The sequence below is a fragment of the Peromyscus eremicus genome, chromosome 2, assembly GCF_949786415.1.
Source record: "Peromyscus eremicus chromosome 2, PerEre_H2_v1, whole genome shotgun sequence".
In the NCBI taxonomy this organism is placed as follows: Eukaryota; Metazoa; Chordata; class Mammalia; order Rodentia; family Cricetidae; genus Peromyscus; species Peromyscus eremicus.
The window spans coordinates 14,506,631-14,794,988 of record NC_081417.1 but is presented as its reverse complement, the minus strand read 5'-3'; the positions used below and the strand labels follow the sequence as shown (position 1 = coordinate 14,794,988).

The following is a 288,358-nucleotide window of genomic DNA, read 5'->3' as shown; positions in this document are numbered from 1 at the left end:
TATCACATATAAAATTTCATAAGTCTTCATAAATGTTTGTTTCTGCTGTTCTCTACAGACACTTAACACAAGTGGTCTTTATGTAGTCCCAGTTCAATTAAAAATTAAAGCTGGCGGAGCTGGAGAGATGGCTCAGAGGTTAAGAGCACTGACTGCTCTTCCAGAGGTCCTGAGTTCAATTCCCAGCAACCACATGGTGGCTCACAACCATCCGTAATGAGATCTGGTGCCCTCTTCTGGCTTGCAGACATAACACTGTATACATAATAAATAAATAAATCTTTAAAAAAAAAATTAAAGCTGGCTTTTGAGTTGGAGAATGGCTCTCTCCTTCTCTAAACCCAAACATGCTTGTTAAGACACAATGCAAAATCTCTGTATCATGTCAGAAGAACCATCTGATATGGGACAGAAGAAAACCAAAATTAAGGGACTATTCTACTGCAACTAATCTCATAATTCTTTGGTTCTATTTTGACTCCTTAAAATATTCTTTTTTTTTTTTTTTTTTTTTTTTGGTTTTTCGAGACAGGGTTTCTCTGTGTAGATTTGCACCTTTCCTGGAACTCACTTGGTAGCCCAGGCTGGCCTTGAACTCACAGAGATCCGCCTGGCTCTGCCTCCCGAGTGCTAGGATTAAAGGTGTGCGCCACCACCGCCCGGCTAAAAATATTCTTAAGGTATAAATTTTATATCAAAATTTATAAGATTAATATATATATTTTAACTTTTGTCATGATATTAATGGACATATAGAGTACTAATTAATTAATTGTAGAAAAAAGGCTTCATCTAGCTGCCTGTACATGTTTTTGTGTGTTTGAGTCTCTATCAGTTTTCTGCAGGGAATCATGACGACACCTTACAGCAAATTTGAAGTCTCCAAAAATATGATGGGGCCCCACAACAATGATTCCACATGGACAATAATAATACCACTAATCTGACAAACACCACCCAAAAATCAGCTTTGGCCTACAACCTGCTCAGGACAATTTCAAGAAGGCTAGCTGAGATGATCCAGCCTCACAGATTACTCAAGCAAGGACTTGAGATAAGCCCTGCACTTTCAAATTATGCAGAGACTGGACAGCAAATGATACAGCTACCTCTCCCAGGATGTGACAGTTAACCCAAACTTTTTTTCTTTTCAGGATACCCTAAAGATGCCTTTGCCCCCAAACAGCAGGAAGTAATTTTAAGAACATGACGCCCACATTCCCAAAAGGTGGGGTGAGGTGGTTTTTGGGTTTTTTTTTTCAGTGGGTTTTGGATAATTGTCATTGTTTAGGATGGTTGGTTACAAGTTGTTATTGTTAATGGTCAGGAAAAAGACCAAACAAAGATTAGGTTTAAGGTTCCTGTTTGAAAAGAAAAGAGGTGGGGCTGGAGAGATGGCTCAGAGGTTAAGAGCACTGACTGTTCTCCAAAGGTCTTGAGTTCAATTCCCAGTAACCACATGGTGGCTCACAACCATCTGTAATGAGATCTGGTGCCCTCTTCTGGCCTGCAGGGATGCATGCAGACAGAACACTGTATACATAATAAATAAATAAATCTTTAAAAGAAAAGAAAGAAAAGAAAAGAGGCTATAGATAAGAGGTAGATTATTAAATCTACTCTAAAAAAAGATATAGAAATGATAGAATAAAGGGTAGATTATTAAATCTACTCTGAAAAGAAGGGAGATATGATATATAGATCATGTAGATATGATATAGATTATTGAATCTACTTTTAAAAGGCAACTACTAGTTTTAAATATTTCACATTGGATTGGATTTTATATATTGTATACAAATTATGTATGTTGCTACAAATTTGAGATTGATTTATATAGATATCATTAGATAACAAGATAGATTATTGAATCTACTTTTAGAAAGCAACTACTAGTTTTAAATATTTTACATTGGTTTGGATTTTTGTATATTATATATAAATTATGTATATTGATACAAGTTTGAGATTGATTTTGTTACAATATATTGTAATATAATCTTGTTCAAGGTATTGTACCTATACAGTTCATTTAACAATGTAATGCATTTTACTAATCCTTGACAGTTATTATTACCAACTATTAGGATATAAAGAAATGGAAGTTAATAGTTAGTCATTACAAATAAACTTGTAGTCATATTAGATGTTTTCAAAGTCAAGCAGAAACATATTTTAGATAGACAAGTCATCTTCAAACCCTTCAGAAAATACAGAATATGGCATTCAAAATGTTTTAATAACATATCTTTTTTTCTTTTTTTATGACTTTGAGATATGTCTGCTCCTGGCAGCACCAGTCTACTTCAGAGAAGATATTGGCATTGAAGAACCTCCACATAGAGTTTACTTTCATTATGGCAAAAGTCATACACTGAGCAAGAAAGTGCCCTCACATCAACTGCTGACAGTATGCTGCCCAAAATGAACAAACAGAACACAAAACAAAGAACTGCCAATCCTTGCCAAGACAAGGTAGGAAGGCTCTATGGAAAATCTTGCTTCACAGATGAGTCTATCAAATATGCTAAGCCTGTAGGTCAAAGATGGATGCCCCAACGTTGCAGAGAAACCTCGGGTGACTGTCCAGGCAGCCAGCTGTTTCTGTCACATTTTTTGGAAGTTGCTTGTTTGCACTTCTTGTTTTACTAGGTAACATTATTTCCTTCTCAGGTCTCTGAGGGAGTTGAAGATTTCATAGTTACAGTTTTCCTTGTTAACAATTTAGAAAAGAAACTCACTAAAGAGGTGTAAAGTATATAAATTTGAGAGATATCATAAGATAATTTTCTGTTGGTAATACAAGATAGGCTAGAAAGTAAATTAGGTACATTTTGGACTCACCAAAATAGGATAGATGACAGAATATTTTTGCTGAAATTATCAAATGCAAATGGACTAGACGTTGTTGATGTATTTATTGCTTGTATATATTATATATAGTTATTGTAATTTTTGTATATAGTTTTACTTAATTATAATTTTTTATTTTTTTATTAGACAAAAAGGGGGAATGTGGTGATATTTTATCTGTGTTCCCCAATAAAGTTTATCTCAGGATCAGAAGAAAAAGCTAGCCACTATATTAAATATAGAAGTCAGGCAATGGTAACACACACCTTTAATCCTATCACTCAGGAGGCAAGGATCTGTCTGGGTCTCTGTGATTTCAAGGCCCACTGGGAACAGAGCCAGGCATGGTGGCACATGCCTAAAACCAACACTAGTTAACCATAAAGGTCTGTAGGTCTGTACAGACAGACATGAAGTGATGTAGCTGGGCAGAGAGGACTTGAAATGGTTGAACAGCAAGGCATATGGGTGTGGGTATACAGGAAGTAGGTCTCTTTGGAGACTGAAGGTCTGTAAGGTGAGGTTGACTTTGGCTTATCCTATTCCTCTGATCTTTCAGAATTTACCCCATATCTGGCTCTGTGTTTTTTATTTAATAAGTCCTTTTAAGATTCGTGTTACAGGCTGGCCTTGAGCTTGTGGGCAATCCTCCCGAGTCTGCCTCCTGGATGCTGAGACCCCAGGTACATACAACCATTCTGGGATATTGTTAATTATTGGTTATTCTTAATGTAGTCACTAGAGTATGTTGAGCCATCTTGAACTAATTCACAAAGCTTATTACATAAGGGATATAGCAATGTTCTGTGGCAATGCTGATTACATTAACTTCTTGGCTACTCTAACAATTGGCATACAGTGTCTTAAGACATCAGACTTAGGCTGGCAGTGGTGTTCACCTAGCAAGGTCCACACCCTGGTTCAATCTACAGCACTGGGGCAGAGCCACAAATGTATTTATCTTTCCTCTCTAGAGGCCAGTAATCTAAAACCCAGTCACCAAAGTGTACTTTGGAGGCTCTTTGGGGAAATCTGCTCTGTGGCCTTTTCCTGCTCCTAGGTGCTACTTTGAATTCCTCGATGGTCACTCTTTCTTCATATTCAGAGTCAGAAGTACATCCCATTCAATGCTCTTTCTGATCTATGCTTCAATTATACCCTTCGCTTAAAGGACCCTCATGATTACATGGGGCCCACTTTAGCAATCCAGGACATATTTAAATCTCTTCATATTTAAATCATTAATCACATCATCAAAATCCTTTTGCCATTTAAAATAATATAGTGTCAGGTTCTGAGGATCAAGATGTGGAACTGAGGACAGGGATCAGTATTCAGTCTGTAATGACCAGTGTGACAACTTTGACCAGAAACGCCCTGGCCCTTGAAACCATCCCCACACGAGTCTGTCACACCTATAGATCCAGACGGCATGAGGGAGAAAGCCTTTAACCCACCAGTGCTGAGCTGGCCAGTTCCATAGCTGAGTGGCAGAGAAATTGCCTAGCATGAACAAAACCTTAGGCTTGCTCCTTTGCTTTGCAAAACAAAAACAAAAGCAAATAATCTGACCCAATGCTAAACGTGTTCTCTCGCTTAGAAGCATTTAGAATGAGTTATGTACATTGCTGGACAAAATTGAAGAAAATGGACACAGACCCTGCTCTGCAGTTCAGAGTCTGGTGGAGGAAGGAAAACTGAGGAAGTAAATACAGTCCATGGACTGAATGCTACCTACCCCTCACCCCCAAGTTCATATGCTGAATTAATACCTAATTCCCTAGGTAATAGTATTAGGAAGTAATGCCTTTAGGTAGTCGTTGCTGTTGGGAGTTCCTGCCCATTCCTCCAGTTGCATAGCTGAACATGCGCACTTTGGTGGCCAAGTTGGAGGGGGGGGGAGCCTTGCGTCCTACGTGTAATTTGTTTGCTGTGCAGCGTGATCATGTAATTCGCACGGAGCGTGAGCATGCAATCTGCGCATGCGTGCATAGCTCTGTGGGCCCATGTGCACATGCGCATGGGGATCCTATAGGAACCGGTCACAGAGTCCTCCCCTTTCTCCTCTTTTGCTCTGCTCCCCTCTCTCCTGCTCTCTTTTCCTCCTCCTCCCCACATGTCCCTTCCCAGGCCTGGTCAAGTCATCTTCTGCCCCTCCTCCCTCACCTCTAATAAAACTCTCTTCTGATCATGGGTTTTGTTGCCCTTGTGATCCTTCTCGCACGGTAACCGCTGCAGCTGCAATTAAACCCAGTTACTACCCTTATAAAAGAAGACCCAAAGAGTTCGCTAGCACCTTCTACTGTATGAGTGATATAGGTGGATCTGGGCTTCCGTGGGCACCCACCAGGATTTCTGCATTCTATGCCCAGGAACAAAGAATTGAGCAGGGATACAGTCATAGAAAAAAAGCAGAAAGTAGAGAGACAGTTCATTAAGAAATAATACATTAGCCGGGCATGGTGGCATAGGCCTTTAATTCCAGCACTCAGGAGACAGTCAGGTGGATCTCTGTGAGTTCACAGCCAGCCTGGTCTACAGAGTGAGTTCCAGGACAGCCAGGGCTACACAGAGAAACACTGGCTCAGAGAAACAAAGCAAAAAACAAAAAAGAAAAAGAAATAATACACATCCAAGGAAGTGGATGGGAGCAGAAAAATGAAGCTACAGGGCAGAAGTGGTAGTACATGGGGGAGGCAGACTATTTTTAAATTAAATTTATTTACTTATTTACTTACTTACTTATTTGGTTTTTCAAGACAGGGTTTCTCTGTGTAGCCCTGGCTCCCCTGGAACTCACTCTGTAGATCAAGCTGTCCTCAAACTCAGAGATTCCCCCTGCCTCTGCTTTCCAAGTGCTGGGATTAAAGGTGTACACCACCACCACCTGGCATTTCTTTTTTTTTTTTAAGAGTATAATATAATTATATTATTCCCCCTTTCCTCCTTCCAAACCCTCCCATATACCCCTCCTTGCTCTCTTTCAAATCCATGGCCTCTTTTTTCATTAATTGTTGTTATATGTATGTATGTATGTGTAGATACATGAGTATTCCCAATATAACCTGGTCTGTATAATATTACTTGTATTTTAAGTGTATGCCAACATGTATGCATGTGCTCCAAGTGTGGACCTGGTGACCACAGGTCCCCAGAACTAGAGTTGTAGACAGTTGTGAGCCATCATGTGGGTACTAGCAATGGAACAGCAAGGTCTCGCAACCACTGAGCCACCTACCCAGCTGCAAGACGAGTCATTTTCTTAGCACCAGCTCTTCCGTGCATGGTCGGCGGTTACAAGTTCGCCGAGGGAGAAATGGCTTCCAGCCTTCCTCTTGGCTAGCAGGTGTTTATTGAATGTCGATTCCAGATTTCACTCTTCCGCCTCATGAGGAAATATCGAGAACTTATTGTGAGCCCTCATTGGACACCTACATTGCCAGCATCCTGAGCTTAGACTTCTGGGCTCCAGAATGGTGAGACATAAAATTTTATTGTTTATAACCTATCAAGTTTATGGTATTTTGTTACAGAAGTTCAAACAGACCAATATGAAAATCAATAAATTCAATTAATAATTAAAAGCTGCAAGGAAGAAAGCAAACAGTCCTGAGAGAGAATCAGTAGGGTGGTGAGGAAGGACCTGCCTAAAACAGTTACACTTCGAAAAGGTCTTGCAGGGTTAGGGGCCAGTGCTGTGTAGACCGAGGACAGAAGCTGGCAGAGGGTCTGTGTGCAGGAAAGCTTAAAGGCTGGACCAAGCGCACTCGTGGACCAGGCCTGCCGGTACAGAGCACCAGAGGGAATGCTGTGGCACACATCAACTCCTTGATGTGTCCGCTGGGCACAGGTTCTGTGAAGACGGCACACTCACTTCCTTACAGGACTTGCCACATTGAGGCTGCACTCACCTATGGCCGGTTCCTCCCTGTCTCGGGTTGGCCACTGCCCATGCCACTCCCCTTGACCAGCTACATCTAGCTAAGAAACCCTGGCTCTGATTCCTGCCTGTGATTCAGCATTTGAGTTTGGTCAAGGCCTTCCAACAGACTGCTTTTCTATCGCAAAGAAAAATCAGGTTCCAGAGTTGGGTGACCAGTATCTAACGTCCTAGAGCGCTGGAGTGATGGTTGGTACTGAGTCAACTTGACAGGGTCCAGGAGTCAAAGCTCTGGGCATGTCTGTGAGGGAGTTTCTAGATTGGGTCCACTGAAGTGGAAAGCTTCACCCTGCCTGTGAGAAGCACCTGTCCATGGGCTGCTGTCCTGGGCCAAACAGAAGAAGATTGAGTTGGACCTCAGCCTCATCTGTGCTTCCTGACTGCAGATACCATGTTGTCCATGTTCCTGTCACCATGGCTCCCCAGCTGTGACAGACTTCAAGCGGAAATGAATCCTTAAGCTGGTTGTGTCACCTAATGAGAATAGGAATATTATTTACAATTATGTTATTTTAAAACGCCCATACTCCCCAGGCATGGTGGCAGACACCTGTAATCTCAATGGTGGGAGGCGGAGACCAGAGGATTGAGAGCTTGATGCCAACCTGGGCTATTTAGGGAGACGCTGTCTCAAACAAGCAAACTCCTGTACTCATGAAATTTACAACTTTACAATCACAAAACTAAACAGGTGTTCTTCAACTACATAGAGACTAGGCACAGTGTTTTGCTGTGGGATGGTCTATTTGGCAAATGTGTTGCTAATTAGTCAATAAATAAATCACTGATTGGCCAGTGGCTAGGCAGGAAGTGTAGGCGGGACAAGGAGGAGAATAAAGCTGGGAAGTGGAAGGCTGAGTCAGAGAGATACTGCCAGCCGCCACGATGAGAAACAGCATGTGAAGATGCCGGTAAGCCACGAGCCATGTGGCAAGGTATAGATTAATGGAAATGGATTAATTTAAGCTGTAAGAACAGTTAGCAAGAAGCCTGCCATGGCCATACAGTTTGTAACCAATATAAGTCTCTGTGTTTACTTGGTCGGGTCTGAGGCTGTGGGACTGGCAGGTGATAGAGATTTGTCCTGACTGTGGGCCAGGCAGGAAAACTCTAGCTACAGTGTTTTACCTATTTCCCAAGTATTTGAAAATATCCATAGCATTTCTTATCTCCTAGAGCTCCCATTTCTGCTGGGTTTCTATTTACCTGTCCACTGGTTGACGTTGGCATATTCCTGTGTGTCTCAACTGCTAACTACATTTCATTCACCTAAACTTTGTCTTCTGTTTTTGTCCTTTATGGTTTCAAATCAAGATGCTGACATTGTACTTGCATTTAGGATAGAATGAAAGCTCCCTGACATGTGAAAACCTTCTTCAAAGAAGACCAAGGGAAGGCCCACTAAAGGCAGAGGTCAGTCTATGGACTGCTACAGTGTACTGACTTTATCTGGCCACCAGAGGGAGACACACTGCAAGACTATTTTACCAGCAGCGCCCAGGCAGCTTCCACCTTTAGGTATTACCTGCCTTTGAAGCCCAAGGATGTGTCTAAATTGCATTGTAGCCTCCTATTCCTCTCTGTGTCTATGTCTGTCTGTTTCTCTCTCTGTATCCCTCTTTGCCCTCTCTCTCCCTCAAAGCACCCCAGGGATCTCTGCCTCCTCAGCACAGGGACTACAAACATGTGCCTTTTGGGTGTGGTTGCTGGGGACTGAACTCAGGTCCTCGAGTTGGTGCGGCAAGCACCTCACTGAAATGTGCCCGTGGTCACACAATCCAGCTTTACTTTCCTCAGATAGTATAATGTCCACAGGCTTTCCAGGTCTATTCACCCAAGTGTTTAAGATGTCAGGATGATAAAGTGGGTGTTCTAAACAGCTCTTAGGGTCCCAGTTCCAGCCACTGCTGCATGCGGAGAAGCCCAGGGGATGCTCCGGTGAAAACCCAAGAGGGCTAAGCTATTCACACAGACACACTCCTCTTTTACAGTTTAAATAGAACATCCTCCAAAATGCTAAAGAGAGAATGTAGGAGGCCCACGCACGGCAAAGATAACATTGCTTCTGCCACGTTGCAAGCAACATTAAAACCACGAAGAGCGAAATCCAACACACTCTGAGCGCTGCCCACCCATTTCACAGATGTAGAACAGGAACTGTTCCAGCATTTATATTAATAACTATGTAACAACAGAGAAGCCACGGGTTATTTGATGATGAGCCTTCAAGTTCGTGGGAATGTGGTTCCATTTGATATTGCCACTGCAACATCTACTAAAAGGAATGTGCTTAGAATTGTTTAAATTCCTCAGCTTTATTTATTTACTTGTTTGTTTGTTTATTTTAGGGTGCTAGGAATTAAGCCTAGGGCTTTTTTTATACTTACTAAGGGCACATTCTATCTCCAAGCTACACCTATAGCTCCTCTCTTTAAAACAAACAAACAAAATAAAACCCCCAAGTCCACTGTGTACTCCAGGCCAGCCTAGAACTCACTATGTAATCTACGCTGGCCTTGAATTTATGATCCTCCTGCCTCTGCCTTCCAACTCCTAGGCTTATAAGCATATGCTGCAATATACAGTCTGCTTTTATTTTTAACTGTGTCTTTTGGATATTCTTATAGTGCTTATAGCATTTCTGGCTCAGAGAACCAATTTTTTTTAATAGCATAAAAATAACTTTGAGAGATGGCTCAGTGGTTAAGAGCACTGGCTGCTCTTCCAGAGGACCTGAATTCAATTCCCAGCACCCACATGGCAGCTCACAACTGTCTGTAACTCCAGTTCCAAGGAATCTGGCACACTCACACACACATACATGCAGGCAAAACATCAATGCACATAAAATAAAAATATATAAATCTTTTTTAAAAAGTAATATAAAAAAGTGTGCAGTGGTGGTGCATACCTTTAATCCCAGCACTCAGGAGACAGAGACAGGTGGATCTCTGTGAGTTCACTGCCAGCCTGGTCTACAGAGTGAGTTCCAGGACAGCAAGGGCTACAAAAAGAAACCCTGTCTTGAAAAACTACACAAACACAAAAAATAGCAATAAACAGAGTTTATTGATTAAGCTCCTTTTTAAGTAATTTAACTTAATATATATCTTAGTTAAGGTTTTTATTGCTGTGAAGAGACACCACAACCATGACAACTCTTACAAAGGAAAACATTTAATTGGGGTAAGCTTACAGTTCAGAGGTTTAGTCCATTATCATCACGGTGAGAAGCATGGCAGCATACAGCCAGACATGGTGCTGGAGAAGGAGCTGAGAGTTCTACATCTTGATCAGCAGGCAACAGAAAGTGAGCTGTCACACTGGACATGGCTTGAGCATATGAGACCTCAAAGCCTGCCTACACAGTGACACACTTCCTCCAACAAGGCCACACCTACTCCAAAAAGGCCACACCTCCTAATAGTGCCTCTCCCTATGGGCCACGCATTCAAACATGTGAGTCTGTGGGGGCCAGACCTATTCAAACCACCACAATATAGTTGCTTTCTCGCTTTCATTCTTCCTTTCTTTTTTTTTCTTTTTATGAGACAAAGTTTCTCTGTGTAGCTCTGACTGTCCCTGAACTCAGATCTGCCTGCCTCTGCCTCTGCTGGGATTAAAGGCATGCACCACCACTGCCTGACCAATATAGTTGCTTCCTAAGCCAGACTGTCCAAAGGCTATCTCATCCTTCCATCCCACTGACCCATCCTCAGAGGACCCAAACTGCTCATCTTCATTCATTTCATTACTGATTTTCTTTCTCAGCTCAATAACGCTGTCTCTCTGTGGTGCCCTGCTTCTCCTAAAGCACTGCCTTTGGTTTCCTTAATTTGCTCATTCATTCATTCATTCATGAAACATTACTGAAGACTTGCAGCATATCTGCTACTGTCTTAATTTGATAGGAAACACAGACAATAGAGAAAGCTGTTCCATGGATAACACATAGGAACACCACTAAGGAAACATGCTCAGAACTAAAACAATACTACAGAACTCCAGAGTACCATCTTAGACATCAGAAGCAAGCACCACAATGTATACCCTATACCCAATGGTATCTAATATTTATATCAAAATTATAATACACGATTCTATGCATTTCATCTTTATATTTGTATAATTAAAACAATTATATGCTTGCCAACATGTCCCTCTTTTTCCCTTCTCCTATTTACAGTCCAAAACTCAGAGATCCACCTGCCTCTGCCTCTGGAAGTGCTGGAAGTAAAGGTGTGCGCCAGCCACCACCACTTGGCTTTTTTTTTTCTTTTCTTTTCTTTTTTTTAAGATTAAAAAATATATATGGCCTGCAGTGGTGGCACTTGCCTTCAATCCCAGCACTCAGGAAGCAGAGCAGGGGGATCACTGAGTTTCAGGGCAGCCTGGTCTACAGCGCAATTTCCAGGATGGCCAGGGCTACACAGAGAAACCCTGTCTCAAAAAAGCAAAACAAAACAAAAAATGATGTGTCTGTCTATGTGCACTTGAGCTCAGGTACCCGAGGAGGCCTGTGGCATCGGTTCTTCCTTGGAGTTACAGGTGATTTGAACCATCTGGTGTGGGTGCTAGGAACCAAACTCCAGGCCTGGGCAAGATCAGTCAGTATGCATTCTAAGCAGCTAAACCACCTGTCCAGCCTGGGGCTGACATTCCTGTATTACCTTCTCAGTAAACTGAGAACTCTTTGAACAAGGCTGTGATGTGACTTCTTTATTCACGCATTCTCTATAATATCCTGAAAGCATCAGGTGGCAAAATAAAACCAAAACCAAATTTGTGTTAAGTGCTCTGTAGAATCCTGAATTGGATTACTGAACCTAAAACAGAAAAAGACAGGGAATTCAGTTTCCAGTTAGGTGCATGCTATCGAGAATTTCTGTATGTGGCTGCTGGGGATTGAACTCAGGTCCTCACACTTGTGGCCTTTATTGACTGAGTCATCTCCCCAACCCCCGGATTTCTCACTAGATGTGTCAGAGGATTATAAAACGATAACATTAGGGGAAGCTAGGCAAAAGGACACAGGAGTCCTCCCAAGCACACCCAGCCTTTGGAATTGCAACACAGAGTGTCATTTACAAAGTGCATGCAACTGAGTTCACTAAAAAAGACAATCTCGTAATGTGCTAAGTAAATTTATAGTCTTGTATTAGACCATGTTCATAGCTGTCCTGGGGCACATGTAGTCCAGGGGCTGCAGGCTGGACACACCTGCAGGATGCCGTCCAGACAACTCTCTGTTTGTTTGGTTTTTGCCTGGTGTTCTCCCTCTCTCTTTGTTTGTGGGTGGGTGGGGGGGGGGGGGGGACACAGGTCTCAAACTCTGTCAAGGATGACTTTGAACTTCTGACCCTCCTGTCTCTACCTTCTGAGTGTTGGGATCACAGGCATGCTAGGCCATCTTCCCTGCCAACTCGGCTACATCACCAGTCCTCTTCGGTAAACCAAAGTTCCCAGAATAAAAAATTTAAGCCAGGTACATACCTGTAGCAGCAGCTACTCATAAGGCTGAGGCAGGAGGATTACTTGAGCCCAGGTATTACAGACAAGCCTAGGCAATACAGGAAAATCCCACTACTTAACACACCTGAAAATAAAATGAAACGGGGGCGGGAGAGATGACTTCATCTCAGTCAGTCAAACTACCCACAAATAAAGGGCTTCGAGTGTAACTGGGTGGTAGAATGATCCTCCAGCATGTGCAAGATCCCAACAGAGAGGGCGGGGTGAGGCTGCTGTTACTTAGCAGTTTCCTCTGAAATTGAAACATTCCATCCAGCCAGGAAGCACCTTCAACAGGAAGGTAAACAACTCCAGAGCTTCAGGAAGTCCCTAAAACTGACCAGATTCCCTAGGCCCCTCCTGCCTAAATAAACAATAAAAGCCTAGGTCACTCTCAGACTGAGCAAAGCTGGGAAGAAGATTCTTGAGCTCAGACCAGCTGCTTGCAAGTTTTCTACAAACTGAGGCACCTGGAGAGGGCATTCTCCAGCCTGGCGACCTGCTTGCGGGCTGTGCAGTGTGCGCCAGGTTCCCAGCTGGGTGAGCTGTCACATGCTGGGTTGGGCTTTGGTGATGCAACTGTCTCTGAGTCATTTCTGCTCCTGTAAGTGACCCCTCACCTATACTCCTTTATGTAACCCTAATAAAACTCATGGTTCACCAAACTGGACTTTGATGGTATTCACACTGTGTTCTGTCATGGGTTCCCTGTTGGGGTGAGTAGACATGTGTGTACACCTCCCCAGGAAAAGTTTCGTCCCACAACAGCTAGGGGGAAGGAGAAATGGTTCTAAAATTAAGAGCCAGCACCCACATGACCACTAACAACCATCCACAACTCTAGTTCTGGCCTTCCAGGGCACTGCATGCATATGGTGCACAGAAGTGCATGCAGGCAAAGCACTCATACACATAAAAATAAAAACACATTTTTGAAAAATCTTTAAAAAAGAGGTTGGGCATAGTGGCACATATTTTAATCCCAACACTTGAGAGACAGAGGCAGGTGGATCTCTGTGAGTTCAAGGCCAGCCTGATCTACATAGTGAGAGTTCTAAGACAGCCAGGACTACAGAGGCTGTAGGGTAACAGGCCAGTGGAAAGTCACCCTGCCCCTGCTCTGCATCCAAGCTCTGAGACTTGAAAATCCCAGCCCCTGTGACTCAGCCTTAATGGCCAGACAATGGTCCAGAGTTAACAGCCAGGCAATACTTGTGGCTGTACCTTTCCACTAGCTCACTGTGCCTGCTCCAAAGACCCTATAAAAACCTGCTCCTCCACTCTGCCCATGTTATCTCTGTTCCCCATCTGAGGCAGCCACATGTGGATACCTGTTCTACATATGACCTTGAAGTACCAGTCCCTGGAGCGTGCCCTCCGGGCTACCTTTAAGACCTGAGAGGCACATATACCTGACTCTCTTCTCTCCCTCGTGGGCTTGGATGGTGCAGACTGAATCAGGAGCTGGAGCAGCATGGGGCAGGACCTCAGCCTTCCAGGATCCTTCAGCGATTTGCCTATTCTGTTTAGTGAGTTGTCTTTTCTAATTTATGTTCTAATAAATTCTTTACACCCTTTTAACAGACTTCCTTGGATTTCTTGCTGTATCTGGTGCCCAACCTGGGGCGTGAACCCACAGCCCTGAGATTAAGAGCTAGGCGTATGTGCCTCTCAAGTCTTAAGGGTAGCCCCAAGGCCACACCCCAGGGGCTGGTACTTAAAGATCATAGGTAGAACAGGTACCCACTACAGGCCACTATTCTGTTCTTGTGCCCAATAAATCTCTTGTGTGAGGTTTGTTGCATGGTGTGATTCTGTAGTGTTCCTTGGCTTCCAACTGCCAAGATGACCTTGCCCCGAGAAAACCCTTACAGAGACCAAGTCTCAAAAAAACAAAAAATTAACACCCCCCCTAAAAAAAAGAAAGAAAAGAGAGTAAAGAAACTAAAATTTCTATTTTAAAACTTAAATTAAAAAGAAGGTGATAGATACATGTTCATTTATAAAATAGAAATTAGTGAGAGGGCATAGAATGTTGAAATGATCATTCTTCAGGTGATAGGATTATAAGTCATTATCTTCATTTTCTAAATTTTCTATGATAAGAAAATACTATAATGGCAGTTAAAACAGTAACTTTTTAAATTTAATGTTTTCCAGCATAACTCTAGGCAGTTCCTGCAATATGCAGTTGCAGGCTTTTTCCAGAGTTCTGGCTCTTATCAATCACTTCCTAGGAAGGGCTGCACTTGGCAACAGAGTGGGGATTTCTGCTCTAGGCAAGGGTTGGGAGCCACACTGTTCCCCTGGAGGCTGGGCAGACACAGAGATAGTTCAGAAAGGCCCATAATGGCTCCCTTTGGAGAAGTCACCCTATGTGAACTGAGTCTGGGCTGGCCACACACCCTCTTAGTGTGCAAAGCAAAACAGGTGTAACTTTTTTTGTTTGTTTTTCCAGACAAGGTTTCTCTGTGTAACTGCCCTGACTATCTTAGAATCCACTATGTGGACCAGGCTGGCCTTGAACTCACAGAGATCCACCTGTCCCAAGTGCATGCACCACTACACCTGACTAACATATAACTTAAAATAACAATTGCTCATTTCTCCTCTGGCAGCCACTGCTCTGCTTCCTGTCCACTGGATGTGATTACTCCAAGTACTTCTGATAGGTGGGGTCATACATCATTCGTGCACGGCTTATTTCATTAGCATACTTCCTGTCGTTGTTGTGTGTTGTTGGTTTTTTTTTGTTTTTTTTTTTTTAAGATTTATTTATTTACTATTTACTATGTATACAGCATGTATGACTGCAGGCCAGAAGAGGGCACCAGGTCTCATTACAGATGGTTGTGAGCCACCATGTGGTTGCTGGGAATTGAACTCAGGACCTCCGGAAGAGCAGTCAGTGCTCTTAACCTCTGAGCCATCTCTCCAGCCCCCGTTGGTTTGTTTTTGAGACAGGATCTCTCTATGGAGTCCTGGCTGACTCTTTGTATAGACGAGGCTGGCCTCACATTCAGCAGTACTCTTGGTGCCTCTGAAGTATTGGTATGACGGTTGTGAAACTCCATGCCCGGCTCTCTCTTTTTGCTAAAAAGTACATTTACTATTTATGTATTTGTGTGCACGTGTGTGCTATGGGTGTGTGGTGCTATGGCCCATGTGGAGATGGGAGGACAACTTGCAGGAGTTGGTTCTCTTCCTCCACCATGTGCATCCCAGGATCAAATTCTCACCAGGTTTGGAAGCTGGTGTGATGCCCTAGTTTTTGTTTTTTGAGACAAGATCTCACTGTGTAGCTCAGGTTCATTCACACTCATACTTGTTTGGTAGCACAGACTGGCTGGACTTGCAATCTGCCTCCACAACTGGGACAAAAGACATGTACCACCATGCCCATTTTAGCATAATGTTCTTAAGGTTCATCCACATGTTAGCATGTATCAGGATTTCATTCTCAAGATGAATGATCTTCTGGTCTATGTATATTTCACATTTAGTTCATCCAGTCATCTGCACATGGACACAGCTTGGGGACTGAGTAAGTGACACAGTGGGTAAATACACTTGCTGTACAAACCCAAGGACCTGTGTTTGATTCCTGAGAACCTACGTACAAATCCAGACACGGTGCTGTGTATCTCTAATCCTAAAGTGAAGCTTGGGGGCCAGCTAGTCTGCAGTGTCTCGCTCAGCAGCCAAAGCAGAGAGATGGTGCCTCAAAACAAAGTGTGAGGGAAGAACTGACTTCTGATGTCAGGCAGTGGTGACCCACACCTTTAATCCCGTACTCGGGGGCAGAGGCAGGTGGGCATGCACGCACACACACAAATAAATAAACCCTTTTCCAATGTGGGTTGTTTCTACCATTTGACCGTTATGAATATTTTCCATGTCCTGTGTACCTTTAACAAGTAAATTCCCAACAAACAATTACACTTGTTTGTTAAGGTTTGTCTCACTCAATCCGTGGTGGTGCACACCTTTAATCCCAGCATTTGGGAGGCAAAGGCAGGAGGATCTCTGTAAATTCAAGGCCAGCCTGGTCTTCAGAGTGAGTTCCAGGACAGCCAGGGCTACACAGAAAAACTTTGTCTTAAAAACCAAATTAAAAAAGAAAAACGATTTGTCACACTCATTAATATCTCACCCAGGGCAGTTGAAATACAAAGTTTGCTCTGTTTATTTCTTATTCCCAAGAAATATTATTTATTTATCTCCCAAACTCTTTGTCTAGGAAAACAGGCACAGAATTCTGCCTTGGGAAAGCATGGCAAGTAAGGGCAGAGAGAGGTACGGGAGAGACCCTGCAGAGCAGCGCCCTGAGGAAACCAGCTGAGATGGGTGGGTAGTTAAGAGTTAAAGAATAGGGCCACGATCCCAAAAATTGAAAGGAGATTTTGTCCAACCAGATGGATCAACAACTGTCACTCATCTGAACAAAGCCTGCCACCAGAAAAGCCAGTCTGGTGGCTTCGAAGGTGGAGAGGAGCCAAGTCAGAGCTTTGGATTTGAGCATTGCGAACACATCTGGGCAGAGCCTTTCAGTCTGGACTTCTTTGCTTTCATTTCTGGTTGTTTGTTTTGTTACTCTGCTAATCCCTGCTCTGCTGGTCAGTAATTTCTGAAATTAGCCTAAGCGTTACAAATGCATACATCATTCAGCTATCCACAGTGAAAGTCTTTCACCAACTTTTGAAAATGCATGTCTGTGTGTGTGCAAGCAGGGAATGCCAAACATGCCTGTCTCGTGTGTTAACCTACCCACAAAGTATTTCATGGATCAAGAGCATGCTTTCACTTTTTAATGAAAAAAAAATTTCCATTTCTCTTTCTTTTTTCCTTTCTTTCTGTTAGAATTGTTTGGTTTTGTTTTTGGTGTGTGTGTGTGTGTGTGTGTGTGTGTGTGTGTGTGTGTGTGTGTGTGGTTTGTGCTTGCTCACTTGCCTGTGGAGGTCAAGGATAACTTTGGGTGTCATTGCACAGGAGCTGTCTGTTAGAATTCCTAGCCCCTCCCTCCCCCAGCTACATGACTGTGCATGTGCGGTTCAGTAGCCAGACAAGATGCTTAGTCATCCTAGGGCCTTACATCCTACGTAATCCATGCACTGCATGATCACATCGTCTGTGCCCATGCATGGGTAGCTACATAAACACACATGTGCATGCACAGGAGGGTTCCACCTATTCCTTCCCTCTCTTCCTGTACAGTCATCCATAGGCCTAAGCACACCCTTCTGTTCCCGTCCCTTAACAAACTCTTTATAGTGGGTTTTGTTGTACCTCATGTCTTCTCTTGTACAGTAAAGAGCGCTGCTTAATAAATAACATTGTGCCACTTAATAATAAATAACACTGTCTATCTAGTGTTATTTTGAGACAGGGTCTCTCACAATCCTAAATCTAATCAAGTAGGCTGGACTGGCTAGCCATCAAGCCCTGGAAACCTCCTGGGTCTGACGCTGAGCCTGGCGCTAGGATCACATGCATGGGCCACCAACCCAGCCTGTCTCCATGTGGGTCCTAGAGCTCAAGCTCAGGTCTTCAGGCTGAGTCTCCAGCACCTTACCAGTTGACCTATCTCCCCAGCACCTCTGACCCAAATATTAGATTTTCTTATTACTTTATATTAATGTTATTATTATATTAATGATATTTCTTATCACTATTATATTAATCTGTAAGCTCTGATTGGCCTAGAACTTGCTATGTTGATCAAGCTGTCCTCAAACTCACAAAGGTCTGCCTGCCTCTGCCTCCTGAGTGCTAGGATGAAAAGAATGTGCCACCATGCCCACCCCCAAATGTTAGAAATTCATATTCTTCTCTTCCCCCTCCTTTTTTCATTTGGAAGTTGTAGATGTAACCAACTGTCTTATTAAATAAGAAACAGAGCCGATTCAGAAAAGAAAGCCAAGAGGTCAGAGCTAAGAGCCTCACCCTTCCTGCTTCAGCAATCCTCTTCAGCCAAGAGAGCTCTCCGAAAGGGAGCTACTTCCTGTGTGTTTGTCTTTATAGCCTTTCTGTTCTGCCTTCTCATTGGTTGTAAACCCAAACACATGACTGCCCTCATCACTGCCTGTCTGTAGAGACTTCCAGGTCTTCTATGGTTGGTATTGAGATTAAAGGCATGTGTCTCCAATGCTGGCTGTATCCTTGAACACACAGAGATCTACCTAGCTCTGTCTACCAAGTGCTGGGATTAAAGGCGTGCGCCACCACCGCCACGCTCTTGCTATGGCTCTAATAGCTCTGACCCCTGGGCAACTTTATTTATTAACATACAATTAAAATCACATTTCAGGTGCCGGGCGGTGGTGGCGCACGCCTTTAATCCCAGCACTCGGGAGGCAGAGCCAGGCGGATCTCTGTGAGTTCGAGGCCAGCCTGGACTACCAAGTGAGTTCCAGGAAAGGCGCAAAGCTACACAGAGAAACCCTGTCTCGAAAAAACCAAAAAAAAAAAAAAAAATCACATTTCAGTACAAATAAAATACCAGCATAGGAAGTGATATTTGTTATATAGGCAGGCTGACTTCCAGTTCATAGTTATCCTCCTGCCTCAGCCTCCCTCGTGCTAGGATTCCTTGCATCATCATACCTGGGGATGTACTTCAGGGGTAGATTGTTTATCCAGTATATACAAGCCCTGAGCACCTCTCTCTCTCTCTCTCTCTCTCTCTCTCTCTCTCTCTCTCTCTCTCTCTCTCTTGATGAAAGAGACCATAACTATTAACTCAGAAAGGGGGAGGACAGATTCCAGAGATACTAAAAGGTAATCACAGGCTTAGTACCCACTGGCTGTGGGAACTGAGGAGACAGTAGCATCATCTACAGTCACAAATCACTAGGGGGTTGGTGATGACTACGATAAGGCAGGTAGGCAAGGATCAGGGCTGGGAAAAACGATGTGGTACCTTCAGGGGAGTATGTCTGAATGACCAGTCCAGAGCTCAGGAGTGGGTACTTAGGAGTCACTGTGCACCAGTAATTACAGGTCTGGCCATGGATGAAACTTCATGAGAGAATGCAGAATGAGGAGGAGACAAGTGGAGCCAGTGTCACAGTTCAGGTCCTTGTGCCTCTGGTCTCACACCAGGGCTGAAGTGGTGATGCTCTCTGTTTTGACTAGCCACATTTAAAAACAAATCAAATTGTGTACGTAAAAAGATATGGTTTGGGAGGCTGAAAGCTGGTGCAGTAGTCAGGAACACATGTTGCTCTCCAGAGGACCGAGTTAAGGTCTCAACACCCACATGTAGGCTCACAACCTACTATGTCTCCAGTTCCTGGGGATCTGATGCCCTCTTATGGCATCCAAGGGCACCAGGTATGCATGGGATGCACATACATACATGTAGGCAAAACCTTCATATGCAAAAAACATTTTTTAAGATGGTACAATTTGAGTATCTATGAAAATTAAAACATGGGATGGCGGGAAAAACTGGGTTCTGGGGCAGCTGAGGTGGGGGTGCTTAGTAGAGTAATTCCTATAAGGGAAGGTTTTGCACCTGTCCTTTCCGACAGAAACACCCAATGTGTTCTGGAACAGGTAGACTGGCATCCTACTTCTCAGGCGTTTGCTCCTTACTTTAGAGTTATCAGTCTGAAAGCCTTTCAACAGCATCATCTGTGGGTTCTGATCAATCTCAGGTGGCTGCAGCACCTCACATTCATGCTCTCAAACAGTGAGGCCTGGTGAAAGTACTGGACCATTTGGACCTCAGGATCAGAGCTTCAAGATTCTCAGAAACATGGAACTTTCAAAAATCTATTTATTCAGGATGGAGAGATGGCTCAGAGGTTAAGAGCACTGGCTCCTCTTCCAGAGGTCCTGAGTTAGGTTCCCAGCAACCACATGGTGGCTCACAACCATCTGTAATGAGATCTGGTGCCCTCTTCTGGTGTGTAGGCATACATGTAGACAGAACGCTGTATGCATAATAAGTAAATAAATCTTTTAAAAAATCTATTTATTCTTGGACAATTTCATATACACCCCCATTCTTTTATCGTCTTCCCATCCCCACCACAAACCACCATCCCATCAAGTCCCCATCCCATTTTCTTATCTTTGTATTTTTGTTTTGTGACTCATTAGGTTTAACCAGGGCCTCTCCAGTGGGGATGGGTGTGGCGCTATCCACTACTCATCAGCGATTACATCACTGAAGACAATGTATTTCTCTCCCCAGCAGCCCTTAATTGCCAATAGCTCCCCTGGGTGAGGCTGGGCATCATGAGCCTTCCCCCGCCTATGACTGAATGTTACAGGTTCAGCCTTGTGCAGGCACTGTGCATGCACCTACAGCTACTACCCTTTCATGAGTGACATGGCCATGTCATGCCCGTGAAAAAGCATTTCACAAACCTCCTCCCCATCCTCCTCAATGTTCGATGTTTTTCAGCTTCTCTTCTAAGAGATTCCCTCAGCCTTGGATGGGGTGATATGGGTGTTAAAATTCTGACCCACTCCTTGTGGAGTTTCTTCAATGCCCATCATTTTCTCTAAAGTAGATTGGTGCTGCCAGGAGCAGACATGTCTCATAGTAATAAAAAAACTATATTATTAAAACATCTTAAATGCCATACCCTGTAGATCTCTGAAGTGTTTGAAGATAACCTGTCTATCTAAAATACAGCTCTGCTTGACCTTGAAAACATACCTAATGTGACTACAAGTTCAACTGTAATGACTAACTACTAACTTTCATTTCTTTATATCCTAATAGTTGGTATTAATAACTTTCAAGGATTAGCAAATTGCATTGCATTGCATTGTTAAATGAACTGTATAAGTACAATACCTTCAACAAGATTAAAAATAGGTGTACAATATATTCTAATAAAATCAATCTCAAACTTGTAGCAATACAATAATTTGTACACAATATACAATATACAAAAATCCAATCCAATGTAAAATATTTAAAATTAGTAGTTGCCTTCTCAAAGTTGACTCAATAATCAACTTTTTTATCTATATCATATCTATATCCTCTCTTGTTTTCAGAGAAGATTCAATAATCTACCCTTTATTCTATATCTTTTTTTCAGAGTAGATTAATTAATCTATCTCTTATGTGTAGCCTATTTTTTTTCCAAACAAGAAACTTAAATCTAATCTCCTTTGTTTAGCCTTTTTCCTGACCATTAACAATAACAATTTGGAACCAACCATTCTAAACAATGACAATTATCCAAAACCCACTGAAAAAACAAAAACCACCCATCCCACCTTTTGGGAATGTGGGCGTCATTTTCTTAAAATTACTTCCTGCTGTTTGAGGATGAAGGCATCTTTAAGAGATCCTGAAAAGAAAAATTTTGGGGTTAATTGTCAAGTCCTGGGAGAGGTAGCTGTATTATTTGTTGTCCAGTTTCTGCCTAATGCAAAAGTGCAAGGCTTATCTCAAGTACTTGCTCAAGTAATCTGTGAGTCTGGATCATCTCAGCAAGCCATCTTGAAATTGTCCTGAGCAGTTTGTAGGCCAAAGCTGATCTTTGGGTGATGCTCATCAGCTTAGTGGTATTATTATTGTCCATGTAGAATCATCATTATGGGGCCCATTATCTTTTTGGAGACTTCAAATTTGCTGTAAGGTGTGGTCATGATTCCCTGTAGAAAACTGATAGAGACTCAAATACAAAAACATGTACAGGCAGCTAGATGAAGCCTTTTTTTAGAATTAATTAGTACTCTATATGTCCATTAATATTTCTATGACTGCTGGGCCTGTAGGATTGTGTGGTATACCTGTAATATGCTTTATATTGTAATAAGCAAAAAACTGTTTTATTTTACCAGAGACATATGCTGGAGCTTTGTCAGATTTAATTTGTGCAGGTATACTCATGATGGCCATAACTTCTAGCAAATGCGTGATTACCAAGTCAGCTTTTTCAGAACTCAAAGCAGTTGTCCATTGAAATCCTGAATAGGTATCAATGGTATGGTGTACATATTTCAGTTTCCAAATTCTGCAAAGTGAAACACATCCAACTGCCAGATTTCATTCCTCTGAGTGCCCTTTGAGTCTGATTGTAAAAAGAACAAGTAGGATATTTCCTTACAATGTCCTTGGCTTGTTGCCAGGTTACAGAAAAATCATTTTTTAAAAACCCTTATTATTGACATGATGTTTTTTTATGAAATTCTGAGTCCTCCAGCACATTTCCTATTAATAGTTTATCAGTCTCATCATTACTTTGTGCTAGAGGGCCTGGCAGACCCATATGGGATCGAATGTGAGTTATATATAAGGGATGCTTCCTATTCCTGATTATATCCTGTAATTGAGTAAATAACAACTTAATTCTGACTCATCAGGGATAAATTCTGCAGTCTCAATATGTAATACCACGCTTTCAGCATACAGAGAGTCGGTAACGATGTTGAGAGATTCCAAAAAATCCATTAATACCATCAGAATAGCATACAATTCCAATTTTTAAACCAAATTATAAGGACTTTGAACCACTTGACTTAAATTTTCTGATTTGTAACCTGCCTTTCCTTGTTGTTTGCATCTGTATAAAATGTAAGGGCTCCAGATATGGGTGTTTTCCATACAATGCGAGGCAGAATCCAATCAGCTCTCTTTATAAGTTGAATTCTATCACTTTTGGGATATTTGCTGTTAATCTCTCCCAAAAAATTACTACAAGCTCTTTGCCAAGGTTCAATTTCTGTCCATAATTTGTCAATTTCATCCTTAGTTAAAGGTACCACAATTTCTGCTGGGTCTATTCCTGCTAATTGACAAAGTCTCAATTTTCCTTTTAAAATCAAGTCAGCAATCTTTTCCACATAAGTTTTTAATTTTTTACTCTGTTTATATGATAGAAATATCCATTCCAATATAATATCTTCCCTCTGCATTAAAATTCCTGTAGGAGAATTCTTAGAGGGTAGACTAACCAAAATTCAATCAAGCATTGGATCAACATGATCCACATGTCCTTCCTGTAATTTCTTTTCCAAATTCCAAAGCCAATTCTCTCTCCGCTTCATCTGATAATTCTCTTGGACTATTTAAATCCTTGTCATCTTGTAAGGTCTTGAACAAATTACTCAGTTCATCATTTTTTATCATAACAATAGTCCGTAGATGGGAAATGTTTCCGAATAAACTTTGAAAGTCATTAAGAGCCCATAATTGATCTCTCCTAATTTGTACCTTTTGGGGTCTAATTTTTTATAGACCTATTTTATATCCTAAATAATTAATAGAATCTCCTCTTTGTATCTTTTCAGGATCAATTTATAATCCCCAACAAGGCAAAATTTTCTTTACTTCTTCAAACATTCTTTTTAAAGTATCTGCATTTGAATCAGCTAGTAAAATACTGTCTATGTAATGATAAACTATAGATTTAGGAAATTGTTTATGTATTACTTCCAATGGCTGTTGTACAAAATATTGGCATAGAGTTGGGCTATTTAACATTCCCTGTGGAAGAACCCTCCATTGATATCTCTTGACCAGCTGAGAATTATTATAAGTAGGCACCATGAAGGCAAATCTTTCTCTGTCTTTTTCTTGTAAGGGTATTGAGAAGAAATAGTCTTTTAAATCATAACTATAAGAGGCCATCCTTTAGGTAACAGAGTAGGCAAAGGAATTTCAGATTGTAGAAAGCCCATTGGCTGAATTACCTTGTTAATTGCTCTTAGGTCTGTTACCATTCTCCACTTACCAGACTTCTTTTTAATAACAAATACAGGAGAATTCCAAGGGCTGGTTGATTCTTCAATATGCTGAGCATTTAACTGGTCTTGTACCAGCTCTTCTAAAGCCTGGAGTTTCTCTGTTATTAAAGGCCATTGATGAACCCATACAGGCTTGTCTGTTAACCATTTTAAAGGTAGAGCTGTTGGTGTCTCTGAAAGGTCAGCAGCTGCTGTGCCCTGTTCTTGTACAATCTGGATGGCTGGTGACTGTTCTTTATAATATCTCTTAATATTTCTCTCAGAAACATGTGTTAGTTTATGGTTTGTTTCTGAGGTTGGAGGAAATGTTAATCTGGGTATTCCATTGTTCTAATAGACCATAGCCCCATAAATTCATAGCTATATTAGCCACATATGGCTTTAATTTTCCTCTCTGTCCTTCTGGCCCTATACATTCAACCCATTGGGTGCTCTGTTTCACTTGAAATAATGTTCCAATCCCTAACAGCTGAACATTTACCTCCTGAAGAGGCCAATTTGGATACCAAAATTCTGGTGCAATTATTGTGACGTCCACACCTGTGTCTACAAGACCCTCCTTGAGAATGTCATTTATTTGTATTTCTAATTTTGTTCTTTGTTCATTTATAGAACAAAGTTTGCCAAAAAAAATTGCTTTATGGTTTTTTTCTGAATTTTCTATTCTTTCTGGTATAGCTATTCTATCACCTCAAGCAGCCTGGTTTATTCCAATAGGCATTTGGTTATTTAATTGCTCTGAGAAGGGGTTTCTTCTATGATGGCAGGAAAGGACTGAACTGAGTTTGCCATGGGGGCCTGAAAGAGGCCCCTCAGGGAGTTTCCCGACAGCAAAGGCTAGGTATTATCTTGTCTGTCCCTTGTTGATCTACATTCATTAGTCCATTGTTTACCTTTTCCACACCTTCTGCATAATACAGAAGGGAGGGGCATTCTGTTACCATTGTTCCTTGTAGAAACATTGTTTCTAGGAACGCCCTGTTTACAATCCCTTTTTAGGTGACCTTGTTTACTGCAATTAAAGCATCTGACAATATTATTTTTCTTCAAACCTCTTGAAATCACCTCTCCTATCCACATATCATCATAGTCATGAGACTCAATATTAATTGTGTACCTGATCCAATCTTCCAAGGCTGCTGATCATGCCTTTAATGGCCTGATTACCCTTTTGCATGCTGCATTGGCATTCTCAAAAGCCAAAGATCCAGTTATTATCTGTCTAGCTTCTGAATTTGGCATCATTCTATTTACTGCTGAAGACAGCCTTTGTAAGAAATCTGTGAAGGTTTCTTTTGGACCTTGGCTCCAAGTCAGAAGCAATCCTTCTGCCTTTACCTCCCAAATCCTAGGATTAGGATTACAGATGTACACCAGCATGCCCAACTTTTCATTGCAGTATTATAACAAATTACATATTTATTACACACAATATATATATTGGATCAAATTCAGGCCCCACACTTGCATGGCAAGCACTTACTGAGCTATATCCTCAGCCCCCCAAAAATACAGTTTTTAAATATGTTAAAGAATAAATATTACTTTAAATCGTTTTAAAATTCAGATAGGGTTTCATGTGACAACCGAGCTCTCAAACTCAACATACAGCCAAGGATGACTTTGAACTTGTGACCCTCCTGCCACCACCTTCTGAGTGTTAAGGTCATCACACCCAGTCTGTGGTGCTGGAGACTGAATACAGCACTTCATATATTCTAGGCAAGCACTCTGAAATGAGTAACTCCTGTGCCAGATCTTATTTTATAACATTCTAAGCTTTAAAAGAACTATTTCAGTCAGGAAATGGTACTGCATGCCTTTAATCCCAGCATTTGGGAGGCAGAGGCAGGTGGATCTCTGTGAGTTCGAGGCTAGCCTGGTCTACACAGTGAGTTCTAGGAAGGTCAGGGCTACACAGAGAAACCTGTCTCAAAAACACAACATAAAAAGAACTTTCTTTAGTGAAGCTCTTTTGCCATTGAATAAATATCAAAAACTAGACAATTTTTGGGAGAAAAAGAAACTTTTTCCAAATGGGTTTATTGAAATGGATTTTTTTCTTTTTTAATAATATACTTGTTTAAAAAGATATCATAGAGATGATCTGGAGAGATGACATAGCTGTTAAGAGTACTCAACCGCTACTTCCACAGAAGACTTGGGTTCAGTTCCCATCGCTCACTGCTAGCTCACAGACAACTGTAACTCCAGTTCCTGAGGATCTGAAACCTTCTGGCTTCCATAGACACCAGACATGCACATAGGGCACAAACATAGTCACACAAAACACTTCAATTATACAGAGATGGCCAACTTATTTTGCAGGGTGGTGGGGGTGTTCTCTGTGTATCCCTGGCTGTCCTGTAACTTGTAGATCAAGCTGGCTTGGAACTCAGAGATCACCTGTCTCTGTCTCCTGAGTGTTAGGAATAAAGGTGTGCGCAACCACTGCCAGCTTTTTAATTACGACTTCATTTAAATTTCTGCTTAATGTTTAGGATGTTTTCTCATTGCTGTGGCAACATCCCCAGCTGAAGCAGCTTATGGAAGGAAGGGCGGCTTTTGGCTTACAGTTTCAGAGGAAGCAGTGACCGACAGAGGTGTGGGGCACAAGCCTGAGGCCCTATCACATTGTGCCAGAGTTCGGAACGCAGGAGAGGAACCCTGGTGCTGTGCTTGCTTTCTCCTGTTCCATTTCTATTCCAACAAGCACTTCAGTTTACCCGATGGAGGCAGCTACATTCCAGGTGGATATTTCCTCCTCAGTTAAAAGTGTGTCTCCTGATTGATTCTAAATCCAGCAAGTTGACAATGAAGATTGGCTATCACATTTAGTTAATGTGTAGCTTCATAATGTCTTGTTTATGCACCAAACAGTAAAGGATACAAAGTTTTTATTTGGTTGTTTGGTTGTTTTTGTTGTTGTTGTTGTTTTTGAGACAGGGTTTCTCTGTAGCCCTGGCTGTCCTAGAACTCATTTTGTAGACCAGGCTGGCCTCAAACAGACAGAGGTCCACCTGCCTCTGCCTCCCAAGTGCTGGGATCAAAGGCGTGCACCACTACTGCCCAGCGGATACAAAGTTTTGATTATGAAAAAGGTGAAGCAGTAATTCCCACAGGTTTGTGGTATACATCCCAGTGGGATGTATTCAGTGTAAACTCTTCTATTAGAAGCACCGTTCTCAGCCCAGTCCTTGGAATAGCTTCTTCCTATCATGAACAAGGGCCGTGGAGAATAAAAGAGAGGAGAACCTAGCCGGCGAGGCAGAAGAGAGGTAGAGACCTCAGCTTGAATGCGAAGACTGCGAAGACGGTGTGAATTGGCCTTCATGGTGCCACAGAGAAAGCTTGGTCCCCAGGACTCTTTGAGCTGAGAGATTGTAAGCTGCTTTCACCCTTCTTCAGATGATAGACCACAAGGAGGGCGGTACTAGGAAAGGGGAGGGCTAATCCAGGGACAGGTGTGTGTTTCCAACTTCAGCTACTAGAGGGCGGAATTGCAGCGCTGGTGATGGTGAAACGTTTGCAGCCCCGAAGACGCTGGAGGCCAAGTTAGGCACACATCCAGTTCTTAAAACGGCAAGGTGCGGGCCAGGAAAGGTACAGGGAACAAGGGCAGGGCAGAGTTGGTGGGTGGGGCCAGGGTGGGGCCGGAGCAGGAACGCACTGCTGAGGTGGCTTGTAACAACTGCTGATGGGACAGAGGGTGACCCCCAGGTCCTGGCATCGCCTCAAATGAGACTGTCTAAGGTGTGGCTGCCACACGTGAGAAATCTCTGAGCCTGGAAGCTCAGACTTCTGTTCAGAGTTGGGGTGGGGGTGGGGAGTCCTCCTAGGGAAGAAAGTTTTCCAAGGGAAACTCCCAGGAAAGTTGGAGGGGATCCAGAAGCAAGTACAGACAGAGCATGGGGGTGGCATGTAAAAAAGCAAGGGATGACTTTTCTGGGGAGTGGTGAAGAAACTCTCCTCAGTCGGTAAGCTGATAATTAAAATCTTAGAGCTCTGACCCCAGTTCCAAATCAATGCCCAAGACAGACCGAGTCCCCTGATACCTGCCAGTCATCTAGTATATGGTGTCAATTAGTGACTGGTTAAGAAACATTAATCGACACTATCATGCACGATGGATATATACAATTTGAAAAGGTTTTAATTTATAAAAAGAAGATGTCTTAATTGAAACCAAGCCTGGTTGCACAGGACAGAAATTGCCAGCTACTCAGAAAACTGAGGCAAGAGAATCATTAGTTCAAGGCTTACGTGGGTTACAGAGTGAGTTCAAAGCCAGCCTGTGTAACTTATTGAGAACCAGTCTCAAAAGGAAAAATAAAAAAGAGCAGAGAACATAGCTTTGTGGTAGAATACTTGCCTAGCACGTGTGAGGCCCTAGTTTTCAGCCCCAGCACCATAAACAAATTTTAAAAAGTCGGACTTTTAGCCAAGTATGCCAGTTGAAACCTGTAATTCCAGCTCTTGGGAGAAGACTTCAAGTCCTTCTAGGCTATGTCAGCATTTGAGGTCAGCCTGAACTACCTGACACCATGTCTCAAAATGAGTTCCATCACCAGAATCTTGGGGATGGGGATGAAAAGTGAATTGAGCACATAATTTATGGAGCTAGAATACCATTTAGGCTATCTGGAACAGCCATAAACAATAAACAAGTGTATAAATAAAATGTCCAGCCAGCACTTTAATCCCAGCACCTCGGGAGGCAGAGGCAGGTGGATCTCCGTGAGTTTGAGGCCAACCTGGTGTCCAGAGTGAGTTCCAGGACAGCCAGGACTGTTACACAGAGAAACCCTGTCTTGGAAAAAACAAAACAAAACAAAGTTCGTATAACGAGAGAGCAAAAATGAGAAAGGAGAGCAGGCAGGCTGCTGAGCCCCTGGAACATGTGGCGGTGAGACATCGATCTCTCCAGCAGGATGTTTGGGCCAAGGCTAAGCCTAAGGGGCTCTGAAATAAGGGGCTGGGTTTTATTCTATCACAAAGCAAAGGCAGTAGAGGATTTTAATCAGGACACTGATTTGAATTTACTTTTCTTTTCTTTTCTTTAGTATTGGGATCAAATTCAATCTCAAACATGCTAGGCAGGAGCTAATCCTCAACCCCCAAGTTCACGCCCCCCCCCCCCATATTTGTAATAGTGTTCAGTGGACCGGGTATGGTGTCTCATGCCTATAACCCCAGCACTCAGGAAGCTGAGGCAGAAGGACCATGGCAAGTTTCAGGCCAGCCAAGGCTACAGAAAACAACCCTGTGTAAAAACACAAAAGAGGGCTGGTGAGCTGGCTCTGGGTAAAGGCACTTGCTGCCAAGTTTGATGATTTGAGTCCAATACTGGGGATCCAGATGGTAGACAAGAACTGATCCCAACAAGTTTTCCTCTGACCTTCACACACACAGACAGACACACACATATGTACACACGGGCACACACAATTAAATAAACATAATAAATAAACAAAAACAAATGGTGATCAGTGGAATATTAACTCTTAGGGGACAAGAGTGGAAGCTGAGCATAGCGAACCACACCTTTAATCCCAGCCCTCGGGAGGCAGAGGCAGGCGGATCTCTGAGTTCAAGGCCAGCCTAGTTTACAGAGCGAGTTCCAGGACAGCCAGAGCTACACAGAGAAACTCTGTCTGGAAGAACAAGACTTTTTTTTTTTCTGGTACTAAGAACAAACCCAGGTTCTCATACACGTTAAAGAGTGGGGAGCTTCCCTTGGCAAGGGCATTATAATGACCTGGGGTGTTCTGCTTACACCCCCAACCCTAAGAGAAAAACTTCTGTGAAAGAGATCTTACAGAAGATCTCATGAGGGGAATACTCAAGAGACATCAGACCAAACCAATCCAAGAGCCAGAGACAAATCCTAACTTGGTTCTCAGAGGTTCCCAACCTGGTTGACTACCACAATGTTTCAGGAAGTTAAACAAAACAAAGAACACATGGGGTGGGTTAACGGGTGCCCGTGGGCAAGGACGATGACCTGAGTTCTATCCTCAGGACCTGATACAGTAGAAATGAGAACTATGTCCTTCAAGTCGTCCTCAGACGTCCACACAGCCCCAACACCCATATAAATAAATGTAATAAAAAGTAAGACTCATATACACACATTACACACACACATCACACGCACACATGGACACATGCATGCACACTTTCTAGTCCCATCCCATATCTGTTGCATTAATAGGAGAGAACATTTGTGTCTGTATTGGAATCCTGGGACAGCTGTCATTTAGGTAACTGAGAGCAGGAAGCTGGACACTATCCCACTGCCGCAGAACGCCCCGCCCCTCTGCTTTGATAGGGAGAAGTACATAGGTAGAACACTCAGCTTTTAAGTCAGTCTCCTGGAAATGTTTTCTTCAACCTTTAGGTCTTGCTGTCACTGGTCTCCAGTGAACTCTTCTGGAAGCCAAACTCAGTGGTGAAGGAGAGCTCAGAAGCAACTCTCCCTCTGTTGACTTTTTCCTTTCTCACGCCCGTGTGGCCTGTGGCCGTGCTGAGAGGCAGAGTGCACAGAATTAGAGGGCAGTTTTAACTTAACTGAGAAGCTGATTGGTTGTGAGCTTTTGTTGGTTATGCACATTGCACAGAAACTGTCAGGACTCTGCACCACAGCAGCTTGGAAGGTAACTGGAAAGAGCCTTAATAGTATCACCATGTTTTATACTATGCCGCTCGACTCTGTGCTCAGGGAAGCCAGTTCCTCCAGGAGGCCCAAGAGTCTAATTCCTGCCCCTCTTGAGTTCAGAAAAATATTCCGAACAGGAGCAGTTTGATACACCCGGAAGAAGCAGAGCAGGAAAGACAGACATCCAACACCCTCCTGTGCATGCTGAGTGGGCTTGTCTCATTTGATCTGATCTGTTATGGTTTTTGTTGTTGTTATTGTTTGGTTTTGCTTTTTAAACTAGGTCTTACTTTGTAGCCCAGGCTGATCTGGAACTCTTTATGTAGTCCAGGACAGCCTCAACCTTGTGGTAATCGGCAATCCTTTTATCTCCGTTTCCCAAGTGCTGGGACTACAGGTGTGGACTGTCCCACACAGCCTTGCTGCTGCTGCTCCTCTCAGGAAGTCTCACTAAGTAGATGGACTAGAAATCTCCATCCTCCTGCCTTGGTCTTCTGAGCATCAGTGTTTACAGATATACAGGCACACAGCACCACACCTGGCTCACTCAATTTTTATATCACCCCTGAAATGCTGCTATTATCAACTTCCTACCATTTAATAGTAGTTAAATAAAAAAATAGATCCACAAATGGAAGCTTGGATGGGTTATGACAGTCAGTTTCTTTTTTTTTTTTTCTTTTTTTTTTTTTTTTTTTAATTTTGCAATACAGTTCAGTTCTACATATCAGCCACGGATTCCCTTGTTCTCCCGCCTCCTGCTCCCCTCACCTTCCCCCCAGCCCACCCTCATTCCCACCTCCTCCAGGGCAAAGCCTCCCCCGAGGACTAAGATCAACCTGGTAGACTCAGTCCAAGCAGGTCCAGTCCCCTCCTCCCAGGCTGAGCCAAGCGACCCTGCATAGGCACCAGGTTTCAAACAGCCAACTCATGCAATGAGCACAGGACCCAGTCCCACTGCCTGGATGCTTCCCAAACAGATCAAGCCAATCAACTGTCTCACCCACTCAGAGGGCCTGATCCAGTTGGGGACCCCTCAGCCATTGGTTCATAGTTCATGTGTTTCCATTCGTTTGGCTATTTGTCCCTGTGCTTTATCCAACCTTGGTCTCAACAATTCTTGCTCATATAAACCCTCCTCTTTCTCACTAATTGGACTCCCAGAGCTCCACCCGGGGCCTAGTCATGGATCTCTGCATCCAGATCCCTCAGTCATTGGATGGGGTTTCTAGCACAACAATTAGGGTGTTTGGCCATCCTATCGCCAGAGTAGGTCAGTTCGGGCTGTCTCTTGACCATTGCCAGCAGTCTGTTGTGGGGGTATCTTTGTGGATTTCTGTGGGCCTCTCTAGCACTTTGCTTCTTCCTATTCTCGTGTGGTCTTCATTTACCATGGTCTCCTATTCCTTGTTCTCCCTCTCTGTTGTTGATCCAGCTGGGATCTCCCGCTCCCCTAAGCTCTCTTTCCCTCGACCCTTGCCCTTCATTACCCCCACTCATGTCCAGGCTGTTCATGTAGATCTCTTCCATTTCTCCGTCGACAGTCAGTTTCTTAAGATGGGAAAGCACAGACTTTGGCAAATGAACTCAGAGACAACAGGAAATGAGCACCAAGCTGTGCAGCGATTTTCACGATTCTCCAGGGAGTTCTGCTGAGTACAAAAAGCCAGTGCCAAGAAGTTTACATGCTCTAGCTGGGAAGTGGTGGCACATGCCTTTAATCCCAGCAATCGGGAGGCAGAGGCAGGCAGATTTCTAAGTTTGAGGCCAGCCTGGTCTATGGAGCAAGTTCTAGCACAACCAGAGCTACACGGAGACCTGGCCTCAATAAATAAATAAATAAATAAATAAATAAATAAAATAAATTACATACTCTATGACAAAATTTCTGAACTGGCAATAGTGGCTGCCAAGGTTTGGGTATCATGGGAAGAGGTGAAGCAGGGGAGGTGGGTGTGCTTATTTTAGGACAATGCAAAGGATGCTAATAGAACTGTTCAGTATCTGGAATACACAGACCTTCCCATGTGACCATAGTGTATAGATCTAAACACTCACAAGTAAAACTGGGGAACTTTCAGTGGGGCAGTGGTGGTACACACCCTTAGTTCCAGCACTCAGAGGCAGAGGCAGGCAGATCACTGAGTTCGAGGCCAGCTGGGTCTACAGAGTGAGTTCCAGGACAGCCAGGGCTACACGGAGAAGCCTTGTCTGAAAAATCAAACCAAAACAAACAAAAAGCTGGGGAATTTTGAATAGTGCATCTTCTCAATAACTTGGTTATAAAAATACACTGTTTGGGAAAACTAGATAGAAGGTACAGAGAATTCTCAGTATAATTGCTTAGAACTGTGCATGAATCCATAATTATCTCCATTAAAATAATGAATGAGTCAGGTTGTGTCCCTGGCGCCTGGGTCTTGCCTGTTGTGTTATATATCACCCCTGAGTGTGACAGAGGAAGACATGATCTGAACTGCACAACCCCCAGACTGACTCACTGCATTCTGGGCAGGCTGGAAACTGGGCATATCTAAGCCTTATCCTAGGAGATAAAATTAAACACAAGGAAGTGGATTCCCTGGAATAAATTTCCAAAAATGTTCCCATCTTGAAAGCCAGGATGACCTAAACTCCGCTGAACACTGCACACTTATATGACTGAGTCAGCTCTTCTGATGTATCCGCTCCGAGTTTTCCTTGACTCCTGTGCTCAATGACTAGGGATAGTATTCAAGTTAGGAGAGGGTGATTGAGCTAGCTCAGGGGTTGAGAGCACTGGCTGTTCTTACACAGGACCTGGACAGGTTCAGTTCCCAGCACCTACCGGGCTGCTCACAACTGCCTGTGGCTCCCTCTTCTGGACTCTGAAGGCACCTGCATGCACACACATGGGCAGGAATCCATTTTTTAAAAAATTTATTTATTCATTTAATTTTAAGTAAGAGGAGGAAACAGCCAGGTAGTGGTGGTGGCGCACACCCTTAATCCCAGCACTCGGGAGGCAGAGGCAGGCGGATCTTTGTGAGTTCGAGGCCAGCCTGATCTACAGAGTGAGATCCAGGACAGCCAGGGCTACTCAGAAAAACACTGTTTAAAAAAACAAAACAACAGGCTGGAGAGATGGCTCAGGGGTTAAGAGCATCTGGCTGCTCTTCCAGAGGTCCTGAGTTCAATTCCCAGCAACCACATGGTGACTCACAACCATCTGTAATGAGATCTGGTGCCCTCTTCTGGCCTGCAGTCAGTCATACATGCTGTATACATAATAAATAAATTAATCTTTAAAAAAAACAAACAAACAAACAAGAAGCTGGAGAGATGGCTCAGAGGTTAAGAACACTGGCTGCTCTTTCGGAGGTCCTGAGTTCAATTCCCAGCAACCACATGGTGGCTCACAAACATCTATAATGAGATCTGATGCCCTCTTCTAAATAAATAAATTAAAAAAAAAAAAAAACACCTGTCACTGTAACAGGCCCTCAGACCTCAGCACAACTGACTCCACATGGAAGTGCCATTCAGGCTGTGAAACTCAGCACACAGACATCATCGCCTGCTAAAACTAAACAAATCCATCGAAGTCCATGGTTCTGGGAAAGTCTCAAATGTACTAAACTAGCTTTTCAGCTTTTGTAGTTCTGCTCCTGGCTAAGTGTTCTTGTTAACTCAAGTTTGTCAACTCAGGACATGGTTTTTGTGCTTAAAAAACCTGAGAAAGGCTCGGGGCTACGCTGGGATCCCGAACACCCAGTGTAGCTGCCGGCCAGCTAGTAAAGACTTTCTATTGGCTTAAACCCATGTCTGAACAGTCTTCTCTGGTGAGTACCCCACAAAATTTCTGAAAGTCCTGAGATCCCAGAGCCAGACCTCGAGACTCTGGGAATCTGGTAACTGATCTTTACTAGGCTACTCATCTGGGGTCCACAAAACTTTCTGAGTTGTTCAGACCAAGGTATCTTAAACCTAGCCTAGATGCTCTGTGTGAGAAGGTTCAGCCAGATGCCAGGTTTGTGTTCAGGCAAATCAGAAACAGAGAGCCCTGACCCAGGAAGGGGTCCAAATGAGAGATCAATACCCTGGCAAACTCTGGAAAAACTGACTTCACCAAGATTCAGCCTGCTAGGGGAAATAAAAAGTATGTTTTAGTTGTTATAGATACCTTTTCCAGGTGGGTAAAAACTCCCACATCTGGATTGAAACTCCTCAAATTGTAGCTAAAAAGCTCTTCCAGGAACTGGTTCCCTGATTTGGCCTCCCCCTAGCTATGGGGACTGTGGTGGTTTGAAAGAACATGGACCCCAAAGGGAGTGGCACTATTAGGAGGTGTGGCTTTTATTGGAGTAGATGTGTCCTTGTTGGAGGAAGTGTGTCACTGTGGAGGCGGGCTTTGAGGTCTCATATATGCTAAAGCCATGCCCAGTGTCTCAGACCACTTCCTGTTGCCTGCACAAGATGTAGAACTCTCAGCCACCTCTCCAGCACCATGTCTGCCTATGTACTGCCATGTCCCACCATGAAGATAATGGACTAAACCTCTGAACCATAAGCCACCCAATTAAACGTTTTCCTTCATAAGAGTTGCTGTGGTCACTGGGTGGTGGTGGTGCACGCTTTTAATCCCAGCACTTGGGAGGCAGAGTCAGGTGAATCTCAGTTTGAGGCCAGCCTGGTCTACAGAGTGAGATCCAGGTTAGGCTCCAAAGCTACACAGAGAAACCCTGTCTCAAAAAAACAAAACAAAAAAAAAAAAAAAAAAGAGTTGCTGTGGTCATGGTGTCTCTTCACAGTAATAGAAACCCTAAGACAGGGTCCAACAATGGCCTGGTTTTCATAGCCAAAATCTCTCAATTAACAGCTAAAACTTTAGGTGTAGGTTAAGAACTTCATATAGGGAGGGACCTACTCCCCATGAGATTGTTCAGAAGACTTCCCCCCCCACACTGCTTCCCAGGCCCAGACACCAGCAGTTGGCAGAACCCTCTAGCCAGTCCTCCATAAAGGCTACTCATTGGACTACCCAAGAGACCCAGCTGACCTCAGAGTCCACCACCACTTTCCCCTTGTTCCAGTCTGGTGATACTGTCTGGGTCAGGCAGGTAGACACACAGGCACTAAAACCAACTTGGAAAGGACTCTCCATGGTGATTCTCTCCACTCTATGGCTGTGAAGGTAGCTGGCACTACACCATGGGTCTGCCATACCAAGGTCAGGAACGTGGAAAGCACAGAGCTGCCAAATGGACTGTCTCCTGGACTACGGACCCACTGCAATCGAGGTCCCTTTGGGCCCGCAAGCCCCTCCCTACCTGTTCCTCTACCTTATCCTGAGACTTGTGTTTGGTATAAATTACAGGGTTATGGTCCAACCCCTCACTGCCCTCAGGCCTGGACATGGACACTAAGGAAGACAGACACAAGGAAGGAATTGGCTAATGTGACTACAAACCAAACCCATATTCGTCTTGACATTTGCTCACTGATGCCCACTGTAACTGTCTAGTTGTACTGGGGAAAGGAAAGATGTGGGAGTTTATTTATTTATTTTTGGTTTTCCAAGACAGGGTTTCTTCCTGTAGTTTTGGTACCTGTCCTGGGACTTGCTCTGTAGACCAGGCTGGCCTCGAACTCACAGAGATCTGCCTGGCTCTGCCTCATGAGTGCTGGGATTAAAGGCGTGCGCCACCACCGCCCAGCTGGGAGTTTATCTTTTGAGATAGGAATAGAGAGTTTACAATTCTATGCATGTCCTCTGGCTGGGGACCCTAGCTGCTAGAAACACAGGAGTTTCCATTGCAAAAGCTGGTGTTGTAAAACTGAGGTTTCTTAAAAATTTTCTTACTCTTGAGCATATACCCAAGGAATGCTGATTCATACCACAAAGATACATGCTCAACTATGTTCATAGCAGCACTATTCATAATAGCCAGAACCTGGAAACAACCTAGATGCCCGTCAACTGAAGAATGGATTAAGAAAATGTGGTACATATACACAATGGAGTACTACTCAGCAGAGAAAAACAATGACAGCATGAGGTTTGCAGACAAATGGATGGAACTAGAAAATATCATCCTGAGTGAGGTAACCCAGACCCAGAAGGACAAACATGGTATGTACTCACTCATAAGTGGATTCTAGATATAAAATAAAGAACCATCAAACTACAACCCACAGAACCATGCAGGCTATATATATAGCATGGGAGACCCTAGGACAAATGTGGCTTATAATAAGTTTTGGTTTTACTCAATTACTGAGCAAGCCTCAATGAAACATTTCACTATTAAGATAAGAATACATATTGTATCAAGCTGACAATAGAAGAATTAATTAATTAATTAATTTTAAAAAAGAAAAAAGAAAAAAAAAATTTGAACTACTAAAAAAAAAAAAAAAAAAAAAAAAAAAAAAAAAAAACCAAACAAACATATTTTACTAAAGTAAAAAAAGGGGGAACTAGGGACTAAAAAAAAAAATTTTTTTTCTTTTAAAAAGATTCTGGCTGGGTGGTGGCGGCAGTGGCGGTGGTGGCGGCGGCGGCACGCCTTTAATTCCAGCACTGGGAGGCAGAGGCAGGCGGATCTCTGTAAGTTCGAGGCCAGCCTGGTCTACAAAGCGAGTTCCAAGAGAGGGAAACCCTGCCTCGAAAAACAAAAAACAAAAAACAAAAAAAACAAAAAAAAAAAAATTCTGGTTGGGTTGGAGAGATGGCTCAGAGGTTAAGAGCACTGGCTATTCTTCCAAAGGTCCTGAGTTCAATTCCCAGCAACCACATGGTCACTGAAAACCATCTGTAATGAGATCTGGTGCCCTCTTTGGGCCTGCAGGGATACATGCAGGTAGAACACTGTATATATAATAAATAAATAAATCTTTTAAAAAAAAATATTCTGGCCTTTGGGAAACAGGAAAAACCTGGAGAACCAGACTCTAAGCCACAGAAAGGGACCCTAGGGATACAGTTAATCATTCCAAGCCAAAAAGCAGCCAGGATTGCTGGTTATGCCAGTACTTCACAGGGATAGGAACTAGCCAGATTGTCAGCCCACTGAGTGATGAAACTGATTGTGACCGGGAATAGCCCAAATTAATGTTAGAGGACCTATGAGGGGCTAAAACTTGTCTAATATGCAAAATCTTTAACCCTGGTGCTTCCCAGGGCTCAGCTTCCCAGGTGCTTCTTCTTCCGCTGCTATTCTACCTTACGGGTTAACTCATCTGGGTAACAGCAATATTACTGAGCCCCTGAGAATATTTGGTGGGCATGTGCCAATAGTTTTACTAAATATGCCTCTTCTGATGCTTTCCAAACTAAGAAGACAGGTTAATCAGGACCTAGAAGATATTAAACATTTCTGTTTTTAGCTGGATGGTGGTGGCACATGCCTTTAATCCCAGCACTTGGGAGGCAGAGGCAGGCAGATCTCTGAGGCCTACAAAGTGAGTTCCAGGGCAGCCAGGGCTACACAGAGAAACTCTGTCTTGAAAAAAAAATTTCCATTTCTGAATTAAAACAATTAGATTCCTGAACACCCAATGTAGTTGCTGGGTGGCTAATAAAGACTTTTCATTGGCTTAAACCCATGTCTGAGCAGTCTTCTCTGGTGTATACCCCAAAACACTCACCTATAATACAAAAGAGAGCCACAATTCTATGTGAAGTCACTTTCAGTTTTGTCTGAGTCTAAGAAAACATGCCTTCCTAGCAAGGAATGGTGGAATCCTGGGTAATCTAGGTAAGAAAATAGAACTCAGAGTGCCACTTTATTCAGACCCTTCCTGGAAGATCTGTGTTCTTAGTAAGCATGATCCAGGAGATTATGAGCAAATTTGTGCCATAAACTCAAGACTGTGCAGCCCAACACGTAATCACAAGAGGGCAGGACCTGTGAGCAACAGCAAGAGTGGAGAAGCTAATCAGGAGAGGAGGACTGATCTCACGGGATCAGGAGACAGAGGGATTTGGGAGGACGGTACTGGAAAAGCAGGTGATCATTTCATGCATCCAGCAAAGGTATGAAAAGAGGTGATTCAAACAGTGGCAAGGAGAAGGAAGAAAACTGTCACAGATGCACATGCCTGACGTTAGAAAACTAAGTCAACCTTTTGTTTTTGTCACTTGTCCAAGATAACTTGACAGAAGGAATAGTCACCACTAAACGTCCCTTGGCAGCAGAAACCTTGCTGCAAGCCCATCTGGAGTAGCGACTGCCCTGGCCACTTCCTGGATAGGCATTGTGGTAGCAGCATGGGTTCATTGTTTTTCAAATGTCTTGGCTGGAGTGAAAATTTTCTGAAGTTACCTATAGCCCTCCCTTGGCTATCAGACTATTGAAACACAGGAACCCAAGGGAATGGAATTTCTCCAGGAATCTCATGCTGGGGGACAGGAAAGGCTGAAGGCTGGTTCAGGCCAGAAGAGGAACCCGGCTTGCAGGAAGAGATCTCACACTGGCTGACAACTTGTGGACCACCTGTACTAGTTACGTTTCTCTTGCTGCGATAAAACACCATGACCAAAGGCAGATGACTTCAGGAAGGTAACTTGAGAAAGAAACTCTCAAAGTACCCGACCCAGGGACATACTTCCGCCAGCAAGGCCACTCACTAGGTCCTATGACATCCCTCAAGCAGCACCACCAACTGGGAACCCAAGTGTGCAAAGACCTGGGCCTATGGGGACATTTCCATTCCAACCACCACACCACTTTTCCAGAGAGACACACAATAATGGGTCAGTGATTGACCAGGGATGTGATTATGCGTACCTCTGGCCCTTTATTTAAACATAAAGCTCATGCCAGTATTTTAAAGTGCATTTGGGGGTGTGGGTGGGTCACCAGACCTCTTTGTTTGTTGCTTTTCCCAGTGCGGCCACATTGAATAAACCTCATTTCTCTGTTTCTCCCATGACATGTCCCTTTAGTTGTCCTATTAAGGCCCGGTGGCCAAGTCTGCTTTATTAGAGCTGTCAGGACCCAGACTTTGACCTTAACAACTCTGGTAACAATGTAGCGATAAGCAGGTCTGTGCTGTGTTTTGTTTGTTTGTTTTTGTTTTTCCTCTTTTGGCTTTTACCTTCAAATCTTAATGCTAATATTGCAGGGCAGGCAACAAACAAGTGAATATCCAACGGGAAAATGTCCAGACATTTCTGTGTGACCTCACTGGCTTCTAGATGGACCGCTGTGCGGCTCAGAGGAGGCTGGGAAAGGCAGCAAGCGCAGGGCTGCTGGCGCTTTGGACCTGAAGTTTTCTTCCTATGCAGATTTTTTAAAAAATCAAATAAAAGGGGAGTGTTGGACATAATAGATCATGTTTAGAATCACAGCACTTGGGAACTAAGTCAGGAGGATTGCCACAAGTTTGGGGCCTGCCTGAGTGAGTTCTAAACCAGCTTGGGCTGAGCTGCAGACCATCTTAGACTATAGTGTGCGATCTTGAGTCAAAAAGAAAAGATTGCTCAACCCAACCTTCAACCTCTCTGTCTTCTCACTGGCTGGAGGATGGGGCTGAAACTGCCAACCCTCTAGTGGTTCTTTGGTCTTTCTAGTGAACAACTCCAGAGGCCACCAAGGGCTACCAACCACCAGTCATTTACTAGTATCAAGAAATTTAAGATTTGATAGATTCCAGGGACTTTATGAGCTATTTGTTGGGAAATGGATCCAAAGACCAAACAAATTTATGTCATATATTTATCTCACAGTATCCCAGGAGTAGAGAAAGAGACTCAGCAGGAAGCCACCAAACTGTAGTCCCAGACAGAATTCTTCCATTTTGTCAGCTTCAACATTAACTTGGAGACACTCTTGAGTTTAGAGGTGTAGCTAACACAATTAAGACATATGTTAGCTAGGTCCCTGGAGGAGAGTTTGAGACAGCAACTCTGCGTTCAGGGAACTTGGGTTAGGAGATCTTGGAGCAACTGAGAGATACAGTGTGAAGTATTGTCATAGGCAAAAGAAAGCAAAAGTAGAAGCGAGGTGCTCGGTATAAATTATAAAGAACAAGAATTACAGGATTTTAATGCCTACCAGCCAGGCATAATGAGTCCACTGATGCAATAGTGGCCACTCCATTATTGGTGTAACCACCACTTTCTTATTCAATTTGATGCCTAACCCACAAGAATTCAACTCTGGTACTGTCTTAGAGTTTTCATTGCCACGAAGACATACCATGACCATGGCAACTCTTATAAAGGAAAACATGTAATTGGGGCAGGCTTACAGTTCAGAGTCCATTATCATCATGGTGAGAAGCATCCCACCATTCAGGCAGACATGGTGATGGATAAGAAGCCGAGAGGTCTACATCTTGATCCACAGGCAACAGGAAGTGAACTGTCACACTAGGCACAGCTTGAACATATATGAAACCTTAAAACCCACCTCCACAATGACACACTTCCTCCAACAAAACCACACCTATTCCAACAAGGCCACACTCCTAATAGTGCCACTCCCTCAGGGCCAAACATTCAAACACGTGAGTCTGTGCGGACCATACCTATTCAAACCAGCACAGGCACTAAACATTGTCAAAAGCCTATGACTGGGACTTTCCCTAGTGGGAAAGCTTTGGCTGTTGTTTTGCTAGGTGGACATTATGTAACTGTCATTTTGGCTTCTCAATAATTCTGTGTATGCCAATAGAATAGTACTGATTTTAGTTCTGATCAGAGAAGCTTCTTTTTGTAGTAGTGAGTGGTGACTGACTGCAGAGATTCCTAACTGCTGAAAGAACTGAGAATTAATGACTGTGGGAAGCCCAGCCACAGATGGGACATCTGTATCAGCTCTTCTAAGGAAACATCCTGAAAGAAGTGAGAAAACAAATATAAACTCCAGGGGAAGAGAGGATAAAGACGTGGGATGATGGCTTCTGGGTATGGCAAGGCTGCTGGACCCTGGACCCGGAGCCATTGGGATGACCTGCCCCAGACCTGCACAGCACTCGGCCCTTTGACACCTCATCAGGGAAGGGGAGGGGCTTACAGGACCCTGCCCCCACCCGAGGACACAACTGACAGCTGACAGGAGAGGGAGAGACATTTTCTCAGTGGTGCAGGCACTGGCACAGTGCCCAGGCTACTGTGAACAAACCCACACTCACGCGTCTCTAAACAACCATAACGAAACTCCTTGGGACACACACAGGACATGAATGTGGAAGCGGTGGTAGTTGGGAAGAGGAAAGAGATGAGTGGGGATGGAGGGTGGGGCAAAAGAGTAACAGCAATGTGGGAAGAACCTGATCATTATGAACATTTATGCAAATACCATAATGAAGCCCATTATTGTGTGTCTAAAAACGTTCTAAAAAGAATTGCAAGGCTTTGTACTTTGTGTAACACACTGAGTGGAAAGAATGAAGGACAAAGGAAAAAGTCTAGATGATGGAGGATTCTACCTAGTGTGGCCCAGAAGGGAACTACAAGGGGGATTGTAGGCAGAGAAAATAGTGAATCTGGGGACATGTGGGAGGTAAGGGTTTTGTTGTTGTTAATATTTACTTATTTTATTTCTTGTGTGTGAATGTGTTATCTGAAAGTATGTGCTCCGTGTGCATGCCTGGTGCCTGCCAATGTCAGAAGAGTATGTCGTTGGATCTCCTGGGACTGTAGTTACAGATGGTTGTGAACCACCATGTAGGTGCTGAATCAAACTCATGTCCCTGCCAGAACATCACATGCCATCTGTCTGTGTGTTTGTGAGTCATGGTTTTCCTGTGGAGGTCAAAGGATGACTTGTGAGAGTCAGTTTTCTCCTTCCACTGTGTGGGGCCCAGAAATCAAACTCAGGTTGTCAGGCTTGGTGGGCATGATATCATCTAGGACACCTTTAAAAAAAAAGATTTGTTTTTATTTTATTAATATGTATGTGTCTGTGAAAGATGTTACATGCCTGCAGGGGCCAGAAGAGGGATTCCCACAAGTTGGAGGTACAGGTGGTTATGAACTGCCCAACCTGGTTCTGGGAACCAGGCGCAGGTCCCTCAGAAGGCAGCAAGCCCTCTTAACCACTGAACCCCTCTTAACCACTGAACCATCTCTCCATCTTGCTAAGGTCAGGACTGAAGAGCTCAGTGAATGGTGCATACTCCTAAGTCCTAGCACTCAGAAGGCTGAGGCAAGAGGATGGCGAGTTTGAGGTCAGCTTGGACTCCATACCCAGGAAGAACAATCATTTATACGTGAATAAACAAATCAGTAAACCAGGACTGAGTGCAGGCTCTGAACTAGGGTACCCTAGCACAGGAACAAGGGGTCTGCAATGAAGACCAGGCTTCGGAGCTGATTAACACGTCAGGTTCAGTTGGCACCAGGACAGAGGATGAGAAAGGGGGCAGAACGAGATAGGCCTTTAGAGATGGAAGAGAAACCCAAAGCTAGTGAGAAAGCCTTGCCAAAAGGCAGGAGGAAGATCAGGACGCGATAGTCTGTTCCCTTAAAACCCAAGAGAAGGAAGAGACGCTGCGTGTGGAACGCCGTGGAGGACGGCCTAATGGAGCAGCTTTGTGCCTGTAGCTCTTGGTATTCATCACTTCTGCCAGACTGTGCCAGCAGCTTGGGCGGCTCTCAAACTGGAGGCATGCTAGATTGAAGGAAGGACTGGGAAAATGAGAGTTTTTTGAAGGTCTGAGGAGGCAGTCCAGTGGTAGACCACTGGCTTAGGGAATGCAAAGTCCTAGGTTGATCTCCAGTACTGTAAAAACAAAAGGAGGGAAGATATGTTGGGCGTGCATGTGCAACTGTGTGCAGAGGTCAGAGGATTGCTTCTGCCTCCCATATGCTGAGATTAAAGGTCTGTGTTATGTAACAGTTTCCTCTGAGATTGAAACATTCCATCCTGCAGGAAAGCTCCTTAAACAGGTAAACAACTCAAAATAGAGTCAGGAAGTCCCCCAAAACTAACCAGATTCACTAGGATCCTCCCTGCCAGGGCAACCAACAAAAAGGTGCGGGTCACTGGGAAACCAGCCTACCAGAACAGAGCTGCCAAGACTCTCAGACCAGACCAAGCTCCCTGGAAGAATGAGAAACCAGCAGAGCTGCTTGGAAGAAGTTTAGACCAACTGAGGCACCTGGAAAGGACGCTGTCCAACCTCATGAGCTGCCTGCAGGCTGTGCAGTGTGCTCCGGGTTCCCAGCTTTGAGAGCGTGCATGCTGGAGTGGGCTCTGGTGATGCAGCCATCTGTAAGGAATTTCTGCTCCTATAAGTAACTGCTCACCCATATTCCTGTAAATAACCCCAATAAAACTCATGGTTCACCAAGTTGGACTTGGGGGTATCTGTACTTTGTTGTGTTGTGGGTTCCTTGTCTGGGGTGAGTTGCATCTCCCCAGGAAAGGTTTTGTCACACAACAGTATGTGCCACTCCGGACAGCTTCTTTTTTCCTGTGTGTGCTTTAATCCTTTGTTTCTCTAATGTAGGTGGGCAACTCTGAAACTGGGAGCAGGACTTCATTCCTGTTTATGTTTTCAACGGGCCAGGCATTTTGCAGGTTGAGCTGGATTCAGATAAATTCATTCCCAGAGAAATGATCTTTGGGACGAATGACAAGTTCCTCCGTAGCCAGCTTTGTGTGGCCTGCACTGGTTGATCAGGAACTACACAGGGCTACTGATGGCTGCGGACTGACAGCTGTTCTCATCAACTGTGCACCTACAAGTCTCACAGAACCCTGTTTTCTCAACCCCATCTGCTGGCTTCCTTGCTTTGCTCCCTGATGGCTGCCCGCTTATAAAATCGATAGCACACGCAGTGTGATTTATTAAACTGTTGAAAAGATCAAACCTAACAGTTCTCTGCTGCACTATTGTTTGCACACAGAGACAGCTGCCCTCTAAGAAGCCAAACTTCCTGTCTGGGAAGTAACACGCAGTCAGCCACCTTGGCGGGTGGGGGTGGGGCTGTAAGCAGGCTTTGTTGTTTACTAGCTGTCTGGGCTGGAAGAGATCACTCCAAATGCAGCCTGTCTCGTCTGTAGAATGAAGACACTACCTGCCTCTCCATCTTTTTAATAGATTTGACTATCAAATGGAATACTGCATAGGAAATATTCCTGTGTGTCTGATGCTGGGGACTGTACCTGTTTGACAAGGGGTCCACCAGTAAGCTGTATCCCCACGACTCCCAAATCCTTGAATAGTCCTATTCAAATGCATGGGATGTTCTCAAGAAATTTTCAGAGAAATCTCCAAAACACTGGTGCTAAATCAAGTAGAAATGCCTCACCTAATGTGGGACACTATGACATCTGTCAAGAGCATGGTATTTATGTATGGACACATCGAGCACTAGGTACACCCCCCTGGGCAGAAAGCAAGTACTGAATTAACAAAGGAAGAAATCTGGATCAGTAGATGCAAATGAGAGGCTTCAGGCTTTATTACTTACGATTCACTCATTCATTCATCCCCCCCCCCCAAGGGAGAGCACACCATGGAACATGTGTTGCAGTTGGAGGAATACTGTGGTAGATCTCTCCTTTTTTTCTTTTTGTTTGTTTGTTTTAGTTTGGTTTGGTTTTTTTGAGACAAGGTCTCTCTGTGTAGCCTTGGCTGTCATGGAACTCTTTTGTAGACCAGGTTGGCCTCGAACTCAGAGATCCATCTGCCTCTGCCTCCTGAGTGCTGGGATCAAAGGCGTGTGCCACCACCGCCCGGCTAGTTCTCTCCTTCTAACACGTGGGACCCAGAGATGGAACTCAGGTTTCAGGCTTGGTGGTCAGCGCTTTAACCTGCTGAGCCACATCACTGGCCCAAACAGGAGAATCCTGCCTTTAGAACTGTTAGAAAATAGGGCAGAGTCAATAGAGTGTAGCATTGTTTGTACGTCAGAAACAGATGAACATGCCTGTGTCATTTATTGAATGACAGTAACTTGACGATCTGTGCAGTTTTGTTGGCTGCAGCTTGTCATGTAGCCCCCTTTCCCTTGATTGCTGGCCACTGGCAGTCGGTTCCCTGTATTCCAATCTCAATTACTAATATTAATCACACATTGCCCTTCACATGATAATACCTGTGCAGGTGAGAGGATGTCAGAGAAAGGGTTAAAGGTTTCCAGAGATCAGAAGTCCTGAAGTTGGAGCCAGGAGCTGGTACCGAAGGAGCCTGTAGCTGACCCATAAGAGATGTTCAGGTGTGAGACGTCAGGAGTAGGCCTGGGTGACAGACCTGAGAGTCAGCTAACAGGATGCTCCTCGGAGGAGAAACTGAGCTGGAGAGTGGGAGCAGAGGTAGGGCTCCTTTACCGTGAGACTTTCCTAGATGAGGATGATTGACAAGTGTCTAGGTGACTAGTCAGTATGCCTGCTGCACTGCAGTCTTAGGGTGCTCCAGGGAAGGGGCTACATCCGGTGTGATTGACAAGCTTGTGCATCACGTGTTTCCCACGACTCGATAGATTTGCAGATGTCATTCTTCATTGGCACAAACAAATGGTCAGTGTGTGCCTCCTGGTGTACAGAAGGTTGCTTACTTGTGTAAGCAAGCTGGAGAGTCACCCTTTCTTGGCACTTACACTCAAAATGGAATAACTCAGGTTGCAGCTGTTGCCTGAAAGCTGCTATTCCATACCACACGTGTGGTCCAGAGTAGCCCTGCTGTTCTTATGTGGTGACTACTATAGACTGTGTGTGTGTGTGTGTGTGTGTGTCACACACACACACACACACACACACACACACACACACACACACACACGCGCGTGCGCCCAGGACTGACATATGCTAAGCTTCTGCCTTCCTGTTTAGCCACACCCCTAGACCCCACCCTGAGCTTTCAAATCAGGGTGTCCAGAGTGGGCAGAGATGGCTGTGGTCTGCCAAAGATAGAGCTGTAGGGATAGCAAGATGGCTTCTTAGGTAAAGGCATTTGCTGCCAAGCCTGATTACCTGAGTTCAGTCCCTGTGACCTGCATGGGAGGAGGGGAGAACCAACTCCTGAAAGTTGTCCTGTGACCTCCACCACACATACGCTCTGGCACACATCCACACATACAAAATACATCAATATAATTTTTAAAGGTCTTCTGTTTTATTCCCATTAGATCAGTCTTCCTTGCAGCTTTTGACTAAACTAAGGAGGCAGGAAAATAGAGAGAGGCAGAAGCAGCATTTCCTCTGAGCATAATTTTAGCTAAACTCCATCGATCAGTATCAGTGAAAGATTGAGCATACTTAGCAGGCCATCTCAGCTCCTGTTTCCTCTTCCGCTACTCAGAGGATGGAAGGCTGGGCCGAGCGAGCGCTGTGTCTCCCCAAGCGTCTGCTGGGTTGTCACCTCTGTAAGAAACACTTATCCTTCCCAGCTGTCAGCGGTGTAACTCTGTGAAGATGACGTCAATGAATTAATTACAGGTCATCATGTCTGGTTTGTTTTTGCAGTAGAGGGAGGCTCGAACTCAAGGCCTCTCACATGCAAACAAGTGCTCTACTGCAGAATCACACTTACACCTTCGTCAAGTGGACGTCGGGCTTGAATACACACAACACGTAAAGATGAGGGGCGCGCACGGTCTTCTTTTACGACAGGAACACGAGGAACCGGTTTTAATGCTGTGCCAGAAGCTCCGGTTTTGAGATCAGCTTTACTGCACACTGTTTACACACTATCAAGTGTCCTTTTTCAGCATGCTGTTCAGTGGCCTTTATGATATCACAGGGTCTAAAAACCAACTTTATTATCTAATTCTAGAACATGATCAGACATTTCCTGCGTTCTGCTCTTTTCCTCTAAGCCCACGGTAACACTTCTTGTTATTATTTATTTTATTTTTTCCAGACAGTTTCTCTGTGTAGCCATGGCTGTCCTGGAACTCACTCTGTAGACCGGGCTGGAAGTGGAATATTCACAGAGATAAAAAAATAAATAAGGGCTGGAGGGATGGCTCAGGGGTTAAGAGCACTGACTGCTCTTCCAGAGGTCCTGAGTTCAATTCCCAGCAACCACATGGTGGCTCACAACCATCTGTAATGACATCTGGTGCCCTCCTCTGGCCTGCAGGCATACATGCAGGCAGAACACTGTATATGTAATAAATAAATCTTTAATAAATAAATAAATAAATAAATAAATAAATAAATAAATAAGCTATTTATTTTTTGTAAGCTGTTTAGCCAGGAGGTAGTGTTGCACACCTTTAGTCCCAGCACTCGGGAGGCAGAGGCAGGCAGATTTCTGTGAGTTCAAGGCCAGCCTGGTCTACAAAGCAAGTTCCAGGACAGTCAAGGCTGTTACACAGGGAAACCCTGTCTTGAAAAACCAAAAACAAAAAACAAAACAAAACAAAACAAACAAACAAAAATTCTACTTCTTGGCATTTCAAACACATGTAGTCATACAAAAATAGCTTCTCTGGTTGACATATTTCATATTTTCAAAGTTGATGCAGGTGATAGCATGTATCAGTAATTCATTGCCTTAACAAAATGATTTCCTTTTCCCCAGTACTGAGGAATCAAACCTAGGGCCTGTGAGCATATGCAGACTAGACAGGCCCTCCACCCCCAGTGTACCCTCAGCCTCTGTCACTCCGTTCCATAGCTAAATAATACTCCATTGCGGGTTAACACATTTTAACAACTCCTTAGTTGGAGAGCATCTGGGTGTTGTGTGTGGATGTTGCTATGTAGATCTATGGATAGACCTGTGTTTTCATACCCCTTCCTTCCTCCCCCCCTTCCTCCCGTCTTTCCTTCCGTCTTACTGTGTAGCTCTGGCTAGCCTAGAACTCTCTGCCCTGACTAGGCTGAGCTCAAACTGTGATGACTGCCCCACTTCAGCTTTGTGGGATTATAGGCACGTGTCAACTGGGCTGTTTGTTTTCCTGTTTCTTAGGTTTGTACCTGGGAGTACAATAGTCAGGTCATGTGGTAAGTCTATGTTGACCCTTTGAAAAACTGTCAGATGTTTTCCAGTGCGGCTCTACCACTGAACAATCCTTCCAACAATGTATAAGGGTCCAATATCTTCATGTCCTACTGCCTGTCTCTTTAGTCTTAGCCAACCCAATGTGTTTAAGTAGTACTTCCTTGTTTGTTATTGGAATTTCCATAATGACTAATAACAGTAGGTCTCTTCATGTGCTCATTGTCTAGATACACATATACACATAACAACACAAACAAATTTGTGGCAGGGTCTAATTGTGTTGCAGAGAAATTGGCTTCTAATTCCCAATCCTCCTGCATCAGCCTCTCTATTACTGGGATTACAAGGTGTATGCTACTCCTCCTTTATTCATGTATATATCCCCTCCCATACTCCCCACCTTTTTTTCCCTCCCAATGCTAGGGATAAAACCCAATATCTCCTTCATAGAAGGCAAGCTCTCTACCACTAAGTTCCCACTCCTACCTCCGAGCCCATTTGTATATATTTCTTAAGGAAATATTTACTGACGCCAGTTGTCCTATGGTACACGTCTGTAATGCCATCATCATTCAGGTGAGTAAGGGAGGAGGTTTGAGAGTATAAGGCTAGCCTGGGCTACATAGTGAGCTCTCATCTCAAAATCAAAGGGGAAGATGGACGAGGAAGCCATAAGAGTTTTATTTGTATTACTGGGGCTGTGTTGCAGGGATGTAGAGAGAAGAGACAGGCAGTCAAGAGAGCTGAGTCAGCTCACCAGACCGTCTGCTACTTCTTCCGGGTGGTTGCTGTCACTGACTTAAAGGCCTTACACAAAAGCATGGAGCCTGTGACCAAGCCATGCAGGAATTCTACAGAAGGCTGCTGGTCAGCAGGAATCATGCCTTGGGGTGAAGAGTGCAGCCCCACTGACTAATTAAAGTGGGTATAACCAGTTGGAGGAGGTAATAAAGTGAGGATACATAATAAATAGCCATACGGGTCATCAAAGGATCAGAGAGCCTTCCTAGCCAGGTGTGGCAGCATGTGCCTATGGTCTGAGCTGGTCTGGAAGTGGAGGCAGGAGGATATCTTCACTCAGGACTCAGCTCAGCTTAAGGCCACCCTGGCAAGACTTTATTTCTAATAAAAAGAGATGGGGTCTAGGAATGTTTGGCTAGAATGTACAAGGCCCCAGGTTTATCCCCTAGCACTGTAAAATGGATGAGTGAATAAACAAATCTCAGCCATGTGTGGTGCACACCTTTAATCCCAGCACTCAGGAGACAGAGGCAGTGGATCTCGGTGAAGGTGAGGCCAGTCTGGTCTTCATAGAGAGCTCTAGGCCAGCCAGGGCGAAACAGTGAGACCCTATCTCAAACAATTAAACAGATAAGTAAATCTCTGAACATTTTAACATTTTAAAAAAGGAAAGCTCATCCAATCCCCCCCATTTCCTGCCTCTCCCCAGAGTTCTTCTGAGTTCTCAGTATGCCAAGCCATAGCTCCAGAATCACAGCAGGAGGGGAGGAAGGGAGGGGCCAAGCACAGGGTGAACATCTAAACCCTGCTTACATTCCCTAATCTGAAATAAAGAAGATCTCTCAAGAATATCCTGTCTATCACAATCTTTATCAAGAGAGCTGGCTGTCTGTGTTAGTAGAGTGCTAGAGCGTCTATTCAGCAAGCGTGAGACCCCAGGTTTGATCTGGGTTTTTTTGTATGTATCATACATTGCTTGCCAGTTTTGTGAATTTATATAAGGAATTTTAGTAACCTTCATGCCCTATTATTTGGCCCTGGTTTGATTGAGAGAACAAATTTTAAGCAAAACCAGCTACGCAGATGTTTCAAAGTCCTATTATGAAAACTTAGGAGTATTCTCAGGGGACCTTGTCTGGGTAGCCATGGACACAACAGGGAAAGAGCATTGGCCGTGAGCCAAGAGACCTGAGCACTGCGTACAGTAGTGTGACCAATGAGCTGTGTCATCTTGGTGGGGCAAGTCTTACTTCTTTGGCCTATTGCGAAACAAGGGCGTTGGAATATAGATACTTGATTCTTCCTAATTTGTAAAACATAAGCTTTGATGACATATTTACTGTTTATTTTAACTAACATCGTTTTGTAAAGTTATTGTAGAATGTCATTTAATGTGTCTCAAATGTTCTTCACAATTCATGACTATAATAAATAATCTGAGGACATACTATGCTAGTGCTTTATAGAATTTAAGATGTGATATCACTACAGTAGTAAATAGGTTTCCTGTGGCATTCCTGTTGTGACTTAGTATTGGTCATGTGTGAGTGCTACACCAAGCTGACCCAGGGAAATATTTTCATTAATCTTTTAAAAAGATCTATTTGTTTATGTATATAGGTGTCTTCAGTATATGCACCTGTGTGTGAGGGTTCCCTTGCTTCTGTGCTCCCAGAGAAGATCAAGGAGAGCATCTCTTCTACCATTCTGTCTATTCCTTCAAGGCAGGGCCTCACTTTAAACCCACGGCCTGCATTTTCGTGCCTAGGCTGGAGGCCAGCCAACCTGATCTTCTGTCTCCGCCTCCCTCAGAGCTGACAGTCATGTGCAAGGGATGAACTGCTTATTTATGGGTGCTTCCTTATGGTTCGGTCGTTATGGTTCGGTCAGCACGCTCTCAGCCACACAGCCACCTCTCCAGCTCTGAGAAGTGTTTGTAGTGAGCCTAAGGTGTTCACCTACATCTACCTCCCAGCACAGCGTGGATGACAGCGATCCAGTCTCAGGTCTTCATGCTTGCATTGACAAGCACTTAATGACTAAGCCACCACTCCAGCCCCAGGAGAGTGTTTGAATTTCTAAAAATCTGCTCCAAGAGGTTCTCATTCAGTACAGTGTAGTAGTGATAAACACAATCACTGAAATTAGAGTCCCTATGTACAAATCTCAATTCTGTGCATATTATCATGTTGTATTGACATTTTAAAAATAAAAATGTATTGTTACTTTTTTTTTGGTTGGGAGGTGCTTGCAACCATGTGTGTGGAAGTCAGGGGACAACTTGTGAGAACTAGTTCTCTCCTTCTACTACGCGGGTTCTGGGGATCAAACTCAGTTTTCAGGCTTAGTGGCAAGCGCCTTTACCTGGTCAGCCATTCAGCGGCCCCCTTTTTTGAGATACGTCCATGGTATACAGCCCAAGATGGCTTCAAATCGGTGAGTCTCCAGTCTCAGCTTCCCAAGTGCTAAGATCACAGGCATGTGCTAGAATGTTGGCTGTCTTGTGTGTATTCTACTGTTCATGTGTTTTGACAAACAGTATACACAGGTACTGAGACATTACCTGCATCTCAGAAGAGGGAAGACCCCTCTTCCCTTCTCCCCTCTTCTCTGGGATTCTCCCCTAACTTGGGCTTTTTAGAAAGTGGTCTCCATAATTTTCTCACTGGACATCTTGTAGGTACATATGTCAGCCTCTTGTCCTCAGAGCAACACTCACACCTTCCTGTGAGCCAAGGACAAGAGCTTGTGAGCCTCTGCTCAGTTACTCATGTCCAGACCAATTGGATGCAAGTCTTTGTTGGCAACACACTGGATCACGGCTGGTTTACCCAGTGGCACAGGTCCAATACCCTTGATGCCACCAGGATGGCAGAGGTCTTGCAGTGTCTACACACAGGCTGGGCAGCAAGTCCATCAACCCAGTGAGCCACTTTGCTGGCTCCAGATTAGCCTTTTAGACCGTTTGTTTCCTTTGGTTTTTTTCAGGACAGGGTTTCTCTGTGTAGCCCTGGACATTCCGGAACTCACTCTGTAGACCAGGCTAGCGTCAAACTCGGAGATCCGCCTGCCTCTGCCTCCCAAGTGCTGGGATTAAAGGTGTGCACCACCTGGGTAGTCTTGGCTTTCTTCTTGTGAGATGGGAAGCACAGGCAGACCTGCTAGAAGTTGAATATATGCAGCAGAGTAAGAGGAGAGACCAGGACTCAAACAACCAAGATAGAAAGAAAGAACTAACTCCCCTCAAATCTCCACAGGTGTGCTGTGGACTTGTGTGCGTGTGTGTGTGGGCGCGCGTGCGCGCGCGCACACACACACACACACACACACAGAATCAGGAAAGTTAGACTCAGGGAAGGTCCATGCAACTTGGCAACTACTTGGACACAGCAAGTCAAGAGCGACTCCTAAGCTCTCTCCTCTATAGATTGCAGGGCCTTTCCTTAACGACTTTGGTGTTGCGACCACCTCGACCAGCAAGGAAGACACAACACCGAGCTCTTCTTTCTGCCATTTGTTCAGGAACCTTGAACAATCTTCTGACTCCTGGGAAAGCCAGCCCACGCCCTTTATAGCCACTGGGCAACCAACCCCGTAGTGCCACGTGGACAATGCCGATAGGGTCAGACTTACACAAGCAAGCCAGATTCTACGCCCAAGCCAAACAAGGAGTTGTTTATCCCAGAGAACACCTGCCATCCGGAAGGTGGAAGGCAGAAGCCAGACGCCGGCGCCATCTTTGAGGCATGCTTCGAGCCCGCCCACCCTTGGCTCTTGGGTGTGCAGGCAGAACTCTTCCTGTTATTTCACCTTGACTAGCGGATTGGAATTCAAATGCCATTTCCGTCTCCCTGGGGGAGTATGCACATCACTGCTGTGGAGTTCCAGGGCCCTGATTCTGAGAGCACTTGTACTGTTTCTGCATTTGTTTTTGTGACTATCTGTTCATCCCCCTCACTGAGCAAGGACCATATTTGTTTGTTTTTTTAAAGATTTATTTATTATGTATACAGTGTTTTGTTTGCACATATCCCTGCTAGCCAGAAGAGGGCACCAGATCTCATTACAGATGGTTGTGAGCCACCATTTGGTTGCTGGGAATTGAACTCGGGACCTTTGGAAGAGCAGTCAGTGCTCTTAACCTCTGAGACATCTTTCCAGCCCCCATATTTGTTTTTATTCACAATTGAGTTTCCAGGGCCTAACATCTCGTTTGGGGAGACAAGCCTGCCAACAGTACTCCATGAATGACTGACATTTGGTCACTTAGATGTCCCGGGGAGAAAGCACTGAGGACACTGTATGAAGCGGATACAGACCCATCATAAAAATGATCTTCCTTGTCTTCAAGCAGCAGTTTCTGCCAAATGTACTCTTTCAACACGACATTTTATATACTTCAAACACACACCAGGCGAGGGGAAAACTATTTCCTGGTCCCTGGGTTTTATTCGGCCCATTATCAGTCAAAGGGGTAGCTAAGCTGACTACAAGGAAGCCAGAGACTTAGGAAATAAGAGACAATACTTCATTTCCCTTTATAAAAATCAGTATGTATTAATATATTGTAGAGAGTTTCATTATGGCCTTGTCATCCATGTATAAAACGTGTTTTGACCGTAATCCCACCCCTTTTGGTCCCCTTCCTCTTTCCAACTCCCTCCCCTTCTATTTTTATCTCTTTGACTTTTATTTGAGTTGCTTACAGGAGCATGGGAGGTTTGTTACAGGGAGTGTAGCTGGGGTGGTTTGAAAGAAAATGGCCCCAAAGGGAGTGGCACTATTAGGAGGTGTGGCTTTGTTGAGGTAGGTGTGGAGGAAGTGTGTCACTGTGGGGGTGGGCTTTGAGGTCTCCTATGCTGAAGTTCCTCCCAGTGTCTGACACCATTTCCTGTTGCCTGCAAGTTGTAGAACTCTTCAGCTACCTCTCCAGCACCATGTCTGCCTGCATACTGTCATCCTACAAGCCACCGTGCTCCCCGCCATGATGATGATGATGATGGACCGAACCTCTGAAATGGTAAGTGAGGCCCCCTCGATTAAATGTTTTCCTTGTAAGAGTTGTCGTGGTCATGGTGTTTCTTCACAGCAAAAAAAAGCCTAAGACAATGGTCCATATTCCTCTCTGGTTAGTCTTTAAATGTCCCACCTGTCAACCTGACCTTGACTTAAAAGGTAAATCTTGGTGCTGAGCTTCCTCTCTGGAACTTGTAAGGAATAGGTGGAAAGAGGGTAGTTGTACCAAATGGCCAGAGTAAGGAGAGAGGAGTTTCTGGGTGGCATGGCTTTCTGCCGAGATGCCCAGTAAAGCAGGCTTGGTTCTGTAATCTCCATGGGTTGGGTGTCTCTTACTGCCATGCTATCAGGCTCCTTATGTTTTGTATCTGCCCTTTTCTCTGTTTGCCCATGACAAGCAGGGGATTGGTCTAAACCTCTGTGGCTTAAACACCTTGCCAGTATCTTTTGTAGGGGTTGAAACAGGGTCTCAATATATAGCCCAGGCTTGCCCCAAACTTCCTGTATTCAGAAGAACACTGGGCTTGGTGTCTTTTTAAGAAGGAGCCTGAGAGTCGATGGCTTTGTGGTTACCTTGAGTGACCCTAACCCTCTCAGTGAGTCTTCTAAGTACAACCTTCCTGGCTCTTAGGTCTGTTCTTTTAAAGCAGACACTTTACATGTCCCCATTTCCTTAAAGCCTATGAAGTGCATGTCATCATTGGCACCCCATTTTCACAATGAGAAACCAAGCCTCTCTGAGACTAAAGAACACGCCCAAACCACAAGACAGCAAGAGGCAGGGCCAACTACTAAACATATTTTCTCCATAGACCGTCTATAATAATGGCTATAATAAAGGTTCAGGCCAGTAGTGTGTTTAAATGTGGAATACACAGTATAATTAATAGAAAATGATAATTTACTTAGTCATCTTGACGATCACTTTTTCCTTCCCTCCCCATTGCAGAGATTTGGTCTGATAAGGGAATAGAAAATGAGGTCTCCTACATTGTCTACAGTGAATACCTAAGAAGGATCAATGACTTCTTTTTTTTTTTTTTTTTTTTTTTTTTTTTTTTTTTTTTTGGTTTTTCGAGACAGGGTTTCTCTGTGTAGCTTTGTGCCTCTCCTGGAACTCACTTGGTAGCCCAGGCTGGCCTCAAACTCACAGAGATCCACCTGGCTCTGCCTCCCGAGTGCTGGGATTAAAGGCGTGCGCCACCACCGCCCGGCCTGATCAATGACTTCTGATAGCCTCAGAACATACATTTTTCCTTTTTATTTTAAAGACTGAGATGCAAGTTACATACTATGATGTTTCTCCTGTTCAGGGGTACAGTTCCATTGTTCTTAGTACATTCACAAATGAGTACAACCATGAGCATAAGTACTCTGTGAACACTTCCATAAGGGCCTGCTGGGTTGCTCCTCCAGGCACGCTGGCATTGAGTAGAGGGAAGTACAAGCAGATCTGAGCCGTTGCAGAAATCATGACAGCTTTTGATTACCAACTGCAGAGCATGGACACAGATGAATTTCTTAAATACATGGTCGAGTGTCTTCAACATCTTAACCTCATTTCCTACCTGGGAGAGATTCTTATTCAGGGGCTTCATGTCTTTCTTAGTGGGGGTGGAGTGTCACGTTCCTCTTGCTTCTGAAGGATTTGGCTAGTAAATGACACAGGGCATCAGTGGACATTTCCAGAGAGCCACACTTATTCATAATGGGGCTTTCTGTTGTGAAATACTTAAGTTCTTCATTCAGTCATTCCTCCATTCCTGTAAGGTTGAAAACTTCAGTTACAGCTGGGCAGTGGTAGCGCATACCTTTAATTCCAGCACTTGGGAGGCAGACACAGGTGGATCTCTGTGAGTTTGAGGCCAGCCTGTTCTACATAGTGAGTTGCCAAGGCTATGCAAAGAAACCCTGTCTGAATAAAAAAGAAAACTTCAGTCATTAGTTGCTGGACTTCTGTCTCCATTGTTTCTTGACATGCAATCTTCTGGCCCCTGTGGTGCATCTCTGATGAGTTGGCTGGAGACAGATCTTTGTCTTATGTTGGATGCATGATCTGAAGTCTGAGTTCTCAGCTCTTGGCAGAGTGGTAGCTCTGTCATCTTCTCTGATGTATCTTCCTCCCATTACTCAACTCCTCCAATTCCTAACAACAGGCTAGCAAGTGAGTTCTTCATATCAGAGAGGCATGCTTTCTCCACCTGATACCTATGCTTTCGTATAAACTGGTCTAGTTCACATCTGAAGGCCTGTATAGGTAACAACCAGCTGTGTGCAAGTGAGAACTCTAAGAAAGAGTTTCAGATGAAATTGGAATCTTTAAGGTAGTTGTCCTCTGGTCTCTACATGTACCACCCACTCTGAAAGTGACAAGAGGTTCAATTACATAGCAAAGTCAATACTATTCTGGGCTATATGGGATCCTTTCTCAAAACAAATAAAACCCAGTAGAACAGCAAGAAGTTCAATTACCAGCAACACACACACAGCAGGTATGCAGATAAAGAGCAGGAGATGAAGAGGTTGCAGCTATTCAGTCTAGGAAAGGTCACTGAACAGCAACTTTAGCATATGAAAAGATTGTGATGGGGTGGGGTGGGGGGCTGGAGAGACTCAGCCCTCTTAAGAGCACTCACTGTTCTTGCAGTGGAGCTGAGTTGAGTGCCCAGCACCCACATCAGGTGGCTCAGAACTACCTATAACTCCAGCTCAGGTCCTCAACACTCAACATGTACTTACTCATGCTCCCACCCCAATAAGAAATTTAAATAAATAAATCTAAAGCCAAAAAAAACCTCCTTTTCTTTTTACCTTTATTCTATTCACTAAAGAAAAGCAACAAAAATATATGAATTCTATGATAATAAAATATTACATCATCATAGAAGACAGTGGAGGCACAGAGCCTTGCTATAACCTGTATGGCCGCAGCAGGGGCCGGAGAGGCTGAAACAAAGTCTGCTATTGGAGCGAGCAATCTTAGCCTTACAGAAGTTACAGAGAATAGTACAAAGGATGCCCTGACCTAGCACTGAGGCCACAAGCCTTACCCAGCATGTGTGAGAGAGCAAGACCCTGCGATCGATGCCCAGCACTGGGGCAGGAAAAAAAATCCCTGGTTAGACATCATCTGTTAACATCTATAAGGATTTTTATAAGGACTTTCTCGGAATCTTTGGACAGCAATTTTCTGACATTTTTCTTTATCCCTAAAATTTTCATTCATACTTCCTTAAAACAAGGATGTGCTCCTGCCTGAGCAGTGATACTAAATTTGTGAAACTAGAAGTGATATGACAGTATTTAATCTACAGTTTTCACTGAAATTTGCCTGCCCTTAATGCTTTTGTCTTTTTTTTTTTTTGGAGACAAGTTCTCTTTCTTGTAGTAGCTAGGACTCCTTGATCTTGGTCCTCTCCTCCCAAATACCACGATTACAGGCATGTACTGCCACGCCCAACTCCTTAAAGTCCTTTAAGAGAAAAAATAGACCTGGCCTGCTGATTCTTTATAGAACGTTTGAAATTTAAATTTCCTGCAGACTAGCCTCACATGGTGGCACACTCCTTCAATCCCAGCACTTGGGAGGCAGGCAGAGGCAGATGATCTCTGAGTTTGAGGCGAGTTTCAGAACAGTTGGGGTACCCGGAGAAACCCTGATTTTTGGGGGGTGGGGGGGTGTTTCTGTAGACTGTCAGCTGAGAATCTCATCTTTACAGTGATGAATTAACACCTAGATCATAAGACAAAGCAGCAAATTTGGGTGCATGTTATTACAATTACTTTAGGTATCAAATGTGGGACAAAGGGCCGACGTGCTCATTAATATATCAAAACTGACTACTCAGTAAGCAACCACCTGTGTCTCATGATAAATGACTGGATTTAAAAAAAAAAAAAAAGCTGGGTGGTGGCGCACACCTTTGATCCTAGCACTCTTGGGAGGGAGAGGCAGGCGGATCTCTGTGGGTTCGAGGCCAGCCTGGTCTACAGAGTAAGTTCCAGGCCAGCCAGAGCTATTACACAGAGAAACCCTGTATCCAAAAAGCAAATAAACAAATGCATGTAAGCTTCAGAGGGTCATCCATCTCTCACAGGTCAAAGGAACTCCAGATATTCCTGCCAATCAACCTGCTAGTTTTCCCACCTACCTATTCCTGAGGGTGGGGTCCTTTCTCTTTTCCTGGTTTTAGGACTCCCCGCCCCTAACCAGGGCCATGGGCCTGAAAGTTTCATGTGTACACCCAAGATAAAAATTTCCCCTAAACTCCTTGATTTTACTTAGTCTATCTGTCCCAGCAGGTTTCAAGTCAACAGCTACAACGTGCCGGCCCCGGTGTTCCTTCTGGAATCTGCATCCTAGACAGTCCCCAAAGCAGCTGGCCCTAGGTGGTCCAGCCACAGACAGCTCCGAAACTGCCTGCACTTCCCTAGCCCCAGGTGGACCTGCAGACCTGGGCAGCGAGCAGTGGAGGAAACAGCCTGCACTCTTCCGCTTCCGCTTCCCGACCTCCGTCAGCATTCCAGCTTTCCTGGGTCCCCGACAATGCCCCAAGCTCAGCCATAACAACGACCAAAAGGCTGGGATGTTAGGTCTCAAACCCCGGCCGAACTGAGGCGCATATTAACATACCAAAGCTGACTCAGGCAGGTTCTCCCAGTATCTTTCAGTCTCTGTTACAGGTCTTCCTAGCTGGCATACCCCATCATCTACCCTGAACTCTCCAGCCTAGGGACTGGCCGGACCACTTTTCCCTATATAACCCAGTCATTTTGGCTACATCGCCGCCCCCCCCCCCGCCCCCGCCCCTTTTTTTGTCCCTTTTGGCATTTTGGCCGTTGCTCCAGGTTTCCTCCTCACTTGGCCTGGCTCAGTCATGTTCACTATGGGCCCTTCCAGATGCATCGCGCTATGCTCTCCCTCATACCTACAAAAAAAAAAACAAAAAACAAAAAACAAAAACAAAAACAAAAAAAAAAACCTTCTTTACTCACACATGGGAGCGATCATGTCTTCCTTTTCTTTCTCTCTTTTCATTCAAATTACTCAATAAATTGAGTACATGCCTGGCTGTTAAAAGCCCTGAGAATCTATTCAAGAACAACAAAACCCCTGTTAAGGTAAATCCAGTTGGATAAATTATTTTTTTAATGTCAGAAACAGAGAATCTAGCATTCCTAAGTGGAGGATGGGAAGTCTCTGCAGAGGGGCAGCTACGAGTTTCGTGATTCTAGCTTTCCTACTGCTGCATCTCCTAGCAAAAGCGCTGACTTTAAGCCTTCAGTTCTTCGAAACTCGTTATACAAAGGACGACTCTCAACTCCAAAGTACTGTGGGAGCCGTTTCAGGTGCGATTGTAATCACGTTTTCTGCACATTCGCTTGCCTGCAGTCCGGCCTCCCAGCCTGGTGTGCCAAGCGTCCTGCCGAGGCCCGCGCCCTCTCCAGGTGTTGCCTCTCTGGGTAGAGCTGAGCAACAGAGAACTCGCGTCTGGAGAGCCCCAAGGCGATGCGGCTCGGGGGAACCGGCTCCTCCAGGCGGCCTCGCCCACTGCAATGCAATCTGGGTGGTTTTTCCAGATCCCCCGCCCAGTCCCAGCCCCCGCGACTCTTAGGGACAAGAAGGTTGGCTCAGAGACTCCCGGGCTAGGGCGGGGCTGCGAGGCGTCCTTGAAGCCCAGGAGAGGCAGCGGAGGACCCGGGTGGTACCAGCGCCCTCTCGGGGGCGGAGTGCGAGCCAGGCCTTCACCCGCTCTCCCGGACGCCGCTGCCACCTGCACCGCCTGCCACCCGCCTCGGGCCGCACCTCATCATACAGGGAAACGCGTCGCCGGCCTCCGACTCCTCGCCCTACTCCTCAGAGTCCAGGCCTCCACTGGGAAAGCCTGGTCTCTAGTTTCCCCTGACAAAGACACCCAGGAGGGTACCGACGGGTTCCAGGGGTTGCAAGGGTGTGGCGGCCCCACTTCACATCAAGAATACGCAGGGCCGCACAGCTGGCGCCACGCTAGTAATATTTCAGACAGAATCCGGTTCCCAAGAATAGGCCGGGTTGAAACAGAAAACTCGAGGGAACGACACCTCTAGCGCTTTGCTAAAATGTCAACATGACCTACCTTGGTGGCTCGTGGCGGGGAATGAGGGTGGAGTTGGTGGTGGCGCAAGAGTCTGTGGCCCTAAGTTGGTCAAGTCACACTCCACGAACAAGTCAAAAGGCAGGAGTGGAGGGCGTGGGGACAGGGCAGGAAATTTAGCAAAAAGCTTGTTTGGCCGGATTCAGGAAGGCCTTTATGAGGCCTGCGGGGCAGATGCATTTTTATTTCGTATCCAAGCCAAATCAGTTAGCTGTGCTCCGGTCCTGGAGGGCGTTCCGGTCTCGAACTAGCAGCCAGCACAACGAAGACATAACGAAGTGTAGGATAGAGAAGGGGCTGCAGGGCCCTTCCCCCGGGAGTCCCCCAGCGGCTGTGAGCACTGGGACTGCGCCCCGGGACCTGCCTAGCCAGCCCCGCGGGCGTCGGGTTCTGCGGCTGGTGGGGAGCGGCTCCTCGCCCCGAGGTGGAGAGCGAGCGCCAGCTCCCATGCCGCGACGGGCAGGGCTGGCAGGGCTTCTCCCTCCCGCTGTTTGCACTGCAAGGTGTGCTGGGCTCAGGAGCGGCTTTCCCCGGGTTCCGCAGTTGCACGCAGCACCTTCCCGGGGGCCGGAGGCCGGTCCCTCCCAGGCGCCGCGCCCTGGGCCTCACCTCTGGCCTCCTTTTGCCTCCCAGCACCTTGGCCTCTCGCAGGACCCTTCAGCTTCTTCCCCCACCGCCAAGGCTCTCCTCCAGCTCCCTCACCTCGGGTCCCCTCGGGCAGGGACCCTTCCCCGCCGTCGCGCGCCCTTTGCCCCCTCCCCCTTTCTCGGTCTGGCCTTGGCTACCTTGCAGATGACAACCCACTCTTCCCCGCCCCTCCCCTCCTCCTCTCCAGCCCTTGCCTCCCCATTCATCCAGCCTTTGTCTCCCGCCCCCTCCTCTCCCTCCCCCGCCCCCCCCCACCGCTGCCACGTCTGGGTTTGAAGGAGCCAATGGGCGGGCGCCGCCAGGTGTCTCTTACCTGCACCACGTGGGGGAGGGGGAAAGGGGCGGGCAGGTAGAGCCACATCCCAAAACAGAAAAGCTTTCAGCCATTGCGCGCGCCTCCCGGGGGTGCAGCCGGGCTCCTGGGCTCTTTTCATAGACGCACCAGCAATTGGATACAGAAAGGGCAGGCCTGCTGCTCCCTCCTTCCACCCCCCTTCCTGCCCTGGGTGTGGAGCGCCGGCCAGGTGTGGGCTTGGGTGGCTGGTTACCGCCTTTTGCCCTGGCGGCCGCGAGGAGGGGGGTGGGCGCTTTCTTTTTCTCTTGGAAGAGGGTTTTAGCGCAGGTTTTCTCGTTCTCACTTCCAACCCCACCTCGCCACCTCCCGACCCCCCTCTCCCCCCTCCCCACCTATCGTCATGACGGCGTCTCCCGATTACTTGGTGGTGCTTTTTGGGATCACTGCTGGGGCCACCGGAGCCAAGCTGGGTTCGGATGAGAAGGAGCTGATCCTGCTGTTATGGAAAGTCGTGGATTTGGCCAACAAGAAGGTACTTCACCACGTTCTGGTCCAAACAAGGAGTGGGGCAAGAACTTTATTGTAGAAGCTGGAGAGGAGATAGAGGGTTTCTTTTCTCTCTTTCTTTTTTTGTTCGTTTGCACGCGTATGAAGCGGGGCCCCGAGGCCTAGAGAATCCACAGTAGAGCCAAACCTGTTGGCTAACCACCTTGGAGCCATTTCAGTCTTCCGAAACCTGGCCCAGGTAGAGAGGCCCGCGCTGCCGAGCCGCGTTCTCTACGGGTCGTGGGACTCCTGGGCCAGGCTGTAGTTCTTGGGGCGCTGGGGTCCCCTCCAGGGCCTCGGCGACTTGATCCGGGTAGGGTGGGGGTGGGGCGGGGGAGCCGCGACCCGATCCCTGGGTGTCCAGGAAGCCTTGATTCTGCTGCTGAGTGCTTGGAAAGCCTCGAGCGGCCCGGGGGAAGCCGGGGAGGAGGAAGGATTTCCCAACTGAAAAAGGGGACTGACCCCTCATTTTCCACCCTTCCCCCCGAGGTGGGACAGTTGCACGAAGTACTAGTTAGACCGGATCACTTGGAACTGACGGAGGATTGTAAAGAAGAAACTAAAATAGACGCCGAAAACCTGTCTTCCGCGCCGCAGCTGGACCAAGCCCTCCGACAGGTGACAGTTTGGGCCGGGCCACGCCGTCCACCCCCATCCCCGCGGCCCCCAGCCCCGACCCAGCCCGTGGCTCCACGCCCTCGTGGGGCGGTCTCCGCTTGTTTCTGGGGCGGAGTGGCGAGACTCCCAGCCTTGTGTGTGGGAGTCCGGCCTGGGGGCGGGGGAGGGCCGCTCTGTAGGGGCTGCTGTGCTTGGCTTCCCGGCCCCCAGGGTCTTGGGATAGAAATGCGCTGAGTTCCAGTTGCCTCCTGAGGAGTTCTTTGGGCAGGAGAATCTTTCGCGTTATACCCCAGCCGAGTCTTGAGTACTGGCTCCCGGAACTCCAGGCTCAGTCCCTAGTGGGTCTGGGTCTGCAGCCCAGCGGTGTAGAGGGGCAGACCATCAATCATGCCGCGCTGGTTCCAGCACCTGAGCGCCCGCCTGATTTCAGCCTGAAGTCTCAGTTTCCAAAGGCTCGGCTTCCTCATTGCTTCTTTAGTGCCTTGATTGGGATCCCAGGGAGGGGTTGCAAGTACGAACCTGTGGGGCTGCCTGTTGGGTGACCGTGGAGCTGGCGGGATCCCCTGTTGGAATTGAGGTGACCTAAAAACTGGCTGCTGTCGGTGCTGACGGTTGCTAGAATCCGGGATAGGGCGGGTCTCAACACCTGTGCAGCGATGTATGCTCAACGCTCTCCCAGGCTCTGCCCTAGCGCAGGAGTTTCCTATTAAAGGAGTAAGTTATTTCTAGAGGATTTTCTAAGAAGTGTTACCCATCTTACAGCGTTCTGCTTCTTCCTTATCTCGCTTGTTTATTGGAAACGGGTGCCTGAAACCTGGAACATGCAAACATTTAAAAAGCAGCAGTATGGAATGATGTAATCTGAAGGCAACCTGTTAAAAGAGACCTCTAATCAGTCTCATCCTCAATATAAGGGCTGCTGGGGAGTGACATCCACTTCTCCCCAGCAAAAAATTGCAGATGGGTTGGAAAGCTTCATTGCCTAGGGAAAAGAGGCAGATTCGTGGGAAAAGGGGGGGGGGGTGTCTTTGTGATGTTGACCTTGTCCGGCTTCAGAGTCTCCGGGACGATTTTTCTCGGGTTGTCTTCAAGTTTGGCCGCTTTGACATGCTTGTGAATTCTGCTTTCGTTGCATCCCCCGTGTGTCTCTTGTTTTTACAGTTTAACCAGTCAGTGAGCAATGAACTGAATATTGGGGTAGGGACTTCCTTCTGTTTGTGTACCGATGGACAGCTTCATGTCAGGCAGATCTTGCATCCCGAGGCTTCCAAGAAGGTAAGAGCGAGGCTTCTGGAGAGGTGGATGTTCTCTGCGGGGTGACTTAAGGAATTTGGAAACAAACAAACAAAAACAAAACCAGGTGGTTTATCCAAATCTGTTGATTCTGGCTTCTGGAAAAAAACAGCTGTACTTTGGGGGTTGACTGGAGCCTTTTTAAAACGGCATCCAAATTATTCTACTTTTAAAGACGTGCAAGTGGGGATTTACTGTTTAATGGTGCAGATTTTCGTTTTGGAGGAGAAACGTGTTCTGAATCAAAAGGATGGTGACAGTTGTAGAACACTGCTGTGCTTGGAAGGAATAAAACTGGAGTCTGAGCACGTAGCTTGGTGCTGGAGCTTGAAAGTGGTTAACGCGGTAGATTTAGCATTATGTATGTTTTACCACAATTGAAAAACGCATGTAATTTTCATGGAGATGTCTAGGATTGCAGTAATTTTATAGGTATCCTTCGATGATTTACACCATTTTCCAAAGCTAATCGAAGGTTTGAATTTTTGTCACTTAAAGTATTTTCCAGCATTGTGGTACTTTATGTGAAATGCTTTATCCTTGAAAGAGAATCAAAAACCTCCTAAACTTCTAAATATTTTTGTTTAAGATTGCTTAGATCACAGTTACCAACGTAACAGTAAAATAACATATTAGATCACTTCCCTTTGATTTGAAGTAAGTGTTGAAAACCGAATTTTAAAATTTTTGTTTCTGTAAATGTGTGGATTTTTTGAGATGGTCTCACTCTGGAACTCACTCTGGCTAGCCTCAAATTCATGGTACCCCTGCCTCATCTGTGTGCTGGGATTACAGCGGTGCACTGAAATCTTTATCAGTGGGGTTACCTCTACTGACTTTTCTCATGCGGAAAAGACCATGCAATAAGAAAATTGAGTCTTACCCTGGATCTACTGTTTTTCTCCTGGGAAGAGTATTTTGGTAGGACAGTGAAGAGCATAGATAACGCACCCAGTATAGCTGATTTGTGCTAATGTAGTTTCTGTTAACAGTTGATTAGTTGTGGAAGCAACTGGGCAGGCACTGAGGTTGAACAGGTTGTGAGGCTAAGAAAGTTGGTAGATCGAAATAGAGGCAGGCAGGTACTGTTAGCCCAGACTTCTTTGTCTTCCTTCTCTAAAGTAGGGAGAGCTGGTAAGTTAGTTAAATGTATAATTCGGAAGTCTGTAGGACAAACCCCAGGTCCTCCATCTTGAAGGCTGGTCACTCCTTTTATAGAAATCTAGTAACCGGTTGATGTTATGGAATGGTATACCAATAGCCATGTCAGTGACTCAAGTACAAAGGAGGATTCCCCTCCAACCCTCAAGTCGTAGATGAAGGGCCAAGACTTATTTCCTTAGTTCTTTCACTATTGGCAAAAGCTTTTTACAATAGTTTACCCCGTCCCAGGTTTCGGGATGGTTATAGCCCAGGCTAGCCTGTCAATGAATACAGTGTAGGATGGCCTCTCACTCAAGAGCCTCCTCCCTTATTCCCTCAGTGCTGGGTTACAGGTAAGGGCCACTGTGCCCAGCATAGTTTCTTCTGTCATTTTTTAGATGGATTGCTTTGAAGGGGAGAACACTTCCAGAGAAAATCATGGTAGTTTCCTGAGCCATTTCTATAAAAATAGTGTTGTAATAAAAATTATATATATTCCTTTACACGCAAAATAGCAAAACATGAAAGAAAATAACTTGCTACACAGAAAACAAAAGATGAAAAAATTTCCCTAACATTCAAATACTATATATTCTCTAGAATTCTGTGGGGAAGCATTATTTTTGCAATAGCATTTATACTATACAAACTTGTTTATTTTGCTTTATAATTTAGTGTAATGTCAATACCTTTATAAACACTAAATAAAGTGCTAAGTATTTCAGATGGGAATAGTGATTTAAACTGATGTTTTCCTGTTGTGTGAGTTAGTGCTGTAGATTATCATGAGCATAGGACACTGTGAGGATTCATGCTTCACATAGTTACTGCGATTCGATGATGCTGATTTCAGATACAGTATGAGAAAATCACGCTGACTAGAATCCACATTCATGCATTGACATATGTGTGCTCTACCCAGCAAATAATGTAAAAAAGGGGGGAAATCTGAATTCTGCCTTGTAAAGAAAATTTTTATTCAGAAATGGTGATCCATACCTATAACAACAGTGCCCTTGAAGCTGAGCCAGGATATGAGTTCAAAGCCAGCCTGGGGTCATATAGTAGGTTCCAAACAAAAAGCAGCAGCCCAGAATTACCCTTAAGGGCTGAGGATTTACCTCAGCTAATAGAGTGTGTGTCTGGCATTCTGGGTTTATCCCCCAGCCTGCATAAAACTAGGTGTGGAGGCACATTCAGGTGGGTGGCAGGGGATGTCAGTCAGAAGTTCAAGACTTAACCAGGCGTGGTGGCGCACGCCTTTAGTCCCAGAACTCAGGAGGCAGAGGCAGGTGGATCTCTGAGTTTGAGGCCAGTCTGGTCATGAGTTCAGGACTGCCAGGGCTGTGGAGAGAGACCTTTTCTCCAAAAACTAAAGAAAAAGAAAAAGAAAGTTCAAGTCTTGCCCAGCCTTGAGTTTGAGGTCAGCCAGGCATAATACAAGGAGACTCTGTCTTAAACAAACTAACAAAAAACTTTCACCACCCGTGTGATATTTATTTATCTGCACAGTGCCTTTACCAGCCACAAGAGTGATGTTCAGAGCTAAGAACAGGAGGTAACTTTCTCCTTTGCTTTGACTTAAAGTTCCTCTTCTGTTTGATCTGTGGCTGGGAATTGAACCTCTGAGCGTTGAACCTTGCACATGGCACGCAGGCACTCTACCACCCTTGGCTTTTTTGAGACAGGACTTATATGACTCAGGCTGGGCATGGTCTCACGGTTCTCCAGCCTCCAGAATTAGTGCACTTTGACTACTTGGCTGGTTGTGTGCCTTTTGGTTTTAAATATTTTGTTACTGTGCATGCGTGCATGCGGTGCTAGCATGCCACATTCACATGTTGAGGTCAGGATAACCTAGAGTCCATTTTCTCCTTCCACTGTTATGTGGGTTTCAGGGATCATACTCATCATCAGGCTTAAGCTCCTTACCCACTGAGCCACCTGACCAGCCTGTGGTTGGTTGGTTGAAGATTTATTTTACTTTTTTTTTTTTTTTTTATATGTATTGGTGTTTTGCCTGCATGGATTGTGTGTGGCATGTGCATGCATGCCTGTGGAGGTCAGAAGAAAGTGTCAGATTCCCAGTCCGGAAGAGACAGGTGATTGAGTCACCATGTGAGTGCTGGGGATTGAACAAGTGCTTTGACCAGAGTCCTCTCTTCAGTCCCTGTGATGCATATTTTTAAAATTAATTCGAATTCTCAGGAAGAGCCAGAACGAGGGGCAAAAACTAATACGGGACTGTAATTTGGCACAAAAGTAATCTTTTGCAAAGAGTAGGGAATTTACTACTCCTAGCCATGTTTGATAACACATGTACATATTACTGGGACTCAACAGTAGTTAGAACTGCACAATCTTACCACTTTATCTTAGTCTAAATTTATCTGGGAAAAAATGATACCTGAAAACACAGATGGTCCAAAATGATAACAGCTAGAAAAAGTCTACTGTGACCTGAAAAATAACAGCACTGTAGTCCACATAGGTCATAGCTTCAGAAAGGGTTTGATAGGGCGGGGCGTGGTTCAGGGCTTAGCAGGGATCTGTTCAGTTCCTGACCCTCACATCTGACCATCAGTTCCTGCAGCTCCTGTCTCAGAGGTTCTGCCAACCTCTTCTGACCTTCTTGAGAACCCACCCATCTGGTGCACATGCACACAAATACACATATACACATAAAGCTAAATTAAAATTTTAAAAAAATGGTTTGTGGTGGCGCATGCCTTAATCCCAGCACTCGGGAGGCAGAGGCAGGCCTGCTTTACAGAGTGAGTTCCAAGACAGCCAAAGCTACACAGAGAAACCCTGTCTCCAAAACAAAACAAAACAAGAGAAAAACAAAAATAGTTTGATTAGAAGGCACAGTGAACTGTAACACTGTTATCCATTCCATTACAGTGAGGTGCCTTTGTGAAATTGCTACAGGATCTAATTCAGTATTATGATCAAGCATTAAAAATGGAGTCATTCCACACTGAATTTTGTATTTCTAAAAACTGGTAAATGTACTATATTCCATTGTTAGGTTCCTAGTTATTAGAGAAATGTGGACCAGGTTCACCTAGTTAACAGCCTCTGCCTTATCCTCCCTCAGAATGTATTACTACCTGAATGCTTCTATTCCTTTTTTGATCTTCGAAAAGAATTCAAGAAATGTTGCCCTGGTTCACCTGATATCGACAAGCTGGACGTGGCAGCAATGGTGGAGAGTATCCTTTGAAGTGTTTAAGGGTTTGTACACCCACCCCATGCTTTTCTTTTTTTGTTATTTGTTGTTTTACATTTTGGAGAAAAGTCTTGTTATGGCCTGAAGGGAGGCTGCCTTTGAGCATGTGGCATCCTCCTGCCTCACGAGGCCTCCCCAGTGCTGCCTTGAAGGCATTAACCACTGCACCTGGCTCAAGGAAAATGCGTTACACTTTGTCAGTGTGTGGATAAAATTGTTCCTGTCCAAACTGTGTCAATATACTTTGTGTGCCAGGAGGAAGTAACAAAATAAACTATAGGCGTCTTTTAGAGTGGTCATGACCGAAAGTGAGCAGTTACATGGTTTCCAAGTTTATATGAGGTGGTTGCATTTCTGATAATAAATACGTGAGTGTATCATATATAGGGGTGTGTGTGTGTGTAAAGATATACACACAAAGATATATGATGGGTTAGATAAAATAGGAAGACTTCATACTGTCTAGAGATTCCGAAGCCACTTGGGCTTGATTGCTTTGGTCTTGGGGTTTATTTTGGCTTTTTTTTACAGTAGATAAGATTTTGTTTTGAGGTACTGGGTGCCCTTTAGACTATACCTGTTTCAAATATATACCAGCCAGATCTTGTGATGATAGTAAGATATTTGGGTGCATGATAAAACAGGAACTAAGCCAGATGTGGTGGCACACACCTTTAATCCCAACACTCAGGAGGCAGAGGCAGAGGCAGGTGTATATACCTGTGAGTTTGAAGCCAGCTAGAGATACATGGTGAGACTGTCTCCAAAAATTGAGGGAGGGGAATGGATTGTCCCCAAAGTATTTACTTACAAATATAGTGGGGTTTATTTATTTATTTTAATTTTATTTATTTTCAAGACAGGATCTCACTAAGTAGTTCTGGCTGCCCTAGAACTCACTATGTAGACCAGAGATCCACCTTTCTCTGCCCCCTCAAGTGCTGAGATAAAGGTATGTGCCACCTGGCTACAAAAATAAGTTGATTGAACACTTTACATATTGTTAAATTAAGTTTTAATGCTTAGAAATCTTGTATCATGAATGACCCATTGTCTTGCATCTGGAATCTTTTTAATGTGCTAATAAGTAGTCATGTATTACTGTATCAGAGGGAAGCTGAGAATTGGGGTAGGTTGCTCCTTGAAAGCCACTTTTGGGGGTTGTGGGGTGCTAGAGAGATGGCTCTGCACTTTAGAGCTCTTGCTTGGGTTCTGAGCATCCACATGGGGTGGCTCACAACCTTCTGTAACTCTCGGTTCAGGGGATTAGACACCCTCTTCTGGCCTCTGTGGGTACCAGGCACCTACAAGGTATGCATATATATTGCAGACATTACGCATACACATAAAACAAATAAATTTCAAAATCTTTTTAAAAATATTAATAGCCATGCAGATTTGTTTTTTTAATGAGCCGCTTGGAGCATCCTCCTGAAGTCCAGTTTAGGTTATTTTAGGATTGTGGGGCTGCTGGTGTTGATTGTCATCCTCCTTTCCTTTTTCTTTCATAAGTGGTCAGAATGGGATCCTCTGCCTCCGCCTCCTGAGTGTTGGGATTTCAGAAGTGCACCCCCCAAACTGTACATTGCTTAAACTTTCTAATTGTTTTCAGTAACTAAAACCTCATTCCCTCTCCACCCCCACTCCCCACAGGGTTTCTCTGTGTAACAGCCCTGGTTTTCCTGGAAATTGATTTATAAAACCAGGCTGGCCTTGAACTCACAGAGATCCTCCTGTCTCTGCCTCCCTCCTGAGTGCTGGGATCAAAGGTGTGCGCCCCACTCTTGTTCAGTCGTAACAAGATCATACAAGTTTTTACTCTCTGAAGATCTTACCTCCAGATAGTCACCATGGAAGTTAGGGTACAAACATACACATAAAATTCAGTGCTAGCAAAATGCTAAACTATTTGATGCAAATAGAAAATTTCTATAAAATAGAAAATAAAAGTAACTAGAAAATAATCAAGTCTGGATGTAGCTCAGTGGTACAGCACGTAGAGGCGCTAGGTTCCGCCTCCACCCCCCCCCCCAAAACGAAACCTTTACCTGGTGGTATTCTCATCATGTTGGTAAAATGTCCATTGCTGTACGCATAGGTCCTCTGTGTAGACATTCTTATTTTTCCCAGAGAGTTGACAATTCAGAGAAATCTTGTCTTGATAAAACATAATTCCCCACCCCTTTCTTCCAGCTGTCTTGGCATATGTAAGGTTGAGGCTTTGGTGGCGTTTAACGAATGTTACTTGGGTTGCTTCCTTGCTCTGGGCTATATTTTAGTTGCTGACCTTTGGGGAGGGGGCAGCAAAATGTGCCCGTGGTTTTTTCTACTGTTCCCACCGACCCTACTTTTTTTTTTTAATTTTATTTATTTTTTATTTTTAACTTTTCCATTTAATTTTTTAAAAATAATTTATCTTTATGCATGGGTGTGAGAATGTCAGATTCCTTAGAACTGGAGTTACAGACAGTTGTGAGCTGCCATATGGGTACTGGGAATTGAACCCAGGTCCTCTGGAAGAGCAGCCAGTGCTCTTAACTGCTGAGCCAGCTCTCCAGCCTGACTCTACTTCTGTAAGCATATGTTGGCAGTTCTTTTTCAAGTGCAGTAGTGATAAAGCTCAGAAATATTTGTCTATAGTAAATGGATAAATTGTGATTAAGTCAAGCCGAACTTCCTCCTTACATTCATTGTTCTTGACATTGGAAGTAGAACGCATGGCCATTTAGCAATGCATTGGATTAAAAACAAAGACAGGATTTTCTTCTCTTTCTTAAATGCAACTTGTCCCGAGGCTGAGGTGTAGCTCAGCTGGTAGAGTGCCTACTGCAGATGGAGCTCTGGGTTGGGTCACACCTGTAATCCCAGTACTTGTCAGGTAGAGGCAGGAGGATCAGCTGTTCAAAGTTATCCTCAGTGATGTAGCAAATTCCAGGCCAGCCTGGGCTGTTTGAGACCCTGTCTTTAAAAAAAAAAAAAAAAATGGATTCTAACATGTTTTGGTTAATGTTTGTGTTTTTCCCCCCTCTAACATTTTAGAAATGCTATTAATTTTTCTTAGCAATAGTGTTTGTTTTTCATTCCTGCTGTGATCAATTAATCTAACTTTGTATTTAGAGAAATAGGTAATTTCCTGACCATGGCTGCCAAGCCAACTTCAGAGGTCAGAGGAAACTTAACATCGCTGTGTTCATCTGTCCGAGCAAGTCTGAGCCGCAGAGCTGGGTTCTTTGAGACCACTAAACACTGTCCTGAAGGTGGAAGTGTGAACACAGTCATTAAATGTATTTGATGGTTTTTTCAGGCGATAGTCTGGCTCTTGTAACCTTCTCTGTCCCACTAGTAGCCAGAGTGTGTAGGTTGACACACTTTTTAATTTTTCCTACTGTGCAGTTTTAAATCTTAGTCATTTGAGACAGTGTCATGTAGCCCAAGCTGACCTAGAACTTGCTATGTCATTAAGGATGATCTTGAACTCCTGATCTTCCTGCCTCCACCTCTGTATGTGATGGGATTATAGGTACGCAACCGCCCTGGCCAGCTGATGTATTTCGTTGTTGTTTTTAATGCACGTGTAGAAATGTGGATTTGTTTGGATGGTCAGTGGCTGTGGTACTGTGTTGGGGGTATTTCTTCACTTTATATCCAATTAAAATGTAAATTCCTGGTGCTGTTTTGTTTTTGTTTCAGTGTGAAATGAGACTTGCTGTACAGTTTAGGCTTGCTTGGAACTTAGGCTGTCCTGCATCAGCTCTTGCTGATGATCCCCCACCCTTTCCTCCCTGTCTGTGGCACATGCATACAGATTTGTTAAAACTGAACCTCTTAGTGGCTGGAGAGATGGCTCAGTGGTTAAGAGCACTGGCCGCTCTTCCAGAGGACCTGGGTTCAATTCCCAGCAGCGACATGGCAGCTCACAACTGTCTTTAACTCCAGTTCCAGGGGACCTGATACCTTCACACCAATGCACATAAAATAAAGTTAGGGTTGGGGATTTAGCTCAGTGGTAGAGCGCTTACTAGGCAAGGCCCTGGGTTCGATCCTCAGCTCCAAAACAAAAACAAAAAATAAAGTTAAATAAATTATTAATGCGCCTTTAACCCCAGCACTTGAGATGGGAGAGGCAGGGGGATCTCTATGAGTTTGAGGTTAGCCTGGTCTACAGAGTGAGTTCCAGGACAGCCAGGACTGTTTCACAGAAGAAAGCATGTCTCAAAAAACAAACAAAAAAAACCAAACCCACTGAACCTCCTTTGACACATCATCCTCAGTTTACATTAGAGGTCGCTTTTGGTGTTGGACATTCTTGGGTTTTTGAAGGTATATAATGATTTTTCCACCATGTAACATCAGGAAACCTAGTACTGGAGAACTAGAGAAGACTTCATGTTCTTAAGACCCAACTCTTCACCTGTTCTTCCCTCTCTAAACATTTTAATGTCCCTGTGCTTTCGACTTTTCCAGGATGTCTTGTAGTCAAAATAAAATAGCAATAGTCTTCACATTGTTTTTAAACCCAACAAGACATGTCTAAGGTGCTTGCATGTATTCCCATGGTTTGATACTTTGTCTCCTTTTAGTTGGGATATGCCAGAGTTCATTTACTCTCCTACCAAAAACTTTGTTGATTCCCAGTTGTGACAAGCTTAATACATGATTGCAGGTAGACATAAATTTTTAATTCATTTGGGCTAAGTACCGAGAATTGTGATTGCTGGGTTGTATATAGTACAGCTGTGACTGTTTTATCTCCATGCAGTTTTGTGGTTAACACTTTGTTTTCTGTACTTCAAAAAGAGAGAGAGAGAGAGAGAGAGAGAGAGAGAGAGAGAGAGAGAGAGAGAGAGAGAGAATATGCTGTCTTTTTCTGTGCAATTGTATTACCACTTAGTCCTTGCCTCTACCCCGACCCCGGCCCCTGCTCCAACCCCTGCCCTGGCCCCTGCTCCAACCTCTGCCCTGGCCCCTGCTCCAGCCCCAGCCCCGGCCCCTGCTCCAACCCCTGCCCTGGCCCCTGCTCCAGCCCCGACCCCAGCCCCTGCTTCAACCCCTGCCCTGGCCCCTGCTCCAGCCCCGACCCCAGCCCCTGCTCCAACCCCTGCCCTGGCCCCTGCTCCAGCCCCGACCCCAGCCCCTGCTTCAACCCCTGCCCTGGCCCCGGCCACGGCTCCAGCCCTAGCATTGTCATTTTCTAGTGGAAAAGGAAGCTTAAGTATTGATGTCTTGTAACTGGGTCTTGAGAGGGCAGCCACTCTGTAGATTTGCCCTTGTGGGACCTAAACTTGCCTCTCTCTATGTTGAATGTTCCCAAAAGAAAGTTCTATGGACCTTGTCAGCCTGTGTAAACGGAAAGGCTGGCTGCTTTGAGAAAAGGCAGGGTCAGGGATTTTGTTATGTAGCTCTGGTTCCTTCAGCACTTCCCCTCAGGTTTTTGTGTTTGCTCTGAAACTGTTTCTAGCTTTGGTTTAGGTGTCCAGAGTGATTCCAGCTGTAGGTGTGCTAGCCATTTGTGAGTTAGATGATGGTGTCTGGAAAAGCCTTATCTATCAGGTGAACTGTGAACTGTAATGTATTTAATCAGGTGAGGTAGGAAAGGGTGATGATAGGGTGGTGCTTCATTTTTTTTTTAATGTTTTTTTAAGAAATTATATTAGATCCCTCGGAGAAACTAATACTAGCTACTTCCTATTGGCATTTTGATTACAGAGCCATTTGTATAAATGATTTTTTATTCATTTACTAAAATAGCTGGCCAGGCCATGGTGGCACACACCTTTAATCCCAGCACTAGGGAGGCAGAGGCAGGTGAATCTCTGTGAGTTCTAAGCCAGCTTGGTCTACAGAGTGAGTGCCAGCCAAGACAGGCTCCAAAGCTACCCGTTTTGGAAAAAACAAACAAACAAAAAACCAGAAAACAAAAAATGGCATAGCGTAGTGCTTAAAAACATGAACTCTGGAGTCTCATGTATTAGAGCTAAGTTGTTGGCACGCATCAGCCTCAGTTTATCTGTATTAAAATAGGAAAGAGTTCAAAGAATAATGCCATGGTGCATGCCACCACATTATGCAGTGCCTGGCCACCGAGACTGTTTTCCTCGCGGATTATTGGGTGTATCAAAGGAGATAACAGAGCTGCCAACAACTTGAAATGGACTTCCTTGTTGATTGAAAATCTTACTTGTACTGCTTTACAGTTAAAGTTTTGAACCTGTGTGACACTGGCTAAGAGCTTTGAAAGCTTCAGTTCAGGTAAATGGCTGTGTTAACTTGTTTGTTCCTTTTGTAAATACTGTGTGATTAAGACTGGTTGGTTGGTTGGTTGGTTGGTTTTGGTTTTTTTTTGAGAGAGGGTTTCTCTGTGTAGCCTTGGCTGTCCTGGAACTTGCTGTGTAGACCAGGCTGGCCTCCAATTCATAGAGATCTGCCTGTCTCTGCCTCCTCAGTGCTGGAATTAAAGGTGTGTGCTACCACTGCCTGGCTTATGGCTCAATTTTGCACGATATTTTTTTTTTTTAAGATTTATTTATTTATTATGTATACAGTGTTCTGTCTGCATATATGCTTGCAGGCCAGAAGAGGGCACCAGATCTCATTACAGATGGTAGTGAGCCACCATGTGGTTGCTGGGAATTGAACTCAGGACCTTTGGAAGAACAGCTAGTGCTCTTAACCATTGAGCCATCTCTCCAGCCCTTGCACGATATTTTTATGATTAATAGAACAGGACTTTTTTTTTTTTTAAAGATTTATTTATTTATTTATTATGTATACAATGTTCTGTCTGCATGCATCCCTGCAGGCCAGAAGAGGGAGCCAGATCTCATTACAGATGGATGTGAGCCACCATGTGGTTGCTGGGAATTGAACTCAGGACCTCTGGAAGAACAGCCAATGTTCTTAACCTCTGAGCCATCTCTCCAGCCCCCTAGAACAGGACTTTTATAATTATCACAAACCCCTACCCAACTTAAAAGATGGAGGAAAGAGCTCTAACTTTTCCTTCTAAGTACCTCTTCACGTGAAAATGAACGAGAGGATCAAGTGTGCAGTTCAGATGTGCTCTGGTAGTTGACTTTGTTAGCTGGAGAGGGAAGGAATTAACTTTGGCAACATGTCGGCACAGTGTGGGCCAAGTTAGCCAATACATTGGCTTGTGGTCTGTCGTGAGGGAAGCAGTAGCAATAACTGCTTGTCCCGCTGGTGCACGGGCTAACTGGGTGTTACTTACCAGTTCTAGAAGGATATTTTGCTTCTGATGTAGTTCATTTGGTAGAATGCTTGTCTAGCACCTAGGAAACCCCGGGTTTAATACCTAAAGTCTATCGCTAGTCCTGTATATGCCAGATGTTTATGTAGTGGTGCACATCAGTAATTCCAGCACAAGAGAAGTGGAGGCATGGACGTCAGGAGTTCAGGGTCATCCTCAGCTACGTAGTCAAATGGAGATGAAACCTTGTCTCTAAAAACAAACAAACAAAACAAAAAAACTTAGTGTGAGAATTCTCAGAAAAAATGTTATTTTAGAAGGCCCTTAGCAGCATTAATTGGACCCATAGGTTTTTGTGTGTTTTTTTTTGTGTGTGTATGTATGTGTGTACACACACACACACATATACATACATACATACATACATACATACATAGACACACACATAGGAAATGGAGAGTCCATAGGTGTACTGTGAGAGAAACAGAGAACATGAAGTTGGGAAGGGGACTGGGGGACACAGAAGGAGTTAAGAGGGGTGAATGTGAGGGTGGATTTGATCCAACCAAAGTGCATTCAGGAATGAAGGAAAATGTAAAAGAAAGAAGGGCGGTGGTGGTACACACCTTTAATCCCAGCACTCGGGAGGCGGAGGCAGGCGAATCTCTGTGAGTTCGAGGCCAGCCTGGGCTACAGAGTGAGTTCCAGGACAGGCTCCAAAGCTACACAGAATAACCCTGTCTCGAAAACCCCCCCAAAAAAAGAAGGCCTGGTTTTTGTTTTCACAGAGTCTCTCCCTAATTTGCTTACTCCATATAAATACCTTTCTGTCAGGTTCCAGTGGATCACTGAGGATCTGTGGCCAGCCTGGTCTAGATAGTTTGTTCTGGGATGACCTGGGCTACAGAATGAGATTCTAGCTAAAACAAAGCAAAACGAAACAAAAAAAAAAAATCTTGTATTTGTGTTCTGGTTGTTGCAATGCTGGGGACTAAACCCAGGGTCTTGTGTAGCCAGGCAAGCAAAGCACTGTGCCACAGTTCACAGCCTCCAACTCTTGCATATGCCTGTTTTCTTTTGTCTTGTTTTTGTTGTTGTTGTTGTGTGGTTTTTGAGTTGCTGTTTGACTGTGGTGCTAGGCAGCTTCAGACTCATCAGCCTGCCTCTTAGCCTTCCAAGCAGCTAAGATTACAGACGTTTCTGTGGCTAGTGCCTACCCACCGACCGACATCTTACCGCTTCTGTGGTGTATCTGCCTCATCGGGTTTGTTTGAAATTCCATTACTTGGTCCTTCATTAACTAATACCTGCAGAAAGTCGGATTTGTTAGGTAGGGACCTTTCCCCCAGCTTGAAAAGAGTAATTGGGGCTGGAGAGATGGCTCAGTGGTTAAGAGCACTGACTGCTCTTCTGGAGGACCCGGGTGCAATTCCCAGCACCCACATGGCAACTAACAACTGTCTGTAACTCCAAGATCTGACACCCTCACACAGACATACATGCAGGGAAAACAAATAAATAAAAATAAATAAATTATATAAAAAAAAAGAAAGAAAAGAGTAATTGGAGTTAAACTGAGACTTTAAATTCTTTTCCCAGCTTATTTCTGGTGTAAGAAAGTTTACTGCTGTGGTTCCTACTTGTAGTCTGCACTGGTTTCCTTTTTCAAAACAGGGTTTCTCTGTAGTCCTGGCTGTCCTGGAACTCGACCTGTAGACCAGCCTGGCTTCAAACTCAGAGATCCTCCTGCTTCTGCCTCCCGGTACTGGGATTAAAGGCGTGCGCCAGCATTGCCTTAGCAAGTATCCTTTTAGTTGTGTGTGAGAGAGTCCCTCGTAGTCCCAGCTGCCCTCAAACTTGCCATATTGTGGAGGAAGACCTTATGATCCTCCTCCCTGTGCCCCCCAAATGCTCCAACTTGTTATGTAGCATCTATTTTGTGTGGGGGTGGGGAGCTGAGGGCAGGTTGAGCCTGGATGTGGGAGCCGGAAATCAAACTCTGCTCCCCGGAAGAGCAGCCAGGGCTCTCACTCTTAACCTCTGAGCCATCTCTCCAGCCCTGCATTCTGCTTTTTAAAAGCCTACACAGCACTTGTTACTTTGTCCTTCACCTCCTTCCTACACTGGAAATGTTGGTTCTGGGTGCAGCCCAGCTGTGTGCGCCCTGTTTGTTTTCCTTTGCGTGTACCACGGGTGTTGTAATAGGTCTGGCAACATAGTATTTGTGTCTGCTATAAATACGATAGGCAGGTAAGGAGACTGTCTTCTGATGAGTCTCCGCAGGGCTTTGATATAGAATTTCTACTGGGATGTGATTCTGAGATTTGAAACGTATGCTGTTTTATGCGTGATTGTCTTAGATATAAACTAAAGAAGTAGTTTGAGAAAGTTGTTGTTTACATGTGGAAAGTAAATGCACTGAAAGTGTGTCGTTTCCTGGCAGTCAGGAAAGACGTTGTGAGTTTAGTAAGCTAGTATAGATGGCTTGATGGGCTAGACCCTGGCCCATTTCACCGAAGGTGATAAAGGAAGGCTCCTGCTGCTGGGACAGCCTCACCTTCTGTGGATAGACCTTGTTCAGTACAGCTTGAGAGGTAGGGTTTTGTTCCCACTGTCCTAGGCTGGACTCCTTATCCCCTCCTGGCACTTCTGGTTGTAAAGCTGGCTGAGCCTGTCTGTGCTGTGGTGACTGCCTAAGGCTCCGTGAGTAACTGATGTGACTAGTTCTGCAGGAAATTAGGAGGCACAGGCTCATCTCCCCTTCTCCCGAGATCAGATGTGAAGCAATAATTCAAAATATAATAGGCTTTGATGGAAGAAAGTATTGTTGCTAAAACATTAGAAACAGTCCCAAAGCTAGAGAGATGGTTTATGGGTTAAGAGCCCTGGCTGCTCTTCCAGACGACCCAGATTCAATTCCCAGCACCCACATGGCAGCTCACAACCATCTGTAACTCCAGTTCCAGGGGAGCTGACACCCTCACACAGACACACATGTGTTTACCAATGCACATAAAAAATAAAAACCAATCATCAAAAAATAAATAAACACACATTGGTGTTTACCAATGCACATAAAAAATAAAAACCAATCATCAAAAAATAAATAAATAAGCCCGCCTGGGGCCAGGTGTGTAACTCACCAGCAGTACATTTCTAGCAGGTACAAGAGACAAGACAAAGACCTCCCTTTATTATTTGTGTTTCAATTCTGGTAAGGAAACAGATTGAGCAGATTTAAGCGGTGTGTATGTGTGTGCACACACATGTGTAAAGAGGTGATTTGGGCATGCAGCAGGTCCAGTGACTTGCAAAAGTTTTATGACTTTTAGCTGCTGGTCTCTGGTGGCACAAGGAAAATATGGTGGGATATATTATATAGAAACATATTAGCCAAAGGCCAGTGACATCCTTTTTTTTAAGATTTATTTTTATTATTTTAATTATGTGTATGTGTGTGGGAGGTATATGCACATGAACGCAAGTGCCTACAGAGGTCAGAGATATGAGGAGTTGTAACAACAGGCAGTTGGAAGCCACCTGACGTGGGTGGGTGCTGGGATTTGAACTCAGGTCCTCATGAAGAGCACTATGTATTCTTGACCACGGAGCCATTTCTACAGCCTGACATAGTCTTAATTAAAAATGAGAATTTAGTAAAGTGAATCTTTAGCTACAAATCTATTTCAACACAGAAAGGAGACTTTGCATTTTTTACTTTTGATCTCCTTGACTTATTCCTATAAATTTAATTATTTTTCTCAAAGTATTGTTCAAAGTAAACAAATTAAACAAACTTTTTAGCCTAGAGCAGGGATTTGTGTGTACAGCAAAGTGTGGCTGTATTACAATCCAGTCCTGTTACCTACTGTGGAGAAACTGAGTTGGGGAACATCTCTAAATCCTAGTTCTTCATTTTGTGGGTGTTGTTTCCCTACCTGGTGATGGAATGTTGTGAAAAGTGAAGGAAGGGGATGATGGCACAAATGGTGTTTTAAATGCCTTTATTTATACCTGTGTAAATATATACATATGTATGCATATCATGTGGGTATGTATATTTTGGTGGAAATCCTTTAAACAGTTCTATTATGATTTGATATGTCATGTATCTAGAGATTTTTTTTTTTTTTTTTTAAGACAGGGTCTCTATGTATTCCTGGCTGTTTTGGAACTTGCTATGTAGACCAGGCTGGTCTTAACACCTAGCTTCTATAGAATTATTTACAGGTATATATTTGATTTGCTTAATCATAATATGAAAAGGAAGACTAAAATCACTAGAAGCAGGATTAGAAAATGTCAAACCTAGTTGAACTCGGAGGTTCATGTCTTTTTAATCCCAGTACTCAGGAAGCAGAGGCATCGAGAGTTCAAGGCTAGCATGGTCTACTGGCATGGTCCAGACCAGCCAGAACCACACAGTGAGACTTGTCTCAAACAAACAGAACAAAACAAAAAGGAAATGTCAAACCTGTATGTGAAACAAAAAAATGTAGATCCATGTCTTGTCATGGGGCCTCTGTGTACATGGGGAAAGTGGGTGTGTGGTGAGGGTCCTTGATGGCCTACCCCAGCCTGTTGACAGCCCATAGCTCTGTCCAGAAGTACCTGGGGTGCCAGCATCTGTAGTCTGCAGCAGACCTTGGGAAGGAACTCGGCACCCTTACCTTCAGCACCCTGGACTCTAGGCTACAGCAAATTGTAGCCGTGAGCTCTCTGTAGAGACATCTACCGCTTCATCATTTCCCCGACATAGCTACAGTGCCGCTCCAGAGTGCTAAATTTACAGACGAGTGAACGAGATTCAGGTGAGGTCCATACTCGGGAAATGTGTAAAACCATGAAAGAGCAGTTTTCTCGGGGGACAGTAGCTGACAGAGTTGCTGGCTGTGGCCTGGAGCAGCTAAGGAAGGCTTCGTGCTGGGTGCCAGTTCCTCTGTGCTAAACTAATAAAGAAGATGAGAGATGGGTGTTTTATGGAACTCATTTGTGCAATTATAGAAGAGAAAGATGATGAATAAAAACTGAATAAAGGACCAGGCAGTGATGGTGTACGCTTTCGTTTAATCCCAGCCCCTGGGAGGCAGAGGCAGGTGGATCTCTGAGTTTGAGGCCAGCCTGGTCTACAGAGCTAGTTCCAGGACAGCCAGGGCTACACAAAGAAACTGTCTTGAAAAAAAAAAAAAAAAAATTGACTAGGATAGCCTGTGTGTGTGTGTGTGTGTGTGTGTGTGTGTGTGTGTGTGTGTGTGTGTGTTTAGATATCATAACTGGAGGGTGGAGGACAAGATCCTGCCAGTCACACAGTATACAGACCCCCCACCCCCATCCCCACCCCTGCCCTTCCAACAAAGAACTGTATGGCCTACATGTGGTGAAGTGTGTGCTGAGCCTGAGACACCAGACTTGTACTGTGGGGCCCGTTTCCATTCCTTGATTCTTTAAAGATCCCAGTAGTCTTCCCTGACTCTCCTGAGGACGTAGGGCAGCTGTCCTTCCTAGCGTTCTCATCTTTTGGATTCATAAATACGCAGGGGTAGCTTCTGCAGATGATAGCCTTTAGAGTAGACTGACGTCATCTGCCCGAACATCTCCTGGGACTGACTCTAGTGCTTCACACATGAGGTATCTTCTCACCAGAGGGTGGAAAGGTAGAGGCAAAACTGTCTACCATTGAGACTGATGGTCGTCCTGTGAGAATTTTCATGTTTTTTTCAGTCTTGGGGGTATATGTGGTCATCATGGTTGAGAGTAGGCATTGGGGTGTCTGAAGGAGGGGAGCATGCTGTTATTAAATGTCTGCTTTGCGCCTTTTTATCTCCATCTTCACACAAAGCCCAGAGGCTGAGGCTATCACAGCTTACAGATAAGCTGGAGTTTAGTGGGGTTAAGGCATGGCTTGGTAACTGTCCCTACGGAGGAAAGGGGAAGCTGAGGGGTGAGGGGGAGGCTGAGGGGCGGGAATGACTTTAAAGAGATGGGAAAAAGTGCTTGTGGTTGACTGACTGACTAGCCTCTGAGTTTTTGAATTTTGTAATCTACTTTTCCCTAAGTAGTCCATAAGGGATCGTATCTTTTTTCCTCTTCCTTTTAAAAAATACATATTAAGCTTTTAAAAATATCAGATAGGGAACAGTATGGAATAAGAAACATTCTACTCCGCACAACATAGACACGTCCCTTCATTCTAGGGAATAGGTGCATTCTCATGGTATTGTCTTTGATTCCTGTTAAAAATGTAGTCTGGGACTGGAGAGATGGCTCACTAGTTAAGAGCAATGGCTGCTCTTCCAGAGGACCTGGGTTCAATTCCCGGCACCCACATGGCAGCTCATAACTGTCTGTAACTCCAGTTCCAGGGGAATGGACTCCCTCACACAGAGTACATTAAGTAAATAGATCTTTAAAAATGTATTCTGGACCAGTGAGATGGCTCAGCAGGTAAGACTCAAGTTCAATCCCTGGAAGCCACATGGTAGAAGGGGAGAATCACCCTCACAGCTGTCCTCGTGGTCACACGTGGGTAGTGCACAAGCACTACCACACACTGAATGCCAGTTTTTAGAGCAAAGGACCACAGCACAAATAATTAAAATGGAATACAGATTTTAAAAATACTTCAATATTTAAAAACAATTGTGATTTACCCATAACACAAAATGTGGAGGACAGCCCCTGGTTTACCCAGAAAGTGTGCTGACACGGTCAGGGAGCATTAGGGTTGGCCATGGCGTGTAACTACACTCAACACTGAGGCTGCAGTGGGAGGATTGCTTCAGCCCTGGAGTCCTGACCAGCCTGGGCAGCACAGTGAGGTCACCATGTCAAAACACACGTGACATTGCTCGTCCCAGGTGCTTGAATTATTTCTCAGATTTGCTGTGAAAGAACTTGCATTTCAAAATGATAATAGTAATAATAATACATAATACTATGTATTACCATTAAGATATGATATCCCAGAGGGCTCTTAAAAGTATTCTGGAAGGGAAGTTCTGAGTAAAAGCATAGAAATGATGTCACTAGTATTCTCCAGTGTGAATTGTAAAAGTTATTCCTCCTGTTCTGGGCTGACAACCATATCTTTAGGTTACCTGGGCATTGCCTTGTATGTATAATGATAAAAGATTCTAATTAACTTAGCTGTTTTATCACTTGACATTAAATGCACCGTGTTCATGTATTTGCTATTTCCTAAGTAAACCAAACTTCTTCCTGGTAATGCCCCAGGATAGGGTTAATTGGACACTTGCTGCAAGAGGACAGAGAGGGAGACACCAGGACTTTGGGTGCAGTCCTGGCTGCTCAGAAACAGCCATGCTAAGCTTTCTGAAGAACTTCCCTTTTAAGTTTAACTCCTGCCTTTACCTCTCAGTGTTTCCTTAACTTAGCCCCACAGGTCTCAACTTTGAGAAGAATGACGCCGTCTCCCGATACGGAGCCTCTCAGGTGGAAGACATGGGGAACATAATTTTAGCAATGATCTCAGAGCCTTACAGTGAGTATCACTGTAGTGATTATGTAGTGCTGGGATTTGATCCCTTTAATCTTACTTTTGATTGTTTTGCACGTCTTTGCTGTCTAGTAGCCAGAATGATGACTGTATATTCTCATTTTTAGATCACAGATTTTCAGATCCAGAGAGAGTAAACCACAAATTTGAAAGTGGCACTTGGTGAGTGGTTGAGTACTTACTGTTCATTTGAACCTTTGATTTGTTCTTGCTCATGACATTTAAGTCCCTTTATAGATTTTCCTAATTTTATTAAACCTGCCAGTTACTATTCTTATTGTTAAGTCATCTGTTACTTAAAGCAAGCTTGTAGGTTGGGGTTAAAAGTTTGTGCTGAGTGGTTGTGATGCACACCTTTAATCCCAGCACTCAAGAGGCAGAGGCAGGTGGATTTCTGAGTTTGAGGACAGCCAGGACTACATCTCGTCTCAAAAACAACAACCAAAAAAAGAAAGAAAAATTTTTAGTGAAGTATTGGCGTGTTTACTTACTTTAATTGGCTTAGGTACCTGCTCTGTTTGTGATTCTTACTTTAGTCTTCATATCTGTCTGCCCTTTATAAAGAAAAGTCATAGGATGGGAAAGTTCTGGAGGGACTGGAATGCTGATGGTTCATTAGTTCAGAGTTCTTACTGCTCTTGTGGAGGACCCCAGGTTTGTTTCCAGGAGTCCACACCAGGCAATTCACAACTGCCTGTAACTCCAGTTCCAAGGGCATGTGGTGCACACCAGGCAATTCACAACTGCCTGTAACTCCAGTTCCAAGGGCATGTGGTGCACAGAAATTCATGTAGGCACACATACATACACATAATAACAAATGGATCTTTAAAGGTGTTCTTATATTCATGGGGTAAGTTACATATATACTATCAGTATCTGCTTTATCGCAGTGGACATCGAGGGAGGAGCCTGGCGTGGTATCTCTATGATCAAAGGTGTCTTGGTTATGGTAGTCAGTCACTGTCCTGAGATTGTCTGGCACCTGGTGACGAATAGAAACTTTGACAGCTTCGTCAGTGGAGAGACTTTAGTGCTGATTTCGTTTAGAGAAAGTGACTCAGTAGGAAAATGTCCTAGGATTACTGAAAATAGGAACAGGAAAGAGACAGACCATCAAAAGGTATCAAAATAATGGGTGATTTGTAAGTGACTCACTAAGGTGTGGAGACTCCCAAGTGTTTCCATAAACACCTGTGCTGCCTGGCCCTCCAGCTCACTGAGGGAGACACTTAAATAGTCCTCTGACCACATGCCCAGTGTGGGTTAATTGTAGCTTTATTCTGATCCTTGCTGCCAAGCTGGATTTAACTCCTACATGTGTGCTCGATACATGTGAAAAACAACTGAAGCCCCACCCCCGATGGACCTCAGTGTGTGGAAGGCTGAGGTAGGAAGTTCTCAAGTTCAAGGTCAGCCAGGGTGATTTATTGAAGTGCTGTCTCCAACCAACAACAAAACCAAGACAAAGAAACCTTCATTCTAGGTCGGTGGTAAGGGTGCCGAGAGCAGTTGCTTCCTGTAAACTGATCTGAGATGCTTCTGAATGTATGGCAAGCAAGCAGCTTCTCAGCTGGTAGATGGATTCCTGGATGAGCTAGCTGACGGGACATACACAGCCATCTTTCTCTAGTGCCACAGCAAATTCTTTGTGCTGTCTGCAGACAAGTTTTGAGGGTACAGAGGAAGTCGGGGTTGCCAGTCAGTCTGATCTCCAAATGAAGCTCAGGCCTCGTCTGTCGCCAAGCAGCTTGCCTTGCGTTAATGAGGCAACATGAAGTTGTGTTTCCTTCACAGCAGCAAGATGGAACTCATTGACGACAACACAGTGGTGAGGGCTCGAGGTTTGCCCTGGCAGTCTTCGGATCAAGACATCGCACGGTTCTTCAAAGGACTCAATATCGCCAAGTTGGTTTTCTTTGTTTTGCTCAACTCCGAAGGAGTACAGGTTTTTCTGTCCTTTCTCCTCGCTGTTTTCCCTACCTGCCATCTGCTCTGTTTCTTTCAAAGGGGAGGCGCAGCACTTTGTCTGAACGCTCAGGGGCGGAGGAATGGAGAAGCACTGGTTAGGTTTGTAAGTGAGGAGCACAGAGACCTAGCGCTGCAGCGGCACAAACATCACATGGGGACCCGGTACATCGAGGTATGTGACACAGCCCGACACCTCGACCTCTCCACTTGACTGTTAGCATGTGGTGGCTGGTTTAGAAGTGATTTTAACATCTCTTTATTTTCTTAGGTTTACAAAGCAACAGGTGAAGATTTTCTTAAAATTGCTGGAGGTAAGTTGCTTTTGTGTAGTCCATGTTCCATTGATAACCTGAAGTTTTGTGCACACAGTAAGAGTAGATTCCTGTGACTATAAATGGTTCTTTCCTAGTAAAACCTGGGGCTTGGTTTATAAATAGGGAGAAGAAACTTCCAATACTGCTGGTGAATTTAATGTACTGTAACTTTTGCCCTAAGGCCTGAGCCAGTCTACTATGGTTAAGTAGCCATTAAGAATGAGACCATATAAAGGTGAAAGGTCATATTCAGTTACGTATAAAGAGAAAGAGTAGTTCTTGAGAAAAATGTGTCTGAACTGTTGGAAACAGTCACCTGCAGTACCTGAGGCTATTACAAATCTATTTCTAGATTTGCTCTAAATTATTGAACTTACCAGTGCTCAGGACCATGGTAGTTTCTTGTATTTGGGGGGATAATTTTATGGATTTGGTTCTTTATCTCTTTCCACCTTTTTGAGGGCTGTGAGGTCATCAGGTCCCAGTCTAGTGTTTTCAGACATGGTATTCATAGAAATAAGAATGGAGGAATAAAGACATTTTAAATCTGTTTTAGGTTTCAAATTTTTCTTTTAGAACATTCACATATTTAGCATATTTTGTTGATATTAATCCCAAAATAGCATCTCTAGTTTTTGAGTAAGTTGTAACTTTAAAACCTAAGTTGCAGCCAGGCCATGGTGGTGCACTCGTTCAATCCCAGCACTTGGGAAGGCAGAGCCAGGCGGATCTCTGTGAGTTCGAGGCCAGCCTGCTCTACAGAGTGAGATCCAGGACAGGCACCAAAACTACACAGAGAAACCCTATCTTGAAAAAAACAAACAAACAAACAAATCTAAGATGCACAAAATAGTGCTTTTTTTTTTAAGATTTGAGTTTTTATTTTGTGTGTGTGTCTTTCCTGCATGTGTGAACCATGCTTTTTTTTAAGATTTGAGTTTTTATTTTGTGTGTGTGTCTTTCTTGCATGTGTGTGCACCGTGCTTTCTTTTAAGATTTGGGTTTTTATTTTGTGTGTGTGTGTCTTTGCTGCATGTGTGTACCGTGCTTGTACTTGGTGTCTGAGGAGGCCAGAGAGTGTTGGAATCCCTGGAACTGGAGTTAAAGGAAGCCACCCCATGGGTGCTGGGACCTGAACCCAGGTCCTCCAGAAGGGCAGACAGTGTTCTTTAACAACTGAGCCATCAATCCAGCCCTTTTTGTTTTTTCAGATGGTTTTAGTTCATAGCCCAGGCTGTCCTGGAACTTGTTATGTAGATCAAGCTAGCCTCAAACTCCAGGCATTCTTCCTCCCTAAGCCTTGCGGTGTTTGTATTAGAAGCATGAGCCGCATTGCCTGGCTGATTGTTTTTAAGGTAATTTTTAGACATCTACTTTGTAAGCTTCTGTTGTTTGGTTCATGTGGGTTTAAAACTTACTTTCTTTTAATACATTCTAAACAGCACATGTTCAATTTCTTTAATGTTAATTGTATGCAATGTTGTACATACAATGATTTTGTTTGGTTGGTTGGTTTTGGTTTTTGGTTTTTCGAGACAGGGTTTCTCTGTGTAACAGAGCCCTGGCTGCCCTGGAGTTCACTTTGTAGACCAGGATGGCCTCAAACCCAGAGACCCGCCTGCCTCTGCCGCCATGTGCTGGGGTTAAAGGTGCATGCCGCTGTGCCACTGCTGGCTTCTATACCATGTGTTTATTCATCCCTACCGAACTCCCGGAGCTTACTTTTCATTTTTAAGTATGTTGTGAAGTTTCATATGTTTGTGTGTACTATTCTTTAGGATGGGTCTCTGAAAGTAGGAGAGCTGAATCTGAGAACTGAAGCCTTTTTAATAGACTTTGACCAGCTGTCAGATTATGCTAGGGTGACTTTCATAAAATGCAGAATCTCACATAATAGGGCACTGGTGAATCTTTTCAGCTGTCAAACTTGTTTTCTACAAAAAGTATTCTTTTCTTCCAACTTTCTAGTTTCTTTTCTCTTCTGCTACTTTCTTTGGCTAAATCCTAAGACTTTAGAGTGGAACGCTTTACTTTTTACTCGGTTTCTGAACTTCCACAGCAGTATTTGAGATTAACTGGGAGTAGCTGATGTGTTTGGAGTGGCTAGGTTCTTCCTGTGCCCTGGACTCTGATGGCAAGCACATTGCAGACTGGGACAACGAGTTAACTGGATTTCATTGTCTGGGCATGGTGTGATAAGCATTGTCTGTTGAAGAAAGTGGTGTTGGTGGGAGTCTGCAGATGTGCCTGTCGGTGCTTGCCCCATGCAGGGGTATACAAATGCTATGGTAAATATTGGAACTGTGCACGTGTTTTCGTTATTCTCTATAAAAGTTTCTTAATTAAAGGTAATGAAGAAATTATAGACACAATGTGCTTTATTAACCAAATTCATTCTCATAGTTTATGAAGTTGTTTATTTAGCAGATGTGGAAACTAAGACATAGATGTTAAGCTTGAATAAAGTCTGTTCTAGTAGACAGGATAGCTTAGAGGAGACCTAGCTATTCTGGATCTAGGACTTGTGCCTTTTGTTGAACGTTGAACTCATTAGGCAAAAACTCTAGCACTGAACTTGATCCCCACCGAGGACCTATGTGTCTGTAAGTACCATGATGGTTTTACTGGCTGCCTGTGAGAAGAATGGGTAGACACTCCGATTTGGCTGGCCAGCTTCCTAAGTTAAGAGGGGCACTTTAGAAAAGTCTTTGGGAAGAGTTTCAAATTCACAGGAAGGGAATTCTGAGTCCTAGGATATTATCGCTAAGAATCCAGTGGTAAGCTGAGTTCGAGGCCAGCCTGTTTTACAGAGTGAGTTCCAGGACAGGCACCAAAACTACACAGAGAAACCCTGTCTTGAAAAACAAAAAACAAACAAACAAACAAAAAGAATCCAGTAGTGGTGTGGATCTTCACTATACATTCAGAACATTGCCAGAAGGGCCTTGGATGTGGCTCGGTGGTAGAGCGCATGCCTGATAGGGTAAGGTGCTGGGTTTGATTCCCTGCAACATAAGCATGCTGTTGGGAGTTTTATCATTTATCCAATTTTGTTGTGTAGATATCTTAACTCTCTCCTTGTGTTTTCTAATACTCATTTTCTCTAGGGACGTCCAATGAGGTAGCCCAGTTCCTCTCCAAGGAAAATCAAGTCATTGTCCGCATGCGGGGGCTGCCCTTCACAGCCACAGCGGAAGAGGTGGTAGCCTTCTTCGGACAGCATTGCCCCATCACTGGAGGAAAGGAAGGCATCCTCTTCGTCACCTATCCAGATGGCAGACCGACAGGAGATGCTTTTGTGCTCTTTGCTTGTGAGGAATATGCTCAGAACGCCCTGCGGAAGCATAAGGACTTGCTGGGTAAAAGATACATCGAGCTCTTCAGGAGCACGGCGGCGGAAGTTCAGCAGGTCGGTGTCGTGGGGTCTCCTGGGACCTTTGCATTAAGTTTTTATTTTATTAAGTTGAAGTATGCATTCATATATTAAGTAAGTTCCTAAATAGAAATTACATAGACACAAGAAAGAAATTAATAAAAAAATATTTAAAAACTGGCATGGTGGTACCTGAGGCCATTTTTGAGTTTAGAGTTGGACTGTGAAGATAATACTAAGGGAACACTATGTGAAATGTACTTAGTGAAATGAAGTTGAAGAATAAAATGACCACAGAAGTCCACATCTAGCAGTATGCCTAGATTTTTAAATACGTTAGCCCAGATAGACACTGCCTAACAAGTACATTGTATTATATGGAGTGTGTACTTTTATTGTAAAGACGGGGTCTCATTATGTAGCCCTGGTTGACCTAAAACTCACTATACACAGCAGACCAGCCTTAAATTAATGGACAGCCCTCTTGTATCTGCATCCCGAGGGCTGGGATTAGAGGCCTGCACTACCATGTATTTGTTAGATGTGGACATCACATTTTCCCAGAAGAAATGCATGAGCCCTTCATCAGGGCTTCTCAAACTTCTTTGCACTTACATATCCCCCAAGGATCCTGAGAACCAGTGATATTTTGTGGTAGTTGTGTAGTAGAGCCATGAGTATGCCCCAGCACATCCCTCCCCCTTGAGGATTTGACTCGTGGTCTCCTCCATGCTCAAGTGTGCTCCACGGCTGTGTCTCACTAGAGCCTGCATTTAACAGGATTCCTGGTGACACTGGTGGTACTTTGTAGGACACATAGGAGCAGCAAGACTGAAGTCACTTGTGTTTTGTCTTGTATATAGGTGCTGAACCGATTCTCCTCAACGCCTCTGATTCCACTTCCAACCCCTCCCATTATCCCAGTACTACCTCAGCAATTTGTGCCCCCCACAAATGTAAGAGACTGTATACGTCTGAGAGGTCTTCCCTATGCTGCCACAGTAGAGGACATTCTGGACTTCCTGGGGGAGTTTTCCACAGATATTCGTACGCATGGGGTTCACATGGTATTGAATCACCAGGTAAGGAATTGATTATTGGAAAATGTGTTTGCCCATTCTTTCTGGTGGTCAAGGTCCCCCCTCTAGGAAGAGTACAATAAATAGTCCAAAGTTTTACATTGTCTTTAAGAAAAGATTTGGCTGTAAGTATAAGAAATCTTTAGGATATACTCCATAAACTAGTCTGCTATTAGTGTGATAGTTGAAATTCAGCTCTGTTTCCTTCATTGCAGAAAGCTGTCCCATTATCAGCAGTATATTATGAGTGTATACAGCGTTTTCCTGTTGTAGCTACTGAACTTGCAACTCTTCTGTTTTGATGTGAGAGTAGTCACAGACCAAATGTAAGCAAAGAGCTTACGTACCCACGTTCTGAAGTATTTCAAATCCACAGACGTTACAAATGACTTACTTCAGATTCTTTTTAGATATGTGTTAGACATCCATTTACGTTCAGTTGAATGAGGACCTGGAGAGTTGCACTCCATTGCGATGTATGGATATTAGTCTCAGCTGCATCAAAGAATAGTTGCAAAGCTTTTCTATAAAAGGCTGGCTGAATTCTTTCCATATGCCTGGATGTATTTACTTCCTTGCTTGGTGCTACTTCAGGTTTGGTGAAACAGAATTAATCCTCCTAGGTATTTTGTGCTGTCTTAAGCAGGACAACATTCCAAATACTCACAGGCCACGTAGCACTAGTTTAAAACTCAGGAACTCTGTTAAAAGCAAAGAATTTAACTTTGGAAAACAGTCGTTTTCTCAGAGTATTAATGGATTGAATACAGACCTGTAGTGGAAATACTAATTTTTTCTGACTGCTAGTTTCCCACTTCTTCCCACTTGGAGTTTGTTCACTTTTATAACTATCTTCCTACTTCTCGGGCACAGGTAGTCCAAGCTCCTGAGCCCACTTGGAGTTTGTTCACTTTTATAACTATCTTCCACTTCTCGGGCACAGGTAGTCCAAGCTCCTGAGCCCGTGCACAGTCTACACCACATGTGTTCATGTGAGCCACACACCTTTTTCATCTGACCACTCCGAGCACGCTTCACTGTTAAGAACCCTTTGAAATAGAACTCCCCACTCTTCAGCAGCACTAGGGAGTTATTCCTTTCAAGTCACTGTTTTCTATAACCTCGGGCCCATTACCCTTTGAATAACAACAGTAGACAGGGTTGCCTCTCCTTTGACCTCCGTGACCTGGGAGATAATGCTCCTCTGATGATGACCAAGCTCTTATCTGCCTGGAAAATGTTGGTTTCCATCATGGACTGGTGTGTTGCTAATTTCCCTGGTATGGTGACTATTATGGTAACTTGCATGGTAATCATTTGTGAAATGGTATAATATTATAAATGTTCCCTAGAAGACTTGAAGAACTAACTTTAAAAATAGTCCTATAAACTGGTTCTTTTTTTCCTCTCCAATGTTGTTCGTGTAAAGATATTACCAAGCTGCCGGGCGGTGGTGGCGCACGCCTTTAATCCCAGCACTCGGGAGGCAGAGCCAGGTGGATCTCTGTGAGTTCGAGGCCAGCCTGGTCTACAAAGTGAGTCCCAGGAAAGGCGCAAAGCTACACAGAGAAACCCTGTCTCGAAAAACCAAAAAAAAAAAAAAAAAAAAAAAAAAAAGATATTACCAAGGTGTTCTACTTGTGTGTAACACAAACGTAGAGGCTTGGTTTCCAGAGGGGAAGTTTAGCTAACAAAAACTGCCCCTGATACTTCTGTGAGCAGTTGGGAGAGAGTGGAGCGTGTGGGAGAGAATAGCTTCTCGGCATGGCAGGTAGCATCTGGATGCTTAGCGTCATACCTTGCAACTCCCTGTTACTTACCCTTAAGATGCATTCCAACCTAATCTTCCAGGGGTGAGCAACAAGCTAAAAGGATGTAGCAGGTCAGAGAGGAACCAACAGAGAGCCAGAGGACAACACAGGCTTATTTAGTTTCCTGAAGGAGGATATATTACTAGCTTTTCTCATCAAATGGTATTTAATCGGATTTTTCAGGAGAGGAAAAAAATCCAATTTATAATCCTATATTTTGAAACTACAGTCACAACGAGACCTTTTAAAGTACTGTAAATTTGATACTAACTTAATAGGAACCAAAAGGGATCACTTTCAGCCATGATCTCTCAGAACTTTTTCTTCAAGATTTTGTGGGCCATTCTGGTGATTAGGGAATGAAATCCAAATCAGATTTCAGTGGATCTCACTGTCACCCAGATTTTGTGGCTAAACATGTCTTGTACTACAGGTGATTGTCACCTTGCATGCTTTGTAGGCTACCATTTATTTCCTTGTTGAAGGAGACAGTCTCCTTTTGTTTCTCCTCTTCCTCATACACTCAGGGACGCCCGTCAGGAGATGCCTTTATCCAGATGAAGTCTGCAGACAGAGCGTTCATGGCTGCACAGAAGTATCATAAAAAAACCATGAAGGACAGATACGTTGAAGTCTTTCAGTGTTCAGCTGAGGAGATGAACTTTGTGTTAATGGGGGGCACTTTAAATCGAAATGGCTTATCCCCACCGCCATGTAAGTTACCATGTAAGTTTTTCTTGGGTCTTGGCGCTCTTCTACGCTGTGTGCTGGTAGGTGCTTAAGCTGCTTTCTGTGCCCTGGTTCTTTCTGAGGCAGGCGAGGTGGTTACAAAAGCCTTTCCCATCTGAAATCACTAGTATCTGGTAATCAGTTAAGACCTTGGTTGTGGACACCCATAATTAGAGATGCTACAAATACCTCCTTTCAAATTATATTCTTGCTTTTCCAGTGATAAGCATTGGGTTTCTGAGGCTTAGTGTGCTCCAGATAAGCACTGACTCTGGGAGGCAACCTGGCTATGTAGATAAATTAATACGCATTTAAAGGTAAAATATACATCTGGCTGGATCCTTTCCTTTCTGTCTTCGTTTATTTTTTACTTACTCATTGTTCTTCTACACGTTAAACTTTAAGAAGGGTGATTTGATGCCCGTTTTGGATTCTTAACTGTTTTGAGCATCTACTGTGTCTTCAGAATGATAACCTGGAGAGCATTCCTGTTGCTCTCCAGGATATCTGGAATGAGCAAGTTAGTAAACTACGTTTATATATAAATGCGTAATTGACTTAGCCAATATTTGATTGGATCACAGGATCAGTGCTTAATTCCAAGCTGTGCTCTTGCTCATTGGCAACTGGGTGCAAGCGATCTGGGATCCTGTTTGAGAGGAATAAGCCCCGTAGTCTAGAAGCAAGTTCTAGTTAATGGCTAAAGAGCGTTTGGAAACCTGATGTTAAAACATGAGCCTTTTTTGAAAAATGCAGTTTTAACCTTTAAGTTCACTTATATTTAAGTTCACATAACATGTTGGATATGTTTAAAGAACTTGGGATAGAGTTCAGAGATAACTGGAAAAGTACACTGGGTTGATCTGCTTGATTCTATTAAAATGGCAGTCTATTAGCATTGAGTGTTATTTTGAGGCAAAGAGGGATCTATGTCAATTAACTTGTTTAATCAAGTATTGTTTGTAGAGTGTTTGGTGGGGCTTAATCCTTTTTTTTCCCCTTGGAATTCCTGAACTCTAATAATTTCATTTACCTGCTGCTTGCTGTTGGTGAATATCTAATAGTTTATTGTTCATGAGATACAAGGTTTTAGAAATTTATAACTAAGTGTAAAAAAATACTTTAGGGTAATACTTGAATGTCTTCTGTCTGTAAATCACTGTTGATGTCAGTACCATTTAGCATATTATCCCTTAGTGACGATCCGTCAGATGTCATGAAGCAAATTTGCCCATTGTTTCTTGTGCAGTTTCTTGTAGAATCAAGTTTTGAGACAGGGTTTCACTATATACTAGGCTGGCCTAGAGCTCAAAATGTAGTCATGTGACCCCGAAGCCCAGTGACTCCCCACCTCCTCCTTCTGGGTACTACTAGGACTGTAGGTCTGAGCCATGATTCTTACCCAGCAAAGGAGAAATTTTAAATCTGTATTCATAAAAAATTACATTTCTGAAGACCTAGTCTTTACAAACAATTTTTTAAGAATATATTTCTGCACCTGGGTGAGTGATGGCATATACCTTTAGTCCCAGCACTCGGGAGGCAGAGGCAGGTGGATCTCTGTGAGTTCAAGGCCAGCCTGGGCTACAGAGTGAGTTCAGGAAAGGCTCCAAACTACACAGAGAAACCCTGTCTCAAAAAAAAAAAAAAAAAAAAAAATCAGAAGTTCAGTATGTATTTGTTTGTATTCTGCCCATCTGTGCCACCAACTTCAGGTGACTACTCATTATATCACAACCACAAGACTTAAAGAAATAGCCTGCTCTTTTATATACTCTCAAAGACTTAAAGCAATTTACTGATGGGGCTGATACTTCCCACGGAAGATTTTCTTGATGAATTTAGAAAAATGCTGCTATAATCTTTTTTTTTTTTTAATATATTTATTTATTATGTATACAGTGTTCTGCCTGCATGTATGCCTGCAAGCCAGAAAAGGGAACCAGATCTCATTACAGATGGTTGTGAGCCACCATGTAGTTGCTGGGAATTGAACTCAGGACCTCTAGAAGAGCAACCAGTGCTCTTAACCTCTGAGCCATCTCTCCAGCCCCTGCTATAGTCTTAATATATTACAGTATGGCACTTTAACTCACTAAGAAGTCAGCTTAAGCTGGACAAGGTGGTGCACACCTTTGAGGACAGCAGGGAGGCACAGGCAGGTGAGACTTCAAGACCCGCCTGGTCTACATAGCTAGTCTCAGGGCAGCCAAATGTCAAAAATAAAAAAAAAATAAAAAAAAATAAAAAAGTCCATTTCACAGTCAACTTTATTTTTATACCCCATACATAGATACGCCTGGTTTCTCTTTTAGGAAAATAAGAAATAGCCGTACTTCCACTTGAGAAGTACCCAGATCTTCTCATATCTTGTCTGTTTTTATTTTACTTTTCTTTGTTTTGAAACAAAATATATACCTTTTTTTTCCTTTTTTGTGTTGCTGGAGATCAAACTCAGGGTCCTGATCACTCTAGACAAGTACACTACCACTGAGCTATAGGCCCAACACCTGTTAATGGCACGTAACATGTATGTACGTAATGAGTTTCTTGATGATTTTACAAGCAAGTTATGAGCACAGGCTACATAATTTTGTCATGCTTGAGATCTTGGGGGCTTTGTGTGTGTGATGGCTGAGGACTGAACCTAGAGCCTTCTCGTGCTCCACCACTGAGCCACATATGTGCCTGGTCCATTCTTCTCAGTTGACAGTGTCGGCATTCTGTGATCGTGAAGGCCTAACAACATAATTTAAAGGTTTATCATTGCTTAACATTAGCAGAGTTTTTAATCACTGCCAAGTGTGATTGTACACATGTGAATCCCACCACTAGGGAGGCTGAATAAGAGTTATGAGTTCGAGGCTGGCCTGTGCTATATGATGAGACTGTCTCAAACATTCAAGGGCTGTTTATGTAGTACAGTGGTAGCATGCTTACCTAACATGCACAAACCCCTGGGCTGGGCCCATGGCACTGTAATAGATAAGTATATATACACATACTTACTTAGATGTTGAACCAGAAATTCATGGTAATAACTGCCCACCATGTTCTTCATAATGAAAGAGAAACTACCAAGAACAAAGAAAACCAGAAGTCATCCTAGAGACTTGTGTGTGAAAGTTATTCCTTGGGAATCTGCTACTTACAGAATCTAATGGATCTCAGTGTGCTGCTTAAAGTCAGGGACCCCAGATTCTGTCAGCTTAGTTATCCATATTCCAGTCAGTGCATATGGTCTGTCTAGTGTATTCATGCTACTTGGAAAGCTAGTGATCACGACCAGCTCCAGTTTTAGGGAGTTTCAGATCAAAGAAAATGCAGCTAGAAGATACAGGAATTTCCTTTCAATCCTCCCATGGTGCTAGGGATTGAACCCAGGGCCTAGCCCAGGCCAAGCATGCACTCCACTTAACTGTACCGTCAGCCCCTAGATTTCATTTATTCAAAATTTGAGATACCTTTTGTACATGTGGGGTTTGGTTCGTTTGGTTTAGTTTGGTTTCGTTGTTTTTTGGTTTTGATTTTTTTTTTTTTTTTTTTTTTGAGTCACACTCTCATGATGTAGCCCCGTTAGCTGGGTTGAAACGTGCTGTGTAGAGTAGACTGGTCTCAGTCATGACGATAACCACAGCCTCTGCCTCTTGAGTGTTGGCAGTATAGGTATGCACCACCAAGCCCAGCTAAGCCAGTTTTTTATCAGCTGGTTTGGGGAAAGCGTTATATATCTATTTCCTCTGGGCTGTTGCCTACTTGGACTTTTTTATACGTCTGAAGGTGTAGATGAGCTTCAAAGCCTGTTTTTTTTTGGATTGCTTTTGGATGAACATAATGTATCATTTATCTAGTCCCTGGGAACGGTTCCTGAGACACATGTGCTTTGGCACAGTGCATGGTGCAGCATTTCAGCCTCATAGCCTTGATTTTGTGTCATACTAAAGAGTAAAAACAATCCATAGAATCAGAAGGAAGTTGCTTGGGATGTAAAGAACTGTGATGGGTTTTTGTCATTTAAAATACGTAGCTGAGGGGCCGGAGAGATGGCTCAGAGGTTAAGAGCACTGACTGCTCTTCCAGAGGTCCTGAGTTCAATTCTCAGCAACTGCATGGTGGCTCACAATCATCTGTAATGAGATCTGGTGCCCTCTTCTGGCCTGCAGTCATACATGCTGTATACATAATAAATAAATAAATCTTTAAAAAAATAAAATAAAATAAAAATACATAGCTGAGGTAGGGTGGTGACTCAGCAGTTATGAGCATTTACTGTTCTTGCAGAGGACCTGATTTTGGTTCTCAGCACACACATGGCAGCTCACAGCTGCCCTTAACACCCTCTTGGGCTTCCAAAGGCTCTTGCCTGCATGTGTTGCACATTAACGCACACAGGTGTATACATAGACACATAAAAATGATGTTTCTAAAATATGTAGGTGGGGAAGAGTAAGTGGCGTTAGTGCTAACATCCGTGGTAGCTGTGCAAACGTGGCTCAGAGTCTCTCTCTTTGCTTATTTAGGCCTGTCTCCTCCCTCCTACACATTCCCAGCTCCCACAGCAGTGATTCCTACCGAAGCTGCCATTTATCAGCCGTCTCTGCTCTTCAGTCCACGGGCGCTGCAGCCCTCCACCGCATACTACCCAGCAGGCACTCAGCTCTTCATGAACTACACAGCGTACTATCCCAGGTAAGGTTATACAGGAAGTGACAGCGAGGGACAGAAACAAAGGACTCCTTTGAGAACCAGTGTGTGAGCTCACAAAAGAATATTGTCTCTCTCGTTGAAGGTTAGCATGGCGGGCCACAGCTTCTGGTCATATCTCTGACCAATAGGTCGTTTTAAGACAGACTGGAGTTTATTATGTATTTTGCGGTGTGTGACTAGAATTAGTCTTTAGACTGACCATGAGCTCAGCTCTCCCTTCCACCTCCTGTTACTGGACTGCAAGTGGGTAGCTGTTCCTTAGGATCAGGTGGTAACAACATGGAGATGAATCACAAAACAGAGTAATTCATAATGGGAACAGTTGTATTTTTTTTTTTTTAGCTTGAATGTCAGCTCGTAATAAATATAGTTGCTTTAAATTTCCCAGTGCTTGTATTCTTTACTCCTTAAATAAATGCTATATACAAATCCAGGTTGAAATTATTCAGTGTTTTCCTAGGGTCTGCATATGTTATGTCTTTACTTCATTTCCGTTGCAGCCAGTTTCTAGGAGGTGGAACTGTATAACGGAGAGGGTGTGCGCTGGGGAGTTGGGAGCATTGCCTTAATGTCAGTGCGTCTTATTCATTGGCTTGTTTTTCCTTCTGTCTTCTCCTCCCTCTGTTTAAGGACAGGGTCTCACTTTGTACCCCTTGCTGTGTACACTATCCTCAAATTGTCAGTAATCCTCCTGCCTCTGCCTCCCAAGTGCTGGGATTACAAGTGTGTGCTACCATACCAAATCTATATTTCTTTAGAATTACGCATGCGCACACACGTGACAGTGTGCACAGGAGAAAGTTAGAACAACTTGGAGACTCCACTGTGTGGTCCCAGGGGTGGAACAAAAGTTCGTTGTTTGCATCTTACCAAATGATGTAATTGGTGAAGGTTTTTGGAATCCCTTTTACATCTGTGTATGGTTCTAACTTGGGTATACAGAAACAACTCTAATGATTGGGTTTGGGTTTTTCAAGACAGTGCAGCCCTGGCTGTCCTAGAACTTGCTCTGTAGACCAGGCTGCCTTCAACTCAGAGATCCAAAAGCCTGCCTGCCTCTGCCTTCTGAATGCTGGGATTAAAGGCATGTGCCACCACGCCCTGCCTAATCCTCCGTTTTAAAGAATTCTCAGTACCTTTGTTTATCCAATAGTAAGCTTTCTTTATTCATATAAAACTTTCAGTTTTGTAAATCATTAGGTGTTTATAGCAGGGTTTGTTTTTATCCTAAGATCTTTAGACTGGTATTTTGAGGATATTTATGCATCTGTATGTGAGGCTTTTGATAATGGCCCAAAGCTAGCTTGTGCTGCTCCTGCTGCTGTCTCCTCTCCCACTGTGGAGTCTTCCAGCAGGGAACCGGAAGGCTGGGGTCTCACAGTAGAACCAGTTCACCACACTTGTTGATTAGGCGCTTTGAGAATCTGCTGAGGAGTAAGAATGGGTTACCAGGAAGTTGTCCTTTAGTATCTTAGAATGGCTCCAAAGGGGCGGGGCTGGGCTGGGGTGGGGTGCGGAGTTCATGGTAAAGTGCTCACCTAGTGTGTGGAAGGCAGGACATTTGACTCCATGAGTGCTGAGGTGGGCTGACCTCTAGACCCCGTATGAACGCTTATTGTTGGTGGGCTCTTGTATCAGGACACTCTTTGTCTGCCTCTTTATGTCTTCTAAATGTCAGGACTAAAAGATGATGAGCCCCTGATGTAGATCTTCTGCCTCTAGTATGTGTCTGTAGTCACCTCCATTACTGACTCACTGCCTGGGCCTTATTGTAAGAAGGACTCTCTTAGAAATGACCATGAGTATTGAATTGAAATGCCAAAGATAAGAAGAACTAACATGTATGGCTTCATCATTTCTCTAAGTTTGGGACCATGCCTTTGGATGAATACGTCTTTTTTCAACTAGTAGTTTTAAAATTTTAGATATACTCATCATTAAGTCTAAGAGTATAGATGTATAATGAGTAAAAGACTTTCATCTTGAATACTGCCTAGCCAAAAGTGTCATTATTAGTTTAAAAACATACATGTGTGTATTTCCTTTTTTTTTTTTTACGGTTTATTTATTTATTATGTATACAGGGTTCTGCCTGCATGTATGCCTTCACCCCAGAACAAGGCACCAGATCTCATTATAGATGGTTGTGAGCCACCATGTAGTTGCTGGATATTGAACTCAGGACCTCTAGAAGAGCAGCCAGTGCTCTTAACCTCTGAGCCATCTCTCCAGCCCCCATACATGTTTCTAAATATGTACCTGCTTCTTTTTTAAAAGCTAGTCAGATGTCAGGTATGGTGGTGCACACTTTTAATCTTAGCACTCAAGGCAGGCAAATCTCTGATTTGAAGGCCAGCCTCATCTACTTAGTGAGTTCCAGGACACCCAGGGCTATAGAGGAGGAAGTACCTATATCTAAAAAAAATCAAACAAGCCTGTCATGATGACTCATGCTTTTAATCCCATCACTAGGGAGGCAGAGGCAGGGAATCTGAGTTTGTAACTACCAGCTTGGTCTACAAAGTGAGCTCTAGGACAGCCAGGGCTACACAGAGAAACCCTGTCTTGGGGGGATATACACACACATATACACACCCATAATATAACAGTTTCTTTATTTTTAAACAATAAAGCTTATAATTTTCTCTGTATCCCGAAGTTCATCTTTAATACTTAACTTCTATAGGAGGATTCAGACATGAAAATTCTGAATTGAAGATCTATGCTTTAGATTTATCTATCTTTTTTTTTAAAATTTATTTATTTATTATGTATACAGTGTTCTGTCTGCACATATCCCTGCAGGCCAGAAGAGGGCACCAGATCTCATTACAGATGGTTGTGAGCCACCATGTGGTTGCTGGGAATTGAACTCAGGACCTTTGGAAGAACAAGCAGTGCTCTTAACCTCTGAGCCATCTCTCCAGCCCTAGATTTATCTATCTTGTTGCTTCTGGATTGATACACACACACACACACACACACACACACACACACACACACACACACACAGAGACACACACACACACACACACACACACATATATATATATGTATATATGTATGTATATATGTATATATCTTAGGGTTTCTATTGCAGTGATAAAACACAATGACCAAAAAGCAGCTTGGGGAAGAAAGGGTTTATTTGTTTCACACTTCCATATCACTGTTTATCATCAAAGGAAGTCAGGACAGGAACTAAAACGGCAGGATTCTGGAGGCAGGAGCTGATTGATGCAGAGGCCATGGAGGGGTACTACTTACTGGCTTGCTCCTCATGGCTTGCTCAGCCTACTTTCTTATAGAATCTAGGACCACCAGCCCAGGGACGGCACCACCCCCCATGGACTGGGCCTTCCCTCATCAATCACTAAGAAAATACCCCACGATTGGATCTTATGGAGTCATTTTCACAATTGAGGTTCCTTTCAGATAACTCTAGCTTGTGTCAAGTTGACATAAAACAACCAGAATTTTTATTTTTATATATGTAATATATAATTTATATTATATAATAATTTTCATTTATGCATATGTGCACAGAGTTACAGGTGGTTGTGAGCCCCCTGGTGATGGGCATGAGAACCAAGCTTTAGGTCCTCTGGAAGAACACTACACACTCTTACCACAGAGCCATCTCTCCAGCCCTGGATTAACTCTTAATGTGTTTATTAATTTACTTTCCCTAATTCGAGTGGTATTACCTACACAAACACATAAACTTAATAAAACATGGGGTATTTATTTTCATGCTGTAAAATCTCTTTGGTTCCCACCCTGGACCGTATTTGAGCCTTAAGGCCTTTATACAAGCAGGGTAAATACTCTTTATCACTGAGCAGTCAGCCTGGAGTCATTTAAAACTAAAATTTAAGAACAAAATATTTGGACCAGGGAGATATCTCCGCAGGTCAAGGCGTTTGCCACCAAGATCAGTGACCAGAGTTCGCTGATCAGGCCCCCTGGTGAAAGAACTTGCACATACATGGGGAAGTTCTTTATTGAATTTAAATAAATTTCAAAGTAAATTTTTTAAAAAAATAACGAGTATATTTGCCAAGTATGGTAGCTCACACCTTTAATCCTAGCACCTTGAAAGGTTGAGGCATGAGGATTACCACGAGTTCTAGATTAGGTTAGCATGGCTACAGAGACCCTGTTTCAAAAAACAAAAAAATACTTAAGTACTTGAGATACACCAACATTAACTAGTAACCTGTTGTGACAATAAGGCCCTTGAGACAATGGAAACAATTGGGTACAGAGCATGATCCCATTCTTTCTTTTCCTTTGTCAGCCAAATACGTGTATTTAAATTGGTACATAAATTTTGTGTAAGTTTGCAGTCTTAACGAAAAACTTTGTCGTATGAATGTTTGAGTGGAGTTTGGCCAGTCAAGGCCGGAAGGCAGGGTTTGTTCCTGTCCTCTCAACCTCTCTGGCTCTTAAACCCCTGCCCTCCCTTCTGTGATGGTCCCTGAGCCTTGGGGGAGGGTGTGTTAGAGATGTCCCATTCAGGGTTGCACACTCGACTCTGCATCTTGACCAGTTGTGAGCCTCTGCGTTCACCTCTGTCCACTTCTGAGGAGGAGAGACCCTGTGGTTCGTGCTCTTGGGGCACCTTGCACAGAGGGAGCCGTGGTAGCGTCCCACTGACCTGTCTTCACAGTCGTGGTGATGTAATGGTTTCCACAACGAGAGCCTTGTTTTCCTGTTCCTCTTCCTCCCATCCCTCTCTCAGGCCTCTCCTCCAGGACTGTCACCCAGTTCAAGCGCAGTCTCTTCGCCAGCTTCTTTTATGTGGCCCGAACTCACCATGGGAAGTGCCTGGAGTTCAGTGTCATCCTGACATCTCATTTGGTGCCCATTCATTCTTTTCTAGTGTTGTCAAGTGTATAACATTTGTAGAACTTAAATCATTCATTCCAAGTGTGAGTGAGAACTGATACACTGATGCGTGAAAATCTCAACCCTCAAAAGTTCCTGGCAGTCTTGCTTTATGTTAGTAGTTGAAGCATAGTTTGAGAACTTGGTGCTTGAGTTCCTTACATTCTCTATATTATATCTAATCTTATGTAAAAACATCTTTATTATAATAAAAGATGTCACACTCCTAATATATACTAGTCAACAGTAAAGATTTGAGTTTACGTTTTTGTGTGGATCCAGACTCCCACCTCAACCCCACCGCCATTTGTGGGTGTGTGTGCATGTGTGTACTTTTGTGCATGTGAAGGCCAGAGATCAATGTTGAGTCTTCCTCACCTTCACCTTGTATTTTTGAAACAGGGTCTCAGCAAACCTGAGCTTGCCAGTTCAGCTGGGTTGACTGGCTGGCAAGCTCCAGGATGCTACCTGTCTCTACCTCCCCTGTACTGGGATTACAGATGCAACTAACACTAGCACGTGTTTCTTATTATGTGGGTGTTGGTGGGTGAACTCCATCCTCTTGCTTGATGGCAAGCATCTTATTGATAGTGTATCTTCTCAGCCCTTTGATTGTTACTTGTTTTGAGTATAGGTACAAAAGCTTGATGTACGTTCCTTGAGTTTTTATATTTTAAGCTTTCATATTTAGATAAAGGACTCAATATGAGTTCACCTTCAATTTTTTTAAATTTATTAGTGGGTCTCTGTATGGTGTGGGAGTACAGGCATCTGTGTGTGTCGGCTGGAAATGAGTTATTGGGATTAAGCCATTTTGTCAGGTACATCAATTTGAGTTAATTTTTTGTAGGATTTCAGATAGGGAGTCTAAATTTTGTTATCCCATAACCACTTAACAAGCTGAACTTTGTGTTTATTAGTTTTAAATTTATTTTATTTATTATGTATACAGTGTTCTGCCTGCATGTGTCTTTGCAGGCCAGAAGAGGGCACCAGATCTAATTGCAGGTGGTTGTGAGCCACCATGTGGTTGCTGGGAATTGAACTCAGGACCTCTGGAAGAGCAGTCAGTGCTCTTAACCACTGAGCCATCTCTCCAGCCCCTGTGTTTATTAGTTTTATTTCTTTGTTTTAGTGTATAATAAATTTGTGCGTGGCCGGGCAGTGGTGGCACACGCCTTTAATCCCAGCACTCAGGAGGCAGAGGCAGGCAGATCTCTGTGAGGTTGAGGCCAGCCTGGGCTACACAGAGAAACCCTGTCTTAAAAAACCAAAAAGAAATAAATGTGTATGTGTGCCCGAGCACATGTAGAGGTTAAGGGCAATCTTGGTACCTTCTACCTTTTTGTGTGAGGCAAATCTAGTTAGACTTCAAGCTTCCAGAGACCCATCTGTCTTCATTTCCTATATGGCCACCACTGAGACAGCTGCATACGCTCCCACATCCAGCTGTTTATGTGCGTTCCTGTGATTTGAACTCAGATCCTCACACAGGGCAAACACCTTACCTCTTACGCCATCTCCCTTGCCTTCGTTCTTAATTGTGGTACTGGGTACCACACTGAAGTTCTCATACAAGTTAAACTTACTCTCTGCTACTGAGCTACATTGAAACTTATAATGCCCATAATCCTAACACTCAGGTTGAGGCAGGAGGATTACAAATTTGGAGTCAGCCTCAGCTATTTACTACATTTGATTTTAACTAAAAAAGGTATGGATGATACTGGGCGTTTTTCATGATGACTTGAAGTTGGTGAAGAACCCTTTTTTCTTTTTTATTAATTTTGTATGGGTGCACCCATGCTCCTGACATATTAAGGGTTTGGGGGTTAGAAGAAAGCTTTTGGGAGTTAGTTTCCACCTTCTACTTTATTGAATTAGGTCTCCTCATCTCAGCTGCTGGGCAGTGTACCCCAGGCTGACGTGCTTGGGGCCAGTTTTTCTATCTCCCCTTCTTATCTCATCATGTGAGATGTGCATCACTGCATCCAGGTTTTTGTGTTCCAGGAACTGGACAGGTCATCAGGCTTGCACAGCAGATGCTTTTAGCAGCTGAAACATCTCCCTGTCTCAGGGAATGGAGAATCTTAACAAGGCTCAAGCTTCTATTTATAAACCTGGCTTGTTGGTTCTTTGGGGGAACACCTCGACTAGCCCAGGCTGGCCTTGAACTCACTGTGTAGCTGAGGATGACTTGTACTCCTGCTTCCAACTTGAAACAGGCCTAGAGCATGAGTTTTATGAATATGTGGTATACAACTCCTGTGCTTCTGTGTGTTTTCCCCTGGGAATGTTCCTTTTGATGTTACTATAAATAGAATTGTTTTTAATTGTGGTGGTGTTTGTTGTCTTATATGGAAAAGCAATTAATGGTTGTGTTCTTTAAAATGTTCCAACTTGTTAGTCCTATTAGGTTTTTTTAGTAACCGTCCTTTGATTTTCTATATAAAGTTACATGTTTGTCTCTGACAGTTTTATTGTAAAATGTGTTCATTTTGCTCTTCGTTTGAGTAATCCCTGCAAAATCTTGGAATTCAGATTTTAGGTTGTAGAAATTTCTTCCCTCTCAAGGAGATAGACAGGTTCCTCAAGTTTCCTTATGGCTTCTAGAATCTAATAGGTAATTATAGTTTTGAAAAATGAGACTAGAAACCGGATGGCTGTGGCACACACACACACTCAATCCCAGCACTCAGGAGGCAGAGGCAGGCTATCTCTGTGAGTTCAAGGCCAGCCTGGTCTACAGAGTGAGTTCCAAATTTATAGAAGATCTTTAGGCAAAAGCAATAAAATACAATAGGATAATGTATATAAATAAGTATGCTAGGAAAATGATAAGACTTCCAGGGCTACACAGAGAAACTCTGTATCGAAAAACTGAAAGAAAAGTGAGATGAAATTGAAGTTGGGTTAAAGGTCGTTGGAATAATTGCTACCTCAAGATCTGAATAAATTGTCTTGTATAATGTTAAATTTTGAATTGGGGCTTCCTAAAAGATTTCTTTTAATAGTGTACGCACAGGTGCACATGCTGTAGGGCAAATGTGGAAGTCAGAGGACAACTTTGTGGGATCAGCTGTCCCCTTCCGTTTCTGTGTGGATTTCAAGGACAGAACTCACGTTACATGGTTTATGCAGTCTGTGCATTTCTGCACTGAGCCGTCAACCCTTATGGTGACTGCTTGGGTTTTTGCTTACGAAGCCCATGGTGGCACACGACTTTAATCCCAGCAGAGAGGCTGAGGTAGGCGGATCTCTGTGAGTTCGAGGTCAGCCTGGTCTACAGAGTGAGTTCCAAGACAGTCAGAGCTACACAGAGAAACCTTGTCTCCAAAAAAAAAAAAAAAAAAAAAAAAGGCAGCATCTCTGCTGTATCTAATTAATATCTATGTTCATTCTGTGTTTGTGTGTGTGCGCGTGTGCTGGGTCTCTCTCTCCACCATGTGGGTCCCAGGGATCAGACTTGACAGCAAGTGCCTTTCCCTCTAAGCTGTCTCTCTCACTGGCCCCTTATCTGCTTCCATCTTGAATATATTTTTAAGGTGCCAAAGACTCCAAACTGAATTTATAGAAGATCTTCAGACAAAAGCAATAAAATGTGATAGGACAGTATATGAAGATAAATATGCTAGAGACATGACAAGACTTTCATATCTTTTATAGAAGAGTCTAGGTTGTATTGAAATATGTGGTCTTCGTATATTAGATTTATATCAGATATTTGGTATGAAAAGATATACTCACTGAATATTGGTTAAATATGAAGAAAATACTGAACTTGAGAGATTAGTGTGGTTTTGTCGTTTGACAAAGTGCTAACTGGTATGTTTTCAGTAGGAAATTATCTCACCTCTGTAAAAACGTGGAGGTGCTGGCTTTAGGGGGGCCAGAGCGTTAGAAGCCATTCAGCACACACCCTAATTCTAGTGTTGATTGTACAAGTCTCTTAAGCAGTGATCTCAATCTTGGTTTTCATTAAGATCACTTGAGTTGCTTTACTTATTGGTACAGTCATGGGGCATCTGGCTTTCCTGAGTCTTGGATTTGTAATTTGGATGGGTGGATAGGTGGGCTCTCTTCAGAAGTGCGAAGTTCTCCTAGGGTAATTCAAATTTGTCACATAGTCGAGGTCACTGATTTAGAGACTTACAGGTTTAGTGCCGGGTGCCCAGTGCTGTTTTCTAATATTTAATAAATGATAATAAGAGTAAGAGAATATCATAATCTTATTCATAAGATTAAGACTGGATGTGTTAAATCATGCTCTGAGAACATTGCTGTGAAACTGAAGGTGTTGACTGTCTCTGTGTAACAGCAAATGAATGGTTTCTGGGCTAATTAACGTAATCTGTGGGCTAGAGGCACATCTGCTAACCTATTTGTCAGAATCATGTAGAGGGCTACTCTGGAGTGGTACAGTTATCTCTACGGGAAGATGACTAGAGGTTCCTGATCTAAACATGGAGTCAGTGTTGCTTCTTAAGTTCATGACTGGGTTAAAAAATATTCCTGTACATATTTCAAATTGAAATGATCTGGACTCCAATAGTAGAGAGTGGATTCGGTGGGACTCTCATAAAGCTGACTGGTGAGTTCATTAATGAGACTAAAATAATGGTAGCTAGAGGTACATTGTGAGCCCGGCACGGACAGGTCTTATGCTTCTGGGAGGAAATGACTCCAGATAATGCCAGGAGGCCTCATTCGTTTCAATGGGGATCAGCTCGGCTTGTTAAGTGCCCCTTCTAACTCTTTCCCTCCCCTGTTTTTAAAGAGTCACGCTGGCAGAAATGGCCCTGGTGTGATCTGCTCTGCTGTGGCATTCTTGGGCTTCGTGTCTCCTTGTGCATGTGGGGAGCCGTTGGTTCTCGGGGCGTTTACTTCTGACACTTTTGGTCTCTGGCTGTGGTTCCTATTAGTCCCTTATAGCCATGCCTCTTCACGTCTTAATATTCTTGAAAACTGGCTCATTAACCATCAATGATCTGGGCTTTGGAAGCGGTGGAGTGGTTGAGACGGCTTAGTTCTTCTTCCTCTCTCTCCCTTTGAGAACCTGAGAGGTTCGGGAAAGTCTTGCATCTAACACTGCATTAACCCCCCTTCCTCTCTACCTGGCTGCTGTGGAAACGCGAGGCAGAACCTCTGTGACAATCTTACCTGTCTTAGGAAAGGTACCTCATCGCAGCATAAGAAACATCACCTTCAAAACATCAGTTTCTTAAGTAATATATTTAGAGTAAATATCCACATTGTGTGTTCCTGCTGGTTCACTGTGCTTTTTCTCCCTTTAGCCCCCCAGGTTCGCCTAATAGTCTTGGCTACTTCCCTACAGCTGCTAATCTTAGCAGTGTCCCGCCCCAGCCTGGCACGGTGGTCAGAATGCAGGGCCTGGCCTACAATACTGGAGTTAAGGAAATTCTTAACTTCTTCCAAGGTTACCAGGTCAGTAGCTTGAAGAAGAAAAATCCTCAGGGCCCTTATTAAGATTGGTTTGCCTAAAAAAAAAATGCAGCTAGGAAAGAAACTGATTCTCTGAAACATGTGTGCCTGTGCTGATGGATTTGCTTGTTGAAGCGTGTAGATCCGGTCTCTGGTGAGGACCTAACTCCAGGTTCATCCTCCTGACAAGATTAGGGCTTTCCTCTGCTGTCGTAATTCTGGCCCCACAATCCTCTTTCCCTGTAATCTGTCTGTGCTTTTAAAACTTGTGTGCTATGGGAAAGTTCATGAGGGTGAGCAGTACAGGTGTGTGCATGAAGAACAGGGTTGCTAAGGGGCATTTTCCTTGGAATTGTCTCCTCATTTCTTGACTTAAAAAAATAAAATAAGCGGGGCATAGTGGTGCATGCCTTTAATCACGGGAAAAGGCAGGCTGGTCTGTGAGTTCCAGGCCAGCCAGGGCCACAAAGTGGGACACTATCCCAAAAAATGAAAATAAGTAAGTAGATAAACAAAACAATGGGGCTTGAGAGATGGATGGCCGGCTAATAGTGCTTACTGCTCTTGTAGAGGTCATTGGTTCAGTTCTCAGAACCCACAAGACTGGCCACAACCATCAGGGATGCACACATGCACTTATATACATGCATGCAAGCAAATTACTCGTACACATAAAATAGAATTTTGTTTCATTTCTTGAGATAGGGTCTCACTATGTAGCTGTGGCTGTCCTGGAACTCACTGTGTAGAGCAGGCTCGAACCCACAGGGACCTTCTAAGTGCTGGGATTAAAAGCATGCACCACCACACCCACCTTAATTTTAATTTTTTTTTTTAAGAAGGCCCTTACCACCAAACCTTGTGACCTGAATTTTGATTCCTGCGATTCACTCATGAAAATTGTCCTGTGACTTCATACACTCTACAACATACATATGCACCTTCCCAAACACACACAAAATAAGTACAAGTAATTTTAAAATTTGTAAATAAATAAAAGGAGTGGTAGGAATATAGCTTAGTGGTAGAGTACTTGTCCAATCTCCAGTACTGCAAATAATAAAAAATAAATTAAAATAAACATATAAATGTGGAGTTTCAAGCTTGAGTATTTAAAAATCAGAAAACCTCTTGTAATGGCACCGGGGAAAAATGAAAATGAAAGACTTCTGTTTTTCTTGGAAAAAGAAAATAAAATAGACAGCCCAGCTAACCGACTTGTTGGGTCCTTGGGTTGGAGAAGGGCGCTGGGCCTCCATGAGATGACCTGATTCTGCTGCTGCTGACTTTGCTCTCATCCATCTTTGCTGCTGCTGTGTCCATCACTGTCTTCTGACTTTAGGAATAAGCTTTTCTTGGCAACAGGTGTGTAACAGTGAATAAAATCTGTTCCTTCCCATTCATCCGAGCAAACCTCATGCCTTCCTGAAGTCACTCGATTACTTAAAGTCCAGTACACTTCCTACCATGTCTACAAGCCAGTAACATGTAGTCTGCTGGTCTGTGGGCAAATCTTTCCTCATAGTGCTGAAATTAGCCCGAGTTTTCAGACTAGCCGACTCCAGAATGGCCCTGCTCATGCGCAGCACTGTGTGAGCGAGCTGGGTCTGTGGAGGCCAGTCCACTGCCAGGATGTGTTTCCCAAGCGTGGTCCATGACTCTGGAGGGCGTGGTCTCAAGTAAAACCGTGTCTGGCTAGATAGCCCCCATCCACTACCCTATTCATCATTGTCTCAAAGACTTATTTTCTATCAGAGAAGAGGAAGTCACCTTTTCTTCCTGGCTTTAGCATGTTCTTCCGGGAGAACTCCCGGTTCTTGATGGGTCGGTAGCTTGTGCTCTTCTCAAATGATTATTCAGCCTCTGGAGGACTGGATGTTAAAAGGTTACCTACACTCCACCTTTTTCTCTTTATACAGCTGTTTTGTTGTTTTGTTTTTTGGCTTTTCGAGACAGGGTTTCTCTGTGTAGCCATGGCTCTCCTGGAACTCACTCTGTAGACCAGGCTGGCCTTGAACTCAAGGATCTTCCTGTTTCTGCCTCCCAAGTGCTGGGACTAAAGGTGTGTACTACCACCACCACTCTACAAATTACATAGTTTTTACTAGAAGTGAATTGAAAAAGTTACTCAGTTTTATGGAGAAAATACTTTGACTTTTGTATTTTCCCTTCGTAGGAACTCTGAGGAATTTTCAAGTTTAATGGTCAGCTGGGCTTAATGGTTTAGCTTGGTTTGACCAATTTCATACACATACATTAATAATGAGATTAAGCAAAATTAATCTTCGGTAAAAAGTACCATGGTTGGCAATTATAGATACTTATTTCCCCTCAAACACATAGTTAGCATCATTTCTAGATTTATGATCAAATCTGACACGGACTGACAAGACAGCCCAGATAGTAATGATGCTTGCAGTCAAGCCTGACTACCTGAGTCCTCATGGTGGAGGAAACAACTCTCGAGAGTTGTCCTCTGACCTCCATCTCTGTGCTATATATGGCACATACATGTGTGCTTAAGCATGCCTGTGTGTGTGCACATAATGTACAAAATAATGAAAAGTGAGAAAGATTTAAAATTTAAATGACATGCTTCAAAAATGATACATTCTCTTGAGTAGCTCCTAGAGTCATTCAAAGTTAGGATTATTTGCTATAATCAGAAGCACAATGATGCTACATTATTTCTTCTAGATAATCTGCTCTTGTTTAGAAGTGTTTGGAACTTATTTTTATTTTATTTATTAAATTAGTTTAAGATACACTCATGTAGTTCAGCTGATCTCTGGAGCACTATGTAGATCAGGCTAGCCTTCAACTTGCTGTGATCCTCCCAGCTCTGCTTCCCAAGTGCTGAGCTTATAGGAATGCAGGGCACACCTGTTAAAGATTTAGAATCTATAAACTAGATTGCTTTGGGACTCAGTCATCCAAACCTGTAGTTCCAATATCTGCCTTCAATAATTCAAGCTGTGAGGCATGAATTCAAATCTTTATACCTGACCCAATTTTCACTGTTTTTTAAAAGTCCATGTCACCCCATTTGTTGTTGGCTCTTGAGGTAACAGCTGGTTCCTATGGGGTCCTACCTGCCTTGGCTTTGTCACAGGTGGTAAGGTCTGTAGATGACTTCTCTTAAACTGTTCCCTTTCATACAGTCTGCTTATCTTCACCCACAGTGTACTTGATCACTGTTGGCCATTTTCTATTGCTCTTGTCTCTAGTCTTCCTCCCCCCACCCCACCCCCATCCTTTTTCTCTCTTTTCTATCAGGATTTAAGTATGTAGCCCTGGCTGGCCTGGAATTCACAGATCCACCTGCCTGTCTCCCAAATACTGAGACTAAAGGCATGCATCACTGTGCCAGTTACTGTTGTTAATGTTTTTATTTCTGGTTCTTTCTGATTAATTTTGTATGATTATAATTACTGATTAATTTTATATGCTTAAATATTAAGCAAATATCCAGGAAATAATTGGTTGAATAAATGAAATTTGCCAGTGGTATCCATTTTTATCTTTTAAATGAATATAAAACTTGGTGTCATAATGACAAATGTCATTTTAGAAATACATTATCTTTGTTGAATGTGGTGACGCACATCTTTGATCCCTGCACTTGTGAGGCAGAAGCACGCGGATCTCTGTGGGGCCAGCCTGGTCTACATAGTAAGTTCTAGGACAGTTAGGGCTACATGATGAGACTCTGTCTTGAAAAAACAAAATAAAGAAAAGGGGAGAAAAACATACTTTTTAAATAAAGAAATTAGATATATTTCCCCATTAACTTTAGTAACATTTCTCTCATAAACTATTCCAACTTTGTGAATTCCCTGCTTATGAGAGTAGGGTACAAAGCTAGCAAGAGTACGGGGTGTTTAGGGAGAAATTCTGATGTGCAGAGTGGCTTCCCAACCTTGTAGCTGGTTGTGGTGGCACACACTTGTAATGCCAGCACTTGGGCTTAGCACTAGCTTAAGGTGTATCAAGAGCAGGATGACCATCCAGCTCCACCAGTGAAGCAGCTTCTTGCTTAGCATGCAGGAAGCCTGGGTTTCAGCCTCAACAACTCATAAACCCAACATGGTGGCACATGTCCAGAAGCCCAGCACTTGGGAATAGAGGCAAGAAGATCAGAGTATGGCGTGGTTTGGGTCTAGTCTGTGGTCTGGAGAGAACCCTGTCAGGAATAAAAGGAAGGAAGGAGACTATGCCGAAGAGAAATGGGGAGTAGGATTTCTGAAGGAGGCAAATACTTGGAAAGCATTCGGCAGTGAGAGGGTTAATTTGGTCGGTAAATTGAAGGCTCTGGTGTCTTCCATGGTGGATTACTGGTGGTTCTAGGGAGTCCTCACACACCTTTAATACTTCTCATTTGCTCTTTTCATTAGCCATTACTTTCAAGGGCTTTGAGCTTTCAATAAATACTGGCTTCCTCCTCAACATTCTGACTTTGGGTCTTTTGATGACTCATATAAAAATTTTTATTTAGTACCCAACTGAGAATTTGTTTCAATGGTTTATTTCAAATTTAAAACTATTTAAAATTCACTGGGTTTGTAGGTTAATGTATAATGCCTGACAAGGTAATTGATGCTCAAATACATGATACCCTGTCCTACCGGAAGGAAGTTATCATGTTAACTTAGGAGATCAGATTCTGTTTGCAGAGATGGCTCACTGGCTGCTCTACAGGGGTTCCAAGTTCAATTCCCAGTACCCACATGGCAGCTCCCAACCATCTGTGGGATCCAGTGACCTCTTCTGGTCTACAGATGTACATGCAAAAACAAAAAGATCGGATTTGATCCTCCTTAATTGTGGTCTAGTGGTTTTGTGTCCGTTTTTAATCCATATATTCAATGTAACTTCCACCTAGTAAAGAGTTTGATAAGTAATAAAAGGAAGCCTTGAGGTCAGTGTGTATGGCTTGTATTATTTCCTAGGGTCTACGTGTCATATATTTTTGTTAACATTTGTTTAGTTAAAATAACATCCACAGTGACAAGCTGTCCATCTATTGATCCTGTTTGTTTTAACTTGCATTTTAGTATGCAACCGAGGATGGACTTGTACACACAAATGACCAGGCCAGGACTCTACCCAAAGAATGGGTTTGTATTTAAGGGCCCAAGCAGTTAGATCGTCCTCAGAAAAGAAGGTAAGGACTGTAAGGACCTATCGTGTAAGCTAAATCAGAGAGGCCCAAAATGATATGGAGAATCGGAGGTTTCTCTAGGAAGGAGATGAGGAGGAGCCTCCCCTTTCCTCACTGGTATGTCTGAAGACCTTGAAGGAATATAGATTGGAATGAAGTTTGTAATCCAAGAACATGGTATCAGTGTAGTGTACATGAGTGAGAGTTGTGTGCTACTGTGGATTTGGGTGTCACTCTGGAGTAAATGACTTTTTATTTTTTTATTTTTCGAGACAGGGTTTCTCTGTGTAGCTTTGCACCTTTCCTGGAACTCACTTGGTAGCCCAGGCTGGCCTCAAACTCACAGAGATCCGCCTGGCTCTGCCTCCCGAGTGCTGGGATCAAAGGCGTGCGCCACCACCGACCACCCAGCTTATTTTTGTTTTTTAATTGAATTAAAATGGCCACCAAGATACCTCACTTGCTGCTTAGCTGGATAACCTGAATTTGATCCGAGTCCCACATAGTGGAAGTTAAGAACTGACTCCCACATATGCACCACACACAAATGTTATAGAAAAGAAAAAGTCACCCTTCTAGAAGAATTTACTTACTTTTTTTTGTGTATACAGCTCAGCCAGGTATATACATCAGAAACTACCAGATCACTTGAACCTAAGCTAGGGCGTGAGACCAGCCTGGATGATATTGTAAGACCTCATGTTCAAAAAATGGGCTTTGTTCCAAAAGCTTTCATTGTATGCCTTTTTTTCTCTCTTTTAAATCTAAAGCTAGTGGGAAGGAATATTGATAGTTTATGGGCTGTTGTTAAGAAGGACCCTATCAATTAACCCGCAAGTTTTCCCGGAAGGATACTGGCATTCTGTTCGGTTGCCGAGACGCGGTATCGCAGGCCACATCCAGGATAGGTGTGGCTCATTTCTTCGTATTTGGTTGTTGGATTTGCAGAGTTGTCCTTTTCTGATTTTGTTAACATTTTCATGGGTGTGAGCTTTAACCAGATGGAACCTAAACTGGAGATGTAATTGCCAGTATTCCATCATCTTTGAGAATTGTGACTCTGTGTGTGGCTCCTCATTCTGAGCCACGCCTAGTTTGGGCTACAAATGAAGAGGTTTGGATCTGCCTTTTCAGGGAGACTTTATAGTAGTTTTATAGGGCCTTGAAGGATCATTGTGTTCCTCAAAGTGGGAGCGTGTCCAGGTTCCACTGATGAAAGCACATCATTTTAGTTCACAGACACCCTTTTCATTTGCATTTTGTCTCCTCGTGTTTCCAAAAGATCGTGAAAGCTCTTCACAAGTTACTGAGCATGCCCAGAGGACCCCTGATCCCTGAGAAGGAGGCTAGACATTTGGCTGGAAGAAATGTCTCCTATTCTAACTAGACAAGGGTTTTGTTGTTGTTGTGTATTTTTGGTTTTTTTTTTGTTGTTGTTGTTTAATTTTTTTCGAAACAGAGTTTCTCTCTGTAGTCCTGGCTGTCCTGGATCTCACTCTGTTGACCAGGGTGGCCTCAAACTCACAGAGATCTGCCTGCCTCTGCCTCCTGAGCCCTGGGATTAAAGGGACAGGTTTTTATTTTTGTTCTTTCCCTGTGTAATTCTAGTCTGTACTCTCGAGGTCCCAAAGGTAGTGTTTGCACCTAAATTTAGTCTATCAATTGCTTGTCTAGGGATGTGTTCTCTACTCACATAGAGATGAGACTGGGTGTCTCTGCGCTGTAAGGTACCCAGGCGATCAATGTTGCGAACTTGACTCAACATTATCTGGGAGTCAGCTGGGTTAATGAATGGAAACAAAGTGTGTACACTGTGTGTCTGTGGAGCTGGGCTGTGTATATGCTGGCAGCTCTTTGCTACTGAGCCCCCTCCACCCTCTGCTGTAAGCTTTATAAAGTTCTATATTGATACGATTAATCATACCGTTACAGAAATGTATTTTATTTACTAAGTTATAATAATTAAGAAATAATGGCTGGGCGGTGGTGGCGCAGCCGGGCGGTGGTGGCGCACGCCTTTAATCCCAGCACTCGGGAGGCAGAGCCAGGCGGATCTCTGTGAGTTCGAGGCCAGCCTGGGCTACCAAGTGAGTTCCAGGAAAGGCGCAAAGCTACACAGAGAAACCCTGTCTCGAAAAACAACAACAACAAAAAAAACAAACAAAAAAAAAAAAAAAAAAAAAAAAAAGGAAATAATGAAGATTTCTCCAGTTTTTCCACACAAACCCTTTTGTGTTCCAGGCTCCTGCCCAGGACTCTTCCTTGGACTGAGTAGTCTGTGTTGCTCAGAACATTTTGCCTCTGGGGCTTAGGAGCCCGCTCTGCTCAGCTCCTTGCTTTACTGTTTTCCATCCACTAAGATTTCCCTTTGTAGAGTCTTTGAATGTGACTGACTTGGGCTCTCGGCTCCTTGGGCTCTTTACCTCCTTGTGCTGTGTCTCCCCCACCCTTTGTCACTGTGCTGTGGTCCCCAAACAACGGGAATTTGCATTTTGGAAGAATGATCTATTACTTCTGTGTAATGCACACACATACACACATACGCATATACTATTTTGTATATGTGTATGGGTATTTAGCCTACATGTATGTCTGTGCACCATATAGGCCAGAGAGGTCATTCTTTGTGATGACTCTGTAATCCCAACACTGGAGATTGAAACAGGAACTGCAAAGAATTCAAGGCCAGCATAGACTACATAATGAGTTCCAGTCTACCTTATGCGAGAGTATTTAAACAAACATAACTTGTTAGAATTTTAGGGTTGTTTTTCTTCTTTTTGTTTTATTGAGACAGGGTCTTGTTATATAACCTAGGCTAATATTTCATACCTGGTGAAATCCAGTTATCTTTTAAAATTCCTGTGTAAGCTGGGTGTTTTGGTGCAAGTTCACAGTTCCAGTACTTTCGAGGCAGAGAAACGATTTCCATGAGTTCCAGACTAGCCAAAATAACACAAGAAGAATCCTGTCTCAAAAACTAAACTAAGAGTAACAAGTGAGCATGGCGATTCACACCTCTAATCTCAGCTCTTAGAACAGTTCAAAGTTCAAATCCCACCTGGCTATTTAGTGCCTTTCTAGGCAGCCTCAGGCTGGTCTGCAGCATGAAGCCTTCCTTGTCTCTAAAAGGAAAAGGAAACAAAATTCTCTTGTGTACATAATACTTTAATGATAGTTTATGACAAAATAAAACATTGTTTTAACATACATCTTACCAGAAAGGAAAGAGAGATTTGTGAGTGTTTGCATTTAAAACTTTAAAAATTATCTTTGGATCATACTGTTTGCTTTATTGTTGCTAAAGAAAAAAAAGGAAACATTTTTTTCTGTGTCCTGGAATTCTCTTTTCCTGCTAGCTGTTAGGATGCTGCAGCTCCACTGTTAAATGCCTGGAATGCCACTGACCTCACCGAGATGAAGAAGCAGGTCTGAGGAGGCTAAACATCCAACATCCTTTAATAATTCTGACCCTTCCCCACAACAACTTAGGACGGGCATATACTTCAGGTGTCCACAAGGTGATTCTTAGTATACTGTAGTGAGCTGGGGAGAGGAACATGGAACTGCATGATAACTGGCAGGCTCAGATTTCACCGACTTGGAAGATCCAGGGCTTGGCTTTAGTCAGGTTCCCGGCACGAAACATCCATCCCCAACTTTCAAGTCAGAAGGCAGGATTTGGGTTTTCTGTCAAGGCTCACGACTCTCTCTCTCTCTCTCTCTCATGATGCTTAATTATTGCAAGACTTTCATTGCTCTTTTAGCTGGTAAAATTGCCTCTCCGTGATATTAGCACTGGGAAAGGCAAAGTTCTTTCAGGAAAACTACGGGTGCTGGCTAAAGAAGTGGGAAATTGTGTGACCATGGTGAATAATTAATAGATTTCCTTACCTGTATTTTTCTGCATCCAAAGAGAAGCTTTTCCATGCATAGTGTTTTAAGCTGAGCACTAAGTTGTGTCTTTGTAAAACATATTTTAAACATGAATGCTCACAAACTAGCATTTGGGGTTTTTTTTAGGGGGCGGGGGTTGTTTTTGTTCTTTTTTTTTTTTTTTTTTTCTTTTTTGAAGACTTGATTGTAAATTTGTACCAATTGTAGAATTTGTTAGTTAGTCTTGACCATAATTCGGACTGGCCACTTCAAACTGGAGTCATTTCCATTTCTCTCTTTATCTGTTTCTCATTTCCATGGTGGAAAAGTATGCACAATGCCAACAGTTTTCGTTTTAATTTTCGAGTATTTTTGGTTTTGTTTCAGGGGAAATCTGTCTGTGTAAAGATTTTGTCCTAGGTCTGTCCATTCCAACCAGCCCTCAGAATCTGAGACCTCATGTACCAAAAATCCACAGATGCCCCCAACCTTCATATAAAGCTACATAGCGTGTGCTTATAGCCCACATTTATCCTCCCATATGCTTTGAAATATTTCTAGACTACTAATAATACAATGCAAAGGGAATGTTAACACACAGTGTGGCTGTATCTCCTGGCTAGTCTGGTACTTTCTATGTAGCCCAGACTTGCCTTGGGGGTAATTCTCCTGCCTCAGCTTCCTGAATGTTACAAATGTGCCCCACCAACCTGGCCTGGTTGCTCCTGTTTCCAGTGGTTGCTTTTTTGGAGAACAGTAAAAGGTGGGCTGGAGAGATGACTCAGTATTTGAGAGCACTTACTGCTAGCCAGGTGGTGGTGCACACCTTTTATCCCAGCACCCAGGAGGCAGAGGCAGGCTGATCTAAGTTTGAGGTCAGCCTGGTCTACAGAGCCAATTCCAAGACAGTCAGAGCTACACAGAGAAGCCCTGTCTTGAAAACCAAACAACAAAAGAGCACATACTGTTCTTGCTAACCAGCTGAATTTGGCTCCTCACACCCACATGAGGAGCTTGCATCCTCCTGTTATTTTAGCTCCAGGGCGCACTCTGGCCTCAGTCACCTCCACCATTGCGCATATTCCCACACAGACACATGAATATCGGTAACTAGGAGTAATGAAAATAAAGGAGATACTGACCAGAAGAGTGTGTCCATGATCAGGACTCAGCTTTTCCTCCTGAGTGGTCCTCACCAGCCCTTCAAATGTATAAATCTGGATCCATGAGTGAACGGCTTGCTGTGCCAGTTCCACACTGTCTGCCTCACTTTGCCCATCTTCAAGGTGGCCATGGGGTGTGCTCTGCAGCACTTCCCTAGCGTGTGTGAAGACCTGGGCTTCATCCCTACTACCAAAGTCAGTCAGATGGCTGTAGCAGGACGACCTAAAGCAGTGGTTCTCAACCTGCCGACACGGTTCCTCGTGTCGTGGGGACCCCCAACCACAACATTCTTCTCGTCGCTTCTTCATAACTGTAATTTTGCTGCTGTTGTAAATTGAAATGTAAATATTTTGGGCATAGAGGTTTGCTAGAGGGGTTGAGACCCGCAGGGTGTGTGAGAAGGAACTGACGGCCTGAAGTGCTGATCAGTCCGTGGCTTAGAGAGTTCCTGATTGCCATCAGTCATGCCTTGGTACTGCCTGTTGATTTTAACATTTTTGTTGAAATTTGTGAGTTTTAGGAGTTTTTTTAACTTGATATTTAATTTTTTTTAAAGATTTCTTTTAAATTTATTTTATGTGCATTTGTGTTTTGTCTGTGTGAGGGTGTCAGATCCCTTGGAACTATAGATATGGTTGTGAGCTGCCATGTGGGTGCTGGGAATTGAACCCAGGTCCTCTGGAAGAGCAGCCAGTGTTCTTAACTGCTGAGCCCTATCTTCAGCCCCTCAAGATTTATTTTTAAAGATTTTTTTAAAAAAATTGTGTGTGTGTGTGTGTGTGTGTCTTTGCCTGCCTGAAATGTTACTTAACCCTGGGCTGGAGTTACTATTTGTGACGTGCCTGATTTGGGTCCTGAGAGCTAAACTCTACAAGAGTAGTTTGTACTCTTAACCACTGAGGCATCTCTGTAATCTCTCTAGCCTGTAAAGGTACGTGGTGTGTGTGTGTGTGTGTGTGTGTGTGTGTGTGTGTGTGTGTGTGTGTGTGTGTATGCCCACAGAAGCCTACAGAGTATCAGAACCCCTGGAGCTGGAGTTACAGGCAGCTATGAACTGTCTACTCTGAGTGCTGGAAGCCAAACTCCAGTGCTCTGTAAGAGCAGCAAGTACTTTTAACCACTGAGCCATTTTTGTTTCTGTTTGGTTGATTTTCTTGAGACAAGATCTCTATGTAGACCAGACTGGCCTGGAACTCGCAGAAATCTCCTGCCTCTGCCTCCCCATTCCTGGGATTAAAGGTGTAGACCACCAGGCCTGGCACTCCAGCTCTGTGTAAGACCTTTAATATTGAGTTGAACTTTTATAATGCTAGAAGAACATCCCAACTACTTGACCCCACTGAAGAATGGGTAAAATTGGAACTGCATTGAGTTTGACAAGTGCCATATCACATGTTAAATATACTGAGTAATACAAAGGGAGGAGTATTCCAGAAAATGCCAGATGCCTTTGCCAGTCTATTAAACTCAGCCATTGACTATGTGAATGCCACCATGAATAAGAACTGGGACTGTCTGAAAGATGTTAGCCTCCTAAGAATTTGGAAACTTAAATTTAGAGGTTATAATACTGCCTTTTTTTTTTTTTTCTCTCTCTCTTCAGTGTTTGAAAGACGTATGGTGATCCTGAAACTATCAGACAAGAAAACTTCGAGCAATTTCAGGGGATATTTGTCTACACTCAGGCTGCAGTATTTTCAGCCAACACAACTGGATAGTAGGCCTGCGCCTCAACTTTTGGTGGAGTGAAAAATGTTGAGCCAGTGAAACCATATCTTAATAGCGAGTGGCATGCACACACCTGGCTCCTTGCTGAGTGCAAAGAGGAATTAAAATGTGAATTTGAAGTCAATCGTCTCACTTCCAGCTAAAGTGGCATCAATTATTTCCTCAGTTTAAGTCTTAGATAAAACATATTCCACTGGTGTCCACCTTCCTCCATTAACTGCTATGGAAGCTTCATTGTGTATTCCCACTCGTCTATCTCCCTTTTTTCTGTAAAATAAAACCCTCTTGCTAACTAATTTAAGTGTAAGTTCTTAGAATACTTAAGTACCAAACTAAGAAAAGAAATAAAGTAAAACTGATATTTTTCCAAATATTAGTTTTCTTCAATATGCCATAATGATGCCTTATAGTGAAAAACACAGATTTTTAAAACACCTCAGACAGGCTGGGCCTGTAGCTCTCTGGCAGAGGGCTTGCCTGGCATGCTAGAGCCCTGGGTTCTAGTCCCACCTTCCTCTCCATACATATGCCTAGTTAACAGTTTGGATGTTTTTCTCAGCAGGTACCAGTTGTAAATAAGAATGAAGTAGGGGCCAAAATTTGAAACCAAAACTGAAGCAGCTACATGTAGTTAGTGATTCCTAGTTTGAGCTGTAACTAAATGTTCAGCTTCGTATGTATTATTTTATATTGTACTTTTTCATTGTTGATGGTTTGGACTTTAATAAGAGAAACTCCATAGTTTTTAATGTCACAAAAAGAAGACTATTTGAACAGTGTATTTTGGAAAGCAATATACTAACCAAAGTGAATGCTTGTATATATTATGATAGCCCTTTTCTCTAATGCCTCAACTGTCAAGTACTTAAAGCCTGGAAAAGCTAAGACCGTAGTCAGCATGCTGGACTGAGTAAACACCAAGGCAGTTAGAGCAGTATCAGTGCTCGCTGTTAGCTGTGTTTATGCTCCAGAAGTGCAATATTAGACACTAGCTAGTACTGCTGCCTTGTGTGACTCACGGGGAAAGTGATTTGATTAAATGCACATACTTCTTTGTTAACTCATGTTGCCTTTCCTTGGCTGCAATGTCATGCAGATTTTGTGGCTGCTATTTTTAGTTACTTTGCATTAACACCTTGACTGGGAGTCAAACATTACCCTCATACTTGACCAACACTAGCCCTTCAACTGCAGTGGAAAAAAGAAGCGTTTTGTGAAAGTTGGTGAGATCTGGTACTCGAAAAAAAAAACAAGAAAAAAGTTCATACTTGATGCCTGAAGCCATTCCTGCCCAGAGCTCTGAGGGACTAAGGTGGGCAGCAGCGCTCATTACAGTACTGCTGCGTTTCTTTTGTAGAATTGTTACATTCAACAATAAAACTTGCCTGCTTAATCTCAGTGTTGGCGTTCTTCATTTTTGTGGAGGCGTGTGGTGACCGTGGCAGGGGGAAGTCTGCCTTTTCGGTAGGTCCTTTGCCCTCGTTTACCATACAAAGTTACAAAAGCTTCCGGTAAACTGAGTTGTTTGATCCTTACACCTTGGCTCTCTGAGTTGTTTGATCCTTACATCTTTTTGTGTTGGGGCACCTATCCAGGCCCGTGTGTGTGGTTAGTTTTTCTCCAACTTCTGTTTGAGAAAGAAGCTCCAGTGAGTCCCTGCAGCGTAGTGACTCACCCCCCAGGACCGGGGTTACTGTGGGGCCACCATGCCAGCTTTCTGTGTGGGTGCTGAGAATCCAAACTCCTCTCCTCAGGGTTGTGCAGCTCGTGCTTCACTGACTGAGCCTACCAATGTTCGCTTCTTATTTCCACCTGTCTGTGCTTGACCAGCTGGACATGACTATCCCAATACTTAGAAGGATGAGGCAGGAGGATTCCAAATTGGAGGTCAGACTGAGGTACAATGTGAGACTGTCACAAAAACGGGGTGGGGGTGGGAAATACAACATGGCCAGGCATGCACTTTTAATTCCAGCACTCAGGAGGCAGAGGCAAGCAGGTCTCAGTTTGAGGCCAACCTGGTCTACAGAGTGAAACCCTGTCTCAAAAGACAAGTATTCGGGAGATAATGGAATTGAGTAAGGGTGATGAGGTAAGAAATGAGAAAGAGATCCAGAATGTGTTAAAAAAAAAAAAAAAAAAAAAAACCTTTATTCCCAGTCAAGTTTATACTCTTCCTGATTTTTCCTTCCCCGAGGTCCTGGACTCAGGTGGCCCTGCTTAGCTGGGACTTTGGGCTCAAGCTGTCCCTCAAGGCATAGGTGGCAGTGCCGTTTTTGTTAGCCACTACATTCTTTGACTGCAGTACCTGACATGTGGTACACAGTACAAGCTGAGTGAATAGAGTACTTGCTCAGTGCCCTGAGATTGATCTCCAATACCAAAATAATAATAAAAATGACGGGGTTTCTCTGTAGCCTTGGCTGTCCTGGAACTCACTTGTAGACCAGGATGGCCTCCAACTCAGAGATCCACTTGCCTCTGCTGGTATTAAAGGTGTGTGCCACCACTGCCAAGCTACAGTATTTTGTAGCTAGAGTTTTCCTGCCTGGCCCACAGTCAGGACAAATCTCTCTCACCTGCCAGTCCCACAGCCGCTCAGACCCGACCAAGTAAACACAGAGACTTATATTGGTTTCAAAGTGTATGGCCGTGGCAGGCTTCTTGCTAACTGTTCTTACAGCTTAAATTAATCCATTTCCATTAATCTATACCTTGCCACATGGCTTGTGGCTTACGGGCATCTTCACATGCTGTTTGTCATCATGGCGGCTGGCAGTGTCTCTCTGACTCAGCCTTCCACTTCCCAGCTTTATTCTCCTCCTTGTCCCGCCTACACTTCCTGCCTAGCCAATGGCCAATCAGTGTTTTATTTATTGACTAATCAGCAACACATTTGCCATACAGAACATCCCACAGCAGTATTTAAATGGTAAAATTGTATTTGAGTACTAGCTTATGATACATCAGTACAGTTCTGACTTTTTTTTTTTTTTTTTTTTTTTTTTTTTGGTTTTTCGAGACAGGGTTTCTCTGTGTAGCTTTGCGCCTTTCCTGGGACTCACTTGGTAGCCCAGGCTGGCCTCGAACTCACAGAGATCCGCCTGGCTCTGCCTCCCGAGTGCTGGGATTAAAGGCGTGCGCCACCACCGCCCGGCCAGTTCTGACTTTTACTGTTTTTCAAGACAGGATTTTTTTGTGTAGCCTTGGCTGTCCTAGAACTAGCTCTGTAAACCAGGCTGGCTACCACCTCCCGGCCAGTTCTGACTTTTATTTTGAAATACTAATGTATTCAAGAAGTTGCTATTCATGCTCAGCTAGCTGCACATCTGGATTTGCAGTGGTTATGAGATTTATGTGCTTTGGTGGCTTCTGACATCTACTGGACACAGTGCTACATGCCTTCCAGGAAGCAACTCCCAGCCGTAGGTACATTCAGGATTGTGACAGAATTTGAGAAAACCTGGCTGGCTGGGTAGTACTAGAAATTGAATTTCTTTGCAAGCAAGTATGCTCCCATTATCTACAATGCCAGCTCTTTTTGTTTCGAGTCAGGGTTTCACTAAATCGTCCAACCTAGTAGTTCCCCTACTAGAGCCTCCTGAGTAGCTGAGATTATAGGCCAGTGCCTGGCTAAAGTTTTTCTGTTATGAAATCCTTTTTATTAAAAATAATTTTTATAGAGTGTATGCTGATTTCCCCTCCCTCATCTCCCAGATCTTATACCTCTGAGTCCATGGACCTTCTTTCTCTCTCTTTAGAAAACAAACAGGCAAAAAAAAAAAAAAAGAAAAAAAAAAAAGAAAGAAAAAGCACAAGAAACATACACAGAAACACATAAAACAAAACCCATAATGATACAAAATTGGAAACCATAGTATACAAGCAAAACACCAGTAAGGTCAGAGAGAGAAAGAACAACACAGATGAGACCAAAAAAAAAAAAAACTCCAAAAATGTAATGGAATGCTTTTTGTTTTGTTTTTGTATTGGCTGTCTACTGCTGGTCATCAGTGTGTGGAGAGCAGCAAATAGGCTTGGCAATAGCCTGGATTGTTTGGGAGTTTCCATGGAGCCCCTCTGGCCAACAACTCAGCTAGATACAACCCATTCCAGGCACTGGGCGCTGGAGTTTCACTTGGTGGGAAAAATGTCTAGTTACAGCTTTGTCTCCCCGCATTATTTATTTGGTGACTCCATTTAGATTTCTTTCACACACGTGTGTGTGTGTGTGTGTGTGTGTGTGTGTGTGTGTGTGTTACATACACAGAAATACAATTTGAGGTGTGATGACTTGGTCCCCAGTGTTAGGATTAAGCAGCGAGGGTACCTCAGCAGGTCTAGGCCAAGGCGTGCCTCTAAGAGATCACACCCTGTAACAGTTCCAATACAGGAGGTTTGGGGGGGGCGGGGTCAAGGCTGTCTCAGTATGGATGTGAGAGAGAGACAGAGATAGGCAGAGAGATTGGGAGATGGAACAAGAGACAGAAAGCTGTGATGTGGAGAGGGACTTCTTTAAAAGGTTTGACTCTCACAGGAAAATATGTAGCTACAATGGAATGCACCATGCCTGGCGGTGGCTGCTGGCACTGAGTGGCTGAAGGCAGACTGGGAGAGCACCTGATCTGTAACACCCAGCACAAGCTATCTGCACATGCTCGAGAGTGGTCCACCCTAGCCACTTAAAGGACGATGCTGGGCCACTTCCACTCTGGCCTTTGATGACACAGCAGATCCAACTGCCATGGTCAGTGTTAGGGTAGGGAAGGGTTTCGTTAGTTTGTTTCTGAGTTAATTGTATGAAGAACTCAGGGTCCATTTGATCTCTAACTGCCTTTCCTTTTTTTTAAAAAAAAAAATTTTGTCAAGACAGGGTTTCTTTGTTTAACAGCCCTGGCTGTCCTGGAACTTGCTTTGTAGACCAGGTTGGTTGGTGCCTTTCCATGTACCCAGACTGCTGAGACCAATTAACACTATTATCTTCTGGTGAGCCATCACAATCCCTATAAATGGGTTTGCCCAAGTTTTAAAAAAAAAAAAAATCCAGAACAAGGGCTGAGCAGATGGCTCAGTTGGTAAAGTACTTACTTACTTGACTTACAAGCGTGAAAATGTGAGTTGAACCCAAGCACCTGTGTAAAAAGCTGGACGTTGTATCACTCACTTGTCGCATGAATCCTAAATGGTCTTATAATAAAAACCTGGAGCCAGATATCAGGGTGAAAGCTGAAAGATCAGAGAAGCAGAGCAGCCAAGCCACTGCCTCTTATCTCACCAACTCCTCAGCCTGACAGAGCCGGAGGTCCTGTCGCCTCCCGCCTTTCTCTGCTCAGCTATATCACTTCCTGTTTCAACCTTCCTAGTGTTAGGATGAAAGGTGTGTGATCCAAGTTCTGGAATTAAAGGTGTGTGATCCCATGTGCTGGAATTAAAGATGTGTGATCCCATGTGCTGGAATTAAAGGTGTGTGTCAACACTGCCTGGCTCTGTTTCTCTTTTAGACTGGATTCATGTCGTGTAGCCCAGTGTGGCCTTGAACTCAAAGAAATCCAGATGGATGTCTGCCTCTGCCTCCCCAGTGCTAGGATTCAAGGTGTGTGCCACCACTGCCTGGCCTCTATGTTTAATCTAGTGGCTTGTTCTGTCCTCTGATCTTTAGGCAAATTTTATTTGTTCAAAATATCACCACATTTCCCCTTTTTGTGTAAAAATAAAAGAAAGTTATAACTAATAAAAGAAAAACTAGGGAGCTGGAGAAATGGCTCAGAGGCTAAGAGCACTGGCTGCTCTTCCAGAGGTCCCAATGCAGAAGTTACCTGGTATACTGATAGCAGCAGCTTCCTGCAGGATGGCCAAAGGTATGAGGAGGCAGCAGTTACCACTGCAGAAGAGGTAGTATGGGCAGAGTTGATGCCAACTGGCATGTCCACCCAACACATAGAGCTGATAGCCCTAAGGCATTAGAAATGGGGCAAGGGCAGAAGGTTAATGTCTATAAGGACAGCCAGTATGCTTTTGACATGGTGCATGGGGCAAAATACAAAGAAAGGGGACTACTAACTGTGGAAGGAAAAATTATCAAAAATAAAGATGAGATCCTGGCCCTCCTTAAAGCCCTATGGTTAACCAAGAAACTGGCCATCATCCATTGCCCTGGGCACTAAGAGGGGATGGACCTATCCCCAGGGACAACAATCTGGCTGACAAAACTGCCTGGCAGGTGGCACTGCATACTGAGAGTCTTTGCACATGTCCTGGGGACCAAGGGGCACCCAATCTACCCAAAAATCCTGGGAATACTAAGGAAGACCTTGCCTGGATCATGACCCTCCCTATGACCCAGGGTCTAGACGGGTGGTGGAGGACTACAGATAGTAAAATCTTCCTGCCTGAACATCTGGGAGAGAGACTGATCAACAAGATCCATTGATCCTCTCAGATGGGAACACGGAGAATGTAGGACTTGGTTAGACAGTTGGAAATTAGAATCAGAGATACACAATAAACATTGTAAATATTATCACCAACTGCAAGGCTTGCCAACTCACCAACACAGTGACCAACCCCAAAAATCCAGGAACCAGGCTTGGGGCAAGAAACCAGGGGCCTACAGGGAAGTAGACTTCACTTAGGCAATACCTAGAAAGCATGGCTACAGGTATTTGTTAGTGTTTACAGGTACCTTTTCAGGATAGGCTAAAGCATACCCCACCAAGTATGAAACAGCACAGTTAGTTGCCAAGAAGCTCGTAGAAGACATCTTACCCAGCAGGTATGGTTTCCTAACTATGATAGGGTCAGACACTGGGCCAGCTTTCTCATCCCAAGTGAGTCAGAATTTCGCCACCACCCTGGGGTGTGATTGGAAATTACATTGTTCTTATAGACCCCAGAGTTCAGGGTAAGTTGAGCACAGGAACAGAACTCTAAAACAGACCTTAACTAAATTGTCCTTGGAGAGTGGTGCAGACTGGGTGGCTCTCCTTCCTTTTGCCTTGTCTAGGGTTAGGGACTCCCCCTATCAGATAGGACTAACCCCATTTGAAATTATGTTTGGCACCCCACCTCCCATCATCCCCAACCTCCAGGCAGATTTGCTTGCAGAACTAGATGACAAAAAACTCCTCGATGCTATAAGAGGGGTCCAGTGGGATCACAAGGAAATTTGGACCAAACTAAGAGCCTTCTATGAATCTGGTGTCCTGCCTGAATGCCACAGGTACTGGCTGGGTGACTGGGTATATGTGAAAAGACACCACCAGGTGTCATTGGAGCCCAAGTGGAAGGTGTAAGTAACTATGTTGCCACTCTGTGGGTTTGGTCCTGGGTTTCAGCACCAATATGTGAGTTTTGAACTCTGGGAGAAAGGCATCCTGACTACTTGGGAAGTCAGGTGACACATTGAGCTGCTAAGATAGCTCTGATGGCTGGAGCTGCTTAGGACAGCTCAGCCCTGGAGGGTGAGGTATCCCGGATACCATGAGCTGCTTAGGACAGCTCAGCCCTGGAGGGTGAGGTATGCTGGATACCATGAGCTGCTTAGGACAGCTCAGCCCTGGAGGGTGAGGTATCCCGGATACCATGAGCTGCTTAGGACAGCTCTGATGACTGGAGCTGCGATGAGACAGCTCAGCCCTGGAGGGTGAGGTATCCCGGATACCTTGAGCTGCTTAGGACAGCTCTGATGACTGGAGCTGCGATGAGACAGCTCAGCCCTGGAGGGTGAGGTATCCCGGATACCTGAAGCTGCTTAGGACAGCTCAGCCCTGGAGGTATTCTGGATACCTCAAATTGCTTAGGACAGCTCTGACAACTGGAGCTGTGATGAGACAGCCCAGCCCTGGAAGGGAAGGTATTCTGAATGCTCCAGAGAGTCAGGCCTGGAGCTGCTAGGACAGCCCAGTCCTGGAAGGGAAGGTATTCTGACTGCTCCAGAGAGTCAGGCCTGGAGCTGCTAGGAGAGCTCAGCCCTGGAAGGGAAGGTATTCTGACCGCTCCAGAGAGTCAGGCCTGGAGCTGCTAGGACAGCTCAGCAGGGAAGGGTATCCTGACTGTTCCGAAGTCAGGCTATATCTGGTGTGGTGGGGGATGGTCTCCCCGAAGGATATAGCAATCCTGCTCCTCTCCTGGAGAGCCTCTAAAGCTGAGCTTTGCTCAGCCCCACTTAAGGGGGCTTCCAAGCAGAGCTCTGCTTCTTCTCTGGCCTAAGATGTTGCTTCTTTTGCTTCACTCTGAAAAAGGGGAAACTGCTGCAGAAATGTAGCAATCTCCTCTGGCTCCAGGGAAAAGTGTTACTTTTTCAGCTCCCTCTTGCTTTGTCCACTGAGGGACTCTCAGCAAGTATCTTCTGTTCAGCTCTGCCTTGCTCTGTCCACTATGGGATGTCTCAGCAAGGATCTCCTGTTTGCCAGTGAATAAAGATCTTCACACCCAAAACTCTTTTGAGAAAGAGATTTATTTCAGATGGCAGAGGAGGGACGCCCCCCCCCCCAAAAAAGAAAGAGATTTGTTAAGGAGGGGTTCAGGAGAGTAACTTCCTCTACCAGGGTGGAGAGAACAGCCCACAACTAACCAGGCAGGGCGGTTTATATAAGATCTCTTGGGGGTGGAGTCAACCAGGAATTGGCTAGTTTTTTCTGCTCAGGGATTGGTCAGTTTTGTGGGTTAGGGGCAGAGATGGCCCTGATTTCAGAGCTAACTGTGTTTCTTTCACTGGCCTTTCTTGGCTTTTTGACACTACTTCTAAGACCAGGGCACATTTCTTTCACTGACTCTGATTCTAGGGACCAAGAGTATTTCTTTGGTACTAGTTTCAGAGTCAGGGCATGTTTCTTTGGTTCTGGGTTTGGGGATACAGTGTTCCTTTCTCTGGCTCAGATCCCAAATCCGGGCTGTGTTTCTTTCCTTGGTTCTGGGCTCCAGGGCCAGGGTGCTACTTTCCTGTTCTGTGATTGGTTGGTTTCACAGGCCAGTTGGCCAGGGACAGAGATGGCTCTGATCTGAGCCAAACTGTGTTTCTTTAGCCAGCCCCTTTTCCCTACAGAAGGGACCCTACATGGTTCTGCTGACCACGTTGACCACTGTCAGGGTTGACAGTGTGGCTAACTGGATCCACTATACCCATGCCAGGCCAGCTGATCCTTTTGTACTCAAGGAAGAATGCCAGGGTGAAGGATGGGAACTTCAAGGAATCCAGAACCCCCTCAAGTTCTGAGTGTGGCACAGGAAGTAATATGGCTCCTACTGATGATTTTACCCACTAGGACTTGAGCCTCGGGAAATCCACACATGCCTTGGAATCAGACCTGGACAATCGTGAACGCTGAGACGGGAGCCATTGCTACATTGCTAACAGCACCTCTTCAACACCGGCCCCCAAACACATGGTTCCCTGAACTTTGTGGATTTATGTGACCTAGTGGGGGAAAACTGGGTCCCATCAGACCAGGAACAGTTTTTGGAGTATGGTTGTAATTTACCCAAGCCGGGGGTGGTTGTGGTGATGGTGGATGTGTGTGTGAAGTAAGCCTAGGAGTCTCAGGTTCTATGTCTGTCCCGCCCACCCCCGCACCAAAGAGCAGTGGCATAAATCTGGAGGCCCTGAGACACCTACTGTGCCAGATGGGGATACAATTACAGTAGCCCATGCAGGATATATGAGAGCACTGGGGGACGGGAGTATGCGCTGTAGGTCAGTAGCTAGTCGACTGTGGAGCGCTTCCCCAAACACCCATGGGCCACCAGCGGGGGGCGCTGCAACTCGTTAGTCATCAAATTTATTGACCAAGGGGAAAAAAAAACCAGACTGGACACCTGGTAAGACTTGGGGACTGAGGCTTTATCGCACTGGATATGACCCCAGGGCTGATGTTAACCATCAGGCATATTCAAACCCAGTTACTGGTGGCGATAGGGCCCAATCAGGTAATAAACCTGTCATCAGCCCCTGAACCCACGCCCCCGAAAAGCTCCCCACAACCGTCAGGTATGTCAGTCCCTTTGACCACCAGGACCTCAGAAACCAGTCCGGCTGCAACCGAGGGAGGAGATCCGCTCCTGGAGCTCCTTAACCAGTCATTTCTGGTCCTGAACTCCACCAATCCTAACCTGACTACATCTTGTTGGCTCTGCTATGACACAGCCCTCCCCCCATTATGAAGGTATTGCCTTTGTTGGTAGCTATACCAAAGTCACTGATCCCAGCCGATGCCGCTGGCAGTCCAAGGCACCGTTGACCCTTCAACAAATCATAGGCCAGGGCCTCTGTGTAGGGACAGTCCCCCAGGGGCAACAAACCCTCTGGGACCAAACCCTTGTACTCCCAGACTCCCAGAGTTATCTGAATCCCCACAATGATATGTGGTAGGCTTGTTCCTCGGGTTTAACACCCTGCATTCATACTCAGGTTCTCAAAAATACCAAAGGCTTCTGTGTGATGGTACAGCTTGTTCCAAGGCTAATTTACCATACAGAAGAAGAGTTACTCTGCAAGTTAGAAATTGCATCCCCAAAACATATTAAGAGAGAGCCCATGGCAGTTCTCACTCTGAGTATCCTGCTGAGAGCCAGCCTGGCTGGTTTAGGAACTGGGAGAGCATCCCTGATCACACAGAGTCAGCACTATTCCAGCTTGTGCGCTGCCACACACACACACACACACACACACACACACACACACACACACGTTAGAAAACTCCATCTCCCGTCTCCAAGAGTCTCTGACATCCTTAGCTGAGGTTGTAATGCAGGACAGACGAGGGTTGGATCTGATCTTCCTTCAGCAAGGAGGACTGTGGGCAGCTCTGGGCGAGGAATGCTGCTTCTATGTAGAACACTCAGGAGTAGTCAATGAATCTATGGCAAAAGTAAGAGAAGGACTGGCTAGGAGAGAGTGTGAGGCCAGCCAAGGATTGACAGAGCTGGGCAGGAAGAGGAAGTGGGTAGCTGGGCGGAGGGAGCAAATCAGATGGCAGAACAGCAAGGCATATAGGAGTGGGTAGACAGGAAGTCACGGCATTTTGAAGCTGTGGAGTTGGTGAGATAAGGTTAGCTGTGGCTTCCTGTATTTCCCTGATCTCTCTCAAGCTTTCACCTTTATATCTGGCTCTGTGTTTCTTATTTAATAAGACGATTTTGAAATTCATCTACAAAGGATGGTTTGAATCCTGGTTTAACTCATCCCCTTGGTTAACTACCTTGATTTCTACCCTGTTGGGACCCCTCCTCATATTACTTTTGCTTCTCACCTTTGGGCCTTATATAGTGAACAGATTAGTACAATTCATGAAAGAAAGGGTAGGAACTATTCAATGAATGGTAATGAGGTCCCAATACCAACCGCTGTCAGTAGAAACCAGAGAGGCCTTGATGGAGTTAGGGGGCATGAGAGTCCCGTGATTGGGACCCTCAGGGGCCAGTCAGAGGGGGCAATGTGAAGGCAATATGAAGGCCTAGACTTGACTTTACAGACTCCATCTTAGGGAAGGCCCGCCATCTTAGACCAACCAGTGACCAGGAGCTGAGCTCAGTTCCAGGAAGAACCTTAGAAATATGCCATGACAGGGAAACTTGAACAGATAACCTAAAACCGCTGATTAAGAAACAGATCAGGGGCTGGAGAGATGGCTCAGAGGTTAAGAGCACTGGCTGTTCTTCCAGAGGTCCTGAGTTCAATTCCCAGCATCCACATGGTGGCTCCCAACCACCTGTAATGAGTTCTGGTGCCCTCTTCTGGCCTGCAGGGATACATGCTGTATACATAATAAATAAATACATCTTTAAAAAAAAAAAAAAAAAAAAAAAAAAAAAAAAAAAAAAAGAAACAGATCAGATCCCAGCACTTGGGAGGCAGAGCCAGGCGGATCTCTGTGAGTTCGAGGCCAGCCTGGTCTCCAAAGCGAGTTCCAGGAAAGGCGCAAAGCTACACAGAGAAACCCTGTCTCGAAAAACCAAAAAAAAAAAAAAAAAAAAAAAAGAAACAGATCAGCAGATCAGTAAAATTTAATGTGATTCAGATGTTCTTGCAGACATCTTGTTGGTGACCCCTGCAGATATCCAGATATCCTGTCAGTATTTTGTGGTTTCTCGCCAAAGTTTAACCAATAGTTTCAAAAAATCACCTTGCCCCATATCTCTTTACCCAATCTTGAAACACCAAGGCATATAACTCCTGACTTGTGGTTTTTTTCCTCTAAAAACTCTCCTATGCCTGAGCTGGAGGCCGCCACATTCCCTCCATCTCCTGCATTGGAGCATGGGGCAGTGGTCTGGGTTCGAACCTGACAATAAAGACCCTGTGTGCTTGCATAGGAAACTGGCACTTGGTGGTCTCAGGGGGTTTCATGACATGGGTGTAACAGTTTCCAAAAACAAAAACAAACAAACAAACAAATAAAAAAACCAAAACACATAACTTTTATTATGTGTCCCAAATATCACATGGTACATGTTTATTTTATCTGACACTGCTAATAAAATTCAGTTTCAGCAAATATTCTGATGTTTCACCTGTGATTGTTTTGCTTTTTTTTTTTTTTTTTGCTTTTTGAGCCATGGTTTCTGTGTGTAGCCCTGGTTGTCCTGGAACTCTCTTGGTAGACCAGGCTGGGCTGAAACTCACAGAGATCTGCCTGTCTCTGCCTCCTGAGTGCTGGAAATAAAGGTGTGCATCACCATTGCCTGTCTTTGTTTGCTTTTTTTTTTATTTAAAAGGTTACATTAATAGCTGAGTAATACTCCACTGTGTAAATGTACTATATTTTCTTTATCCATTCTTCATTTGAGGGGCATCTAGGTTGTTTCTGGGTTCTGGCTATTACAAATAATGCTGCTATGAACATAGTTGAGCATGTGTCCTTGTGGTATGATTGAGCATTCCTTAGGTATATGCCCAAGAGTGGTATAGCTGGGTCCTGAGGTAGATTGATTCCCAGTTTTCTGAGAAACCGCTATATTGATTTCCAAAGTGACTACACAAGTTTGCACTCCCACCAACAGTGGAGGAGTGTTCCCTTGCTGGTGGAAAACATCTTAATGGTGTTTTGCAAAGCACCTGTTCCCCATGCTGGGTTGCTTTACCCAGCCTTGATGCAGGGGGAGGAGCTTGATCCTGCCTCAACTTGATGAACCATGCTCTGTTGGTACTCATGGGAGGCCTGCCCTTTTCTGAATGGAGACAGAGGAGGAGTGGACAGGGGGGTAGAGGGGAGGTGGGGAGAAGATAGGAGGAGAGGCAGGAGGGGAAACTGAAAAATAAATGAAAAAATAATTAATAGAAAACTACATTTATTTTGTGTGTGTGAAAGAGACAGACTCACAGAAATGATCCATGTGAGTTGTTAGTGACAACTATGCCCATTAAGCCAATTAAAAGTCTGTGAGTTCTCTTTTAAGGCAGCAACCAGGAACGAGCCCAGGCCTGAGTCTCTTGGTGGCCAAGCCTAGAGTTACATTGTTTTTAGTTTTGTTTATTTATTTTTTTTATTTTTCGAGACAGGGTTTATTTGTGTAACAGTCCTAGGTGTCCTGGAACTGATTGTGTAGACCAGGCTGGTTTCAAACTCACAGAGGTCTGCCTGCCTCTGTCTCCTGAGTGCTGGGATTAAACGTGTGTGCCACCACCACCCAGCTAGTTTTTATTTTTTTAACTTAATTTTTAGTTTTGCTTGTTTGATAAAAGGCATGGGCCATCACCGCCTGGCATGGGTTACAGTGTTTTAAGGACAAAAACCACAATTAGTTGTGCTTGGGGATGTACATCAGTGAGGGATTTGGGTGGCCTAGTAATATCTGTTTTCTTTCAGAGCTTAGCAGTATTTTCTAGACACTGCATGACAATTATTTTTGATTTAGAATTCTTCTTAGTTATTTTAGATGTATTTTTAGCTTGCACAGACATCAGTTATTTTGGCTAACATGTCTAGACCATGGTCAGAGTCACAAGCAGTCCCAAAAGCGTTGCCAGGCAGATGTGGGTGTTGGGGTGTGGAAGGCTGAGGAAGGTCTAGGCAGATATAAAATGGAGTTAGGACAAGATGGCACTACCTTCATTATCTCATGGGTGGTCAGGGTTAGCAGCAAGTTATCAACTCACTGAGCTGTCCATCTGGACTGTTTTGTTGTTGTTTTTCTATGTCTTCCCTTAGAGACAGGGCCTCCTGAAGCCTAGAGAAGCCTTGAACTCACCGTGTAGCTGTGATTGACCTGGAGCTCCTTCTCCTCTTGCCTGTTTCCTAAATGCTGTAAGTACAGGCACGTGCCACCATGCCTGTCTTACCTAGGAAAGTTTTGATGCTAGGTGGCTTGGTACCAGTAATCTTTTGGTACTAATATATGTGAACATTGTTTCACATAGCCGGTCTAAAAGGTTCTTTCTAGAAGTTTTGACTAGGAAAATCTGTCTTTTAAAAAGTTTTAAGATGTTTAATATATCCAACTCAAAAAATATTTTAATATTGGGCTGGAGAGATGATACAGCAGTTTGGAGCACTTTCTGTTGTTACAGAGGACCCAGGATTTATTCCCAGAATTCATATGTTGACTCACAATTGTCCGTAACTGGTTCCAAAGGATCCGTTACCCTCTTGTGACTGCCTCAGGTACCAGGGACACACGTGGGCACATGTGCATGCATCCAAAACATTTATATACATAAAATAAACCTTAAAAGCACTTTACAAATGTTTTAATAGAACACATTTTAAATTTTTTAATTTTTATTTTATTCTTTGATGAATATGGGTGTTTGCCCTCTTGCCTGGTGTCTGATCTTTTAACTCCTGAGTCATCTCTTCAGCCCCACCTCTGCAGTATTTTAAAAGAAAAGTACAGTCAAGTGGTAGTGGCTCCCGTCTTTAATCCCAGCACTCAGGAGACAGAGACAGGCAGATCTCTGTGAGTTCGAGGCCAGCCTGGTCTACAAAGCTAGTTCCAGGACAGCCACAGCTACACAAAGAAATCCTGTCTGGCGGGGGGAAGAGAGCGACAGAAAGCGAGAGCACGAGAGAGATGCAGAAAGCTGGGTGTAATGATGCATGCCTCCATTCCCAGCGCTTGGGAACTGGAGTCAAGAGCAGTGCCATGAGTTCAAGGCCAGTCTAAAAAGAAAAAGTTTCAGAACTAGTGACAAACTGAGACAAAAGAGCTTTCAAATCAAGCAACAGTCTTCACGGACAGCACAACTTGTCCTGCCAGCCATTTAGGTCATGCTCACAGCTGTTGATTCCTGTTATCCACACTTTGGCTGGCATTTGTTGGGGAGGAAATCCAAGGCCTTTGACCATGCTCAGTATGTGCCCTACCACTGTGCTTCGTGTGCTCCTAGACCTATTATCGACTACCTTAAGTTGTTTTCAAACTTCTGTCTCAAACATATTTTCAGAGTTTAAACCAAAGGACAGCCCATTTGTGCATGACATGACTTGCCTGGCATGTGCCAGATCCCTGGATCAATCTACAACACTGGAAAAAAAAAGGCTACAAACTATCACATTTGATAGCTTTGAGACTTCACAGGAAACTGTTTAAGAACAATACAGAGGTGCTGGAGAGATGGCTCAACTGTTAAGGATGCTTGCTGCTGTTGCAGAGGACTGGCATTTTATTCCCAGTACCCACATGGAGGCTTATAACCATCTATAACTCTAGTTCTAGTGTATCTGGTATATATATACATACTTAGAGGCAAAAACTCACACAGTCATACACATAAAATAATCTTTTTTTTTTCTTTTGGTTTTTCAAGACAGGGTTTCTCTGTGTAGTTTTGGTGCCTGTCCTGGATCTTGCTATGTAGACTGGGCTGGCCTCAAACTCACAGAAATCCACCTGGCTCTGCCTCCAAGTGCTGGAACTAAAGGCGTGCGCCACCACCGCCTGGAATAAAAGAATCTTTTTAAAAGAATGATATACAGATGTTTCTATTCAATGGATACTTAAGATTTTACTATATAATGAATATGAAAAATTCTGTGTCTTTAAAAGAAGAAAACTGAATAGATGTAATAATTTGGTCTTAATTAGGGTTTTATTGCTGTGAAAAGACACCATGACCATGGCAACTCTCATAAAGAAAACATTTAGCCGGGCGGTGGTGGCGCACGCCTTTAATCCCAGCACTCGGGAGGCAGAGCCAGGCGGATCTCTGTGAGTCCGAGGCCAGCCTGGTCTCCAAAGCGAGTTCCAGGAAAGGCGCAAACTACACAGAGAAACACTGTCTCGAAAAACCAAAAAACAAACAAACAAACAAAACATTTAGCTCGGTGGTGGTGGTGGCTCATGCTTTTAACCCCAGCAGAGGCAGGTGGATCTCTGAGTTTGAGGCCAGCATGATCTACATAGTGAGTTCCAGGATAGCCAGGGTTACACAGAGAAACTCTGTCTTGAAAAAACAAACAACAAAAAGAAAACATTTAGTAGAGGGCTCCCTTACAGTTTCAGAGGTTCAGTCCATTATCATCATAATGGGGAGCATGATGGCATGCAGGCAGATGTGGTGTTGGAGCTGAGAGTGCTACATCTTGGCTTTCAGGGAACAGGAAGTTGACTGACAGTCACCCTGAGGGGAGCTTGAGCAAAACGGAACTCAAAGCCCGCCCCATAATGACACACTTCCTCCAACAAGACCACACCTCTTAATAGCGCCAATCTTTTTGGGGGGGGGCATTATTGTGGAATATTACTTTAACTGGGCAAAGATGTGTTACATTTGTTTATGCTGCATTTGTTTAACGATGTATTGATGTGTTTAATTATGTAAAGATGTATTGCATTTGTTTCACCTTGCCTACCCAAGGCACCTGATTAGTCTAATAAAAGCTGAACAACCAATAGCTAGGCATGAGAGGGATAGGTAGGGCTGGCAGATAGAATAAATAGGGGAAATCTAGGCTCAGAAAACGGAGAGGGAGAAGAAAATGGGGGTGGGGGAAGAGAGAGAATTTGGGGAGATGCCTGGGGCCAGAAGGCAGGCAGCCGCCAGCCAGCCAGCCAGGAGAAGCAGTGAGAGTAAGATACACAGAAGGGAGCAAGGTAAAGAGCCTTGAGGCAAATGTAGATGATGAGAAACATTAATAAGAGCTAAGGCCCGAGCATTCATAACGAATAAGTCTCCATGCCATGATTTGGGAGCTAGCGGGTGGTCCTAAAAGAAAAAGTCTGGTATAGGCCATTTTCTTTCGAACCACCATAAATTTCACACTAATCATGTTGTTACTATTAATCAAGTCAAGCCTTGGCTAGAGGATGTTTTAAGTAGATTTGTATTGTTATTATTTTATTCTATGTTTTTACTCTCATGTATGACTGTGTACCACATGTATTCCTGGTGCCCACAGAGGCCAAAGGAGTGTGTTAGAACTCCCGGGACTGAAGTTATAGCCTGTTGTGAGCCACCATGTGGATGCTGGGAATTGACCCCAGGCAGGGCAGGGTTTCTCTGTTACAGGCAGCCAATGTTCTTAACTCCTTAGCCATCTCTCCACGATTATACTTATGTTTTCCTGTGTAAGTACGTGTGTGGAGGTGAACAAAGGATTACAGCACATGTGTGGGAATCAGGACAGTCTGTGGGAGTCTGTTTTCTTCCTCCATCTTGTATATTTTAGGGATACAACTCAAGTCATTAGACTTGGCAGCAAATGCTCTTACCTGTGGAATCATCTTGCTGGCCCTTTAAATAAATTTTGTATGTAACTCCTTGATTTCAAGAAGATAAATTCTTGAGGACTTTCATATTTTTTTTAGTATCTTGGCAACATATTGTGCTTGGCACACAGTACATGATTAATCTCAAGATAGCCATCTCAGAAGTCATTTTCATTATCATATCAAAAGAAAACCAGCTCCTGCAGGTCAGCACACACACACACACACACACACACACACACACACAGTCTTAAAAAACAATATTCTACTTTTACTATATTTGGCAGCTTTAGCGCTTAATGGCAAATGTCTGTCTTCTTTTTTTTTTAAACTGAATCTTTCAGGGTGCTTATTTTTCAGGAATATTCTACATAAGTTTCCACAAAGTATGTAGTGTTTTTATAAGGTTCTATAACATGAAACAAAATGAATCAAGTTTTACTTCACTTGAAATAAGTTTTCTCATATTTTTTACAATGAAAATTTAATTCGGTTAGTGGGTTCTTCTTAAAACTTGCAAGTATTTTTAAGCGCACTGTATGCAATAAGAGACAAGCACAGTACAACAAACCGAAACTACATTCTATTGTTATGAAATAATCTACATGCATTCCTTCGCAACAGACCAAAGTACTATTGTGCTTTTTTCCAAAATATTGAGATGTGCAAATATTTTAAGTCAATTTTGGTGACTGACACGTTGCTTTCTTGTGTGTTTCCTTTTGTATTTGATAATGGTTTAACTTGCAAATGTAGCTGCGTTTGACTTTGAACGAATGAGCCTCCTGCCTCTATCTGTCAAGTTCTGAGATTACAACAGGGAATGATAACCTGGCGCCAACTTCTCTTTTGTAGCAGTCAAGTGTCTACGAAATCAAACAGTGGATCACTCTTGTCATGATAGTAGTTGGGAACCTGAGGCAAGAGGGCTACAAGTTGAGACCAGCCTGGGCCATATAGTGAGATCCAGTACCAACAAACAAACAAAAACAACCCAACAAAAACCTACCAAGCCAAAGCACCTGCCTGGCACATTTTGCCTGGCTTTGAAACCCTCGTGAGAACACGCATGCACTGACAGTAGTAGATCGCGTCCAAGGTTCCAGGTCTAGCTCTAACTAGCACTGACTTGCTCTGCGCTTGAACCTCAGTCTTCTGCTTGTAAAATGGGACGGACATGGGGACTTTCTGCGTCCAATCCCAACGTCACGAAAAGCTCGCTCTGGCTCCTGCTTTCCTGTGAGGGTCACGCAGGAGGGAGGGCGGCGGTGGGAGCCCCGGCCTCGCTCCTCCCCGGAGCGCGACGAACACTGGTCCGTGGTGGGCTCGGCCCTGGCGCGCTGGCGAAACGCTCCGGCCGGCCGCCGCTCCCTGCACTCTGGTTCCCGGAGCGCCTGGGGGACACAGTTGGCGGCGACACCGGAGGGGGGCGGGTCAGGAAGTGGGGGCGCGGCAGCCGGGAGCGGGCCGGGGCGGCCGCGGCTGGGCAGACGCGGAGGTTTGGGAGACTCGGGGCCGCTCGGCAGCCGGCGGGCCACCCGGGCCTCCGCGGACACGATGGCGAAGGAAGAAGGTGACGGCTGCAGCGCGCCAACTGCCGCGGCGGGCTCGGGAGAGGGGCCGGGGCCTGGCTGCGGGCCGCGGGGAGCGGGGCGGGCGGGGGCGCGCGCCCCCGAGTTTGCAGAGCAACCGGGCGCGCGGAGAGAATGGCCCAAAGTTTCGTCTCCCGAAGTGGGACGCCAGGTGGAGCTTAGAGTTGGGAGTGTCAGGGAGGAAGCCGGTGGGGAGTGGCGAGGCTGCGAGTCCCGATTGCTCCGCGCTGGAGAGCCGGACGAGGTTGGGTGGGTTCGGGTGGGAGCTTGGGGTGCAGCCTGCGAGGGCTCGCACCCCGCGCGAGGAACTGAGGCAGGGATCTGGGATGGATGCGCAGAAGCTGGCGGAGTTCACTTGTGCTTTGAGGGATGATGAGTCGCAAAGGGTAGGGGCGTGCAAGTGGTTTTAGGGGACAAGGAGGCCAAAAGGACCTCTAGGGTTAAAACTGATGGACTGGAGAGAGCTCTGCATGCCCCTCAGGAGCAATGTCAAGAACATGTTTTTAGCCAGCAGTATTTATCCAGAGTGGATGCCCAGAGTGAGAGAAAAATAGGAAGCGGCAAGATACTAAGCAGCCAGTGATAAATAGTGTAAAAAAGTGTGTGTGGCACAGTAACTTCATGGTACGTGTGTGCACGAGTGAGCTCTTAGATGTCCCTCGCTTGGCTGAGCAGTTAGACGCTGCATTCTCCAGGAATATAGTTTCTTACCTTGCGTAGTGGAGTTGTGAATGTGATCGTTAGTTCATCGCATTTAGATTTTAAGCCGTTGAACCGAGGGTACAAGAAGGGAGCTTGCAGAATTCAATGGAAAGCCATTTTTCAAAAGATTATCAGAACTGTAGTGCTGACTGGGACTTGATCCTGTCCCTGAGGTCAGGATTTAATCATTTCTCCTCTTCCTGCAGTTCTCATTAAAATTCACTCACATTTAAGATACCTAAAAACAGCCTCAAAACCAGGTAGTTTGTAAGGAAGAATGTAAGTCCTCGTTTCTTTAGTTTTACCTGTGGCTGCTATGTTATCACTTGAAAACCATTTTTTTTTTTTTTTTTTGGTAAGTTTTATTTTTGTGGTTAGCTACAAGTCTGTGTGGGAAGGTTGACAAACCAGTTTGCATGCCCTAGTGAGCACATTCGGGAAAAAAAATACACACTGCTAAAACTTGATACTGTAAATATGCAAAAATGCCATTTGGGATGTAATTATGCGTAATAGCTATGATGTCGAACTTGTTAAAAAGACTATCATTTTGTGAAAGTATTTGGCTATAAACTAAGGATTTTTGGTAATCTAAAAAACGAATGTGTTTTATTTCAGACAGTTAGTGGGTGGCAGTTTTATTAAAGTATGTCGTTTCCTTCAACAAATGTTTAATTCCATGGCTAGGCCTCTCCTCCTTTAGGTGTTGGGATATAAGACAAAGAATGAATAAATATTTATTGAGATGATTCGTGTGATGATATTTACAGCAGACATGCAGGTACTTTCTGTTTACATATTTTGTATTCATTATGTTAAAATTAGGCCAATCTATATGTTTTTATTTGAATCCAGATGCTGTTTCTAGCTTTTGACCTATTCACAGGTACTTGGAACCTTTTTGTTTTCCAACTGTCTCTCAAAGTAATATTCTTCCAACATCTTTCTTGATGCAGTAGAACTTTATTGGTGCTTACATATATGCTTCCTGAAACAAACATAGGGCAAACAAAAGGAGCTGTAAGCTTTTCTCCTGGACCCTCCCTGTCTATTCTACATGCTTTGGTAGACAGTGTTAACATTTCTCCTGGACCCTCCCTGTCTGTTCTACAGACTTTTTTTTTTTTTTTTCTTTTTTGGTTTTTCCAGACAGGGTTTCTCTGTGTAGTTTTGGTGGCTGTCCTGGATCTTGCTCTGTAGACCAGGCTGGCCTTGAACTCACAGAGATCTGCCTGGCTCTGCCTCCCGAGTGTTGGGACTAAAGGCGTGCGCCACCACCGCCTGGCCTGGCCTGTTCTACAGGCTTTGATAGGACAGTGTTAGCGTTTCTATGGGCTCTGTCTATTCTAGGTGGACATCTAGAGGCCTGTTTGTAGCTGTTAGTTCATGTGACGATGACGGAATGAGAGATTGAAGTAGCAGATTATTCTTGTGGATATGTGATCATCATTTGGTTTGGCGTTTTCTCTATAATGTAACCATTTGAAAAGGGAACTCGATCTCATCCCAGATATTGCTTTCAGCTTTGCTGTTTTTACCCCGACCCTTGGTCATGTCAGCGCAAACCCAGGGCCTAAGCTTTGCTGCCTGCATCACCCCCATGCCGTTAGCTTCGTCTTTCTGTGTCAAGTCACATGAACAATAATAGAAAGGACGTGAGAAATTTACATTCATTTAGTTTTTGTTTTTTAGTACCAGGCAAAAGCTTGGTTTTATTGACAAAGTTTATGAATTGGCTAAAATACATGTTCTTTTTGCCAGGTTGTACTTTTTTTTTTTTCCTTTTGTGAGCCATCTCTCCAGCTCCGAAACAGGGTCTTACTGTGTAGCTCGGGCTGGCCTGGAACTGGCTTTGTAGGCCTTCAACTCACAGAGATCTACCTGCCTCTGGGGCGCTGGGAATGTGGTGGTGAGTCACCACACCCAGCTCAGGTTGTATTCTTTTTTTTTTTGCTGGCAAATTTGTTTTGTTTTGTTTTGATTTTTGTTTTTTGAGACAAGGTTTCTCTGTGTATCTCTGGCTGTTCTGGAACTCGCTTTGTAGCCCAGGCTGGCCTTGAACTCAGAGAGTCGTCTGCCTCTGTCTCCCGAGTGCTGGGACTAAAGGCGTGTGCCACCATCACCAAGCTCTGCTGCAACAATTTAATGTAACTAAACTTGACATTAAAACTCAGGGATTCTTTTCTTTTTACTTATTTTTAAAATATTTTTCTTTTGTTTTTGAGACTATAATATAATTACATTACTTCCCCCTTCCCCTTTCTCTTCTAAAACCTACTATATACCTTTCTTGTTCTCTTTCAAAGTTATGGCCTTCTTTTTGCATTAATTGTTGTTACATGCACATATATATAGTCCTAAATATAACCTACTCAGTCTGTGTAATGTTACTTGTCTATGTGTTTTTAGGACTGACCACTTGCTGTTGGGTAACCAATTGGTGTGCTCTTCCCTAGGGTGGACTATTTCTCCCACTCTCAGCAGTCCTTAGTTGTCTTTAGTTTTTTGTGTAGGGTTGAAGCCTGGTGGTCTTTCCCTGTCCACTTTGGCATGTCCATTATTGCTCTTTTTCTGGCAGTCGTTGGTGAGACTGTGTGAGTGTACCCTCTGACATCCCTGGGAGACACAATGGCACAGTAAAGACTTTTATCCTCCAGCTCTTACAGTCTTTCTACCCCCTCTTCCACAGTGTTCCCGGAGCCTTAGGTGTGGGAGTTGTTCTGTAGATGATCGTTGGGCCTGGCTCCACAACTCTGCGTTTTGATTGGTTGTGGTTTTCTGTAATGGCCTCTGGGGCAAAGAGACCTTTCATGGATGAGGAGTGAGGAGTACACCATGGGAATTTAGAGTGTGGTTAGGAATGGTGGTGCCCTAAAAGGAGGTGAGACTGAGACTGTGACACCAAACCTGCTAGTGTACAGTTCACTTTCTTATTACTACACTATTATTCAAAGACATTTTAGTAAGCATGAGTTAGCTTGGAAACAGTTTTAGAATGTATTTGTTTTAGTCAGTTTTCACAGTAAAGCTAAAGAGTTATCTCTTTAATCAGAGTAGCTCATTCTCATTGCTGCTGATTCCATTCTTTTTTTTTTTTTTAAGATTTATTTATTTATTTATTTATTTATTTATTTATTTATTTTTTTTGATTTTTCGAGACAGGGTTTCTCTGTGTAGCGTTGCGCCTTTCCTGGAACTCACCTGGTAGCCCAGGCTGGCCTCGAACTCACAGAGATCCGCCTGGCTCTGCCTCCCGAGTGCTGGGATTAAAGGCGTGCGCCACCATCGCCCGGCTATTTATTTATTTATTATGTATACAATGTTCTGCCTGCATGTATTCCTGCAGGTCAGAAGAGGGAACCAGATCTCATTACAGATGGTTGTGAGCCACCATGTGGTTGCTGGGAATTGAACTCAGGACCTCTGGAAGAACAGCCTCTTAACCGCTGAGCCATCTCTCCAGCCCCCTGATTCCATTCTTTAGTTTCACATTTTATAGCTTAAAGACATAACTATGGAAAAGGAAGAGAAATAAAAACCTGGGCCACGGGGCTGGAGAGATGGCTCAGAGGTTAAGAGCACTGATTGCTCTTCCAGAGGTCCTGAGTTCAATTCCCAGCAACCACATGGAGGCTCACAACCATCTGTAACAAGATCTGGTGCCCTCTTCTGGCCTGCAGCCATACATGCAGACAGAACACTGTATACATAATAAATAAATAAATCTTTTTAAAAAAAAAAAAAAAAAAAAAAAAAAAAAAAAAAAAAAACCTGGGCCACATTATTAACTTGACAGGGGCACTCTGATATTTCATAGTAGTTATTATCTCACAAGATAATTTTAGGAAAGGAAAAAGTTATATTATCTATATCAAATTCCTGTCGAAGCCGGGTGGTGGTGGCGCATGTCTTTAATCCCAGCACTCGGGAGGCAGAGCCAGGCGGATCTCTGTGAGTTCGAGGCCAGCCTGGGCTACCAAGTGAGTTCCAGGAGAGGCGCAAAGCTACACAGAGAAACCCTGTCTTGAAAAACAAAAACAAACAAACAAAAAAAAATTCCTGTCGAATTTGGAGTATCTTATTTTCTTTTTTAAAGGTTTTATTTATTATGTATACAATGTTCTGCCTGCATGTATGCCTGCACACCAGAAGAGGGCACCAGATCTTATTATAAATGGTTGTGAGCCACCATGTAGTTGCTGGGAATTGAACTCAGGACCTCTGAGAGAGGAGCCAGTGCTCTTAACCTCTGAGCCATCTCTCCAGCCCCCGAGTCTCTTATTTTTTTAATTTGCAATTTAACTTACTGGTTTAGTAACTTCTGCATTACATTTTTTAAAAATTAGAGATAGAAATGGTAAGAATTTTGGTATTAGGGCATTTTAGCTGTTCCCTTATGTATGATGGGACAGAAAACAAACACCTACATTTGTCAGCTCTGTGAGATTTGCTGAGCTTTCAGGATTGTGCTGTGGAGAATGTGTGGCTGGGTAATAGCTGAACAAAGGGTCCTGAGCATTTGTCTAGTATGCTCAGGACCCTTTGTTCAGTCCCAAATCCTGGAAAGAAAAAACGATGGTACATGCCTGTAATCCCAGCATTTAGAAGGCTGAGGCAACAGGGCCAGGAGCTTGAGGCTACTCAAGAGCTTGCCTTTAAAAAGAAGAGGGGCTGGGCGGTGGTGGCGCATGCCTTTAGTCCCAGCACTCGGGAGGCAGAGCCAGGCGGATCTCTGTGAGTTCGAGGCCAGCCTGGGCTACAGAGCGAGATCCAGGACAGACACCAGAAACTACACAGAGAAACTCTATCTGGCAAAACAAACAAAAAACACACAAAAAAGAAGAGGGAACAGAAAAAAAGCATACTTTTATGATTAATACAGTATATTTTGATCAAAAATTAACCTACAAATGATGAATTTGATAATCTTGGGTAGCTGACATAGTAAGGCAAAAAATACCCCTCAAAGTTTTGGGAAAAAATTAACTTATTTTGGAACATTTTAAGAGAACATCATTTCCGGAGAATTGTAAGCTTCTTTATTAATTGGACTCTCAAAACGTGAGTGGTGGTGGTGGTAGGGAATATATGTTTGTTGTTTCTGTTCATGTATACTAATGACAGTTTGGGGAAGAGGCACAGATAGGAAAAGTTACTTCTGGCACTAATGGGTCTCATATGACTTGTTTTAGTCACATGACTCCAACATTTTTCTCTTTATAGAATCATAGACAATATACTTGATTCCTTCAGAATCAAAGTTGTACCTTTTGTGCCAATTTATCAACCAGGGAAGCTCATTAGAGACAGGGCTTGGGGATTTCTACTGGGATCTGGCCATGTAGATAACCTTTGCTTATCACATAGCAAAGTTGGTCCATTTGAGGTACTGGAGATTGATGTACACATTGCAATAATGTCTTAAATGTTTTAAGGATCATCTGTAGAAGTGCGCCAAAGGAAAAAACCAAAGACTTCAGGAAGTCAGGAAGCCAGAGCAGAGAAGAGAAGTGGTACCCTGGTTCCTGTGAGAGCCCCGAAATGTAAGTCACGTGGACTGGGTGAGTTGCCTGGGTGGTAGTACACCAGCTGGGAAAAGTAGGTTTTCATCATTGAAGCATATGAACTTTCAAAAATTACTTCTTTTGTTGTTTGTGTTTTAAGGTGTTGAGGACTAAATCCAGGGCTTGTGCATACCAGTTAGATAAGCACTCTGCATACTCCATCTTATATAAAGATATTTGGAGATTAAATTCATGCTTAACACAATTGATTTTTGCTGTAGAGCAACCCCTAAACTCTATCACCTTACAGTAGACATTTATATCTTGTTTATGGTCCATGTTGTGGCCATGATATGACAAACATTATTTCTGAATTATGTTACATGTTTTAGTCACAGGTTGGCTGGTTTGGCTTCATGAACCAGGAAGGAACAGCGCTTATTTGGGACATGGTTTTGGAGGTGGAGGAAAAGAGCAGGTAGACTCATACAGTGGCCCTTGGAGGTTCTGGTGGACTGATCCTCTGTTACTTGTTCTTCTATTTGTGGTCCAAGCAAGTTCTAGTCAATCCAGATGAGAGGTTACAGAAACACACCATGACTACAGGAAACAGAATGCTCGTGATCATGAATAGAAATACATAATTTTCCATCTCCATTCATTCATTTATTTTATCACATTGTGGATCAAGCCTAGGGCTTTGAACATATGGCTCACACTATCAATGAGCTACATCACCCTATAATCTTTCTGTAAGGAAGGAGAAAATGGTTGGGAATATTAACACAATCTTACTACATTTTATCCCTTTCCTCATAAATATTTGCCCCTGTCTCTCAGACAAAACATACCCTCCCCTGCCCTAAGGAAGATATTCAATCTTATTTTGTCTTAGCATCAGTTTTAAAATTCAAGATATCTTTTCTACATCAGGGCCAGGTAGGACTCATTCTGAGCTTCAGACTTATGAACTAAAAATACAGGTTATCTGCAGTATGTTACAGTCCTCAAAAACACCCCATGTCCATGGTTTGCTTCAAGGACTTGCAGATCTTATAATTGTCCTTAAAGCTATAGTTCACTATAGTGAATAACACAAAATCAGCATAGGGCAAAGGCCTTTTAGGTAAAGTGTGTAAGTTATTAGACACATACTTCTAAAGTTCCTCTCCTGGTGGAGTCATATAGGACATTCTTTATGTCTTTGGCCTTAAATGGTGGCGTTTATATTTGTGTCAATAAGGGAAGCTCATTAGAGACAGCGTTCAGGATTTTTACAGGGAGTTGGCCAAGTAGGTACCTTTCACCTATCCTCTGAAAGCATAAACAACATTGTACAAATAAGGTAAGCACAGTAAACCACACTTATCAAAGAACGGTAGAAATTCTGGAAATCAAGTTCCTGGAGGCCAGCCCAGAGCCTGCCTTGTAAGCAGTCCTGTCCTATGGCACTGACTCGGGCATGCCTTGCTAATTCTTTTCTGTATGTGCCCTCTCAATATACACCGTTAGTGTGATATTGTAAATGCCTCTGTTTGAAAGGAAGCATCTCCCAGGCTTTATCACATGTTCCATAGCAATCCGGAAATCTTGCTAAGCACAAGATCTCCTTACCCTGGGGTAGGAAATCTTTTGTGTTTCCTGTTGTATTCTTTGGGAGTTCCTTGAAGCTCATTTTTCCTTGTGGTCCTTGATTTTGTCTCCTAGAGGCTTGCCCTTCCTTACTATCTTCCTTACCTGAAGAGGGCATTAGACCTATGTTGCACATAAGGGCCAAGCAGCTTTCTTTCTTTCTTCTTAGATTTATTTATGTATTATGTATACAGTGTTCTGTCTGCAGGCCAGAAGAGAGCACCAGATCTCATTACAGATGGTTGAGAGCCACCATGTGGTTGCTGGGAATTGAACTCAGGACCTCTGGAAGAGCAGTCGGTGCTCTTAACCTCTGAGCCATCTCTCCAGCCCCCCAAACAGCTTTCTAAGGTTGCTTCCTGCCTATAGGAAGTTAAGGGCCGATATATATTTGCTCAACCAAGTCAAGGTGCTGTATAGTGGCGCACACCTGTAATCCCAGCACTCAGGAGGCCAAGGAAGGAGGATGGAGAGCACAAGGCTGACAGCAACACAGTGTCACCTTATCCCAAACAAACATACAAGCATGCTATACAGTGGCAAGCATTTGATAACATCGTTGCTGTGAGTAATTACAGTTGTTTTTTATTTTTTAAAAATAATTTATGTTTTTATTTTATGTACATTGGTGTTTTTCCTGCATGCATATCTGTATGAGGGCTTTGGATCCCCTGGAACAGGAGTTATATTTATGTGTATGAATGTTTTGTCTGAATGGATGTATGTGAACCTCATGCATGCCCTGTGACTGCTGAGACTGGAAATGTGTGTCAGATCTCCTGGGAATGGAGTTGTCAGCTGCCATGTGGGTGCTGGCCATCAAACCTCAGTCCTCTGGAAGAGCAGCCTGTGGTCTTAACCACTGAGCCATCTCTCCAGCCCTATTCTTTTATTATTAGGTGTGTATGTCTGCATGTAGGTACGTGCATATGAGTGCAGGTGTCTAGAGAGGGCAAAGGTGTCAAATCCCCTGGATCTCGAGTTACAGATAGTTGTAAGCCACAAGAAATAGGCGTTGGGAACTGAGCTGAGGTCCTCTGGGAAAGCAGCAAGTACTCTTAACCACTGAGCCATCTTTCCAGCCCCCTGCTTAGCAGTATTTCATTGTTTGACTCTATCATAATTGTTTCTTTTGTTGGACATTTGGGTTGTTTTCAGTATTCAGTTACAAATGTTCATGCTGTGCACTTTGTGGATGTATATTTTTATTTCTTGTGGGCAAACCTTTTATTAACCTAAGTTTTTTTCCTTTCTTTCTGTTTCTGTCTGTCTGTCTGTCTTTTTCTCTCTCCCTTTCTTCCTGTTTTTTTTTTCTAGACAGGGTTTCTCTGTGTAGCCCTTAAAGTCCTCTGTAGACTAGGCTGACTTTGAACTCAGATCGCCTGTCTCTGCCTCCTGAGTGCTGGGATTAAAGGTGTGCACTATCATACCCAGCCTTTTTTTAGAGTCAGGTCCTCACTAAGTTGCTCTGGCTGGCCTCAGGCTCTTGAGCTCTTCTTCACCTCAGTCTCCCAAGTAACTGGACTTGAGGTGTGCAACTTTGCCTCTACCTAATGAAGCCTTTGGGAATGCCTGTCAAAAGTGAAAAGGCCTGTAGCTTTCCAACTCTCCAGGTCTTAGTGGACTTAGGAGCCTGTCTGCAGGCAGAAAGCCGATCTGAGAAAGCTTTTCGGCCCCTCTGAGTGTGTTGTGCTTTGGGGAAGGAAGTAAATATTTGTGGCTATGGAGACAGATGGTCAGTACTATTTTATTATTCATTCCCAAACATGCGCTGTTTTTCCTAAAAGTGGATTACATCTCCCTTCAGTCGCCCTTCGATTTGGACAGCCTCATGGAGGTAGTGTCTTTCCCTGTCCCAGTGAGAGGCAGGCCTGTGACAGGTTTGAGCCTGTGGAATGTGAGTGGAAGAGCAGTAGACTAGCTGTGAGTCCAAATTGTCTGCTTTCTTGCTCTGTTCCTCTGTCATGACTAAAGGGCTCTAGGAGGCCCAAGCATGGCAAACACAGGCAGGAGCTTGGCAAACATGGCACTGACAGGTTTTGCCTTTTACCCTCTCCCCCTCGATAAAAACCATTAGGTTACATTCCTAAAGCTAGCCACCAAGGTCCATTCCCTTATTTGGCCACTGACTCATTCCTGAGACAAAACACCAAGGTCCAGCAATCAAAATTCATTATTTGGCTAATATGTCCAATCAGGATTTACTGGCTCACCCTAGCACGGTCTCCCCTTTCTCTCTTTAAAAACCCACTCCTGCAAAAACACCTGCTTACTGCGTGCTTGCTGCTGCTGCTGCTGCTGCTGCTGCGGTTCGCTGTCTGCTTTTGCAGCCTCCCACCCGTGACTTGCTTCTCTGGGGTAATAAATCTTTGTGCTGAGAATTTGGTGTCTCTGTGTGCCCTGTACCACCTGCCAGGGGCCTGTCCTTCCTTACAGTGATGACAGCATGTCCCAGACAGGGAGGGATACTTCTCGTGAAGACAAGAGAAGACCAACAACAAAGCTGAGGTCTTGAATTAAGCAGTAGCCTGAATTGGAGTTATGGTTGACTCAGAATCCACGTGTTGCTTGCGGTGGTGGTATATTTCTTTAATCCCAGCACTCAGGAGGCAGAGGCAAATGCAAGTGGGTCTCTGGGAGTTTGAGGCCAGCCCTGGTCTATAGAGTTCCAAGACAGCCAGGGCTACACAGAGAAACCCTTTGTTTTGGAAAACAAAAACAAAAGAACCTATGCACAATGAAAGTGAGAAATAAAGCTTTGCCTTGTAAGGTATTGATATTTTTAGTTTTAGTTTTTGTTTTTAAGATTTATTTATTTACTATACATAGTGTTCTGTCTGCATGTATGCCTGCATGCCAGAAGAGGGCACCAGATCTCATTAAAGATAGTTGTGAGCCACCATGTGGTTGCTGGGAATTGAACTCAGGACCTCTGGAAGAACAGCCAGTGCTCTTAACCTCTGAGCCCTTGAGGTTTTTTTTTTTTAATTAATAAAATCATTGTTTGTGACCTGAGAGAACCAACTTTCATTAAATGCCCTCTGACTTCCACATGCACATGGTAGCATGTACATACATAGAAATTTTAAAAAAGGTATATAATTGAAATGTTAAGAAACAACAACAAAAACTGTCATCTGTATTACTGATACTGAAATGTATGAGATATATTTTATTTTCTATGCTTGGTCAGCATTTTAAAACTGAAAGTTATCTGATTGTGCTAGTTTATGACTGACAACTTAATTGAGAGTCCCAGTTTTTGTTGTTTGTTTACTTATTTAGAAAAAGGCCTTGCCCACAGGTAGCCCACAGCAGCCTGGAACCCATCTGTATGTGCTTTGCCTGCCTTGACCTCTGTACTGCTGGATTATGGGCATTACTGTCATCTTCAAACTGAATTTTTAGTCATTTATTTATTTATTCATTGTGTTTGTTTTTTGAGACAGGGTTTCTCTGTGTAGTCTTGGCTGTCCTGGAATTCCCTTTGTAGACCAGGCTGGTCTCACTCAGAGATCTGCCTTCTTCTGCCTCCCGAGTGCTGGGATCAAAGGCGTGCATTTCTTTTTTAAGGGTTGATATTAGGCTGTCATTGCTTCTGTTGCTTTATATATTTATGAAAGTACACTTGTGTAGCACAGTAATAACAACTGGTATCTGCTGTGCTTTTAGCATGTACTAATCACTAAATGCTTTGGGAATAGGAAATATATAAGGAAATGTGTGTGTGTATTACATATGTGTATATGATGCATATATTTGTGTTTATATATAATAATTATATATTGTAATATCAGAGCTAGTAACTTGAAAGAACCAGGCATATAACTGTGATGTCAGCACCGGGAAGGTGGCGGCAAGAGGATCAAGAATTGAAGTCGAGCTTCCGCATAGTGACTTTTAGGTCAGCATAGTCTACATATCACCCTGTCAAAAAGCCAGATGAAACCAAACCAAAACCAAATTTTAAGACAGTTATATCTAGGCTGGCTGTAGTGGCTCACACTTTTAATCCCAGCACCTGGGAAGCAGAGGCAGGTGGATCTCTGTGAGTTCCAGGCTAGCCATAGTGAGTCCTTGTCTGAAAAACACCACCAATAACAACAACAAAAACCCAAACCATAAAACAGTGATATCATAGTGGCACTAATAATTGATTTATTGAACAGTTTAAAAATATTTAGAGTATTTAGGTTATTTTTTATTTAGAGATGTATATTTTATATGATAAAGAGTAACTTTTGCAAACACTGAGTTTTGTTGACCTTTCAGTGATAGGGATTGAACCTGGGCATTGCCCATTCTAGGTAGCAGCTAACACTGTGCTAAGTCCACAGCCTTGAGATTCTTGTTTAACTGATCTAATAAATCAAAAAGTTGATTTCCCCGAAGTTGTCTGCCATTCAGTACCAGAGCAGTGGGTGTCGTGCCTTTGGGACTTTGCTCCCTGTCACAGCTGTCGTGAGACTGCATCCTCTGTGTGCAGAGTCCAGATGTGTTCTGTGCTAAGGACTCCCATGCAGACAGTTTCGTGTGCATCCTTCTAAGACAGAACCATCAAAACTCATTGAAGTATATATAATATATAAAGGACTGTTGTTTATAGTATGTGTACAATTATTCTTGAAGGGAAAATATATCAACAGTAATTCAGAATGAGTATGTTTTTTAGATATTAGTGCATTCCTTTTGATTACTTTTAAAATAAATGGACATTTTTTTCTCATGTTTTTATTTGTTTGCTTTTTTCAAGACAGGATTTCTTTCTGTAGTTCTGGCTGTCCTCTGTAGACCAGCCTGGCCTCGAGATCTGCCTGCCTTTGCCTTAACCAGTTTTCAGTATATTGTTCTTTAATTTTAAGCATATTTACCTTGTTGTGAAACAAATCTCTATAGTGTGTTCATCATGTAAAATAGACTTTAATTAAAACCTTTTTCTTGGGCAGGCAGTGGTGGCACACACCTTTAATCCCAGCACTTGGGAGGCAGAGGCAGGTGAATCTCTGTGAGTTCAAGGCCTACAAAGTGAGTTCCAGGACAGCCAGTTACACAGAGAAACCCTGTCTCAAAAAACCAAAAAAAAAAAAAAATTTTTGTGTGTGTGTGTGTGTGTGTGTGTGTGTGTGTGTGTGTGTGTGTACATCTGAGCATGCATAGAGATCAGAGGACAACTTTTGGTAATTATTTCTCTCCTTCCACCATGTTGGTCCCAAGGATTGAACTCAGGTCATCGTGATTGGTGGCTAGTACTTGTCCCCACTAAAGCTTCTCTCTGGCCCCTAGCCTTTAGAACCTCTTTCCCTTGTTGGCATTTTAATTAGTGTGACACATTTGTTACAGTAATAAATCCTGATGCATTACCCTCAAATAAAGCCTATCCTTTATTCAGAGGCTCTTACTTTTTACCTTACGTCTGCTTACTTTTGCTGCCATGTTTTTTGGACTCTGCTCTGACAGTTTCTTAGGTTTTTGTTCTGATGGCTCTGACATCCATCTGTCCTTTCCATCTCCTCTGCCTTCCTTTGCTTGTAGTAGGGATTAACCCAGGGCCTCACAGATACCCAAGCAAGCTTTCCAGGAACTGAGCTCACGGTTGGAAGAGTCCTGGTCAGGTGTCCTGCAGGATGAGTTTGACATTCCTCATGCTTAGACTGGGTTATGTGTTTTGGGGAGAAACCATTGAGTTGGGATGTCATTGTAATCACTTCGTTTCAGGACCTTGAATGTAGATGTAACTAACCGTCTTATTAAATAAGAAACACAGAGCCGATTCAGAGAAGAAAGCCAAGAGGTCAGAGCTAAGAGCCTTACCCTTCCTGTTTCAGCCAAGAGAGCTCTCCGAAAGGGAGCTACTTCCTGTGTGTTTGTCTTTATAGTCTTTCTGTTCTGCCTTCTCATTGGTTGTAAACCCAAACACATGACTGCCCTCGTCACTGCCTGTCTGTAGAGACTTCCAGGTCTTCTATGGTTGGTATTGAGATTAAAGGCATGTGTCTCCAATGCTGGCTGTATCATTTTATACACAGAGATCTACCTAGCTCTGTCTACCAAGTGCTGGGATTAAAGGCGTGCGCCACCACCGCCACGCTCTTGCTATGGCTCTAATAGCTCTGACCCCTGGATAACTTTATTTATTAACATACAATTAAAATCACATTTCAGTACAAATAAAATACCACCATATTTCCCCTTTTCTATTTTAATAAAAAGAAAAAAGAAAAAGGTTATAACTAATAAAAGAAAAACTATATACAAAAGTACAATAACTATATACAATATATACAAGTTATAACAATAATACCTAAACAATGTCTAGTCCATTTGTATTTGACAAATTCAGAGAAAATAATTTTATTATCTATCCTATTTTGGTAAGTCCAAAATGTATCTAATTCACTTTCTATCCTAATTAATCTTCAACTATAACTAACTAACCTTCAACTATAACTAACTAATCTTCAACTCCCTCAGAGACCCAAGAAGGAAATAATATTAGCTAACAAAAATAAAAACAGGAAGTGCATGCAAGCAATTTCCAAAAAATTTGTGAGTTGACAGAAACAGCCAGCTGCCTGGACAGTCACCTGAGGTTTCTCCGCAGTGCTGGGGCATCATCTTCAGCCTATAGGCTTAGCGTATCTGACAGACTCATTTGTGAAGTAGGATGTACACAAGGTCAACAGTTCAACCTCACATTGGGCCGGTGGCCAGGCAGGAAGTATAGGTGGGAGAAGGAGGAGAATAAAGCTGGGAAGAGGAAGGCTGAGTCAGAGAGACACTGCCAGCCGCCACCATGACAAGCAGCATGTGAAGATGCCGGTAAGCCATGAGCCATGTGGCAAGGTATAGATTTATGGAAATGGATTAATTTAAGCTGTAAGAACAGTTAGCAAGAAGCCTGCCATGGCCATACAGTGTGTAAGCAATATAAGTCTCTGTGTTTACTTGGTTGGGTCTGAGCAGCTGTGGGACTGGCGGGTGAGAGAGATTTGTCCTGACTGTGGGCCAGGCAAGAAAACTCTAGCTACACTTGAATTACTTTTTGATTATCTTCAATATTCTTTTTCAGATGTGTCGTGTCAGCGCTTTGCAAAGATATTTATTGGCTGTCTCGCAGCAGTTATTAGTGGTATGATGCATGTTTTCTACTTATCAGCATACCATGAACGGAAATTCTGGTTTTCCAACAGGCAGGTAAGAAGACATTTGTGTAATGCGTTTCTTTGGGGGTCATATATATATTTGGTAGGTGTAGCAAGTGCCATCTTATTTATAGGTATTAGTGAAATGTTATAGAAGCTCTTTTGAGACACAGTTACAGTATCAACCTTAAAATATGTAATAGGCTGGTGTGATGGCATATACCATTAATCTTAGCACTGGGGAGGCAGAGGTAGGCAGATCTCTGAGTTCTAGGCCAGCCTTGTCTACATAGCTAGTTCCACACTGACCAGGCCTCCATAGTGAGACAATCTCAAATAAAATGTAATTAGATAGTTTGTAAAGTAGAAATTATTAGGGTGCTCTCCTTAAATATTATCTGGGACTGTTTAGGAAAATCTGGTTCAAGTGTATGAGCACTGGCTGCAAGAGGCACCAGACCAAAGAAAGACTGGCAGATCTGGGTTGCAGAGGAGATGTGGGTGGGGCTCCTGTAGAAGTGAGTTGTGGACAGCAAAACAAGTGAGACCTTGAGATTGGAATCCAAAGGAGGTGGTGATAAAATGGTCAGAACAATGCTAACTTCTTTCCAACAGAATACACTGGTTTATATCAAGCTAATACCAAGGACACCAGGCACATTCGGGGTGCTAATGTAGGTAGGATGTAGGTCTAAGGTTCCAGGTACCACTCTGATAGTTCCATCTGTTTATAATATGCTAAGAAACGGGGAACAGATCAGAGCTACTCAGGAGAGCCATGGTCAAATCAAGCTAAATCTCTCTGGGGACTTGCAGTAAAGTGTGGTGGTATTGGTTAGCCTCTTAGTAGTTTTGGTAGCTCATATTTCAGAAATGTGGATTTCAACATTAAAATACTTGAATGCTTAGGTTATATAATTACATGTATTTAATTTTGGAATTAGATTGTATAGTTGCAATTTTGGGGTAAGGTTGAAGATGATTAACAAACACAACAGGATTTACATTTTACATTTTATTATATTTTTAAATCTGAAAATTACATTTATTAATTTGTGTGTATGTGTACGGTATGACAAGTGTCTTGATCCACTGAATCATCTAACTGGCTCCAATAACAGTATTAAGATGTTTCCTCATGTTTAATGTTTGGTTTTAAATTTTTCTTTCACAGAATCCTTAATCACTCTAGTTATTTTTGAAATTTCATCATTTGACCTTTGAATAAATTTTCTCTCAAAGTTCACTTGACTATATGGAGTTTTAAAGTTTTGAGTTCACAGTGCTGCTTCTTGTTTCTTTAGTTTGTCACTGCTTAATTTTGAGCAAGTGCTTAAGCTGGCTGTATGTTTTTGGACACTGATTTGTATAAAAGAATGAATATGAACACTTTTTACTGAGTAATTACTGACCATGTCTGTATATTGGTTTAGTAGCCTATACTTTTTCCTTAAAAGTCTGTATCTTAAGCTGGGCATATATCCCACCTTTAATCCCAGCACTCAGGCTGAAGCAGGTGGAGCTCTGTGATTTCAAGGGCAGCCAGGTTTGCACATAAATTACAGAACAGGCAGGACTCTACAGCAAGATCCTCTCCACAAAGAAAGAAGAGAAAAAATAATCTCTATCATTATAGTTGTCCATGCCAAGTGTAGGGAGGAGCAAGATCCTGTCTCCACAAAGAAAGAAGAGAAGTAATAATCTCTCTCGTTATAGTTGTCCATGCCAAGTGGAGGAGCCTACCCAGGAGCCTCCTCTCCTTTGCTAACCTCCCCTCCAGTTCTGCAAGCCGGCAGTCTGGAGTGTTTAGGATCATTGTATTGTATAGGCAGAACTGAGAACAGCAGAGGTTTGAAAACGTAGCAGGTGTTCTGAAGAACATATAATCACAGTAGTGTATACAGATGAAAGACATTGGCACTGAGAGCTTCTTCAAAACTGCAGAACTTCTCAAAACTTGTAGAACCTACTTTAGAATCAGTCTACATTTTAGTAAATTTATTTATTTATTTATTTATTTCAAGATCAAGTTTCTCCGTGTAGCCCTGGCTGTCCTGGAACTAGCTCTGTAGATCAGGCTGGCCTCAAACTGAGAGATCACTTGCCTCTGTCCGCTGAGTGCTGGGATTTTTTTTTCTTTTTTTTTTTTAGATACATTTTAAGGACTTCTGGGATTTGGAACTTTGTCTAATTCATTTCCTCGTCTTTCCAACTTACTTGTTTGAAAGTTGAGATGTGTTACTCTTAATGTAATAGCCTACAAAAAAAATGAATCAGCATCCTTTCCCACTATCCCCTTTCTCTTTTAATGTGTGTTCTTTTCATAATTTTTGTTTGTTTGTTTATTTGTTTTGCTTTGTTTTTATTTTGGTGACAGCTCTGTTGACCCATCCCTCATGTAATACATAACTTCAAAGATGCACCATGATCACATAAAATGTAAAATGGCATAACAGTAAAAATATTCATATTTATTTTGATTGACTCTGACTTTTGGTGACAGGCTTCTGAACAATTTCATCTAGTAAAACCACCATCATTCCATCCACTGGTCCATTGTTCTGTCTTTTCAGATTTCCTGTCCTTTCGTTTTTTCTTAAAAAACAAAGTGTGTGCTTATTTTGTTCTCCTGGACCACAGTGACATCAGGCACTTATTTACTTATTTATTGTTATTGTGTATATACACATTACGTAAGTTTACCTATATAACATGCAAGCAGGTGCCCATAGAGACCAGATGGAGTGCTGGGATTAAAGGTGTGTGCCACCACTGTTCGGGCCCCAAAAATAATTTTAAAAGAAATTCATTTAGGTCTGCCTTTATTTGGACTGCTAAAACAAAATACTACAAATTGGGCTGGAAGGCCAACATAAGTCACAAGCAGATTTAGTATTTGGTGAGGACCTGCTGCTTGCCCTGTCTGTCTCTTTCTCTCTCTGCCCCGCCCCCTACTTTCTAAGACAGAATCTTTTTTTTTTTTTTCTTCCGAGACAGGGTTTCTCCGTGTAGCTTTGCGCCTTTCCTGGAACTCACTTGGTAGCCCAGGCTGGCCTCGAACTCACAGAGATCCGCCTGGCTCTGCCTCCCGAGTGCTGGGATTAAAGGCGTGCGCCACCACCGCCCGGCTCTAAGACAGAATCTTACTGTGACACCGGCTGGCCAGGAACTCACAGCTCTATCAGCCTCGGCCTCCAGAGTGCTGGGGTTAAAGGCGAATGCCCTTAGGCCCAGCCCAGGACCTGCTTCTTGATCCACAGGTGACCATCTCACTGTGGCAGAGGGATGAGGGAACTCTAGCGCCTCTTTCAGAAGGCTGTGTCCTCATGGCATACCCACCTTCCAAATGCCCTCTTTCAAATCCTGCCTAATACTAGGGATTAAGTTTCAACATACAAGATTGATCCCTGTAGAGGCACTAACATCCAGACCACAGCAGTTTCTAAATGGGAGAGGGGTTCATTGACCTGGAAAACATTTCCTCTTGGAGACTCACAGTGGAAAGCATACGGAAACGGAAGTTTTACAATAAAGAAACTCATAGGACTGTTAAATCTAGTTTTTTTCAAAACGAAACTACAGAACTGTTGGTATTTTTTACATTTATTTAAAGGCAAAGTCTTGTTATGTAGCCCAAGCTGGCCTTGAATTCCCAGTCCTCCTGTGTGACCCTTTAATGCTAGGATTACAGACTTGAACTCCAAACACTTAAAATTTTTATTTGTATTTATTTATTTATCTTAGCTATGTGTGCTCAGGGCAATTAGAGCACAACTTTCTCTTTCCATCATGTGGTTTCCGGGGGTCAAACTCGGGTTATCAGGCTTGGTGGCAAGTGCTCTTACCCACTGGGCCATCTTGATGATCCCAAGACTCTTTAAGTAACACTCAGTAAAATCTTAAGAAGTTAGAATTTTGGAAAACTGCTCGTAGGGGCTTGAGAGATGGCTGATTGGTAAGAGTGCATATCGCTCTTACAGAAACCAAGTTCAGTTCCTTGTACCCATATCAGGCAGCTCACGACAACCTGTCATCTGGCTATAGGGGGAATCGATGCCTCTGGCTTCCACAGGTACCTGAATGCACACACGAGCACACGTGTGCACACACACACAAACACACACATACACATAATTAAAAATAATAAAAAATAATAAAAAAAATGGTTCTAGTAGCATTGTTTTTTAAAGGTTTATTTATTTGTTATGTATACAGTGTTCTGTCTGCATGTATCCATGCTTGCAAGAAGAGGGCGCCAGATCTCATTACAGATGATTGTGAGCCATTATGTGGGTGCTGGGAATTGAACTCAGGACCTCTGGAAGAGCAGCCAATACTCTTAACCGCTGAGCCATCTCTCAAGCTCCCCTGTTTTTGTATTAGTAGATAAATACAGGTTGAGTATCCCTTATCCAGAGTACCATGGACCAAAGTGTTTGAGATTTGGGTATTTTTTTAAATTTAAATTTTTTTTAAATTTTGCAATATTTATGTATACATAATCTGACATCTTGGGAAGGGGTTCTAAGCCTAAGCACAAAATTCGTGTATCTTATAGTTTCTTACATGTAGTCTGGAGGTATTTTTGCATTTCTGTTGTGCTAGCCTCTTTACTGTTCTTCCATGAGGTCAGGGTAGAACATTTTTCATTTGCATCACACACACAAGTTTAAGATTTTGGAACATTTAAGATTTCAAATTTTTTGGGTTGGGGATTTAGCTCAGTGGTAGAGCGCTTGCCTAGAAGGCCCTGGGTTCGATCCTCAGCTCTGGAAATAAAGAAAAAAAGATTTCAAATTTCAGAGCCGGGTATGGTTGTGCACACTTTTAATCCTAGCACTCGGGAGGTAGAGGCAGGCGGATCTCTGTGAGTTCGAGGACAGACAGGGCTACACAGAGAAACCCTGTCTTGAAAAACTAAAAAAAATTCAGATTTTGAAGTATTCCAACTTAATCTATATTATGTGTGAAAATAGCTTGATGTTAGAAATGATCTGTTCAGGGCTGGGGTATTAGTGCAGTGTTGGAGCTCTTGCAAGGCCTAGGGTTTGACTCCAGTACAGGAGGACTGTGGTGGAACAAAAAGATTGGCTTAGCATTAAAGAACACAGAAAATTCTGATGGCATTTGTTTGTCTGAGATGAGGTCTCACTGTGTATTTTCTGGTTAACCTGGAACTTGGTAGCAGATCAAGCTTGCCTCAACAGAGATCTGCCTGCCTTAGTCTCTAGAGTGCTGGAATTAAATAAAGGTGTGAGATACCACACCTGGCTTTTACCCTTCTGTTTTTTTGTTTTGTTTGTCTGAGTGCTTTATCTGCATGTATGCCTGCATATCAGAAGAGGGCATCAGATCCCATTTTAGATGGTTGTGAGCCACCATGTGGGTGCTGGAAATTGAACCTGGGTCTCTGGAAGAGCAGCCAGTGCTCTTAACCACTGAGGCATCTCTCCAGCCCTTATCATTATGTATGCTTTTAATTACTATATTTTTTTTGGTTCTTTATAGTTGAATCTTAGGCTTCTTTTCTTTCTGATGTGGCGATTGAACCTGCAAGCCCTCCACCATGGAGCTACATATCCAGCCCCTTAGCACTGTGAGTCTCGCTTACCTGGAAAACACTGATTGAGACTCTGTGGTTCCTCAAATGTACCTGTTAAGGCCTCACTCTTATCAGTATTTAAGGTTATGTATAGTCAGAGAAAACACTGCTTTCAGGGTAAATTTATCTTATCTTAGACTTTTTGTTTTTAAAGTCATTTACACTTTTTGATACAGAGTCACACCATGTAGCTCAGGCTGGTCTGGAACTTACCATGTAGCTCAAGCTGATCTCAAAGTTGATCCTCCTGCCTCCACCTCCTGAGTGCTAGGACTATGGCTGACTTTTATTTTAGATTCTGACACTTCAATTTATTGTCATTACCTTTTTACTATTATTGCTGTTTTTTAGGATATTCTTTGGGTTTTCCTTCTAGAATTTCCTTATATGTAACATATGATGATATATCAATTATAATTCATTTGAAACCTTAAGTGTTTTCAGTAAGATGATTGCCAGACTATTGAGAAATTCAATCTATTAATATGGTAATTAAGGAAAATTCAAATATCTCTAGGAATAAACTGGTGAATCTTTGTCATGTCAATTTAAAATATGAAGGAGACAAACAAACCGAACCCAAGAAGGTGAGGGAAAGGAAGAGTACAGCTGACATTTAACCCTGACATTTCACTACTTATCTCATTGTAGGAACTTGAACGAGAAATCACATTTCAGGGAGACAGTGCTATTTATTACTCCTATTATAAAGACATGTTAAAGGCGCCTTCATTTGAAAGAGGTATGACCCACCACAGCTGGGATTGTAGTAATAGTGTTGTTCTAAAATCAAACACTCTTCTTAAAGGTCTTCTTAAAGCTTTAGGATGTGGGGATTTGTCTCAGAATGTAGCTTATTTTTCTTTATGTACATGATAAGAAAGTTGGGAAATGAGGCAGCTCGTGTTGCCTTTGAGTGCCTTTCTGTTCGTATTAATTGTGGTGACTAATGAGTAATGTGTCGAATTGTCAGAGCCGAGCAGTAACCTGCAGAGAAATCTTTGTATATTTAGGTGTTTACGAGCTGACGCACAATAACAAGACTGTCTCCCTGAAGACTATCAATGCTGTGCAGCAGATGTCTCTGTATCCAGAGCTTATTGCCAGTGTTCTCTATCAAGCAACTGGGAGCAATGTATGTATTTCTTTTGTATTTTATTATTTTTAGTTTAGATTTATTTCATATGTGTGAGTGTTTTGTTTGCATGTCTGTATGTGTAGCACATGTGTGCTTGGTGTTCTCAGGGTTCAGAGGGCATCAGAGCATCTAGAACAGTGGCTCTCAACCTGTGGGTCCCGACCCCTTTGGAGGCCACATATCTGATATCCTGCATATCAGATATTTACATTATGATTCATAACAGTAGCAAATTTGCAGCTATGAAGTGACAGCAAATTAATTTTATGGTTGGAGGTCACCACGACATGAGAAACTATTAAAGGGTTGCAGCATTAGGAAGGTTGAGAACCACTGGTCTAGAAGTTACAGGTGGTTGTGAGTCACCTTGTGGACTCTGGAAATTGAACTGAGGTCCTCTGCAAGAAGAAAAACTGCTCTTAACTACTGAACTCTCTTTCTAGACCTCTTTTCCACTTTATTGTCCGTTTTCTTACATAGTTATGTATCCTCGGTTTGTTTAACATCATCCTCTTTATCGTTCTTTTCTTTTTGCTTTTAGGAAGTGATTGAACCAGTATATTTCTACATTGGCATTGTTTTTGGATTACAAGGAATATATGTTACAGCTTTATTTGTTACAAGTTGGCTTATGAGTGGCACATGGCTAGCAGGAATGCTTACTGTTGCGTGGTTCCTAATTAATAGGTATGAGGGGTTTTTTTATTGATATTTATAAAATTTTGTTCCAAAAATATTCCCATCCTTACAATTTTCAGCTATAATCTGCAAAACTATTGATTGGAATGCTGCATGGTAGAGTTTAGGTAGGATTCCCCTCAGGGCCTAATCTAGATGTATGATCACTTACAAAGCAGGTCTGGGAGCCTGGTGATAGTGACGCACATCTTTAATCCCAGTACTTGGAAGGCCCAGGTAGAGCTCTGTGAGTTCAAGGCCAGCCTGGTCTACAAAGCAACCCTGTCTGGGGGGGGGGGGGGGGGGGCGGGGGGACGGGACACGGACAGACAGACGGATGGACGGACGGACGGGACACGACAAAAAAACAAAAACCAGGTCTGGGAAGATGGTTCAGTTGTTAAAGCATTTGCTGTACAGCATGGGAACTAGAGTTTGGATTCCCAGAACCTATGTAAATACTGGGTGGATGTGGGCTGCCTGTAACTCCAGCTCTCAGAAGTCCCCCCAGAGCAAGTTGGTCAGCCTGTCTTGTCATTGGCAAGTTCTCCGCTGATCACAAGACCCTACCTCAATGAGTAAGGTGGAGCACAGTCGAGGGAGAGTACTGGTCAACCTCAGGCCTCTTTACACATGGTTACACATGTGCTCCCATGCACATGACAGCACACACAGGTGTATGAGGGTAAAATGAAGCAGAGAGCTTTCTCTAGCTGAGAGAAGTGGTGACATTAAAGAGATTCAAAGATGAGTAGGAGTCACTGGGCCACAGCTGGCTTGAAGCGAAGAGAAAACGAATTCTGTAAGCATGTAGTGAGCATGTGAGAAGACTGCTTGCTGCTAAGCCTGATGACCTGAGTTTGATCACTGGGACCGTATGGTGGGCCAAGAGAATAGAGTCCTACAGATTGCCCTGTGACCCCAGCTGGTATACTGTGGCATGCACCTAGCTAAGTTTTAGGTATTCCTGGTCTGTTCAAAACCTTGACTCAAAAAAACTTCATTCCAGCCTGATATAATGGTGCACATCTTTAATCCCAGCACTCGGGAGGCAGATGCAGGTGGATATCTGTGAGCTTGAGGCAAGCCTAGTCTACAGACCGAGATCCAGGACAGCCAGGGTTCTTACACAGAAAAACCCTGTCTCCAAAAAAAAAAAAAAAAAAAAAAAAAAAAGATGTTGTTTTACAGTAAATAATCCAAGAGACTGCAAGAATATCATTGACAGATGTCTTTTATAACCTAATCTTGGAGAGAGCATAACATCTCTTTGAATATATATATATAAAGTGACAACATTAACACCAGAAGCCAAGAACCACTAAGACCAACTAGTACTCTTGTCATTTGAGCATTAAATATGTATCACCACATTTAAGGAAGAAGCCTGGAAAACCCATTTTTCTTTTCTGCTGCTGAGGAACAACATATAGCTTTTTACATGCTAGTCAGGGACTCTCCCACTGAGCTAGTTCCCAGGGGGGTTTTATTTTTGAGACAGAATCTTGCTGTGTTGACCAGGCTGGTTGCAACTTACTTTGTAGCCCAGTGTGGTCTCAGATGCACTGTCTTCTCCAGCACTGGGATGGCAGACATGCCCCACGTGAAGCTGGAGAGTGAATGCAGGTTTTTGGGCATGTTAGGTAAGCACTCTGCCAACTGAGTGCATCCCTGGCTCACTGTTCCTCATGTTCTTGATGTTTGTGTGCTGCACTTTGGTATCTATTGGTAACTATCCCTTCTGGGTTATTTGGGAGGAATGGTGTCTTATTGATCAGCTTTTTAAAAATATTTTTATGTGTATGGATGTTGCCTGTGTGTATGCCTGTGCATCACATGTATTCTTGGTACCCACAGAAATACAAGGGCCAGAAGAGGGCATCAGATCCCCTGGAACTGGAGTTATAACCACTGTGAGCCGCTGTGTGGGTGTTAGGAATTGAACCCGTGTCCTCTGCAAGAGTAGCCTTCCCTCAGCCCCCTGATGAGCTTATTCTTGAAGGCTCAGTCCTCAGTACCACTCTGCAAGAAGAAAGCAAACTGCTTCTGGAGCAGCTGCTGGCTCTTATCTGGAGGGAGCTGCACAGCTAAAGCTGCTGCCTTTTTTCTGCTCTCTTCGGGTATCCTCTACTTCCTTGTAGATTTTTCTGGCTTTCTCTTTCACCAGCTCACACTTGAGACAGCTTGCAGCTTCCTGTCTTATGTGGAAGTCATCGAATAAGCTGTTTTAAGGAAAGGAGCTTTGTTTCCTTTTGGTTTTTGTTTGGGTAATGCTGGGTATTGAACCCAGGGCCTGCTAGGCAAGTGCTATGCCACTGAGACATATAATTGGTCCCTAATATAAATCACTGTGTGTACATGAGGGTGTGTGGTACTTAGAGCCTTGTTGTATAATAGGTTATATAATTACAGTAATATCTCAGTGTGGTTTATTACTACTTTTTTTTCATGAGAGGCAGGGAGGGAGATTAGTTTTCAGCATGGTTGTACTAGAAAGACAAGAGACACCAAGCAGCAGGCATCTCATACCCATCCTCCCAGGGATGTGATGGGAGCTGTGAGTGTAGGTAAGGACAAGGGGGAGAGGTGCACATAATTAAGCAGTCCTGAGAGAAATGTAATGTTACACAAGTGTATGCTCACTTTTGGTGTTCCTCTGTGGTTCATTTTAGGGTAGATACAACAAGAATCGAATACTCCATTCCTTTAAGAGAAAACTGGGCTCTACCATACTTTGCATGCCAAGTTGCTGCACTTACAGGCTATTTAAAAAGAAACTTAAATGCTTATGCAGAGGTAAGACACAAATCTGTTTTATACATCACAGCTAATTCTGATGCTCAGCTAGTTCTGATGCTTTGCAAATGTGGTACATGTTTTGTTTGTTTTGAGACAAAAATCTCCTGTAGTCCAGTCTGGCTTCAAACTCCTTATGTAGCTGAGGCTAGGCCTTGAGCACTTAATCCACCTGCCTCCATGTAGGATTATAGTTGTTGACAACCATGCTGGACTGTGGTACATAATTTTAAAGTAAGTCATATTAGGAGTTTACTTACATTCAGTGAAGCATGTTACAATGTAACATGTGGTTAGGTAGTTGTTATATCATGTTTTTTCTGTAGTCTGATGGCATCTAATTATTTTTAGGAAAATAGATGTTATATTGCTTTTAGTATGGTTACTTGACAGTTACATGAGGAATATCTCACTTTGGAAGTTAATCTATCCGAGTATTGTGTTGCCATTTCTCTTACTTCAGGAACATTTATGCCCTTTAGTCCTCAGAACCTAAAGAAATACGACTGAAGACACAATGGTGATGGAGGATGGCAGTGGTGTAAATTTGGATGGCAGTGTGGCATATCTTTTGTTCTCTCATTCCTGACTGAGATGTAGTAGGTTAGTCAAAGTTGAAGGAAACTTCCATCCCAGATCATCTAGACTCTTAATTTTTTGTTACTGTTATTGCCACAACGCTATTGGCAGTTGAATGATGCCTATAGACTGTGCCACAGAATGACTTTAGTAAGATGCATGTCTGCAAAGACAGGTAATTATCTCGAAGTTGACTGGAACATAGCAGCCCTTTGGCAGTTTGCCTGCCTGTCTTAGATAAAAAATTCCTGTGTATGGCTCTGCGGACTCCTCATGGGAGACGTTGCCTTGTTGGAGGAGGGAATATGGGAAAGGTGGGAGGGGGGGAGGCGAGGGTGATCTGTGATTGGTATGTAAAATGAATAAAAAAATTCCTTAATAAAAAAATTTCCTGTCTAGGAAGAGACCAGAGAGACCAAACAACGTCTACTAATAAAGCTGTCTGTCTGGAATATAGGGCAGGAATGACGGCAGGGTGTGGCTTCATGGTCGCTAGCTTGTGCAGGCACCTTCACCACCCAAAAATCAATGGGAGGAATTATTGGATTCTTCCTCTATTTTAAATCTCCATTTGTATTTTACGTTAGTAAGAAGTGGACACAATAGGAAACAGAAGGGCTATAGTCTCCTTACTGTAGATCCATTTGCAATGATAGGGGTTGTGGAATGTTATTTTAATTGGGCAAAGATGTGTTACATTTGTTTATGCTGTGGAATATTACTTTAACTGTGTAAGGGTGTGTTACATTTGTTTATGCTGCATTTGTTTAACGATGTAAGGATGTGTGTTTAATTATGTAATGGTGTGTTGCTGTTTCACCTTGCCTGCCTACGTATGGCACCTGGTCTGATAAAAAGCTAAATGGCCAGTAGCTAGGCAGGAGAGGGATAGGCGGGGCTGGCGGGCAGAGAGAATGAATAGGAGGAATGGAAAAAGGAGGAGGAGAGAATGAGGGAGACAGGGCGAGAAGCCAGGCAGACAGAAGAAGCAGTGAAAGTAAGATATACAGAAAGAATGTCAGACCGGTAAAAAGCCCTGAGGCAAAAGGTAGATAAAGAGAAACAGGTTAATTTAAGTTAAAAGAGCTAGCCAGAAACGAGCTGAGCTCTGCCAAGCATTCATAACTAATAAGAAATCTCCCTGTCACAGAGCTGGTTGGTGAGTTTCAGGCCAGCCCGGTCTAAATAGTGAGTTCCAGGACAGCCAGAGCTACATAGTAAAGAGACCCTCTCTCAAAAAAAACCAAAAAACAAAAAACTTAAAAATAATAAGTGCAGCATAGCATGAAACATTGCAATGAAAAAACATTGTAAGAATAACAATATGGTATAAATGGGGTAAAGTTGGGGGCTGGAGAAATGGCTCAGGGGTTAAGAGCACTGGCTGCTCTTCCAGGGTCCTGAGTTCAGTTCCCAGCAACCACATAGTGGCTCACAAACCCTCTATAATGAGATCTGATGCCCTCTTCTGGCCTGCAGGGATATATGCAGGCAGAAGACTCTATATGTAATAAATCAAATAAATAAATAAATAAATAGGGTAAAGTTTATAAAACTATTTTATAAGAGTATAGCTACACAGAGAAACCCTGTCTCGAAAAACCAAAAAAAAAAAAAAAAAGAGTATAGCTAGGTGTTGGAATCCACACCTGTGACCCCAGCACTTGGGAGGTGGAAAGTAGGAGTTCAGGATATTCTTAATGACATGATGAGTTCAAAGCCAACCCTATCAGAAGGATAAAACAAAAATAATCCCCCTAAAAGTAAGATCAGATGGACATGAAGGTACACACCTGTAGTGCCAGTAGCACACAGACAACTGGAGCAGCACCAAGTTCAAGACCATCCTAGGCTCGAAGTCCTAAACCAGCCTGTGTGTGCAGCGTGACTCTGCTCAGAGACTGCAAGCCTAACAGCCTGAGTTTGATGCCCAGGACCCAACAGGGAGAAGGAAAGAACAGACACCACAGAGTTGTCCTTTGGCCTCTACATGTGTGCACCCCCTCATACACAATAATAAAAAAGGTTAGACAAATTTTACTAAAAAAGTTACTAATTTTTTTTAGGCAACAATTTGTTTTAGTTCAAAATAAATATCATAAAAGCAGCTTTGGCAGTTCATTTTTCCACACTAAGAACTCATATTTAAAATTTAAAGACCTGTGCTGCAGATACAGCTCCATGGTTGAATACTTGAGGGCTGAGGCCTTGTGTGTGATCCCTAGCACCAGAAGGAAGCACTGAACTGTGGGAAATAGCTCTTACAGAGCTGAAATATGTTCATGTTTTTCATGAAAATGAAACATTCAAGGTATAAAAGGTCAGCAGTACGTATTAAGTAAAGAGAAGTAGCATCCAGTTCTGCATGGTTGATGAGTACAGCATTGGAGGAGAGCCTTGACCAGGCATCCCTGAACTGATAATTTTTAGGAAAATAAAATCAGCATGGACGGAAATAAAAATACTATTTTAGGACAAAAGAAGCTTCCATATTAACAAAAGCTTCACATCCACTCCACTAATTTCTTTTAGTTTTGCTTTGTCTCTTGACATGAAAAAAAAAATGTGCTCAAATTCCACCCCCTTTTGTCCTAGGCCTTTATAATATAATATGCAAGGATGGGTGCTGATTTCTCTCTGTGTTTTGATAAGATACTGTTGGTTTTGTGACACACACACACACACACACACACACATACATCAGAGACTCTCTCCATAGTCTCTCCTGTCTGTGTTCTAGAACTTACTATGTAGACCAGGCTGGTCTTGAACTTGTAGATATCCATCCACCTGCCTCTACTTCCCAAGTGCTGTATTAAGACATGCACCACCACACATTGCTGGTTTTGTAACTTTAACAGTAGCTTCAAGTGCTGAGCTTCTTGGGCTTTACAGTAGTTAAGTTACTGATCTCAGTTGACTCTTTCTCCAGCGGTTTTGCTACCTGTTGATGAGTGCCTCAACGTACACGTTCATGATGGTGTGGGAGTACAGCCACTATGTCTTGTTCCTTCAAGCAGTATCTCTGCTGCTGCTGGACGTGTTCTCAGAGGAACAAAGTGACAAGGTAGTATGACATGTTGAAACCAGGAATTTAAATGCCAAAACTAATGTTCTTAGGACATTGTCTTTTATGTATCTCCATCCCTTATTCTCAGCTGTTCAGAACTCTGATGAGCATCCAGATTTAAATTATTTGTCCAGAGATAACCTAATGTAAAGATTTAATAACCAAAACCATGCACCTAGTTCAGTGGCAGAGCATGTCGAGGCCCTTCGTTTAGTTGTAACACTAAAACCCTCAAAACCTACCACTCTCCAGTCATTAATGAAGAATCAAGTTGTTGTCTTAATTGCTCAGTAGAAAGGGTGATGATAGCAGGGCCGAAAGCGCTCTGGAAGTAGCAACCCGTGGAAGCAGGGCGGATGGAGCTGCATTGTCAAGGGTTGGGAACATTCCATCTGCATTCTGAGCTTCAGCAGGAAGGAACTGTTCTGTTGGGGTCAAGAACTGACAGTCTTTTAGGGAAGGGTTGGAAGAAGGGCAAGCCAGCAAGGGAGCAAACCTCTTTGTCCTCCAGCTTTGCACGTCCCCTGAAGCTCTCCTATTGCCAGAGCTTCATCTGGAAAAGAGGAGTGTAGACAGAAGGGAGAAGTGGCTGGGAGCTGAGTTCCTCTGTAACTGCACACACTTGGATGGAGTTAGCCACATCAAGAGTCAGACATTACCAACACCACAAGATTGGTACACACACTGTCTCCCAGGCATGCTTCGTATTCTCCAAGGATATCATGACTTGTTACAGGGAAATCTCTCTTTTCAGATTTTTTTTTAAAGTCATCTTTTTTTGTTTTGTTTTTCCAGGCAGGGTTTCTCTGTGTAGCCCTGGCTGTCCTGAAACTCGCTCTCTAGACCAGGCTGGCCTTGAACTCACAGAGATCTGCCTGCCTCTGCCTCCCAAGTGCTGGGATTAAAGGTGTGCACCACCACTTGGCACCTTTTTTTATTTTTTGAGACAAGCTCTTGCGGAGCAGTCCGTGCTGGCCTTACTCATAATCCTGTGCCAGCCGTCCGAGGCTGGGTTTGCTGACCGTGTTGTACTGCACCCACACGAAACTGACTTGATCACAGAAAGCCACCGGAACTAAAGTATGGCAGTAAGCAAAGTGCTGGAGCTTTCACCTAGGACTTTAGAGCTCTTCATTTCTACAGAATGCTGAGAAGAGACTGCTAAGTCCATTATACACTATAGTGGTAAAAATACAGATGGACCATTTCCTAACACTGCCCTAAATTATAGCAGAGCATTTGCTTATAATGACTATTTTTAAAATTCACTTTATTCTCATTTATTTTATTTTTGTTTCAACAGGTTTACGAAGTCTATAAAATCTACATATTTTCACTCTTCTTGGGGTATTTACTACAGTTTGAGAATCCAGCTTTATTGGTGTCTCCTTTATTAAGTTTAGTAGGAGCATTAATGCTTATTAAGTGCCTTCAGGTAAGTAACACTGCTGTTTTTAAAAAGTAGTCTTATTATTTTAAATTGTTAATTTTTATAACTCACACCTTTGTTGGTGTGATTTTGTTTTTCCCTTTGTAGCTGAATGGGAAAAAGGGATCTTTTGTGGCTAAAGTGGTCAAAGTGGTGAAGTTTTACCTGGTGTGCACTCTGCCGCTGACCCTGAACTTGATAATGAAGGTGAGAACGGAGAGTCACGTCTACATCAGTCTGATAGAGAAATACATTGTGCCAGCTGTAGTGAGAATGACGACATTCTAACGAAGGCATAGAGTACGTACAGAGTTATCTTCTATGACACAGTGAGTTTGAGGCTAGTGTCCTCTACATCAGACGGTGTCAGAAACCAAACAAACCAAGGAAAATGTCTTCCGGAGCAGGGATTATTTGAATCAGTTCTCCTAGGTTGAAATTTTCATACCCTCAGAATGCCATTTCATTTTTTGTCTAAGCATACAACAAATGTATTCATAGTGCATATTCTGTGTTATTTAATTCACTGTTCTTTTAATCTGGCTGTGTTTTCTATCATTAGTAATTGGAAATAAGTATATTGTTAAACGCATAGACAGAGCTGGACGGTGGTGATGTCTTTAATCCCAGCACTCAGGAGGCAGAGGCGAGTGGATCTCTGTGAGTTTGAGGCCAGCCTGGTCTATAGAGGGAGTTCCAGGACAGCCAGGGCTATTACATGGAGAAACCCTGCCTCGAAAAACCAAAAAAAAACAAAAAAAAAAAAAAAACAAAAAAAAACAAGAAAGAAAGAAAAAGAAAAAGCATAGGCATTAGGCATAGAGAGTATTCTTTGTTTAGATAATGTTTGTTTGTTTTCTGTGAGAATGATGCCTCACAATTTGGCCATGGTGCCTCATTGCCTGATTCTCTGTCTTCTAGACGTTTGTCCCACACAAAGAAAATGAGCATGTGCTGAAATTCCTTGAAGTAAAATTTGGATTAAATGTGACTAAGTAAGTTTAACATTTGCAAGTTCACCTAATCTATAGCACCCCGAAAATAAAAAAAAGACTTGGCGGGAGGGGAGTGTGTATCTGGTTCTGTGTCACCTAGAAAATAGTTTGGGTATTCTATAGAAGATTACTTTTTGGTTTTGGTTTTGTGGTACTGAGGATTGTCTCCAGGGCCTGGGAAATTATAGGCAATGTCTTACCACAAAACTATAGCCTCAGCCCTATAGAAAAGACATGGTGTTGATATTTAGAGTGGAGGGGGAGGGGGTAAGTTGGTAGCTCAGTTGGTAGAGCGTTTGACTAGTGTGCATGGGGCCCCACTTCTGCACCCACTGCAGGAAAAACACGTGGTTAGTGCTTGGGACCGTGGTTTGAATACCATACAGCATCATAAATAGATACATTTCTAGTCTCCTAAAAAGTAGGTAAACTTTTACAGCATTATAGTAGTTTTATTTAATAATTTGTTTATTGTTGTATGTGGATTGGAAATGTTGTGTATGTGTGAGTAAGCATGTGTTTGCCACAGCACACGTCTAGGGATCAGAGGGTAAGTGTTGGGAGTTAGTTCTTTTCTTCCACCGTGGGTCCCGGGGTCAAATTCAGGTTATGGGGCTTGCATAGGAAGTGGGTTTTTTTTTTTGTTGTTGTTTTTTTTAGATTTGTTTTTTATTTCTATTTATTTAATTATTTTTGGTTTTTTTGAGATGGTGTCTCTGTGTAGTCCTGGCTGTCCTGGAACTCACTCTGTAGAGATCTGCCTGCCTTTACCTCCCAAGTGCTGAGATTAAAGGTGTGCATCACCATTGCCCAGCCGTTTTTTATTTTTATTTACATGTATATGTATGTGTGTGCAGACATGTATGTACAGGCAAATGATGGAACCAAATTCTCTGGAGCTAGGGTTACATGTGATTGTGGGAGCTGAGGACTGAACTTGGCCCTCCGCAAGAGCCTCGAGTGCTGTTAGTCACTGAGCCGTCTCTCCAGCGCCTCATAGTATTTCTAAGTCTTTCCTTTGGGAAGATTTATGGCACAGTCTAAAGTTAGAATAAGTGAAGGCTTAAAATCATGGCTGGAGAAGTAGCGAAGGGGTAGAGTGCTGGCCTAGCATGTACGCAGCCCTAGGTTTGATCTCCAGTCCTGCAGAAAAATAAATAAAATAGCCAGTCTACCAGCACCGTGTTTATCTTCAGAAAGCACAGTAGCAGGCTTGGAATACAGTTTAGTGAGCAAGCATTTGACCTCTGATAGTGCCAATGAGGAAGAGAGAAGGGCAGGAAGTGTGTGTTTCATAGAACACTCATTGGGTTTGTGATCATCAGGCCAAGAGCTGGCTGGATTTTATTGTTGTTGTTGTTTTTAATTAAAATATAATGTGTTTATAGTTGTTGTTGAATTACTTTTTGTTTTGTTTTATAAAACAAAATGAAAGAAATGACTTTATGTACTGATAATATCTGTGTAACAGATGATATTGGATTACACATGTCTCAAGCTCTAAGAAAGGTTGGAACCTTTTTCTCACTTGTGCGATTATATAGGATTGTAGATAGAACTTCTTATTATGATATAACACAGTTAGCCAATTAAGTGTTTGATGTATGTATTTATTCACTAAGATAAAGGATCCTTGAGGAGATCTATAGGCCTGGTGCATAGTGAAAGCTGGTGTAGCCCTCCATAAGGGAGGCCTTTTTTCTGTTGACTTTACCCCAACCCTGAACTCATCCTACTGCAGTCTTCTAAGGGTGAAGACTGCTTGAGCCAGTATTTTTATTGATTGATAGATTGAGACAGGGTTTCTTTGTGTACCCTGGCTGTTCTGGAACTTGATTTTTGTAGATCAGGCTGGCTTCAGACTCACAGAGATCCACCTGCCTCTTCCTCTCTAGTGCTGGGATCAAAGGCGTGTGCCACCACGCCAGGCTATGAGCCAATGTTTATTAGTTGATATTATATGGTACCTGTAGTCGACATGCCAAATACTAGTTTTGCTGTATGAGGTAATGCACTGTGTTGTATGTTGAGACACAGTCTGTTCTCTCAGAAACATTGCCATCCGCTTAGCTGTGCTTTGTTTTGATCCCTAGGACTGTGGACTGAACCCAGGGCCTTGCACACACTACCAAGCTGTACGCCTACCCCAATTTCATTTTACACACTCAGTATCATGGGTGCTACAAATAGCAAATGCTTTATGCATAAATGTGCCAGTTCTATATTGGGATTTGGAATTAACCAGAATTTTAGGAAATCTCACTCTCTAGAGACAGATTTCTTAGAACACCTAAGATGGATGACTTAATGGTTAAGAACACTTACTGCTCTTGCTGAAGACCTGAGTTTCGTTCCTAGTACCCATGTAGTGGCTCAGAGCCATGTCTAACTCCAGTTCTAGTGGGTCTGGTAACCTCTTCTGGCTTCCTCCAGCACCAGCCACAAATGTGGTATGCATACACACATACAGGCAAAACACATAAAATAATAATAGGCAAGCCTTCAAAGTTTTTTAAAAGATAAGGAATGGTTTTTGTTGTTTGTTTAAAAAAAAAAAAAAGAAGAAGCAGCAGCAGCCTTGCGATGGTGGTGCACACCTGTAATCCCAGCACTGGGAGGCAGAGGCAGGCAGATCTCTGTGAATTCAAAGTCAGCCTGGGCTACAGAGCAAAAGATGTCCAAGCACTAGGGAGATAAAGAACTGGTTTTAGTCTGGGGCTACAGGCGTTAATAGCCCTGGGTTCAGTCCCTAACACCATGTAAACGGAGCATGGTAGCACATGCCTGTAATCTTGGTATTACTTGGTAAGATGGAAACTGGTGGATCAGAAGTTCAAGGTTGTCCTCAGCTACATAGGGAATTGGCATTCATGAAGGCTTGCCTTAAAATAACAACAGTGATAGCACCGTAGCCCCAATATAAGACATTTTGGTAGCATCTAATGCCACTATTTTCCTACTTAGCACATTTTGAAGCTTTAGCTTTTTTTGTTTGTTTATTTATTTATTTTTCTTTGTTTTTTTTTTTTTTTCTGGAGCTGAGGACTGAACCCAGGGCCTTGCACTTGTTAGGCAAGCGCTCTACCACTGAGCTAAATCCACAACCCCAGTTTATTTTTTAAAAGGAAGTAATTTTTATTTATTTATTTATTTATTTTGGTTTTTCAAGACAGAGTTTCTCTGTGTAGCTTTGCGCCTTTCCTAGAACTTGCCTTGGAGACCAGGCTGGCCTTGAACTCACAGAGATCCGCCTGGCTCTGCCTCCCAAGTGCTGGGATTAAAGGCGTGCGCCACCACTGCCCGGCGAAGTCATTTTTAAAATAGACACTTTAATCTACCCATGAGCATTTTTTAACATTTTGTTACTTTATATGTATGAGTGTTGGCCTGCATGTATGATGTGCACCACCCGTGTACAAGTGCCCAGAAGAAGGCACTGAATCTCCTGGAACTCGAGCCACAGGTGGTTATGAGTCTGAGTCCATGTACGTGCACCATGTACGTATAAGAGCCCCGGGAGAGGGCATTAGATGCCCTGGACCTGGAGTCACAACAGATTGTGAGCTGTCACATGGGTGCTGGCAACCAAGCCCAGGTCTCTGGAAGAGCAGCCAGTGCTCTTAACTGCTGAGCCGTTTCAAGTGTACCGTGAGCACCCTGAACCACACTCCATCTCTTACCTGGGGGCGTGGTCCAGTGGTAGAAGTGCTTGTCTGGTGTGCATGAGGCCCTGAACTTAATCCTCAGCAACTGGAAAAGTACATTTGAATTGGGCTTTATAGACGGTTACGTTTTTACCGTATTAGCCACTCTACAAAATATCCATGTCAGCTACTTAAGGGAGTAGTAGACTTAATTTTGCTCACAGTTTCATAGACTTCTTTAAGAATTTTGAAAAGTTGTGTGTGTGTGTGTGTGTGTGTGTGTGTGTGTGCGCGTGTGCAATCGCATGTATGTGTAGGTCAGAAGTCAAAATTTGAAAGTTTTCTTTTCTTCCTCTACCATAGCGTTAAACTCAGGTTCTCAGGCTTGACAGTATGCTTTTACCTACCAAGCTGCCTTACTGGCCCCAGTTCATAGATCATGACTGTGCATGGTCATTTGGTTCACTGTTTCTGACCCATGGAGACCACCATATGATGAAGGTTAGGAAAAGAGGAAAGGGGAGGGGTAAGAAAGGTCCTTCAAAGGCAGCTTGCTGTCCAGTGACCTGCTTCTTCCCGATAGACCCATCTTCTAAAGTGTTCCTACCTCCCAGTCATGCCATCCCATTATGAATCCATCAATGTCATGACCTCATCAGTTCCTCTGACCTCCACCCTAGGACACGGTGCTGTTGGGAATTAAGCTTTCCAGCCACACTCCTTTCTGGACGTACCTGATTTTCAAACTGTAACTCTGGTAAAAGAAGCAGCAGTGTTACGTTTGTGCACAGTTTAGATGAAGGCCCATGCTTCATAGTAGCTTAACCTTCCCTCCATTTATAAGTGCATCCTTGCTGTTATGAATGAGTGGCTTTAGAAAAAGTGTTTTATCTTCATTTTTACTGAGATTTTTAAATACCTGTATGTTGAGTAGTTGAAAGCTTATGTGATTCTAACATCACACATTTTGTCTTTTGTAGGAATTTCACATTGAACTGGCTCCTCTGTCAGGAATCTCTCCAGGCACCATCTCAGGATTTTTTTTTACGATTGACACAATCTTCCCTATTACCATTCTATATTTTAGTGTTAATTATTTGTCTTCTTTCTATGACTCAAGTTATTTTTAGGAGGCTGAAGTAAGTGTTTATAATAATCAATTGTATTTCTAGTTCCTGTATTTTAAAGCTATATAATATTTTAAGTAGTGTGTGAGTGTGTGTGCGCGTGTGCGTCGGTGTGGTGCTGGGTTAATACTGCAGTGCCTTGTGAATGTTGAGTGTATGCTTTCACTAAGTTGCACTCAGATCCAGCTATTCTTTAGAGACCTGGTTTGGGATTGGGGGTGAGATATTGGTGAAATTATTAAGGTCACTCCACGTAGTTAAAAGGGAGGTTTATTTTGTGGGATAACTCACAAATGAAGGGATAGGTAACAGGGTCTGGGAAAGGTGTAGCGCAGTCCGGCAGTGTTCTCTGGAGAACTCTGCTCAGTCTACCTCCAGCGTCCAGGGTCCAGGAACCAAGAGCGTCAGTGCATCCGGATCTCGGGTCTTCAGGGTCCTCTCTGGGCCCCACCTTGTAGGCGTGACAGTTACCGAAGCCTCAGTGAGGGTTGGAACTTCCAGATCAAAGCTGGAATGGCTACCCAAATGGATAGGTAAAAGATATTATGGTAGATTATTGTATATACTAGTAAACAAATTCAGTAAAATAGCAGCCTTAGATAATTTGCACTGTTATGGATTCTTATATGTTGATACAAATGTAAACTATTTTTATATTCCTGTTTAAGATAATTTGTATATTGATACAAATACAGAACTATATTTGTTATAATGTACATATATTTCTACTCTTATTTGAAATTGTAAATTTATATCTGTCATACTGTATGTATGTACTACTTCTGTTTAGGATATTCTGTATATTGTTAGATCTTTATATTATTGTCATATTGCATATTGCACTACACATTCCTACCTCTGTTATAAATATCCTGTGTATTGTCTCAATTTTAAAGACATCGTCCTTATACAGTACATTTGCTTATAGACTGTTTATCTTGTTTACGGGAAGCCTTAGTCCTTAGGTTATTTAGGTAGATAAGACTTATAGATTTATAGTTACCTATGCTTTTCATCTCTATAGTTATGTTAGTTAGGTTATTCAGATTCACAGATAACATAGGTCAGATGGACAGGTAGTCTTCAAACACTTCATGGACCTAGAGAATATGGCATTTAAATAACTTAGAATTCTGTTTCCGTGAGACACAACTGCTCCTGGCTGCACCAATTTGATCCTGAGAAAACGTTGGGCTTCTAAGACATTTCCATTTGGAAGTTTGTCTTCTTGGCACAAAATGGCCTATTGGGCAAAGAACTGCCCTTGCCTCAACTGCTGACAATACGAGTGCTGTCCTTCTGGACAAGTGGGACACAAGGAAAAGTGACTTCTGAACTCTGCCAAGACAGGGTAAGATGGTCTCTCAGAATTCCTGCTTCTAAAAGTGGTCTGTCAAATACTCTAGGCCTGTAGCCAATTTAAATGCACCAACAATGCTGAGAAACATTAGGTGACTGTCCAGGCTGCCAGCTGTCTCTGTCTACTCTTGCAAGACTCCCAAAAGTTGCTTGCATCCATCTTCCATTTCTCAGGTATCATTATATTCCTTCTCAGGTCTTTGATGGGATTGAAGACTAGCAGTTATAGTTACAACTTAGTATATATATAATATCTTAGATAGAACTTATTAAGTATTAGATTTAGGTTCTTTAGGATAGGACACCTTTTGGAATGATCTTTATAACATGCCATTTACCCACGCTCTAGACTTCTCTGGATTTTAGTATGTGTTTCTTGCTTGATATTGATCACGCTGGTTGTAGTTCCATCTTATCTAAGTCATTATCTCTTATTACTCCTGGACAATATTTGATAACCATTCCTTTGTATATAGTCTTGTATTAGGTTAGAACCTTCTTATTTAGACAAAAGGCGGGGATGTAGTGGGTAGCCATTCCAGCTTTGATCTGGAAGTTCCAACCCTCACTGAGGCTTCGGTAACTGTCATGCCTACAAGGCGGGGCCAAGAGAGGACCCTGAAGACCCGAGATCTGGGTGGGCTGGCGCTCTTGGTTCCTGGACCCTGGACGAGTTCTCCAGAGAACACCACCAGACTGCACTTCACCTCTCCCAGACTCTGTTACCTATCCCTTCATTTGTGAGTTACCCCACAAAATAAACCTCCCTTTTAACTACGTGGAGTGGCCTTAATAATTTCACCAATAGTGCTGGGTTAATACTGCAGAGCCTTGTGAATGTTGAGTGTATGCTTTCACTAAGTTGCTCTCAGATCCAGCTATTCTTTAGAGACCCGGTTTGGGGCTCGGGGTGTAGTGCTGTGCGAGAGCACTTACTAGGCAGCCCGAGGCCCGGGGTTCTGTTCTGAGGGGGAGGAGGGTGAGAGGAAGGTTCTGCTGTGCTGCTCCAAATGACCCAGAACTCATTCCTGACGATCCTCTGGACTCAGCCTCCAAATCATTTAAGACTACAGGTGTGTGCACCTCACATCTTTTCAATACTGTTTGTTTGAGAGCATCGGTTGTTTGTTTTGCTCTTTGGGGGGCCCGCCACCCAGCTCCCAAATGAATCACACACAGAGGCTTATTCTTAGTTATAAATGCTTGGGCTTAGCTTGGCTCAGTTTCTAGCCAGCTTTTCTTAACTTAAACTTAACCCATCTACCTTTCACCTTAGGACTTTTCTCTTACTTCTATAAATCTTACTCTTACTCCATGGCTTGCTATGTAGCTGGGTGGCTGGCCCCTGGTGTCCTCCTCCTTCTCTGGCTACTTCTTTTTTTCTCCTCTATTTATATTTCTCCTTCTGTGTATCCTTTCTGCCTACCAGCCCCACCTATTTCTCTCTCCTGCCTCGCTATTGGCTGTTCAGCTCTTTATTAGACCATTAGGTGTTTTAGAAAGGCACAGCAACACAGCTTCACAGAGTTAAACAAATGCAACATAAACAAAAGTAACACACCTTAAAATCATATTCTACAGCAAGCATCTAATTCCACTCTTTTTTCATGGGTCATTATAAATTAATCAGGCAAGCTCATGTTAGCTTTATCCATGTGAATATTTAGAATCCAGCTTTGATATATGGATATGTAAGTAATAGATTAAGCTTTTGCAGACTTATTTACTAATTTACTAAAATTTCTACTTAATTAAAAATAATGTATTTGGCTGGGTGTGATGGCTCATGCCTTTAATCCTAACACTTGGGAGGCTGAGGCAGGCTGATCTATGATTTTGAGGCCAACCTGGTCTACAAAGCAAGTTCCAAGATAGCCAGGGGTATACAGGAAAACCCTATCTTGGAGGATTGAGATATTCATATATATATTACAGCACAAATCACAGTAGTAGCTTCATTTCAATTTAATTATAATTTAATTGAAATGAAGCTACTACTGTGATTTGAAATTACTGTCAGTTTTTCTGAGTATGATGGGGCATGCCTATAATCCAAGCATTCAGGAGACTGAGTTGAATTGTGAGTTCAAGGGCAGCCTAGACCAGATACTGAGAACCTGTCTCAAGAAATAAGAAACAAAAGCAAAAAAGCAAAACAATAACAAAATAAAAACCACTGTAAATATAGTTGTTTTTAATGTTTATTATGCTAGCAAGGTAGTTCAGGATACTTGTAGTGTGTTTGTAATTCCATCACTTGAGAGGTGAGGACTGGATGTGCTCGATTCGGCAGCACACATACTAAAATTGGAACAGTACAGAGAGGTGAAGACTGGGTCTTGAGTTCAAGGCCAGCCTTGCCTACATACCAAGTTCAGAGCTAGTCAGGCTATATGAGACCCCATTGCAAAAACCAAAAGTAAATACATGTAAGAACTACTAGCAGGTACTTCCCAGTCAGTTTCCCCTCTTACACATGCTCCCTTACAGGCTGATGATACATACAGCACTTACTTACTATACAGACCTACGCTTGGTGACCCCAGCACTACAATAAAAGGAAAAAGTATCTTGAAGCCAGGTGTGGTGATGCAAACATGTAATCTCAACTCTGTATGGCCTAAAGCAAAAGGATTTCTTGGAGTAGAGACAAGGTTAGCTACAGAATGTGTTCTAGGTCAGCCTCAGCTACTGGTGAAGCCCTGTGTCCAAACAACAACGAAAACAAACGAACAAAAAGGTGTTCTAGGTCAGCCTCAGCTAGTGGTGAAGGCCTGTGTCCAAACAACAACGAAAACAAATGAACAAAAAGGAAGCTGGCCAGGCATAGCTTCTTAACTTTGAAGGTTAAGTGTATTGGTTAGCATTGCTAGTTCAGGCATGATTGACCTTAGAAAAAGAAGAAATTCAGTTTTAGGTATAGTTTTCAAAGATGATGATGTATCTTTGATTTTTCATGTATATTTTTCCAAACTGTTAAAAACATGTTTCTTTTATATAGTGGTAAATCCCAGAAAGAAACTGTAACTCTTGAAGATGGAAGAATTGGAGAAAGGCCAGAAATAATTTATCATGTAATTCATACTCTTATACTGGGTTCCCTTGCAATGCTTATGGAAGGGTAAGTGCATTTGTTTGATCAGTTTGATCGTTATAAAACTCATTTTTTTCCCTACAGATAGCTAGTGAGTACATTTAAAACAGTTTCTATAACTACATTTAAGAAATTATAAACTTTTTAGGGCACTAGGCAGTAGCCTTTAATTCCAGCACTTGGGAGGCAGAGGCCAGCAGGTCTACGAGTTTGAGGCCAGCCTGGTCTAGAGAATGAGTTTCAAGAGAGCCAGAGCAACACAGAGAAACCTTGTTTGTGGGGGAAACAAAAACAAACCAACAACAACAACAGTGAAAAAAAAATACAAACTTTTAAATTATATAAGTGCAATTTAACAAAGATTTTTATAATATAGCAAACTGATATTTAATTATTCATTTTATTTCTTAAAATACTCTTGAATGTCTTCTAAGATTCATGCATCGTCCTAAATACTCAAAGTACAGTGGTAAGCAACATGGACACAGGCTTTCTACTTTGTACAGCTGTTGGTCTAAAATGGAGCCAACAGATGTTAATTATACAAAACTAAAGTTATAACTTGATAGTTGAAGGGAGGGTCAATGGTGCTGTAAGAACATTTGAAGTCAGGATATGACTTGAAAAGATGCTTGGGTGAGGCCTGAACGGTGAGTGAAAATGAACTTGTGAGCAGAAGAGGGAAGTGTATTCCAGGCAGAGGGAATCTCACTGCCAAGGTTTGTAATAGGAAGGCCTGCAGCACAGCCTGGAGAGGGGTAACGAAGTACGGTGAAGGACAGTGCCCTCTTCTGTATGCATAATAAATAAATCTTAAAAAAAACCAAACAATCAGAGCCATTCTGATCACACAGTTTCTCAGGCTAGGGAGATCGCACTGACCGGGCATGGTGAGTAAGCAGGCACAAAGCTCTGAGTGGTCAGGGTTCCCAGACAGAGTGACGTTGAAATTCAGGACTTAAACAATTAACAGTTAGTTGGCTGAACCTTGAGGTTAGGAGTATGTGCGGAAAGTCAGTTGCTGCAGGGAGTTTATGTCTTAATGTTATCTGCCTGATAACATTAAGGTTATCAGGTTCAACAAAAAGACACTAGGGAACCTGCCCCTGTGCAATTCGTCTCTAGGGGCAACCAGTCTATTTTGAATTTGCTCTGAGGTCTTAGCTAATTGTGTGAAAAGCTGTCTTTGTAGCTGAGAATACAGTTATTTTCCTATGACAGTCTGATGGATTATTTCTATTCACCAGAAATATACAGCTTAAGCAGAAATCATCTTCCTGACCATCCACAGCTATAAGTGTGCCTAATAGATGGAATATCTACATGAGATAAACACACAAGCAGTGGGAAAACACCCATAGCAGGTTTTAGGGAAGAAATGTAGTGGCACATGAGAAAAACTACAGACAGAAACAACCAATCATTTACAGCCAATGACCCATGGTCCTTGCCAAGTGGGGCTCCTCATCAGAGAGTTATTCATCTGGTAGGTCGACTTGTTAAATGCTAGTTGTCACCTGTTGTATATTCCCATGGACTCCAGTACCTCCCCTTTTTTGTTTAATAAAAAAAAAAAAGTGTGTAAATCTCTCTTAGGGCAGTGAGTAATGTGGATAAATTAAAAGCCTAAAGATGATTGGAAGAATGACAAGCAATATTGTAATGATTCTGAAATATTTAATAAGAATCAATAATTTGTATTGATATTTAATCAATATTTATATCAATAATCTATTTATAATCAATAATACATGCTTATAATTAATTACAAATCAATAACCTATATTGTTGGCAAGCTGAGAACTATATAAACACCCTGTAGGTGTAGTAATATATGATCCCAGAACATCTCTGTGGGTTTTTTTTTTTTTTTTTTTTTTTTTTTCTCGAGACAGGGTTTCTCTGTGTAGCTTTGTGCCTTGTTTTTTGTTTTTTTGAGACAGGGTTTCTCTGCGTAGCTTTGGAGCCTGTCCTGGATCTCGCTCTGTAGGCCAGGCTGGTCTCAAACTCACAGATCCAACTGCCTCTGCCTCTTGAGTGCTGGAATTAAAGCACGTACCACCCCCAGCCCCAGAACATCTCTGATCCATAAAAGGGAAGAGGAATAATATAAAAATCTATAATAGTTAATATGACATGTTATTTTTTTGAATGTGTCTAAATATTTTGAATCTGAGTTATAAAAGAATAGCTTTTCCTAGAACATTAACTTTATTAATCTTGGACCAATTTCTTTTTGAATGACTAATTGCAATGAAATCTTTTTAGGTAAAGAGTTTACTTGAATTAGGGATGTGTATCTGCTGAACCAAGACTGTGGCTGAAGTTGACAAGTTTCTTTAAACTTGTAATCAAAGCAATTCATAAACCAATTGGCTATGAGAGGGCAGTAGTAATCTGTCTCAATACATACATAGGAAGATTTTCATACCAGAACAATTGTCAGAAGTACATAAGGAGACTGTCTGGTGAAATATAATTAATATATATATATCAAGATCATGGGCAGAATTCATACAATTAGTAATAAATTTTTTTTTTAAGGGCAGCCCAGCCCCTGGGCTGGACAGTTCAGTATAGAAAAAGGGGAGGGACAAAGGGGTGTAGAATTCTTTCGTGGTTACTTCCTGTTTGGGGCCGAAGCTGGGGTCCTGAAGGCTGGAATGCAGTGGAAGCCCAGGAAGAGCAGACTGTTTTATTTGTCATCCAGGCTCTTGGAGATGTGCAGGCAGCTTTGGAGCAGTCTAGGTGGGAGACGGCTGCAGTCTTTAACTTTTTAAATGATTATAAATCTGCTGGAACAAATATATATTAATGGCAGAACATGAAGGTAAGGAATTTTAAAGAGGAAACTTTTTTCTTAGGTGTACATTAGTGGCTCATGCCTGTAATCTCGAAAGGCTGAGGCAGGTGACTGACTCTAATGATGTCAGCCGGGTCTAAATAGTGAGTTCCAAGACAGTCTGGACTCTTGAGGGAGACCACCCTGTCTAAAAAGGAAAGGAAAAGAAGGCTTCACATGGAGGCGCACCCCTTTAACCCCAGCACTTGGAGGCAGAGACATGTGGATCTGTGAGTTCGGTGCCAGCCTAGACTACACAATGAGACTTATCTCAGAAACAAACAGGAAAACAAATTGGGTATGAATCTGTTGGTGAAAAAATGAAGGAAAGGTTTTTTATTCTTCATTAATATTTGTGAGTAGTTAAACAGAATTTAGAAAAGAGGAATCAGATAATGATGGTTGTAGGGTGTATGACTTGTGATTTATTTTGATATGTGACTTTTTTCCAGCTTGAAATTCATCTGGACTCCGTACATGTGCATGTTAGCAGCATTTGGTGTCTGTTCCCCTGAACTTTGGATGACACTTTTAAAGTGGATTCGATTAAGAACTGTACACCCAGTATTGTTGGTGAGTCATTGTTATCTTGTGTTTAATACTCGTTTATCTTCCAGTTATATAAAATAAAATGCTAGAGTCATAAAGACGGCTCAGTGAGGTAAAGGATCCTGTCCCAAGCCTGATGATTTGAGTTCAATCCCTGGGACCCACATGATGGAGGGTGAGAACTGATTCCTGGGAGTGGCTCTGTATGCACAGGTGTGTGTGTGTGTGTGTGTGTGTGTGTGTGTGTGTGTGTGTGTGCGCGCGCGCGCGCGCGCGCGCATGCGCGCGCACACACAATTAAATAGATAAATGTGATAAAAAATTTAAATGCTAGTCAATGAATACTAAGGCAGTTGAAATAGCCTCAATAAATTATATAACAAGTTTTGGGTATAGCCAGGCGATGGTGGCTTACACCTTTAATCCCAGCACTCAGGAAGTAGAGGCAGGTGAATCTCTTTGAGTTCCAGGCCAGCCAGGGGTATACAGAGAAACCCTGCCTGGAAAAACCTAAATAAATAAATAAATAAATAATAAGTCATGGGTAGAAAAGTAGACTATGACAGACATGTTTTAAAATTTATTTATTTTGGTTTTTTAAGACAGGGGTTCTCTGTGTAGCTCTCTGGCTGTCCTAGAACTCACTCTGCCGACCAGGCTGGCTTCCACCTCCGAGATTCGCCTGCCTCTGCTTCCCAAGTGCTGGGATTAAAGGCGTGTGCCACCACCACCACCGGGCTATGAAAAACATTTCAAAAAAGTTTTCTTTTCTTGTTCTTGTTTCAGACAGGGTGCCAGGCTGGCCTGGATCTCACTGTGTGTGAAGGATGATCTTGATCTCCTGATTCTGTTGCCTCCATCTTCCCAGTGCTAGGATATGCAGTGCTAGGGCCTGGATCCAGAGCTTCTGGTGTGCTAGCTAGGTTCTCTACTGACTCAGCTACATTCCCTGCCCTTTATGTTATTGGTTTCTTCATTTGCTCTTGAGACAAGATTGAATGTAGCTCAGGCTGGCCTTGAACTCCTGAACCTGCTGCCATCTCTCAAGTTCTGGACTTATAGGCATGCATCACCACACCCAGTTTTTTTTTTTTAATTCCTCCTAAAGATTTATTTATTTATGTATTTATTTATGTGTTTGTTTATTTATTTATTTATTTATTTATTTATTTATTTATTTATTATGTATACAGTATCCTGCTGGTGTGTGTGCCTGCCCGCCAGAAGAGGGCACCAGATCTCATGATAGATGGTTGTGAGCCACCATGTGGTTGCTGGGAATTGAACTCAGGACCTCTGGAAGAGCAGCCAGTGCTCTTAACTTTTGAGCCATCTCTCCAGCCCCCATACCCGGCTTTTTAAACTTTATTTTTATTTATTCTTTGTGTCTTTCACATCATGCATCTTGGTCCCATTCATTTCCCTGTCCCTTCGTATCCACTCTTGGCACTTGCAACGCCCGCCCCCCCAAATAATAAAAGAAAATTTAAGAGAAAAAAAAAAAGGACACATCTCACATCTCGTTGTGAAAGCTGAAATGTGGCCCAGTGAGTCACATAGTGAATCCTTTAGGCCATACATCTTTACTTGTAGGTGTTCATTGCAAAGTGTCATTGGTCTGACTCCAGGCCTCTGGTTTCTGCTACACCATCGATATTGGGCTCTCAATGGGACTCCTCTTGGACATCCTGTTGTTGTCCTGTGTCATGGAGATCCTGCTGCTTTGGATCTGCAGGACCGGGCCCCTTCCCGTGTTCCTGAAGATCATAGATGAAGTATAGCCTTTATTTCTAAAAGATTCCTTATTGTGTTATTAGGGGTACCTTCAAACCCCTGGCTTCTAGCAGTCCTCCTGCCTCAGCCTTCTGAAGAGCTGAGATCACTCTGTATGATGGGGTTTAGGTTTTAGAATATTTTCCTTGTTTTTACTTAGATCTATGTATGTTCCCATGGGAATATTTACACTGTTCTGCTGCATTCTTAAAGATAAGTAAAATGTTAGAGTCAAGTGTGATAGACTGGGTAGTTGAGACTAGAAGATTCCAAGTTTGGGGTCAGCCTTGGCTACACAGTAATATGCTGTCTCCAAACAAAACAGACTGAGGAGGGAAAACTGGGGTGTGGCTCAGTGGAGTGCTCGCCTAGCATTCCTGAGCGTTCCGGTTGGATCCCCACCAGCTTAATTCTGTAGACCACATCTACCTGCAGGGGAAATTTCACGATGATGGGGGTTTTCTCTGAGGCTTACCCATTGTATCTGGATGTTCTAACCCTGTTATCCCCAAATATGGGAATCTGGACAGAGTCATTTGTGGTAGTGGGAGAGGACGCCGTTCATGCTTTCTGATGGTTTGGAAGGAGATGAAACATTAAAACAACAACCCAACAAACCCCTACCACAAATAGAATAAGAAGGACAGGTTTGGGCAAGAAGATAATAAATTATACTTAACGGTGGTCTTCTCTTATTTTTCCAGTCTTAGTTCCAGAATTTATATTTTCTCATTTTGACATAGTAAGGTGGTCTGTGCTAGCTATTTTTCCTGTGTGGTTTCGGTGCCTTTTGCTGTTAGCTTTTGATGCTAGTTCATAATTACTTGTAAGCTCTTTATAACATAGAGCTCTGGTAGAAGTTTCACATGTTGGTGCTGGAGAGATGGCTCAGCAGTTAAGAGCTGAACTACTCTTACAGAGACCCCGGTTAGCTTCCCAGCCCCTCTCTCAGGTGCCTTACAAACACCTATAACTCCAGCTCCAGGGAGCCAGTGCCTTCTACCCACCTCAGGCACCAGCATTCAACATGCATACGTACTCAGAGATACACGCGCCTACATAAATTCAAAATCAAATAAATCTTGAAAAGTTTTACATGTTTGCTGTTTGAAATATCACTATGGAAGTAATCTTTTCTAGTTTATTCCATGAGACAGAATCACTCAGACTGGCCTCAAATCCTTAATCCTCCTGCCTATCTCAGTTTTAGGATTATAGGAAACCATAAATTCAGATCAACTAAGCATTAATTTTTTAATGTTTTTAAAATTATTTATTTAGAGACAGAATCTCTCTATGTAGACCAGATTGGCCTTGAACTTCCAGAGATTCCCCTGCCTCTGGTTCCTGAGTGCTGAGATTAAAGGCATGCTCCACCATTCCCTGAAAAATTATTTAACTTATATGTATGTACACATGTGTACATGAGCCTGTGGGACGTTAGGAGAGGGTGTTACAGTCTACTGCCATCTACCATGTTGTTGCTGGGAACTGGCCCCCGGTCCCTGGTCCTCTGCAAGAGCAGTAAGTACTCTAACTGTTGGGCCATCTCTCCAGCACACAGCGTTAACTTTGGTTTTGTTTGGGACAGAGTCTCACCATGTATCCCTCCCTGGTTGGACTGGAGCTAGTTCTGTAGACCAGGTGGCCTTGAATGCAGATCCCAAGTGCTGGGATTAAAGGCGTGTGTTACCATGCTCCCCCTCCCTTTTGGATGGTCTTCCTTATATAGCAAATATTTTCACTAACACCTCAGTGTGTTTGAAGCACATTCATCTTCACTCACCTCACTTTGACCCAGATTCATGCGGATGTCAGTCTTTCTGATTGAATTTTTAGCTGTACGGATATTCAGAGTCACAGAGTCAATGAGAACACTTCTGGCATATAGTCTAAAATGTTTACCCATAACCCTTTTTGCTTTACTATTTTAGGCTCTTATTCTGAGCATGGCTGTGCCCACTATTATAGGTCTTAGTTTGTGGAAAGAGGTAAGAAAACTGAACTTTTATATTATGAAAATGTACTTATCTATAAAGTGATAAATTTATGTATGTATATAGGAAGCTTCTATCAAGACAGTGTACTAACAAAGCTGATTTTATTTATTTATTTAGGTTTTTCTAGACAGGATTTCTCTGTGTAGCCCTGGCTGTCCTGAAACGCGATTTGTAGACCAGGTGGCCTCGAACTCACAGAGATTTGTCTGCCTCTTCCACAAAGCTGATATTGTTAGTGTTGCTGCTCCCTTTTCTTCTTTCCTCTCACTAGGAACCTAACAAAAGAGCTAAAACAAATTTTCTTTTCTCTCTCTCTCTCTCTCTCTCTCTCTCTCTCTCTCTCTCTCTCTCTCTTTTGAAGTAGGCCTTCACTGTGTAGCCCTGGCTGTTTTGGAATTCATTATGTAGATAAGGCAGGTCTCCAACTCACAGAGATCTGCTTGCCTCAGCCTCCCAGGTGCTGAGATTAAACACATGCACCACCAACTTTTGCTCCCAAAACATTTTTTGGTATTTATTTGCTTGTTGTCTTTTGAAGCAAGGTCTCACTATATAGCCCAGGCTGGCCTTGAATTTTGGTGATTCCCCCTGACTCAGCATCTCAAGTGCTGGGATTACACATGTAACCTATCACATCAGCCTGAAACATTTTTAGAGTGCCATTTAATGCAGTTTTCTTTAATGCTGTTGTAAATTCTTATCATAACTGACAAAATTGTTGAGTAATAAGTAGGTCTTAATATTTATTTTTTTTACTTTTTTTGTTTTGTTTTGTTTTGTTTTGTTTTTTCAAGACAGGGTTTCTCTGTGTAGCTTTGTGCCTTTCCTGGATCTCGCTCTGTAGACCAGGCTGGCCTCGAACTCACAAAGATCTGCCTGGCTCTGCCTCCTGGGTGCTGGGATTAAAGGCGTGAGCCACCATTGCCCGAGGTCTTAATATTTAAATGCATTTTGGTAAGTTCAATTTATTATCTGTGAAATGAAATAAAGTTTTTGGCTTAACTGAATATAACAGGAAACTAATTGCCAAGAAACCTATAAAGTATTTGTCCTGGAATTTTATTCTTTAATATGTCTATGCATGAAAGATATAACTGATGGTTGTTTAGTGATAACATTAGTTACTGAGTCTAAGCAGTGAGTAAATGATAAAATTAAAATTATTCAGGTTGAGAAGAGTGAATAAATCCGTGACGATGGCAGATACCTGGCAGTTCTGCCAGGTCAATGGTGTTTCAAGTTAGTCTTTTGGAATATTCTGAAACAGTTTAAACTTTACTTACACCTCTGGGTATTTTGTTTTGTGTTTTAGTTTTTTCCAAGGTTAATTACAGAATTAACCGAACTACAGGAATTCTATGATCCAGATACAGTGGAACTCATGACCTGGATAAAGTAAGGACCACATTGCCCAAGACTGTGGTTAACTGTCATTCAGTAGTCATTGCATGCAGTCTCATGAACTAAGGGATAATAATAAGTGAATTGTTGTTAAGTAGTCATTGCATGCCGTCTCATGAGTTAAGGGGCAATAATAAGTGAATTGTTCTCCACATTCATTTGTAAACCTCAGCAATCATTACTTTATAATTCTAATTTTTTAAATAAGCTCATCTTAATATTGACACACCATTGGTAAGTATGAAATTGGAGGTTTGGAGGCCCTCCTTTGCACACAGGAGAAATGTGGGTGGGCTTACAGGGGCAGGCATCCTTTACTTGCTCCTGGCCTTAAGGTAGATAACTCTGGGACTCAGAAAAGGCTGTACTTTCAGGGAAAATATCGAATAACAAAATATCCAAAATAGCCATGCTCCTCTGTTAGTTAGCTCTTGGTTAGAAACAACCACAACAATAAAAAGTCAAATTCATCTCTGAGTTTGTAGTACTGGATCTGAGTTCACATAGGCTTAGAGTTTGAAATTAAACTTGACTGATTTAGGAAACCCAAGGTATTGAAGTGTTCATAAAAAGTAGTACTGAGTTGGTTCCTCCTCAACTCATGTTATACAGAATTTCATAAATAGTTTTATGAAACTCCAAAATAAAAAACAAATGAGAAAACAGTTCAGCTTAGCAAATATCAGCTATTACTTGTAATAAGTAGTGGAATTAGACTTTGGTAATTTCTGATAATTTTTGTTCCTTCAATTTTGGCATGTAACAGACTGCCATAAACTTCAATGAATTATAAGTGATCAGTAATTATTATTCTGTGTATTTTTGAGGGTCAGCAAGTGGTTACACAGCGGGGAAAACTCTTCTGGCCTTGACCAGCTCAGGTGGGACTGGGCAGTCTGAGATGGCCTCTTTTCTCTTGCCTGTCTGTGTTTGACTAGTTGTCACCTGAGATCAGATTAGCTTGGCCTGTGGTCTATGTGCACCTGAGGGTAGTAGCTGAAGAATTAATTCTCAGGATAAACAGAATGGACATGGTTCGATGTAAACACGCAGTCTATAATATTGTGCTGTGATAAAACACCATGACTAAAAGCAGCTTGGAGAAGAAACAAGTGTTTAATTTTATATACACTTTTGTATCACAGTCCATCACTGAAGGAAGTCAGAACAGGAATCTGCAGGCAGGAGCTGATATAGAGGCTGTGGAGGAGTGCTGCTTACTGGCTTGCTTTGTATGGCTTATTCAGCCTGCTTTTTTATTGGGGGGTGGAGTTGAGACAGAATTTCTCAGTGTAACAATCCTGGCTGTCCTAGAACTAGCGCTGTAGACCAGGCTGGCCTCACACTCACAGAGATCCACCAGCCTACACCTCCCGAGTGTTGGGATTAAGGGTGTGTGCCACCACTGCCCGGCCAGCCCGCTTTCTTATAGCACCCAGGACCACCACTCCCAGTGAAGTGGGTTCACCTATATCAGTTGTGAATCAAGAAAATGCACCTCGGACTTGCCGATCGTATGGAGACATTTTCAGTTAAGAGTCCCTCTTCCGGGGCTGGAGAGATGCCTCAGTGGTAAGAGCCCTGACTGCTCTTCCAAAGGACCCTGGTTCATTCCCAGCACCCACATGGCAGCTCACAACTGTCTGTGACTCCAATTCCATGGCAAAACAACAATGCACATAAAAAATTAAAAATTAAAAAAAACAGAGTCCGTCTTCCCAGATATGTCTCTAGTTTGTGTCAAGTTGACGTGAAACTAGCTAGCACACACAGCTATTGTCCTATTGATCTAACAAATCACATAGCTAGGATTAGCATTTCCCACCATATCCATGGCTAAGAGAGAGAAGAATTACTGCAGCCATTTTTGTGATCAATCTACCCCTGGATAGACTTCCAAATAACTATGTTGAAAGTTGTTAAAGATCCAGTGAAGAAACAAAACACACAAAAAAAGAGGTGAAACACTTTTTAAAAGTCTGGGAGCCGGGCAGTGGTGGCGCACGCCTTTAATCCCAGCACTTGGGAGGCAGAGGCAGGCAGATCTCTGTGAGTTCGAGGCCAGCCTGGTCTACAGATCGAGTTTCAGGACAGGCTCCAAAGCTACACAGAGAAACCCTGTCTCCAAAAACCAAAAAAAAAAAAAAAAAAAAAAAAAAAAAGTCCTGGAAGAGCCAAACCTGGTAGCAAATAACTGTAATGTTGAGTACTTGGGAGACTGAGGCAAGGGGGATCATTGTAAGTTTGAGACCAGCCTAAGCTAAAGAGTGAGACCCTTGTGGTGGTGGTTGTTTTTAAGGCCTGGAAAATAAAGGAGATGGAACCAGAAAATATTTATAGAAATGACAAGTTTGTTTATAGAATGAGTGAATAGAAGTGAGAATAGGTCTTATAATGAGGTCTTTCTTCTGTAAAGACATTCCACATGTATATGAACCTTTTTAGGTTACCCTAACCATTGCTACTGATAACTAATGTGAGTTATAGTTGCCGTTGGGGAGCATGACAGTATAGCACTATGTTGTCATCAACAAAAAAGGAAGTTGCGTCATGTGTCACCAACTTTTTCAACACATTACAAAGCTCAGCAGTGATAGCGCACACTAGTCCCAGCACTCTCGAGGCAGAGGCAGGTGGATCTCTATGAGTTTCAGGACAGCCTGGGCTACAGAGTAGGTTCCAGGGCAGCCAGGGCTACACAGAGAAACCCTTTTGTGAGGTAGAGGGTGGAGGAGAGTATGGCAAAGGCCTGAACTGTTGAATAATTGGATATTTACCTGAGTATAATTATTTTGGCTTAAGTCTGTCTCCTTACTTCTGAGTCTTCCATTAGCCAGGTGCTGTTCCTTTTCTTCCAGAACTTAGCTCTATCCATGGAACAGGTAGGCAGATGCTGAATAGTGCATACTTGGAGTCAATAGATAGATTAAGGGGTGGCTGAAGGTACAATTCAGAGGTAGAATGCATATGTGCCTGTGTCTTAGGGTTTCTATTGCTGTGAAGAGACATCATGGCCATGGCAACTCTTATAAGAAAAACATTTAATTGGGGTGGCTTGCTTACCGTTTTAGAGGCTCAGTTTATTATCATCATGACGGGGAGCATGGTGATGTGCAGGCAGACATGGTGCTGGCTACATCTTGATCAGAGGCAACAGGAAGTGATATGTCTCCCTGGGCTGTATCTTGAGCTTATATGAGACCTCAAAGCCCGCCCCCACAGTGACATACTTCCTCCAAGGCCACACCCACTCCAACAAAGCCACACGTCCTAATAGCGCTACTCCCTACCAGCTTATGTGGGCCAATTACCTTCAGACTGCCACAGCGTGTGTGCACCATGGTATATGTGTAGAAGTCAGAAGACTATTTACAGGAGTAAGTTATTTTCCCTTGGTCCTGGGCTCAAGCTCATGCCGTCCAATCTGGCAGCAGGCATGCTGAGCTTCGTCAGTCTGATAGAGCACTTTTAATCACCCTAGCACTGTGGAAATCAATGGAAGGAAGGACGTTGGTGTTGGTTTCCCACCCTGTAAGTGGCATCCTAGACTTCGAAGTGGACTCAGTGTGGAGTTGTCTACACTGCTGTCAGGAGACAGAAGGAGCAGGACGGGGAATGGATGTGGAAGGATTTGAGTTCTGTGGCTTAGTACCCTCTGATGTAGTATATTTTTGTTTCTTATCTCCACCTCCCTTTGTTTAAAAGAATCTATCTTCAGTGCTTAAAACAGTTGCTGGCATATGGTAGATGTTCAGTCTAGCCTGCTTTTTAATGAATGCATAAGTGAAATGAACTGCATTGACTTTGAAATCTAAGTGCTAGACATGGAAAGTAGCTGGTATTTGAGAGTTGGTACAAGTCAATGATCTTAGTAGTGTATTTGCTCTTTTATCACGTAATCTGTTGGCTCTTTACAGGAGGCAAGCTCCCGTTGCAGCTGTGTTTGCTGGAAGCCCACAGTTAATGGGTGTGATTAAACTGTGCACTGGATGGATGGTGACAAGCTTGCCACTTTACAGTGATGATGATCTTCTCAAGAGAAATGAAAACGTAAGCCATCAAGTTCTACATTTGGGTCTTTTAAAGTGACACTATAATTTAATCTTGTTCTGTGCTGATCCATGTTTCTTGATAGACAGGAAAATCCAATTTTAGAAGATGTAATTCAGTTTAGTTTTTAAAGTTGTGGGAGGTTGAAACAGGAGGGCCACTGTGAGTTTGATGTCGGCTTGTGCTCCACAGGGAGTTTCAGACTAGCCAGAGCTATAGAGCAGGACCATCTCAAAAACGAAAAATAGAAAAAGAAAAAAAGGTAAAAGTTGTATGATTAATTTAATTTTACCAAGAGATAATTCAAGATTAAAATATTAAATTTTTTTGCTGGGCGGTGGTGGCGCAGGACTCCAGAATCAGAGGCAGGTGGATCTCTGTGAGTTTGAGGCCAGCCTGGGCTACAGAGTGAGTTTCAGGACAGGCTCCAAAGCTATACAGAGAAACCCTGTCTCAAAAACAAAGGCAACAACAAACTACAATATTACATTTTTATTTTGTGAAGAGTGTTGCTACACTTCTGTGAGAGGTAGTTTCCATAATGCTGTCACTGGAATGGATGGATAATATTTCAGAAAGAGAAACCATCCTTCTAAAGTATCATGACTCTCAAATTGTTGAGGAAAACTGTCAATTCCTATCTCAATACACGTTTTCTTTTCAAAGTTATTCTATTGCTGATAAAATACAAATATAATTTAGAAGCTGTGGGTCTAGAGAGAGAGCGCAGTGAGTGATGTGCTCACTGTGTAAGTGTAAGCACCTGAGTTTGGAGCCGTACCACCTATATTAAGAGCCAAGTGTGGCAGCATGCACATCTGTCCCAGTGCTGGGAGTTGGAGACAGAAGGATCCTTGGGGCTTGATGACCAGCCATTTTAGCCCAATCAGGGAGTTCCAGATTGAATAAGACACTGTTTCAAAAATCAGGTGGAGTGCTGGGTGGTGGTGGAGCACGCCTTTAATCCCAGTACTTGGGAAAGGGAGGGAGTCAGATCTCTGTGAGTTTCAGGTCAGCCTGGTCTATAGAGCAAGTACAAGGATAGCTAGGGTTGTTGCACAGAGAAACCCTGTCTCAAAAAACCAAAATGAATGAATGAATGAATGAAATAAAAAATAAAAGATGGAGAGAGATTGCGTAAATCAACTGATGTACACTCCGTGCCTCCCACCCCCACCCTGTAAACAAATATGTACTGTTTTGATTTATCCAGGAGTCTTAGCATCCTTATAATCCCAGCTATTTGGAAGATAGAGGCAGAGAATAGCAATTTCAAGATCAAACTAGGAAACAAGCAATTGCTTGGGAAAGAAAATTAAGCCTGGGCATGTAGCTCAATGGTATTGTTTGCCTGCCATTTATAAGTCCCTAGATTCAATCATAGATGGGGTAGATGTTAGGGTGGCCCATGTTAGCCTGGGAATGTGACTCAATGGTACTGTTTGGCGGTCACTCACAATTCCCTGAGTCAAATCCTTTGTACTGCAAAAACCAGTCAACTAGCCAACTAACCGACCCTGTGGGGTTTCTTTTTCTTCTTCTTCTTCTTTTTTTTTTTTTGTTTTTTTTTGTTTTTGTTTTTGTTTTTTTGAGACAGGATTTCTCTGTGTAGCTTTGCGCCTTTCCTGGAACTCACTTGGTAGCCCAGGCTGGCCTCGAACTCACAGAGATCCTCCTGGCTCTGCCTCCCGAGTGCTGGGATTAAAGGCGTGCGCCACCACTGCCCGGCGGGTTTCTTCTTCTTTATTGGTACGGGCTTTAATAAATAATTCTGTATAACGTCAGAATGGCACCTAATTAATGTGGGTTAGAGAATGTCTTATTTTGAATGTTATGGATTTAAATGATAAGTTTAGGAGCTGGAGAGATAGCTCAGTGGTTAAGAGCACTGACTGCTGTTCCAGAGGACCCAGGTTCAATTCCTAGACCCACATGGCAGGCAGCTAATAAACTGCCTGTAACTCCAGTTCTAGGGGGTCCAGTGCCCCCTTTTGGCCTTTATAGGTATCAGGCATGCATATGGTGCACAGACATACATACAGGCAAAACATCCAAATACATAAAATAAAAAATAATTTTAAACAAATACTGCTTGGTGTGTGGTGGTGCACGCCTTTAACCCTAGCACTCTCGAAGCAAATGGGGGGTGGGGATCTCTGTGACTTTGAGGTCAGCCTGGCCTCTCTACATGGCTAGTTCCAGGACAGCCAGAACTCTGTGACTCAAATGGTAGTTCTGTACATTATCTTGAATGAGCTACTGAACCTGGATAAAAGTTATAGTTTTTCCTACTTATGAGAATTAAATTACTAGACAATTGTAAATTACTGAAACAATAAAACTTCAAAGGATTCTTTTTGTTTGTTTGTATTGAGAAAGAGGGTCTCAAGTTTTGTATGTAGTCAAGGTTAGCCTTGAACTCATGATTCTCCTGAGTCCACATTCCCAAGTACTAGGATTATAAGAATGTTCCACTGTGCTCAGAATGTACTGTTAAATTGTAGTTATATGTGCATGGATGTATATACACATCCAGTACAGAGAGTTCAAAGGCAGGAATAATTAGTTCTGCTTACAAAACCTTAAGAATTCATCCCAAATTAGGTCATTCTCTTTGATCTCATCATTGAAGACTGGTGAGATACTTGTTTAGAAATGGAATATGTGTGATTAGATGCTGAAAAAGTAACACAAATCAGAAATGTGTGTAGCTATGTAACTAGAAAATGTAACTGTGTATCTAGAAAATATAACTATGTATCTAGAAAACATAACGATAACTTGAAAATACACCTATGTAACTAGAAAGTATAACGGTGTAACTAGAAAATGTAACTAGAAAAATGTAACTATGTAACTAGAACATATAACTGTGTAACAGAAAATGCAACTTTGTGGCTAGAAAATGTAAATATATAACTAGAAAATGTAACTACGTAACTAGAAAATATAACTGTATCTAGAAAATACAACTATATAACTAGAAAATACAACTATGTAACTAGAAAATATAAAGGTATAACTAGAAAATGTTATGGTGTAACTAGAAAATGTAACTGTGTATCTAGAAAACGTAACTGTAACTTGAAAATACAACTATGTAACTAGAAAATATACGTATGTAACTAGTATGTAACTAGAAAATGTAACAGTGTAACTAGAAAATGTGACTAGAAAAATGTAACTATGTAACTAGAACATGTAACTATATAACAGAAAATGCAACTATGTGGCTAGAAAATGTAACTATGTAACTAGAAAATGTAACTATCTAGAAAATGCAAATATGTAACTAGAAAAATACAACTATGTAACTAGGAAATGTAACTATTTAGAAAATGCAACTATGTAACTAGAAAATGTAACAGTGTAACTAGAAAATGTTATGGTGTAACTAGAAAATATAACCATGTAACTAGAAATTTTTAACTATGTAACAGAAAATGCAACTATGTGATTAGAAAATGTAACTATGTAGCTAGAAAATGTAACTGACTAGAAAAGGTGACTTTGTAACTAGATGTAACTACGTGACTAGAAAATGTAACTATGTGACTAGAAAATGAAACTATGTAACTAGAAAATGAGGCCAGATTTTTGTGGACCTGTGGTGTCATGGTGAGAAATTTAGGTTGCCCTTGAGGCAGCTGGTAAACATGAAAGGCTAAATAATTAAGCCTTATAGTAGAATAATTAGATGTGTAATCCTAGCACTTGGGAGATAGAGGCAAGGGTTGCAGTTAAGTTCAAGGTCAGCCTGAAATATAAGTGAAACTTTGTGTCAAAGAGCCAAAAAATAGGGCTGGAGAGATGGCTGCTCCTCCAGAGGTCTTGAGTTCAATTCCCAGCAACCACATGGTGGCTCACAAACATCTGTAATGAGATCTGGTGCCTTCTTTTGGCCTGCAGGCATACATGCATGTAGAACACTGTATACATAATAAATAAATCTTTAAAAAAAGAGCTAAAAATATTTTTAAAAAGAACAAAGGGAAAGTTCATTATAGTCTCGAGAACATATCAAAGCAGGTGGAGTGGACAGAGATAGGGAGATAAGCTTATGGGTGGCCTGCCTCAATAGGAAGCCGTCAGTTCTGATTAACATTTGCTGTGTTCAAAGAGATGGTGGTGTTTTGGTAGAATATGGACAGGGATTCCTAAGAAACCATCAATTCCAGCTTTTTGTTTTTGAGACAAAAATCTCACTGTGTAGCCCAGGCTACCACAATGCCCAGCTTCTTTGTTTTCTTTTGATAGGACTTTCCTGTAATATGGTGTTTCAGAATCATTTATAATTTGATCAGAGTTCTAATTACTTTGTTTTATGGAACTCAGCTCCAAGAATAGTAATCATGGTTTGTTTATTTTGCGTTTTCAGAGTTTGCCTTTCTTTACAGTATCTAGTAAATAGCAGTTCTTGGATAATTTTGTCTAATCACAACCCAAATGAAGCTCCCCAGAGATGAGACAGGTCATCTAGTTAGACAGTATCTCTAGTTTGTAATACAAGACCAATTTTGTGTAATCTCTTACACACTGTTTGTCAACCCAGGAAGCGTTTGCGTGGAGAGGACATTTGGTACTGTCTAGAGACGTATTTGGTTGTCGGTCGTCACTAGCGATAGAGTTCTGTGGGCATCGAGCAGGTGCTGGTAAACACCCCTACAGTGGGCAAATAGCCTCTGTCCTGTCCGCAGAATGAAGTATTTGGCCCCAAATTTCTATCATACCAAAGTTGAAACACTCCTCTAGTCTCTTAGTAATGTTGACATTTCACAGAATTTTATTTTAAAGATTCTTTTTAAATTTTTATTCATGGCTGAATGTGTCTGCATTTCTGTGTATGTATGTGGGTTCATTTGGAGACAGAAGGGTGCGTCAGATCAAAATTTTGAAAATATAGGCATTTTTTTCAAAGGAGAAAAAAATTCAAATGACTAATTTGTATATGAAAGGTGCATAACTTCGTTAACCATCAGGAAAATGAAAGTCAAATCCACAACTAGATATCTCTACAGACCAAGTAGGATAGCTAAAATTAAAGAGACAAATAAACTGGGCTTGGTGATTGTCACCTTTAATCCAGCACTGAGGGTTGTGGTGGGTAGATGCAGGCTAATCTCTGTGAATTCAAGGGCAGCCTGGTCTACATATCAAGGTCAAGGTCTGCCAGGGCTATGTAAAGACCCTGCCTCAAAAAACAAACAAAAAGACAAAAAAGTGTTACTTAGGATTTAGATAGCTAGAACCAAACCCTGTACACAGTTTGTGGGAAGCTAGTCAGAGTTTTCACAAAATTAATTACAGTTACCTTATGACATAGCAATTCTGGCAGAAGTGTATGTCCTGCACAAAACTCCTACATGAGGGGCTGGAGAGATGGCTCAACGGCTAAGAGCACTGGCCGCTCTAAGAGCACTGGCTGCTCTTCCGAAGGTCCTGAGTTCAATTCCCAGCAACCACATGGTGGCTCACAACCATCTGTAGTGAGATCTGGTGCCCTTTTCTGGCCTGCATGCATACATGCAGACAGAACACTGTATATGTAGTATATGTAATAAATAAATAAATCTTTAAAAAAAACAAAACAAAACAAAAAAAAAACTCCTACATGAATACTCATGTACATTATTCATAATGGCGTCCAAATACAAGCAACCAAAATGTTTATTAACTGATGATAAACAAAATGTTTTATCCTTATATTAATAGAGTAAATATTTGGTTTTGAAAGATAATGAAGTACTTAAAGATGATACAGTACAGTATGGATGAGTTAGGCAAGCTTCATGCCAAGTGAAGGAAGTCAGTCACAAAGAATCCCATGTTATAGATCCCATGGATTTCAGATGTCTAGAATAGATACTTTAGTAGAGACATTGTAGATTATTGGTTGTATAGGAATGAGGCAGGCAGGTTGAGAGGTAACAGACAAGATACACATCTTTTCTTCTTTGGGATAATGCAAGTGATCTAAAGTTGTATTGGTAGATGCACAACTCTGTACATATACTAAAAATCATTAGTTGGTGAATTGTATACTTTGGAATTGTATTTTATTTTATATATATATTTATAATTATGTGTATACCAGGTGGGTGTATGTGCATGTGAGCACAGCTGTCTGAGGGATCCAAAAGAGGCTATTGTACTCCCTGCAGATCGAGTTATAGCCGTTGTGAACTACCTGATACAGATGCTGGTAACCAAACTCAGGCCCTCTGCAAGAGCGGGTCATGCGCTTAACTGCTGAGTCGTCTGTCCATCCCTGTGAAGTGTATTCTATTCAAGTTGTGTAATTTTAATTAACAGGTGCTTTCAGCGTCATTTAAATTTTGTCCTAATTATTTCCTTTCAGATTTACCAAATCTATTCAAAGCGATCTGCTGAGGATATTTATAAAATCCTGACATCTTACAAAGCTAACTACCTCATTGTAGAAGATGCCATCTGCAATGAGATGGGAACCGTGAGAGGCTGCAGGGTTAAAGACTTATTAGATGTTGCAAATGGACATGTAAGTAACTATTTAAAAAGTTGATTGTTTCTTAGAGGAATGACTTTCTTTAGCCTTGTCGTCCTCCTCCATGAACTCCAGCTGCTCTGGCAAGCCAGCTGCCCTCTCCACGAGTAATGCCTAGCAACCAAGGAGACTCAGAGAGTTTGCAAGTCTGATAAGTAGTACCTACGGGAATAGATGCTTTTACTCCTGAGAAAGTTAGGCTGGAGGACTCGAGAAAAAGATAAATAGATCATTCTGAGTTGTAGGGCAAAGTCTGTTTAGGCCGCAGCCAGGATTTTTGTTGTACGAACCGTAATTGGTCTTATAATAAAAAACCTGGAGACAGATATTGGGCTAAATGCTGAAAGATCAGAGAGACAAAGGAGCAAGCCACTAGAGAAACTTCTCACCATTCCTGAATCCTCAGGCTGAATGATCCTGTCGCCACGAGCCTCTGAGTCCTCAGCTGAAAAGGCTCTAGTTCCTGTCTCCTCACGCCTTATATGCCTTTCTCCACCCAGCCATTTCACTTCCTTCCTAGTTCTGGGATTAATGGCCTTTGTGCTTCCCGGATACTGGTAACAAAGGCATGAGATCTCAAGTGCTGGGATTAAAGGTATGTGACTCCCAAGTACTGGGGTTAAAGGTGTGTGCCACCACTGCCTGGCTCTGTTTTTCTCCTAGACTGAATCAATCTCATGTGGTCCAGGGTGGCTTTGAACTCAGAGAGATCTAGACAGATTTATAGGATTAATTGTGTGTGTCACCACTGCCTGGCCTCTATGTTTAATCTAGTGGCTGGCTCTGTCCTCTGATCCTCAGACAAGCTTTTTTTTTACCCCCTCAATTATTTATTTATTTATTTATTTATTTATTTATTTATTTAGTATTTTGCCTGCATGTATGTCTGTGTGAAGGTAGATCTTGGAGTTAGAGACAGTTGTTAGCTGCCATTTGGGTGCTGGGCATTAAACCTGGGTCCTCTGGAAGAGCAATCAGTGCTCTTAACTGCTGAGTCATCTCTCCAGCCCTGCAGGCTTTATTTGATACACAATATGTCACCACAGATTTTTTTCTTTCCCTTCTGAAACAATCCTGTTTGTCTTAATAAGCCAAGAGCAGTGTGGAGGTAAAGAATTTGTTTTCACAGTTCGCATCTTTCAGGATTGGAGAGGTGACTCAGCATTTAAGAGCCCCTCTTGCCCTTGAAGAGGACTGAGATTCAGGTCTCAAGACTCACAGAACAGCTCACAACCTTCTGTAACTCAGTTGGAGGGAATCTGATGCCCTCTTCTGGCCTCTGAGAGCACTTCGTGCATGCAGGGCACGTATACATGCAGGCAAAACACATACATAAAGTAAAAATGTCTTTAAAAATTTCCCCATTCTCATGTCTTTGTGACCCAATAAGCTTGCATTGTAAATTTACTTATGCTGTGTGTATTTTGAATATTCTCAGGGGTGCTTGATAATGTGATTTTGGTTTATTGATGATGGATAGACTGTAATCAAGAAGTGATATTCAGTAATTACTGATACATTTCTGTTTGCTCTCTGCTGCCTTTCTATTCTTGTTTAAAATTTATTTATTTATTTTACATCCCAACTGCAGTTTCCCCTCCCTCCTCTCCTCCCATCACACCTCCCTGCTAATTCACTCCTCCTCTGTTTCTGTTCAGAAAGGGGCAGGCCTCCCGTGGGTATCAATAAAGCATGGCACATCAGGTTGCCTTTCTGTTTTTTGGGACCTGCCTTTGTGCTCTTTCTTTCATGTAATACCAGACATAGGCTTAAGCTACTTTACTATTAGCATTGACTGTCCAATGTCCATTATAGGTTTTACAATAATAGTATAAAAACAAGCAAACCTGAGGCAGCAAGCTAGCTTAGTGGGTAAAGATTTGTTTCCAAGCCTGACAACCTGAGTCCCATCCCTGGGACTCTTGAAAGTTGTCCTTTGACACACACACACACACACACACACACACACACACACACACAATGTAATGTAATGGAAAACCCACAAAACTTAAACTTAGCTGAGCTATGGTGGTGAGAGCATTGTCAGATGGGAATGTAAAAGCCTAACACTAGGGAAGTGTCACATGTGCTTGCTTACTAGGTGGTTATGGGTCCTGGGTATGTTCATTTTTCATCCTTAGAAGCTGTATAATTGAGTTTTTCAGAGCAGTGATGGCAGATCATAGAGACAATGTCAGCTAAATTTTAGTATTAAATCCTTTACAAATTGCAAACATTTTATGCTTATTTCTCTGTCAAAGTTCAGGAGTTCAGTGGTCATGAGGACTTAGGAGAAGGCTTAAATTTGCTAAATAGCATAAGATATTTTATAGTCATGTTTAGCAATGATAATATTCATACACACACACACTAGTACAAGGATTATATTCCTAGTAAATTTAGTAAGTTTTTTTATATTGTTTCTTATTTTTTGATAGGTGGTTTGTGAAGAAGGTGACAAATTAACCTATTCAAAGTATGGACGGTTTTGTCATGAGGTCAAAATTAACTATTCTCCATATGTGAATTACTTCACTCGCGTGTACTGGAACAGGTCCTACTTCGTATATAAAGTCAACACTGTGATATCCTTCCAATCTTGAAAATATCAGAGCCTTCACTTCAAAGACCTGCTACTTGAAGTAGAATGCAGTTTTCTTGGACCTCCACAGTGTCTTGCAGATGGAGTGTGGATACCTGGAGTGCCATGGCTCTTCCCACGCCCGCTGCTGATTCCTGGGTTTAGGGTTTTGTTGGACCAGAAGGTCAGATGTCGCTGTCTTAGTAAAATGTCAAATCCACTGCTGCAATCTTCTGACAGCTTTCTTCCTTAGTACACGATTTAAACATTTCCCCGCTGCATTGTCTCCTTATAAATCTTACCTATCATAATATTGATCTTTAATTTGGGTATTTTCAAGGTCAGTGTTTACGTCAAAAACATAATTTTTAATAAGTACTTAATGTGTGATTTTATTCTATAGTAGAAGAGAAAATTCTCCAAGCAAGTTTGTAACAGATGTAAATTTTTTACAATTAAAAAAAATTTAAATGTTAGTTAAAAATATGTGACATTTAAATTTAAAGGGAAATAACATAAAGGAAAGTGATTGTTTTATGATACTGATCCTGTCATCTGCTGCCCAAGTAGCGTAGCATGTTCTTAGCAATACATAGGACGAATTAGTACATTTAATTATTTCATGACTATTAAGTGATTGCCTTTTCTCACTTAAGCCCATTAAGTTGATAACAATTCAATCATGCTAGAACGATAACTTGTGTTTGTTTATATATATATGTGTGTGTGTATATATATATATAAATACATATATATATATAAGTCCATATATACATACACACGTATATATGGACATTTAAAAGAATTTTACGTTTTTTGGATGTGGAGTATACAATCCAATCACATGTTTTCTATGGACGTATTAAGTAAAAATAATTAACACTGTCACAGTAATAATATGTATACTACCATGGGCATCAGCTTCTAGAGGTGTCTGCAGACACTTTTAAACACACCTCTGCATATAGGTGTATTGGTTATAAAGTGTAACCAATCAAGTGGTGTTATTCATGAAACATTACATGTTTAACAGAGCAAAATGAGAATTAAATAAAATTTTCAATAATTCACAGCATAAATGCCACATTCCTTTGTGTATTTTCAACTTTGTATCATTAAAAGAAATTCTAAGTCAGTGTAGTGACTCGTGCCTTTAATCCCAGCATTTGGGAGGCAGAGGCAGGCAGATCTCTGTGAGTTCCAAGACAGCCAGAGCTACATAATCAGACCCTGTTTGTGGGGAGAAAGAAATTGTAATTAATTTGGCCTGTTAAAGAGATTCAGGATAGATGAAGCCTGTAGAGAAATGATTTTAATAAAATGAATATTTAATTTTATATTATACAGTTGTTCAGTGAACAGGTTCTCTTTTTATTTGTTACAGTGCTATAAAATTGCATTTTCAAAACTCCATATTATTAGGAGGAAAATATTTTCTTTTTGTAATATATATATATGTACATACATTTTTTTTCTTTTTCAAGTATGTGCACTTCTTTAAGATGCTTTACCGTTGTGCAGCTTTACTGACATCTGTCACACCATCTGGCTTAGCGTCATTGGTCGCGTTTGCTCTTTTACATACTTATTTCAACTACAGAAAAGCAGCTGTGGCAGCGGATCTGACTGTCTGAAAACCTTGGTAGTCAGTAGTGGTTAGCATCGGGCTTCATGAAAACTTACCAGCTACTCAAGTACACAGTGAGTAGTCATGTGGTCATCCTTAAGGGTGAAGCATGAAGAAACAGCTTACATATTGTAAAGGGAAGCCCAAACCCTGTTTCCCTTGGAATAGGAAGTATTCAGTTGAGTTTTTACTGACATGATAATGTGTGGTCTCTTAGTTTTTGTTTTGTTCGCTGTAATAGTAAGTTGCTTTGCTTGTCAACATATTTCTTAAATAGATAGAGATTTTTTTAATTAAAAGTTTATAATTAGTCCCAGGCATAGTGGTGCACTCTTTTATTCTTAGCACTCAGGAGGCAGAGGCAGGAGGATCTCTGGGTTCAAGGCCTCCCTGGTCTACATAGTGAGTTCTAGGACAGCCAAAGTTACATAGTGAGACTCTCTCTCAAAAAAACAAAAACAACAACAACAACAACAAAAGTTTATAATTAACTGTCACTCAGCATCAACTGAAACAGAAAAGTAAGCTTTATTGTAGAAATTATAATACTGGCTGTGACTGTGTAGGTCAGCAGTATAGTGCTGGGTTAGCACACACAAGGCCCTGGGTCAGTCTCCAGCACTGCCGGGGGAAAAAATAAATAAAAAAGAAGGGGAGAAAAGAGAATAAGATGATAATGTTAGGTATGAGAGATAAGTTGATTCACTTCCATCTTAACTGTCACTAACAGGAGAAAACTGTGTTGAAAGCATTTAATTATTTACTTAGTAACTTGTGGAGTAACAGGTGAAAACCTCTGCAAGTAGTTCAAACTCCCAACCTAGCAGGTGTCGGATTAACAGTGAAGCCCCATTGATGAAGCAGTTATGGGAGTGAACGGGAAGGAATTCCTCAAAGAAAGAGAAAACATTTTTGCTTTTAATGTAACAAACCCATCCAAATAAGTGCCTTAACTTCTTCATTTATAAATTCATTTTCTATTACATATCATATTACTCATTTTCTTTTCCATAAGAAAATATTGGTAACTTTTTCTACGTTGAAAAAATACAGTAAGGCTGAGGAGGTAGTCCCATGGCGGAGCACTTTCCTAGTGGACAAGAGACCCTGGGTTTATCTCCAGCACAACAAAAAAATCAAATGTCTCCATGCCATTGCCACTGTTAACTTCAGTTCAGTAATAAGCAAATCTTTGTCAGGAACTTACAGTCCCCTAAGTCAATTTGTGTAGCTTCTTGAATGCCAAATAGTCCAACAAGTGAAACTGACGTGATAAGGGAGTTTAGTAATGTTTTTATGACTTTGGCATCTGTATCCTGGTGTTTTGCATTGTACTGGCAGACTTTTACAATCTATGTGATGTACTTCAGCATTAACTTTACATACATACACACACACACACACACACGCACACGCACGCACGCACGCACGCACGCACGCACGCACACACGCACACACACACGCCCACGGTCTTTTCTTTCAAGGTCAGTAACCCAAATTGCCGTACCAGCCAGAGTCAGTCAACAAAGAAAGAGAAACGGAAGTTAAAGTGTTAACAATTTGTGGCTGAAAACATGTTTCAAATAGATTATTAATTTCTTGTATAACTCTTTTATTAAATTACTTTAGTTTTGAGAAATCTTCTTTGGGACCTCTTATTTTTGAATTGCTAACACATTTGATGCCTCATTTTGTATAAAAGTAGTATTTTTTTCAGTTGGCAGAGTTTTCAACTATGTAAACTGATCTTTTGGTAAATTTATTTTTAATGCATGAATATCTCAAGGACATATGCTACTAATTCTGTATATTTAAGAACCTTTTTAAAGCTAATAATTATTTTCTAATTTGTATCTTAGTATCCTTTCTTCTTTTATCCAGCTTTTAACATATCTAGTCTTGCTCTGTGTGGTGGTGCATACCTGTGATCCAGCATTTGGGAGGTAGAAGACAGGAGGATCAAGTGTTCAAAGTCATCCTCAGCTACAGCAGTGAGTTTGAGGCCAGCCTGGGTTGCATGAGCCCCTCTGCAAAGAAAAAAAAATCCAAAAATTAAATGCAGATTCTCTATTGTTGCTATTTGCTAATAGTGTTTAGACTCAATATGTATTAGAATTCTGGCTCTGGCCTGGCAGTGGTGGCACACACCTTTAATCCCAGCACTGGGAGGCAAAGGCAGGCAGATCTCTGTGAGTTCAAGGATAGCCTGGTCTACAGAGTGAGTTCCAGGACAGCCAACGCTACACAGAGAAACCCTGTCTCAAAAAAAAAACAAAAACAAAAACAAACAAAAAAGAATTCTGATTCTGCAAATTACAAAGGAAAATCAAATAAGTTCTTACTAAAATTACTGAGTTTTTTAATGTATAAGGTTAATGCTTTAAATAAAATTAGAAGCAGTGCTGCAAAAGAATATATATGACAGCTTATTTTCTAAATAATATATTTGCTTCTGTAATAAAATGGACATTTTGGAACCAAATGTGTTGAATTCAGTATAAAGGTTTCTTTGGATTGTTTCTGCTTCTGTCTCCTGGAATGGCAACATTGTAATCTTGACATTAGAATACTATGTGCAATTCTGTGAGCAGTAGACTTTACTTGTGATTGTTACCTGTGTTTTGTGAATGATGGCATAAGAGAAACCTTCAGTATCATATAAATTACCCTTCCCTGTTTTGAAGCCAATAGCCTTGCACAGATGCTAACAAGAGTGTACACAGCTCCCTTTATGTAGGTTGGTCTGAGTCATGTCTACAATGATGTGTATTTAGATTATATGTGTTCCTCCTGTAACCGAGGTTACATCTCTGCAAAATACAAATACTTTCAAAGAATTGTCTATGAACAGTTTTAGCCCATATTTGGTAACATTAATATTGGTTTTTCAGTAATGAAGTTCTTTCATGCTCGTTCACCCTTGTTTTGTTTTCATAATAAAACTTCCCAGAATTTTAAGCTGTCTCTTATTTGTGCTTGTCAAATTTATTGAGATATAATTAATGCATCGTTCAACTCACTCATTTAAGTGTACAATCAGTGGTTTTCAATAGCATTCAAGGTTGTGCAGTTATCACCACAACCAATTTCAAGATGTATTCATCACCTCCCACAAATAAACTCTGTTCCTTTTAGCTGTCAACTGTGACCACCCTGTCCCCAGCTTTAGGCACCTCTCACTAATCTACATATGTTTTTTCATTCTAGACATCGCATATAAATGGAATCATACATTTGGTATTCAGTGCCTAGCTGCTTTCACCTGACAGACATTGTCAAGGTTCATTCATGTTAGTATGAAATATTCTGTCTTTCTAGAGCAGTGGTTCTCAACCTTCCTAATGCTTCGACCCTTTAATACAGTTTGAGTGACCCCCAACCACAAATTTATCTTTGTAACTGCTTCATAAATGATGTAATTTTGCTACTGTAATGGATCCTAATGTAAATATCTGTGTTTTCCACTGGTCATAGGTGACCCCTATGAAAGGGTCGTTTGACCCTCCAGAGGTCACGGCCCACAGGTTGAGAACCACTGCTCTGGAGCTTGCTTATAATTTCAGGCTCACAGTGGAAACTAAATAAATTTCAGGCTATTACCTTCTCTTGTGAAGCTGTTGTAGGGGTTCTATTGCTGAGATAAAACAGCATGACCAAAAACCAATTGGGGAGGAAAGAGTTTATTTCAGTTTACAATTCCACAGCACAGTCAGTCAGTCAGGGCAGGAACTCAAACAGGACAGGAACCTACATGAAAGACTGATACAGAGGCCTTTGAGAAGTGTTTACTCACTTGTTCCCTATGGCTTGCTCATTTGTTTCCTTATATCATTTAGGATGGGGGGTAGGCACCACCTCCAGTAAGCTGTGCCCACCCACATCAATAGTGAATCAAGAAAATGCAGTACAGATTTACCAGAGATCTTATAGGGACATTTTCTCTACTGAGAATCCGAAAGGACTCTAGCTTGCGTCAAGCTAACAAAACTAACGAGGACAGTGGGGCCAGTAGCACTTTGTGGACAGTATTTAAGATCTTTATTTTTGAGCTGGGCATGGTGGAGCCAACTGCAGAACTGAGGAGGCAGAGGCAGGTGGATATGTGAGTTTGAGGCCAACCTAGTCTGTATAGGGAGTTCCAGAGCAGCCAGGGCTAGTCAGACCCTGTCTCAAAGAGTGCTTGCTACTCCTGTGCAGGACTAGAGTTCTTAGGAGACCTGACATATGCTTCTGACCTCCAGGGTGCACACATATGAATGAAAACCAATCTTTTAATTATTTTATGTATATGGGTGTTTTGCCTGTATGTATGTCTGTGTGACACAAGTGTGCCTGGTACCCGAGACAGCAAGAAGAGGGTGTCAGATACCCTGGAGCTGGAGTTACAGGTGCTTGTAAGCTCTCATGTGAGCGCTGGGAATTGAACCCAAGTGTCCTGGAAGAGTGGCCAGTGCTCTTAACTTTTTTTTTTTGTCTTTTGAGACAGGATTTCTCTGTGTGACAGCTCTGGCTGTCCTGGCTGTCCTCGAACTCATAGACATCCTCCTGCCTCTGCCTCCGGAGTGCTGAGATTAAAGTTGTGCGCCACTACCACCGGGCGTGTTCTTCTAAGCAATCTATCTCCAACTCCTGAAAATAAATCTTGTCTGTTTGTCTGTTTAAGACAGAGTTTCTCTATGTAGCATTGGCTGTCCTGGAACTCACTCTGTAGACCAAGCTGGCCTTGAACTTAGAAATCTGCCTGCCTCTGCCTCCTGAATGCTGGGATTAAAGGCGTGAGCCACCCACCACACCTGGTTCTGAAAATAAATCTTAAAAAAAAAAAAAAAAAAGGAAAAAAAGGGAACCGAGGTTGTATTCTCTGATTTTGTTTATATGTGGTGTAAGAGCTTGAGTTCCTACAGCTATGCCAGGCTTGAGAAGATAATTTTAAAAAATTGCTGGAAGAAACCACATTTGCTAGCACACTTACATCTGTCCTCATTTTGAAAGTGTGTGGACAAGACTTTAGAGTCGTAGCTTATGCCAAGGTGGCTCTGCCTTTGACAGCTGTGACTTAACAGCATGGGAGAAAAGAATAGTAAATAGGACCTGTGAGCTACAAGTGATATATGAATGTGACAGTGTCTCTCTAGCGACCGAGGAAAATTCTGAGATCTAATCCTAAAAGCACACCATAAATTCCTATGCTCTTTGTACACAGAGAATTTGTGTGTTTTAAATCCTGTCACATAAAAGCTTATTACTTGACAGTGAGAGAAAGAGGTCCCCATGACTTCTCTCCAGAGGCCCAGGTAGCCGACTTCCCACTGTCCAGAAGGACTGTATTCTTCCCTCTCTGCAACTTGAAAATGTCAACATAGAGAGAGGCACCTGTCTAGCCGTTTTCTTTACCAATCTTGTCTGCCACTGTAGAAGGCTTTACAGTTGAAAGAAAGGGTGGGGGGTTAGGGATTTAGCTCAGTGGTAGAGCGCTTGCCTAGCAAGCACAAGGCCCTGGGTTAGGTCCTCAGCTCCAGAAAAGAAAAAGAAAAAAAAAAAAAAAAAAAAAAAAAAAGGGTGGGAGTTGCCATTGAAAGACAGCATGACTGGGAAAGTCAGCTGTGGCTAAATGCAGCAATCAGTGCTGGCTCTACTGCTCAGGAACTGAGGTCTCCCTCAGTTCTCCATTCAGTGAGATACAAAAACAGAAGCTGAAGGCATTGACATGACTTTACAATAGTTTTAAATTTATTGCTGGTTTATAAAATCTACAACAAACCCGGGCCTCACTAGCCTGTCATCCCAACTATTCCTAAGGACATAATGTTACGAATTATGCACACGGGGGACCCAAGGCTGGCCAGACCAGGGCCCATGTCTGAGGGAAAATGTGCTGGGCAGATGCAGCAGGGGCGGCAGCTCGTGGAAAGTCATTCACACCCAGGCGCTGCATCCACGTGGAGAGTTTATTATGATAGAGAGATGAAGAGAAAGATAGGAAAGAGAGAGACAAGGAAGAAAGAGAAGGGAGAGAAAGCGGAGGTGTGCACACCTCGTGGGGATGGAGAGAGAGGGAGAGAGGAAGAGAAGAAGAGGGAGAGGGGAGAGAGAAGAGGAAAGGGGGGGAGAGGGGAAGGGGAGGTAGAGAGGAGATAGGAGGGGGAGGGGAGAGAGGAGGGGGAGGGGTTTTTCCTTTACCTTAGGATGCAGGGTGGCTCCAAGGGGCGGGTCAGAATACTAACACATAAGATCCACCCCCAGAGTAGTTACAGAATGGTTTTACATATTCTATATATGGTTGTATTTTTTTTTTTTAAGGAATCTAAAAACACACAAATACCCACAAAGAACCCACAAGGAACACGGTGACCTATAATCTCAGCACTTGGGAGGCAATAAGATCGTTGCAGGTTCAAGTTCAGCCTGGGCTACATAGTTTCAGGTCATTCTAGGCTACAGAGTGAAACCCTGTTTCAAACAAAGCAAAACAAAACCGAAAGGCATAAAAAAGAAACTGACTACCTCTGATTTTATTTCTATATTGTTCAGGGTCCCTTAATGAAGACAATCATCTTTAGTAATGCTTATGTGTGAAATTTTCTATGGGGTGTGTGTAGGACAGTGCTAGAGGTGGAAATTGTTTTTTTTTTTACACCCCGCCCCCCCAGGAGCTATTTCGGCTAGATCAGCTGGCCACCCAGTCCCCAGGATCCCGGGAACTCACTGTGAGGACCAATCTGGCCTCTAACTTGAGGAATCCTTAGGCTTCAGCTTCCCAAGTGCGGGTTTTCCAGGCAGGGCCCACCACGCTTTGCTCTTTAGTTTTGTGGGTGACGATACCTAAGAACGTTACAGAACGGCGGCAAATGTAAAGATACGCTTACTGTGCCTGGACTGGAGATCGGAGGAGCACTAACTAGGTCCTAAACACCTAGAGCTAGTCTTGACAAGTTGGATCTAACTGTATGCAATCTTCATTTGGAAAACGGGGAGAGGAGGTAGGTGGGAAGGACTCTCAGAAAGGGGAAGCACCAGAGACAAAACAACTCGATCTGGTCTTGCTCCTCTGATTACGAAGACATTGCAGTCACTTCATTTTCTCCGTGAGAAACTCCCAGGGAACCTGGAAAGCTCCGCCAGAACCAAGCTTCACAGTAAGGCGACTCCATGGCAGCCAGGAGGCGGGGCGGTCTCTTGCTCCCGCCCCCTTCCCCCGAATTCCGACAGCGATTGGTCGAGAGCGCGGCGTGCTGCGAATCCGGGGCGGGGCACGGGCAGGCTACTCCGCCATCTTGGGCTGTGCGAGCCGTCCGGCCGTTCCGGGCCGTTCCGCTGGACACAGGGCTCCGGCGAGGGTCAGGTTGGAGCCGGGAGGCGTCGGGAGCAGCGGCGGCGGGGGCAGGATGAGCGCGGAGGCGGCGGACCGGGAGGCGGCCACCTCCAGCCGGCCCTGCACCCCGCCGCAGACCTGCTGGTTCGAGTTCCTGCTGGAGGAGTCGCTGTTGGAGAAGCATCTGCGCAAAGCCTGCCCGGGTAAGCGGGCTGCGGCGGGCGGCGGGCGGCGGGCGGCCGGCTGCGGCGGGCGGCGGGCGGCGGGCGGCGGGCTGCGGCGGGCGGCGGGCGGCGGGCGGCGGGCGGGCGGGCGGCGGGCGGGCGGGCGGGCGGCCGGCTGCGGCGGGCGGCGGGCGGCGGGCGGCGGGCGGCGGGCGGCGGGCGGGCGTGGTTGGCCGCCCCGCTGCTCCCGGTCCCCGACCGCTGCGGCCTGGCGGGCGCGACTGAGCCCACCTGGACCGTGCCGGGACCGCGGGCATCGCCGCGGAGAGTCTGAGAAAAGGTCCAGACAAAAGCTTTCCCGTCTGCCGCGATCCTCACAGCGTGGGGCGCCGACACCTGCCACGCGGGGTCCGGGTCGCTGGAGTCGCACGGCCCCGTGGCTGGCTCCGGGAGGGGAGAGCGGGAGAAGCCAGCCGCTCCGTGCTGCGGAGCTTGCAGCCAGCCCCAGCCTTAGGTTTTTGTTTACTCGGGCAGGGCATTGTGTACTTCACTGTTGGACCCCGAATTAAAATAAAATCCCCGAAAGCAGGAACTGTTGAGCAATCGCCAGGTGGCTGTTGTGTAGGGATAACCAATGCTCGCATGAATGTTACTGGGCAAGGACCATGCTATTTTGCTCTTTCCAGGCATTTCTGAAAAGATACAATGTAAAGTTTAGTTTGCTCAGCTCTAATCCAAATTTGGCCTTACTTGTAGGAGACTACTTTGTGAAAAGTTGGCATCATTAGGTAGGCAGTTTTATCACGTGTGTCTTAATGCTTGTAGCGCTTTCTTATTGGCACATTGTTTAGGGCTTGCAGGGTGCCAAGCCACTGTACTTAGCTCTTTATATCACTTACCTTACTTAATGAAGTCTTCATAATACGTGATGTAAGGGGCATTAACCTCTACTTTTCATTGTGGGAAACAGCAGCAGACATAACTCAATAAAAGATCCTAATTGTCAAAACAATAGTTCTATCCTGCTTTTCTTTCCTCTAATTAGCACCGGTCATATGGTGAGCTGGGAACCTGTAATGGTTAGTTCTTCCCTCTGAAAAGCTTTGTTCTGAGCTAATTATTTTGATCTCTTCCTCCTCTCACTAGCTCCCTCCAGTACTGGGAACTGAACTCAGGCAGCTTGCATATCAGGCAGGCTGGCACCCACAAGCTGCAACTATCTCATTTCCAGATGCTCCGGGCCCCGCCCCACATGTATCATATTTTTTTTTTCAGTGTACCTCCATTACTGTTTGTATTCCTTTGTGGTAAAAAATAGTACAGTACAGTGAATCATTTTTCTTTTTTCTTTTTTGGTTTTTCGAGTCCTGGACTCACTCTGTAGACCAGGCTGGCCTCAAATTCACAGAGATCGCCTGCCTCTGCAGGCCATACTAAAGGCCTGTGTCACCACTGCCTGCTACAGTGACTCCTTTTGCAGATTTATAAGGCAAACTTTAAGAATTTCTTTTCTTTTCTTTTTTTTTTTTTCTTTTTTTTTTTTTTTTTTTGGTTTTTCGAGACAGAGTTTCTCTGTGTAGCTTTGCGCCTTTCCTGGAACTCACTTGGTAGCCCAGGCTGGCCTCGAACTCACAGAGATCCGCCTGGCTCTGCCTCCCGAGTGCTGGGATTAAAGGCGTGCGCCACCACCGCCCGGCTAAGAATTTATTTTCTTTTAAATCCTAGATCCTGCTCCAGTTCAGCTTATAGTTCAGTTTTTGGAGCAGGCTTCCAAACCTTCAGTTAATGAGCAAAACCAAGTCCAGCCTCCACCTGATAACAAGAGAAACCGCATCCTAAAGCTTCTTGCTCTTAAGGTTGCTGCACACTTGAAGTGGGATTTAGACATATTGGAGAAAAGGTATGAAAGTTTAAATGTCATTCCATTTGGGGCACTATTTAGATACCTTTGTTTCTGTGTATATGCTAGTGTTTTTCTGATAGTGCCGTAAATTATTTTTCTGCATGTTCATGGCAAAATAGTTAACCCTTTTAAGAAGGTACAAGAAAGTGTTTAAACGGGAAGTGTGTAGTTGCAGCATCTTGAGGCCGAGGCAGTAGGTTCAGTAGAGCCCTCAAGTTAGAGACCAGACTGGACAACATAGGGGACTCAAACCATCCAGCCCTAAACAAAGCAGGGACGACAGGGTCATTTGAATAGCAGATAAATCACCTTTCAAAGTTTAAACTTTCCCAGTCAGTGATGAGGAAGCATTTCCCTCTCTCTTACTGAAAATTGAAGTCAGGGCCTCAGGCATCCTAGGCAGGGTTTTACTACTAGGCTGTAGACCAAGCTAATTAATATTACTTTAGGTGCTATCACAGGAGACAATCCAGACTTCAAGTGCTTTAATTGTTTCAGAAAGTATTGGATGACAATGAATAAAAGTAGGTGATGGATGTAACGTATGATTTACTATTGAGTAATTCACTTCATTTTTTTGGTCAAGAGTCAGTCACTCCTTCCCCAAACTGCTAATGTCACTACTTGAATTGGCACTCATCTGCTTAAAAGCAGATACTTTCAAAGCTGTTCTTAGAAAGTTATTTGTTTTCATCCTTTCTCTCGTAATTTAAAACAAAAGGAAACACTGAACAATTCAGAAAGACAGAAGTAAGGTTTTTGTGTGATCTTTGTCCTGGTTTACCCAGTGTTTTAACTTGTTTGCAGTGTCCAAAGACTGAACCTGAACCTCAGTGGTCACATGTAACCCTTCCATTTTTATTTGTTTTATTTAGGAAAAAATTATTTATTTGTTTATATTTTGGTCTGTCTTTCTTTTTTTTTGTTTTGGGTTTTTTTATTTATTTATTTATTTATTTATTTTTTTGGTTTTTTGAGACAGAGTTTCTCTGTGTAGTTTTGTTGCTTGTCCTGGACCTCGCTCTGTAGACCAGGCTGGCCTCGAACTCACAGAGATCCATCTGTCTCTGCCTCCCATTGCTGGGAGTAAAGACATGTGCCACCACTGCTGCTTATTTAGAAAATTTATTTAAACTTTTTTTTTTTTTTTTAAAGATTTACTTTATTTTATGGATATGAATGTTTGGCACGTGCATGCACATATATATGTATGTGTACCATGTGAGTGCCTGGTGCTTTTATAGGTCAGAAGGTCAAGTTCCCTGAATTGGAGTTATAGATGGTTGTGAATCACCAAGTAAGGGCTGGGAATCGAACCCAGGTCCTCTGAATATAATGTTCTGCCTACAGGTGTGCCTGCATGCTGGAAGAGGGCACCAGATCTCATTACAGATGGTTGTGAGCCACCATGTAGTTGCTGGGAATTAGCTCAGGATCCCTGGAAGAACAGCCAGTGCTCTTAACCTCTGAGCCATCTCTCCAGCCCCTATTTTTAATTTTTTTGGTACAGAATCTTGTGTAACCCAAGCTGACCATGAACTGGCTATGTAACTGAGGAGCATCTTTTTTTTTTTTAAAAAAACTTAACTTTTTGATGAAGTATTTGCTGCATGTCAATTTTGCATTTTTCTTGGTCGAATTGATTATTTCTTCCTTCAGGCCATGAGTATTTCCTATTTATGTATGTATGTATGTATGTATGTATGTATGTATGAGGAGGATCTTGAATTCCTGATTATCTTGACTTTACCCCCCAAGTTGCTGGGATCATTCATCTCCAACTTCCTACATTTTTAGATAATGTTATCGTACCCTGTATGATGTTTTGATTTGTTCTTTCACATAATGTAATATTAACTAGTTGGATATGGTGGTGTATGATCATAATCCCAGCACTTGGGAAGCTGAGGGAAGAAGACCAGTGGTTGAAGGTCAGCCTGAGCCTTATAGCAAGGACAGTCTCAGTTCCCCACTCCCTACAGATCACCACACCGGGTCGTTAACTGTTCCTCCTGGACAGTAATGTAGTTTGTTGCCTCTGTGTGTGTGTGTGTGTGTATAGTTGGTTGTTGGTGTTTTTCAAGACAGGTTTTATCTGTGTAGTCCTGGCTGTCCTGAAACTCATTCTGTAGACCAGGCTGTCCTCAAACTCAAAGATCTGCCTGCCTCTGCCTCCCTGGAATTAAAGACTTCTGCCTCCCTGAGATTAAAGACATGTGCCACCACCACCTGTCCTTTTCATTAATTAATTTATTTTATGTATGTAGGTGTTTTGCCACCACATGTGTGCCTGGTGCCCTTGGAAGTCAGAAAAGGGCTTCAGATCCCCTGGGATTAGAGTTACAGATGGTTGTGAACCACCATGTGGGTGTTGGGAACTGAACCTGGGTCCTCTGTAAGACTAGCCAGTGCTTTTAAAACCGCTGACCCCTCTCTCCATCCCCTGTTGCCAGTTTTTCACCCTTTTAAACTCTAAGGTCTTAAATATTTTTACTGAAGCAGGAGTCCATTGTTTAGCCCAGGCTGTCTTCTGTCTCTGCCTTGCAGTTGGATGTCACCACACCCAGCTTCTGAGAATTTATACTTTAGTCAGCACAGTATTCCAAAATACTTTTCCACCATATGTTCTTCAGCATTAAATATAATTTAAAAAAAAAAAGTAAATTGAGGAACTGGAGAGATGGCTCAGCAGTTAAGAGCACTGACTGTTCTTCCAGAGTTCCTGAGTTCAATTCCCAGCAACCACACGGTGGCTCACAACCATCTGTAATGAGATCTGGTGCCCTCTTCTGGCGGGCAGGGGTATGTAGGCAGAACACTGCACACATAATAAATAAATAAATCTTAAAAAAAAAAAGTAAATTGATTATTTTTTGATTGTATGAGACATGATCCTTGGACTCCTGAGATCTTGCCTCTGCCTTCCCAGTGTTGGTATTAAGTGTGTGGTATCATGCCTGGCTTCCAGTATTTTTAATCCTTGGGGGGAGGGGACCTGTACGTTAATGGACTACAGAGACATATCTGCCCATGATCATGTATAGAGTGTTAAGGCTCACGTGGCTTATATGAAACAGTTGGAAAATTGAACACCTGCTGGATTTTTCTGGTGCTGGGAATCGAACCCATGATCTAATGCCTGCTAGAGAAGTAAGCTACCATTGGCTACATCTGGCAGAACCTCCAATTGGTTATTTGATCATAATTAAATGTAAATTATTGATTTTTCTTTTTTTTTTTTTTTTTGGTGGGGTGGTGGAGGTGTTGAGACAAGGTCTCACTCTGTAGACCCTGCTGTCTTCAGAGTCAGAGATCCTCATGGCCTCTGCCTCCATAGTACTAAGAAATTAAATTATTCCTCTGTGTCATTTTGTTGAGAATTTACTTTTTGCAGGTATGGTGGTATACACACCTGTTAAGCTGTCAGTTTGAGGCCAGCCTGGGTTGCCTGGGTTGTATTGTGTAAGTCCACAGTATAAAAAGTCTTGGAATCTGCCAGGCAGATCTGCAGATGTGATCCTTGAACAATGTAGTTATTTTCCCTCATATTAGGGGTTTGTATTCTGTGTGACTTGTGCAGCTAATATGCAGACATGCACCTTTGCTTTTCTTAAGCCTGTCTGTGCCGGTGTTGAACATGCTGCTGAACGAGCTGCTGTGCATCAGTAAAGTCCCTCCTGGGACCAAGCATGTGGACATGGACCTGGCAGCCCTTCCCCCAACCACGGCCATGGCTGTCCTCCTCTACAATAGATGGTGAGCCGCCTCTTTTACTTGCACGTTAACTTTGGGGTCCTGCTTTTGAGGGTCTCCTTTTGCTCCAGGGATCTCTAGGTATCTTTGGAACTGTGAGTCTGGAAGGGGACACGTTTTATTTATGGCTGTGTAGATGAAAAGCGTGCTGCTGAAACTGTGGAGGGAACCTAACATTTGTTAAATTATTATATTTGTTATGATTGAACTGACCTTTTTATTGTTTCCCTATCTTTTCTTTAGGGCAATTAGGACAATTGTTCAAAGTAGTTTTCCTGTCAAACAGGCAAAACCTGGACCCCCTCAACTAAATGTGTAAGTTGTAATAACCCTTGCGTGGGACGTTTTTCTCATTGTAGTCTAAGATAGCTCATGTTACAGAGGTAGTGGAGCAGAGAGAGAGGTCAGAGGGCCTGCACGGAGATGGGTTTGGAGGAGCTAGGGGTGGAGAAGCGACTATGGAGACTTTTCCAGAAAACTGTCTTTAATGTCTATTAGTTTGTACCTGGGGAAATCATTTTAGTATTTATGAGTGTTAACAAAGTTCATGACAAAAGTTTGATTGAATATGGAGTTGTAAACCCATTTCATAAATTCTAGGTGGCAACTCATCCCCCTTGGGAGCTAGACACCGTAGTGAGTGGACATAAATGAAATTGGCTTACTTACACTTAAAAGAGAATAGACTTATTTATGGACAGGTTTGAATGGTTAGCCGCGTCCTTTGGGACTTAGGCCAAACTTCAGTTGTAGGAAGCTTCTTCAGGCAGATGGTTCACTTCATGAGCCAGGATGTCAGGGAGAAAGGCTGGAGCAGGGGCTAATAATGACCTCTGCGGCACATCCCAGTGTTCTGCCCACATCCCACTTGACCTCACTCCCCAGAGGTAACAGTACATCCCAGAAGAACCATCTGGGGAGCAAACCTTTCACAAGCTGCCTCCTGAGGAAACCGTGTGTTCAGGTAATGGCAGCACATTCGGACATACAAAATACCGCAGTTCTTGGTGATACGACACATTCTCTGTCGCTATTTTTATTTTTATTTTTGGGTGTTTTTGAATAGGATCTTACTTTGTAGCTCTGGCTGACTTGGTACTCAATAATGTAGACCAGGCTGGCCTTGAACTCAGAGATTCTCCTGCCTCTACTTTCTGAGCCGAGGGATTAAGAGCTTGTGCCACCATCCCCAGCTTCTATACCTATTTATTTAATTTTATTTTATGCTGCTGAGAATTTTTCCTACATGTATGTAGTTGCACCATGTGTGTGCCTGATGCCTTAGGCCAGAAGGTCCAGATCCCCTGGAACTTGAATTACAGTAGGTTGTGAGCCAGCATGTGGGTGCTTGGAACCGAACCCCAGTATTCTAACCACTGAGCTCTCTCTCCAGCCCCTTTGTGGCTCTTCTTCAAATAAACGAGCTTTTGTTGTCAATAAGCTTATTGCTGTTTTTGTTGTGTTTTTTTTCCTTTTTTCCCCCTTTTCCTTTCTTCTTTCGCTTTCTTTTCTTCCTCTTCCTCCTGCTTGTCCGACAGGATCTGATATAGTTCAAAGTAGCCTCAGAACTCAATTTTGTAGTGTGATTGGTTTTGAAACTCCTAATCTTCCTGTCTCCAGTGCTCAAGTGCTGGGATTCTAGGTGCGTTATGCCTAGCTAGCTTTACTTCTAAGTGGAAGTTTAAAGCAATTGAGAAGGTCCTGGTAAATTAGTGATCATCATAATAATCTTGCTTTTATTTGTTTAAACAAAAAACCTGTTAACACAGTTTTGAAAAAATGGTAAGCTTCATGCTGAAGAGTAATAACCTTAAATCTAGACTTCTACAGTCTTATCTTGAGAGTTATATTTCAGTGATCTTGAATCATTTCTCTTTTTAGCATGAATCAGATGCAACAGGAAAAAGAACTAACAGAAAACATTTTGAAAGTGGTGAGTACAGTGTTAGGTTTTAGCATGTAGAAATGCCTCTTCTAATCTTAGTTTGTGAGTGTTACAAAGGTCTAAGTACACTGATGGAGTTCTGATGAAGCATGTGAGTCAAGTTTGTGTGTGTGTGTGTTTTGCTTTTATGAGACAGTGTTAACATGAAGCGTAGCCCTGCTCGGCCTCATGTAGCCAAGATGTCTCTAGTTCGTCATTATTGTAACTTTGCCTCACAAGTGACGTGTGTTACCATTACTTGGCCTAAACTGTACAGTTTTCAACACTGTTGGCACAATACTTTATTGTCAATTCTTTTGTTGAATATTTCATGGTATTTTAACAGACATTGTTCAGGACATGATTTTTTTTTTCCCCGAGACAGGCTTTATCTGTGTATCCCTGGCTGTTCTGGAGCTCATTCTGTAGAGCAGGCAAAGACATGATTTTTACAGGACTGGTAGATGGGATGACTTAGTTGGTAAAGTGCTTGCTGTTTAAGCAAAGAACCGAGTTTGATCCTCAGCAGCCATCCATGTAGACACTAGATGTATCAATGTACTTGCCTCTAATCCACCACTGGAGAAATGGAGACAGAAGGATTCCTGGAGCTTACTGGCCAGTTTATTTGCCTGCATTGGTGAGCTCCAGGTTCAGTGATTGACTCATCAAAAACTAAGATGAGGAGTAATTGAGAGAGACTTCAAGCATTGCCCTCTGGCCTTGATATACTTGCACTCCTCTGTGCATACAGTATACATGCAGAGTCAAGTGTGGTTATATACACTGAGCTCCCAGTACTCAGGAGGTGGAGGGAGGAAGATCTGGAATTTAAGGTCATTCTTAGGGATGTAGCAGGTTTGAGGCTAGCCTGGGCTACATGAGGCCTTGTCAACAAAACAAAACAGGGCTGAGGATATAGGTAAGTTGGTAGGGTGCTCGCCCAACCTGCACAAAGCCCTGGGTTTGATCCCTAAGTACCTCATAAACCTAGTAGTGGTATATATCTGTAGTCCTGGCACTGGGGAGGTAAAACCATGAGGATCAAAGTTTCAACCTCACCCTCAACTACATAAGAAGGCCATCCTGGGCTAGAGACCCTGTCTTAAAAAAAAGAAAAGAAAAAAGAAAAAAGAAAAGAAAAGAAACTAAAAAAAAAAAATCAAAAAGTTAATTTTTAGGTGATATTATTATACTCTTTGTATTTCTTAAAAATTCACACCATGGGGGGAGGGACTGGAAGGAGAGGAGGGAGGGGAAACTTTGGCAGGATTTAACAATAAATAAGTTCACAGCAACTATGTTTGAAAAACACAATTCTAGGAACTCTTGAATGTGTGCATGTGTGTTTGCTAGGCTCAAGCCCAAGGCTTGCTCATGCTAGGCAGTGCTGGGCCACTGAGCTCTGTGGTACCCCACAGGTGGGGTGGTTTTGTTTTTGTAGGATTCTTACATTTTTACTATTTTTCATTTGTTTGTGTGTATATATCTGTTGGTCTGTGTCTGTGTGCATGAGTGCAGGTGTCTGCCGGAGGCCAGGGGGTCAGACCCCCGTGGAGCTGGAGTTCCAGGTGCTGTATGCCACCTAATGTAGGTTCTGGGACTCAAACTCAAGTCCCCTGGAAGAGCAATACATGCTTTTAACTGCTAAGCCAACTCTCCAGCACCCCATATTTATTTTTTAATCTCCTCAATGTAAAAGAAATAGGAGATTATCTGTAAATTACTTATAATCTCTGTAAGTATTTAACACCTACAGTGTTTTAGAGATAGGTAAGCTGTAAGTATTGAGGAGAAGTGAGAATAAAAGAAAAAAATGATATCTATGTGAAACAAACAAACAGTAAGGTTTGTAGTATTTGCATAGAGAAACACAAAGCTTGTGTCATTTTCTCGATGGAGTGCCTAGTAACATGGCTTTGCTCAGTGAAGTCTACAAATACCCATTGCATAATTAAAGTGAAGGAGTGCAGATCTTTCCTGTATTTTAATATTTAAGATCATTACTTCAACAGGTAATTGGACCTGTTGACATGTCTCCTAGTTTAGTACATAAAGCTATTAAGTATTTTGTAAACATTTTTGTTATAACCTGCTGCTGTTGTTGCATTTTCATTTGTTGATTGAATTTTGTAGCTAAAAGAACAAGCTGCTGATTCTATTTTGGTCCTGGAAGCAGCCTTGAAGTTAGACAAGGATCTGTATGTTCACACTATGAGAACTCTAGACTTACTGGCCATGGAACCAGGCATGGTGAATGGAGAAAGCGAGAGTTCTGCAGCTGGGCTGAGAATCAAAACTGAGGAGATGCACTGCCAGGTATTGACCTCTCGGAGCCAGAGCACTGGGGAGTCTGGATGTTTCCAGTTAGGTGTACTTCGACCTTGGCTTCTCTGAGTTAGAATTGAGGGTCTTTTTTTTTTTTTTTTTTTTTTAAAGAAACACTTCTGCCAGGCAGTGGTGGCGCACACCTTTAATCCCAGCACCCGGCAGGCAGAGGCAAGTGGATCTCTGAGTTCAAGGCCAGCCTGGTCTACACTGTGAGTTCTAGGACAGCCAGGGCTACACAGAGAAACCCTGTCTTGAAAAACCAAAACCAAAACAGAACAAAAGAAACACTTCCATTAAATATAAAGGTTGGCCTGAAACTTGCTTTACTTTGTGACGAGGATTTCCTTGAATGTGTGATCTTTCTTGCATCAGCCTTGTAAGTGCTGGGGTTATTGGCATGCACCACCACCACATTGTCAGTTATATCTGAGAAGTTCTTTAGGCCTTTACATGAGATTTTTCTAAAGGAAATGGAAGGAAAATTTTATGGAGCCTGTAATTTTTGAAGTAGTTTCTGAATTGATATGTAGTATGTTCATATTAGGAATGTAATTAGATTCCCTCAAAGACAACAAAAACTAATATTGTGCTAGGCTGAAGTAGGCCTCCAGGAAAAAAATAACTGACTTTTTAAGGGTCTTGTCTGTTTCTCTGACTTGGGACCATTAGTTCCTTTAACATTTTTCAGTTTTAGCCAGGTACGGTTTACATGCCTTTAATCCTAGCACTAAGGAGGCAGAAGCAGAGGAGATTGAGGCTAGCCTGGTCTACATAGTGAGTTCCAGGACAGCCAAGGCTATATAGAAAAACCCTGTCTCAACAAACCCTGTCTCAAACAAATACCCCTTGTTTGGTGCCATCCTGGGGCAGGCGGTCCTGGGTTGTATAAGAAAGTAGACCAGATGGTGGTGGTGGTGGTGGTGGTGGCGCACACCTTTAATCCCAGCACTCGGGAGGCAGAGCCAGGCGGATCTCTGAGTTTGAGCCCAGCCTGGGCTACAGAGTGAGTTCCAGGAAAAGGCACAGAGCTACACAAAGAAACCCTGTCTTGAAAAACCAAAAAAAAAAAAAAAAAAAAAAAAGAAAAGAAAAAAAAGAAAGTAGATTGTGGGCTGGAGAGATGGCTCAGAGGTAAGAGCACTGGCTGCTCTTCCAGAGGTCTTGAGTTCAATTCCCAGCACCCACATGGTGGCTCACAACCATCTATAATGAGATCTGGCGCCCTCTTCTGGCGTGCAGGCATACATGCAGGCAGAACACTGTATACATAATAAATAAATCTTAAAAAAGAAAAGAAAAAGAAAGATGATTAAGCAAGCCAGTAGGCATTTTTCCTCCATGTTCTCTGCTTCAGTTCCTGTCTCCAGGTTCCTGCTTTGAGTTCTGCCCTGGATTCCTTCCTGATAGAGTATGATAAGAAAGTTGTCAGATGAAATAAATACTTTTATCCCCTGGTTGCTTTTGGTCATAGTCTTTATTACTGCTATATAAGTCAAACTAAGACACTAGATTATAAAATACATTAGGTCTGTCTACCTACTGCAGCTTGTTTTCTAGTAAGAGCCTTGAGAACAATAGAAATTTTAAAACATTCATTGATTACCTTTTTAGGACCAAAATCCATTAGAGTACTATTTTTTGTTGTTTTTGTTTGTTTTTTTGTTTTTCGAGACATAGTTTCTCTGTGTAGTTTTGGTGCCTGTCCTGGATCTCACTCTGTAGACCAGGCTGGCCTCGAACTCACAGAGATCCACTTGCCTTTGCCTCCCCAGTGCTGGGATTAAAGGCATGTGCCACCACCGCCCCGGCTAGAGTGCTATTTTTGTTCTTATGATAGGGTCTATATAGCCCTGGCTGGAATGAAACTTACTATGTAGTCCAGGCTGGCCTCAAACTCACAAGAATCTGCTTGTCTTTGCCTTCTAAGTGCTGGGATTAAAGGTGTGCTCCACCATGCCTGCCTAGATGATAATTTTAAAGGCTGCTGTCTGTCTATGTGCACAAATAGCGTGCTTCTTTCCCCATTTGCTGTTCTGAAAAGAGGTGGAAATAGGACAGTGTTATAAAGCATGTCTTTTCAGTTTTGGGAATAGTGAAGTAATCATTTTTTCAAGATACGATGAGAATTTATGGGTTTAAGATGTTAGGGTTTAAGCCTCAACTCTATGTCTTGGTGTTCTCTGCTTTTTAACATCACTTCTCTGCCCACTGGTGTTCTAAGAGTAGCTTACTGGATTAAGTCTGGGCTTCTTTGAAGTCTATAGTGAGTTAAGGGCATCAGTCTAAGACAAGTTCTGGGAGGCTGGTGATTCAGTGAAGTTGGTCGAGTGCTTGCCTCGCATGCATCCAAGTCCTAGCTGTGAAAGTGGAATCTTGATGTACGTTTGTAATCCTAGCACACAGATGTGGAAACAAAGTAGCAACTTCAAGGCTGTTCTAAGCTACATACCAAGTTCGTATGTACTTGAGGGGGAACAGCGCAGGGGAGGAGAGGTGTTCTTGAATATGTACACATTGTACATTTAGAAAATAACTAAAAAATCATTATAATACTATAGTCATTGCACGTCTCCTTTCAGTCTGTTAGGACAGACACCTGTCCTCATCCCTTTTGTGGGCTGTTCGTCCTCTGTGCAGCTGAACACTTCTTAGGTATTGCCTCTCTAGCTCTGTCCAGCTTGCAAGCAGGAGTGTTCCACAGGTATATGAGAGAGTTAGTTTAGACTGAATCAGGAGCTTGTAAGTCAAGGACGTGGGAGTGGTAAAGATCTGGGTGGCGGCGGCGGCGGCGGCGGCGGCGGCGGCGGCGGCGGCAGCAGTAGCAGTGACAAGGAGTGAGTGTGTGGAGTGAAGGAGCCCGTGGGGAACCAGCCTAAGCTCTGGCATCTAGTGTGGAGAACGGCTGCAGGGCTACTGTCCCCAGAGCAGCGTTGACTTGGTTTTTCTTGCTCCTGTTCCTTGTCTTTCCCACCCGATTCTTTGGCCTCCAAATAATTTTGTGAGTTATCTGAAGTCTTTCATTACTTTTGTTTTTTTGCTTAAATCAAAGTTAATACCTATAATATTTCTTTTGATGATGGTTTTTACTTGTCTTTTTTCTGTGTTTTCCTGCCATTAGACATAAGTTTGAGCTAGGCATGGTGGTAAGCACCTTTAATCTCAGCACTTGGGAGGCAGAGATAGGCAGTTCTCTGTGAGTTTGAGGCCAGCCTGGTCTACAGAGTGAGTTCAGGACAGCCGGGGCTACACAGAGAAACCTTGTCTCAAAAAACAAGCAAAAAAAGTTGAAAAAAACTCAAATTCATGTATCCATTTATTTTGTTTGTTTTGAGACAGGGTTTTTCTGTATAACCCTAGCTGTCCTGAACGCAATCTGTTCAGGCTGGCCTTGAACCCACAGAAATCTGTCTGCCTCTGCCTCCTGAGTGCTAGGATTAAAGATGTGTGCCATCACCATCTGCCCAATAAGTCCTTAAGTCCATAAAAGTTACTAAGCAAATTGGTGTTTTGTCATCATTTCAGGTATGTTACGATTTAGGTGCAGCGTACTTCCAGCAAGGCTCTACAAACTCAGCTGCCTATGAAAATGCCAGAGAAAAGTTTTTTAGAACTAAAGAATTAATTGCAGAGGTAAGTATGGTCATAAATGATGCATAATATTTGGTCCCTTAAAAACTTAAAGAAAAGCTGTGTTGAGTATCTGAGTGTAACCTGTTTGATTTTTAAGATAGTTTCACTGTGTGGCTCTGGGTGGCCTGGACTCCCAATGTAGACAAGGCTGGCCCAAGTGCTGGGATTAAATGATATGTAACACTGAACCCATTTCGGGGGTATGGCATCATGGTAGAATGTGGTTTTAGCAAGCACAAGTCCTTTGGTTCAATCCCGGCACCAACAAACCAATGTGCCTGTTGCAGAAAATTTGGAAAGTTAAAAAGAAATAGTACAAACTAGTTTTTAAAGATGTGTATTATTTCCTCATTATCTTAGTTTCTTTTCCTGTGGCTGTGATAAAATATCCAAAAGCAACTTAAGAGAACAAGGTTATTTTATATAATAGTTTGAGGTCCATCGTGCCAGGGAGTCACGGCAATAGGGACTGGAAGCAGCTGTTCATCTTGTGTCCCCTGTCATTAATTAGCGTACTAGCCAAGTGTGTGTGCACAGCTTTAGTTCCTGTCCTCAGGAGGGAGAGCCAGCCTGGTCTGTAGAACAAGCTTCTTAGGATTCAGATGATTACATTTTAAAAAGAATGATTGCTTTGTTCAGTTCTGGGTATGTGCACATGAGTCCTGGTTCACCAGGAGGCCAGCAGATGGTGTTTTGTCCCTTGGAGCTGTAGTTATAGGTGGTTGTGAGCCACCCAACGTGAGTACTGGGGACCAAGCACGTCCTCCGTGTGTGTCCTCTTAAGTACTGAGCCATCTCTCCAGCCTCAGATGATGGAATATTTAAGTGTGTAACTACTTTTTATTCTAAGAACATGGAAAATTGTTTTCATTTCCTTTTCTCATTAGAAAATTAATAGATACCCTCAAATTTATAATTTATTCTCTGTTCATCCATATTTGTAATGCTAAGGCTTGACCCTATGGTTCAGTCTGGTAGACAGGTGCTCTACCAGGGAGCTGCATCTCTAGCCCCAGGCTTACTTGCTAGAGCTATTAGAAATTGCTAATTTTGTGGAATTTTAGGTGTAATTATTTAAGACTCATTTGAAAATGTCTTTAGAAATGTTTTTGGTAGTAACATTTCTAATATTTTTGAGAGAAGATTGTTCTTTTTACTATCTTTTAAATCTGCTTGACGTATGGATTTTATGATGTAAAGACTCGCTGTAAGCCTTGTCACTCACCCTAATGCCTTCCTTGTCATACTCACTGAGTGATAATAAAGAAGTAAGAAAAGTAAGGGGCCAAACAATAAATAGCGCAGGTTTTGTGGACCACATTCAGACTCTCGAATGTTTGTTCTTTTCAACCCTGACCAGCAAAAGCAGACCACAGATTGCACTTGGTCAGTGAACAGTGTTTTGCTGATCTCTTCTCAAAACATTTAACCTTGTCATTATTTGGGATTCCTCTAGTTTTAAAATTTTCATTATCGTTTTCTTGTACTGTTAAAATGCACTAAGGAGTACTAGTCTGTTCTGTACGTTTCATTAACGGATAATGATATATAACTCTTACTTTACAGATAGGTTCATTATCTCTTCATTGTACCATAGATGAGAAGCGGTTAGCCGGCTATTGTCAGGCGTGTGATGTTCTTGTACCTTCTTCTGGTAATAACTCTCAGCAGTTGACTCCATACAGCCAAGTCCACATTTGTTTACGATCTGGCAGCTATCAGGTACGATGAAGTGGGATTCTAGAGATGTAGTTGAAAAGTTTTAGAAACAAACTGAGTTCAAATTCTGCTACCACCGTTTGCCAGGTGTGTGATGTAGAGTTAGTCACCTATGATGTCAGCCAGGCCTGAAAAATGATGTAACCCTTAATATTATTACCTCATCTTTTACGATTATCATGTGACTCGGGTGAGACATTATAGTTAGTCGTACATGTATTCACTGTTACTGAGAGAAAAGCTTGCCAGTCTTAAATCACTTCTCTAGGAAACTGTACAACTCTCAAAACCAGAAAGCCAGGCTTTACAATCACAGATAGGGAGGAAGCTTTATTCTTACGGAACCCGAGGTCTCGTTTGTGTCTTAGCTTATCTACCATCTCGACCATAGCAGGAGAATGTTATAATTAGTGTCCCATTTGGGCACTTGTCCTTCGATATTTTTGTTTGTTTTGAGTCAGAGTGTCTGTTCTGTCTCGATTTCACAGAGCCTGCTTCTGCTGGGATTGAAGGCATATGCCACCACATCTGGCTTTCCTGTGCTTTTTAATGAAAGCCACCATCAATAAGAGTTTGTGGTGGTGGTGAAGTCATTTTGAGAATGTTTTCATTCCAACGGTGTCTTTATGTTATTTAACTCAGAACAGTCAAGCTTAACTTTCACCAGTTTTTTTTTTTTTTTTTTCCCCCCCTCCACCGAGACAGGGTTTCTCTGTGTAGTTTTGCTGCCTGTCCTGGAACTCACTCTGTAGACCAGGCTGGCCTCGAACTCACAGAGATCCGCCTGCTTCTGCCTCCTGAGTGCTGAGATCAAAAGCATGCACCACCACTGCCTAGCTCCCAATTGAGTTTTTATCCCAGATTTATAATTCACTATCTTCATCTAAAATGTCATTTCTTTATCTATCCAAAAATACATGAAGAGGAAGATTGTAACTTGTATACTTTCTCCTTTTTCTCTTGTCCTTTTTTTTTTAAATCTGCTTTGTCTATGGGAGAAAATTAAATTTTTTTGAGGTGAACGATAGGTACTGGTGAATTAAAGTTGAGATATCTTTCAGTTAGATCTCAGCAATACAGGCTTATAGAGGGTTAGGCTCCAGTAGAGCAGTGGTTCTCTACCTCTGAGTCTTGACTCCTTTGGGGAGTTGAACGACCCTTTCACAGGAGTCGCATATCAGATATCCTGCGTATCAGTAATTTACATTGTAATTGATAATAGTAAAATTACAGTTATGAAGTAACAACAAAAATAATTCTATGGTTGAGGGTCACCACAACATGAGGAACTGTATCAAAGGGTCACAGTATTAGGAAGGGTGAAAACCACTGCTCTAGAGTAAAATAGGGATTATAACATGGCCCTTAAATATTTTTTTAATTAAAAAAAAAATAAGGTCAGCTGGGTGTGGTGGCATGTACCTTTAATATTAGCACTTGGAAGGCAGAGGCAGGTGGATCTCGGTGAGTTCAAGGCCAGCCAGATGTACATAGTTCCAGGCCAGTCGGCTGCGTATTAAAAGCCTGTTTCAAAAGCTCCTTCATGTGATAAGGTCTATGTAATAAGACCTTCAGAATGCTCCTCTTAGACACACGTTCCACATGATGGGTGGGGAGCGTAGGTGTAACGGGTAGCCAAGAAGGGGAGAGGGATTGTGTTGCAGCTCTGCAATGGATGGAAGTTGCATATATAGAAATTTTGTATCTTTCAGATGTCGTAGTTAGGTTTTTTGTTGGCTTTTCTTATTTGTTTATTTTCTTACTTATTTGCTTGTGGAGTCCAGGCTGGCCTCACTTCTTTTTGCCTCAGCCTCCCAAGTGCTCAATTAGAGGTGTATGATAGCACTCTTGGCTCAGGCTTGGTGTGGGTTTTGTTTTGTGTCTAGTTAGATGCAAAGGCTTCGTTAATTTGTTTCTCTCCTCTTTCTGTTTTGTGCTCCATGGTCTTGAACTTTGAAAAGGGGAACTATTTCTGTTCTTAATCTAATTTTAGAATTTTTCAAAGAAAATATCTTTCCAGTAAGATATTTGTATAATTCTCTTTAACTTAACGTATAGTTTAGGATAACATTGAACTTTTAATTCTCCTGCCTCTACTCCTTAGTGCTGAGATTACAGGCATGTACCACCATCCCCAGTTGTCTGTAGTAGTGCTGGGCATTGAGCCCAAGGCTTTGTTGATGCGAGGCAAGCAAACATTTTGCCAACTGGAGCTACATCCCTACCGTGTAGAAAGTGTGTCTTAAAGGAGCTGCCTTGGTTTTTACTTGGATGCAATTTTATGTCTTTGTTCTAGGAGGTAGTGCAGATTTTCATTGAAGACAACGTAGCCTTCACTTTACCTGTTCAGTTCCGGCAGTCAGTGTTAAGGGAGCTCTTGCAGAAAGCTCAACAGGGGTAAGTTGAAAAATTGGTGTTGATCTTTGACTAACAGTAGAAGTGCTCTGTGCGTTATTAAATTACACTTGCAAATTACAGGTCACTCACTGACATTGTTTTCACTTTTGATATAAGGGACACATGGAGACATTTTTTAAAAATTACTTGTTTTGATGTATATGGGTGTTTTCCTTGCATGGATGTCTGTATCTTATACATGAAGGTGTTGAATCTCCTAGAGCTGGAGTTTCAGACAGTTGTGAGGTGACATCAAACCCATGTCTTCCTGAAGAACAACAACTGCTCTTACTCACTGAGACCGCCCTTTAGCCCCAGTGGAGACATTTCCAAGTTCTTTCTCTAGCTTCTTCTCTAAGTACTTAAAGTGAGAAAGTTATGTGGAGCACAGCTCTGTTCTTATGCTTGGTTTTTAGAATTAAACTAACCTTTTCGTACATTTTTTGTGTGTTGGTATATGTTTAGTTGTGTACTTGAAGATCCTAAAATATTACTTCTCAAGAAGAAATGGTTCCATCCTTTTAACTTTTGTTTTGTGCTACTGTTCCCATTTTATAATAAAAGAAACATTCATGTTTCTACTTTTGTGTTCTGTAGAAATGAAGCTCTAGATGAAATCTGTTTTAAAGTGTGCGCCTGCAACACAGTACGCGATATTCTGGAAGGCAGACCAATTAGTGTCCAGTTTAATCAGCTGTTTCTTAGACCGAACAAAGAAAAAATAGACTTTCTCCTTGAGGTAAGGCATTGTTCTCCTGTGGAGATAGACCACTGCTTTGTTCTCACGCCTGTCCAGGGCTCGGCTTTGCCTTAGGCCTTTCTTCTCTGTGGTGTTGTCAGCAGTGGTAACAAACTGAGCGGCAGCTGCCTCTTCTGCCCTCCCCCTCTCCCCCTCCTCCTCCTCCGCCTCCTCCCCCCATCCTTCTTCCTCTTCTCCTCTCCCTCTTTTCCTCCCTCCCTCTTCCTCTTGTTCCTCCAGCCTTCTCTTCATCCTCACTCCCTTCTCTTCCTCTTTCCCTTCCACCTCTTACTCTTTTTCCCCTCCTCTTCCTCCCCCTTTTTTTAAAGACTGGATCTTGCTGTAGCCCAGGCCTCGAGTCTCTGTTCTTCTGCCCAGCTCCCAATGGTGAGGTAGGCACATGCCATCACATTGTGTTTGGATTCACCTTCAGACAGCTCTTTCCTCCTTTTCCTCCTGTCTCTCTGCTGCATCCTTCTTGGTCTTTCCCTGGCTGTTCTGCTCTGCTGCACTTAACACTGCACCCTAAGGTTCTGCTTTTTTTTTTGGTTTTTCGAGACAGGGTTTCTCTGTGTAGCTTTGCGCCTTTCCTGGATATCGCTCTATAGACCAGGCTGGCTTTGAACTCACAAAGATCCTCCTGCCTCCGCCTCTCAAGTGCAGGGATAAAGGCGTGCGCCACCACTGCCCGGCCCTGCTTTTTTTTTTTTTTTTTTTTTTTTGGTTTTTCGAGACACGGTTTCTCTGCGTAGCTTTGCGCCTTTCCTGGAACTCACTTGGTAGCCCAGGCTGGCCTCGAACTCACAGAGATCCGCCTGGCTCTGCCTCCCGAGTGCTGGGATTAAAGGCGTGCGCCACCACCGCCCGGCCTGCTTTTTTTTTTTAAAGTGAAAAATCTGTTTATTTATTGAGACAATAAATAAATGTATTTATTAAGACAGAGTCCAGGGTAGCCTCAAACTTAGAGTTCCACTTGTGTCTGCCTCCCAAGTGATGAGACTAAAGGCCTACACCACCACACTTGGCCTAAGATTCTGTGTGTGTCTGAGTTTATGTGCACCATGTGTGTGCATGTGCCTACAGAGGCCATAAAGCATCAGATGCCCTGGAATTGGAGTTACTACAAGCAGCTGTGAACTGTCTGTTCTGGGTGTTGGGAAGTGAACCCAGGTCTTCTGCAAGAGCAGTAAGTGCTCTTAACTGCTGAACCATCTCTCCATTCTCCATCATTTTGTTGTTGTTATTTTGTTATTTGAGGGTTTTTTTTTGTTTTGTTTTGTTTTGTTTTGTTTTTTTTGGATGCAGGGTCACTACAGTCTTGGCTGTCCTGGAACTGCCTATGTAGTCAGGCTGGCCTTGAACTCACGGAGAGTTCTACTTATGCCTCCCAGGAGCTGGGATTAAAGGCATGTGCCACCACCCAACTTCCCAACTTCAGCCCCTAATTATTAATTAAAAAGTATTTATTTTTAAAAATGTTTTATCATACTTATGTATTTGTTTATTGTATGTATATGTGTGTGCACAAGTAAATGCACGAAAGTGGAGGTCAGAAGACAATTTGCCGAGGTTGGAACTCAAAGATTATCATGCTATATCAAGCTCCCTTGCCTCTTGAACCATCTTGCCAGACCTGAAGATTCACTTTTATTTATCTGTATGAACATATGTACATAGGTGTACACACCTGTGTATGAGCTCAGAGGCCAGAAGACGGTGTTAGGTGTCCTCTTCTGTCACTCCCCACTTCATCTTGTGAGTCAAGATCTCATTGCTGACCTTAGAGCTTGTGTTTCTCCACTCTGTGGGAGTCCTCTTGTCTCTGATCCCTTGGAGCTGGGTTCGATGGCCTTGTGTGAGTGCTGGAGTCTGAGTTCTGCTCTTTAGAATTCTCAGAGCAACTGTTCAGTAGTTTCTCAGCTTTGTTTTGTTTTGTGATAAAGGCTGGCTGCTTAGCCTGGGGTGGCGTCAAACTTGACATCTTACTACCTTTGCCTTCTAAGTACTGGGATTGCAGGCATATGCAACCTTGCCTGGCTTTAAGTGTTTTATTGTATGGACTTGATGCATTGATTACAGGCATAATGAACTTTCTACATTTTTATCTCCAACATCATTGCTAATCTATAAAAAGTTTTCCTTATTGGACTGGAGCTGTAGCTCCATTGGTGGAATGCTTTCATAGCATGAACAAAAGCCCTCAGTTCATCCCCATCAACATGTAAAACTGATTGTGCTAGCACAGGTCTGTAGTTCCAGTGCTGAGATTATTGCAGGAGAAGTCCAAGGTCATTGTCAGCCACATAACAGATTGGAGGCCACCTGCAGTATATGTAACCCTGCCTCAAAAGAGAGTGAGGGAAGAAAGAAAACAACAATGAACTCATTTTACAATTAAAAGTAGAAGACCCCCCCCAAAAAGCATTGTCACTGTATTTAAATTCTCAGTCTCGCCTCTGCTGTCATAGGTATTTGGACTCCTACCTTTTTTGAGGGTGCTTGTCAATATTTTCCCCTCTTATGTGTTAGAATAATTTCTGAAACTTAGTATAAGACAGATCCTGTCTCCTATAATAGGAACTTAATGCCCCAGGTTATTCTTAATTCCATATGCCTGAACTTATGAAAATGGTCTGTTCCTCTTTCTTTAATGGGTTCTTATCTTGACTTTTGTCTTATATTACTTAACCAAATCAGTGATTAGTGATTGTGTTAGAGTTTCTATTGCTGTGAAGAGACACCGTGATCATGGCAACTCTTACAAAGGAAAACATTTAATTGGGGTGGCACACTTACAGTTCAGAGGTCTAGTCCATCACCATCGTGGTGGACGGCAGGCAGACATGGTGCTGGTGCTGGAGACTGAGAGTCCGACATCTTGACTTGCAGGCAACAGGAAGTAGTCATCTCACTGGGTGTGGCTTAAGCATATATGAGACCTCAAAGCCTGCCTCTACAGTGATACATTTCCTCCAGAAGGCCACACCCACTTCACAAATACCTTCCAATAGTGCCAGTCCCTTTGTGGGCCGATTCTTTAAAACTGCCACGGTGAGGCCTAAGAGCCCAGGTGTTTGGGGCACTGGAGGGATGGCTCAGTGGCTAAGAGTACTGGCTGCCCTTCCAGAGGATTCCCAGCACCTACATGGCCGCTCAAAAGGATCTGTAACTCCAGTGCCAGAGAATCCATCCAGCACCACCTCTGGCCTCTGCAGGCATCAGGCACGTACATGTTACACAGATAGATATCCAAGCTAAACATCCATACACATTTAAAAAAAAAAAAAAGAAAAGAAAAGCTGGGTGGTGGTGGCACAAGCCTTTAATCCCAGCACTCAGGGAGGCAGAGGCAGGTGGATCTCTGTGAGTTCGAGGCGAGCCTGGTCTACAGAGTGAGTTCCAGGACAGCCAGGGCTACACAGAGAAACCCTATCTCGAAAAAACAAAACAAAACTCTAAAACTTCTGTTGTTTGTAAATCTCAAAATTTCAAACTGAGATCCATATTCAAATGAAAACTACTCAAATTCCTAGGTATGTTCAAGATCAATAAACGTAGAAAAAGCTTCAGAGTCTTTGAAGGGAAACATGGCTGCTTTTCTAAAGTAAGTACCTTTTTTTTCTTTTTTTCTTTTTTTAAACTTGGAACTTAGTTTTATGAGAAAAGTGCTTTTTTTTTTTAAAGACATTTTAGTTTTTAAATTTGTACGAGTGTGTCTGTCTGTCTGTCTCTCTGTATGAGCACATGCCAGGGTGTGTGTGGATATAAGTGGACAGGCTAAAGGATTCTGTTCTTTCCTTGTATCATGTGTGCTCTGGGAATTAAGCCTGGCTTAGCAACAATGCTGTAACCCTGTGAGCTTCACTGTCCTCCTTGCACCTGTCACTGCCCTACCCCTGCTTTCGTTTTTTGAGATAGGGTTCTGCTACGAATATCCAGTTATTCTGAAACTCATTATCCTGTGACTTGGAGTCCTGGCTGCTGGGATTGAATGTGTGTGCTACCATCATGCCTTGCTGAGACACGTGTGTGTGTGTGTGTGTGTGTGTGTGTGTGTGTGAGAGAGAGAGAGAGAGAGAGAGAGAGAGAGAGAGAGAGATACTGGAGATCAAACCCAAGACTTGCACATGCTGGGCAGTACTCTGCTGATGGACTGCACTCACAGCATTTATTCCCTGGAGACTGGGGCTCACCATGTAACTTCACTGCAGTTGGCCCCACACTCTTACTTTTCCTTCCTTTGTTTCCCAAATGCTGAGATTGCAGGTGTGCACTGCCGTGCCCATCTGGCTACATAATTTACATAATTTATGAAATGGTGGCTTTTTAAAGTGGCTTATGAATAGTAATTGGTTGATAGGAATGTTTTTCCCAAACCAAAGTTTACACTCTGTTTTATAATGTTTCTTGCTGCTTTAGGAATGTTTGTCTGGGGTTGGAGGATCTGCAGTATGTCTTCATGATCTCTTCACATGAGCTTTCCATTACATTGTTGAGAGACGAGGAACGAAAGCTGCTTGTTGATCAGATGAGGAAGAGATCTCCTAGAGTGAATCTGTGCATTAAACCTGTGACTTCATTTTATGATATCCCAGGTTAGCCCTATTCTCACAGCTCACATTTCGCCCCTTTCAAGTTAATACTAAGATATTCCTAAGTCTTTCTTGGTATTTCAATAAGTATTTGTGAGAGTAATTAATAGAAACTCAGTCTATCTGCTGTGGTCAGATTTCTGTGTGAACAGTTCTTGGTTCTTGGCTGAGCCAGAGGCTGGTGGAGATTTGGGCATAGTTCATAAAAGGGTTTAGCTGGGGATAGACCCAGACAGACACTACTGCTAGTATGTTCTTGAGGGTAAAAGTATGGATGGAGCAGGGTTGGTAAGGGACCACAAGGAATTGTGATAGTCAGCCAGTGTGGCTGTGCTGTCAACTGCAGGCTAAGCATTTCACTTTGAGAATGTCATTTTTATCTTATTTGACTTTTCTCCCGTGTTTTGATCTTATCAATATGTATACAAAATACAGTTCTATTGTTAGTAAGAAACATTAGCCTAAAACCTAAAACCACACAGGTTGTGAGTCATTTACTTGGTTTATCCAAAGAAAATGTTTAGCTGTCTTCATCATTGGCTTTTAGCTGTCTGAATGTTCAGTATAAAGAATGATATTAACACATAAAACTGCCAGGTATGTGTTATTGAAGGCTGATAACTGAGCTGAAAAATTAGATTTTTTGTAGTCATTTGGGTGTTTTGTTTTTGTTTTGTTTGTGCGGTGCGAGGATGGGAATCTTCCTTCCTCTTTCTTTCCCCTTAAAAAGCATACATCTGGGCTGAGAGGACGGTCCTTGTCACCAAGCCTGTTGTCCCAGTTCAGTTCCCAGAACCTGTGTGGTAGCAGGAGAGAATCATCTCCTGCAGCTTGTCTTTTGACCTCCACATATATTCTTTTTTTTGAAAGACAAGAAGAAATTTTACTTGAAACTACTTTCCTAATTGAAAACAACATGTGATTAGTACAATTGGGTAAGAGACTATGTATAAAGTTCTCAAGTATTTTAAATCAATAACATGAATATTAACAGTCTAGATTAGAGAAGAGTATGGTGGGGTTGTGGGATTGGCCATCTTGAATACCAGAAGATCAGGCATGGGACTGGCCATCTTTAATTTCAGAAGAGCAGAGGCAGATGTAGGTAGACCTCTATGAATCCCACATATCTCCATATTCACAGAAGGTTACAGAGAAGTCCAAATACAAATGAGGTCCTGCTCATATGAAAGTAAACCTGGATTGCAAGCATGGATAACTTCAATGGCTCCAGTATAAAGAGACTCTGTCTCATTGGAAATCTCATTGTCTGGACAAGGTGTGCAATCATAGCAGCAAACAGCCTTGCCCTCGAGGGAAATTTTCCTGAATCCAGGCCCCCAGGACTCACTGCACACAGGCTGAGGAATCTTAGTTCAAGAGATCTTTTGGCCTTGGAGCTAAAGACAGTTGTGTGCCTCCACCCGGGTACTGGGAATTGAATCAAGGTCCTCTGGAAGAGTAGTCAGTGCTCTTAATTGTTGAGCCATCTCTCCAGCCCCATCATCCAGTCCTTTAACTACAATTCTAAGTGGTAGCTTTAGAACTGGAGACAGAATTTACTTTCTCCTTCCTTGGTGATTGGAACATTGATGTGGGTGTTTTCCTTTTAGGCATCAATTTACCTTTTTTTTTTTTTTCCCCTGATGCAAGCACATAACGGTCCTTTTATTCAGGTTCAGCCTGGGCTACTGCACAGCAGATGGAAGGAAATGTGGCCATGGCCACGAGCCCAGAAGTAGAGAGGTTTTTTTTGGGGGGGGGGGGCTGGTATTTATTTATTTGTTTGTTTGTTTATTCATTTATTCATTTATTCATTCATTTATTTATTTATTCTTTCTGTTATCAGCTTGATAAAGTACAAATTCTTATCCTAATAGTGAAACGTTTCACTGAGGCTTGTCCAGTGATTGAGTAAACCCAAAACTTATTATAAGCCACAGTCATTCTGGGGTCCCCCTGCTATGTAGCCTCCCTGGTTCTGGACCTCCACATATATTCTGTGGCATGTGGGCACACACACAAGATAAGTGTGAGAAATGGATTAAGAAACAAAAGCACATACTTCTTTAGTATTTGCTAATGATGTTGTATTCCATACACACTTTTATTAATACTTGTTCAAAAGGGAGAGTCTAGTTATCAATTATTTCCATATGGTCCACAAATTCTGAGTGCGAGTTAATTACTTTGACTGTTACATTTTTACTGTGTATTTTTTTTTTTAAGATTTATTTGTTGTGTATAAAGTGCTCTGCCTGCATGTATGCCTGCATGCCAGAAGAGGGTACCAGATCTCATTACAGATGGTTGTGAGCCACCATGTGGTTGCTGGGAACCTAACTCAGGACCTTGGGAAGAGCAGCCAGTGCTCTTAACCTTTGAGCCATCTCTCCAGCCCTTTTACTGTGTATTTTGAAAGATGCATTCACTTTACTAAGTGCATAAAAGTTGTGGTAGGTTTTCTGTGTGGGAATAAAGGTAGTATGTAATTTGAGTTATGTAAAATAATTCCATTCTCAAAATGGTTTCTACTTTTTTAACTTAAGGCACTTCACACATTCCATTTCTCTCAGTTGTATCATACTCAAAATTTTATATTTAACTTTGAGTTTAATCATTAGTTGAATTGGAGCTCTCTTCCTTAGCTTCAGCAAGTGTCAACATTGGCCAGTTGGAACATCAGCTTATATTGTCAGTGGATCCCTGGCGGATTAGACAGATTTTAATTGAATTACATGGTATGACTTCAGAGCGACAATTTTGGACTGTGTCCAATAAGGTAAGAAACTGTTAACAACAGGTATGAGTTTCTTTGTTTTATACTATATTCTAGGAGAAGTGCTATTCTCTGACTTTTTTTTAAATACTGAAGATGCCTTTAGTAGGTTGACTTTCTCTCTCTCTCTCTTTCTCTCTCTCTCTCTCTCTCTCTCTAAGATTTATTTATTTGTTATGTATACAGTGTTCTGTCTGCATGTATACCTGCAGGCTAGAAGAGGGCGCCAGATCTCACTACAGATGATTGTGAGCCACCATGTGGGTGCTGGGAATTGACTCAGGTCCTCTGGAAGAACAGCCAGTACTCTTAACTGCTGAGCCATGTCTCCAGCCCCTAGTAGACTTTCATATGACCACAATTGTACCTTCAGCATTGATGGTGGAAAGAAAAAAGGAAAACACACACATACAAATTCAGTAACGTGAACATAGTTTAAACACATCTGTAAATATGGGTAAAAAGTGTATTATATTATATTATATCTTTATGGGGTTCAAGGCTGCTGTTGTTGTCTTTTTTGTTTCTGGTTCTGAGAATTGAACCCAAGGCCACTGAGGTATACCTCCAACCCTTGTATTTTTATTTTATTTTACTAATATTTTTTGTTCTTTGAGAGTTTCATGCATGTATACAGTGTGTTTTGATCATACTTACTCCCACTCATTTCCCAACTCTTCCCAGACCTCCACTCACAACCCCCTCCCAACTTCCTTTTCTTTCTTTCTTTATTGCCTCTTGAACCCAACTCATACCGGCCCATCTATCTGTACATGGGTTTGGGGCAATGTCCTGGAGCATGGGCTTGAAGAAAACTCCCTGCCCTAGCAGCCTTCACCTACCAGTGCTTCCTCAGCTTTGGTGGGGAAGGCGTCGTGAGTCCCTCCCCACCCATGCTGGAATTCTGACCTGTTTGATCTCCTGCTAAGTGTTCTTACTTCTGGCCAGGTGTAATGCTGCATGCCTTTACTTCCAGCACTCAGGAGGCAAAAGCAGGTGGACTTCTTGAGTTCCAGGCTAGCCTGGTCTACAGAGTGAGTTTCAGGACAGCCAGGGATATATAGACAACCTATGTAGGTTTTTTCCAAGACACCTTTTCTTGAGGGGGTCGGGGGGGAGTGGTTTTGCTTTTTATTGTTATCTTGAAATCTACAGGTTCCACTTTGGAATCAACTTATTTGAAACTTTTTTATAATACTTATTTCTTTAAAACGTTCATGCATGAAAATAACTTTCAAAGTAGTGTTTCAAACTGGAAACACAAGTGTATACCTCTGATCCCAGCATGCAAGAAGCTAGGGTAGGAGCATCCAGAGTTCAAGGCCAACTTGCATTACAGACTGGGACCCTGTCTCAAAAATATAGTAAAAATAAAAATACATAAAATACACTTGGAGTGGATTGTAGTTTATAGGGAAAAGGCAGTAACCATGGGAGAAACTTGCGGTAATATGGCAGTGCTTTTTGACAGATTTGGTTGTAAGGCCAGCCTGTAAAGCTGAGCCCTCTCTCCAGCTCTTTGGCAGTGTTTCTCACTGCATCTTCTTGGTGACACTCTTTAAGAAAAGCCTGAAATACATTTATGTTTTATAAGGCTTAAATACACAAATGCAGTGACATGGAAATTGTTCTCAATATTAATGAATTCTTCTGGTATTTATGGTATTTATTGGTGTTAATTTGTTTTTGTTGTTGTTTTTCTTTTTCAAGACAGTGTTTCTCCATGTAGCAGCTCCGGCTGTCATGGAACTAGCTTTGTAGACCAGACTGGCCTTGAACTCAGAGAGATCCATTGCCTCTGCCTCTTGAGGTTAAGGATGCAATATTTATCTTTTAAATGCATTTGAAAGCCATTGAGAGATTCTCACCTAGATTTGCTTTCTACTGTGTGTGTGTTTATGTATTTTCATTATGTATTTTTTTATTTTTTTTAGTGGGAAGTACCTTCTGTATATAGTGGTGTTATCTTAGGAATCAAGGACAATTTAACAAGAGATTTGGTTTACATTCTCATGGCCAAAGGTTTACACTGCAGTACTGTTAAGGTGAGTGAAAATGTGCAAGAAACATTTGTTCAAGCCCTCTTCAGAGGTTGGGGAGATGATCAGTGGATAAAGCGCTTGGTGCATGGCATGAGGACCTGAGTTCAGATGCCCAGAACTCACGTAAAGTCAGACATGGCAGCAGGACCCTGTAATCCTTGCACTCCTAGGGTGAGGTGAAGTGGAGACAAAAGTCTAGGCTCCAGAAGTCTAGGCCCAGATAGCTTGGTGTAGTCAACAAAACCGACAAAGAGATCTTGTCTCACACAAAGTAGAAGGTGAACACCAACCTGAAGTTGGCCTCTTGACTTCCACATACATGACATTCGACATGCACCACACACACAAATGGGCACACACCATATACTTCTCTAATCAGAACAAAAATCCTATTTTAATAATTTCAGGAGAAAGGAATGAAAGCTGATTGTTTCCAGATCTGAAAAATATTTTTGTTTTTAATTATATATCGGTATGTGTCTGTGTGTGGACATGTGCATAATGTGTGCAGGTGCCCTTGGGTGCCAGAGGTATCAGATCACATTACTTCGGAGTTACAGGAGGTTTTGCACTCTCAGACGTGAGTGCTTTGAACTGAACGTGGGTCCTCTTTGAGAACACATGTGCTCTTGCCTGCTGAGCTCTCTCTCCAGTCCTTACTTCCTGGTTTTAATGTACAGGATGGAGTCCTACAGCAGAGCACCATCAGCTCGACGACGATGTGATAAGTATAGATACCACACAAATACAAAACAGGAAAAGATAGCAAGTTTGGAAAGATGGCTCATCAGTTAAGAGCACTTGCTGCTTTTGTAGAGGACCTGGTTTGGTTTCCAGTACCCATGTGGTGGCTTACCAACATTCTAAATTCAGTTCCATGGGGTCTAATGCCCACTTTATGGACACACCCACTGCACATACATACAAACAAAACACTCATGCACAAAATAAAAATAGTCTGTGACTGGTGGTGGTGGTGCAACCCCTTGTTTTAAAGATTTATTTTTACTTTATATGCATTGGTGTTTTGCTTGATGTATGCCTGTGTGAGGGTGTTGGATCCCCTGGAACTGGAGTTACAGACTTGTGAGCTACCATGTGAGTGCTAGGAATTGAATTCTGTATTGAAAAACCAAAAGAGAAAGGTGATTTTTTGTTTGTTTGTTTGTTTTTTATTTGTGCTTTGCTTGTATGTATGTCTGTGTGAGGGTGTTGTATCCTGGAATTACAGAAAGTTGTGAGCTACCATGTGGGTGCTGGGAATTGAACCTGGATTCCCTGGAAGAGTAGTCAGTGCTCTTAACCACTCAGCCATCTCAGAGAAAGTCTTTAAGGAAAAGAGAAGCATTTGGGTGTGATAGTACATGCCTTTACTTCTAGCATTTGGGAGGAAGAAACAGATCTTTGTGAGGTTGAAGCCATACTGGTATGCATAGGCAGTTCTGGACAGCCATGGCTGCATCTTGTGGTCCTGTCTAAGAAACAAACAAAACAAAGTGACTAGCAGGACACTGCAGTGCTGCCCCGACTCCAGGAAGGTAGCTGCAAAGACCTTTTACTGTGAGGGCTGCTACCTCATCGTAATTGGGGAGTCACCATGTTGGCATGAGAAAGGGATTGGGAGAGTGTCAATGCTAGTTTGCAGTGGCATGAGTAGGAAACATAGATGATTACATTTGTTTGATTTATTAGGTAGTTACACAGTCGATATGCAAAGTAGGAAACACAGATGATTACATTTGTTTGATTTATTAGGTACTTACACAGTCGATATGCAAAGAGTGTGGAATGTGAAACCTACTTCAGGGTCTATGGTCAAATTCTGAGTATCTTAGGTGGAGAAGGGTTCTTGTCATAAAATTTTATACTTGTGGAATACCGTTCTTTGTTACTGTATAATTTGTGTCCAGCTTGTTTAGTAGTGCGTGCATTTATAGTTATTTATTGTAATAAATCAACAGTAAAGAAAAAGATAGTCTGGCCTCACTCTCCTAGCTGCAGTGATAACATTTCAGTTGTACCCTTCTCTTTTTCCCAGTGCCTGTGAACACACACATTACGTTGGCCCCAGAGGACTGACTCAGGCTATCCTCTTGCTTCTTTTATAGGACTTTCCCCATGCAAAACAGCTATTTGCTGCTTGTTTGGAGTTGGTAACAGAGTTCTCACCGAAACTCCGCCAGGTTATGCTGAATGAGATGTTACTTTTGGATATTCACACCCATGAAGCTGGAATGGGACAGTCAGGAGAGAGACCTCCTTCCGACCTTATTAGTAGGGTCCGAGGATATCTGGAAATGAGGCTTCCTGGTAAATATCTTACTCTGAAAGTGATCATATCATGTAAACTGACATGGTTTTTAGGTACAGTGGTTTCTTATTCTCATAGGTTTGAAATGTAGTTGCAGAAATTAATGTATACGTTTGATACTATAGACAGTAAAATTGAATTGTGAGGAAAGATGCTAACTATGCCTAAGCAGTAATAACTGGTAGCCCTCTGGGGGATTATGAGTAAGATTAATTATTTCATTCTAATTTCCAAAGAGACTTGTAATTTTAAATGACCAGTTTTCAACAGTATGTGTTGGTATCTTTCAGCTTTAGCTCACCAGTGCTCTTTGTTAGCATGATGTTTGCTTTGGGTGGTAATGGGGATTGCATCCAGGGCCTCACATGCCAGGCCAGCACTTTACTGCTAAGCTGTAGCTCCTACCCAGGCTTTACATTGGTGAACTAATATGGAAGTCACATAACGTCAGTGTCTCTCTTTTTCCCTCATGGTGGATCGTCAGTAAACATGTAATTTAGGTAAATTCTTACTTAACTGTTCAGCAACTTGTCCCATAGCTTATGTTATTACTGCTGTTTAGAATGAGAAGAAAAAATTGTATTATTTCAAATGTTTCGAGAAAAATAAGGAAATGATTTTTTTCCCCCCATGGGTATAGTTCCTATTTTTGTCTAAGCCATAATTACATACTTAGGTGTTTGACTATAGCATAGACTGAATCAGTACCACTGTAAGAGTCAGAGTTGGTAGGCATGCTCTCTCTGAGGGTCAGGATGTGGGAGAGATTTGTCTAGTGTATGCACATGTGTAATGGGGTGCCCTTTCAGATTCAGTGAGAGAATCTATCTCAAAAAAAAAAAAAAAGGCTGGAGAGGGGATGGAGAGATGGTTCAGCAGATAGAAGCACTGGTTGCTTTTACAGAGCATCTGGGTTCAGTTCCACGCACCCACATGGTGTCTTCCAGCCATGTGTAACTGCAGTTCTAGGAGATCCAGTGGCCTATTCTGGCCTTAGACACCGGATTCATTTGTCTCTCTATGACATTGTCTTGGCGTTGTGACTTAGGATGCATTATATTTTTATTCCTAAAATACATTAAAATCTTGTTACTGCTTTGAGCCACAAAAAGTTCATAAAATACTTTGGTATATTTATTTCAAAAAAATAATGGTTACAGCAAGCTCTGGTGATTCCCCCCCCCCCCCACTACTTTTGTATTTTGAGTATGTATCTGTCTGTTCACTTGTTCATGGGGAAGGTCTTTTGTCATTTGCAGTTGCTGTGGAGCTTAGGGTGACCTTGAACTTCTGACCCTCTTGCCTCTCCAACCTTGGTCTCCTCACTTGGCTATTCCAACTGTTTCTTACTTGTTCTTTAGATATTCCACTTCGTCAAGTTGTAGCTGAAGAGTGTGTTGCTTTCATGTTAAACTGGAGAGAAAATGAGTATCTCACTCTGCAAGTTCCTGCATTTTTACTTCAGAGTAATCCATATGTCAAGGTAATTAATATTTAATCTAAAATGGTTATCAGTGTGTTAGTATTTTATATTGTTAGTACTCTCTGTATTTACCCATTTCTTTCGCTTCTACTACTCTGAAATTTGTCTGATTTCTATAGTACCATGCCAGTTAAGGCAAGCACTTGTCAGTTTGTAGTGAAGTACAGTTTGGGGCTGGGAATGTAGCTTAGTTTCTAGAGATTTTTCCTGGCATATATGAAACCAAAGTAATCCCAACACCCTGTAGTTTAGATAGTGTAAGCCACTTGGCTTTGTCCTGATACTGCTTCCTAGTACCCTATAACTTGACGTACAAACACAAGTTGTGAGATTCAGCAAACGTTTTGCTACATTTGTAAAGTAGCAGGAGGTTTGTTACCATTTCTTCTTTGAGTGCTAAGGTCAGACTCTTAACTGGTGGAAAACATGGCTTCTATCCATTTTCCCTTTTGACCAGTTACCCAATTTGTCTTGATTTGTTGTGTAGCCAAGGATAACCTTCACTTCTGGCCTTCCTGCCTCTGCTTCCTAGGAGCTAGTTAGGCATGCATATGAGCTCATTTGAGTTCAACCCTTTGAAAATCTATCGATTCTTTTGTTTTCTTCCTCTTTGGACAGTTCATGAATGTATTGGTATATTTAAATTGCCTTTGGGGTTTCAGCTATTTGTTATCTCTGTAGTAAATTTTCTGGACTATGAGTTCTAATATCCAAAGTAACTTGATCATGTCCAACACTCTTCCCCATGACCTTTAATAGTAAGCTCTCAGAACTGTCTTTCCATGATTATTAATGTTTCCGTTTAGAATTAAGTTTGCTGCTCATTATTAAGACAGTACAGTAGCTCCTCTCTTGACTTGTAGCAGTCTTTGGGGTCATGTACCATGAGAGAGAGGCAGGCACATGGTTGTGTGGAAATGGTTTTGGCTTGTGATGTGTAAGGACACAGGAAGTTGTGTATTAGATTGCATACGTTATCTCATTGCCTCCTGCAGTCCCTTGATATAGCCCAAAAGGAGGAAGAATGTGTAGTGATCTTGGTAAAAGGTAATAATCAAGTCACCTAGTGATTAGGTAATTAGACCTCCTTCCATAATTGGCCCCTTTCTCGTTTGATATTAAGAAAGAAGCAGAGGTATAAAGTGAGAATTGTGTTTTGACAGTATGGTTTGGAGCAGTTTCTTCCAGTTTTGTTGGGATATGTGTCTGTAAAAACATGGAAAGATTAGGATGTACTATCTGTCTCTGAGGAGTAGGACATTGACTTTAGTGATGTTTATGTTCTTCGTTACTCATGTTTGCTTTGTTTTTGTGAAACAAAATGTCTCTATGTAAATCTGGCTGCCCTGGAATTCATGAATTTTCTACCTCCGTTTTCTGCCATGTGCTGAGGTTATAGATGTGCATGCAGCTTCTAAGCCCCACAACCCCACTGTGCTTTCTTTTTTGATTAGAAATTGTCTATCAAGAAGTAAAAGCATTCCTGAGAATATGACTTGGCTAGTGGGCTGAGGGTAAAGACCATGTTTTCTTTTAACACATTACATATTATATAATCAAAGGAAAGGGACAGTCTTTGGCAGATGACTAATATTCCTTTTTGAAATAATACAAAACTATATCGTCAGCTCTCTGGGCCAGAAAGGGAGACATTGTGGTTTAATGGCAACAGCACAGGGTTTACAGGGTTCACAGGGTTGTTGTCACTCCAGTACACAGCTGGTGACGGGTGTTAGTGGCAGCAGTGCTGATCTTGTAGGAAAACAGCTCCCATTTGTCTGAGTGGTAAGAACCACTTTATTTTATGTGTAAGGGTGTTTTGCTTGCACGCATGTCTATGCACTTACATGTCTGGTGTCTTCTAAAGTCAGAAGAGTGCATTGGATCTCTTGAAATTTGAGTTACAGTTGGTTGTGATCTGTTATGTGGGTGCTGGGAATTGTAGTTGGATCCTCTAGAAGAGCAGCCAGTGCTCTTAAGGGCTAAAACATCTCTCCTGAGTTTTTTGTTTGATTGTTTGTTTGTTTCGAGACAGGGTTTCTCTGTGTAGCTTTGGAGCCTGTCCTGGAACTCACTCTGTAGCCCAGGCTGTCCTCGAACTCAACAGAGATCCACCTGACTCTGCCTCCCGAGTGCTGGGATTAAAGGTGTGTACCACCACCGCCTGGCTCTCTTGAGATTTTTTAATCTGACCTACAAGGCTTTTTTTTTTCCTTTTGGTTTTTTTGAGACAGGGTTTCTCTGTGTAGTTTTGGTGCCTGTCCTGGATCTTGCTCTGTAGGCTAGACTGGCCTCAAACTCACGGAGATCTGCCTGCCTCTGCCTCCCGAGTGCTGTGATTAAAGACATACGCCACCACTGCTCAGCCCTACTGGACCATCTTATTGGCCTTGAATTTGATTTAAACTTGTACCCTCTTTATTCCAAAGTTGGTCCTGCATCTTAGGGCCTTAAGTCAATTTTAATTAGATCAACCACCTTCGGTAATCTTGGTAATTTTAGATCGACTGAGGCAGGTGCCTTGCCTCAGCATATAAAAGGTGCTTTTCACCAGTTCTGACAACCTGAGTTTGATCCCCGGAACCCATATGGTGGAAGGATAGTTCTCAGACATTTTATTGAATACTGAGCATAAATGTTTGAATGTTTGTCTAGGTTCCTGTCATTCCTCTAGTGTGCCCTTATAATAAAATTGTCATGTGAATTAGATTTTCTTTTATATATTTTTGTTTTGGTTTTCACATTACAGCTTGGACAGCTTTTAGCAGCCACCTGCAAAGAACTTCCAGGCCCTAAAGAGAGCAGGCGGACTGCTAAAGACCTTTGGGAAGTGGTTGTTCAGATCTGCAGTGTGTCTAACCAGCACAAACGAGGAAATGATGGCCGAGTTAGTTTGATAAAGCAGAGGGAGTCCACACTAGGCATAATGTATCGGTACGTTTCTCTCCGTAATAGTTGTGCATTCAGATTTGTTTACACTGCCTGTACTTTGTCAAGAACATCTTTATCCTAAAGATAGATAATCTTAGGTTGTGATGTAGCTGAGTGGGGGAGTATTACCTAATGTTCACAAGACTGGGTTCATTTGTGCAAAACAAAACAAAACAAAAAACCCAAGATGTATAATTAATACATATAATGTATACATATATACAATAATGTATAATAATCTTAAAACGCAAGATTTTAATAATTGTGGCGATGAGTATAGTGGTGCATGCTTTTAATCCAAGCACTTGGGAGGCGGAGGCAGAGGCAGGCGGATCTCTGAGTTCAAGGCCAGCCTGACCTAACAGTGCGAGTTCCAAGACAGCCAGAGCCATAGTGAGACACTGTCTCAAAAACCAAAATAGGAAACAAAAAGAATTCTGGGCTGGTGAAATGGCCCACTGGGTAAAGGCATTCTCCACCAAGTCTGATGTCTCAAGTTCAGTCCCACCTATATGCTAGAGGAAGAGAACTAACACTTGCGGGCTGTCTCCTGTTCTCCCCAGGCGCATCATGCCGTGTGTGTGTGTGTGTGTGTGTGTGTGTGTGTGTGTGTGTGTGTGTGCGCGCGCGCGCGAAATGAATTAATGTATTTAAAAGAATTTGGAGGTGTTCCTCTCCACTCCTAGAAATAATATCGTTTTGTTTAAGAAGACTGTCTATCAGCAGTTTAATTATTTGTTTGTTTGCTTTGCTTGGGGGTGGTTGCATGTGTGGAGTTCAGAGGACAACTGGACAAGTTGTTTCTTTCCAATTCAGGTCCTCAGGCTTGTCAGCAAATGCCTTTCCCCACCCGGCCATCTTGCCGGCCCCAGCAGTTTTATTTCATCTCTGTGAAATTAAAAATTCAAAATCAGTAATGTCTATAGTTGGATCATATTGAGGAATTCATGTGATTAAAGTAGAGAATAAATGTTATTGGGTTATGACAATGGGTATAATAAACTTCTTTTTGGTCTTTTGAGACAGGGTTTCTCTGTGTAGCTCTGGCTGTCCTGGAACTCACTCTGTAGACCAGGCTGACCTTGAACTTACAGGGATCCACTTGTCTCTGCCTCCTGAGTGCTGGGATTAAAGACGTGCACCAGTATGCTTGGCTAAGCATACTTTCATAACTAAAAGAGGAAAGTAAAGCATTATATCATTTACATTCTTTATCTTATTTTAGTGTCTGATATTAAGTATATTTACAATTTTTTTTGTAGGAGTGAACTGCTTTCTTTTATCAAAAAATTACGGGTAAGTTTTTTTTTTAATGTAATTACTGAGTTTTTAAATATAATTTATTTATTTTATTTTATTTTATTTTATTTGCATTGGTGTTTTGCTGCATGTGTGTCTGTGTGAGGATGTCAGATCTTGAGTTACAGACAGTTGTGAGCTGCCATGTGGGTGCTGAGACTTGAACTGAGGTCCTCTGGGAGAGCAATCAGTGCTCTTAACCACTGAGCCATTTTTCCAGCCCCTAATCACTGAGTTTTATAAGATTTCAAATGCTGGTTTAATCACTAACATGTTTGTCTGGAGTGATTTTTATTGAGCATGGAATAATCTGAATCAAGAAATGAATTTTGCTTGCTGGTTTTAATAATATAGTAGTACCTTTTTTTAAAAATTTTTCTTAAACTTTATTTTTTATGTGCATTGGTGTGAAGGTGTCAGATCCCCTGAAACTGGAATTGCAGACATTTGTGAGCTGCCATGTGGGTGCAGGGAATTGAACCCAGGTCCTCTGGAAGAGCAGCTAGGGCTCTTAACCGTGGGACCTTTTTAAACTAAGTCTTAGGCTAGGTGTGGTGGCACACACTTACAATCTAAGCACTTGGGAAGCTGAGATGGGAGGATTTCAAGTTTGAAAGCAGCCTGGGTTATATAAGGAGACCTTGTTTCAAAAAAACATACGAATATAAAGTCACCTATCACACACAAGTCTCCATAAATGTGTGTTTACTTAATGGTCATAACCTAGGTTTCATCTTTTAAGTATCACTTTAAATGAATAATAGTTCAGTTTTGGAAGTAGCAAAAAGTCTTGGAAAGATATCAAAAGTCACATAAAAGGGAGTGCTATGGGAGGGTGTACTCAGTGGTGGCTGAGTGTTTGCTCAGGGGTTTGGTTTAATTTCCTAGCATTGCTCTCCCAAAAAAATGGGAACGAAAAGAAAGATATACTGGTGATTATAAGCCAGGGATGTAAATGTGATGATTTTCATGTATAGTATGCGCTGTGATTTTGTTGTGAGATTTTCTGTGTTCCCAAGTAGAGGCCAGATTCTCACCTGACAGAGTTCTCTTGTAAGAGAGTACGACATGATGCCTCTGAGATTGGCAGGACACACAAGCACCAGCGCACACACTTTAATATTCTTCTTGTGTTTTCTTTCTCATAGGAACCACTGGTTCTGACTATTATTGTATCACTCTTTGTGAAGCTTCACAATGTTCGGGTCAGTATCTTGTAATTTCATTACAAAATTATTTGAAATAAATTGTTAAAAATCATGCTGATTAAAAATAAAAAACACATTTTTCTTTCTAAAAGGAGGACATTGTGAATGATATCACAGCTGAACACATTTCTATTTGGCCATCTTCCATTCCTAAGTAAGTAGTAGTATATACTTAGAATAAATTGTGTATTTAGAAATCATCTTGTTTGGTATAGATACCCTGAAGTAATTAAAGGCTACAAGTAGGTTCGACTCTACAGACATCTGTGTGGTTTTCTGCTGCCGTTGTTACCGTCCTAACAATTATAAAAGGGATTTGTTTTATAATTCGCAGTAGCTCTGTTCTAATCCTGTGGTTTTATGGGTCTCCCAGCCCTTTTTAGCTGTCATAGGAGCAGTTCATCCATTCACCTGCCTTCCTTTACATGGGTTTCTTTTTGTAGTCTAGGCCGGTCTGGAACTTTCGGTCTTCTGGCTCAGTCTCCCCAGTTACTAGGGTTACAGGAGTAGCATCATGCCAGTGTTATGGCCCAAAGTTTCTTTTTCAAATTTCTGCCATCCCTCCTAAGCTTACTATGTGCTTGAAAGACAGGTTCCCAACCTTATATTTTCAATCTTAGTGACATCTTTGAAGAAGAAAAAGTTTAATAGGTAGAAAGAGTACAGTGAATAAAAATAATTTTTTTCCATCTCTCAGCGATTGGAAGCAGCAGTTCTGGTGGTCTGATTCCCGGTCTAGAGGCTGGGACCTGGGAGGGTGGAGCTGATAAGTGAGGGGGACTAAAGTCCATGCAATAGTCAACTCTTTCAGAGCACCAGACAGTTTGTCCTGTGAGGGATGCGAAGAGTCACAGTAAAGTGTCCAGTCACAAGGGTTAAGCTGTCTGTGGCAGGCAGGTCGTAAGTGAGTGGCAAAAGCATGCTTTTCCATAAAGCCATATGAACAATGGCCTGTTGTAATGAATAATCCAAAAGCATTTTTATGTTTTTGAAGAAACTGGGGTCACAGACTTGTCTTGGTTTCTTACAAGCACTCAGAATCAGAAATCTCCTCAAATGACTCCATGTCTCGACAGTGGTGCATGCCTATAACTGAGGCAGGAGGACCATCAAGCTTGAGGCCAACTTGGGCTACATAATGAGGTCCTCTGTCGCTCCCCCCCAAAAAAAGAAAAAAAAAAACAAGAGAGGGAGGGAGAGAGGAGAGCAGTTGTGTCACATACAGCAGACTGGAAAGTTAGAGAGGCTCTGTGACATGTGTCCACTGCTGGCCTCCAAAGGAGCAGTGTGCTTAACTGTCCACGTGCGCTCGCACCATGTGCATGTGCACCCCGGCACCCAGGCTGCAGATTGGACTGTGTATGTTTCTGATTTTATACACAGTTTGCTATGCGATAAGCATTCCAAGAATCAGAAGTTTTGTGTCCTGCTTCTTTGTTTTGAATGGTACTGGGAATTGAACTCAGAACCAGTGCTAGGCAGGCATCCTGCAACTGAACTCCATTCCCTGCCTCTAGTTTTGTCTTTCTGACTGGTGGCTTCGGTGATTGAATTTGTTACCTCTGTCACTTTGGCTTAAGTTCAGACTGTCACAGTTGATTTCCAGTCTGTGTTCATAAGAAGCAGACGGGGCTTATATTGGAGCCCTGAAGCATGCTCTTCGTGCACTAGGTATGTGACCTCAAGGAACTTGCTTTTATGCTAAATTCTTCATCTCTAAAACGGGTATAAAAATAGTATATACCCTTGACATGTGAGAGTTAATAAGTTGGTGCAGGCTTAATTGCTGTCTTTTATGATGCTAATACTTTAATGTAAATTGATTCTGAAAAAACAAAAGGTTTGACCATATCTCACCTGACCGAGTCCTTATGGATTCCTAAGATGGCACTCCAAGAACAGTGTGGCGGGCCCTGGATTAAGTGTTACTATTTAATACTGGTTACACATAGACAGGACTCTCAGACCTGGTCACATTTTATAGATTCAGTAAAACAACAGAAGCCAGTTTAACTCCTTTAGAACTGGTCGTTTGCTAACAATACTGCACTTTCTTCCTCATTGTACAGGGTACAGTTGTGGGTCATGAGAAAGTCTAACCCCTTAGGCCAACAGAAGTGCTTTGTCATGCTCCCTTGTAAGTGGCCTTGACACATGAGCCTCATGAGCTTCTGAATCCGAGATCTGGGTTCCTCTCACTATGCTTTTGGTTTCTAGGAAAGAGGAGCAGTCGGCAGTTTTCTTGGGTGCTGGCCTGGCTTTACTCAGGCCAGAGCACGTGGACTTGTCCCTGCTGTTTTCTTGACTATGTTGCCGCCCTGAAATGGCGTATGTGCCACCCCTACCCTGTAACCTCATTAGGGCCAGTGAAACATTGGATCAGGAGCACACTCTTGTGGGAAGTTCTGGGTAGATTAAAGGTCACATAGCAGTATTTGTTAGTATTTGAGCCTTTGGTTTTTTGTGGCTTCTAGAAAACAGAATTTTGTTGTTGCTCTAAGTAATGCTAAACAGAGGTAAAGGTTGTATTATAATGTGGCTACTGAGATTTTGGCTGTGTCTTTTGTTTTTTAATAAATGCATGTATAGAATTTGAAACAGACTTTGAAAATAGAGAATAATGTATAATATTTTCCTCCAGCCTCCAGTCTGTGGATTTTGAAGCTGTAGCAATCACAGTGAAAGAGCTAGTTCGATATACACTCACTATAAATCCAAACAACCATGCTTGGTTAATTATTCAAGCAGATATTTATTTTGGTAAGTGAGATATTTACTGCTTTATGTTTTATTTGTGGAAGAGCAGTATGTACTCTTTCTTAACCATTGAACCATCTCTCTAGATCTCTCTAGATCTGGTCATATGAGTGAGGCTTGTTTGTAAAATTCCAGCTTAAAAATTCTAGCCTGGGCCTGATGAGATGGCATAGTAGGTAAAGGTACTTGCCACCAAGCCTGCTGTCCCGATTTCAGTATCCAGGACCCCACGCGGTGGACGTAGAGAACCAGCTCTGCAAAGTTGGCCTTTGACCTTCATATGTGCAAGGGTATGCACATACACAAATAAATAAGTGACATAAATAAATGTAAAAATTCTAACGGGGCGGGGGGAGGACAGGGGAATCCGTGGCTGGTATGTAAAATTAAATTAATTATAAAATAAAAATATTAAAAAAATTCTAACTAAGTGCGGTTCCTCGTCCTTGTAACCTCAGCACTTGGAAGACTGACATAGGGAGATTGGTACAAGTTCAAGATTCATAGGAGGAATATCCAGGCCAGCCAAGGCTACATGCTCAGACCCTGTCCCCAACTGGGGAGCATTTGTGCACACACACACACAGAGTTACATAGGTAATTCTAAAATCTGTATTCTTGGAAATTAATGTCTATGGGGGCCATAAATAATTCTATGTCATAGGATTTCCAAGGTAATATGGAATTTCCAAAATTCATCTTACTATACAGATAAAATTCCTGACTGGTATCATTTTTGGGATCAATGTTTTTAAAACATGAATTTCAAAATTTAAAGGTACAGAGATAATAAAATGAACTTTCATGTATCTGCTGGGGATGTCTTTCTGTATGCAGTGAATGTATTGCTCTGATTGATTGATAAATGAAATGCTGATTGGCCAGTAGCCAGGCAGGAAGTATAGTATATATAGGCGGGATAAGCAGAGAGAAGAATTCTGGGAAGTGGAAGGCTGAGTCAGGAGACAATGCCAGCCACCGCCACCATGAGAAGTAAAGTGTAAAGTACCGGTAAGCCACAAGCCATGTGGCAACTTATAGATTAATAGAAATGGGTTAATTTAAGATATAAGAACTGGATAGCAAGAAGCCTGCCACAGCCATACAGTTTATAAGTAATATAAGTCTCTGTGTGTTTACTTGGGTTCAAGCGGCTGCAGGACTGGTGGGTGAGAGAGATTTGTCCTGACCATGGGCCAGGTGGGACACAGGAAAGCCTCAGCTACATGTATTCAATAATTTATTTTTAGGGGGTGTTGTAAGGGTTGAGATAGGGTCTATCATAGCCCATTTTGGCCTGGTATTCATGACTTAGCTGAGGATGGCCTTAAATTCCCATCATGATGTCTCTACTTCTCAAGTACTAGGATTACAGGTGTGTACCACCACAGTCAGCTAATTGCTTGTTTTTAACAGTTATTTTTCACCCTAGCTTTCAAAAGAATGCATTGCCAAATCTTAATTGTCTAATTGCACACTGGATATGTAGATTCTAAAGTACCTTCAAAAATTAGGAAATATTTCTAGTCTGGATATATGGGAAATAAAAATCTCCATTATAATAAATCCTGCAGTCACTGGGTGGTGGTGGCATGCACCTTTAATTCCAGCACTGAGGAGGCAGAGGCAGGTGGATCTCTGAGTTCACATCCAGCCTGGTCTACAGAGAGAGTTCCAGGACAGCCAGGGTTACACAGAAACCGTGTCTTGAAAAACATAACAAAGCAAAACAAAACAAACAAATAAACGTGTGTGTGTGTTTAGTATAGGAGATATATATATATATATATATCTCCTATACTATAAATTTAATGAGAAATCTGATCTAGATTTTGGTAATCAGTTTTAGGAGGTAAAGAATTTTTCACAATGTTATCCTGAATAAAATGTATTATCACTGCTTAGCCAAATACCAAGTTCTGCCCTTTTTAAAAATAATATGTGTGTGTGTGCACATGGCATACATGTGAAGTTCAGATGACAACTTGTGGAAGTCACTTTTCCCTTTCTACCATGTGGGTCCCAAGGATCAAACTCAGGTGGTCAGGCCTGGTGGCAGCACCTTTACCTGCTGAGCCATCTTGCTGGCCCAGAATTTTATCTTTAACTTATTGTTTGAATCTGTTTCAACTCTTGTATTTTAACAGCAAGTAACTCTTCACTCCTGTCTTCCTTTCTAGCAACAAATCAGCATTCAGCAGCTCTTCACTATTACCTCCAGGCTGGGGCTGTCTGCTCTGACTTCTTTAATAAGGCTGTGCCCCCTGATGTGTATACAGATCAAGTAAGTTGTCCTGTGGGCTTGCTTGCTGCTTGCCTACCTTCAGTTTTTTTCTTCATGAGCCTCCTTAGGGTGGAACTTAGCTATTGCTGTGTGTGTGATGATAACTCTCAAGTTGATGGCTTTAGACCATATTGCTCTCCATTTGTTGGTTTTTGGCCTTTTGGAGATGGACTTGATATGTAGCCCGTATTAGTCTTGAACTTGTAGTGATTCACCTTCTTCAGCCTCCCCACTTGTAGGATTCACAGGCATGTGCTATCATGCCCAGCTTGCATCTCATTTTCAGGGCTAGTATGTACAATGCTTTTTGCTGCTTTGATACCCTCACTCACACCCCCAAACTCCTGACTCAGCCCGTTCAAAACTGATTTCAGTGTCTTACTGTACTGGGTCCTCTCCTAACAAAATGACCTACCCTTCCACAAAGCCCTCCAAAACACCAAACACTTAGCCATTTGAGTTCACTAAGCCCCAGTCCTGAGCACCATGCTCTGTTCTTTTCCCCAACTAATCTTGTTAGAATACCCACTTAGCTCTCACATCATACAGATTCTATTGCCTACCCCCCTTCCTTATGTGTGTTTATGACATAAAGCATGTTGTGATACACCTAAAAAGTGGTATTACAGTAAATGTACATTGCCTTCCATAGTTACCCTTTTGTGATAGGAATTCCTGAAGTCAGGAATCAGTTGTTGTGGTACATATTAATGATCCCAGCACTTGGAAGGCTGAAGCATCACTACAAGTATGAGGCCAGCCTGGGATGTGATTGATGGATCTAAAAAGCAAACAAAAAACTCTAAAATCCACTTTTTGTTGTTGTTCCTGTTTGTTTTTGAGACAGGGTCTCTCTGTAGCCCTGGCTTGCCTGAAATTCACTGTGTTGACCAGGCAGGCCCTGAACTCAGAGATCTTCCTGCCTCTACCACCTTAGTGCTGCATTGAAGGTGTGCACCACTCTGCCTGGTCCGTGCACTCTTTCTAGATTTTGTTAGTGCACATTGCACTTCCGTTATGATTTTTATAGTGTTGGGGTCTCACCTAGGACTTGGTGTGTGCTACTCAAGAGCTTTATCTCTAGCCTTTCAAGACAAATTAACTCTTCCTCAATGCTGGCCATTAACTCTCTAGATGTATTCATCTTGCTTGCTCATACCTTTGACATACTTTCCCCCCATCTCTACCTCAAACTAAATTCTGTTTTGCTCTTTTAATTATGTTGCTATTAAGTCTGATTTAGACCACTAGTATAACATAACAAATGAGAATTTTCAGTATTTAACAAATTTTAAAAGTAAGATTTAAAGATTTTTAGTAGATTATTTCTTTATAGCATTTTAAACTAGCAAAAGTGAATGGGAAGCTCTGAATTCCCACATAGTTACTGACATCTTGTACCAGAGTGATTAATTTATTAGTCAGTGCTAGCTAATTTTTGAAAATAATCATTGTCTTTTGTAGGTGATAAAACGAATGATTAAGTGCTGCTCTTTGCTGAATTGTCACACACAGGTTAGTTTTTGATACCGTAGTATTGGCTTATAGTCATGCGTTTATATGTAATTGTGTGGTGGGAAGTAGCTTTTATTTTGTATCAGAAAGGTGTTAGTAGCTTAGCATATTCTTTAAATTTCTTAGTAATTTATAGAACTAAACTAGATGTAGGTAGGAATTAGTAAACATTGACCATTACACTTAACTAGAAAAGAAGCACGTTATACTTTCTTATATTTGTGATAAGATATGTATACTAGTCATTGGGGAAATGCAAATCAGCCAGGGTTGTGGAAAAACTGGAACCCTCATGCTACTAGGAACTTGAAAAGGTGCAGCTTTGGCAAACTGTTTGGCAGTTCCACTTCTAATTAAATACCCAAGAGAATTAGAAAAGGTTGTCCTTGCTTGTTCATAGAGGCAACGTTCACCAGAGCCAAATAATAAGGAAAAAAATCCCAGTGTCCGTTGGTTAAGTAAAGTATGATGTGTCTATATCTCAAAATCCTGCAACTGTATAAAGGAATGAATTACAGATGCACTAAAACATGGGTTAACTGAAAAACTGCTAAGTGAAAGACAGGGCTATATATGATTCTATTTGTAAGAAATGCTCAAAATGGGCAAGTCTATAGAGACAAAGCATGGTTTAAGCTCATCAGAGGCTTGATGGAGAGAAAATGGGGACTGGACATTGGATCTCTTTCAAGGAGGATAATGAATGGGCTTTAGAACTAATGGGGATTGTTACACAATTCTGTAATGACACTAAGACATCTGTGGGGTTTTTGTTTGTTTGTTTTCCAGACAGGGTTTCTCTGTGTAGTCCTGGCTGTCCTAGAACTCACTTTGTAGACCAGGCTAGCCTCAAACTCAGAGATCTACCATCCTCTGCCTCCTGAGTGCTGGAATGAAAGGCATTCACTACCTCCACTGGCCTTTTGTTTGTTTTGTTTTTGTTTATTTGATTGTTTTTTGAGATAAGGTTTCTCTATGTATCTCTGGCTGTCCTGTGTTTTAGTTTTTGAAAAACATAATTTTTATGGCATATGAACTAATGCAAATATTCTTTTTTTTTTTTTTAATTAAAAATTTTTTATTTCATTCAAGACAAGGTCTCTGTAGCTTTGGCTGTTCTGGAACTCAACTATGATGACTAGGCTGGTCTTGAACTCACAGACATGTGTCTGCCTCTGTATCCTGAGTTGCTGGGACTAAAGGCGTGGGCTACCAGGCCCAGCTTTCAATTTTTTTTTTTTTTTTTTTTTTCTAGACAGGGTTTCTCTGTGTAGCTTTGCGCCTCTCCTGGAACTCACTTGGTAGCCCAGGCTGGCCTCGAACTCACAGAGATCTGCCTGGCTCTGCCTCCTGAGTGCTGGGATTAAAGGCGTGCGCCACCACCGCCCGGCTCAATTTTTTTTAAAAAACAGGTTTATTTATGTGTACAGTGTTCTGCCTGCATGTATACTTAAACACACCAGAAGAGGGCACCAGATCTCATTAGAGGTGGTTGTGAGCCACCATGTGGTTGCTGGGAATTGAACTCAGGACCTCTGGAATAGCAGCCAGTGTTCTTAACCTCTTTACCATCTCTCTAATCCCTCAATTTTTATTTTTAATCTTTGCTTTTTCTAATACTGAAGATTAACCCTGATCCTCACAACACTTCCAGTTCCCTCCAAGATAAGCATTCAGACCTATCTGCCTGATTGAATTCAATGCTTTCTGTGTGGCCTATGTATTTTAAAAATGACCTTCTATATCTGCCAGTTTTTAAGGGTACAATGTTTCTATGTCTTTGAATGCTAGGGTATTTGCTTGGCAGTTTCCACCTTTGGGTTCCCATTCAAATGAAGAAATATCTAAAACTGATTTAGGTCACTGATGAACTATTTTGTGGTTCACATAGACACAAAAATCTTGGATAAAGGTTTTTGAAACAAAAATTAAATGGGATCCATAAATATGAGATGACTTTATCTAGCATGATTTGAAATTTTCCTAAAGAATATATTTCTGCCGGGCGGTGGTGGCGCACGCCTTTAATCCCAGCACTCGGGAGGCAGAGCCAGGCGGATCTCTGTGAGTTCAGGCCAGCCTGGACTACCAAGTGAGTTCCAGGAAAGGTGCAAAGCTACACAGAGAACCCCTGTCTCGGGGGGGAAAAAAAAAGAATATATTTGTGAGGCTGGAGAATTGACTTGGTGTTTAGGAACAGTGGCTTCTCTTCCAGAGGATCTGGGTTCAGTTCCCAGCCCCCACATGTCAGTTCATAGCCATCTGTAACTCCAGTTCTGGGGTATCTTTTTTTCTTTCTTCAAGACAGTGTTTTTCTGTATAATAAACAGCCCTGGCTGTCCTGGAACTCTCTTTGTAAACCAGGCTGGCCTCAAGAGATTCACCTACCTCTGCCACCCAAGTGCTGGGATTAGAGGTGTGCTCCACCACCGCCTGGCAGTTCTGGGGGATCCTATGCCGTCTTCTGGTCTCTGCAGGCCCCAGGCACACATGTGGTGCTCTACTCACCGACATAGAATAAGATAAATTGAAAAAAAATAAAAATAAAAATTACTCTCAAACCAGGCTTATGTTACCTTTTTCAAATATTTGTTTATATAGGTGGCAATTTTATGTCAGTTCCTCAGAGAAATTGACTACAAGACAGCCTTCAAGTCATTGCAGGAACAAAACAGGTATGAGTTGTTTTTTTGTTTTTTTTTTTAAACATGAAGCTGAAGCTTTTTTGCATTAGTAACGAGATTCTGTTTTGCAGCCATGATGCTATGGACTCCTACTATGACTACATTTGGGATGTCACTATCTTGGAGTACTTGACTTGTATCCTTCCATCAGTGCTTGTGACGGCACAGCAGTTCATGTCTGTAATTTAAAGTATTTCTAGAGGCGGTGGTGGCGCATGCCTCTAATCCCGCACTTAGGGGGCAGAGGCAGGCGGATCTCTGTGAGTTCCAGGACAGCTGGGGCTACACAAGGAGACCCTGTCTCAAAAAAAAAAAAAAAAAAAATTAAATAAAAAATTGTGGAACATATTTTCCAAGCTAAAGTAGAAGGAGTTTGGAATTTTAAAAATATATTACATATATGATTGTGTGTGTGTACATATTCCACAGTGTGTGAATATCACACATACTGAGGACAACCTTGAAGTCCATTTTCTTCTGCCATATGGGTCTTGACGGTTGAGCTCCGGTCATAAGATTTGGCAGCAAGCTCCTTTACATGCTGAACCACCTCCCCAGCCTCAAAGAGTTGAGATCCCATCAAGATATAATACCAGTTTTGTTTTTCTTAACTGACACATTTAGATCTTCATCATAAAAGAGGAGAAACAGATAAAAGACAGATTGCTGTAAGTTGCCCTACACCTTTCTTCAGTGATGTTTTCCGAATACTAAACAATTTAGATTTGTGCCATTGAGCAAAGATTGTGTTTGCCCATTTACTGCCAGAATTTAGTTATCATTATTTACTTGTAATGTTTATTGACTTTAAAATATTAGATAGAGCATTGTATATATCTGGTCTAAATCTTCAGGTGGTTTTTCATCTCACAGGATCCTTACAGTGGCTTGCTGACTTGGTTTTCCCCTTTGCTTAACATCAGTACAAATATCCCCACAATTGTTCAGATATGTCAAGAACAGTAATTCTCCAGGGACCTTTGGCATTTTCTTATCCAGGAACATTCATGTTCCTTCTGGTCTTGGCTTTGCTGTTTCAGTGGTTAGCCTTCCCTGGACATCTTACAGACTAACATGCCTCCTACCACCCTGTTACTCTTTTTTTTTTTAAAGATTTATTTATTATGTATGCAGTGTTCTGCCTGCAGCCAAATAGGGTAATCAGAATCTCGTTTTTTATTACAGATGGTTGTGAGGTCGCCTAGGCCGAGAAGCATGTCGCAGATCTGAATTGACTCAGGACCTCTGGAAGAGCATCCAAGTGTTCTTAACCTCTGAGCCATCTCTCCAGTCCCTGTTACTCTTCTTATTCTCATTCTCCTTCTAAAGTTTTTCTCTGTAACACTCACCAACATTGGACATGCTATATATTTACTGTTCTGTCAGGACTTGGCTTGTTCATAGGTAACTAGAATGGTCCCCAGCAATTACTGAATAAGTAATCTATTTGAATTTGACTTGTCTTTTTTTTTTTCCTCACGTTTCTGTATGTGTATTCTATAGGTCAGAGGACAACTTGCATTAGTCTGTTCTCTCCTTCTATTATGTGAGATTATGTCAAAGATTGAAACTCAGGATATCAGGTTTGGCAGCAAGCTGTTTTACCCCCCAACCCCCAACCATCTTGCTATCTGTCTTAGGGCTTTATTGCTGTGAAGATAGACCATGACCACAGCAGCTCTTACAAAGGAAACATTTAATTGGGACTGGCTTACAGTTCAGAGGTTTAGTCCATTATTATTATGGTGAGAAGTATGGTGGCATACAGGTAGACATGGTGCTGGAGAGGTAGCTGAGAGTTCTACGTCTGGATCTGCAAGCAGCAGGAAGAGTGCCACACTGGGCCTGGCTTGAGTTTCTGAGACCTCAAAACCCACCACCAGTGACATTTTCCCCAATATACCACATCCACTCCAAAAGGCCACACCTGATAGTGCCACTCCCTGTGAGCTTATGGGAACCATTTTCTTTCAAATCACCACACTGGCCTGATGTTTAAAATTTCACACTCATTACATGTGGTAAATCAGTATTACTGCAGATCTTTTCTTGCTTTTACTCATTAATGTAGATGCTTTTAGTACCTTTTAAGATGTACTCAGACGAAGTTATATGACTATTTAGATGAAACAGACTTTTAACACCCTAAAATAGTGAAATAAAGAACATGAAGTTAGCCCAATTGATTGAATGCCATACTTTCTCCCATTTCTTTCTTCCCTTTTAATGATGTGTATACATTGTGTTTGTAGTGTTTAAGTGTGGGCACACATGTGCTGTGATGCATGTGGTGGTCAGGACAACCCTTGGCATTGACCCTTGCCTTCTACTTTGGAACAGTGTCTTTTGTTCATTGCTGGGTCCATTAGACCAATGGGTCTGAAGGCTTCTGGGAATTGTCTTCACTTGCCATCTCTCCATAGGGACATGCTGGGATTACAGATATGTGTACTGTTGTGGCTGGCCTTTATGGTGGTCTGGGAACCTGAACTCAAGTCAAGCTTGAATGGCAAACACTGCCTATTGAACCATCTCCCCAGCCCCTATTATGTTTCCTTTTTATTATTAGTGCATGTGTATCATGTGTGAATGTAGATGTGTGTGTCATCACAGTATACATGGAGAGTTCAGAGTTCAATTTTGGGCTTACATGGCAAGCACTTTTACCAATGAGCCATCTTGCTTCTTCTCTCTCATTCCTAATTTAGCTGAGGCTGGAAGGCAATATTCTTAGTGTTCCCTTAGTATTTTTATACTGTATCATTAAAAAAATAAAACATTTGAGAGTATAGCATTTTTCCCTTCCCTTTCCTTTCCTCCAAGCCCTCTCATATACCCTTCTTTTTCTCAAATTCATGGCCATTTTTTAAAAAAGGTTAATTGTTACATACATACATGTGTGTATCTACAATAACTAGTAACTAGTTGGTGGCTCTTCCCTGGACTATTTTTCCCACTCTTAGGATTAAGGACTTGTAAGCTTTCCCCTGTCCACTTCAGCATGTCTGTTGTCCTTGTTCGGTTCACTTAGTATTTACGGGCTTCTGACACTCCCAGGAGATGCAATCTCACAGCAAACTCCCTTACCCTCTGGCTTTTTACATCTTTAAAACTCCTCTTCTGAAATGATCTCTGAGCCTTAAGTGTGGGAGTTATTCTGTAGATATATCTGTTGTGACTGGGCTTCACAACTCTGTACTTTGATCAGTTGAGGGTTTTTGTAATGGTTTCTGTCTGGTGCAAAGAGAAGTTTTCTTGTTGAGGAGTGAGGACTACACTTAACCTGTGGGTATAAGGACAGATGTCTAGAATCTAGTTAGGGATTATGCTGTAAAGTGGCTCAAGATCCAGGATTTCAATAGCCCTGGGTAGTTGGATAGGTTTCTTGTACGAGGCATGGTTTCCCTCTTGTTGAATAGGTCTTAGGTCCAATTAGAGAGCTGTTGGTTACCACCAAGGTATGAGTGACACTACTGCACTGTTGGGTTTATTGAGCCACGCTGGTGGTTGTGGTGGTTCATAGGTGTCACAGCTAAGCAGGACTGTTGCTACTTTGGAAGGCTGAATGTTGCTTTCTGATACCTAGCTAGTCCCCATGAGGCTTTCAGATCAATTCCAGGTCAGGAGACTCTGGGCCCTATGTCTGAAGTATATCACATCTTCAGCAATAATAGGTACTTACCTTCCATCTCTGGGAGGCAGCCAAGGGCAATTTAGCAATAGCCCGTGATGTCTTTGTTTAATTTTCTGAGACAGTCTTACTATGTAACCCTCGGGGGCCTGAACTCACTGTGAAGATCAGCCTGGCTTCAGATGCAGAGATCATTAGCCTCTACTTACTAAATGCTCCTGACCGGGGCCTGAACTCACTGTGAAGATCAGCCTGGCTTCAGATGCAGAGATCATTAGCCTCTACTTACTAAATGCTCCTGACCCCCAACTATATTATTTTAAAGCTTCTAACTACATATCCATTTAGCCTCTTGACTCTTCTACATGCATCCACAGGTATAGGCTTATCTCTTATCCCCACATTAGAGGCCTCTCAGCCAGTTTTAGTTACTACTTTTACTCTGTGCCAGCTATCTATGCTGTTCTTACTGTCAAGTGCTTTTCCATGGTCTTATTACTATAACCCATTCTGCCTATAGCCTCTTCTGACTTCCTTGTTTCTGTGTGGGTTTGTGACGGACCTCCCCCAACCCCCATCAGCCTCTTCCATCTACTTTTCCTCTCCTGCTCACCCATAAGCATACAGGAATTTATTTAATGTAATAAAATGTCCTTCAGATAAGTATAAACTAAATCTTAGTAGATCGATGCAGTAGTTACACTATTTTTTTCTGTAGCTCTTAAATTTTAAAATTTGATTTAGTTATTTTTAACTTTGACTTATGTGTACTACTAGGAAGACTTATAACACTTTTCTGTTTTCAGATCAAAGCCATTGGACAAACAGAATTGAATGCAAGCAACCCTGAGGAAGTATTACAGCTAGCAGCACAGAGAAGGAAAAAGAAGTTTCTACAAGCAATGGCAAAACTTTACTTTTAAACAGTTAGTTAATTTTTTAAACTTTTATTTTTTAAACATGGGCTAAAAGTAAACAACAGTATTAAAAGATTAAGTTTATATAATACATATGTACAATTTAGTGGTGTTTTCTTTTCAGACAAAAACTATACAAAAACTTCACGCATTAACAGAAATTTACAATTTCTTCAAAGAGAGAAAAGGTTCACATGTCTGGTAACCTGGCAATCTGGTATCACTTTTTTTCTAATGAAATTGACTTTTTTAGGCCCAAATTTCCTTTTCAAAGGCTAACTTAAAATATTTAATGCATAAGTAGCTATTCTATATACAGCAAGTTTAAATAAATAGATTTCTAGGAGTCAGTATACATTTAATATTTTTTCTGCCATAGAAAATAGAAGTTTAGGTCACATGCTCAGTCTTTCCATGTCGACACAGTCCTCATAATATGGGACTTAAAAATGGACTGCCAGTTTTGCAAACATAAAGCCTCAGTCACACTACATTTCAAAAATACTTACGGGTAGCTTAGTGTAATAAAGTGACTTTCTTATATAGTTTGAAAAGGCATTAAAGTTTTACCCAGAATGTGATATGAAAAGACTATAAAGCAACCCTTAGATGAAGTAAAACCCCTGTAGAAGCCAAAGCATTTATCTTGTTTATAATTTCTTTGGTTCTCCCATCATTTAGAGCACAGTTTAAACATTTGGTTCAATGCCTTACTGATTAAGAAATACGATGGCAAGGCAAACAGACTAGTTAAAAACAGATTGAACTTCACCATTTGTAAAAATTCAAGTTTTATCATTGTTACAAAACAACTTCAGATAAATTAGTCACTTTATTACAAAACAATCTTTGTAAATAAGTTTAAATTTCATTTTCAAAAGAAATTGCACCATTCAAGAGTATAGGAATTTAAGAATCTAAAATCTAGATTCAAAGTTCTGTGTCAGCTAATACATCTTTTAAGTAGCACTAGTTTTGTCCATATTCCAATGATAAAATTCCTAGTTTATCAAGAGAAACACAGTAACACAGGAACTTAAAGGAACACAGAAACAAACAACTGCTACAGCATAAATTGTTGCTGGCTTCTATCCACTGTCCTTGGGAGTGAAGCCACCTCTGTAAACAAGTCCTCTTTTCTTTTAAACAGCTAGAGGAAATTTCTTTAGTGCCAATCTTTTTTTGAAGTTTTTTTGTTTTGTTCTTTTGTAGTGCTGGGGATTGAACCCAGGGCTTCATGCATCCTAGGCATTTAGTGCCAAACTGATGTAGTTTTTAAAGAAAAGAATGGCAGTGTAACTCCTCAGCGGGCAAGGACAGCCATAGCACTACTTTATGTAAAACTTACTCATTTGTATGAACTCTATCCAGTATCTGCTCAATTCCAATGTGTTGTTAACTTCAGTGCTTTACTGGTGGTTTTTCAGTACTCTTCGGGGGTGTCATAATGCCGCCATTACACACGGGTGACAGCTGCCCTCCTTTTCTGAAGGTGTTCACATAGTTTACTTCATTCTGTACACATGAAGGAATAATGCAATAATTAACAGCTAAGATAAAACAAATACATAGTAAGGTGAAACCACATATCTATCTACTTGTTTGAGACATCCAAGTCTATTTAAGAGTCTCTATCTTAGGCCAGTTGTTTAATCCTATCACTCAGGAGGCAGCTTTATGAATTTGAGGCCAGCCTGGTCTACATAGCATATTCCAGTAAGGCCCTATCTCAAAACAAGCAAAAACATGTTTTAATTTCTTATCTGGACTGCTGGTCTTGATTTTGAGTAATATTTTTCTTAAGACAGTCTTACTATGTGGCCCATGAACTCATGATCCTCCTGCCTCAGCCTCCCCATTGCTAAGATTATAGGCCTGTGCCACCAAGTCTGCCTTAGTGTTTTTAATCTCCTTTACATTTTAAAATCAGCATGACTATTACTTTCCCTTTATCATCTTACATAACTGTCTAAAGTAGTAACACACAGTATCCTCTCTATCAGTTCTAGGACTTAACTAGATAGCAAGATTTTAAAAATCAGTGAAAAGATCTTAAATTAAAAGAAAAACAAACAAACCCCCAAAACCAAAAACCATACCAGCAAAGCCAAATAATTTGTGTGTGTCTGGATATTGTGTCTGTCTTCCATGGGTATCTTCTTAAAAGTCTTCAGCTTCACTGGACTTACACTTTTTACTACACTGACAAAAGGCACCATCCAGTCTACACATTCTGAAATGTCATCCCATTCCAAACCTGAATTAAAAAAATTAGTAAGATGTTAAAGTTATACAACAGAAACTACCCAATCTGCCCAATGTACTTTGCTCTACTTCCAAGTCATTTAAAAACTCAAAAGAAATGATTACACATTTATCAAACTTTATATGACCTTAAAGCTGAAAGAATTTAGCTTTCTGGAAGCTCATTCTGTAGCCCAGGTTGGCTGTCCTCCTGGTTCAGCCCCCCAAGTGCTGAGGTTACAGGTTTATGCCTCCCATCTGACTCTTTTCTTTTTAGGTTTATGATTATGTAAGTCTGTACACAAGTGTCCACAGAGATCAGAAGAGCGTATCAGATGCCCTGGACCTGTAGTTACAGGTGGTTGTGTGCCATTTGCTATGGGGGCTAGGAACCAAACTGGGTCTTCTCCAAGAGCAGTATGTGCTCTTAACCATTGAGACATCTTTTTAGGCCCTCTTCAGCTTTTTAACCAGTACATATTCATACAAGGTAGAACTGTGCTTATTTGCTTCAAATGAATTTGATACACTAAGGGCTGTAAAGTATTTCTAACAAAAAAAAAGTGAGTAAATTATTAAATTGTGTGCTTGATAAGGTAAATTATTAAATTGTGTGCTTGATAAGTTCCCAAGTACCATTGAAAGTGAACAAAATAGTCATACCTGAGGCTTTCTTAACCACTTCAATGGAGGTAAAATGGCATAAGGCTGCAGCTGCCAGAATTCTGTATTGGAATTCTAATGAGTCAATGGCTAAGATGCACAGATCTAAAAGCTAACAAGGAAAAAGCAAAAGTGTAAGTAATTTAAAAGAAAGATGAGTATGTCCTTACTCTATAGAACATATACCATCACTGCTAACTCTAAGACAAATAACCACCACCTAGTTTCAGTATTGCAGGGAAGGGAGGAAAAAACAAGACAGGATTGTAGGAACACAGTGATAATGTATTAGCAGGGTATGCACTTCATCTAGATTGGAAAAAGCCAGTGAAGGCTTCTAAATTAGATAAGCTAGGCAGGAAGATCGGTGGGCATAGAATGTTTGAGATACAAGAACATTACCAAAGGTAATACTACTTAATTATGAAATAAGCAAGGAATACCTTCCTTCCTTAGCCAAGGTGAGCAGTTGAAGGCAAAGAAAGTAGAGGTAACCTAGTTAAGTTATAAATAAAGGCCCTTTAGAAGTTAGAGCGCTACCACTGAAGCTTATTGAAACTACTGTTAAGATTCTAAATCCAGGAAAGTTATACTTTAAAAAGGGCACGGCAGACAAACTAGAACACAGCAGTCTTAGCAGCAACTAGATACAACTGGTAAAGGAGCAGCTGGAACGGTGTGAAGGCTAGCTAGATTTTCAGGGGGTTAAGACGATTCCTGTTCAGTGAGTAAAACAAGTAAGTGGTATAAAAGACAAACTAGAACACAGCAGTCTTAGCAGCAACTAGATACAACTGGTAAAGGAGCAGCTGGCACGGTGTGAAGGCTAGCTAGATTTTCAGGGGGTTAAGGCGATTCCTGTTCAGTGAGTAAAACAAGTAAGTGGTATAAACTGGAGGAGTTGGAAGTGAAATACTACCAGATTGAATATTCTTTGAGTAATGTATGAGATAAGTGTTTTGGAATCTGGACGTTTTTGGATTTCCCAATATTTGCATGTATAAGATCCCCTGGGAGTTGAGATTCATGTCAAAACTTGATTCACTTACATATACCTTATATACATATATATGTATTTGATTTTATAGAATATTTTTAGTGTGCCTGTTCTTTTTGACCAATTACTGAAGTCGTGTGGAATGTTTCACATTCAAAAATTCTAATTTTAGAGTATTTTCAAAGTTTTGGAATAGGGATATTCAACAGTATATACTAGAAACATTTTACATTTTTGTTGGCTAACAGATTTTAAAACACAAGGTCTAACCCAAATGACTTAACACTCATCCCTAAATTCCAATTTCACATCCTACATAGAATAAAATTGAAGATTTTCTTCACATTTATATATGGTAGAATTGCACCCTTCAAGTCTTACTTATATGCAAAGAATGGGATTCTCAACCTCTGTAGTTACTTTGTTAGAATATGTTATATGCTGGTCTAGGAAAGTTTAATTAGAATTAAGTAACAGCAGGTTGGGCATAGTGGTTATATTCCACCTTTAATCCAGCACTTGGGAGGCAGCGACAGGTGGATCTCTGTGAGTTTGAGGCAAGCCTAGTCTACATAGTGAGTTCCAGGACACTCAGAGCTACATAGTGAGACCCTGTCTCAGAACCCCACCACCACACCAAAAAAAAAAAAAAAAACCTTGCCAAACCAACAACAACAAAACCTTTAAGAGAACTAGCTGAAAACATTTTTCTCCATTTTATATTAAAAAGGTATTTTACTCTAATCCCAAACCCTAAAAGAATGGGAATACCCATAAAAGTTTAAAGTTTTCTTCTCTAAGTTATGAAGCAATGTAAATACTAGGGACAGAATTTTATGGGTCAAAAGTTACTTTGTCAACTAAGATTTAACTCAATATGCCATTTTGTTGTATAGTCCAGGACTTACGTGTGTGTGTGTGTGTGTGTGTGTGTGTGTGTGTGTGTATGAAACAAATCTGTAATCAACAATAACATTAGCTATGTTCAGTAACAGGGTCAGTACCTGTGCTATCTGGATGAACGTCTCCTGAGAATATTGAGGTAGAAGAACCTTGGGAACATCTTTAACAGCATCAACTTGGAGAAAAACATTCAACCAGGAAATGACTGTTACAGGACAAAGTTCCCATTTTAATGCCTGTCAACAAAATTTTAAAATGCCCATTAATAACTACATATATATTACATTATGTACATAGTAGAGTTTAGAGGTTAAGTAAATGTCCTTACCAACCATCAATCAATATCAATATTTTACTGCATTAACCTTTTAACCTTTTCTATGCTCAGACTAAAACATCAATTTTGGCTTTTTAAAAATTTGTTCAAAATTATATTTATTTCGGGTGTAGGTACATGCTGTGACTTGCATATGGAGGTCAGAGGACAACTTACACTATGTATGTCCCCCAGGAATCAAAATGTTGTCATGCCTCCCTGGCAGTGAAATGCCTTTAACTTACTGAGTTGGCTATTTGTTGTATCAGAAGTTCACTCATAACTATTATATTAAAAAGTTGCAACTAAGAAAGTGCATTATTATTACCTTTAATATATTGAGTTCCATCTTTAAGATATCTACTTCACTGCAAGCACCATCAGTGACATAAGCAAACTCTTGGAGTTTGGGAGCGTAGATTTCCTTTAATTTAGAACATTTTTATTAAGCATTTTAAACAAAAACAAAAAGAATTACATACAGACTATATGTATGCTTCAGTTTTAAGGACAGCTTCACAAAGTGATTATAAATCAAAACTGTGTAAGATTTTCTTTCTGTGGCTAGCTACTGTACTGATTTTCAAGTTTATTTTTCTAGAGTTGACTTTGTATCTAACAATGCGTATCTTAATCTGTTATTTCAATTAAGAAACAATTAACAACCTTTTAAATACTGTCTAGTCTGGTGGTCAGACCAGAACAAGACACTCTACAAATAAGTTCCAGTGTGGCTCATTTGGTTGAGCACTTGCCTAACGTGTAGGAAATCCTGGCACTGCATATAGACCTGTAAATCCTGTTCCTTGGGAAGTGGGGGCAGGAAGATCGAAGTCATCTACCAGCTGCAGACTGAGTTCAAAGCTAGCTTGGGCCACTCAAAAAAGCAAAAATAAGGTCTAGAAACCAAACACATTAACTTAGTATGAAAGTATTAATTATCAAAAAATACTGGGCTTATGCTTGCTTTGGTTACACCTATACTTTAAAAAACAAAACAAGGCCAGGTGTAGCAACACACATTTTTTTAATCCCAGCAGTCAAGAGGTAAGGCAGGCAAATCTCTTTGGGGTCTATATAGTAAGTTACAGGCCAGCTAGGACTACATTGTTAGACCCCTCTCTCAAAGTGCTGACCTAGGATGGGCAAGGCCCTGGGCTTCAATCCCAGTATAAGCAGAGGAGGAGGAGAGGATTGTGTTTTGGCTGATGGCAAATTTGTCTTAAAAGTCCCAAGAATTAGAAATTATCAGAGGGTTAGATAAAGCTGGCACATGATTTCAATACACAAAGATGCTTGAAACAAGAGGACAGGCTGACTCTACAAACTGATGTGCTGTATGCTGTAGAACTGGGAGATAACTTAAACAGCTCAGATGGCACACTGGAAGAGAAAAACATACTTTGGGATATTAATGTGCTCATAATCCCTCAAAATGGTACCAGCCTCAAAGAATATTGGTAACAGTCAACAGTGTGTTAAAAAGTAATAGGTGATTATATATTTTTGAAAGTTTGAAGCAATAGTTTTCTTCTAACGTGAAACCAACCAACACTAGACAGGAAAAAGTAGGTTTGACAGACCATTATCCTTAACCAACATAACACAACATTTCTTTCATTTGATTGTTTAGTGTTTAAAGACCATTCTTTTGAATCCATGTGCTATATAATTATGTAACAACACCATTAGTTTATCTGGTGAAATGAGCCATACAATTCCCAGCATCTAAACTAGAGACTAATATAGATAAACTATGTAAGCTAGAGACTAAAATAAAGACCTATGATAATTTCTTCTTCCACTATATAATAAAACAATTCCTATTCCCTAAAGATTTAATACAGAAAATGTTAGTATCCTGAGATTAATATGTTCATTTAAAAACTAGGTTTACAGTAAATTTATCTGGATGAAATTTAAGAACTTACCTCAAGTTTAGAAGCAATGAACAATGTGGTAATCCCAATGAGTTGAAGCATATTTTTATTTATATCTTTTTGTGTCAACATATATCTGTCAAAAAAGTCTTGGGCAAGGTAAAATGTCTCCCTATGAAGTGTGTATACTTCACATACCTGAAGAACCAAATATTCAAATATCACCTTTAGAATTTATCCAAATTACAAAGTTATCTTTATTATACCAAGGCTAAACTTCTTTAGGATGCTAATATTAACATAAAGGAAGGACTAGCATGTACTGATAGTGAGCCTATTATCCTTAGTTTTACAGTTTTTCACTTTCATATCTATTGCAGACTAATATAAAAATCTTTCCATGTTTTTGATTTAATAAGCATTACCCTCATTTTCACTATTGTTAATAATATTGCCATTCCCATACTTAAAGGAAAGTTTCTAACTTTCAAACTTACTCCATGAATTGGGTGCCATTATCTCCTTTTTGGAAATGAGAAAACAGGAACAGTAATAGATGAGTTTAAAACAAACACTGAGTACATCAAAGAACTATTCTGTTCCTATCTTATACTGTTTTAAAATCAGACACCTGGTGAATGGTTCAGTAGCAAAGAGCTTGTACTGGTTCCTAGCACCAGAATCTAGGCATCTCATCACTGCTTATAACCTCAGTGCCAGGAGATCTGATGCCCTCTTCTGATCTGGATACCTGCACTCAATTTACACATAATTAAAAATCTTAACATCAGGAATAGATGTTGTATTTCAAAGACATCTTTTCCATGTGTTGACATTTTAAGATTTTTCAATCAGTGAACTTATTTTTACATTCAGATTGAAAATAAGTTTGTCATCATACAAAGTAAAAACTTTTAGTTAACATAATTCTGATGCATTGATGCTATTATCACTAGATATTCAGAAATAGACATGATGTTCAATTTTCAGATCCTCCAATGAAAAAGGGCAAACCCAACAACATTCTTGCTTTGCGCCTTTCCTGGATCTCGCTTTGTAGACCAGGCTGGCCTCGAACTCACTCCGCTTACCTCTGCCTCCTGAGTGCTGGGATTAAAGGTATGTGCCACCACCGCCCGGCCAATGGATAATCTTTAAGGACCTGATAACACAACTTCCTCTTATAGTCTTGGAAACATTTCTGAGATCTACCGAAAGGTCCACCCAGTCTTCCTCCCTTAGAATGAATATACACCTTTCCCCCAATGTTAGGGATTAAACACAGGGTTTTACTGTGTGTTAGGCAAGCATTTCACCACTAAGCTTCATATACCCCACCTGCCCCTTACTTTATTTTGAGATAATATCATTATAACCTGTACTGGCTTTTGTAAAACTTGTAAATCCTCCTGCCACAATCCATCATCTCCTGTCAGACTACACAGCAAATATCCAGGGTTGTAAGAAATCAGTTTAGCCGGGCAGTAGTGGAGCACACCTTTAATCCCAGCACTCGGGTGGCAGAGCCAGGGGATCTCTGTGAGTTTAAGGCCAGCCTGGGCTACAGAGTGAGTTCCAGGAGAGGCACCAAAGCTACACAGAGAAACCCTGTATCGAAAATCCAAAAAAAAAAAAAAAAAAAAAAATCAGTTTAACATCAAGTAATTGTTTCCTCAGCAATAATTTGAGGGATTTACAATAATCCAGAGAAAGGGAATGGACCAAAATAAGAAAAAAATGTTTGCGTAGATCTATAGATTTCAGGCTCACTGGATACTCCTTAAATTGATGATATGATGATGTGTGTGTGTTTGTGTGTGTGTATATGCACAGATATATTCTTTAAAATTATTTATTTATTTTTTAGGCAAGGTTTCAGTATGTAATCCTCTGATCTGCACTTTCTATTAGCCCAGGTTGGGTGTAAAGTCCCAACATTCCTTTGTGGATTGCAGGCATACGCCACAACACCCAGAAGTAGTGTACTTCTGAAAGGGACAGCAGTATATTATAAAGGAAGCTAAATGGGATTTAGAGGGTTTATGGTATAAAATCAAAATTCATGATTTGGCTTTGATAATGCAGAAAAAGGATGTCTAAGGGCTTGGAAGCCTAAGCTGGTTCTTTGCTTGTATTCAAAACCTAGTCAACTAACTATACATTCTATTCACCTTCAGTACCCTCAAGTAGAACCAAACCTTGCATGTCAGGGATTTCTGATTTTGTTTTGGGTTGTATCATAGGAGATGTGTTCGTAGGATTTTACTCTCTGCTTTGGTACTGAGGACACACTACCATTGAGCTATACCACCAGCTCCTGATTTTACTCTTAAAAAAGTTGGTTTGGTCTGGAGTTGTAGCTCAGTGCTGGCCTAACACACACAAGGCCCTAGGTTCAAACTCCAGCAGTACAAGGGAAAAATCAAGTCATATTCTACTTTAGGTGCCACAAACTACAGTTTGTGCCTCACAAAGGTAGTTTTCTAGTCATGGACAGCATACCCTGAAGTCACATGGAAAGCACATACCCATCTAAACATTTTTCCATTGTAGACACAAAAGAAATTTCTATTTTTAGAACATACCTCCAAAAGCCAGTCTAAAAGTATTGACCTCATCTGTGGTTCCAGGTCAGAATGAAGAACTTCAAAATGTTTGTCATGTACATATCTGTTCTCCTTTTGTAGCATGTTTTGCCAAACCTCCTGTGAACATCCCCAGCTACATGGCAAGGAGAGGAATAATTTATATTTTGTCATCTATAAAAGTTCTGTTTACAATAGCACAACTCCGTGTTTCATTCACACATCCCACTTCAACTTCCAATTACAAATTCAAAAAAGTAGCTCTTGGAGTAAACTCAAAAGATTTCTGCTTTACTGGTAAATTTCAGGAATTCTGTATACTCAGCCCTTTCTTAGAATTGATAAAAGTTATGGTTTAAGGAAATTCTTAAAAGCAAACTAGAAAAATATTTAAAATATATGATCACAATGATAATGAAGTCCCAACACTTCAAAGTATGCCAGCAGCATCACTTATGTAGCAGTACCATTTATTACGAGGTTAAGGTGGAACAAAGTAGCAGGCGTGGGGATGAGCTATTTAAGTTAAATGTCAGTTACTACATAGATGTTTTCTATAAGCTGTACCTCTTGGTCATATCACAACCGATAGTAAGCTTGGTTAGGAATGAGTGGGGAGAAGTCAATTGAAAATGCCATTAAAAATGTTCCCATTTTAATTAGAGAATTATTTAAGCTATATTTAAAAGATAGTTCAGTTCTGCTAAGTTTGGAAGCATTCAACAAGCAAGTGAAAGAGAGTCTGGGTTTTAAATATATCATTTGCTAACACTTGCAAATAATGGCTCGTGTAGTAGGATGCATGTTTCTCAGTACGGGAAGTATTAAGAAATACATGGCATTATTTTAAATCTACTGTTTTAACCTTTGATATTAAATTACTGAAAAAAAAATTTTTTACCTTAAGTCTGGCAGAGGCGAAGGATTAATGAAAAGATTTTTAAATCTGTAATTTGTAAACCTAGAGAAGTCACTTGTTTCTATTTCTTTATGGGGTGTTTCAATGATAATGCAAGGACTGATTCCTCCAGACAGGACAGGTGGCCAACAATTCTGTCATTTCAAAACAGAACAGAAAAACTTATTAGTGTATCAAGAAACCATGGCTTTTGTTCTGCATCTTCAAATGATAGCCAATTTGATATTCATACCTAATTTTAAAGCCATACAATTCATACCAGTCTTCATAAATTAGATAACAATTCCTACATAAGACATTAAGTATTGAAATAATAACGAATGCATTTGTAGTGTAAAATAATTTTAAAAGAAATAGCTGCAGTTCTCTGAATTTAGAAATTTTAGCAAGGATACTTGTTTTAAAAATTAAGAGCTCTTTTTTAAAAAAGTGTTTTCTAATAGTTGAGAAAACTTGAATGCAAAAAACTTAAAAATTCAATCAAGTGGAGTCACTTAGAGGATCTTTTCAAAAGAATTACCATCTCCAAGTGAACACAGAAGTAGCAAAAGGCTGGGTACCAGGCTGTCAGTGATCTCACATCCTTTTTATGCCAACTCAGTAGCTATTAGGACCCTCCACTGCAGTCTCAAAGTGAACAAAGAGCGGTATATAGGCGGGCCCTGGTATACCAGCCAGCTCCAAGAGGGAGAGGGAGGGATTTACAGAAAGGAACCAGCTGCTTCTAGGCCAACTACACTGCAGCTGTAGGATTCAGGCATCTATGAAACTCCTTCCTGTTAACCTCTAAGATCATTAGAAGAGAAATCTTCCACTGTAAGGCAGTGACACACAACTCTACTCCTGTCCTTCCCCAACCCACTCAGTCCAGTTCTGCATTACCCTAATCTCATACTGGTGCTTCTTGCTGATCTCCTCTTGTCTTTTTTTGACATCCTGGAGAATAGAAAAGACCACTGTAAATTAAGCTCTCAACAAGGAACTTCCTCCCTTCCTCCCTCGTTTTTCTTAAATCACCTGTGCCGTTTTTCTCTTCTTGGCCTGAATTATCTGGGCTTCTTGTGGAGAGTCTGGCTGGTTGGGCTGGGCATGCTGCTGCTTAGCTTGTAAACGGCTACTGTGATGAAGTTTAGGAAGTTTAATTAGTAAGTCATGTATTTCAAAGGCAGCAGATAATTTTGAAACACATCTCCAAGACTAACAGTGTTACCTGCGTCTCGACATTCTCTTCTTTGAGGCCTATGAAATCTCTAAATGGGGGAGAAGAAAAACCACAATCAAGAACATAGTCATTCATATTCTCCAATTGCCAATCAAAACCGATTCAGAAATTAACAGCTAATGTTACCAGAAGGTGGCCTGAGCCTTTAAAAACATATCTTCTGAAATACATTAATTATCTCATAGTAATTTTACATACATGCCTTCATTTCCTCAAATGAAGTACACTCGAAAAGAAAGTGAGTTCAGAAATGTGCAAAGTACCCCAGCACCCTTCAGATGAGTTTTTTTCGGCCATGCATGCATTTCCCTGAACAACCAGGGTGGGAAAAGCACAGCCCGGCCTCGGCCCGCCAGGCGCCTAGACCAGCCTCCAAGAGCGGGCTCTGGAGAAGCCGGTTCCGCGCCAATTTGGAGAGCCGCAGTGGCGGGGAGCCGTGGGTGGAGGGAACCGAGTCTGGTGTCACGTCCTTCAGGCTCCCTTCCCTTCTTCCCAGCCCCACCCGGCGAGCAGTGCCGCTTGCAGGGGCGACAGGACCCCATTTCCAGAAGAGCAAAGGGGGGGGGGGGCTAAAGGTGGAAACTCTGTCCAAGAATTCTTCCCCCGTAAACGATCCACACCTCCATCCTCTCGCGCGGGAGACCTTCCCCAAATGAGGGTGGACTGAGGCTTTTCCGTGGCCTCTCACTTAGGGGTGCCCTCCATCCCCCGCTTCTCCTTGGCCCCCTGACAAGGATTCTGACAGGGACCGACCTCGGGAACCCATTAATCCCAGGCTCCTGGTTCTCATCGCCCCCATTTTTCCTCTCCCACGGCTCCCGCCAGACTGGGTTCCCTTCCCTCCCGCATCCCCCCTGGAGTCAGCACCTCCTCACCGCCAGACCCTCTACAGCTCGGCTCAGCTGGCGCCGGCGCCAACTCAATATATAGGCCTGGCCCGGACCGCCCCGCACGCATGCGCCGCAGACTGACACCTCGGACGGCGCCTTCCCCTCCCCCGCCCGCGCCCGCCCAGCTCGCCCGCGCGCGCCGCGCCCTGCCCTCAGTGCGCGCGGGCGGGCGCCGAGTGGCCGCAGGCTGCCCTCGCGGCCCGTGCTCCTCCGCCCCGCCCGCCCGCCCGCCCGGCGCTTCACCTGCGCGCGCCGCGGCCGCAGCAGCCTGCAGACTCCTCCCCGTGCCGGTGTCCCCCCACCGGCTCCCGCACGCCGTCCAGCTCGCCCCTGTCCCTCCCACGGTGGCTCTGGGATCTCGGGGTGTCAGACGGCCGTTCAGCGCGGCATTGCGGGGGAGGGACGCCGCCCCGCCCAGGCCGCGGGGAACCAGGGTCTTCCCCGCGACGCGGGGAGCGGGAGCCGAGGGCCCGCCCCTCCGGGCGGAGCCAGGCGGTGGCTGAGGAGCCGGCCAATGGCGAGCGAGGACGGCGGCGGAGCCGGCCAATGGCGAGCGAGGACGGCGGCACAACGTGGAGCGGCCGCAGAATGTAAACACGCCGGAGCGCGCGGCCCGCCACGTGCGGAGCCGGAGCCATCCGCCGGGCGACGAGCGGCTCGTCGCCAGCCCCCACCCCCGGGCGGCCGCGCACAGGAAGGCGCCTCGGCCCCTGGATGAGGTACGTGTCGCCCTGTCCCCGCGCCCGGCCGCTCCGCTCCTGCCCGCGGCCCCGCGGCACACCCCGCGCGGGAAAGCCTGGCGCCGCGCCCTCCCCTCCTGGTCCTAGACTCGTGTCCCGGCCGCTGCCCACCGCTCGGGCCTGAAGCGGGAGCTGTCCCCATCCGCACGAGTGCGGGGTCTCTGCGGCCCCGCCGGAGGCCAGGACGGTGCGCACCACGTGCGCGCCCGGGCCGCGCGCCCCGCCCCGCCCTGCCCTGCCCCGCCGCCAGCGCGCCCTGCGGAGCCCGCGCGAACCGCCTGCGCGGGAGAGCCGCCCGCCGGCGGGCGCTGCCGGGACGGGGCGGGCCGCGCCGCGCCTGGAGCCGGCCCTCCGAGCCCGGGGCTCCCGCTACCTCAGACGGCCTGCACATCCACCGGCCTGCCGTGCGGGTGACGCTCCGCGCACAGCTCCCGGGCGGGCCGCCGCCCCGGGAACAAAGACCCCCGGGCCGCGGGAGCCGAGGGAAGACTCGTGGAGGCCGGCCGACGGGCGGTCCTCCGTCCTCGTCCCGAGCGAGCGGGTGCGAGGGCGCCGAGGCCGCCAGCCGCGCGGGCCGGCCCTTCCCGAGATGCACCTGGAGCGGCCCCCGCGCCGACCGTGTGTGCCGCGCTGCTCGGGGGCCCTCCGAGCCCGGGGGGGACCTCCGCCTTTCTCCCGCGCCGGCCGGCCCCGTGGCATGCTCTTTCCGGTTCTTAGGGTGGTCTCCGACCCCGGCAGAAGCTCGCTTTCCCGGATTTACACGTAGGCGACAGAATCAGAGACAGTCCTAGGCCTAAGGAAGCTCAACCAACCAGTAATGCTTATCGTGGCTCCAGAGGGCGGGAGCTGCCTCTTTTTATGGTTGCTGTCATCTTGTACAGCTTAGAGACCTGACCTGTGAGGGCAAGAAAGCAGAGGGGTGCGAGTGAATGTCTTTGAATAAACGTGTGTTAAATGCGTATAAGCAGAGCGGATGGCCTACAGCCTCGGCTCCGTAGTGAGTTCAAGACCAACCTAAGTTATATGAGACACTGTCCTAGAAAACCAAACTGGTGGCCAGTGTGGGTGAACTTGAGTAAGATATACTGAAGGGGAGGGATGTTGTTAACACCGGGTTGCCTTTGAGTATCACATGCCAAGCCAAATAAATTCATGCAAATCAGTCATTAGAAATGTACTGCGGTTATTTTTTTTTTTTTTTTTTTTTTTTTTTTTGGTTTTTTCAAGACAGGGTTTCTCTGTGTAGTTTTGCGCCTTTCCTGGAACTCGCTTTGGAGACCAGGCTGGCCTCGAACTCACAGAGATCCGCCTGGCTCTGCCTCCCGAGTGCTGGGATTAAAGGCGTGCGCCACCACCGCCCGGCATACTGCGGTTATTAATAAATGCCATTAATTAGTATGTGAGCGGAGTAGCTGTAGTGAAAGCAAAATCACGATGATTCTCTTGAGCACACACCCGAAGGAACTGAGTCAACATAAAACAAAGGTGCAGAGGCAGGCGGATCTCTGTGAGTTCGAGGCCAGCCTGGGCTACATAGTGAATTCCAAGACAGCCAAGACTACACAGAGAAACTGTCTCGAAAAACCAAATAAATAAGTAAAATAAAGGTATCTACAAGTGTTTATTATGACATCGATATTCACAATAGCTAAGTTACAGAATCATCTTAGGCGACTGTCCACATGAATGGATAAAGAAAATGTGCTAGATTTACATAATCGTGTATTATTCAGTCATAAAGAACAAAGTTATATTTGCAAGAAAATTGATGGAACTGGGACATAAAAGGGAGGTAAGATTCAGAAAGACAAGTATGACATGTTTTCTCATGCAAAACCTAGATTAAAATTAAAGACACAGGAATAGCTCAGTGGTAGAGCCCTTACCTATCATGAGTTTGATCCTCACCACATGTTGTGTGTGTGTGGGGGGGACATGAAATAGAAAGGGGCCTGTCTATAAAGAGAAACTGAAAAGAATGGATAATGGGAGATGAATATGATCAAGGTTTTATGCAGGCATATAATGTCTTGGTGAAACCTTTCTGAAGAGCTGATGTGTGCTGATGAGAAAGATGAAATTTGGTTATGTGCAGACTCCTTCCATATCAGCCAGTCACAGAATTGATGACCGATAAATACGAGCCATTCTGGCTCTTACATCCCCCCCTCCTTACCAGAAGTTAGAACACTGTTCCAGCCCTCTGTCAGGGTGGCAGGCAGAGGCAGGTGGAGCTCTGAGTGAGAGAGAGCTCAGTCTGGTCTGCGGGGCGAGTTCCATACTTGCTGGGTATTTCCTTAAGCATCATCTTAAGTATGTCATCTTTCATATTTTAAAGTTCGTTTTTGGTGTCCTTTCCCCCAGTCATTCTAGTTTAACATTTACCTGCTTTAAAATGTATAAAATTCTAACAGGCATGGTGACCCACACCTTCAGTCTGAGCAGAGCAGGAGGATCTCTGATTCCAAGCTGGGCTGTGGTGGCACTCAGGATCCTACCACTCGGGAGGCAGAGGCAGGCAGATCTCTGAGTTCAAGGCCAGCCTGGTCTACAGAGTGAATTCCAGGACAGCCAGGGTTATGTAGAAAGAGTATAAAATTCCTTTATACATTTAGAAAATTTCCATTTTCTGAAGAACCTATTGTACATGCCCTAAAATCTGTGGCTAATAAACTGTTAACCTCTACAACATTTCTTGGTGTAATTCATTTTCATGAAGGAAAAAAAACAAAACAAAACTACAAAGATTCTTGAAGGCACAGGTCTCTTTATTTTCCAGTAAGCCAGGTTCAGGGTTTATACCTGTTGTTCTGATTACTGATAAACGGAGGCATGGTTGTTTGAGCCCAGGTTCCCAGGCTAATCTGGGCAGGATAATAAAACCTGTTTCTTCGAAGTTAGACCCAGCCGACATACTTCTGTTCCTGGGTGTTTGCCGTGCCTTCTGTGTGAAGACCTCCCAGATCTTTGTTTCTGTACTCTGTAGTTCTGGCCTCTAAACAAGACAACAGTTACCGACTTAAGCCCTGAACCTAGAGCCTCCTGTATAAATACCACCTTTTTACTTTTTGAGATAGGGTCTCAATAAGTTGCCTGGGCTGGCCTTGAATTTGCAACACTCCTGCCTCAGCGTCTGACACAGCAGGGATTACGGGACTGCACCACCAGTCTACCTTTGTTCATCTTTTTATTTTATTTATTTATTTATTTATTTATTTATTTATTTATTTATTTATTTATGGTTTTTCGAGACAGGGTTTCTCTGTGTAGCTTTGCGCCTTTTCCTGGAACTCCCTTGGTAGCCCAGGCTGGCCTCGAACTCACAGACATCCGCCTGGCTCTGCCTCCCGAGTGCTGGGATTAAAGGCGTGCGCCACCACCGCCCGGCTGTTCATCTTTTTATACTTAGTTAACCCAGTGGTTCGGAGACATATGCAGTAGGACCTTGGTAATGTTAATTTGATAGATGATGGGTAGGAGAATTAACTAAACTGCTTTTGTCAAGGCTGTGAGACAAGAGCTCACTGTAGCCCTGGCTGGTCTGAACTTGTTATGTAGATCAGGATGCCTTTAAACTCATAGAGATCCGCCTGTCTCTGCCTACCCACCCCCAACTCTTGTATATTCTTTCTGTAGTTTTTGTTGTTGTTGTTTTAATAGTTGTAAGCTTACAGAAAAACAGAGCAGGTAGAATCCCTGCTTGCTTCACACACATTCCAGTATATTATACTCCAGTGTCACATGTTTGTTATCATGATATATTTGTCATTAATAAGTCAGTGTTGATGTGTTATTATTAGCTAGCTAAAGTATTATTCAGATTTCCTTTGTTTCTACCTAATGCCTGTTTGGTTTCTTTGTCTTTGAAACAGGTTCCCATGAATCTCAGGATCGCCTTGAATTCTTTTTGTAGTTGAGGATAGCTTTGAACTTAATGACGCCAGTGCTGGCATCACAGGTGTGTACTATCATACATAACCAATTTATATGGTTCTGGGTAGGACTCTCACCTACTTAGACAGGGTCTCTCACTGTCTATAGCCAGCTCAAGCTGGCCTTGAACTTCTGACCCTCCTGCCTCCATGTCCCAAATGATGCATCATTGTGTTTTTACCCTCCACAAGTGTATCTTAAACATGGTACATTCAGATTCTGGGTCCTTCATTTCCTTTGACAGTTTTCAGCTTTGCCTGGTTTCTTATGACTGAACTTTTTTTTTATTTTTATTTTTATTTTTATTTTCGAGACAGGGTTTCTCTGTGTAGCTTTGCGCCTTTCCTGGGACTCACTTGGTAGCCCAGGCTGGCCTTGAACTCACAGAGATCCACCTGCCTCTGCCTCCCGAGGGCTGGGATTAAAGGCATGTGCCACCACCGCCCGGCATGACTGAACATTTTTAAGAAAGCTGATAAAATGTTTTGTAGGCTGCCCTTCTTTAGGAATTTGGTGGGGTTGTTTGTTTGAATATTTTTGGATTTATTTATTTTGTATGTAGAGTGTTTTGCCTGCATGTATGTGTGTGTACCATGTGCTTGTCTGGTAGACATATGTGCTTTACCTGCACATATGTATGTATGCAATGTGCTTGTCTAGTGCTCACAGAGGTGAGAAGGCATCAGATCCCTAGGACTGGAGTTGTGAGCTGCTGTGACTTGAACCTTTGCAAGAGTAACAAGTATTCTTAACTGCTAAGTCAACTCTCCAGCCCTTCTTTGTTTTTTTAATAATGGTTGGATTGATGTAAAATGCATTTTCATTTCATTGAATTAAGTTGTATACTTGCATGATTTATTATTGACCACTGATCACTTATCTGCAGTAATCTTTGCCATTGTAAAGTTAGTCTTTTTTCCCATTCCATGCTGTGCTCTTTGGAAAGAGTCAGTACATGTTGCTCATGCCTAAGTATCAAGGAAATAATGTCTATTCCCCTTTAAAGTGAAGTATCCACTGTTGGAGCCCATTTAGATTTCCTAGTGGCTTTACCCAGCAGGTCTGCATAATGAGGATGGTTGGACCACAGGCCTGAGTACGAGGTGTCTGAGATGGTCTGCGCTTGGCTGTGCTGGGGGAAGGTCTTTTGCTCCACACCTTGGCATTCCTTTAAAAGCCCTTTGGAAGAGACAGTCGGGGCCCATGGATTAGGATCCAGGCCCTCCCGAGGCTATCCTATATTTTCTTTTTCTCTCCCCTCTGTCCTATTTCCTGCTGCTCCTGCTCAAGAGTACCCTGGGGAAAAGTGGGGGTGGGATGGCCCCCCACAATCCACATCTATGGTTTTTCTGCGTTGAAGATTTGTTATTGTTTTATTTATTCCATTGTTTGTATCTAACTATTTTATGTAACTCAGCACTTAATCTTGGGCAAATAGTATAAACCTTTGATCTTTATGTTTTTAATACTTTTTAAATCATGAAGCAGATTTGAAGCTAAGAAAAAATGAATTATGCATAATGATAATTAGATAATGCATAATGATAATCTCACATAATAAGAAAAGACAAGCCAGGGCTGGGATATGATTCAATAGTAGAGTGCTTATTTAGGACCCATACCTATACTTAACCTCCAGCACTGCCTGGATGTGAAGGGGACCCATATAAACCCTGCTGAGCTGGGCATAATCACACATACTTGTAATCCAGGCAATCAGGAGGTAGAGCAGGAAGATCAGAAATTCAAGGAAACTTAACAGACAAGGCTTCTAGCACCTCCCTTTGCAGGAAGTCCAGCCATGTGCTGTTGTCCACAGGCCTGCCTTCAGTAAGGTGTTTCCTTCCACTCTTCCACTGCGTGCACCGCCAAACCCCCCCCCCCCCAATTTATCCATGCACACTTAAACCACGTCCCTCCTCTAGAAAACTGTCCTGCCTGCACCGAAGTATTTGGGACTTTGAAGCTGTGCCTCCCTATTACATGTACTTTACCTCTACCAATGCCCTAGCTGGCCTGCTCAGAGCAGGACTGACTCTTTCATGACCCCAGCACTCATGAGGTATCAGCTGTCAGCAGAGGTGTCTGCACTCTCCTGTGAACTAAAGTCCATGGAAAACTTTGTGGCTGATCCCTCAACAGGATCATCAGTGTCTTGTCCTCTAAAGGCAGACAGTGTCTTGTCCTCTAAAGGCAGAGCTGTTCCTGACATCTGGGGTGACAAAAACCTGGCCTTTTGATAGGCTCTGTGGACTTGCCCTAGGAGTAAAGGCAGAGAGTAACTCTAGTGCCTGGGAGATGGAGGCAGGAGGATCAGGAATTTAAGATCATCCTTGGCTACAAGGTAAGTTCTAAGCCAACTTGGGCTCCAAGTTCCTGCCTAAAAGAAAAAACAGAGAAAGGCAGACAAGAAGGCAGGCCTAGTGAGGCAAGAGCTAGAGCACAGTCCAGGGACAGTGGCTGTGCTTCCTCAGCTCCTCAACACTCCGTGGTGAGATGCGCAGCCTGGTAAGTGGATATTGTGAATCCAGATGCTGCAGGTAGACACCCACATGGACAGGGTGCCAGCTTTCTGCAAGAGACATGGCACTCACCAGTAAGTTATCTCAGGGTTAGTGAGATAGCTCAATAGAATAGGTAAAGGCTCCTCCTAGAAATCTGACCTGGGGGGGCTGGAGAGATGGCTCAGAGGTTAAGAGCACTGGCTGCTCTTCCATAGGTCCTGAGTTCAATTCCCAGCAACCACATGGTGGCTCACATCCATCTGTAATGAGATCTAGTGCCCTCTTCTGACCTGCAGGCATACATACAGGCAGAACACTGTATACATAATAAAATAAATCTTAAAAAAAGAAAAGAAAAGAAATCTGACCTGAGTTCAGCCCTCAGGTGTAATACAAATTGCTAAACCATCTTATTAATAAAAAAGCCGGGGCCAGATATTGGGGTGAAAGCTGAACAATCAGAGAAACAGAACAAGCCGCAGCCAACCTCACCTCGCCAACTCCTCATCTGATCCTGTTTCCATAAATCCTCAGACTGAAAGCTTCTGAGTCCTCACCTGAATGGATCTCAACTGAACTGCTGCTATAAGCTTAAAAGCCTCTAGTTCCTGGTTCTCACACCTTATATACCATTCTGCTTCTTGCCATCACTTCCTGGGATTAAAGGCATGCATTTTTCCCAAGCCAGACATGAGATCTCAAGTCCTGGAATTAAAGACATGTGCCACCATGTCTAGCTCTGTTTCCAGTGTGACCTTGAACTCATAGGCATCCGGATGGATCTGTGACTCCGGAATGCCAGGATTAAAGGCAAAGGTGTGTGCCATCTCTGTCTGGACTCTATGTCTAATCTAGTGGCTGTTTTTATTTATTTATTAGGGTACACAGTATATTGGCATACACAATATATCAGCACGCAGGAACCAACTCCCACAAGTTGTTCTCTGATAGACGCATGTATGCACACACAAATAATTTGCTAAAGAATAAATGATCTCTGGGAAGGTGACAGAATAAGTGGGTATCTATCGCTAAGCACTAAGGAAAAAACAATGCTGCTCAGAGTGGAGTGACCTGGGAAGGAAGCAGAAATGTTTTATTCTTGAATTCATTACTACTACAGATGCTAGTATATCGTTTTTGACTGCTTGGAACACAGTTCTGGTCAGGAAAGGGTAAGCAACAGAAAAAGACAAACACATGTCTGGTGGTCGTGACCGAGAAGGAAAGTAAAGATAGGGTGAGGGATATGCTGTGTTGCATGTTCAGTGAAGATGTCTGTTGTAACATGAGCAGAGACGTGTGACCAAGTCATACATGAAGTGAGGAGGACTATTCAGGTAGAGAAATGACAAGCCAAGGGACCTTGGCATATTCAAACGGAGAGCAGTATGATGTGGTGGAAGTGGGCAGAGGAGATGCAGTAGGGGAGATTCTGCACTGTTTGAAGTAGCCCCAGGAATGAGTAATAGAGCACAGTGCGCTCTAGTTGGGAGACTGGTCCAGTGGGAGCGAGGGTCACTGGGAAATGGTGACGTGCCCAATTCAGTGTATGTGTCACAGGTAGGGCTGAACAGCTATCCTGAGAAGTGGACCCCAGAGAGAGGTGTCAACGGCTAGTCAGGTGAGTAGCTTGTCTCTGGCTTGGAGGAGGAGCTATAGACATGATGACATCAAGAATTTGTTTAGGACAACTTAATTGTTGAAAAGTTTCGTTTGCATTTTATTACAGAAAGTTTAAAGTGATTAGCAGAGGTGAAAGGATTTTATAATGAATACCCATGTACCCACAACCAGAATTCATCATTGCCATTTCTCTGTGTTTACTTTATAATCGAATTTTCCATCTGTTCTGTCTTATTTGGGGGAACATTTCCAAAAATAAATTAAAAGATTGTACACTCTAAATATTTCAGTATGTATAATATTAGGAGTTCAATATTTTGATTAGCTTTTCTTTTGAAGTAAAGTTTAATATCAATATAAAGTATAAATTTTTCAGTGCTGGAGATTGTTTAGACATGCTAATAAGTATCTACCATTGTGCTGTACCTTCATTCTAAAAAATATAAAAAGTATATAAAGCTTTTTGAGACAGGGTCTCATGTAGTTCAGGATGATCTCAAACTCAATGTAGCCAAGGATGACCTTGAACTGATACTCCTGCTTTTACATCCCTACTGCTGGAATTACAGATGTGTATCACCCTATCTGATTTTTTATTTAATTTTGTTTATTTATTTGTTTGTTTGTTTATGAGGCAGGATTTCTCTGTGTAACCTAGATATTCTGGAACTCCCTCTGTAGAACATGCAGGCCTCCAATTTAGATCAGCCTGCTTCCACCTCCAAGAGCTGGGATTAAAGTGCCTGGCTTAAGCATGCCCAGTTTTAAGCGTGTGTGTGTGTGTGTGTGTGTGTGTGTGTGTGTGTGTGCGCGCGTGTGTGTGTGCGCGCGCGCGCGCATTCGTGTTTACATTTGTATAGAGGCAGTCAACTTTGGGTGTCTTTCTCAGTTGCTTTCCACCTTTCCCCCCATTTTATTAACATTTATTAATTGTACAAAATAATGGGTTTCATTATGACATTTCATGCGTGTATACTTGTACTTTTCTCAGTTATACAGCATCACCAGTACCCCAGAAAGTTTCTTTTCCGTATTAATCCTCGCTTCCCTTCCCTAGAGGCATCTGTAATTCTGTTTTTTCCATCCCAGATTGGTGTCACCAACACTAGAGCTGTATGAGTGGAGACATACACCTGTCTTTGAGTAACGGTTCTTCCGTGTAGCACAGCTGCGCCATGCTGTTGCACAGGTGGTACTCGGTTCCTACTTTTTTGTACAGTGCTCTGCCTGCATGTATGCTGCAGGCCAGAAGAGGGCGCCAGATCTCATTGCAGATGGTTGGTTGTGGGCCACCATGCAGTTGCTGGGAGTTCAACTCGGGACCTCTGGAAGAGCAGCCTTTGAGCCATCTCTCCCTAACCTTTGAGCCATCTCTCCAGCTCCACTCTGTTCCTTCTTTTTTTTTAATTTATTTCTTTTCTTTTTTCTTTTTTTATTTTTCCAGACAGGGTTTCTCTGTGTAGCTTTTTTTTTTTTTTTTTTTTTGGTTTTTCGAGACAGAGTTTCTCTGTGTAGCTTTGCGCCTTTCCTGGAACTCGCTTTGGAGACCAGGCTGGCCTCGAACTCACAGAGATCCGCCTGGCTCTGCCTCCCGAGTGCTGGGATTAAAGGCGTGCGCCACCACCGCCCGGCCTCTCTGTGTAGCTTTGCGCCTTTCCTGGAACTCACTCTGTAGCCCAGGCTGGCCTTGAACTCACAGACATCTGCCTGCCTCTGCCTCCCAAGTGCTGGGATTAAAGGCGTGCGCCACCACCGCCCGGCCTCCACTCTGTTCCTTCTTATTGCTGGTTGATGTGCTGGTATATGATGCATCATGGCTTAGTTTTTAGTTTTTAGCTATCATGAATAAAGATGGCTATTCTTTATTTATAATAATGTTCTGTATATCCACAAGGAAGTCCTTTTTTGGACATTCAGATTCATTTCTTTAGTCCTTAGAGTGCAATTTGAGGATCATAGTGTAGGCAATAAGTTTGAGTTTTAGGGTGTAAAAAAAAAAGGAACTGTCATACCTTTTTCATAAAGGTCCACCAACAAAAGAATGTATGAAAACATTGTGATGTAGTTAAAATGGAGCAAAGCCAGAAGAAGTACAGATAGAGATCAGTTTCAGAGACTGCTCAGTGTGATAGCCAAAGTCTCTAGTCCTAGCACTTGGTAAGCCAAAACAAGAGAGCTACAAGTTCAAGGCCAGCTTGGGCTATGGGAGACTCTGTCTCAGAAAGCCAAGAAGGGGCTGGAGAGATGGCTCAGTAGTTATAACACTGACTGCTCTTCCAGAGGACCCTGGTTTGATTCCCATGTAAGTTCAGTTCCAGGGGATCTGATACCTTCTGACCCCCAGGGCCAGGGCCAGGCATGAAATGGTACACAGACAGACACACGTGTGAGTAAGACACCCATGCATAAAGAAGACTATACATTGAAACATTCAGTGTGGTTGTGTTTATATAAAATTAGAAAGCATGTGAGACACAAACGTTACACACTGTCGTAAGTACGTACTTACGAGGTAACAACATGTTTGCAAAAGTAAGTCTTTGATGTCAGGACAGTGGAACCTCTACAGTAGGTGACACATGGGATTAGAGGGGCTCATAATAGTCTCCAACTAAATGAGTAAAGTGGCATTTCCTTAAAGGCATTAGAAGCAATTTTAGTAAAATGTCAAGATTTGATACTGAAGAATGCATATTCCTCCACAGGTGTTAAGCTCTGAGCTTTGTGGATTTCTGCTTGCTGACTTAGCTCCCAAAGATCTTCTGAACTGTTTATTTACCACTTTAGCCCTATCCTGCTCCTAGGGGTGACTGAAGCTGGGTGGGACTAGGAGGTGGGGCACAGCCCCGTCCTCTCTAGGCCACCACCTTGCATGAACAGCTCCTTGGGGGCTGGGACAGAGTACCTCTGACCTGCTCCTAGCTACTGCCTCAAGAGAGCCTGCAGGCAGGCCTGCCTTCCCTTTGTCCCTGAATCTTGGACTGACCTGGTGCTGGGTGAATTTAAGGCACATGTTAAAATATTTGTTCCCTTCCATTGTTTTGGGTCTTTTACTTTGGTGACTCAGCATTGTATTTATGTGTTTTCAATCTGCCCATCTTCTCTGTCATTTCCTATCTATTAGTTTTAAAATTTCCCCATTCTTCCCCTTTCTTATTTCATGTTTCACAGAGGGTCCTTAAAATGCTACCACATGTCCCCGGGGGTTTTGTTTTTTAATTGGTTTTTCAGCTCTGAAGTGTGTGTGTGTGTGTGTGTGTGTGTGTGTGTGTGTGTGTGTGTGTGTTTTCCCTTTTCCTTTCTGAGCTCCCAGTCGCTGGTTCAGATACCGCCTATGGCTTCTGTTCTCGGGCCAGCCCTTCCTGCTTTTTATTACTTGTGCTGCATCATCTTCCTGCATAGCCATTGCCTCGTTACATTTTTAGAGTTCATAATAGAATACTGGTTTAAAATCGCCTTCTTCCCATGGTGATGGTTTTTTCTATTCCTTTTCAGTTTTGTGGCAGTACTTTACACAGGCTCGTTATGCCTTTTATGCTCTGCCTTTGATTGGATGCTGAGTTACACCTTTGTCTTAGTTAAGGTTTCTGTTGCTGTGGAGAGACACCATGACCACAGCAACTCTTATAAAGGAAAACATTTAATTGAGGTGGCTGGTTTACAGTTCAGAGGTTCAGTTCATTGTCATCATGGTGGGACATGGCTGTGTGCAGGCAGACATGGTGCTGGAGAAGTTGAGAGTCCTATAATGGGCAGGCAACAGGAAGTGGTCTGGGACACTGGGTGTGGCTTCAGCATATTTGAGATCTCAAAGTCTGCCCCCACAGTGACACACTTCTTCCAACAAGGCCACACCTCCTAATAGTGCTTCTCCCTATGAGCTTAGGGGGGGCAGTTACATTCAAACTACCATGACCTTTTATCTTTTATTTTGAGGTGCATTTTATATATATATATATATATATTGGTTTTTTGAGACAGGGTTTCTCTGTGTAGCTTTGTGCCTTTTCCTGGATCTCGCTCTGTAGACCAGGCTGGCCTCAAACTCATAAAGATCCACCTGCTTCTGCCTCTGCCTCCGCCTCCCAAGTGCTGGGATTAAAGGCGTGCACCACCACCGCCCGGTGCATTATATTTTTTCAAACCAGCAGCCAAACAATCCTGTCATAGGGTGAGGGAAGTGTGGGAGCCCGTTCTCGGGTTCCTCGTGGCTTTACCCAGCAGGTCCACATAGAGGATGATTAGACCACGGGCCTGAGTGCAGGTGTCTGAGATGGTCTGCACTTGGCTGTGCTGGGGGAGGAGGTCTTTTGCTCCACCCCTTGGCGTCTCTATAAAAACCCTGGGGCAGAGACAGTCGGGGGCCCGTTGGAATAGGTTCCAGGCCCTCTCGAGGCTATCCTTTATTTTCTATCTGTTTATCTCCGCGATATTCTCCGCAATAAATCCTTCTATCTAATATTTCCTGCTGCTTGCACTCAAGAAAACTCTGGGGAACTGTGGGGGTGGTTGGGTAAACGCCCCACAGAATGGCGCCTGAACAGGGACTAAAGAAAAAAGAAAAAAAGGGACTAAAGAAAAAAAAGGGGGGACTAAAAAAAGGGGGGGGACTAAAGACAAATGAACAGGGACTAAAGACAAAGTAATAGGGACTAAAGATAAAGGAAAATAATAGTTTTATTACAGAGTTTTTGGCGAAAGTGCTGAGTTCAGCCCTGCCAGTGGATAAGGCATGCCGGTGTTATGGAAAATATATATTTTTTATATATATTGAGAGGCAGGGGTTTTATCCTCGAGAGAAAAGGAAAGTGGACTGGAAGGATGTCCGATGCTGCAGCGAAATTCTCTTCTGTCAAAATTTTCTGTCTATCCCTTTCTCAATTTCTATCTGTGAAAAAGTATAAGGCATAGGGTAGTAAAATAGTGTAGGAAAAACTTAGAAGTGTAAGATTGTGTAGGAAAAAAAAATAAGGCAACTAGACAGAAAAACTCTTCAATTTTCTAACTTTGGGGGATATAAACGCAAACTGGGAAAAAAAATCTTTCTTTGGGCTTTTTGGGTAGTAAAAAAGCTCTTCTCTGAGCTTATGGGGAAGAAAAAGTTTCCTATGGAAGCTTTTGACCTAGGGACAGCTGAAATGCTAAGTTCAAGCGGCAGGAGAAAGTGATTTCTCCCTGAGGCAAAAATGGGGATGTAAAAAGCCAAAAAGTTTAAAGTTGGGAAGTTTTGGGAAAAGTTGCTCTTTCTCTTGGGGGGAAAAAAACCCTTTCTCTTAAAGCTTTTCTTGGAAAATTTGGGGGAAAAAACTCTAAAAAGCCTTCATCTTTCTCAAAGGCTCTCAAACTTAAAAACTAAAGCCTTTAACTTTCAGAAGGACAAAAATTAGAATCACCTGAAGATATTAGTATGGGGACCACCTGTGATTAGCTCTAAGGGAAAAACAACAAACCTCTTAAGACAGCAAAACCTCTAGGTTCTGTTTTTCAAGCCTTAAAAATTGTCCCTGCAATGCAGGAGGCAGGGACAAGTTCCTAAAAACCTCTTCTAAGCTCTGTCTCTTCAAGCTAGTAAAAGACAGTGGGTCAGAGTACCCTGAGGGAAACGCTTGGGAGAGTGTGGGTAAAGAGCTACAGAGAGCCCAAAAGGGCCAGAAACTTTACCTGAGAAAAGCAAAAAAGCCAAGCTTTTCAGTTAAAACCGAGCTGAGGCATCAAGGGTTTTGTTTCTGAGTTGAGCATTTCAGAATGAAAAGGTGCTCCTAACGGTCCTAATGCAAAGATCCCCTGAAGCAATGCAAACTGTTAGCTTTGTATCCTCTCTTCTGAGCAAAAACCCAGAGGGACTGGCCAGCTTCTCTGAGTTGGAGTGCATTTCAGGGATACTAGGGTTCCTGCAGTTGCAAACTTCCTGGAGCACAGAGCTGAGGCAGGAAGGTGCAGGACCCAGGGGAAGGTTGCTAATGAACAACCAAAGCTAAAGCCAGTGGGAACAGCACAGTTGTCTGCTTTCCTACAAGTCCCGGGTTGGTAGGTCCACTGCTGCAAAAAGACATCTGAAAAAAGCTTTCCTATCAGTAAGGACCTTTCTGGGAAAACAGTAAAGCTGAACTGTGTCTGAAGCAGTTGTGCTGCTGAGTCAGAACGCTGTCTGGGGAAAGAGCCTAGCCAGGGCAGAACAGCACTATCCAGGAGTAAAGCTTTCTTTTCTGTCAGAGAAAACACCTCTTTGAGAAAAGCTTTGTTTCAACTGACTCCCCTGAGATGAGGGAGTGTAGCCCTGAGGGGTGATTGCCTCTGGAATAAGCTCTGTCCTTGAGCACCCAGACAAGCAAATGCAACCCACTGGGGGACTGGGC

At 42.7% G+C, this 288,358-nt stretch overlaps 4 protein-coding genes across 15 annotated transcripts; 3 read left to right on the top strand and 1 right to left on the bottom strand.

Moving 5' to 3' along the window:
* Positions 1-61,499: 61,499 nt before the first annotated feature.
* On the top strand, positions 61,500-119,499 carry Esrp1 (epithelial splicing regulatory protein 1). 6 transcript variants are annotated; one of them, XM_059253854.1, is made up of 16 exons: positions 61,500-61,935; positions 62,439-62,567; positions 63,729-63,842; positions 68,104-68,218; positions 82,845-82,943; positions 83,066-83,120; positions 84,759-84,866; positions 84,969-85,101; positions 85,198-85,240; positions 88,351-88,652; positions 89,480-89,698; positions 92,034-92,232; positions 96,756-96,924; positions 107,127-107,277; positions 112,329-112,438; positions 119,079-119,499. In XM_059253854.1, exons 1-15 carry the CDS (start codon positions 61,804-61,806, stop codon positions 112,401-112,403), a joined length of 2,043 nt encoding a protein of 680 aa, XP_059109837.1. In that variant the 5' UTR covers positions 61,500-61,803; the 3' UTR covers positions 112,404-112,438; positions 119,079-119,499. The 6 variants fall into 6 exon arrangements, with proteins under 6 accessions (XP_059109837.1, XP_059109838.1, XP_059109836.1 ...); XM_059253855.1 differs by having other exon boundaries at positions 61,501-61,935; positions 84,756-84,866; positions 92,034-92,220; XM_059253853.1 differs by having other exon boundaries at positions 61,501-61,935; positions 84,756-84,866.
* An 18,779-nt stretch (positions 119,500-138,278) lies between these two features.
* On the top strand, positions 138,279-202,717 carry Dpy19l4 (dpy-19 like 4). Of its 2 annotated transcripts, XM_059253851.1 has the most exons (19): positions 138,279-138,419; positions 144,576-144,683; positions 153,346-153,470; positions 159,672-159,762; positions 160,034-160,155; positions 160,700-160,845; positions 163,509-163,632; positions 167,144-167,278; positions 168,585-168,716; positions 168,819-168,917; positions 169,632-169,705; positions 174,330-174,488; positions 178,837-178,956; positions 182,224-182,344; positions 186,028-186,084; positions 187,406-187,488; positions 191,412-191,544; positions 197,903-198,061; positions 200,506-202,717. In XM_059253851.1, exons 1-19 carry the CDS (start codon positions 138,404-138,406, stop codon positions 200,668-200,670), a joined length of 2,169 nt encoding a protein of 722 aa, XP_059109834.1. In that variant the 5' UTR covers positions 138,279-138,403; the 3' UTR covers positions 200,671-202,717. The 2 variants fall into 2 exon arrangements, with proteins under 2 accessions (XP_059109834.1, XP_059109835.1); XM_059253852.1 differs by lacking the exons at positions 138,279-138,419; positions 144,576-144,683; positions 159,672-159,762 and having other exon boundaries at positions 153,357-153,470.
* A 6,800-nt stretch (positions 202,718-209,517) lies between these two features.
* On the top strand, positions 209,518-260,671 carry Ints8 (integrator complex subunit 8). Its single transcript, XM_059253843.1, has 27 exons — positions 209,518-209,790; positions 211,477-211,651; positions 215,270-215,410; positions 215,651-215,722; positions 217,289-217,340; positions 219,468-219,650; positions 223,185-223,292; positions 224,859-225,014; positions 227,308-227,408; positions 228,006-228,147; positions 231,681-231,751; positions 232,567-232,742; positions 235,388-235,521; positions 237,453-237,563; positions 239,669-239,870; positions 241,233-241,354; positions 244,104-244,288; positions 245,548-245,581; positions 246,733-246,789; positions 246,885-246,946; positions 249,434-249,552; positions 251,730-251,833; positions 253,298-253,348; positions 255,950-256,023; positions 256,104-256,168; positions 256,657-256,700; positions 260,470-260,671. Exons 1-27 carry the CDS (start codon positions 209,661-209,663, stop codon positions 260,584-260,586), a joined length of 2,988 nt encoding a protein of 995 aa, XP_059109826.1. The 5' UTR covers positions 209,518-209,660; the 3' UTR covers positions 260,587-260,671.
* Ccne2 (cyclin E2) lies at positions 260,595-274,505 on the bottom strand. Of its 6 annotated transcripts, none has more exons than XM_059253848.1 (12): positions 274,313-274,505; positions 272,298-272,337; positions 272,105-272,201; positions 271,970-272,023; positions 271,070-271,221; positions 270,169-270,304; positions 267,635-267,781; positions 266,032-266,127; positions 265,489-265,623; positions 263,488-263,599; positions 262,680-262,837; positions 260,595-262,095 (listed from the first exon to the last, which is right to left on the bottom strand). In XM_059253848.1, exons 2-12 carry the CDS (start codon positions 272,309-272,311, stop codon positions 261,982-261,984), a joined length of 1,215 nt encoding a protein of 404 aa, XP_059109831.1. In that variant the 5' UTR covers positions 272,312-272,337; positions 274,313-274,505; the 3' UTR covers positions 260,595-261,981. The 6 variants fall into 6 exon arrangements, with proteins under 6 accessions (XP_059109831.1, XP_059109829.1, XP_059109833.1 ...); XM_059253846.1 differs by having other exon boundaries at positions 272,105-272,204; positions 274,313-274,504; XM_059253850.1 differs by lacking the exon at positions 274,313-274,505 and adding an exon at positions 273,443-273,657.
* Between the last annotated feature and the right edge of the window lie 13,853 nt (positions 274,506-288,358).

Excerpts from the sequence above, each read along its gene's own strand:
- Ints8 (XM_059253843.1), top strand. The coding sequence starts at position 209,661 with ATGAGCGCGGAGGCGGCGGACCGGGAGGCGGCCACCTCCAGCCGGCCC. Across the intron at positions 209,791-211,476 it reads TCTGCGCAAAGCCTGCCCGG|ATCCTGCTCCAGTTCAGCTT; the intron begins GTAAGCGGGCTG and ends TTTAAATCCTAG. Across the intron at positions 256,024-256,103 it reads TCATTGCAGGAACAAAACAG|CCATGATGCTATGGACTCCT; the intron begins GTATGAGTTGTT and ends TCTGTTTTGCAG.
- Dpy19l4 (XM_059253851.1), top strand. Across the intron at positions 144,684-153,345 it reads TCCTGTGAGAGCCCCGAAAT|ATGTGTCGTGTCAGCGCTTT; the intron begins GTAAGTCACGTG and ends ATTCTTTTTCAG. Across the intron at positions 160,156-160,699 it reads ATCAAGCAACTGGGAGCAAT|GAAGTGATTGAACCAGTATA; the intron begins GTATGTATTTCT and ends TTTTGCTTTTAG.
- Esrp1 (XM_059253853.1), top strand. The coding sequence starts at position 61,804 with ATGACGGCGTCTCCCGATTACTTGGTGGTGCTTTTTGGGATCACTGCT. Across the intron at positions 85,102-85,197 it reads TGGGGACCCGGTACATCGAG|GTTTACAAAGCAACAGGTGA; the intron begins GTATGTGACACA and ends TTATTTTCTTAG. Across the intron at positions 85,241-88,350 it reads TTTTCTTAAAATTGCTGGAG|GGACGTCCAATGAGGTAGCC; the intron begins GTAAGTTGCTTT and ends CATTTTCTCTAG.
- Ccne2 (XM_059253846.1), bottom strand. Across the intron at positions 266,128-267,634 it reads TCATTGCTTCTAAACTTGAG|GAAATCTACGCTCCCAAACT; the intron begins GTAAGTTCTTAA and ends TCTAAATTAAAG. Across the intron at positions 265,624-266,031 it reads TGGAACTCAATATATTAAAG|GCATTAAAATGGGAACTTTG; the intron begins GTAATAATAATG and ends TTTTGTTGACAG.